General features: G+C 39.9%; 1 protein-coding gene and 4 long non-coding RNA genes across 9 annotated transcripts; 2 read left to right on the top strand and 3 right to left on the bottom strand.

Annotated features, from left to right (window-relative positions):
• Positions 1-65,871: 65,871 nt before the first annotated feature.
• On the bottom strand, positions 65,872-85,305 carry LOC137487385 (uncharacterized). 2 transcript variants are annotated; one of them, XR_012388753.1, is made up of 4 exons: positions 82,877-85,305; positions 82,691-82,785; positions 70,466-70,538; positions 65,872-66,344 (listed from the first exon to the last, which is right to left on the bottom strand). It is a non-coding gene; the product is annotated as an uncharacterized lncRNA (long non-coding RNA). The 2 variants fall into 2 exon arrangements; XR_012388754.1 differs by lacking the exon at positions 70,466-70,538 and having other exon boundaries at positions 82,877-83,808.
• Positions 66,687-72,018, top strand: LOC141377004 (uncharacterized). The gene is made up of 3 exons (XR_012388752.1): positions 66,687-66,879; positions 71,823-71,892; positions 71,952-72,018. It is a non-coding gene; the product is annotated as an uncharacterized lncRNA (long non-coding RNA).
• Positions 85,306-126,213: 40,908 nt separating the features above from the next.
• On the bottom strand, positions 126,214-129,878 carry LOC141377005 (uncharacterized). Its single transcript, XR_012388755.1, has 2 exons — positions 128,232-129,878; positions 126,214-127,048 (listed from the first exon to the last, which is right to left on the bottom strand). It is a non-coding gene; the product is annotated as an uncharacterized lncRNA (long non-coding RNA).
• lzts2a (leucine zipper, putative tumor suppressor 2a) lies at positions 126,376-282,092 on the top strand. Of its 4 annotated transcripts, none has more exons than XM_005156687.6 (6): positions 126,376-126,715; positions 216,286-216,403; positions 274,113-274,646; positions 275,361-275,933; positions 276,027-276,296; positions 276,376-282,092. In XM_005156687.6, exons 3-6 carry the CDS (start codon positions 274,140-274,142, stop codon positions 277,153-277,155), a joined length of 2,130 nt encoding a protein of 709 aa, XP_005156744.1. In that variant the 5' UTR covers positions 126,376-126,715; positions 216,286-216,403; positions 274,113-274,139; the 3' UTR covers positions 277,156-282,092.
• Positions 155,004-168,175, bottom strand: LOC110438972 (uncharacterized). The gene is made up of 2 exons (XR_002457369.3): positions 167,895-168,175; positions 155,004-156,820 (listed from the first exon to the last, which is right to left on the bottom strand). It is a non-coding gene; the product is annotated as an uncharacterized lncRNA (long non-coding RNA).
• Positions 282,093-288,358: the final 6,266 nt, after the last annotated feature.

The following is a 288,358-nucleotide window of genomic DNA, read 5'->3' as shown; positions in this document are numbered from 1 at the left end:
CTGGCAAACATGCGCCGTGCTACTTCTCGCCACTTATTGCCACCTGCTGTCATTGAAACTGAATGACTTCTGGCTACTGTGATGTTTTCGCCGCTTTTGGTGTGAATGTACAGTAAGAGCTTCATTACCTGGCTCAACTAACCCCTGACCCCTGTGCTAGAGCTAAACTATGTAGGACACCAGATTTACAAGACCAAGTTTGGGCACTCCTGCTCTAACACATCCTTAGTTTTTTCTACATTGGCCCCAGGATCATGGCTGAAACCCACTGCTCTAGATGAAAAAAAATTATTATAAGATCTTTTCCTTAGAAGCAAAAATATAAGAACTTTTGACAAACTTTTCATTTGATCTCAATGCTATTTAGGACAAAGGTTTGTGATATTAAAGTGAGCGACTTTTGGAAAAGAAGCTTAAAGTGAAAACAGCAATGTGCCATGATGGCTTTTTTAATACAGCACTTAAGATTCAGCTTGAGGATGTTATTATCTCAGCGTTTCCACATGTCGCATATCAGTTGGACTCCTTCATAATTGCAAAAGAAAGCTTTTAAGCGGGGGAGGAAGGATTTGTTTTTGTTCCCGATGAAAGGTTGCTGGAGAGAGAGGAAGAAAAAAACAGAGCAAACAGCTGCATGTGCAGAAGTCTTCTTGGACTTTTCTTCCCATGTGGATGAATAATGCCAGCGATGATGAACGCACAGCTGTTAACCTCAGCAGATAAACAAATGTGAGCACAGTCACGCATATGTAAACTCATAAACACACAAATAACTATTTGTTAACTCATAAGGCAGGGCTGTGCTTTTGGTTTACTGCATATTCCCCTTCAGAAACAGGCCGTCCCTCCACATCCTCAGCAAGACTTTAAATGTGTTTCCCTTTTTAGTTTTCCCATTTTGTGCTTACATAAGATGTATTGAGAGGAAAGATGTGTTACATGTGCCCTTTTGGTGGCTTGGGCTTTAATCAAATATAAGGAAAAAAGTCAATGTAAAAGATAACACTTTACACTTGATTAAGTTAGAGATGATGTACATTCAGACTAATTTTATGTAAGTTATAAAGTACACTGTAAATATAGTTCCACACTATCAAATGATTTCACAATCAAATTCAAAATTTGTGTTGTTTCTGCTCATTTTAAATAAGTAGTTTGAACAAACACTCTGGTTACTAACGTACCTCCTCAGGGAACGGAAATGCTGTAAGTTGATTTAATCCATGCATGGGGATTTCGTTCAGAAACCAATCGTCTGAAAGAGTATGTAAATGGATTATTGAAATGCCAAAATAATTGGCAGCGTCAGCTGGCGCACCTGATGCTTGTTGCAATCAATTTAGCATAAAAGCACAGCAAAAGCAAGAAGACACTAACCTTTTTAAGATGAAAAGACTGATACTTACACCTAAGGAACAATCATCGTGGCAATGCAATAGGGTTACGTTAGTAACCAGAGCGTTCCTCTTCGGCTGGGGAACTTAAATGCTATAAGTGGATTTAATCCACGCATGAGGAAATGTCTGGAAAACGCCATAATGACTGCACCTTACCTTCACCTTCGATGAGAGGATAGCCAGGTATAGCATGAGCGCTCCTGCATCATAGAGAGGTGCGGTCTTCCAACGTGACTCCTGGCCCTTACTTATCCCACTTCAAAGAATTTTTTAAAGATTTATGGATTTAGATATATATATTTCAGCAGCCGCAATCATCTAGATAATTCTAGGAATTTAATTTGAAAGTACATTGTGAAAGCGTGCAATCCCGAGGATGCAACTTGCTACCCAATGGGGAGATATGATAGCACAATATATGGTCTAGCCCTGAGAAGGGGGAGTATGCATATAATAAGATGGTTAGCGGAGAGGGAAGACACGGGTCCGCCTATGAGGGGGGACTGCACCGTGGCTGAATAAGCATATGGGATTGCCTAGTGTGGATCACGTATAGCGGGAACCTATGCCACAAATGCGGGCTGACCAGATGGCAGACCTACAACGTAGTGGGCCAGCGAGTGACTCCTCCGCTGAGTCAGTGCTGGGGGCCTCGGTGGAATCTGCAGTGCTCACCTAAGCAGGGAATTTTACTGACACAGTGAATAAGCGCACGTATCCCTGTGTTAGGGAGAATGGCGCAGCAAGCGTGTTTCAACACCTTAAGCGAGTTGTTTCCTTAATCACCAAGGGTTACATAATACCCTTAAGGAAACCGACTCCACTTGCAGATTGTAAAACCATGCAAATGTATTAGGTGTCGCCCAGCCCGCAGCTCTACAGATGTCTGTTAAAGAGGCGTTGTGTGCACGCGCCCAAGAAGATGCAATGGTCTGAGTGGAGTGTGCACGCACTCCTGGGGGACACGGCTTGCCCTGGCTCTGGTAAGCAAGGGAGATGGCATCCACTATCCAGTAGGCCAACCTCTGTTTCGATATGGTACTTCTCTGCTGCTGAACGCCATAACAGACGAAGAGCTGCTCAGATGATCTAAAATTCTGAGTGCGGTCCAGATAAATTTGCAAAGCGAATTGGACAAAGTAATGAAAGAGCTCGGTCTGGCTCCTCCGGGGGCAGCACTTGCAGGCTGACGTGAGAGTAAGCCGACATGAATTCCAGGCACGAGTCACTGACCAAAAATGCCTCCACGTCCTCGACCCTCTTAATCGATGCAAACGCGACCACATTACATTACATAGAGCTGTCTTCAGGGACAGAAATCTTAAAGATACTGAGTCAAATGGTTTGAAGGGATCTGTACGCAGGCTCAAGAGAACGAGGACGAGATCACAAGAGGGCATGAGAGGGGGGCGAGGTGAATTAATTTGCCTTGATCCTCTGAGGAACCGGATAATGAGGTTATGCCTTCTCACAGTGCCGCAAGCCACCGCGTCAGGATGAGCGGAGATGGCAGCCATGTAAACCTTAAGTGTGGAGGGCGACAGCCTGCTCCCTAGCTTCTCTTGGAGGAAAGAAAGCACAATGCTGATCTGGTAATTTCGGGGGTCTTCTCTGCGAGAGACGCACCATACAGTGAATAGATTACACTTCAAGGGCGTAGGCTCTCCTCGTGAAGGGGGCTCTAGCCTGAGTGATGGTATTAACCACCGCAATTGGTAGTTTGTGTTAAGTCTTCCTCACGTCTAAGGACCACACGTGGAGGTTCCAAAGATCGGGGCGAGGGTGCCAGATGGTGCCCTGTCCCTGAGAGAGTAGGTCCTGTCTCAAAGGGATCTGCCAGGGGAGGGCCGTCACGAGGAGGGAGAACTCTGACATCCAGGTTCGGTTGGGCCAGAGGGGCGCAACTAGCAAATCCTGCTCCTCAAACTCCCTGACCTTGCACAATATCTGTGCGAGCAGCCTCACTGGGGGAAACGCATATTTGCGCATGCCCCGAGGCCAGCTGTGGGCCAGTGCATCCGTGCCGAGAGAGCCCTCAGTCAGGGAAAGGAACAACTAGCAATGAGTGTTCTCGGGGGAAGCAAACAGATCAATCTGGGCTTCACCGAATCGCGCCCATATCAGCTGAACAGACTCGGGGTGGAGTCTCCATTCTCTGGGACGTAAAGGCTGCACTGAGAGTGCGTCAGCTGTACGGTTGAGCTCGCTTGGAATGTGAATGGCGTGCCGCGATTTTAGCAGCGTTTGACTCCAGAGGAGCAGACAGGGGGCAAGCTGAGATACGTGCTGAGAGTGAATACCCCCCATGCAGTTGATATACGCCACTGCCGCCGTGCTGTCCGTCCTGACCAGCATGTGCTATTGCTCCAGCACCGGAAAACAATGGTGGAGAGTGAGGAACACTGCCAACAACTCTAGGCGATTGATATGCCAATGCAACTGGGTTCCTTTCCACAGGCCCGCATCTGCATGCCTGCAACACACAGCCCCCCAGCCCATGCTGGAAGCATCTGTTGAAACAACAACATGACTGGATGCCTGTCTTAGAGGCACTTCGGCCTCTAGGAAGGAGGGCTCGTTCCAAGGGCTAAGGGCGCGGCGACACATCGCAGTAACAGTGACTCGGCTAAAATCACCCAGTTGAAAAGATAATTGAGTACGCGGATGCCCGTAAACCGAAGGGGCGCTAAGGCACCCTCCGCAAGCTTGGTGAAGACCCGCAGTGACAGAGAGAGCTCGAAGGCGAGGACTTTTTATTGCCAAGCTCGCCCTTTAAACGTAAACTGTAGAAACTGACGGTAGCGAGGAAGAATGGAGACATGGAAGTAGGAGGATGTGCTTCTGCGTGAGCATTCTGAACGGCAGCTTGTGCGGTTCAAAACACACAGATCTAGGATTGGCAGTGACCCACCACTCTTTTTGGGCACGATGAAGTATTGGCTGTAAAACCCTCTCTCCATCTCGGCTGGAGGGACCGGCTCAATTGTATCCTTTGCCAGGAGGACAGCAATCTCCTCTCGCAAGACAGGGGTGGACAGGGGGCTGACCCTGCTGAAATACACACCCGTGAACTCGGGGGTCCGTTTTGCGAATTGAATCACGTAGCTGAGTCTGATTGTGCATATAGGCCACCGCAAAGGGCTGGTCCCCGCTAACCAGGCAGCCAGAGCTCTCGCTAATGGACTCATCGCTACAATCGCTGACGTACCAGCAGTGGGGCAGCGCGGAGTGGGTGTGCTGATCCGGGAAGCGTGAGGGTCCCGCGGAAGAGCTGAAGGCAAGAGATGCACTCTCACCTCGCACCCAAGCTCAGGAGGGGGGGCTCGAAATGTGGGAGAAAGGAGACCGTCCTCCCAATGCATGTGAGCCACTGGCAAAATGCACAGAACCTGCAAGCTGGAAGGCATAGCACTGAAAGCAACTGTTTCTATTGTTTTTTCTATGACTTTATACTATCTAAAATGTCTAAAATGATTTTGCTATTTTTACAGTAATGTTTTTTAAGCGATTCTACTTTTTATTCAAGATAGACTTTGTGTAGTAAGGATAAAACTGCCTGAATTTAGATCATACCAGTTTTTAACTATTTTTGATAAAGACGGCTGAGATTACACTCAGCCTTGGATAAGAAACAGATTATACTTTAAGTGTGTGTGTTCTATTTGAATGTGGATCTGTTTCACAGGTCTAGAGTCAGCTCTAAAAAGTCTAATGGTTGCCTGACGTTTATGCTTAAGATTTTGTGTTCAGAATTGTACGCACAAACCCCATGTGGAAATTTTCCTAGTCTATCTGTGTTTTAACCAATCAGGTTAGAACACCTATATGTATGACGCTGTTAATGGCTTCATTTTAGAGTATAATTGTCATTGATTGGTGATTGTAAGCAGAGAGGCCTAGGAACTCATTGCGAGTGTTAAAGCTGGCTTCTGCTGATGAAACTGCAAACTATCTTTAGTAAACTTCATTTATTAATTTGAATCTCTGACTCCGGCTCTTTATCTGACAGACTGGTCATTCTTTGGGTCAAACTGTACACCATCCCTACAAATTCCTAGGTGTATCAACTGACGGTGTCGCTGAACAGGCCAGCCTGGGATATGGGGGAGTCAAGAAAATGGACTTTGTCGACTTCGCCCATATCAGCCAGGTTTAGCCAGAGGTGGTGCTCCTGGACCACTAATGTGGACATTGTCCTCCCCAATGCACACGCAGCGGACTTAGTGGTCCAAAGAGCATAGATGGTTGCAGTGCGGAGCTCATGTAGCAAGCTTGGGTCGGATTCAACCTTGTGCAGCTGGACCAGTGCCTGCGCTTGGTAGCAATGGTAGGTGGCCATAGCATGCAAGGTGAAAGCAGCCTGGTCCGCAGCCAAGAAAAGGCACCACTCGGACAAAGATTGACCACAACGGCGCGCTCCAATTGAGGAATCCCCTCCTTCCCCCTGACTGCTCCACCATCAAGAGTGGTGAGGGCAGAGGGACACGCAGCATGGGCAGAAAAAGGTGGTCTCCAGGACTGCGTGAGCCTACTGTGCACCTCCGGGAGGAAGGGGTCGAGAGGCTTCAAAGGCTTGGCCCTCTGGTCCTCTACGTAGCACCCATCTAGTCAATCCAGTCGGGAAGCTGGGGGATAAACTCCAACCCCACAGCCGAAGCAACCTGGGAAAGCATGGCTAACATATCCATTTCAGGATCCGTTCTGACAGCGCTCACCTGCCCGGAGGGGGCAAGCAGGTCTGTATCATCATCGGACAATGAAAGCCCACCCTCCGATGCCGCAATGAACGTCTGGTCCCCGGTGTCATCAAGTGTAAGGGCTACCATCTGGTTAGACGGATTGCTTCCTCCACTCGAAGCTTGGATGGAGGGATTGGAGGAGCGGGAGGTTCACTGGCCCGGAGGCGACGGATAATCTCCCACTGGAACCCTCAGAACTGCAGAACGAGTGCCGGCTGCAGTGCAGGGGACAGCTGGGGTGGTTCGCCCTTTAGGGCTAGCCGAGATCTTAAATGCACAACAGAAATGGCATCAAAATGATGACATGAACTGCCCGCGAGCACCGCATTAACATGCTAGACCCCCAGACATGCAATGCAGTGCTCATGCTCATGATCTGGGGACAGGAAGCACCGCATCCAGAAATGCACAGTCCGAGCACCATCCTGAAAAGGAAGTGCTGCATGACTGTGATGCTTTTTTAGGAAAGTTGCAATTTTATACCCACCGCTCTGGAGGACCGGACCCAAAGAACAGCAGGCAAAGGAGAAGCCCAGCTCGACCGTCTGCTGCTGCGTTTAATCACTGGATATAAGCAGGAGGAACCCTCATTGACTCTCTCAGAAGGGTGTTGAAGTCTCTGAAGCAAAAAGGTTAGTGTCTTCTTGCTTTCACTGTGCTTTTATGCTAAATTGATTGCAACAAGCATCAGGTGTGCAAGCTGATGTTGCCAAATTATTTGGCATTTCATTGGCCCGTTTACATACTCTTTCAAATGATTGGCTTTCTGAACGAAATCCCCATGTGTGGATTAAATCCACTTATAGCATATACCATCTGAAGAGGAACAACAATTTTTTGAGTATACATTTAAATTGTGAATCATTGATGGGCAGGCATTAGAGTGGAACCCATCTATAGTTACTTATTGGACTACGAGAAACCATGACAATGTATATTTAGGAACTTTGTGGCAGTTACTCCGACACTATCGGATACCTGACAAAATTGTCACCATTATAAGTAATTCTTACGAAGGACTAAATGTGGTACATGGAGGGCAGCTTACACATTTCACATTTCAAGTGAAGACTGGAGTCAGACAAGGATGTCACCATTTCTGAAGACCTCCATAGCTCAGAGTAGTCATGGAATCCAGTGGTCACTTTGGACATAACTGACTGACCTAGACTTTGCAGATGACTTGCTGCTACTATCACACTATCGGCAGCAGATGCAGGACATTAAATGTAGCATCTGCCTCTGTACAAGTAGGCCTCAATTTCCATGAGGGCAGGAGTGAGATCCTTAAGATTAACAAAGCTATCACCAATCCAATCACCCTCAACAAGGAGGATCTGGAGGAGGTGGAGACCTTTACTTGTCTGGGCAGTATTATCAAACTAGGGGGGTCATATCCAGTTATTAAAAAATCTAGGCAAGGCAATAGGGAAAATAGGGAAGGCATTGCAAGCATTTATACAACTGTGGAACATTTGGAGATCCAGGGAACTGTCAGTCAAGACCAAAGTCAGGTCTTCATTATTATTGTCAAGGTAGTTCTTTCATACAGAACTGAAACTTGGAGAACAACAGCTGCCACCACCACAAAAATTCTGTTTACCAAAAACTATAAGATCCTGTAATGTAAGATCCTATATATTCATTGGCTAGAGACCACCAGTAACAGCAAACTACTGCACAAAACATACCATCTGCAGCCAGAGGATGCAATTAAAAAATGGCATTGGAGATGAATAGGGCACACCTTACGTAAGCCACCAGATATCATCACCAGGCATGCTTTAGCATGGAACCAGCAAGGCAAGAGGAAAATGGCAGACAAAGGCTGCATTCCAGTCCACTTTTAAATAAGCACTCACAAACTTCCATTCACTTGTTCCCTTGGAATAATCCTTGCTGGCCTTTTAAAGTGCATTCTACTTCACCAAATGATTGGAGGAAGTTTAGATGGACATACTCTTGATCCCTCAATTTTGACCTAGGCAAAAAAAGCTTCATTTTCACACCAGCACCTATATGTCCCAGAATGCAATGCAATTGTGACAACAGTGTAGTTCCTAAGTGCTCAAGTGTTTGTGGCATTCCATTTAAGTCCATTGAGATGATCTGCCAGTAGGATACTAACCTCATCAATGACGTGGAAGCAAGTTAGCAAGTCACAGGCATAAATAATTGGAGTGGAATGCAGCACAAGAGACTAATGGTAACGAGAACTGGAGGCAGATATTAAGAGCATGAATATGACTTGGAACCAACTTGAAAAGACAGGAAAGGACAGAGACTTTTAGAAATCCCTTGTTGATGAAGATCTTACATATTCATTAGCTAGAGACCACCAGTAACAGCAAACTACTGCAGAAAACATACCATCTGCAGCCAGAGGATGAAATAAAAAAATGGCATTGGAGATGAATAGGGCACACCTTACGTATGCCACCAGATATCATCACCAGGCAAGCTTTAACATGGAACCTGCAAGGCAAGAGGAAAATGGCAGACAAAGGCTGCATTCCAGTCCACTTTTAAATAAGCACTCACAAACTTCCATTCACTTGTTCCCTCGGAATAATCCCTGCTGGCCTTTTAAAGTGCATTCCACTTCATCAAATGATTGAAGGAAGTTTAGATGGACATACTCTTTATCCCTCAATTTTGAACTAGGCAAAAAAGCTTAATTTTCACACCAGCACCTAGATGTCCCAGAATGCAATGCAATTGTGACAACAGTCTAGTTGCCAAGTGCTCAAGTGTTTGTGGCATTCCATTTAAGCCCATTGAGATGATCTGCCAGTAGGATACTAACCTCATCAATGACGTGGAAGCATAAATAATTGGACTGGAATGCAGCACAAGAGACGCATAGTACTGAGAACTGGAGGCAGATATTAAGAGCATGAATATGACTTGGAACCAACTTGAAAAGACAGCTAAGGACAGAAACTTTTAGAAATCCCATGTTGATGGACCAAGCCCTAATAGTGTTATAGGCATAAGTAAGTAAGTAAGAAATAAAGTACAACCAGGCAGATGTTATTGCTAGAACAAGCCTAACAGGCTTATCAGCAGGCTTATCCAATGCGAAAACAATTGGTTGGATGTGCTTTATTTAAGTTATTACACTTTGTGCAAAACATTAAAACTGGGTACAAAACATTGTTGTAATATTGATCAGACATTTGCCTAAAGGCTGCAGTCACACTAGACATTTTTAAGCCAATTGCCCATTTTTTAAATGTCTAATCATCTTGTTAAATCCCGCCCCTTTTTGCAGTGCCATACTACAGAATTTTGCAAGCTCAAACTCTAGTGTGACTGCAGCTTAAATCTTTGTTAAAGGTGCAGTAGGTGATCTGGCAAAATGCTAACCGCTTAGCATATTATCTTTGGACAGCGGGGAGGGACTGTGTTTTAAAGCCACACCCCCTGAAATTGCGAACACGCAGCGCGTCGCAACAGCAGACAGGCAACCCAATAGTTCATGTCATTCGCCAGTTAGTGCCACCGCCATGCAGGAATTACATTTATTTCTTAGCCACACTTACATACTATTTCAGAGCAAATATTCAGAGTAGCATGGTAAACTGTATGGGAAGGCTGTCATTGTTCAAAAAATGACCCAATGTGAATATAAAAGCCACTTCAGCTCAATAAAGCAAGTTAGGTGGAATGGCGCTATTTACTGATGGTTTTTTGTTAAACTAAACATAAATCTACATTATAGATGCTGTCAAAGGACCTTATGAAACTGAAAATAATCACACAAATCTTTCACCAGGAGATTTCAGTGGCTGAACAACACGTCTGTGCATATAAGTCATTCATAACAGAACACAATCTAACATAAGCTTAGCCTGATTAAAATAGTTTTAAAACAGAACGTTACCTGTCTAAAAGTAATACTTCAGCCATGGTGTCGTCTTTCCTCCAGCGTGCTAAAGTAACTCCAATATAGATTCAGGCTTTTAAAAGTTTCAATTCACCATTTGATTTCAGACGGGAACGCGCTAATGGCGGATCTGCGTGAACAGATGTGCAGAAGTCCGAATCTACATTTGCTGACAAACAGTCTGGCCTGCTTATCGGAATTATGGGAGATGACGGTCTGACTCTATTTAATTGGATGAACATTTTTTAGTTTTATGCTTTACCCAGAATATAAAAATACATATAAACACATTAAATCATTTACTGTAATCATTACTATTGGACTGTAAAGAGACTTTCAACCAGATCAACAAAAAATGTTTCTGAAGACAATCACCTAGTGCACCTTTAATGAGCAGCACCATTGTAGAGATAATACATCCACTTCACATGTTGCACAGTAGCATATCAAGATGCATTATGATATGGATTATAGCACAGGTGTGCATTAGGTGGGCCACAATAAAAGACTAGTCTTAAATGTGCAGTTTTATCACATCACAATGCCACAGTTGTTGCAAGTTTTGACGGAGCTCGCAGTTGGCATGCTGGCTGCAGGAATGTACACCATAGCTGTTGCCTGTGAACTGAATGTTAATTTCTTCACCATAAGTTTTTTACAAAGACATTTCAAAGAATTTGACAGTACATCTAGCTATATAACCGCAGACCACGAGTAACCACACCAGCCCAGGACCTCCAAATCCAACATCTTTTCTTCCAAGATTGTCTTAGACCAGCCACCCAGGCAGCTGCTGCAACAATTAGTTTGCATAACCAAAGAATTTTTGCGCTGTCAAAAACCCTCTCAGGGAAGATCATCTGCTTGCTCGTTGTTCTCGAATTGACTGCAGTTCATAGTCGTAGCTGATTTGGTTGGGAATTAAATGTTCACATTCGATGACGTCTGGCACTTTGTGTTCAAAAAACAAGATTGTTGAACATCCCCTCGTGTTGCAGCATGATAATGGACGGCTTGTTCATGTCAATGTTTCAAGAATCTATACACAATTTCTGGAAGCTGAAAACATCCCAGTTCTTGCATGGCCAGCATACTCAGTGGACATATCACTCATTGAGCATGTTTGGGATTGACAGTGTGTTCTAGTTTCTGCCAATATCAACTTCATACAACTATTAAAGAGGAGTGGACCAAGATTCCGCCGGCCACAATCAACCACCTTATCGGCTCTGTGGAAAAGAGAAGTGTTGCACTACCTGAGGCAAATAGTGGTGATTATTGCACCGCTGTGTCTTAAATTGCTGTATTATAAAGTCCTTTTAACATAAAATAATGTTTTCATACATTCAAACATGTAACTATTGGTGGTTATAACTTGTAAAAGTTATATAAATTTCCAAGTGATGTAAATCAGGGGTTTTCAAACTGGGGTCCGCGGCCCACCGGGGGGCCGCCAGATGGCGCTAGGGGGGCCGCAAAGAAATTTTAGATCAATGAGCCCACATGGATGAATTTTGTGTCCCGCATCATTCTGAAGGTTAAAATATTTTTATTATAATTTGAGCTCAAAAGTACTGCAAAAATGAAGCTTTATGCTTATGTCATTTAAATGCAGTTGACACTTTCGTGACACAGGAAAAGAAGCGCAGCGGCCCGCCTCCGTGGACGGGGACTTTTATTGAATAAGCGCTTCTGGCCAGGCGCTTCCTGACTGTGATTTTTGGCGCTTGTCTGCTGCACCTGACGGCGTTTACCTTTCACTTAAGCTTACCTCTTTTACGCTAAACAACTAAATGAATGCTCAGATTTGACTAACTATATTTCAGTTAAAATACATGATCAATAAGAACATTATCGGTGGCTGAAAGCACTACCCTGTTTATGGCTTGCGTTCCTAAGTAACCGAGGTGCTGTGGAGTACGCGCCTCTCTGCGCAGGCTTCACTCATAGGGAACAAATAGCATTTTAAAGACACGCCACAACATTGCACCTCGTCCACAGCGCGACAGGCTTTTACACTTTGCATTGTACAAATATCAGACGGTCCTCTTTGCAGCATGGCAAACAAACATATTAAAATTGTAAAGCAAAAAGTGCTGCAATAACAATGAATGGAGCTGTCATCACATCAGCGAGTTCTCAGTTTCACTCCTGTTACACTAATGACAGCTGGATGGGCTCTGCAGTGGACCTCTTACTCACATTGGTTCATAACTGGATGATTTAAAAAACTAAATTGTATACACACTGAGTAAAACCACTATAGCCTTTAAAAATTATAATGTATCTGTTTGTGTTATGTTATAGGGCTAATAATTATTAAATATTAAAATGTATTAGTGCTCTGTATTTAATGGAGCTCAACATACCTGATCAAATTTTAATACTCTGAATATAAATGCATTTTTGTTCCACCTTTTCCCATATTTGTTTGTGTAACTAATTTAGATGTAATGTTCAGTATTATTATTAATAGAACAAACTGGTATGAACATTTTAAAGTCAGCAAAGCTTCTAAAATTATGCAAAGTAAAACTTGTGGCTCTTTGAACTTGAATACCCAATTCTAGATTGCATTTAGGAAATTATTTTTTTATCAGTGTAAGTCAGGATTGTCGACCTGAGTAAATTATGATGTACACAAAAAAAGGAATAAAAATAAACAAAACACACAGCCTCCATTGTAGGATTGCTAGTTACAACAGTACAGTTAACTGTTAACAGGCTGATGAATGACAAAACTCTTTAAAACTTTAAAGCTTTAAATCTTTAGATACATTTACACTCTCAGCTGTAAGGGTAAATACAGAAGAGTCTAGCTGTGCATAGGCTGAAAAAAAGCATAAAAATGGCATAAAAACTGTGTAAAGTGACGACTTGTACACAAAATATGGCTTGATGGAATAATCCAGTGAGAGCAGACCACAATGAGTACTGCGCATCAAGATTTGATCAATAGATTGAAGCACTAAAACCATGTCAACTCAACTAACATCTTACAAAAATTAATCCAGATAATGAATAATATAAATTTATTGAATAATATATAATAATATAAATGTATTGAATAATACAATAAAAAAAATTAAGTACAGTTGTTAATTTGAGGGGGTGGCGTCATTTTTATTTTTGGGGGGTCCCCAAAAGAATTCGCCCTACACAAAGGGGCCCTCAGCTGAAAAAGTTTGAAAACCCCTGATGTAAACAACATCTAAAACACAATTATTAGATTTTTTTTTTGTGTTGTGTCTGATGAACCTAGGCACAGTGGCAGATTAAGCAATGCTGCTTTAAATGCACAGTGCCTAAATTAGTCATGTTTTTTTACTGCTGGATAGTGTGAGTGCACGTGCATGTTCTCCATGGAGCAGCTCTCGACTTCTATTCCTGTCTTTTGATCATTTGTGATTCTGCACACTTTCTAAGCAGGTTTAAGCTAATGCTTTATTTACAGTATTTGCCCATGCATATCTTTTAGACACAGATGAATTGCTTGGTTCCTTCTATGTTTGCCATATAAGAATGGGTTTTAAACCACAGCGGTTTGACCTGTAGTTCTACAGAGTGACTAAAAAGTTATCAGCATGATGGTAAAAAACTGAACATTTTTAGTCAAACCATTCTTCTGCAATCTCATACCAAAAAACGAAAATAAGGGCAGTATTAATAGTTATAAATGTGGGAGAGTGTTGATATTATGTGATTGTCAGTGTTGGGGAGTAACTAGTTACATGTAACGCCGTTACGTAATTTAATTACAAAATAAAAGTAACAGTAATTAGTTACAGTTACTAAGAAAAATATTTAATTAAATAACAGTTACTTTTGAAAATGTTAAAAATTACAAATGGGGTTACATCTAATATTTTTCTTTAAATCTCTGTGATATGTTGAATAATAATAATCTATTGCTTTGCCTGTTTTTGATATGCACGATGGCTTCTGCTAAGGCCATTTATTCAAGCGCTGATGCTTTTGATTTGCGGCGCAACCACAGGCGTACATCCCGGGGGGAACATGTTCATTGTCCTCCTCACCAAATAAAATATATAAATATATATATATAAACGCACTCTCTATTTTGAAAAATATATGTGTGTATACCTAAAATCATTGTCTAAGTAGAAAAAAACGCATTTATTATTTAAAATGCATTTAGAAAGAGTTCACCCCCGCTTCCTCATAGTTGTTTGATCCACCTACTCCTCACGTACACGCAGCCTGTCACACACAGACAGACAGACGCAGAAGTTAGGTGTGTGGCTACAGGTCAATATTGAATTTCAGATTTTTATGATAGTTTTTCATTCTTTATGTAAAGCACTTTGAATTAGCATTGTATATAAAATGTGCTACAGAATAAACTTGCATTGCAGTGTCATGGACTAGATAAAACGATTGAGGTAAAGTTGGTTTTATATTCGCACATTCATTCAGTGACAGCTCCATACATTGTTTACCATGGTACTTTTGAATATTTGAACTGAAATCTCATGCAAGTTTGACTTCAAAACAACATTAATAATAATAATAATAATAATAATAATAATAATACATTTTATTTGTATAGCACTTTTCCTACATACACGGAACTCAGGCCCTTCACAAACAACAAACAGACATTGTAAAATAAACCAAATACAAAATAATGTATATTAGACAACTAAAGCAAAATACTCAGATAAAAGCATACATGTAGACGCATATATGCATACTTCTACACAATCACACACAATATTCTTTACATACATGCACACACACCGTACATGCATATGTACATAAACCTACACGATATAGATAAATTGCATAAACTTCACAAACTTATATTCATACGCAATTTTAAAAAGGTGCTTCTTAACAAGCTTTTTAAAAATAAATTCTGGGGGATTCTTTTACTTCATTTGGGAGACAATTCCAAGATTTTGCAGCATAGTGACTAAAAGAAGTGCCGCCAGATCACATCAGATTTACAAAGTGAAATTCTAAAAGTCGAGTGCTAGAAGAGCGTAGCAAACGGTTTGGATTATATTTTGATAAGCAGTCAGAAAAGTATGAAAGGTGTCATGTTGTGTAGTGCCTTATAAACTAATAAAAGAATCCTAAAATTTATTCTATTAATGCTGCTGTGATATGTTCTTGTGTCTTCAATTTTAATAAAACTCTGGCTGCTGTATTTTGTATCAGTTGCAACGTTTTTATAGAACCTTTAGGTAAACCAAGATAATATTAACACTAACTGTAAACAATGCTGTACTTTGATGGTTGTTGGCTGCTAATATAATTTTACTATTTAGAATTTCCAATGAATACTCTTCTGAGGTTATATTATGAGAGACTGAATGTGTGAATATAAAACCAACTTTACCTCAATGATAAAATGACAGAGAAAAGGAAAATGGACATAAGATAATTTTTCAGTGCAGCAAAACTCCACAAAAAGTTCACATATTAAGAAATTTGGCTTTCAGAATGAGTGCTTATGAAAATACTAATGTCACATTATCAATCACAGGCAGAGGAGAAACAAATGATTGAGGATCAGGCAGAGCAGGGTCAGTCAGATATAGCAACACAATCTCACGGCAATTCGTAACTTTTTCATTTAGTGGCTAATTCGTATGAATTCGTACGATCTAATTCGTACAATTTAGTACGATTTGCTTATTCCCCAATGACGGTTGGGGTTAGGGGTGGGGTCAGGTGCCACGCCTCCTTTTTAAAATCGTACCATTTCGTACGACTGAACTCGTACGAATTCGTATGAATTAGCTACTAAACTGGCAAAACGTAAAATACTTACGTTTTCTCGTGAGATCAGGCTGGATATACATTGTCAGGTAAGGGTGTTGTGCTTTATTGAAGGGATAATGACTATTCTTTTAGGGGTGAACAATTTTTTAAAATGTTTTCTGAGTTGTGGCTGTTTAGCAGATGAACCTCACAGGCTCACCAATTTACAATATGATCTCTCAATTTAACAAGTGTAATGTCAACCAGTTAGTTATTATGAGTATGGAAAATGTCTTTTCCTGCATTTATTCTGCTTCAAGAGTCAGTCTGTTGACTGTAAACAACACAACAAGAAAAATTTTTCAAGAAAAATTTGCTGTCATTGAACCTGAGAAAAACTTTGAAAATAACCATAATGATGTAGTCTCCATGCTGTAATATGAACAATAAAACCATTTTTAACTGCGGAGACATATAAGTACATATCGGCTGTATTATTTGTGTCCCCTTCAAAAAATCTTTAAAAAATTGCTCATAAGAAATGTTATATTTATTGTCCCCCCTACTGTTAAATCAAATTAATGGCCATGGGCGCACCATGTCTAATCCTCCTTGCCATTGAAAAGCATGAGGAAGCATCTGCAGGTATGTAAGCTAGCGTTTCTTTGTTTTATAATAGCAAATGTTTTTGTCGTTATCGTGAGTGTACAGAAATAAAAACAGACCCTTTCATTTCTAATGATATATTATGATTTATAAAGTTATCGATTTGTGAATTTCAGGGCACCAGCAGACTCCTCTGGCCAAAGTGATGTTATCACATTACCAGTATAGCTAGTTTAACTAAATTTCCCAGTAGCGTGACGGTAGCGTCGCTAAAAAATCAAATAGCTTTTCACAGTAGCGAAGCTATTTTATTAGTGAAGTAGCGCAGTAGTGTCCACACAAGCTACATTTACCGATCGCGGATCAATATTGTTTTAAATGAGTAACACCTGGGGCCTGTTTCAGTAAGGAGGTTTAAACAACTCAGAGTTTAAACTTGAACTCTGAGTTGATTTACCGAGAGATTAAAAACTCTGAGTTTTCGGTTTCAGAACAGCTGATCTGAGTTGGGTCAATCAACTTTGAGTAGACCAACTCAGAGTTAAGCGCGCACACCGTGACTTTAAAAAGGCATTATCAATGGAGCGCAGACATTACGAGTGACTATGGCAACATCTTAAAAAAAGAGATCAGCATTTCTTTCTCCAGCTGAATTTGATCTGCTCATGCAAAGTTATAGCAAATATGAGCGTATATATTTAATAAGAAGCAGCCATCAGTGAAACAGAGACAGCGTGGGAAAACAGCTGCTTAAGTTAATGCGTAATTTTTAATTTTAATTATTTAAACATTTAAGTAGCTATAAAAAAATAAGTAATGTAATGTTTGACATTTATACTTTTTTTCTAAACTTTTCTACACTTTTATCAGTTTTAATAGATTTAACAGTGCACTTGTTGTGTGTCTGCCTTTTTATTGATCAAGTGATAGAGGTTTATATAACATTAAGAAGGTAAGCAGTAATAAAATTATTTTTAGACAGAATAATAATCCCATTAATCTCTAACAGTACATGTCGAAGGTTAAGCTAATTATTTATGAAAAAAAGGACAAGCCTCGTGCGTGACTTTGTTCTGTGTGTGACAAAAATGTAGGCAATAGCTATGTTTCCATCAAAATTACATAAATTTGTGCAACACTGGAATAAAATAAAGCAGCGTTTTTATCCAAAGAGTCGAAGAGAACACAATCGTCACTTCCTGATTAACTTGCGCCAAATATCAACTGTAAAAACAGAATTACTGCGGTAGAAGAAGCTGCGTCAATGATTTTTTATTTAATTAATGTCCTTGCGCCTCAGAAGACAATTGACACACAATGAACACGTGGGGCGTTTGAAGCCAGACGCGAAGATCTTGACACGCTCCAGACGCTCGGAGGTAATTAATAATATACACTAATACTGAAACAGTAAAGGCATTTTAGAATGACTAAAACAACATTAAAGATGTTCTGCAGTGTGCTGGTTTGTCCATTCCCACACATTTTCATCATCATCTCTAACAAACCATTTTTTAATGTACATACTGTAATTTGTTAAGTGCACTTCGTAGTTTATATGCATCTTATCAAATAAAAGTTTAACCTACTCAGTTATGCACATGTTATATTATGCGTATTTTCAAAAGTTATGTGAATCATGACGTTTCCATCAATCTTTTTTATGTACATCTCCAAAATGAGCTCTATAATAGGTGTGTAAAATGTAAGACTAATGCGAGAAATACCGCTTCATCTTTAAAAAGGGGAGGAGACCGACAGAACCTCTGAGTTTAGAGAATAAAACCTGCGCCTGACCAGGTTAGATTCACAGAGTAAGTTACCACAGTAACTGACTCTGAGTTAAAGTTACCTTTCTTTCAGAAACAGGCTTGACTTACCCTGCTTTCTCGAGTTTAACAAACCTGCCATTTTGAAACGGAAAACCCAGAGTTTCTCTTATTTCAGGGTTAAAATACTCTGAGTTTTCAGTTAACCTCCTTTCTGAAACAGGCCCCTGGTTTTATTGGATTTTATTGTTTTTGTTGTTATGTACTATAATCTGTTTCCTGTTTGGTACAGCATATTATTTACAGTAAATAATTGAAATGAACAGTTCTGCCTCATATGTTTCATTGGCAGTTTTATTGATCACTAAGATGTGATTGATTTGGATTTAAGTGGCTTCGATTTAAAAATGAAAATTTCAAAAATTAGATGTATTTTTTTATTGCAAATGCCACATAAATTACCTGCACAACTAACTAACATTGTGATTTTGTAACAACAGTAAACATGTTTTTGTGATAAGGTCTGGTTTTGTGGTGGCTCTACTTTAAATTTGAATAAATTAAATTAATTTTATTTAAGTGATGAAAGCTTTTGAGATTCTAACAGTAAACAGAGCTACTGTAAGCTCACTCCTGCTCTGTATAAATGCTTGAAAATTATTTAGTTGAAAATGTTTATTAGAAAATTAAAAGTAATCAAAAAGTAATCAAATGTAATTAGTTACTTTACTTTTATAAAGTAATCGAAAATTACAGTAATTTATTACATTTTAAATAGGGCAATTTGTAATCTGTGATCTATTACATTTCCAAAGTAACCTTCCCAACACTGGTGATTGTATTGTATTGCAATATTGTAATAATTAAATGTTGATGTTAAATCAAAAGTAATTCACAAATACTTGAAAATGAGATGATTTAATGACAATAATTCTCTATGGTAACAACTGAATTAATTATAAAATAACTGTATAAAATTATAAAATATGAAATAATAAAACATATGATATAAATTGTACCCAGCTTAAATGTAAAATTAAAGTTACCAGAGGTAGAAGGAGAGACACAGGGGGAGGGAGAGAGACAAAGAGAGCAACAAGTAGACCTCAAAGAGGCAGAGAAGATAGAATCCAGAGGAGGAGAGGAGCAGAGCAGAAAAAGACAGTCTAGGAAAAGAGAGGGCCAGGAAAAGAGGCAGAGCTCGAGTTTACCACCTATTTTGTATCTTTCTTGACCATGTGACTAAAGCCCAAATGCTGAGATATTCAAACTGACCAATCAACATATGACCACATCATAAAACCCCCAAAGTCCACACAACAGGCCCTGATCTTATCAGTATCTGCCTTTGTAGTCAGTATGGACCTTCTTGAGTCAAAAAGACATGTTTTGTCATATAAACAAATGCATATGATAATTTAGCCTCTTACAGCCATGAATAGTTACTGTAGCTTTTTCACAATTTTACAAACATGTGATGTTGTCTTGTTTCTTATACATTTAATAATAAGAAGCACAAAACCATGAAAATTTCTTTTTAAATTATGATTTATGCATCATATGACTTGTTATAAGATCTGACCATATGTTCATTCATTCATTGTCTTTTTGGCTTAGTTCCTTTATTTATCCGGGGTCGGCACAGCGGAATGTACCGGCAACTTATCCAGCATGTGTTTTACGCAGTGGATGCCCTTCCAACTGCAACCCAATATATATATTAGTGCTGTCAATCGATTAAAAAAAATTAACTAATTTATCGCACTTTTTAAAAAAAAATTATCGTGATTAATCGCATTTAAAAGACTAAAACTTGTAATTTTGGCTATTCGAGTGTAAAATTTATGTAAACGCAAGACAAATACTGTTTGAATTCAAAATATAACTCATTATTAGAATTTTTGTTTAACTTGTAACACAGATTTCTTCATGTAAACAACATACCCACAATAAACCATCAAAATCCTGGATTCACAGCCATATTTATTACAGAAATAAAAACACAGGCATGTTAATGAGATTTGAATTTCAAAACAATCAATGCCAATAATATATATATATATATATATATATATATATATATATATATATATATATATATATATATATATATATATATATATATATATAAATGCCAAAATACAGGCATTACAAATATGGAAATAGGAAAATTATGATAATAATAAAGTATTAAATCCAAACAATTGCACTCATTGTAAAGTTGTATTGCTGTGAGTTGAGTACATTAAATATAAAGTAGAAACAATTTTGCTTAGTCCTCCTTTACATTAAGCCAGTTGCTAAAACAGTCCAGTTTGTTAACATTATCAGGGAACAATGTGGACCTTTTCTTTTGAATGATGTGAGCTAAGCAAGAGAACAGTCTTTTACAAGCAGGATCACTGAATCAGTATATGCATTTTAGTGCCTAATTTTGTGGCCACTGGTGCTGCGACAAGGACGTAAGAAGCATCAAGCAATACATCAAAGGCACCCACAGGTACGCGTTGAGTCACACCAAAGAATAATTCTTACAGGGACTTTTAGCATCTCTAAACATTTAAACTACTTTAAGCGATACGGACAACGATGTTTAGCTATTTGTTCTTGTTGCTAGGAAATGCACACGTACACGCGCACACACACACACAACGCTCGCAGGACAGCGCAGCCGGATCGACTCCCTTCAGATTCAACAGGCATGATCATGTTCATCAAATTCGCTTAATCTAAGCGTTTTAAAGTATGGCTGTAGCCTATTTCACAAGGATTTTGTCACAACAATGTAAATCATACGTTTTACAAAAGTTGCGTTTAAGGGGGAACACTTAAAACCTAATGAAAAATTAGGGCTCATGCTGGGCTCTTTAATTGCTTGCGACATCATCTGGCACTTTCTGAGTACATTTACATGGACACCAATACTCCGATTTTAATATGATTAAGATAATACTCTTAATTAGAGTCTACCATGTAAACAGCGATTGTTAATTACCTTAAAGGACCATCGAGTCACGAAATGCGGAGGTTTATCTTTCTGTTTGCCACGCTGCATCAAATTCCATTAAAACAAAAGTCGAAAGATTAAAAAGAAACATAGGGAAATAGATGAAACTCTATTCTGGGAAACGCAGGATAAGTAATGTGACATTAATTGTTTTATACTGAAACTTGCCTTCAGAAATTGCTTAGCGCTGCTAAAGATAGTGTGTGTTTACAGTGGTTTAACAGATAAATTTGAATTTGTTGCCAAACAGCATTTCCTATTGCTTACATTCTTGTTTACAACCTTGTTACAACATACTGTTAACACTAGACACTGTGCATGTTATAGATTAATTTAAACCAAAAAAAATTTTAATTACTTACAGGTTGTGGCTCACTGGCTACAGCTTTTGCTATAGACAGATTTCACGCGGCCGCTATTTTCAAAAGCGAAATCGAGGCTGAGGTGGTAAGAAACACAGAAGTATCATTGGGAGTTACATAGGAATGTTGTGTAACTGGCTATATAGCTTATCAGCGAAGAGAAAGTGACACAATTTTATAATTTCACCGCCTTCCAGGTGAACCGGAGGTTTGTTCTGAATGAATGGTGAATAAAATAAGGCATATCAGAGCTCATTTTCAGCTAAGTTAAGGGAAATGGCACTAGTTAGCTAATGTTTTCTTTCCCAAACACACGTTTTAGATGCTATTTATCAAACTCGAGTTAATAAACTGATTCTTTCATTTTATTAGACTCGTCATGATATTAAATTAAAAGAAAAAACATAAATTTCCTGCGAACATTAAGGCACTGTTGATTCTTTTCTTAAAACAGCGCTGATTTGCCCTTGTGGTCACGTGTTCAACAGAAATGATTGTGATTGGCCGAGAAGGTCATCAGTTCACCCTCCGCTGTTTACCGAGCACACACACAACACAGAGGAGCGATCTGCTTGATGACTCGACTAAACTTCACGGCTGCTTCGCGCTTCAGTCTCCGTGTGTCTGTGTTTGCACTGGATGAAGAGCAGTAAGCTGAGTGCAAACCAAACACGGATACACAGAGACTGAAGCGTGAAGCTGTGGAGATCAGTCGAGTCATTCGCGCTCAGCAGCGCTTCCATGTTAGCGGGGAAATAGCCGGGTTTAAAACGTCAGTACTGGGACAACACTATTACAGACAACACGAAGATGTGCTGCAGAGGCCTGCAGTGTTTTATCGCTCACCGGGTTACCTAGACTGAAGCAGGAAAGCGTCCTCACGGTCTTAAACTGGTGCCATGAACTGAAACCTAGGAGGACACTTAAGCATATCACTGAGATTGTGATGTTGTTTGATGCTAAATTGCTTTTAATTGTTTAAAATAAACTTACTGAATAACATTAAAGTGATGGTTACATAATTTTTGCATTTTGAAATCTCCGCAACAGCTGGAGGTTTATAGTACACGGCATGTTACTGCAATGTTTACAGTGCTGGTCCTATACTTCCGGGTTTCTTCCCACCGCAGCCTCGCTTTGGTTCTTGAAAATGGCGGCCGCGTGAAATAAGCGTATTATGGTTAAACTGCTCCTTCTTTCTTGAGTATTTAGCCCAATCCAGCACTAAACTGAGAAAGATTCTGGATGCAGTCCTTTTGTCAAATGCTATATATATATATATATATATATATATATATATATATATATATATATATATATATATATACATATATATATATATACATATATATAGATAGATAGATTATAAATTATAATTATAACATTATACATTATAATTACATTATAATTATAATTCTCTGGAACAAAATTCAAATTAAACTGTAAGCACTTCTCCCTTTGTGTTGTGTCCTTTGGAAACCCAAATACAGAAACAGAAGAAGCTCTGTGGAAATAGCAGCATTTGGACAGCATTTTAATTTTCTGTATAACATTACACTGGCCACACCCCTTCACTGCAAGGGGTGTATGCATGTGGTAAAAGCACGTAAACTGAAGCGTTTGTGATCTCATTAACCCAGTTGTACTTTTTTTAGTCCCCAAACTTAGTTTGCTGTAGGCTTTGCTAAGCTAACTCTGTAAAAGCAAATGTCTTCCTACGTATTGAACTTTGAGCATCTTACATTCAGAGATGTTGTTTATGTTCACACAACTACATTACACATCAACTAAAGTTTAACATATGATATTGTAGTGGACCACCCCTTTATCAATGTATACTAAGTATAAAATACATTTTATTTTTATATTTTTACAGAAGGACATTTATTAACCCTCTACTGCCAGCATTATGATAGATCTATAAAACAAACTATTTGATTGTTTTTCTTTTCTTAAAATGGCTAACTTGAAGTGCTTTAAAAAATTTAGAAAAATGTTTTTTTTTTTTTTTTTTTTTTTTATCAAATCAAATCGAATAACTTTTATTGTCATGTATGCTATGATGAGTGAAAAGCTTAGGTGCTGGCTCCAGACAGTACCAAAATACAGACAGTGAAAGTATAGCGACAGTGCAAAATACAGACAGTGCAAATAAAATGACAGTGCAAAATACAGACAGTGCAAATACATTGACAATGTGAAATTGACAGCAATATGTACAATGAATAGGTGTCCACATAGTTGTAGGTAGTATTGTATCAAATATGGATTTGTTAAAGTGCAGTGCATGCTACATATTTGTAACAGAAATTAGCTCATTTTATGAATATTAGTAATCAACAATAACGGTTTATTCTTAATTATTAATATTCCGGCTTAGGCTTCAGTCAATTTGGTCGAACAAACATATGATTGTATATAATCCTGCCCGCTCGAGCAAGCGGACTCTCAGATTATGAATATTAATTATCAACAATAACAAATTATTATTAATCATTAATATTCCGGATCAATTTATTGTTAATTTCACCAAACAAACACAAGCAGAGCCGCCGCTCTTCCGAGCGGCCACGGCAATGGTCAATTCATTTAGAAAAAGGGAATTTAATTGCTACTTCTTGTGAAGCAGATTAATCATTCAAAAGTTTTAAACAACTTATAATAGCTAGGCAGGGGAATCTGTATTTCAGGGACATTTTCTCGTGATGCAAACAATACAATTCATTTGATTATAATGGAATTTATTGACTAGTCAGACATAACGAACAAACAAACACACAAACATACATTAAACACAGAACAAAGGTAAACCACGTGGAGATATCGGGTCTATACGGGACTATAAAACATGTACGAACAGAGAGAGATGGCAAAGCGTGGAAATATAGATTTCAGATAGAGTGGCAAAATCTGGTTTCAGTTCCACACGCACCATTAAGGACCACCAAGATTATAAAAACAAAAACACCTTTTTTGATAAAAGGGGCACAGCTTAATCGCATAACTAAAAATACCTGGTCTTTCATGTCTGGAGGTCTCTCTTTGTATGCGAGTCTCTCTTCCGTCGTGATGAAAACTCCTTTTGATGTCCTCCTTGATGTGTGGAGTTTGTAATGCAGTTCGGACGAACACGATCGCAAACTTTAAACTGAGTTTACTTTGCCGGAAAATAAAGCAAAGCATGGCGGAAAAAGGCCATGCGGCTTAGAAGAGCTGCGTGGCCCGAGGGGCCACCTTTTTGTGAGTTCTTTGTTCAGACGTTCTCCGCGATGTTTGGGGAGAAATCTGGTTATACCTGCGGGTCACGTGACAACCCGTTCAGCATTCTGACCAATGATTTCAGGGGAAAGTTTAAGCGCGAATCCTTCCCTACGAGGCTGCTCGTATGCAAATTTGAATGTCCGCCCAGAGCATGCGGACAGGCATTTAATACAGGGATTTAAAGAATAAAGCAATGCGAGTTATGATCTTGCTCTATGTATCATGTGTTGTAAAATGTCAGCAGAAACCCGTAAATCAACATGATTTTTCACATCCTCATATTATTTATGCTTTACAAAGGCCTAAAATGTACGAATTTGTATAAACTATGAGGAATGGTACACATTACAAAAGTGTAAAAAGTGTAATTAAACAAGAGATTTGGGTTCTAAATGTCTTTGTTTAAATAAAAAAAAAAAACATTGGAGAGGAATGACTTTTTCTTCTGTGAGGAGAGGGCTGCTAGATGGGTTTTTACCTCTTATCTTATCTGCCAACCGTCCACACTACGCCGGAGTTCTCGAGCGCCGAAAACGGAGCGTTTCGAAAATGCTGGAGAGGCCGTTTTCATTCTGAAATGCTGCTGCTCCGTCTCAGTGTGGATGATGGAAAACGGAGACATCTGAAAACGGAGGCGGGGCTGCAGACGTTCGCCTCTCTGATTGGGGCTTTTCCTGAATATTAAGTAGCCTAACACGCACAGTTCAGTCCTGCATTCTCTCCGTGTAAGTTCAGACTTCGCAAGTTTGATCAAGGCTGCAGTCTCTTCTTCTCAGTTTGATATGGAAAAGCAGACTATACCGAGGACACGGGTATATCTTCAAAGGGAACAGTGTACTTTATAACTTCATTCACATCACCCTGGCTTCGTTGTTTCACTTTCTCAACAATAAAATGTAAACATGATTTAAGGAACTGCCTATTTTCATTTTAATATTAGCAACTTAGACAGCAGACATGTTGAGGCTTCGTGCTGCATATATGAGCGTCATCTTCACTGTGTGGATATTTATAACAAAACGGAGCCGATAACAACTGCCTCCTTTCAATTTCAGTGAAAATACGAAACACACCCTCTCTTTTGCTGAATATCAGTTTTAATAATTGATAATGGCCATTATAAAAGTATAACATACAATAAGTTTATACATTATAGGAAATAAAGGCAAGCGATCAGTCAATATACAGAATGTACGTGCTTACATTAATCATTAACTTATCTTTGCGCTCAGCCAAAACACGTTACCTGAGAAAAAGTAATAGATTCCAATGCCCAAAGTCAGGGAATATGTCGTTAGATAAAGACAACAAGATGAATGAAATATCACGTTTAATAAATATAGTGAGATTAGATCCAGCGGGAGATGCTTGATGAGAAGTCCGACTAGCAGAGCTCTTATCTGGGTATATGGGCTGCAGCGCTTGCCCGAGAGTGTGAGTGTGGTCACGTGATGTGCGTTTTCAGCGTTTTGGTGTGGACGGAGAGCAGTTCAGAAACGCTGGGTAAAACGCGAGTGTGGACGCGGATCGTTTTCATTCTAAAACGCCGTTTTAAAACTAAAACGCACTAGTGTAAACGGGGCCTAAATTTCCCTGGAAATTGAAACCAGACCATTTTCATGGAATGTTGAACGAAATGTTTATCTCCAGCATATATGTTACAGTCCCCCCTCTTCCCAGACAACGTGGTTTGGAGAAAACCCGGTTGGTTGGGATCTAGCTTAACTTGTTGGTTGGGCTGGAGGTGAGGGTCCCTCGATGTCTGTTCTTGAGTCAGCTGGACGGAGTTTGGTTTTGATCAGCGTGGGCGCGGCGTGGGAAGAGGAAAAGGGAACAGGGGAGAGAGTAGGTGGTTTCTGTGATGACTGTGCTTGGCTGGGCATTTCACTGTGACACTGGTTGCAGGGTCTCTACCACCTTTCCTGGCTTGTGGCCCAATGTTTGTTACTCTGGTTGTGATACGTTGGTTTGAGGGTTGGCTGCTATGCAGCTGAGCGTATACGACCAGGAGTCTTTGCACCTCCAGTGTGATGTTGGTAGTGCAGGGGGGTGCCTTGGTCCAAGTTGTTTATATCACCAGAAGATATGCCATGGTCTGGGCTGTGTCATCGGTGCTGAGAGACACTCTACCCACTTGGTGTACTAGCATATGAGTTCAAGGGGAAGAGAAAGCGAAGGAGAGAAAAACACACACAAAAAAAATTGTTGCTCCTTGTGAGCCCATGGAAGTGTCCCGCCCGATCCATTTGGGTGTCTGATCATGAAAGGATGGTTTCTCTGTGTTGCTGTGGTGCCCGGTGAATCAGCGCCCTGGGTCAGTAAATTAGCATTACCCTCCTCTGGCTCTGAGGCAGCACGAACTGTGGTGTTGTGGGGTCTTCAGGGACAACCCAAAATTATTCACACGCACCTGTTTTTTAAGATGTAGGAGGTGTTGAGTGACATCTGCGATGAAGCTGAGGTCAGACAGAAGGATCGGGTGGTAGGTGGGGTGAGTGGTGGAAAAACAAACAAAACAAGAGACAAAATAAAAGTAAAAATAAAACTGGTCTGACATGAGGAGTCAGACGCCTACGTGTTCGCAATGTCGTTTGTCGACATTTGTCGGGCTGGTGAGATTGAATGTGGCAACTGTGTTCGGTTAGGCAGGGTTGTTGGCTGCCGGTTACAGCTGCCAGATCTCTGGGCTTTGGTTGGGTGGTGACCATGGTCCACTGTGTGATGCGCCTTCTTGGTAAGGACATCAGTCCAGTCATTCAGGTCCTTGTCAGTGCCTGAAAGTTTGAACTATTCTTATCTTTTTTTTCTGTAGCTGACCATGATGTGATTGTCAGTGTTGTGGTCGCCTACTTGGGAAAAAGAAAAAGTGTTGATGTTTCACGGGCTTGTGGTAGTTCTGAAGCCCTTTGTTTCCACCCTGTGATATGGAACGTGAAACAAGTTGGAGTCTGTGCAGCTAAGTGCACTCTGATGTCATGGGCTGCTGTGCTTTGAAGGGTTACAATGATTACTGCCATTTCTGCATACTGCAATGTTTGTGGGAGCATCCAGCGACACGGGCTGTGGGCATACCTTGGCACGCATTCTCATCCCAGTTCTTGGAGTACTTGAATGACAGGTTGGCAGAGGTGGCTGGGGTTCCTCCTCGATGGCGTTGCAAATGGTCTGTCCGTTGTACAGTCTTGGTAAACAGCTAGGCCGTTGCCCAGCATGGGTTTGTGGCTTAAGATTTAACGCGTGTCAATACAGTGGCCCTGGGGGGCCATCGGCCGCATGGTCGTACTGGCGTTAGTCTTTATGCCATCCCGGATGTGCTGACTGTTCAGTAACATGACAGGTTGGTGGCAGGTGTCTATGATGGCTTAGATGAGGTTGCCTCTGACATAAGCATCGGGATATGCTTTGTTCTGGAGGGTGTTGCTTTCAGCTGGTGAGTTGGCCTAGCCGACGGGACACCTCATGATCGTGTAGTGTCTGTCGTTCAAGGTGAAAGCTAGCTTATGCTGGTCATTTGGATGTACAGGTATCGTCCAGAAGGCGGGGACCACATCAAGCGTTGAGAAGATGGTTGGTCCTTGAATTCTTGGCACTTCCTGTTCCAGTGGTGTCATTGGCCCTTGTGACAATGGCATTTGCTGATTTAGCTTTCTATAGTCAGGTACCCTTTGACGTTTGGCTTGAGGACGGCCCAGATGGGTGCCGAGATGGTGTTGTTGTGTAGACAGATGTCCCTTTCCCAGCATGGAGTTGGATATTTTCATGTGAAGGTCAGTGGGACTTGCAGTCTAAAGAGTCTTTAGAGAGGGCACCGTTGTAATCATACAGGATGTGCTTATGTTTGTCGGTTGACATCATCCTGCGGGGCCTCAGCATGTCCGTCCTGTTAAGGAAAGTGCCCTGTCTTCATCCTTGTTAGTGGCTGGGCACACGGCAAGGAGTTAGTCCTCGGTGAGCTCACTTCCGCCTGCCTGTTCTTTGTTTACTGGTAAGACAGACGTTAGTGTGGCGAGCTTGACTGGAACAGTATAGTCTGTGTTTTCTAAGCTCCCCTCTGGTGTCGTTGCATGTAGGGTGAGGCCACTAATTGGCCCAAAAGTTCAAAGTCATGAAACTCGTAGCTGACCAATCGTCCCAGTAGGTAGTCTTTGGGGATTTTAATGTCAGTTGCCATGCAGTTATTACACAAGACATATACTTTTCTTGAGGACAGTTCAATTTAGGGTATGGCTTCCAGGTTGAGGCCCAGTTTTATGCCTTTTGTTGTTGGTTGGAGGAAACCATCTGCCATTCCGGTTCAAGTTCAATGTGCAAATGCTGTTGGCAGTTGTCATGTGCGAGAGTTCAGCATTTGGACAGTAGTGTGTATGCTTGTTAATTGAACAAAGGTCTGGGGTGTGTTCAGGCGGAGTGTCGCACCGTGCGAGGCTGATGGCTGCTGGGTTGTCTGCTCATAGTGCAAGTACAGTGTCGTTCACAGTCCGTTTATTTAACATTAAGCCCTTTGAGGCCTGGGGCAGCAAGCGTTGGGGTTGCTAGCTGGTTTGAAGGCTGCAGAGTAGTGACCTTGACCCCGTCTATGTTGTTGAGTTTGGGTTCTCGCGGGTTCCAGCAGTTTCCCACAACCTCAGTGACCTGAAAGTCTGTTGGGGTTGACCTGACGGCCTTGAGAGAGTTCTCGCACTTGGGACCAGATTTTAAGGGGTTCAAAGTTCAAAAGAGGTTCAAACATATCCAGCGGATCTTACAATCAGCAGCAGGTATGTACCCATTGGCGACAGGTACACGGGGTGCACTGCAGTCATGGGGACAGTAGTTACTTGAATGGGAGTGATGTATGTGAGTTGAACCTCAGTTTGGCTGTATGATTTGCACCATCAGCCTGCCTGGTTGGCATTTAAGTGTTCGTTTTAGTCTCTGAGCTCTTGCTTTGAGTTACTCACACAGGAAAGATGACATTAATGTGAGGTCTGCTCCCGTGCTGACGCGCGTTTTTCATCTTTCTTTCATCTCCATGGTTACAGCCAAGTAGCGCATCATTGCCACGCCATTTCGGTCAGGTTCCCTAAGAGTTGAAGTGCAGGGGCCTGAGCAGTTGTTTGTACGCAGGTGTGGCTGGTTGGTGGGCTGTGACTCAGGAGGTAAACAGACAACCAGACCAGTGTTTTCTGGTACCTGAGGTTGCAAGCATGGTGGCACTGGCTGCTTCTTCGGGGAAGCGTGATGCTGCAGTTAGATATACAGTATTTAGCTTGTGTTGGACTCGCAGTACTCTGCGGGGATGGAGCAGAAAGCAGGTGTTCAGGGGGGTAAATGGTTTTGGACCCCCCCTCTAGTCATAAGTAGTCTGGCCTGACTTCTTGTGGGGCCCCCTTCAAGTTTTTCAGCAGTTCTGCTGCTCCTGACGCCACTGTGCTGTTGTTTGGTGTCAGGTTTTCACCTTTGGCTTCTCTGGCGTGTAACTAGCTGGATGCTGGTTGCTTGAGCTCCTAGCTACTGCAGGTTGGTCATTCATTGGTTCCTGTTAGGCTCCTTTTGGGCTGCTTGTGGAGAGTGGCTTGTCCCAGTGTGTCTCTGAGCATCCTGTCTGGTGTTGGGACATGCGCCTTCCTGGCGGTGCTGTCCTCTGCTGGCGGAAAAAGGCTTTAACTCACTGTTTGGAAGTCTTGCGGCTGGGAAACAGTATCGTGCCTTTTAAAGTCAGCTCCGGATGAGATTCTGAGACAGGGTAGCTTGTAGGTGTTTGACAGTTTTTTAAAGCAGTCTTTGTTTTAAACAGATTTTATGAGCTAAACTCTGCCGCTGTTGGGTGGTCAAGGCGTGCGGGCAGGGCATTGCCCGGGTGCAGACTCACCACAGAAAGCAGGTTTTTGGGAGAGAGAGGATCTGGAAGTTGAAATCCTCCTCCGTCCGTGGCTCATTTCCTGTCTTGAAGTAGGATTAGTGTAGTCGACTGCAGTATGCTTGTGAGGTCTCGTGGCTGTTCTGAGACCCATGGCGACAATCAGTCCTTACTCTGACACAGGGTCAGGTAAAACACTCTAGTAAGAGCTTTTGCATCGGCTCGTAATCTGCTTTGATGGCACTGGGCTGTTGATTCAGGAAACTTCTTGCCTCACGCTCGAAGTAATTCTTAGCAGATACAATTTGTCACAGAGAGTGGCACTTGGCCTCGTCTGTGTAAAAGTCAATGTCTTAGAATTAGGAGTGCGTGTCGTCGCCTCCAGCAGGGTTTGGGGTGAAAGTTGGCATTTCCCTGGCCAGCTGGTTCGAGTCTTTGGTTGACAGATGATGTCTGTCATGGGGGACCCCTTTGGAGGGAGTCCTGGCCCTGTGTTGCTGACGGGCGTTGCTGGAATGCTGGCTGGCGGGGCAGTATGAGTTGGATTCAACCCCCTCTGCTGGTCTATCCAGTCTTGGCTTTTGGGGCTGACTGCGGCGCTTCCCCTTTCGGGTAGTCACATGGGTTGTAGGAATGTGACAGTTCTGGGTGAACTCGGTCAAGTTCATGCTTAAAGTCTCTTGGTTGGGTTCCGTGTTGGAATTTTGCTCGGGCCCTCAGCTGTTGACTTTAGAGGCTTTGACCCGAGCTTCACTGTCTTTAGTTCTGCTCTTTACAATAGTGTTTCAGCTTGTAGCTTTACACTCAATTCATCTTTGGCTTTCTCCTCTCGTCGCTCCTTGTGTCCGTTGTCCGCTTGTAGCTCCATCGGGGCACGCTGTAGTCCGTCCATTTGCTCCAGAAGTTCGGCATCCTTTTCCCTCGTCGTCTTGCAGGCGTCCTGGGCTCGATGCTCCAGCTGGTTGAGACCCCTTTCCTATGGGTCTGGCCGGTGCAAGGGTGAGGTGTGTCAGGACCCTGGAGAGTTGAGTCTGAGTTTGACTGTTATGGCTCCGGGCTAGGTCGTTCGCCCTCAGCGGATTAACGCAGATGTCCAGCCGTTCTCTGCTTGGCCGCTGTAGCTCTATGGTGTCGTTGGGCAGGAGGTTGTGGGTTAAGCACTTAACCAGGCCTCCAGTTGGTCCCAGTGAGCAGCGGGCTGGACGCACTTGACATGCTGGTCTGTTGAGTGAGACAGAGATCACAAGGGAGAGAGAGAGAGAGACCCACATGGCCAAATCGAGTGGATGTTAGCATTGTGCTATATTATTAGTCTGACAGGGTTGTCAGCTAGGGGGTATGTGCCGGCTAGACGTTGGTCCTTCTAAGGATCCACTGGGGGCCGGACAATTCGGATGTCGAATTTAGGTGGCTAGATAACAGTTGATATCTACGTACGGGCCTCAAGGCTTTTAGTCGTGCGCCAGGCTGTGCAAATTATCAATCAATTATTTAAATCACCCTGGTGGTTCTCAGTAGCGTGGTCTCTGAGCAGGTCAAAGTAAATAAAAATAAATAAGTAAATAAAAATAACAGTAACCCAGAAACAAAAATAAATAAATAATACTAACGATAAGTTAGACAAAAAGGCACCTCGCTCAGATGAACGAGTGTACAGGGAAAGAAAAATGAAAGAAAATACTAATATGGATATCAGTAAATATGAATAAAAATAAAAATAAAAGACAGACAAGGATGAGAAGAGAGAGAGCGAGAGAGAGAGAGAGAGAATAGCAAAACCTATGGGCATGTCTAAAACGTTCGTTTTATAGTCCTGTCGTGGGCTAGGTTTAGACTAGGTTTTACATGCTATTTACACTTGGTGGTGAGTGAAAGGCATTCAGATGAAAATCGCAAGAGCGTGCTATCTTGCTAGACTTTCCCCAACTCCTACTGCAGCCGCTATCAGATTACTTGCCCATAATGTAACTCGGTTGTGAACTCACACAGCGTAGGCTTTTAGCACAATACGTAGCACTCAAGGAAGTCACTGACCGCCTGGCATGATTCAAAATTGGGTTTTGCCTTATGATTCCGGTGCCGCTGTAGGCCTGTAGAATGAGGTGGCCAATCTCACTTAGGCGGGCATGTGTGTGGAATCATGACAGGGTAATTAACCAAGATTGACCGTATGCCAGTTGACACGGACGGTGCTTCTTGGTGTACGATTGCTGATGCCACAGTGATCCACACAAGCCGGAGTGACAAAACGGCAAGGTATCTAACGCATCCTTCAGCAGGGGTCAGTTATGTCAGACAGATGAACCCAATCTTTTGATCTGCAACCTGAATGACCTGTACGCTTAACCACACAAGCACAGAGGACTCGGGTCCGGATACGGGCAGTACTATGGATCTACTATTCTGGGCAAGCCAGTTGGAGTAGGAATCTTAGTATGCTGTAGTATCTGATGGATAGAGAAGGTTATCCTCTGTGATGGAGGGAGGCTAAAGGAAAATTAAATCGGCATAAAAGAATTGAAAAGAATAATCATAATAATCCTCTATAGGTAAAAGCAGTACAGGACGGCTTAGAAAAAGTAGAAAGAGTGCCTTAGTATTCAGCGGCATCTACAAACATTAATGGGTTAGCCCAAAATGTTTTGATCAGATGTGGGATCTATAGATTAATATCTCTGAGTTTAGCTTCAGACAAATACTTGAGCCCTTATGTAAAGTAATACTTTCCCATTAGCTGCGTCCCAAATCGCATACTTATGCACTATTCTACGCCATTTTGTAGTATAAATAGTGTAAGTAGTGCGTTCACACTGAAAACATTAAAAATAATAAGAGCACTTCAATTACCCGGATGATGCACTCATTCAGCCGCTAAAATGAAGTGTGTAATGATGGACACTTCACGCACTTAACGACCGCAGGTTTGCTTACGTAGCGGAAGGGGCGGAGCTATCGGACGCACATGTTGAATAACTTTATTTATTTTGGATGGTGAAAGTAAAATTCTCCTACGAGAGTGATTATATCGCCTCCCGATGGTGAATGCGGCAATACTCATGGCAGGTTTTATTTGATAGTTTGGTCATTTATTTCAATGATTTGGCAACCGTCAAACGTCATCAGGGAAACGGTTTGAATTTCCGCTTAGTAAAAAAACATTAGTGTGCCATTTGGGACAACACTACATACATATACTATCCTGTTGAGTGTGTAAGTGCATAAGTACATAGTGCATGAGTGCATAGTGTATAGTGTGCCATTTGGGACGCAGCTTATAACTTAACCGGCGAGGGAATAGATAAGACATGAGGAAAAGATGGAATAAAAAAAAATCAAAAGGGAAGAAAAATTATGCTTATTAATGATAATAATAGAAAGAATAAAGGCTATTCCCCAAATAGCAAAACCAACTAAATTTAAATTAAATATGACCTAAGTTTAGAATAGATTATTGGGAACTTGAGTTAAAATAAAATAATAACAAAATAACCTGTACAACGGTATTAAAATGAAAGAGACAGAAGGCAGAAAAATTAATAACAAAATTGAAAGTAACAAAATAATTCATAATACCAAAAGAAATAAAAACAGACCAATGATCTATACTTAGGTAACTAAAATATTGGTGGGATAAAATGATAACAGGGAAAATGAAATGCTTAATCGAAATTAAAACAAATTAAATCCAAACTATTTGAGCATTCCAGACCACTTGAGACACAATGGTGGGCGGAACTGATGTGAGAAGAGCAGAAGGAGACAGGGGGAGATGTTTCCGAGTTGCACTTCACATTCGGTTAGCCTTGTGCTAAAGTTTGTTAATGTTACAAAATGTAAAGGGTTAGTTTGCTTAACCTTTAGCTGGCGTTAGCCGCTAGCAAGTTGTTACAAGTTACGCTTCACATCCGGTTAGCCTTGTGCTAACAGTTTGGTAATATTAAGACGCGAAGGGTTAGTTTACTTAAGGCTAGTTAGAAGCTAGCGAGTTGTTTTGCCCTGTGACGTAAGCCGCGACACTCACTCTGCCTCCTGAAGGCGGGTCTGATGCTTTAGGGTGGTGGCTACGTCATTCATAATCTAACAGTTTGAAACCACAGGAGAAATAGTCTAGAGGTTTTCTAGCTATAAGAAGGCCTTTTAAACGGACAGGTTTGGGGTTTCCAAACTGTCTTACAAGTGCTGAGGGAAAGTCACTTTTCCGACAGGCACAATAATATATTTAAATGATTTTCGGAACGTGCGTCTCTGCAAAAATCGATTTAAAATATTATGAACTGCAGTTTAATTGTTACACTCAACACAGGGCAGCTCTCTGCTGTGTTTAGTGAACAGAAGTGCTAGAGGAGGCTTTTCGTCCTCCCAGCTTTGAAGAAAACAAATTCGCTTCTCGTGGTCCTTTTTTTTCTTCTATAGCGCGCTCCATAAATCACAATGAATTGGAAAGTTTGTTTCACAGAAAATGTTTGGAAAACTGCCCGCATTCTCTTCACCAATATGTAACAGAAATTAGCTAATTTTATGAATATTAATAATCAACAATAACGGTTTATTCTTAATTATTAATATTCCAGCTTGAGCTTCAGTCAATTTGGTCGAACAAACATATGATTGTATATAATCCTGCCCGCTCGACCGAGCGGACTCTCAGATTATGAATATTAATTATCAACAATAACAAATTATTAATCATTAATATTCCGGATCAATTTATTGTTAAATTGACCAAACAAACACAAGCAGAGCGGCCGCGGCACGGCAGAGCGGCCGCGGCACGGCAGAGCGGCCACGGGAATGGTCTATTCATTTAAAAAAAGGGAATTTAATTGCTACTTCTTGTGAAGTAGATTAATCATTCATAAGTTTTAAACAACCTATAATAGCTAGGCAGGGGAATCTGTATTTCAGGGACATTTTCTCGTAAGGCAAACAATACAATTCATTTGATTATAATGGAATTTATTGACTAGTCAGACATAACGAACAAACAAACACACAAACATACATTAAACACAGAACAAAGGTAAACCACTTGGAGATATCAGGTCTATACGGGGCTATAAAACATGTATGAACAGAGAGAGATAGCAAAGCGAGGAAATATAGATTTCAGATAGAGTGGCAAAATCTGGTTTCAGTTCCACACGCACCATTAAGGACCACCAAGATTATAAAAACAAAAACACCTTTTTTTGATAAAAGGGGCACAGCTTAATCGCATAACTAAAAATACCTGGTCTTTCATGTCTGGAGGTCTCTCTTTGTATGCGAGTCTCTCTTCCGTCGTGATGAAAACTCCTTTTGATGTCCTCCTTGATGCGTGGAGTTTGTAATGCAGTTCGGACAAACACGATCGCAAACTTTAAACTGAGTTTACTTTGCCAGAAAATAAAGAAAAGCGTGGCGGGAAAAGTCCACGCGGCTTAGAAGAGCCGCGTGGCCCGAGGGGCCACCTTTTCATGAGTTCTTTGTTCAGACGTTCTCCGCGATGTTTGGGGAGAAGTCTGGTTATACCTGCGGGTCACGTGACAACCCGTTCAGCATTCTGACCAATGATTTCAGGGGAAAGTTTAAGCGCGAATCCTTCCTTTGTCTCGAGGCTGCTCGTATGCAAATTTGAGTGTCCGCCTCATGGGGGGTTTAAAAGTACATCAACATGATTTTTCACATCCTCGTATTATTTATGCTTTACAAAGGCCTAAAATGTACGCATTTGTATAAACTATGAGGAATGGTACACATTACAAAAGTTAAGTGTAATTAAACAAGAGATTTGGGTTCTAAATGTATTTGTTTAAATAAATAAAAAACATTGGAGAGGAATGTCTTTTTCTTCTGTGAGGAGAGGGCTGCTAGATGGGTTTTACCTCTTATCTTATCTGCCAAGTCCCTTTGAAGACGGCAGAGAGTACTTTAGGACTGTTCTGTGGAACGTCATAAACTCGTTACTTGTCAGCAGGAATTTTTTTTAGGCCAGACTTTTTGTCACAGAGTGATCTAAATTTCCCGGGAAATTGAAACCAGACCATTTTCATGGAATGTTGAACGAAATGTTTATCTCCAGCATATATGTTACATATTGATGGTGTGCAGTGAGGTGTATGGAAGAGTCTGTGTGGGGTGTGTTAAGTGTTCATCAGCCTAATAGTCTGAGGGAAGAAACTTTCCGGCTGGTGCGTGACCGAATGTTGCGGACCCATTTGCCTGAGGGTAGCAGAGAGAAAAGTCTATGGCTTGGGTGGCTGGAGTCACTGAAAATTCTCTTGGCTTTCCTCATGCACCGCCTGGTGTAGATGTCCTGGAGGGAGGGAAGCTCACTTCCTATTACGCATCCAGCAGTTCGCACAATCCTATGTAGGCCTTTGCGATTGCTGCTGGTGCTATTTCCATACCAGGTGGTGATACAGCCAGTCAGGATGCTCTCCACAGTGCAGGTGTAGAACGAGCAGAGGATGTGGGGCTCATTCCAAACCTCCTGAGTCGCCTGAGGAAGAAGAGGAGTTGTTGTGCCTTACTCCAGGAAACTTAAAACTGCTGACTCTCTCCACTGGTGTCCCGTAGATTGTGATGGGGGTGTGTTCTTCTCTCTCCTGAAATCAGTGTGGGCGGGCAGTACAGAGCAGATGTGCTTTTTAATCAGCTTCTCAAAGAACTTGCTGAAGATGGGTGTCAGAGCAAGGTAATTTTAGGTAATTTTAAGGTAATTTATCATACATGCCCGTAGCCAGGGGGGGGTTCGGGTGGTTGGAACGAAAAGGTAAAGTGTAATTTTAAATAACTAGCCAGTAATTCGAATCCCATAGAGCCTCAAAGCCACAATAATGTGACGCAAGTCATGTGACATAACCCACCTAGTGCTACTAACGTTTGAAACTTTGATGTGAAATCCTCATCCATGCTGAATAACACTATGGGTCGAAAAAAGCCAAAGAGGCGGAAAAGAAAGCAGGCAGCGGTGTGTTTATCGCAAACTATTGAATATATGTTCAAAAAGACTGCTAAACAGGGTAAGGCTAATGTTACTTACTTCCAATGAGAATCTGTCCCTATCCATGAGGTTCTAGGCTAACTGGTCGCATTGGCCTAGACATCATGTATATTTATTGATTTGTCCAGTACATGACAGCCTTATTATAATATTTTAGCAATACTATTATATATAAATATATATATATATATATATATATATATATATATATATATATATATATATATATATATATATATATATATATATGTGTGTGTGTGTGTGTGTGTGTGTGTGTGTGTGTGTGTGTGTGTGTGCGCAGTAGGCATAGGATGATAACCATTTTCATGGTATACCGCTGTTTGGAAGTCAAGATTTTAAAACCGGCAAAATTTTCTGCTATACTGTTCCGAAGGTGTTTTATTTACTTTTTTGTTGTTGTTGTTTTTAGGACAACAATATCTCCAGCAGAAAAGATCTCCAAAGATGCCATTTTAAAGTGTAAAGAAGTCTGTATTTTTGAAACTAATGAAGATAGCAGAAGTCAATCATTAATTTGAATTATTTAGCCTGACATGTTTACTGATCCAAAATATTATACATCTTTCAAAAAAATAAAATGTATAGTGTTTAAAGGAGAAAAAAAGTTTTAGCTTTTTACTCTAAATACATTTTTTATACATTTAAAAATATATATTTTAGAGCAGCAATCATAATAACATGATACCGTGAAACCGTGATATTTTTATCCAAGGTTATCATACCGTCAGAATCCTATACCGGCCCATGCTTAGTGTGCGGTGAGGTTATATTGGGCCATCAAAGAAGGTAAAATGTATAGCGGTTTAACCTCTAAAAAAACAAGCTGGATGCTACAGACAGCTATAACAAGCAACATAGCACTATGGCAGATGCACACTCCTTCTCTCTGTGACTTTATTACACATAAACAAAACAAAACATAAAACAATGGACTCCTGTTGAACTTTTCTTGACTACGTAGGAGAAGAGCAACAACTTAACAAGAATAACCATGAGCTCACATGTGTCTCCTTAATTGCAGCAGTTACTTGCCTAAGAAATCACAATATATTATTTTTATTATTTCAAAAAATGCTTTCTCATTTGATATGAATGAATAAATTTAATTACTATATATGTATATATACCCCCCACCCCCACACACACACACACACTTTGTACATATTCAAACGTATATATTTGAAACACTTATCGTAACTGATTATTTGCTGTAATATAAAACTTTAATACGTGTTTGTAGATTTATTAGAAAATATATTTAGTACATGTTTGTATACTTTATTGGTAATAGTAAATAATTGTAATTTCAGTTGCAGCTGGTGCTGATACTGTTGCAGTTTATACTGATATTTTGATAATGGTTAAAGATTTCAAGATGATTTATTTTAGATTTAGAGATTTACTTAAAATGTTAAACTTATGTAGTGAAATATGTAAAAAAATATGTGAGTATTAAACAAACATTAACATACAATATATAATTTTATATAGCATACAAGTGTATGAAAAATGTAAAATAACATACAAGTGTATTCCAGATTATGAAACAGTTAAGTGCACTACACATGAAATCACTGACTAATGCTTATAATGTATTATGGATAAGGGCAACGCAGTGGTGCAGTAGGTAGTGCTGTCGCCTCAAAGCAAGAAGGTCGCTGGGTTGCTGATTCTAACCTCGGCTCAGTTGGCGTTTCTCAGGGAAAATCAGGAGGACCCACTCCTTGTCAGGAAAGTTCAAGAGGAATTGTTCAGTTTTTACTTTAAAACTTTAACTTTGATTGCTATTTTTTTTCCTAATGATGTATGATGTAATAAATTTGTATTTTAAAAATTTGTCTTGTTTTAATTTTTTAGTAAATATTTTTAGTACATCAAAAAAGTGTGGTTATGATGACATCTGGCTAGCTAATCCAGCAAAAAAAAAGTCACTAAAATGCAGTATTTAAATCTCATAGTTAAATAGAAACTGAAGCGTATAACTAAGAAAAGGTCAATTTTTGGAGAAAAAAAGAACCACCCCTTTCACCAGGCTGGCTACGGGCCAACAGTGGATCTAACTTTCTAATTTAGAATTTTCATTATAATTATTAATTTTGTTGTTTGAAATTATTTAATTGGTGTTGCAGTATTATAAGCTTTAAGACAAAACTTATAATCGACACCATATACATACTTTGCAACAACTGGTATTCCTACAGCTTTCATTTATTCCATTCTTTTTGCTGAATATTATTGAAAACAAACATAATATGGTATTAACATGTATACAACATACAGTAAATATGAATATTTTCTCCGGTAAATATTATAACAAATAAATAACAAGTATAGTATATCCAGATGCATCAAAATAATGTAGCTACTAGCTAACAATATTTATATATTATACTACATATTTTACAACGCCTGTATTATCTGCCTCAGAGCTAACTTACTTGAACTGTCTCCATTACTGCACTTATCAAAAGTCCAATCTGCATCATTATCATGGTCACTAAAAACCCATCTCATCCTCACTTTCATCTGCAGGAAGAGCCAGTTCTGTCCTTTTCTTGTTTCCATAAAACATGGTGGTGCTCGCTAATACACTGTTTTCTGTATTTATATCTAACCAAAAGTAGTATTGCCATTAAAACCAGATTTTATCCATAACGCAAATGCTATTAACTTACAACTATTCAACATTAATTTACTAGCTTTCATGTTGTTATTGTTACAACTTAAAATTCACAGCTGACCTTGCTAGCTAGCTGACTCATTGCAATATTACAAGTTCCACTGTTGCACCGTGTTGCCATTCAGCAACACATTTGATTGATTTACAAAAAACTAACATGATAAAAAGTTTTTTGAGTTGTGAATATGTCATAACTTACTGGAGGTGATGTTTCAGATTTTAATAATTCTGACCTCAACTGTACACTGTGTAAGAACCTAAGCTAATGTAAGTATATTAGTGTAGATGTTTTTACTGTACAATCTCTGTGTACATTTGCAATGGTAATTGCAATAATTGTAATAATAATATTCATTTAATATTAGTAATGATTTCATGTATAATACAAGTATACCAGTAGATGTTGTCAATGTGTTAAAATCTTGTTTACACATCTACACATCTAGTCAAAAACATACTTTTTTTAAGAATAAAAAGAAAATGATATTTTCACTTTGGGAACAGCCTGATTCAATCAGAAGCAGAAGTTCTCATTAACTAATAAGAAACTTAAACAATAGTCAAATTAGATGCAGCTTGTCTCACCAGATGTCCAGTTGAATCCTACATTCTGACCGAAGCTGATTTTAGAGTTGTTTCCATTTGTTAAGCTGCTTGTATTCTGATTTTTGCCCTTGTTCACTATGATTTGGGTTCATTCATCATTAGTGATAGTTATATCTTATTATTGAAATGTTTTAATATAACTAAATTGTGCTATGGCAACTGACGATGTGGCGGTTCATTCCACTGTAGCGACCTCTTGTAACAAAAGACTAAGCTGAAAGAAAATGAATGAATGAACTGATTATCCATCACTTCACAAAGATAAATGACTGGAACTAATCACATTTTGCAAAAAGTAAAATAAATTGACATTGTTAACTTAAAATTAAAATTGGTAGTTTAATTAAAATATATAAAACATGTATATATTAAAACATAGATATATAACTCATGTATCCCAAAAACAACACTTAAATAAAGTAATAACTACCTAAGAGCAGCAATAAAATCTCAATTTTTTTTTATTTTGAGACTTGAGCTTGGATGCTCCTTCACTGGTTTAGTACTAAAGTACTAAAGTGGAAGGACAAGGAGGTGAAACAGAGGGGTAAATCACTAAAAACAAATGGTCCCATGTCTCTGAGCATCTCCTCTCATCAGTGCAGTGAACTATCAGAGCACTTACTCCAGCATTGAACATCATCCGCACACTCTCTGCTAAGCTTCTAGAAACATAGCAGTGCTGAGATTTAAATTCTATGGTCTTGAATGAATGACAGCTTCCCTTGAGTCTTAGTGTCCTTCAAAGACTTTAATATACCTTTACCCTTAGTCTCTCGCCTGTTCTATCTGTCTGTCTGTCTGTCTGTCTATCTGCATAGTATAGTTTGAATCTGACTGGTTGCGCTACATTACGTTCCTTAATGAAATGATTTGAAGCAAACGTTTGTACACCATTACATTTCTTAACTTAGCTTTCATTGGCAGTGAGAGATACATCTAAGTTGCCTTTAAAAATCTTTTACATGAAGGTAGACTGGATACATTTGTATGTGGCACATATACTAAAATATGATTGATAGAGAGGATTAGCATCAGGATGACATGTAAATCGGCAAAGCAACCTATGGGTAAATCGGCAAAGCAACCTATGATTTACTCATGCCTTCATGTCTCCATACCTCTATGTTTTATTATTTACTGATTTATTCATTATTTATTTACCACTGCTGCCATTTAATTTAAGAATGAAACAGAGTCACAGAATGAGTCAAAGAGTTATTTAACTGATTAATTTAAAACCTGATTAACTCAGCAAAGAACAAAAGGCCTTATAAGTCAGTTTTGTTTAAACCATTTGTTCAACATTTCAAAATGCCAATTGATTAAAAAATTTAACAGTATGTTTTTTATACAACTATTTTTATGTGCATTTTGAATATGTGCATAAAAAAAACGACGTTACGGAAACGCCGTGATGCGCATAAGTTTTGAAAATGCAGATAAAAAATGTATGCACATAATTGAGTAAGATCAACTTTTTATTCAATAACAAAAGATGCGACAAGAAATGTCAAGAGAGTCTGTGCTTGGCGTCTCATGCCTTCAAACGCCACCACACGTTTATTACATGTTGGCATCATCTTCTGAGGCCTTCTAAATTTAGAAAAGATTCAGGTAGCTTCTCCTACCACATCAAATTCCTTTTTCACTTTTGATATTTGGCGCCAGTTAATCAGGAAGTGAGGATTTTGTCTTGACTTGTTGGATGGAAATGCTGCTTTATTCACATGTCTTTTATGCAATATTTCAGCGCATTTTTAATTCACATTTTTGACTACTATGTCTTTGTTTAGGATTGATTTTCCAAACACAGGCAAGATCAATGTAAGTATTTTGACATCAAAGTTGTCAGGTACTTATTTGCTTCCTGAATTTTCAAAAGTCGTATTTTTAAATTTTATTTTAATAAAACAAATGTAATTGATTGGCCATGGCCTTATGTTTATTTAACAATGACAGTCATGGCGACTATCAGTGACAGCAGCACAGCTTGAGTTATATTATTCAGCAACTATGATTAAGCATCACCAGTCAAAATATTCAGTTTACACAGAAGCTAACTGCTGTCCTCAACTGTCCTTACACAACCCACTGAATTACTCGTCAGAGATTGAAAGCTTGTGTTGGCTCTAGGGAGTTTGCCCCATTTAGCTCGATTCTAGCACTCCGGATAATGACGGTGCTTTACAGGTCACTCACCAAAATGCCACTGAGCATTAAATACACTCTGTGTGTATGTGAGTTGGTAGTCCCTAGAGTTTATTCAATCAAAAACACTGAAAAGACTTACAGTGCAAATCGACTTTTTCAGGTCAAACCATTTATGTTCATTTGGATTCATGTCAGGTCAATTTGGAGGCCTAGGCATTAACAGACATTTAACAGTATGTTCCCAAACAGAACCTTGATGATTCTGGAAATGTGGTAGAGTGCATTATTTTATTAGTAAAAGACATACCTAACAGTGTACACAGTTGCCATGAATGGGGGCACATGGTCCCAGCTGTCAGAAATTGTGGTGTTGGGATAATAGAGCACAAAATGACTCAAGAAATCATTAGGGCTATGCATCCAAGTTCCACTGCCTTTGTTAGTAATTTGCCATATCTGTGCTTGGTCGTTGATTAGATAACGAAAGTCTTGAGTCATTAGACCAAGCCACTTTCTTTAGCAATTAGCATGCTAACAATGCTAGTCCATTGCTGTGCTCTACACAGTGGTCTTTGATTAACTTTGGGCTGTGACATATTGCTCTGGTCACTACTGTTGTAACTGCTGGTGATTTGTTGCACTGTGGCCCTGCAGTCACTGCAGCATCACTCATTTGTCTATGCTTTATGTGATCTTCATGATGTGATGGCTCATCTGTATATATTGTTAACACTATTATATATTAATATGTTTAACATATTGAATATCTTTGCAAAAAAATTAACATTTTTAAAAAGTTAAGATAGAAGTACAACTGCAATTGAAAGTTTCTACCAAGTGGAACAGTATTTCATTGAAATGGCTGTTACTAAATTCATTTAATCTCAGAAAATCATCACTCTCTCTGAGATGTAATGACAATGCAAAATTTGTAATTGAACTGATTCGTGAAAAGTCTTATTTGTTTTATTTTGGCCAGAATAAAAGCAGTTAAAAAAAAAAAACATTTTAAGGCAAAAATTATTAGCCACTTTAAGCTATAGTTTTTTCGATAGCCCACAGAACAAACCATTGTTATACAATAACTTCCCTACTTACCCTAACCTGCCTAGTTAACCTAATTAATCTAGTTAAGCCTATAAATTTTAAGCTGAAAACTAATGTCTTGAAAAATATCCAGTAAAATATCATGACCTGTTATCATGGCAAAGATAAAAGAAATCAGTTATTAGAAATTAGTTATTAAAACTATTATATTTCGAAATGTGTTGAAAAAAGTCCTCTCTCCGTTAAACAGAAATAGGGGGAAAAAATAAACAGGGGGGCTAATAATTAAGGGGGTTTATATATATATAATATATAATTAAGGGGGTGTATATATATATATATATATATATATATATATATATATATATATATATATATATATATATATATATATATATATATATATATATATATTAGGGATGTGCGGAGCAGCCAGTATTTGTATTTGTATTTGTTGAGGGGGGAAAAGTATTTGTATTTGTATTTGTATTTGTATTCGAGTAAAATTCAAAATGGCGCAAAAATATATATTTTTTCTATTACACTTCTAATTTACGTTATAGTGAAAGTATTGTTTAATTATACCCATTATATAAATTATAGACATGCAATATTGGTTGTTGTTTTTGAACATGTGACAAGAAACGTCATTGAAAAGAAAATAACCTAGAAGCCATTATCTCATCCATGGTTAAACCAACAACTAATAAAATACCATTGTGAATATTATGAACCCCACCACCACCGTTCCTGTTGAAGGATACTGAATAGACAGAATAAAAACAAATAATATTTCAAAAAACTGTTCTTCTTCTGAAAGAACTTCTTTCCAATGGACAGAATTCCAAAAACTAATATTAACTAAATAAATCTAAATAAAACCCTGCCTGGGAGATCTGGCAGAACAAAAGTATTCTATATAATACTAAAAGATACAGCCCTGCTATTGTCATCTGCCTGCCACAAAACAGACACAAAGTTTGTTTGTTTTTTTTGTTTTTTATGTTTGAAACTGACTTGCTGGGGCAGAATGTGGCTGTGTTGATGGTTTGGTGCATGTGGAGGATTTAGTAGAACATAGCTGTGCTGATTGAGGGGATTGATGCTTGTGGGGGGTTCACAGACAGTAGAGATGCGCGGTTGGCGGTTATAGCCGCGGACTCCGCGGATAAACCGCGGATCGGGCGGATGACGTTACGAAAAAATAATATTTTAATTAAATTCGGGCGGGTGGCGGGCGGTTGTACTGTTTTATATTCATAGCTGGCGCACCAACGAAAAAGCCTACGACTGACTTCACAGAATGGGAGGTGGAATCGGATACATTAATTCTGGATGAAGTGTACAGAAGTATTCCTCTACAAACTTCCGTATAGACGGATCAGCAGAGGAAAACCTACTTTCCTTTTGGGAGAAATAAGGACAGGCATTCCCACGATTACAGAACCTTTCCAAGAGAATTCTATGCATTTCAGCAACAAGTGCTGCGAGCGAGCGCTCCTTCAGTGCAGCAGGGCGCAGTGGCTATGCAGGCGCTCCCGTCTGAATCCTGACACTGTAGATGCTATTTTATTCCTGCATTGTGCCAAGAAAAAATCAAACTAGACCTAAGGTCAGGCATATTAAACCAATTAGCCTATGTTATTTAGGCTACAAATATGTTCAATACAAACTTTTGAGTTCGGTCAGCTGATAACTTTACGTTCATATTGGTTTAGCCTATTCTATTCTAGACATGTTGGCCTCGCTTTTACGTTCCGAGGCTAAGGTTATTTTGCCAGAATTTCTTTGTCGCAAATTTAATGGCGTAGTATTTCGTTATGCTTCAAGTTTGAGGGGAATGGGGATGATCCTAAGTCCATGGGTTATTGGGGCACTTGTCATACATGCACTTTAGCTTGGTCAGGTTCGCTCAAAGAGGGATGGCATATCTATTTTTCTAATTTAATTTCTAATTGTGGGGGTGACTGAGCCTACAAGGTTTAGGCACGATATGATGTTTTTATTAAAAAATTTTCAACTGTTTGCCAAAGCATGCGACTATAGCCTATGCCTACATTAAGATATTTATGTTAATATTTTTTTACTGCCTGTTGTTTCTTTTGGCATATAAAATATGTATTGTCTGATAGAGATATCAATAAAGGATCATCTGTGTCGCAGAACTGTGTTGTTTCCGATTTCTACAAGCTCAATAACATCCACAGCAAAAAATAAAAAATAGTCGAAAAACTGTGCCCATTAATTAGATGTGCAAGGCAAGCAGGTACGTTTTTGGGGTTGCTATGGACAACTACAAATGTAAACATTATTAGGCTATAATGTAAATGACTTATTCTATCTATTTACTAAAAAATTAAGTGAAATAGGCATTTAGTAGTAGGCTAAATAGCAGCATGTTGAAATGATGTGTCAATGCGTTTTCTATTAGGCTACAATAAAAAAAAAGTTGTATAGTACAGTGCGTTTAATTTAGGCTATTTATTTATTTTTGTCCCTGTGCGCCGATTGGAGACGGAGTTCACTGCTGATATTCTGAGAGCTCGGGTGCTTTTCATTTCTTATTTGTGCATCCTCGTTTCCTTTCCTTGCTTTCTTTCCTCGTGTTTCCACCCCACCGGGATAACGTTACGAGGGAAAGACGCAAGGAAAAGACTGAAGGACCGAGGAATCGAATCAAGTGAAAAGACACGTCCTCGTATCTTTAGCGTAACTTCAAAGCGTCGTCAATTAATGACTTGCACGTTTGGATTAACTGCATGTCTACATTAAAGTCATTCTCTATTCTATAATGATCAATAAAGAAACATTCATTTAATAAAAAAAGGAATAAGCCATTCAAATAAAGAGCCCAATCAGCAGATGGCGGGCGGGTGCGGTTTTAAAAATTGATCAAAAATGTTACTGCGGATGGATGGCGGACGGATGATGAATTTTGTCATGCGGTTGCGGATGAAATAATAGCCCATCCGCGCATCTCTAACAGACAGTATCAGGAGAGGATGCTTTTAGTGCATGTGATAATACATTACATAGAAGGTTGTGCAGTGGCACAGTGAGTACCACTGTCGCCTCACAGCAAGAAGGTTGCTGGTTCGAGCCATGACTGGGTTCTCCCCATGTTGGCGTGGGTTTCCTCCGGGTGCTCCGATTTCCCCCACAGTCCAAACACATGCAATACAGGTGAATTGGGTAAGCTAAATTGTCCCTATTGTATGTGTGTGAAAGAGAGTGTATGGATGTTTCTCAGTGCTGGGTAGCAGCTGGAAGGGCAGCCACTGTGTAAATCATATGCTGGATAAATTGGTGGTTCATTCCACTGTGGCAACCCCAGATTGATAAAGGAACTTAGCCGAAAAGAAATGAATGATTATGCATAGGAGATGTTGACAGATGTTTAATATCTCTGCCGATTTCACTTTTGCACACATCACAACGTTACAGTATCAGTTTGTTTTATCTGCAGCACCACTGACTGTAAAATTCTTCCACAAAGAACATGTTTTTTTTTTTTTTTTTTTTGACTGGTGGAGGACCGAGAAATGGCTCAGAAGCAGTCTCACTCTTTTTCTATTCGGGTGCCCAAATGTATTTGAGGAGTTTCAAGTTAATAAAAAGTGACGGGAAGCTATGCTAAGGTTAACTAGCCTATAGCATATATCTTGCTGTCTGCAAAAGACAGTAATGTAGACGTACCATATAACTCCCATAAGTGCATACTATTCGACACAACAGCACAAGCATCATTTTAACCTTTATAAACGAACGTTAATGTTACTCTGTCAACAGTCTATTGTCTAAATTACCGCGCTAACAGAGCTAACGTTGCGTAAACAGAGCACCCGGTTGCAAACTTCCCGATCCCGATCAAACTCCGCTACACGTTTTTTTATCTGGAACCCAATTAAGGTACAAAAATCTATTTAACAAAAATAGTGATGCAGATAAGTATTTTTTTCGCTCAGCCGAGCCTTCTCTGTCTGTATCTGTGGAGAAGATTGTGCCAGACACCTCCGCCCCGCCCTCCGACTGAGCGTCTCTCTCGCTCTCTCTCGCTCTCTCTCTCTCTCTCTCACTCACTCACGCATGCACTGTGGTCTCATGAGGAAACGCTGCTTTTTGATATAGTGTTTTTCTTGCTCCTGAATACAAATAATTTTTAAAAAAACACGCTATTCGTGCCTTTCCGAATACTGTATTCGGGTTTGGCTCCACCCTTAATATATATATATATATATATATATATATATATATATATATATATATATATATATATATATATATATATATATACTACAAATTTAATATGTTCAATTAGTCCAAACTAAAAATGAACCAAAAGATGAATGAATGAATAAATGAATGAATGAATGTGTGAAATGTGTATACTTACTGTATCTTTCCTGTAGCTTAGTTAAAAAGGTGAAGAAGTGGAAAGCCATTTTAGGTGAATAATGACCATGTTTGTGCAGAATCAATGCATCATCCATGGGAAATTTTGGCTGTTGCTGCTTGTCTCAGCCAAGCATAACATTTCCACAGCTGCTGTGGTGGCTCAGGATCCCGCCTTCATTATTTCCCCTGTTGAATTTGGGGAGGCCAGTGTTCAGCCAGTGGCACAATACAGGCCTGTGCTCCACAGCATGGAAGCGGGTAAGTGCTTAGCCCATTTTAGTCCAACTGTTACATCACTTTTTGATGAATCCACCCATGTAATTTGAGTAAAGCTGTCTATACTGCTGCTGAATGAGCAAGACAGGAAAAATCCATTGGACTTTCTTCCACTTCTACTGCCACAAAACAGTTTATTGTGCTGGTTCATTTTAGAAAGTAGAAAAAAAAACAGTTCACTTAATTGAACAGTTCATGGCACAAGCCAGCATATATTTACAATCTAAACTCACTATTGGACTTGGCCTGACTCTAAATGAGAAAATTTGTTATATCAGAAACTCTCCAGGAAATAATGAATAAGTAAATTCCTACAGTTTCATCCCAAAATGAAAACCTACTCACAATTTACACACTCTCAGTTGGATCTAAGCCTTTGCTGAATCTAAAATAAGATTTTTCTGAAGTCGAATATTCAAAGTCATAATTTTAATTAATTAATTATTATTCTTTTTACATTTTATTATTTTAAAATAATTTTATTTTAATTTTAAAATTTTAAGCTGGAAATAGTATCCACTGACATCAGTAGTATGAAAAACAAATACCATGGAAATAAATGGTTACAAGTTTCCAGCTTTCTTCAGAATATCTTCTTTTGTGTTTAATAGAAGAAATAAAGTCCAACAGGTTTATGACTTAAATGGTGAGTAAATTTTGACAGAATTTTAGTTTTGGGTGAACTGTCCTTTTAATTCCAAAAATGCATGGTTTTTGATAAGTTTTTTGGGTTTTGATTGTGCCATGCCAGTATTTTCTATGGATGCATATGGGATTACTCAATGGAGCCCAAGGAGGAGACGGAGAGCTGTAGGGTGAAGGTAAAGTCGAGGTCCTGGAGGGCCGAGGTGGAGCAGACAGCTCGCCCGACTGAAGTGACGACACAGGTCTGGAGGCCTACACTCTAAAAAACGTTGGGTTATTTATTTAACCTAATGGTTGAGTTAAAAATATTTGGTGCTTTGTTGGGTTATTTTAAACCTTTATTGAGTTATTTATTTAATAACTCAACCAGTTGGGTTAAAAATATTTGAATTTTAACTGAGCTGACACAGGACAGCTGTATCAATATGCATACGTGATGATGGTTTTGCGCTCTAAAGTTTACAGCTGTTTTGGAGGAAATGATACACGTATTTGAGATATTTCGCCATCATTTTCACTTTTAGGACCCAGCGGAGGCATCAAACCGAGTCGTGTCCAGTCTTGGTTAAGGTAGGCTATGTTGTCTTAAAAAACTGCCCTTTCGCTAGGAAACTATACAGTAACATCTAAATGCTAATATAGACAAATAAATATGCTACATTTTATTCAGGAAGTTGCTGTTTTTTCCCAAGAAGTACGGAATCGGAGCCTTATATTATTGGTTATTATTCGCCGCTAGAGGGCGCTGAATGGATCGTAACGTTTCTTTCTGAAGACTGTAACTTAGTCAAGAAGAAGTCAACCTTGAACCTGGACAAGACCAGTTTGCTATATCATCTTTTCTCAGAATAGGATTCATTTTCCATTTCAAAGTACTTGATTATTAACTATTGAAAGTTAAATGTTATTACTGTTTGTGTGTACTATATTAAAGGCCCTGAAAATTGCATTTTTCCAACATCTTATACTAACCTACAGGGATGAAAGCACACCCTGATAATGTTAGATGCTATGATAAATGTTTAATCGGGTATACATGTCATACAGCAATTAAATATAAGCCTTAAAAATTATATATTCATATAAGAATTGTAACATCTGTTAGCATGGTATAATAATAATAGTAGTAATATGTGCAAATAAACAATAATATAAAGCCATTAAACATACATTGTCCTTGCCCAGTTTTCAATTCAGGTGAAATTTTAGTGATGCTGTGACCACTGAACTAATAAATGTCTGTCAGCTCATGTTCATTTGTGGTTTATTATTTTTTTGTTTGTTTGTTCATTGTAGGTTGGTCTGGACAGAGCGAGCTTTAGGGCCTACTCACACTATGCCATCCGTACCGTACCCAGGCCCGTGTCCCGGATCGTTTGAGAAGTGTGAGTGCGCTGAATCGGGCTCAAGCACGGTTCACTTGGCCGGCCCTGGCCCGGTTGGAAGAGGTGAGCCTGAGCGTGGTTCACTTGTGCTTTGGCACGGTATGCTTGTGTGTGAGTGCAAAACGCGCCAAAGCCCGAAACTGAAAGCAAGACGTGACTTTTAAGGGACTGTTTCATATGGATTTATTAATCATTCTTTCTGTTCAGTGAACGCAAACTGCCGTAGCTTATTAAAGACGAGAACTCCTCACAGCACGACAGCTGCACGGCTTTAGCAGACCTCCTCATTCCTGCAGCACGAGAGCTTTATGATTGTTTATGAGCGCCAAAAGTGGCGGATCTGTTCGGCAAAATATCTGACTGCGTGTCACCGCATCCCTAAGGACTGTTTGGCGAAATATTTTACTGCATGTCATTGCATAACAAACGACTGAAATGATATAACTAGAGAAATCTCCACTGTGCTGCTGAGTGAGAGAGCGCTTCTCACTGAACAGCGCAGCAGCGATGACGTAAGCGTGCCGAGGCCTATTTGTGGTGTCAGTGCAGGCCGTCAGGGGAGATGGGAGGGGGGACAAGCATGGTTTGGCACGCTTAAGGAGCTTGTTTTGAATTTAACTATTGTGTTTTTTTCTGTTTGATATAAAGAGAGCCTTGGAGATCCCACTTTGGAGATGGTGCTTTAACAGCTCAGCCAGCTATCCTTTCTCCACTGCCATACAGATTTTGCAGCAAGATGGTTCAGCCCTTATACTAGGAGGCAAAACAAACATTTGTTGATTTGCGACCTCTAGGTGCATTATTTATGACAATAAATGTTGGACATTATTACATTCATGTTTGTATACTTAGAGGAGCAACAGATACAGAATCCTCTTGTCCTGCTGCTTGGGGATGAACTAAACTGCTCTGAGACGTTTGTTATTGTTGCACTATTGTTGTTTGTTATTATTGAGTGGCACTAAAATCATGGATTTAAATAAAGCTTTGCCAATGTATTAAAAGCTGTGTATTTTTTTTTACATAATAAAGATTACTACTATATGTAGCGTACAGTCCACAGATAAAATTACTTATTGATTTTATCACGATCTGGGTTCAGTCGACAAGACAATTTTACGACTCCTGGCTCCAAAAAGTCTGGGTACCCCCAACAGACTTTATCTCTCCAGTGTCCCTGGATTACTAAGCCTAGAGCTTCAAACACATTCCTGCCCAAATACACACACACACACACACCCACGAGGCTGTTCTGACAGAAAGAAAATGCACTCAGAAATCCTAAAACAGCACAAAACTAAAGTGTTATGTTTTGTAAACTTTGTATCTCATTTCTGAGTTTTCTTACCTGTGTAACCTCTCTTATAACCTGTATGCCTGTTCCTTTTAGGCCTTTTTGAAGCATAAATATTATGAGGATGTGAAAAATTATGTTGATGTAGTTTTAAACCCCCCATGTTTGGTACCGATGGGTTTCTGCTGACATTTTACAACACATGATGCATAGAGCAAGATCATAACTAGCATTGCTTTATTCTTTAATCCCCTGTATTAAATGCCTGTCCGCATGCTTTGGGCGGACACTCAAATTTGCATACGAGCAGCCTCGAGACAAAGGAAGGTTCGCGCGGTCAAACTTTCTCCTGAAATCATTGGTCAGAATGCTGAACGGGTTGTCACGTGACCCGCAGGTATAACCAGACTTCTTCCCAAACATCTGAGCAGAAAGAGAAGGTCCAAACAAAGAACCCATCAAAACGTGGCCCTTTTAGGGCTACGCGGCTTTTCTACGCCGCATGGACTTTTTCCCGTAACGCTTTCTTTATTTTCCGGTAAAGTAAACTCAGTTTAAAGTTTGCGATCGTGTTCGTCCGAACTGCATTATAAACTCCACGCATCAAGGAGGACATCAAAAGGAGTTTTCATCACGACGGAAGAGAGACGCATAAGAGAGACCTCCAGACATGAAAGACCAGGTATTTTAGTTATGCGATTAAGCTGTGCCCCTTTTATCACAAAAGGTGTTTTTGTTTTTATAATCTTTATGTCCTTAATGGTGCGTGTGGAACGTTCGAGGTTACTAAAGTAACCCTTCGTTCCCCGAGGAGGGGAACGGAAGCACTATAAGTGGATTTGATTTGTAAAATCCACGCATTGGGAGGTTCGGTTCAGAAGCTACTCGTCTGAAAGAGTATTGAACGGGCCAATTAAGAATGAATTGGCAGCGCAAGCCTGCGCAGGTGAGCGGCATAAGCAATCAACTGAGTATATAAGCTCACCTGGCGCCAGCAGACGCTATCCTTTTTAAGCTGAAGAGACTTTCAACAGCTAAGGGACAGTCATTATGGCGACGGAGTATAGTGCTTCCGTTCCCCTCCTCGGGGAACGAAGGGTTACTTTAGTAACCTCGAACGTTCCCCTTCGGGGGGAACTTCAGCACTATAAGTGGATTTGATTTGTAAAATCCACGCATTGGGAGCCCATTGAAAGCGCCATAATGACTGCACCTTACCAACACCCCCGATGAGGAGATAGTCAAGCAAGCGTGACGCACCCACATCATGGGGGGCGCGGTCCTCCAACGTGTCCCTGGCCCTAATTTATCCTACTTCAACAGAAGTTTTACGGATTTAGATATATTTTTTGGGAAGTCGTGAGCATCTAGATAATTCTAGGAAAATACGACAGTACGTTGGGAAGCGTGCAATCCCGATAGGGAGGACGCTGCGGAGGCCATCCGTTACCCAAGGGGGGATAGATGGCAGAATTTACATATGGACTAGCCCTAAAAAGGGGGAGTACGCATAGCAAAAGAGTGGTTAGCGGGGAGGGAAGACACGGGTCCGCCCAGGGGGGGACTTAACCGTGGCTGAATAAGCATATGGGATCGCCTAGTGGGGACCACGCATAGCAGGCACCTTTACCCAAAACGCGGGCTGACCAGCGGGCAGACCTACAACGTAGTGGGCCAGCAAGTGACTCCTCCGCTGAGTCAGTGCTGGGGGCCACGGAGGAATCTGCAGGGCTCACCTGACGGGGAACTTTACTGACAGATAAAAAGGCGCACGTATCTCCGTGTTAGGGAAAATGGCGCAGCAAGCGTGTTTCAACACCCTACCGAATTGTTTCCTCAATCACCAAGGGTTACCTAATACCCTTGAGGAAACCGGCTCCACTCGCAGATTGTAAAACCTTGCAAATGTGTTGGGTGTCACCCAGCCCGCAGCTCTACAGATGTCTGTTTGAGGGGCGCCGCGTGCGTGCGCTCGAGAGGATGCGAAGCTCCGAGTGGAGTGCGCACGCGCTCTCGGGGGACGCGGCTCATCTCGGCTCTGATAGTGAAAGAAGGCATCCACAATCTAGTGGGAACTTATTTCGGTACGGCACTTCCCTGCTGCCGACCGCTATAACAGACGAAGAGCTGCTCAGATGATCTAAACTCTGAGTGCGGTCCGGATAATACGCAAAACGCGAACTGGACAATAAATAAGGGCTGGGTCTGCCTCCTCCGAGGGCAGCGCTTGCAGGCTCACTACCTCGTATTAAAACGGAGTGGTAGGAACCTTGGGCACATATCGCGGGCGGGGTCTCATACGTGAGAGAAGCCAGCCCAATTACAGGCACGAGTCACTGACCGAAAAATGCCTCCGGGTCCCCGACCCTCTGATCGATATCAACGCGACCAGCAGAGCTGTCTTCAGGGACAGAAATATACTGAGTCGAGGATCGAAGGGATCTGACGCGGCTTGTGTAGCGAGGGCGAGATCCTAAGAGGGCATGAGAGGGGGCGGGGTGGATTAATTCGCTTAACGCCCCTGAGGAACCGGATGATGAGGTTATGCGTTCCCACGGTGCTGCCAGCCACCGCGTTATGAGAGCGGAGATGGCAGCCACGTAACCTTGAGTGTGGAGGGCGACAGCCTGCTCTCCAGCTTCTCTCGGCGTAAAGAAAGCACAACGCTGATCTGGCAAATTACGGGGGTCTTCTCAGCGAGAGACACACCATTCAGTGAATAGACTTCACGTCAGGGCATAGGCGCGCTCGGGGAGGGGGCTCTAGCCCGAGTGACGGTATTAGCCACCGCAATCGGAGGTTACCTAAGTCTTCCTCGCGTCTAAAAATCTCCAAAGATCGGCGAGGGTGCCAGGTGGTGCCCTGTCCCTGAGAGAGTAGGTGCTCTCTCGAAGGGACTGCCAGGGGAGGGCTATCGCGAGGGAGAGCTCTGATATCCAGGTCCGGTTGAGCCAGAGGGGCGCAACCAGCAACCTGTTCCTCGTCCTCCCTGACCATGCACAGTAACTGCGCGAGCAGGCTCACTGGGGGAAACGCGTATTGCGCGTGCCCCGAGGCCAGCTGTAAGCCAGTGCATCCGTGCCGAGAGCACTCGGTCAGGGAAAGAACAACTGGCAATGAGCGATCTCGGGGGAAGCAACAGATCGATCTGGGCTTCCCCGAATCGCGCCCATATCAGCTGAACAGACTCGGGGTGGAGTCTCCATGCTCCAGGACGCAAGGCTGCCGTGAGAGCGCATCGGCTGCACGGTTGAGCTTGCCTGAATATGAATGGCGTGCAGCGATTTCAGCCGCGGATGACTCCAGAGGAGCAGACGGCGGGCGAGCTGAGACATGCGGCGAGAGCGCATACCCCCTATACGGCTGATATACGCAACCGCCGCCGTACTGTCCGTCCTGACCAGCACGTGTTGCCGCTCCAGCACCGGAAAAAAACGGTGGAGAGCGAGGAACACTGCCAACAGCTCCAGGCGATATGCCAATGCAACTGGGTACCTTTCCACAGGTCCGCAGCCGCATGCCCGCAACGCACAGCCCCCCAGCCCGTGTTGGAAGCGTCTGCTGAAACGACAACAAGACTGGACGCCTGTTCTAGAGACACCCAGGCCTGTAGGAACGAGGGGTCGCTCCAAGGGCTGAGGGCGCGGCGACACAGCGCAGTAACAGAGACTCGGTGTGCGCGCGCGTGCCATGCGCGTCTGGGGACTCGATCGTGAAGCCAGTGCTGAAGTGGTCTCATATAGAATAATCCGAGCGGCATGAAGCGGCTGCGGATGCCATATGCCCCAGGAGCCTCTGAAATAGTTTCAGTGGGACCACTATTTTACTGTCGAGCTCTCTCAGACAGTACAGCATCAGCTGAGCGCGCTCTCCGGAGAGGCGCGCTGCCATGGTGACCGAGTCCAGCTCCAGCCCGAGAGAAGAGATCCTCTGCACGAGGGCGAGTTTGCTCTTTTCTCGGTTGACCTGAAACCCCCACAGGTGGAAGTGCCAGAGCACTTTGTCTCTGTGCATAATCAACTCTGTGCATAATCAAAGAGAGGGCAATTCAGCCAGTCGTAAGAAATTGAGTATGCAGATGCCCGCGAGCCGAAGGGGCGCTGAGGCACCCTCCGCGGGCTTGGTGAGGACCCGCGGAGACAGAGAGAGCCCGAAGGGGAGGGCTTTGTATTGCCAAGCTCGACCTTCAAACGCAAACCGCAGAACTGTCGGTGGCGAGGAAGAGTGGAGACATGGAAATACGCGTCCATCAGGTCTAATGCTGCAGACCAACCCAGAGGACGAACGCACCGGAGGATGCGCTTCTGCGTGAGCATTCTGAACGGCAGCTTGTGCAGGCAGCGGTTCAAAACGCGCAGATCTAGGATTGGCCGTGACCCACCACTCTTTTTGGGCACGATGAAGCGTGGGCTGTAAAACCCGCTCTCCATCTCGGCTGGAGGGAGCGGCTCGATTGCATCCTTCGCCAGGAGGACAGAAATCTCCTCTCGCAAGACAGGGGCGGACAGGGGGCTGACCCTGGTGAATACACACCCGTGACTTGGGGGGCCGTTTCGCGAACTGAATCGCATAGCCGAGTCTGATTGTGCGTATGAGCCACCGCGAAGAGCTGGCCCGCGCTAACCAGGCAGGCAGAGCTCTCGCTAATGGACTCATCGCTACAATCGCTGACGTACCAGCAGTGGGGCAGCGCGGAGTGGGTGTGCTGATCCGGGAAGCTCGCGGGTCCCACGGAAAAGCTGGAGGTGAGATATTTTGCTCTCACTCCAAACCCGAGCTCCGGAGGGGAGGCTCGAGGGGTGGGAGAAAGGAGACCGTCCTCCCAGCGCTCGTGAGCCACTGGCGAAACGCACCGAATCTGCAAGCTAGAAAGCATAGCGTCCCAGACTGGCAGATTTCGGGCTGTCACATCTGGGGAAGTGAAAAGTGCCCTTTCATAATGTTTTCATGGCAGTAAAAAGTGCCGTTGGAAATGGGGCCCCGCCCTCCAGCGGGGAAAGAGCAAGTTCCCTCTTCTCCAGATGGCCTGTCCCAGGGGCGCTTCGCGGTCCGTTGCCGGACTTAGCGGCGTTCTGGGCAGGGGGGCTGCCTGCTTCCGAGGTGCCCGACGCGCTCGCTTCGCCGAAGGCGTGTGCGGGGGCGGAGCAGCTCTCGTAGGCGGGCGCCTTCGGCGAGGAGCAGGTATGAATGGCACGGCGGGCGGAGCGGGCTACGGACCGCCGATAAGACATCACCCACCAACTGCTCTCTCACCGCCTTGAATTCCTGGGTGAATTCACAGACAGTGTCGCCGAACCTGGCTGGGGATATGGGGAAGTCAAGAAAGCGGACTTTGTCGACTTTGCGCATATCAGCCAGGGGTGGCGCTCCTGGACCACTAATGTGGACATCGTCCTCCCCAACGCACACGCAGCGGACTCAGTAGTCCGAAGAGCTAAGTCGGCGGCGGTGCGAAGCTCGTAAGCCTGGGTTGGACCCACCCTCGTGCAGCTCGGCCAGCGCCTGCGCTTGGTAGCGCTGGTAGGTGGCTATCGCATGCAAGGCGGAAGCAGCCTGGCCCGCAGCTATGTAAGCTCTAGCTCCGAGGGAGGTAGATAACTTACAGGCTTTGGATGGGAGACGAGGCGAACCCGCCAAGAAGAGGCGCCGCGCGGATTTACCGCCATCGCGCACTCAACCTGAGGAATCGCCACATACCCCCTGGCTGTTTCACCGTCAAGAGTGGTTAGGGTGGAGGAACACGCAGCACGAGCAGAAAAAAGTGCTTTACAAGACCGCGTGAGCCTACTGTGCACCTCCGGGAAGAAGGGAACGCCCCTCTAGTCGGTCCGGCCGCGGAGCTGGGGGATAAACCATCTCCAACCCACGGCCGAAGCAGCCCGGGAAAGCACGGCTAACATGTCCGTTTCAGGATCCGTAGTGACAGCGCTCACCAGCCCGAAGGGGGCGAGCGGGTCTGGATCATCATCGGACAATGAAAGCCCACCCTCCGATGCCGCGGTGGACATCTGGTCTCCGGTGTCATCGGGCGTAAGGGCTACCATCTGTTAGACGGATCGCTTCCCCCGCCCGAAGCTTGGATGGAGCGCTTAGAGGAGCGGGAGGTCCGCGGGCCCGTGGGCGACGGATTATCTCTCGCTGAAACCCTCAGATCTGCCCGAGTGCCCGCTGCAGAGCAGGGGACAACTGGGGTGGTTCGCCCTTTTGCAAAGGCTAACCGCGATCTTGCGCAACAGTCATGGCATCGCAATGACGACATGAACTGCCCGCGAGCAGCGCATTAACATGCTGGACCCCCAGACATGCAACGCAGTGCCCGCGCCCATCATCCGAGGACAGGAAACCACCGCATCCAGAAACGCACAGTCGGAGCGCCGTCCTGATAAGGACGTGCTGCACGACTGTGTTGCTCTTTCTGTGAAGTTTGCAACTTTATACGCACCGCTCTGGAGGACCGGACCCAAAGAACGCCAGGCAAGGGAGAAACCCAGCTCGACCGTCTGCCACTGCGTGTACACACTCTGGACCGGGAGAATGCTCTCGTTCGCTCAGAATCGCTGGTCACAGCAGGAGGAACCCTCATCGACTCGATCAGAAAGTCTCTGAAGCGAAAAGGATAGCGTCTGCTGGCGCCAGGTGAGCTTATATACTCAGTTGATTGCTTATGCCGCTCACCTGCGCAGGCTTGCGCTGCCAATTCATTCTTAATTGGCCCGTTCAATACTCTTTCAGACGAGTAGCTTCTGAACCGAACCTCCCAATGCGTGGATTTTACAAATCAAATCCACTTATAGTGCTGAAGTTCCCCCCGAAGGGGAACTGAAAGTTTTGTCACTCTTTTACCTGAAATCTCTATTTCCTCGCTTTACTATTTCTCTTTGTTGTTACACGTTCTATAGACCCGATATCTTCACGTGGTTTACCTTTGTTCTGTGTTTAATGTATGTTTGTGCATTTGTTCGTTATCCGTCTGACTAGTCAATAAATTCCATTATAATCAAATGAATTGTATTGTTTGCCTCACGAGAAAATGTCACTGAAATACAGATTCCCCTGCCTAGCTATTATAAGTTGTTTAAAACTTTTGAATGATTAATCTACTTTGCAAGAAGTAGCAATTAAATTCCCTTTTTCTAAATGAATTGGTCATTACCGTGTCCGCTCGGAAGAGCAGCGGCTCTGCTTGCGTTTGTTTGGTCAAACTGACAATAAATTGATCCAGAATATTAATGATTAATAACAATTCGTTATTGTTGATAATTAATATTCATAATCTGAGGGTCCGCTCGGTCGAGCGGGCAAGATTACATACAATCATGTGTTTGTTTGATCAAATTGACTGAGCCGGAATATTAATAATTAAGAATAAACCGTTATTGTTGATTATTAATCTTCATAAAAAGAGCTAATTTCTGTTACATATAATAATAATAATGATGATAATAATAATAATAATTTATTAATACATAGTGGTTAAGCCACTTTTTGGCCAAATAACCCAACAAATTAGTTGTTTTTGTAACCCAAATTGTTGGGTTAACCTTAACAACCCAATGGTTTGGGTTAAAATGGGTTACCTGTTGGGTTATTATTAACCCAACTGTTTTAAGTGAGTGCAGACAAACCAGAGGACAGAGAACCGAGGCGTAGCTGGAGTGAAGGAGGAGCTCAATGGAGCGGGCAGAATGGATGGACGAGGCACAGCCGGAGAAGCGGTGGAGGCAGAAAGACAACTGACCAAGGCAGAGCCGGGGGAATGATGGAGCCTGGTGGAGCTGGTGAGCTGACGGTAAACAGAGGAGATGGAGGAGAGAGCCAATGTGAAGCCGTTGGGTCAAAGGGCGGAGAAGGAGGCGGAGTCTGTGGCTCAGAGGGTAGAGGAGATGATGCCAAGTGACATCCTCTGCAAGCTAGCGCTGGTTGGTAGACCCACAACCAAGCTTCCACACTTGGGGCTTGAGGGTAAGCTGTGGGGCAGGCTACCAGTAGAATAGCTAGTGCTGGTTGACTGGCTGGAGGTCTTATCACGGACTACAGAGGAGTGGGTGAGAATCAGGGGGACTTGGTGACTGTCTATAAACAATGGACATGAAGTAGGATCTTTGCTGTCTGGGAACAACGGAAGGGGTTTGGTTTCGCTCCTAAAGTCAATGAGCAATAGGTCTCTGTCCAGGTACAGCTCACTCTCAGCAGTGGGGGGTTGGTGGGGACCCTCACTCGGTCCAATGATATCTATCAACACTCCTACTATAAGTGATGTTGCTGGCTCACGCTCCTGGTTAGACGTATCGTTGAGCTTCTCCAGCTTTGTGGTATTCCCCCCTGTCACTCTAGCTGGCGATGGCTCATACACCGCGGGGGAATACGCTCCCTGCAGCTGGATGTATGGAGAGGGGGATAAATAAATCAGCTAACATCTCTCTGAAGTGACTTAGAAATGACTTGTAGGTGGCCATCACTGGACTGCTGGAACTCTAAATGCTAAAGAGCATTTGCCTACTGTAGAGCTTGTCCTGCAAGAAGGGAGATTATAAAAGTAACTTAGGAAATCTCATTGGGAAACTGGTTAGCATTAGCCTATATATAGAGTGAGCATTGCCGTAGAAAACCATTGCAGGTATTAGAATCGCCTGAGTAGCTCATAGGGTGAGCAAGGGGCGTTTGTGGGTCTGATGAACTAACAGTTAGCAAAGAGTTAGCTTCCATATCTGTCTGTGTTTGTCTTCTGGCCTGGAATCCTGTCACAGTCACACAATGAAGACAAGGATGGTTATCTCTTTTCATCAATTTAGTCAAAACACAGTGGATAGTTCAACAGGAGAAGCAGGTAAGTGATGTTCTTGGATGCATGTTGTTCACAATTATCTGTAAACAAGTATCTTCATTTAACCATCAATGTATAAAGTCACCTCCCTTAATCACAGCATGTGCATCCACAGGTTAGGAGAAGCGTCCACAGGAAAAGGGAAATATCCAAATAAGAAGCCAAGCAAGGGAAAAGGTGAGGTGAACCATATGACTTAGATTCCAGCCCGTGTACAACTGGAAAAGGTGAGTCTTTATAGGGGACTTTGATTAAGGAAACAAGTGCAGGTGTTTGGCAAGGGAGAGCGATGATTGGGAGAGTATAAACGAGCTGTGGGTGTGACACTCATTAGGCAGCAAAAAACTGTATTCATATTTTAAGTTCTCTAAACTTAACATTTTAATTTGTTTAACCATGTCTCTGTTGATAATGATTGGTTGCATTTGAAATTCTGCCTTGATTGGTCAATATATATGACACAAGGTGGTCATCTTGCTTGTAATGCTGAGTTCTGATGAAGTGCAGCAGGACAGAGGCATTACCTGAACCCATCTGACAAAAGAGAAAAGTTAAATTAGTAAGTAGATATTTAAATGCATATATACATTTTTCCTAATTGATATACACGAAGGCACCTTCATAGACCACCACCTTATCGTGGTGGAAGGGTTTAAGTGCCTGAGTGATCCTGAGAGATATGTTTGTCAGGGTTTAGGTGACAGGTCAGACTAAGTGCGGTTCAAAACCCCTTATAAGTTTTATAACATTGAGGACTGAGATGTTACTCAGTATGGCGAAGCCGGGGCCCCACCCTGGAGCCAGGCCAAATTTCTTTCTTCTGTCAAAACTAACAGAAGATAATCTAAAGAAAGCTGCAAACCAGTAACCACTGACACGCATAGTAGGAAAAACAAATATGATGGAAGAAAATAGGTACAGTTATCAAGCTTGTGGGACAGAATAGGAGTACTTGTGAATGCTCTAATGTAAAATCTTATCATGTTCTATAAGAAAGTGTAATATTGTGACAACAAACACTCACCAATCATCTGTTTCTCTAAAGCCCACAGCGTGCCTGCACTGTGTAGAATTCTAAACCCATCGACAGTAGGGAAATGATGATGATAATAAAGCTTGAAATGGCTTGAGTTTTCCCTTTGGCGAGTTAAAAATGTCACAGTAGTCATGCAAACGGCTGAAAGTTTGTGTTTACACTCTGTTAACAGCTGTCAATGCCTGCATGCACTTGTATTTGTTTGAAGGCTGCAAGCTCAATGTTATTATGGCCCAATGCTGACACCTGCTCATGAAACACAAGCAGGAAAAGTGTGTGTGTATAGCTGCGTCCCAAATCGCATACTTGTGCACTATTCTACACCATTTTGTAGTATAAATAGTGTAAGTAGTGTGTTCACACTGAAAACTCTAAAAATAATAAGTGCACTTTAATTACCCAGATGATGCACTCATTCATCCGCTAAAATGAAGTGTGTAATGATGGACACTTCACGCACTCAACGACCGCAGGTTTGCTTACATAGCGGAAGGGGCGGAGCTATCGGACGCACATGTTGAATAACTTTATTTATTTTGGATTGTGAAACCAAAATTCTCCTACGAGAGTGATTATAGCGCCTCCCGATGGTGAATGCGGCAATACTCGCGGCAGGTATTACTTGATACCTCAGTCATTTATTTCACTGATTTAAGCGACCGTCAAACGTCATCAGGGAAATGGTTTGAATTTCCGCTTAGTAAAAAAACATTAGTGTGCCATTTGGGACGCCACTACATACATGTACTATCCTGTTGAGTGTGTAAGTGCATAAGTACATAGTGCATGAGTGCATAGTGTATAGTGTGCCATTTGGGACGCAGCTTATGTGTTTAGTGGCAGTGTTTGGTGAGATGCAGTTGGATTGGGCCTCATTCTATGATAAAGTGCAGCATTATCTCTGTCTTTACTGTGGATTTCAATAACATCAGAGACGACTCTTTGTGTCCAACTTCCTCAATTTAGATCCTATCACCTTGACTGTAGACGGACATAAACTAGCCTTTCCCACTGCACCATATCTTTATCTCTTCTTTAGTTGCGTCTTCATTATACAGTATGTTCTGCCAATTTTCTGCAGGTTCCAGTTAGAATCCATCTTTCGGCATCTGAAGAAAAACAGTGAAAATGCTTTTCCTCTTTCTCATTTGAAGTTCTCAGGTATTTTCCTATCAGTTTTGAGATGGTTTTGAGTTTAAGAGTATGTTTATGTCTTTTATTCACTGCTATGTAGTTTTGTATTGAGCTTGTGTGATATCACAAAAGTGGATGTTGGATGAATTGGTTTAGGCTAATCCCACTGAGAACATTCCCAAATATCACTGGGACAGACTGTCCTTGACCAGTGTAACCATTGTTGAGCTCTGCGTTGTGTTATGTTGCAATTGTCACCAACTTAAAGCAACAAAACCCTCAAAAAGTGATTCTCAGTGTCTCTTCATTCTGAGAAACATATCACATGTAATTGATATAAATTGCATATCACATGTAACACAGGGCAATATACTGCAGACAAAACTAAAATAAAGAAAAGATGTAAAATAAACAACACTCTCACTTTAAATGTGGTCTTGCGTCATTCCTTAATTCAATGCTATGATAGCAACATAAGATTTTTACTATGATGCTGTGTTCACACTAGATGCGGAACACGCGTACAAATCATGATATTCGAGCGTAAATAGCCATTTGAACATTTTAGTTTACTTGCCTTATTCGTGTGTCAAATTCACTTCAGAACAGACACGGATTCTTGTGATGGGCAGGGCTTCTGTCTGCCCGGTGACTTTAGCATTGTTGCTAAATGGCTAACATGGATTTTATGAAGAAAATAGTTGTGTTTATGTGCTTTATGAAGGCTAAAGAACAGCATTGATACGTTTAGGGCCGTTTAAGTCGACCAGATCCTTTCAGAAGTGCATCCAGCTTTGTGAGATCATGAACTCCTCCAGAAACTGTACCTGGATTACGGAGGCTTTCAGCGGTGCTTCTGAATTAGCCAAGCCCAGTTTAATGAACTGTTGTCGGTGTCAGCTGGAGGATTTCCCCCGGGACACCAGCAACAGGCCCTATGTCACAATCACGCCCCCACAAGTGCAAGCTCCTGATCCGTTAACGCGACGCGAATGTTAGTTTAAGCTCAGATTTTTGAACTCCAGTGTTTTGCGCAAAATGCTCAATTCGCGTTGCGTCATTCATGTGTATCGTGCAATTCACGTCATTCTCCCCTTACCATTTGCACATATAGCGCCGCAGGATGTCTATTTGCGCGTTTGCATTGACTTAACATGTAAATCACTTGCGCTTGACCCGCCTTCCGCGTCTTGTGTGTACATAGCATGAGAAACACAAAGCTCAATAATATTGCATATATTAATACATATTCGCCGTTTAAATCTATCTGTAATGTCTAATCTGCATTATAAGTTTTTGTTGACAACTTAATCACTCTTTATATCCAAAAATAATAATGTGATACAATTTAATCACTATGTTTTCACTCCTGTGTTTTGAGCACGCTTACCAGTAGTAGCATTAGTCATAATCTGCTGAACTACGGTGGCTGCGCAAGGACAACTTAAAAGGGCCATGAAACCCTCATTTCAGCAGGGTGTTTTCACACCTCTAGTTTGGAAAAAAGTCAGGAAAGTGGGTATGTCAAGCTCTGTTTGAGTGGGAGTGTTAGGGGAGGGAAAAGGGGAAGGATTTTAATAAAAATGGGAGTTCCCACTTGGGCACGCGCTGATTTTCACTAGTGGTGGGAAGTTCGGATCATTTTACTGACTCGGATCTTTTAGTCTCATTCATCAAGATGAACGAATCTTTTTTCCGAGTCATTTCGTTCATTTGGTTCAATTTGCCAAAATATCATTAAAATATCATTAAAATGTTACGAATTGCTTCCAAAAATGATTGGTTGTCATAGCCCAAAATGTTGATTGTACGACAAATAAGTCATAAATAGAATATAAGAAGGACAAAATAATAATTGTTTACCTGCTCTTTTAACTATGAAGGCATTTTTGTCTCTTTGCTCAGCTCACCTCTTCATGTCTTCAAATTCATCACGTGACAGAATGACTCAAACCCGAGGAATCGAGAGACGAACGGTTCAATTCTTTTTCCAGCTCTAAGCGCGCATGATTGGCCCGTGAGGAGCGAGTGACTCATACCCGATAGAGGACTCGAGAGATGAACGGATCAATTGTTTTTCCGGCTCTAAATGCATATGATTGGCCCGTGATGAACGAGTGACTCGTGGTGAGCAGTTTAATTCTTTTTCCGGCTCTAAACGCATATGATTGGCTTCTGCCAATGTGCTGTAGACTTGAAATTAACGATACTACCTGCACAAATGTGCGCACACGCGGATGTTCAAAATGAACGAATCGTTCATGAATGACCCATCACTAATTTTCATCAGGGAAAAACAAACACAGCCGCAGGGGAGAAAGACTATAGCTGCGTTCCAAATGGCACACTATACACTATGCACTCATGCACTATGTACTTATGCACTTACACACTCAACAGGATAGTATATGTATGTAGTGTCGTCCCAAATGGCACACTAATGTTTTTTTACTAAGCGGAAATTCAAACCGTTTCCCTAATGACGTTTGACGGTCGCCAAACCAGTGAAACAAACGACTGTAATATTAAATAATACACTGTAAAAATATCTTATCTTATTTAAGTAATTTGAAAACTTCATTTTTTTAGCAAAAACACTTGAATGAATCATGTGAAAACTTTTTTGAGTGATAGATGATGATTTTAATATTATTAGGGAAATGTGCTTTTATAATTTAAGCAAATTAACCACATTTTACTCATATTTATTTATAAAAATTACTCATTCATAAAATGTAATATATATATATATATATATCATTTAATGAAATACATACACAATGCATTTTTGCCAAATATCATTTTATTACATGTTCCACTGATAACAAAATGGTACATACAATTTGTTTAACAAATCTATTTAAAATTTACAGCAATGTGAAGCTCTAAAAAAAGTCCTTTCTCCACACATGGAAAAAATATTATTTCAACTTTATTTTGTAGGTAGTCAAATTTTAGACAAAATCTGACAGAATTGCACAACATACAAAACCAGTATAAAAGCTGTATCTCAACATAATAGCAACACAACCAGTCAATGCAGTAAAAATTCCCCCAAAAGTTTGTAACATTGAATTTGTGTCAGAAACGTATTATAAGTTTGTTTTGGGGTGATTTTATTTTAAGGAATACCTGTATAAATTCAGTTCAGCAATTCTAGATTTTCCAAGCCAGCCATGACTCACTCATCCTCCAAGACAATGCAGAAGTCCTCATGGTTGGTCATCCCTCTGGCAAACAGCAATTCTCTGTGCATTCCCACACTGTAAAATAAACATTAAGTTTATTATTATGAAATATTTGCAACTGTAAATTTCAAATGTTTAATGTTACATCCTATGATGTATTTAGGTAATAAGTTGCTGGTGTGAGTGGCAGCTTATTGCTCTCCCCTTTTGTTTTATTAATTGCTCTCTCTCTCTCTCTGTCTCTCTGCCTCTCTCTCTCTCATTGAGCAGCGTTCCAAACCAGCCGCACCTGTTTTCAATCAGAGCAAATCGGATCGGTTGCTGTTGATTGAGCTTCCAGGCTTTATAAAGAGGCAGAGCGGCAAAGTACGGAGAGGGTTGTGAACAGTGAAGGAGGTGCGGGTTGATGACGTCGACAGAGTAATGGCGGCGAATTCAAACAATCAAAATAATCCAAAGAATAGAAATCAAGAAAATAAAGTTGGGAATGGATCGGAGACTCTAAGAGTAGAGAATAGTGGTGAAGAGGAGGAAGAGGATGATATGGATATAGGATGGACACAAATAGAAGGACGATACGGGAAAAAAGCATCTAGGAAAAGGAAAAAAGGTAAGGAGGACACTTTGGAAAGTAGTTCGCTAGCGAGTGAGGAGGAAGGGGTTGGAGAAAAAGCCAAATTAGGATTTAGGATAATATTAAAATTCAAGGAAGAAATGGGAGTTTCAGGAATAAATCCAATGATGTTGACACATGAATTAAAGAAACAAGTAGGTGAAATCGCATTCGCAAAGGTGCTTCAGGATGGGGCGTTAATGATTGTGTGCAAAAACGAAGAACAGAAAAATAAGGCAATGAAAGTAAAAACAGTGGGGAAGAAGGTTGTTACGAGTAGTAAGATCATAGGTCAGAATTCATGGATATTTGGCGTGATAAAAGGAGTTCCTATTGGGGTAACAATGGAGGAATTAAAAAAGAATCTTGATGGAGGTAAAGTCATAGACGCAGTTAGATTGAAGATGAATAGAGAAGGAAGAAGATTGGACAGTCTGTCAGTGCGCATTAAATTTGAAGGAAGAGAAATGCCAGATAAAGTCAGAATGGGATTCATTAGCTACCCTGTTATAGAATACAATGCACCTCCAATGAGATGTTACAACTGTCAGAGGTATGGGCACACAGCAGCTTTATGTAAATCAAAAATAAGATGTGCGCGATGTGGAGGGAAACACGAATTTGGAAAGTGTGAAGAAGGAGTGAAGGTGAAATGTTGCAACTGTGGAGGAGGACATAATGCTGCATATGGAGGTTGTGAGGCAAGGAAAAGGGCAGTGGAAGTTCAGCAGGAAAAAGAAAAAAACAATCTAACTTACACTGAAGCAGTAAAGGTAGTGAGGGAAAAGAGGAAGTCAAATGAAACAGTAAGATTGGATTCAGGTAAGAAAAATGAAGGAGAAGAAAGAATTGGTGAAAGTAGGTCATCAGAGGATTTGGCGAAGAGAAAAATTTTGTACTCTTCATGGTAGAAGTAATTAACTGCACTGCCCAAACAGAAAGAAGAACAAAAAAGATACAAATAATAATTAAAGCAGCAGAAAGGTATCTGGAGATAAAGGGTCTGAAGAGTGATGATATAAGAAGAAGCCTCAGTTCAGATTTTCAAGAGAGTCAGAAGATAGGAATAGGTTAGTAGGGTTATGTTGAGAATCCTACAATGGAATGCTAGAAGTCTTTGTGCTAATGGACAAGAGTTTAAGGGATATTTAAGTAAAATGAAAGAAAAACCTAATGTAATATGTATTCAGGAAACTTGGTTGAACTCAAGGTTAGATTTTGTTTTAAATGGATATGTAAGTGTAAGAAGGGACAGGGAAGAAGGTATAGGTGGAGGTTGTGTCACGTTTATAAAAGAAGGAATGCCTTATAGAATTTTGGAAAAAGGAGTAAACCTGGAATATATAGTGATAGAAATATGGTATGGAATAAAAGAGTATGTTATAATAAATTTTTATAACCCATGTAAAAAACTAACAATGGATAGTATGGAAGAAATTAAAGGTCTAAATGAAGAAAGGGTTATATGGTGTGGTGATTTTAATGCACATAATACACTATGGGGAGGAATAATAACAGATAGAAATGGTATGGTAATAGAGGAGGTTATAGAAAAGAAAAAGTTGTTATGCATGAATGATGGAGGATATACACGAATGGATGTAAATACAGGCAAAGAATCAGCACTTGACCTAACAATTGTGTCAAATTCACTGGGTGGAATTACAGTTTGGGAGGTCATAAGGAAATGCTCAATTGGAAGTGACCATTTTCCTATTATTAGTTCAATTATAAATAGTGAGAATAAGAATGTTAATAAAGGTAATTCTGGAAAATGGAAGTATGAGAAAGCTGATTGGGAGAAATTCAAAGAAATAAGTGAAGAAGGGTTGAAAAAAATTAAGATGAATGAAGATATTGAAATTGAAAGGTTATATGCAGAGTTAAGTAATGTAATTCGGCATGCAGCAAATGAAAGTATTCCAAAGAGTTCAGGAAAAAGAGTAGGGAAAATGGTCCCATGGTGGAATGATCAGTGTACAATAGCAGTAAGAAAAAAAAGGAAGGCATTTAAAATTCTAAAGAGAACACATAACTTGCAAAACTTGATAGAATATAAGAAAGCTCAGGCAGAAACTAGGAAAATAATCAGAGAAAAGAAGAAAGAATATTGGAGATCGTTTTGTAATGAAATTGGGAAAAGTACTCCGGTTGAGGAAGTATGGAATATGATAAGAAAAATGAGTGGTATTAGAAGAGAATATGAATACCCAGTATTAAATGTAGGAAGCAAGAATGCAGTATATGATAAAGATAAAGCAGAAATGTTTAAAAATCAGTTCTTAAAAGTAAACAGCTCCAATAACTTGACAAATGAAAGTAAGAATATGAGAGAAAGAGTGTTATCCGGGAATTGTAATATAATGGAAAAAAGGAAAGTTACCGAAGGTACATTAGATGTCTTGTTCACCTTCTCAGAAATGAAAAGGGCATTAAAATACACCAAGACATCAACTCCAGGACAAGACGATATAAGCTATGTGATTTTAAAAAAGTTAAGTGAAGAGTCACAAAGGAAAATTCTGGAATTTTATAACAGGGTGTGGGAAGAAGGGAAATTGCCTCTAGAATGGAAGGAGTCATTAATTAAACCCATAAAAAATCAGGTAAAGACCCTAGTAATCGTTTAAGCTATAGACCAATAGCACTAATATTGTCCATGTGTAAATTAATGGAAAAAATGATCACTGACAGACTTTGGTATCACTTGGAGAAAAATAACTTTTTCTCCCCTTATCAAAGTGGATTCAGAAATGGAAGAGGTACAATGGACTCAGTTATTAATTTAGAAACAGACATTAGGAAAGCGTTAACTAATAAGGAAACAGTAGTGGCAGTTTTCTTTGATATTGAGAAAGCATATGATATGCTATGGAAGGAGGGCCTGTTGATCAAGTTAAACCAAATAAGAATAAGTGGTAGACTATTTAATTGGATTAAAGAGTTTTTAATTGAAAGATATATTAGAGTAAAGATTGGGAAAGATGTGTCGAGTAGAGGAATTATTGAAAATGGTACTCTACAAGGCAGTGTTATAAGTCCTTTGTTATTTCTAATTATGATTAATGATGTTTTTTTCAAGTTTAGAAAGAAATATCAATAAATCTCTGTTTGCAGATGATGGAGCTCTATGGTTAAGAGGCAGAAATGTGGATCATATAGTTAATAAAAGGCAAACGGCATTAATTAAAGTTGAGAACTGGTCAAATAAATGGGGTTTTAAATTTTCAATGGAAAAAAACAAATATATTTTCTTTACAAACAAAAAAAGTAGTATTGACCTAAAACTGAAAATATATAATATAGAATTAGAACAAGTAAAAATGATCAGGTTTTTAGGTATGTGGTTAGATTCTAGAGCTACATGGAGTAATCACATCAGTAAGATGCAGGAGAAATGCAAAAGAATTTTGAATGTAATGAGATGCATTTCTGGGCGTGAGTGGGGAGCAGATAGACTAGCTTTAAAAACTATTTATGTAACAATGATCAGAGCAATTTTAGATTATGGTTGTGTGGCATACAGTTCAGCAGCAAAGTCACAATTAGAAAAACTTGAAAGAATACAATCCCAAGCTCTTACAATTTGTTGCGGAGCATATCCTTCCTCTCCAGTTCCAGCTTTGCAGGTGGAGATGGGGGAAATGCCAATTCAACTAGGAAGGAAACAACTGATATTGACATACTGGGCAAGAACAAAAGGCCAAGAGGTTAATCATCCTGTAAAAACACTAATGGAGGTATGTTGGGAATATGGGAAAAAGAAAATTAATAGCTTTAACTGGATTATTGAGGAATTAGTGCAGGAAATGAAATTAAATGAATATAATATTATACCATCAATAGTTCTACCAACAATACCTTTATGGATATTACCACAACCAAAAATAGACCTCAAATTATTGAAAGACAGACAGGAAAAAGGACAGGAGTTAACAGAGGGATATCTAACAAGAGAGTATATCGGGACAAAATATGATCAGTATACACAGATTTTCACAGATGCATCAAAAGATCCGCAAAGTGGCCGGGTGGGGATTGCATATATTATTCCAAGTTTAGATGTGTTAGAAGGGAAAAGAATATCTAATCATTTGTCAGTATTTACAGGAGAGCTGCTAGCAATTATGCTAGCAGTCAACAAAGTTTATGAAATGGATCTGAACAAGTCGATAATATGTTCTGATTCAACTTCAGCGTTACTATGCCTGGATATAAAAAAATCGGAAACTAGGCAGGACATTATAATAGAAATTCTTCAATTATTACAAAATTTAGAACAGAAAAACAAAATAGTTGAGTTTGTATGGGTACCAGCACATTCAGGAGTTGAGGGCAATGAAGCAGCAGATAGATTAGCAAAAACAGTAATGGCAAAAGAGAGGATAGAAATGAAAATCAGGTATAGTAGGGCTGAACTTAAATCAGTAATTAAAAAGGGAATACACAAAAAGTGGCAAATAAGTTGGGACAATGAACAAAAAGGCAGACATTTATATGTAATACAACCAAAGGTAGGACAGATTTTGAAATCATGGGGGAGCAGGAAGGAGGATTGTATTCTTTCAAGAATAAGGATAGGACATACAGGGCTGAACGCTACATTACACATGATAGGAAAACATCCAACAGGGTTGTGTGATGGATGCGGAGAGAGAGAGACAGTAGAACATGTAATCATTAGTTGCAATAAATACACAGAGGAAAGAAATATGTTAATTAATGACCTATAGATAAATGATGAACAAATAACACTGAAAGAGTTTTTATATCAGGAAGGAAAGAAATGGTTGATTCAATTCTTAAAAAGAACTCAGTTAATACATAGGATATAGAATGTCTAAATATATTTATTTAATTAACTTAATTATTATTTTATTTATAACAATATTAAGCTTTCTCCTCTCTTCTACTATGTTTTCTATATCTCGGCTGTGAAGGACCTGAGCTGTAGATGGAGGAGCTGAACACGCAGCAACATCGAAGGCTCGGGTTTTGAAGAGTCAAGAGGTAAAAAATAAATAAATAAATAAAATAAAATTAGAGAGTCTCTGATCCATAACTCACAGTAGGTGGCGGTAATGCTCTGATAAGAATGCGAACCGCCAATAAACACCAGGAAGAAGAAGAAGAAGAAAGAAGAAGTACGGAGAGAGTCCATAGCTGCGTCCCAAATGGCACACTATACACTATGCACTATGTACTTATGCACTTACACACTCAACAGGATAGTACATGTATGTAGTGGCGTCCCAAATGGCACACTAATGTTTTTTTACTAAGCGGAAATTCAAACCGTTTCCCTGATTACGTTTGACGGTTGCCAAATCAGTGAAATAAATGACCGAATTATCAAATATTACCTGCCGTGAGTGTTGCCGCATTCACCATCGGGAGGCACTATAATCACTCTCGTAGAAGAATTTTGTTCTCACCATCCAAAATAAATAAAGTTATTCAACATGTGCGTCCGATAGCTCCGCCTCTTCCGCTACGTAAGCAAACCTGCGGTCGTTGAGTGCGTGAAGTGTCCATCATTACACACTTCATTTTAGAGGCTGAATGAGTGCATCATCCGGGAAATTAAAGTGCACTTATTATTTTTATAGTTTTCAGTGTGAACACACTACTTACACTATTTATACTACAAAATGGCATAGAATAGTGCATAAGTATGCGATTTGGGACGCAGCTCCTGTTTTCCCTAACCCAGTGATTATAGTGTGTTAGAGATTTTTGTTGGATATTGAGAACTGTGAGCTTGTGAATCTTGTGAGATTATAGTGTGAATAAGTGTGACGTGTAACTTTATGTGAAAAGTAAGCCGTGTAGAGAGACAAGTGCTGATTTATTTTGGGTTTATCCTTTAAGTTTCCTCCTGTTTCTGGATTTAGCCAGGTTGTGGGTTAAGAGCATTGCCATTGATTTTGAGTTTTCTTTATATATATATATATATATATATATATATATATATATATATATATATATATATATATATATATATATATATATTAGGAAATCTAGAACTTTTTGTCAATTTAGGAAGCTTTTGTTTTGTTGGTTATTTTGGCCTTACCCTCTCATAATGATTTTGGTTAGGATAATTTTCATTTAAGCATCTTTTGGTTTTTGTTTACCCTGTCTGGAAATTTAAAAAAATATATAGAATTTTGTTAAACAGTGAATAAAAGATAATATTTTTCTTTTGAAATCTCTTTTCAGAGTTTTTTTGTTGTTATTATTATATCTAAAGTGAACGTATGCTGGGATAGAGAAAAAGGAGATTCTCCACGCACATTAATAAATATTAATTTATTATTAATTCGATCCAATTAAACTTTGATATATATATAGGGACAAAAATGTAACAATTCAATTAAAGGGCTCGTCCTTTGCGTTCGTCTGTACATTAATCATCATTTTTCTTTAAACTCACTTTTTTTTTGAACAGCAAAACAACTATTTGGTGAGTACATCTTTTCTTTTCTTGATTACTGGCTGTTTTCGTTTTTTGGGAGAGAGAATAGAGAGTAGTGAATAACTTAAACGATGGATTTTGATCTAATATCATTTACTCTTGCGCCTACGACTGAAGTCTTTGACAGGTGTAAAAAGAAAGATCTGTTGTTGATTGCAGATTTCTTTCGAGTTGACGTGCCTAGAGAGGCAACTAAACATGTGATCAAAAATGAGTTGTATGAGAAATTGGTAAATGAGGGGATTTTGCCTAGACAAACTGATGAGGGTGAGGGAGTGGAGCAGTTAGAAGCCGCAGCTGCTATTAATGTTGAGGATGTGGAACAGTTTGACTCTGATTCTGTTACTTTACAAGACCCTAGGTTAGCAATAAGACTGAAAGAATTAGACCTGTTAATAAAAAAAACAGGAATGGGAAGCTCAAATGATTAAACTGAAAGTTATTGAAGCAGAGACTGATAGAGATGTTAAACTTCAAAAGCTAGCTTTAGATGCCCAGCTGGCCGTGGCGAGACTAGTTCCTTCTCCGAGAACCAAAATTTCAGTTTCTTCCCCGGTAGTTACTAGTCCCTTGCTGGGAGCAAATAATCAGTTGTCTGCAGATATTCCGTTTGATCCCAGTAAATACATTAAACTAGTACCGCCGTTCAGAGAAGCGGAAGTTGATTCTTATTTTGTTGCGTTTGAGAGAGTCGCAAGTAAATTACGCTGGCCGAAAGATATGTGGGCCCTTTTGTTACAATGTAGTCTCACCGGAAGGGCGCAAGAAATCTGTTCATCACTTCCTGTTGAATCATCTCTCGATTATGATACACTTAAAATTGCAGTGCTGCGTGCGTATGAATTGGTCCCTGAAGCATACCGGCAAAAATTCAGGCGGCACACGAAAACAGCCAGTCAATCATATGTTGAGTTTGCGAGGGAGAAAAGAGTGTTGTTTGATAAATGGTGTCTAGCTAGTAAGATAACAACTTTGGAGCAGTTGCAAGAGTTAATCTTACTAGAAGATTTTAAGAATTGTGTGCAGGAAAATTTAGTGGTTCATCTAAATGAACAAAAAGTGGCTTGCTTAGCGAACGCGGCCGTGTTGGCGGATGAATTTGTATTGACACATCGCACTGTTTTTCCCTCTGTGCGGCAGCCAAAATTTACCCAGCCTACTTCATTTGATTCGCGGAATATTATTCCTCGTAATGTGCTTCCCACTAGAAGAGAAACTTTTCCAAAGAATGTTTCTCAAAATAAACCTACAGCTGACGAGAAACGGGAATGTTTCTATTGCCTGAGTCCTGACCATTTAATTGCAAACTGTCTGTTGTGGAAACAGAAAAATTCTAACGCAAAAACTAAAAGTGTAGCTTTTGTTCAGTCACTGCCAGAGTCAAGCCCTGCTGAAGAAAATGGGTACCAACCTTTTCTTCAAAAAGGGATGGTTTCTATTTTCCCAGACTTTAACTTTAAGCCAGTAGTCATGTTAAGAGATACATGATCAAGCCAGTCCTTTATTCTTGAAAGTGTCCTACCTTTTTCTGCTGACACCTACACTGGACATGATGTGTTGGTCCGGGGCATTGAGATGCACTGTGTTAATGTGCCTTTGCATAATATACACCTAAGATCAGATCTTATCACTGAACTTGTCAAACTGGGTGTCCGTGCACAATTGCCTGTGAAAGGTGTTGATTTAATCATAGGGAATGATTTAGCAGGTGGTGAAGTGTTCCCTACCCCAATTGTGACACACACACCCATGCTGAAAGAACAGTCTGACCTTGTTTCATTGTACCCCTCAGTTTTCTCTGCATGTGCAGTGACTTGTGCAAAAGCACAAAAGTTCAAGGAAGTAGTGGATCTATCTAAGACATTTCTAGTTCCTGGATCTTCTCCACTGATGTGTACGCTGTCTGTAGATCCTGATGTCAAGTCTGACCCGAGTGTAGAGTTTAAAACCCCTTTAAAGGTGAGCCGTGACCATTTGATAAGTGCACAAAGAGAAGACTTAACACTAGAAAAGTGCAGAGAACTTGCCAATTTTGGGAAGATACCAGAGTCAGGAGCAATGTATTTCTGGGATGATGAGTTGTTGATGCGGAGATGGAAACCAGACAGTGATGATGAGAGTTGTCAGGAAGTTCAACAAATAGTTTTGCCTTCTGATGATCGCACCTATGTGTTGAAACTGGCTCATGAACATGTGATGTCTGGTCACTTAGGAGTGACGAAAACATTCTATCGAGTTTCAAGATACTTCTACTGGCCTGGCATTAAATCTGCAGTGTCAGAATTCTGTAAGTCTTGCAAAGTTTGCCAGCTCACAGGAAAGCCTAATCAAAAAGTTCCTGTTGCTCCTCTTACTCCCATCCCTGTCATAAATGAACCATTTGAACGTCTCATCATTGACTGTGTTGGCCCCTTACCAAAGTCTAAATCAGGACATCAGTACATCTTGACCATCATGTGTGCCGCCACCCGCTTTCCTGAAGCAGTTCCCATGCGTAATATAAAAGCAAAAGGAATTGCAAAAGAGTTGATTAAGTACTGCTCCATATTTGGCCTTCCAAAAATAATTCAAACAGATCGTGGCACCAATTTTACTTCAAAAATGTTTGAGAAAGTTCTGAAAGAGTTTGGAGTAAATCACCAGTTATCTAGTCCATACCACCCTAAGTCACAAGGAGCAATTGAGAGGTTTCATCAGACGCTCAAGACGATGCTGCGCAGTTTCTGTGTTGAGACTGGAAAGGATTGGGAAGAAGCTCTTTCATTTCTTCTGTTTGCTGTAAGAGAGACTGTGCAAGAGTCTCTAGGCTTCAGTCCAGCGGAGTTGGTATTTGGCCATACTATACGAGGACCTTTAAAATTGTTGAGTGAACAGCTGTTAACTGAGCATCCAACCGCCATGACAGTACCTGACTATGTCCAGTCTATTCGACAGAAGCTCCATTGTGCTCGTGAGGTAGCGAAACAACATCTTACAGCAAAACAAGACAAGATGAAAGCCCACTTTGACAAGAAGTCTGTTAAACGGTCTTTCCAGCCTGGTGAGTCTGTTTGGGCTTTGTTACCTACTGCTGGTTCTGTGTTCCAGGCGAAGTTCACTGGTCCCTACTTGGTCAAGAAGAAAGTGAGTGATACAAACTACATCATTGACACCCCTGACCGTAAACGAAAAAGTCGTATGTGTCACATCAACATGTTAAAAAAATATGTGACTTCAGAATGTAACAGTGAAAAGTGTAATATAGCTCCAAAAGAAAAGTGTGAAACTGTAAGTGTGCCATCTTCCACTGTGGCATTAGTGTCAACCTATACTATGGAAGAAGATGGGCTATATAATAGAGAAGTTCAAGTTTCTTCTACAAAATTACAAAACTCTACTATTTTATGTCACCTAAAAGATTATCTTGCACATCTTGATGAAAATCAAGCCAACCAATTGTCGGATTTGTTACATGAGTTTCCTGACCTGTTTTCAGATGTGCCTGGAAAAACTGCAGTGTGCTTTCATGACATTGATGTTGGAGATGCATCCCCAATCAAGCAGCATCCTTATCGAGTCAACCCTCAAAAGCGTGAAATCATGAAGAGTGAGGTGGAGTATATGCTGCAGCATGGATTTGCTGTCCCAAGCCAGAGTCCCTGGAGTTCACCTTGCCTGTTAGTTTCAAAGCCAGATTCCACCTATCGTTTTTGTACTGACTTTTGCAAAGTCAACAAGGTAACTAAAGCTGATTCCTTCCCTCTGCCCAGAGTAGAAGACTGTGTGGATAGAGTTGGTAATGCAAAATTTGTTACCAAGTTGGACCTCCTGAAAGGTTACTGGCAAGTGCCCCTGACTACTAGAGCATCAGAATGTCACGGGTAGAAGAAGGAGTGGACTCAAATGCAGAACACAAAGTGTTTATTAAGGAGAAAGTCTTTGCAAAAGAACAAAAAACCCAATCGGGTGAGTGCCGGGGGAGTGCCGTGGAAAAACAGTCCAGAAACAACGGGAGACTCGTTCACTGGCAGCCCTGGACACAAATATGGGGTGAGTAACAGACCGTTATACACACACACCAACGACAACAGACTGACAAACATGAAGGGAAATGACGTGCTATAAATAGGAACAAAGGGATGAGAAACAGGTGGAGCGAATTACTCTGATGACTGTGAGTACTAGAAAAGCAGGTGACTGAAGGTAATCTGAAACATTGAACTGGAGAGAGTGAGAACACAAGGTACGGTGACAGTACCCTCTCCCTCAAGAACGCCTCTTGGCGTTCCCTGAAGACTCACCATGGGTCTGATGAAACTGATCAATGAGAGAGCGATCCAGAATGTCCCGAGCTGGGATCCAACACCTCTCCTCCGGGCCATACCCCTTCCAGTCTACCAGATATTGATACCCTCTGCCCCTCCTCCTCACGTCCAGCAGGCGGCGGACTGTGTAAGTAAGTGTACCCTCAACTAGTCTGGGAGGTGGAGGAGCAGAGGTTAAAGGCTGTAGGGGGGAGCGAAAAACGGGCTTTATTTTAGACACATGGAAAACCGGGTGAATGTTTTTAAACTGAGGGCTTAATTTGAGTTGAACTGACACTGGACTGAGGACCTTGACGATGGTGAAAGGTCCAATGAATTTAGGTCCCAATTTACGTGAGGGAAGTCTGAGAGGAATATCCTTAGAGGACAACCAGACTTTCTGACCACACACGTAAAGAGGGGGTACGGAACGGTGGCGATCCGCAGATGCCTTGTTTCTGTCACCAGTCCGGATAAGGGCTTTCCTGGCAAGCCTCCATGTTTGCAGACATCTTTGAATGAATGCCTGGGCAGAGGGAACAATGGCATCTGGTTCTTGAGAAGGGAATAGAGGGGGTTGGTAGCCTAAACAGCACTGGAAGGGAGACAAACCCGTAGACGAGACCGGGAGGGAGTTATGCGCATATTCGACCATGGTTAATCTGGAAGACCAAGACGACGGTTCCTCGGACGCAACACAACGCAGGACCCTCTCCAGTTCCTGATTAGCTCGCTCGGCCTGGCCGTTAGTCTGTGGATGGTACCCTGACGAAAGGCTAGCGGTCGCCCCCAGCTGTCGGCAGAATTCTGCCCAAAATTTTGACACAAATTGGGGACCCCTGTCTGAAACCACGTCAACCGGGAGGCCATGAATACGGAAGACGTGGTCCAAGATAATGGCTGCTGTCTCCCTCGCTGAAGGTAATTTGGGGAGGGGTATAAAGTGTGCCGCCTTCGAGAATCTGTCCACCACAGTGAGGACTACTGAATTGCCACTGGATGGGGGTAACCCAGTGACAAAGTCCATCGCTATGTGTGACCAGGGTCGCGAAGGGACGGGCAGTGGCCGGAGAAGCCCTGCTGGGGGTCGATTCGAGCCTTTAGCTACTGCACAGACCGGACAAGCCAATACAAACTGACGAGTGTCCCGCGCCATCGATGGCCACCAGAACCGTTGCTTAATTAACCCCGTGGTGCGATCTGCTCCTGGGTGGCAGGCTAGCTTCGACAAGTGACCCCACTGTAAAACCTTGGTCCGGACCGACTCAGGCACGTATAGCAGGTTACTGGGACATTTGGTGGGCGTGGCGATAGTGCGAAGAGCCTTACGGACAACAGACTCTACCCCCCAAGTTACACCTGCAACCACACGTTCAGGTGGCAGGACAGCAACTGGAAGGGTGGGTCTGGCCTCGCCCTCACCTAGACGTGATAGGGCGTCGGCTTTTCCATTCTTAGACCCCGGGCGATAAGAAATATGAAAGTCAAACCGGCCAAAGAATAGTGCCCAATGAGCCTGACGAGAATTTAGACGTTTGGCTGATCTAATGTATTCTAGATTTTTATGGTCGGTCCAGACCACAAAAGGAACCCCCGATCCTTCTAGCCAGTGACGCCACTCACCCAATGCCAACCTGACAGCCAGTAACTCCCTGTTCCCGATGTCGTAATTTCGTTCCGAAGGTGTTAATCGATGGGAAAAGAAAGCGCAGGGGTGTATTCTGCCGTCCGACGAGGACCGTTGGGATAAAATAGCTCCCACACCTACTTCTGACGCATCCACCTCCACCACAAACTGACGAGATGGGTCTGGATTACTTAAAATAGGTGCAGAAATGAAACGTCTCTTTAATTCAGAAAAGGCTGTCTGAGCCTGGGGTGACCACTCAAATCGCTTGTGGATGGAGGTAAGATTAGTCAGAGGCAGAGCAACCTGGCTAAAATTGCGAATGAACCGCCTGTAAAAATTGGCAAACCCCAGAAATCGCTGGACCGCCTTGCGACTGTCTGGGGTGGGCCAATCTGCAACTGCTTTCACTTTGGTGGGAAAACAAGATGGCTGGAGCGAGAATGTGAGGGAGCACTGGGAAAGAAACGATCGACAGGAATCGGGCTCACCAGAGTAAGCGGCGGGTGGATTAAGCCGGGGTTCAGCCTGTCGTGGAGTAGTTATCCTCTCTTCCGGCGTGGGGTTCGCCGGGGGATCCGGGGAAGCCGCTGGAGGGCTCGGGAGAGCGAGCTGTAGCTGATCGAGGCGCCCGGCGAGCGCGACCAGCTGTTGGGACACCTCCGCAAAAGCTTGGTGGGAGGCAGCGATCTCCTCTTGTTGTCGACCCAGTAATGCGCCCTGTTGGGCGAGCGCTCGGCGAATGTCGACATCCTCTGCTGAGTCCATGCTGTGGTCAGTCTGTTCCTGTCACGGGTAGAAGAAGGAGTGGACTCAAATGCAGAACACAAAGTGTTTATTAAGGAGAAAGTCTTTGCAAAAGAACAAAAAACCCAATCGGGTGAGTGCCGGGGGAGTGCCGTGGAAAAACAGTCCAGAAACAACGGGAGACTCGTTCACTGGCAGCCCTGGACACAAATATGGGGTGAGTAACAGACCGTTATACACACACACCAACGACAACAGACTGACAAACATGAAGGGAAATGACGTGCTATAAATAGGAACAAAGGGATGAGAAACAGGTGGAGCGAATTACTCTGATGACTGTGAGTACTAGAAAAGCAGGTGACTGAAGGTAATCTGAAACATTGAACTGGAGAGAGTGAGAACACAAGGTACGGTGACACAGAAATTTTAGCTTTTGTCACTGCAGACAATTTCCTACAATATACAGTTCTGGCTTTTGGAATGTGTAATGCCCCAGCCACATTCCAACGTTTAATGCAAAATGTGCTGACTGGTGTGAAGAACTGTGAGGTGTACATAGATGATATAGTCATACATTCAACAGCTTGGGCAGAACATCTCTCCACCCTCAGAGAAGTCTTTCAGCGCTTTGCTGATGCCTCACTGACACTGAATCTTGCTAAATGTGAGTTTGCGAAGGGAATGGTCACTTACCTGGGTAAAAAAGTTGGCCAAGGGATGGTAAAGCCAGTAGAAGCAAAGATCACCCCATTCCAACTAACAAATGTGAACTGAGAAGATTCCTTGGAATGTGTGGATATTATTGTGCTTTCTGCCCAAACTTTTCAGCTATCATGACTCCCTTAACTGATCTGCTGAGTACGACAAAACAGTTTATCTGAACACCCAGTTGTCAAAATGCATTCACTGCTGCAAAAGACTTGCTTTGTAGTGCACCACTTCTTAAAGCCCCTCAATTTGATGTCCCCTTTAAACTACAAGTTGATGCGTCTGCCACAGGAGCTGGTGCGGTCCTGTTGCAAGAAGACAAGTTTGGTGTAGAACACCCAGTGTCCTATTTCTCCAAAAAGTTCTCAAAGTGTCAGCAGAACCACAGTGTGATTGAGAAGGAGGCATTGGCACTATTAATGGCACTTCAACCCTTTGAAGTATACGTGGGTGGTGGTATAACCCCTTTGTGTGTACGCGGACCATAATCCATTGATATTTGTTGACCGAATGTGCAACTCAAGTCAACGACTTATGTGGTGGTCTCTTGCACTACAGGAATAAAATCTGGACATTCATTACAAAAAAGGTTCAGACAATGTAGTTGCGGATGCATTATGAAGACTTTAAAAAAAGTGATATTCTGATAAAAGAAAAAAGGTGAGTGTATATTGGTTGTTATAAACAACTCTTATTGTTTATAATTTTATCTGTGGGGGTGTTACATCCTATGATGTATTTAGGTAATAAATTGCTGGTGTGAGTGGCAGCTTATTGCTCTCCCCTTTTGTTTTATTAATTGCTCTCTCTCTCTCTGTCTCTCTGCCTCTCTCTCTCATTGAGCAGCGTTCCAAACCAGCCGCACCTGTTTTCAATCAGAGCAAATTGGATCGGTTGCTGTTGATTGAGCTTCCAGGCTTTATAAAGAGGCAGAGCGGCAAAGTACGGAGAGAGTCCCTATTTTCCCTAACCCAGTGATTATAGTGTGATAGAGATTTTTGTTGGATATTGAGAACTGTGAGCTTGTGAATCTTGTGAGATTATAGTGTGAATAAGTGTGACGTGTAACTTTATGTGAAAAGTAAGCCGTGTAGAGAGACAAGTGCTGATTTATTTTGGGTTTATCCTTTAAGTTTCCTCCTGTTTCTGGATTTAGCCAGGTTGTGGGGTAAGAGCATTGTCATTGATTTTGAGTTTTCTTTATATATATATATATATTAGGAAATCTAGAACTTTTTGTCAATTTAGGAAGCTTTTGTTTTGTTGGTTATTTTGGCCTTACCCTCGCATAATGATTTTGGTTAGGATAATTTTCATTTAAGTATCTTTTGGTTTTTGTTTACCCTTACTGGAAATGTAAAAAAAATATAGAATTTTGTTAAACAGTGAATAAAAGATAATAATTTTCTTTTGAAATCTCTTTTCAGAGTTTTTTTGTTATTATTATATCTAAAGTGAACGTATGCTGGGATAGAGAAAAAGGAGATTCTCCACGCACATTATTAAATATTAATTTATATTTAATTCGATCCAATTAAACTTTGATATATATATATATATATATATATATATATATATTTATCCTAATTAATTTTCATTTGTTACTTGTCTCCGTACCCCTAGAAAAGGGACTAAAATGTAACATTAAATGTTTAAAAATGGAAATAAACCATTTCTTCGTATCTCTTCGTATCAACAGCAATTCTCCAAAATGTTTGAGTAGACATTGCTGACTGGCACTATAACAGAAGTACACAAGTATTTTGAATTATAATAGACAAGGTGTTTTTAAAATGTATAGTAGGATACAAAGAAATTAGTTTGTAAAAACATCACATTTATACAAATAATAGTGTGTTTAATAATGTAGTGTTTGTGTTGTGTATTTTGTAAAAATGCAAAAATTTAAAAGGCAGTTTTGATGAAAAAGTATAAGTATCTGAAACAGTTTAGGACACTTACATTGCACTCCTGGACGAGCTCTTCCTCTTTTTCAAACAAATACACCAGTAACAGAGAATGACATCTCTCATATCTTCCCTGATTTAATGTGAGGTCTGATGCAACAAAATTGTAGAAATTAGTAATATTGCCTAATAATAATAATAATACACAAAAACCATAATAAAAAAAACTGCTGAATGGCACCCATAAACTGCTCCTCTTCTGTGGGAAAATACTGTAAACATTTCCTTCGTTAATCTGAAAAAAATAAGCAAACAAATATTAGTATTTATATACAGTATTATATCTAAACATAGTTAATTACATTACATCATCAATGCTGTAAAAGGAACCTGAAGAAATGAAAAAAAAAAACACTAGCTTTGTATAAACCCCATTGAATAGCTATATAGCTAACATACTAGCTTAGGATAACCAATAAGTTCACTGTTGTTTGTCCACCCCGCTTAAATGTTGCCTGATCAAACTATGCTCCCGAACAAGCTTGAACATCTTGTGTCTTTCCTGAATGAGCTTATTAAAGACAATAAAAAGGATAAACTGTTAAGGCTTATCTCTTAAGATGCTTGCTGTTGATCTGCTCCTTCTAAATGTCGTCTGATCACTGCTGTTGTTGAGATTCAAATGCAAACATCTCTATCAAATCCACATAATTAAGTCAGTGTTCTTATATATGAAGCCCTCTTTCCTCAATATTATTAGCTTAATTGGTTTCTCAAATTAAATCTAATAATTGCACTGGTTTCCTTAAAAAAATAAGTGAAATTTATCTCTTGATTTTATTAGCAAAGTCTTCTAAAAATTTTACAATAAATGCAGAATATCAATTTAAAAAAAAAATGCACATTATTTTTAATGACCACATTAATTTTTTTAATGAAAATTATAAGCCTCAAGATTCATTTTTTACAGCGTACCTGCCGTGAGTAGAACCGCATTCACTGTAGGGTGGCGCTATAATCACTCTCGTAGGAGAATTTTGCTTTCACAATCCAAAATAAATAAAGTTATGCAACATGTGTGTTGAGTGCGTGAAGTGTCCATCATTCCACACTTCATTTTACTGGCTGAATAAGTGCATCATCCGGGTAATTAAAGTGCACTTATTATTTATAGAGTTTTCAGTGTGAACACACTACTTATCACTATTTATACTATAAAATGGCATAGAATAGTGCATAAGTATTCGATTTGGGACACAGCTAGTGTGTTTAATGATGGTGGAATGTTTGATACTGCACGACGTATAGGAGAAAAAAAACTGTGCATTTCTCGGTAACTCAGATGCACTCAGTAGGTCAGAAAGCCGTGTGTGTGTAGACAATCCTGTCACAAAATGCGGCGAAAATTAAGCACCACAGTTGGCAATAGTTTGCTTGCAGTGTTCACGTGTTTACACTCAGAGAGCAGCATTTACAGCAGATCTTTCAGTCCATTATATTGTAGTGATGTTAACGTAAACTAAGTAACTTAGAAGGGGCGAAGCAGTAGTAGTGCTAGGTAGTGCTGTCGCCTCACAGCAAGAAGGTCGCTGGTTCGAGCCTCGGCTCAGTTGGCGTTTCTGTGTGGAGTTTGCATGTTCTCCCTGCGTTCACTGGAGCTGCGTCTTTTTTTAAAGGAGACGAGCAGCAAATCTGGATTTCACCATTTCCAGATGAGAAAAGCTCTCGAGTAAAAAATGTTCCGTACAAACGTATTTCTGCCACACCTCGCATGCACTGTAATCCACACGTGAGTTAAGCAGTGCTCTAATAGAGAGAAAATGAAAACAAAACCTTCACTGCAGCACATTATAAAAGCAACACTAACGACTCGTATTTCCAAACATTTCTTATTCTTTTCCCACTTCTTTTGGCAACACAACATGGCGTCTCTCTGCCATCTTTACGCTGTTTCAGGTACAGTCTTCGAAGCTAGCATGCATATTATTAAAGTTGCAGCGCATACATAATAGAGTGCGCTGACAGGTTTGAATTTTTTTTTCTGATCTCATTAATCTATTTGTCCGGAAAAACAAACAAACCAACCAACAAGTAAATACAACTCACTGTATATCAGGAAGAATTTCCCATAAAAGGAGTCAATATGAAAATTATCCTATAAGGACACAGTGACATAGGAGTAGCGCTAAGCTCCTGCATCAATAGTTGACGGTAGAATGTCCACATACATTCAACAATATTCCTCACATCTTCGTACAAAATAATAAAATATAGTTCACAAACACAAACAAAACAAACTTTTTCAATACAAGCATTTAAACAAATCAGTAGGCTCCCCCAAATTTTCAACTAAAGTACCCTATATTGTTACATGTTTGCTTTCTTTTGTTTTATTCTGAGGTATTTTTTCTAAATAACAACTTTTTCTAAGATTGAACCAATTTTAAATTGCCTTAACTAAATCCCAGGAAGAAATAAAAGTAGAAAAAAATAAATAAATAAAAATAAAACCCTATATATTCCCTTACAAAATACTTATAATCTTCAAAGTTCTTGCATCTCTAATCAGTAAATACACGAAACATTGACTTGCAAACTGACTCAACAGAACGTTTTGTGTTCAGGATCACAGCTTGGCCTAAAATTGTCTGTCAACAGGCTTAATAGCACAGCCAAAACGTGACCTAGCTGGTCGGAAAGAGCTATTTAATGAAACCTGTGCAGTAGGAATCATCAATTTGAATGGCATTCTTCAAATCAAATCAAAATCAAATCACTTTTATTGACACATCATCAGCAGCACGTGTGCTATGATGAGTAAAAAGCTTAGGTGCTGGCTCCAGACAGTGCAAAATACAGACAGTGCAAATTCAATTACAGTGCAAAATACAACAGCATGCTCCCAAAAAACAGGACAATGTAAAATTGACAGCAATATGTACAATGAATAAGTGTACACATAGTTGTAGGCAGTATTGTTTTAAGTATGGATTGGTTAAAGTGCAGTGCAAGCTACATATTGATGGTGTGCAGTGAGGTGTATGGAAGAGTCTGTGTGAGGTGTGTTAAGTGTTCATCAGCCTGATAGTCTGAGGGAAGAAACTTTCTATCAGTCCGCTGGTGCGTGACCGGATGCTGCGGACCCGTTTGCCTGAGGGTAGCAGAGAGAAAAGTCTATGGCAGGGGTGTCCAAACTACGGCCCGCAGGCCATCTGCGGCCCGCAATCAGTTTTGTGGCGGCCCACGAGGTTTTTTATAAATATTAATAGAATCTGGCCCGCTATACAAAAATTAACATAATTCAATAAATAACCACCGGGTGTTGCTATGACAGGCCTTCAATTAGAAAGCAGTTCCTGTAATGAAGCAAAACGATCCGAACAAACTGAAGAAAACATAATTGATAATCACGTTTTGGCGAGCCATGGCACAAGCAAGAAAAAGGAAAATCAACAGTGAGAGCAGGAAATTTTAGTCAAGTTGGGGCAAAGAATATTTCTTCACAGAGGTCAGTGAAATATGTATCTGTTTAATTTGCCAGGAATCATTTGCAGCAATGAAGGAATATAATATTAAAAGACATTATGAAACAAAACATCAGGCCTTCAGCTTTTGCACTGGTGCCGAACGAGATCAAAAAGTAAAACAATTAACAGCTGCCCAATCAGATTAGTTGATTAGATTAGATTAGATTCAACTTTATTGTCATTACACATGTACAAGTACAATGCAACGAAATGCAGTTTAGGTCTAACCAGCAGTGCAATAGCAGCAAGTGCAGGATACAGGAATAAGTTATAAAGTGCAGTTATAGAAAACTATGGTGATATTTACAGATGGGATGGATGTACTATGAACATTATATACAGGTTGGATAAGCTATGAACAGATTTACAATATATGAATATATGTGCAGGTTGCTATTAATAATCAGTAGTGTGCAGATAGATAAACATGATTACAAGTGTATATGTTACAATATATGAATATATGTACAGGGATAGATAAACATGATTACAAGTGTATATGTTACAATATATGAATATATGTACAGGGATAGATAAACATGATTACAAGTGTATATGTTACAATATATGAATATATGTACAGGGATAGATGAACATGATTACATGTGTATATGTTACAATATATGAATATATGTACAGGGATAGATAAACATGATTACAAGTGTATATGTAACAATATATGAATATATGTGCAGGTTGCTATTAATAATCAGTAGTGTGCAGATAAATAAACATGATTACAAGTGTATATGTTACAATATATGAATATATGTACAGGGATAGATAAACATGATTACAAGTGTATATGTAACAGTATATGAATATATGTACAGGTTCCTATTAATAATCAGTAGTATGCAGATAAATAAGCATGATTACAGTGTATATGTATAGTGGGTGTGTACATAATTACAAATGCCCATATGCATATGCAAATGTACAGTTCAATAAGTAAACAGCTCAATGTGGTGCAGTGAATGTGCAAATTTTAAACGTGCAAATGTTAAACAGTGCAGTTATTGCGAGGAGTTTAAGCTGTTAAAGCTGTTCCTCAGTCTGCTGGTTTTTGTCCGGGGGAGCCTGAAGCGCCTGCCGGAGGGCAGGAGAGAAAACTGTCTGTGAGCAGGGTGAAAGGTGTTCTTCAGAATACTGCGTGCTCGGTGCAAACAGTGTTTCTTCTGGATGTCCTCTATGGCTGGCAGTGTGGTCCCTGTGATGCGTTGGGCAGTTTTCACCACCCGCTGCAGTGCCTTACGCTCAGCAACAGAGCAGCTTCCATACCAGACTGTGACATAGTTTGTCAGGATGCTCTCTATTGTACAGCGGTAGAAGTTCACCAGGACGGCTGATGAAAGCTGGTTCTTCTTCAGTTGCCTTAAGAAGAATAGGCGCTGGTGAGCCTTCTTGATCAGGCTGGAGGTGTTGGTGGTCCAGGAAAGGTCCATTGAGATGTGGGTCCCCAGGAACTTAAAGGATGAGACAGGCTCAACGGCCATCCCACTGATGTGGATGGGATCATGTGAGCCTGTTCGTCCCTTTCTGAAGTCCACAATGAGCTCCTTGGTCTTTTTGGTGTTAAGGAGCAGATTATTGTCGGTGGACCAAGTGGCCAGATGCTGTATCTCCTCCCTGTAGGCCGTCTCATCATTGTTGCTGATTAGACCAATCACTGTGGTGTCATCTGCAAATTTGATGATGGTGTTGGATCTATTAACAGGCCTACAGTCAACGGTAAAAAGGGAGTAGAGGAAGGGGCTCAGCACACAGCCCTGTGGTACACCAGTGTTGAGTGTGATGGTGGTGGAGCAGATGTAGCCTGATCTAACATTCTGAGGTCTGTTAGTCAGAAAGTCCATTATCCAGTTGCAGAGTGATGTGTCAATATCCAGGTTCCTTAGTTTGATCAGTAACTTGGAGGGTATGACAGTGTTGAATGCTGAGCTAAAGTCCACAAACAGCATTCGTGCATAAGTGTTTTTATTGTCCAAAAATATTGTAAAGTGCTGACTCCACTGGTGTCCCGTTGATGATGATGTGTTCTCTCTTCTTTCTCCTGAAATCCACCACCAGCTCCTTGGTTTTGCTGATGTTGAGTGAGAGGTGGTTTTCCTGACACCACTGCGTCAGAGTGTGCACCTCCTCTTTGTAGGCCGTCTCATCATTATATGTGATTAGGCCCACCGTTGTTGTGTCATCAGCAAATTTAACGATGACTTTGGAGCTGTGTTTGGCTGTACAGTCATGTATGTACAGGGAGTATAGGAGTGGGCTGAGAACACAGCCCTGTGGAGCACCAGTGTTGAGGATTACTGTGGATGAGGTAATGTTGTTCATTCTGACCACCAGGCGTCTGCTTGACAGGAAGTCCAGGATCCAGTTGCACAGATAACTGTATAGACCCAGAGCCTGGAGCTTCAACACCAGCTTGGCAGGCACTATGGTGTTGATTGCTGAGCAGTAGTCCACAAACAGCAATCTCACATATGTGTTTTTGTTTTCTAGGTAAGACAGAGCTGTGTGCAAGGTGAAAGCAATTACATCATCAGTGGAGCGATTATTCCTGTATTCAAACTGCAGAGGGTCAGTGTGAGCGCACAGTAAAGAGCAGATGTGCTTTTTAATCAGCTTCTCAAAGCACTTGCTGAAGATGGGTGTTAGAGCAACTGGACGCCAGTCATTCAAGCATGTGGTTGTAGCTGATTTTGGTATGGGCACAATAGTAGCTGTCTTAAAGCATGTGGAAACCACAGACCGAGAGAGCGAGAGATGTCCCTGATGTTAGAGATGTCCCTGAAAACTCCCGCTAGCTGGTGTGTGCATGCTTTAAGTACACGTCCAGGGATGCCATCTGGGCCCGTAGCTTTCCGGATGTTCACTCCACAGAAAGATCTCGTTACATACGCTACAGAAACAGACAGTGTGTTGGCTGTTCAGTATCAGCCGCTGGAGAGTGCAGTGTGCACGCGCTGTCCTGGGCTTCAAAGCGGGCGTAAAACGAGTTGAGCTTGTCTAGGAGAGACGCAGCAATGTTTACAGTGGCGGGTTTGTTACTTTTAAAGTCCATGATGTAATTAAGTCCCTGCCACATGCTCCTTGCGTTATTGGTTTTAAATTGACCCTCTACCTTGTCTCTGTATTGACATTTTGCTGCTTTGGTGGTTTTCCTGTGGTTGTAATTTGCTTGTTTTTGTTCCTCAGCATTTCAGGATTTTTAGGCGGAAGCTCGCCCTGATAGGGCTGTTTGAACTTTGCCATTGATCCATGGTTTTTGGCTGGGATAGATTTTTGTTGGGACCACGTCTTCTATGCATTTTCTGATGAAGCATGTAACTGTGTCTGAGTACACTTCAATGTCATCATCAGAAGCTGCCCTGAACATATCCCAGTCCACGTCATCAAACAGTCTTGAAGGATGGAATCCGGTTGGTCCGTTCAGCTCTGAAAGGTCCTGAGGGTGGATGGTTCCCGTTTCAGTTCCTGCCTGTAAACAGGCAAGAGCAGAACAGAAGATTGATCTGATTTGCCAAATGGAGGGCTGGGAAGGGATTTGTAGGCGTCCTGGAACGGAGAATAGCAGTGGTCCAGAATGCGATAACCACGCGTGTTTGTGGTGATATGTTGAAAGTATTTTGGTGTGATTTTCTTAAGATTGGCGTTGTTAAAGTCCCCTGTAACAATAAACGCTGCCTCTGGGTGTGCGGTTTTTCTGCTTGTTTATACTCCTGTACAGTTCCCTGAGCGCCTGCTCTGTGTTGGCTTGAGGGTGGATGTATACAGCCGTAATGATAACAGCTGTGAACTCCCTTGGTAGCCAGTATGGTCGACATCGAAGCATAAGATATTCCAGATCAGGAGAACAAATGGATATAACTGAGTGTATGTTTCTCTCATCACACCATGAGTTTTTAATAAAGAAACAAACACCTCCTCCTTTGCTTTTCCCTGTAAGTTATTTTGTTCTATCCGCATGGTGCATGGAGAACCCCAGAAAGTTCAGCAGCTGTGTCTGGTACCTTCGCAGATGCCCAGATTTCTGTAAGGCAAGGCAAGGCAAGTTTGTTTATATAGCACATTTCATACACCGTGGCAATTCAAAGTGCTTTACATAAACAAGAATAAAAGAAACAAGTAAAATTAAAATAAAAACCATTAATAAAAATGAGTAAAAACATAAAAACAGGTAAAATGTGATATAAAAGAATAAAGAAGAAGAGGAAAACATAAGAGTGCAATCTGTCGGACGCAGCACAGTGCTCATTTAGTAAAGGCACAGCTAAACAGATGTGTTTTCAGTCTTGATTTGAATATGCCTAATGTTGGAGCACATCTGATCATTTCTGGAAGCTGATTCCAGCAGCGAGGGGCATAGTGGCTGAAAGCTGATTCACCCTGCTTTGACTGAACTCTTGGAACTTCTAGTTTATATGATCCTAATGATCTGAGTGATCTGTTGGGTTTGTATTCAGTGAGCATATCTGTAATGTATTTAGGTCCTAGGCCATTTAGTGATTTATAGACCAGTAATAATACTTTAAAATCTATTCTGAATGTAACTGGCAGCCTGTGTAAAGACCTAAGGACCAGTGTGATGTGCTCTGATTTTTTGGTTCTGGTCAGAATTCTGGCTGCAGCGTTCTGGATGAGCTGTAACTGTCTGACTGTCTTTTTAGGAAGACCAGTAAGGAGTCCATTACAGTAATCCACCCTGCTGCTGATAAAAGCATGAACAAGTTTTTCTAAATCTTCACTAGAAACAAAGCATCTGATTCTTGCTATGTTTTTGAGATGATAGTATGCTGATTTACTAACTGCTTTGCCATGACTATTGAAACTCAGTTCTGACTCCAGAGTCACACCAAGATTCTTGACCTTATTTTTTGTAGTTTGACCTTTAGTGCCAAGGTACGCATTTACATTGAGAAGCTCATCTCTGTTCCCAAACACAATGACTTCAGTTTTCTCTTTGTTTAACTGAAGAAAGTTTTGGCACATCAATTGTTAATGTCATCAATGCACTAGCAGAGGGTGTCAATGGGGCTGTAGTCATTAGGCAGTAAGGCTAAGTAGATCTGAGTGTCATCAGCATAGCTGTGGTAGGAGATTTGGTTCTTTCTCATTATTTGGCTTAGAGGGAGCATGTAAAGGTTGAACAGGAGAGGTGCCAGAATCGAGCCTTGTGGGACTCCGCATGTCATGGGTGTCCACCTCGACATATGGTCACCTATACTGACATGGTAACCTCTACCTTCAAGGTAAGATCTAAACCATTTGAGGACCGTCCCATACAGCCCAACCCAGTTTTCCAGCCTATCCAGAAGTATGCTGTGATCGACAGTGTCAAATGCAGCACTGAGATCAAGCAATATCAGCACTGTTAGCTTGCCTGAATCTGTATTTAGGCGTATATCATTGATTATCTTTATAAGGGCGCTCTCTCTACTGTGATGTGCTCTGAAACCAAATTGTCTAAACACCCCTTTAAGTTTACAAACTTGTGAACTTGGTTAAAAACAACTTTTTCAATGATTTTGCTAATGAAAGGGAGATTTGAGATTGGTCTATAATTGCTCAAGAGGGTGTTATGCAGGTTGCTCTTCTTCAAGAGGGGTTTAACAACTGCAGTTTTAAGTGAGTTTGGAAAAATCCCTGAGAGAAGTGAAGCATTTACCACTTTTAGAAGATCCATTTCTAAACAGGTAAACACCATTTTGAAGAATGATGTGGGGAGCGTGTCAAGACTGCAGGTTGATGTTTTCATAACTTGCACAGTCTCTTCTAAGATTTTACCATTAATTGCCATGAAATCAGACATCATGTCTGATTTCTTAAGTTGTGGTTGAGCTAGTTTGACTTCGACACAACTTGGCTGATTAGATGAGCTGATTGCCTTTCTGATATTATTGATCTTATCAGTAAAGAAATAAGTAAACTCATTACATTTGCTTTCAGAAAGTAGCTTGCTTGGAATCCGACTGGGGGGATTTGTGAGTCTCTATATCGTTGCAAAGAGTGTACGAGCATTATTTAAGTTGCTGTTTATAAGGCTTGAAAAGAAAGTCTGCCTAGCAGTGTTTAGTTCCATATTAAAAGCATGAAGACTGTCTTTATAGATATTATAATGGACTACTAGTTTCGTCTTTCTCCACATATCTCCCGGAAATCTTCCGGAAATTGCGCGCTTCCTGCCCGGTCCTTAAATACGTTGCACAGCCCTCTCTCCACCGCATCCCTTGTAGCTCTTCAGGTACGTCACGCACAATTTACCCCCACCACTCTACAGGTAATGTTATATCACGTCGCGCGCGCAACTCCCCCCGCCCCCCCCCCCCCCCCCCCCCCCCCCACCAATCAAACACCAACTATCGCGCTACTTCCTGCAAATCAACTCTATATCCCCCGGAAATGACTTTTTCCAACTTGGGATGTCTGCAGGTGTAACGCTTCTCTTCCTGAAGACGCAAATCACTCAGGCGGACACAGAGAACTGCGTTCTGCGTTGTGTATTTTGTAACAGAAATATACATCCTCTGGCAACAGTATGCATTTAAACATGCATCGCCTTTCTGCATTCAGCAACCATTTTCTGCTGTGTTGCCACATAAAGTCATTTTAACAAAACATTAGTTATTTACAAAAGTTCAACATACCTGTAACAGAAATATACATCCTCTGGCAACAGTATGCATTTAAACATGCATCTAAAAAACCAAACAAATAGTAAGAAATCACCCCGGCACATATTAATGTCATCATTCCAGCTATACATAGCATGAGCAAATTAAACCACACAAAGTTTGTCACACACGGCAATCACTCGACAGATTTGATCTAAAACATCACTTAATGTTCATATTGGACTTGTATGTGTTATTAATATGTGTTAAAATACAAAATTTGTCACATTTAGCTGGAGCACATTTTACCTACCGCCTTTCTGCATTCAGCAACCATTTTCTGCTGTAGGCGGGGCTTTGCAGGTGAAAGGTGAAAGAAACAATTACACACTGTTGCCACAAGAGGTCTCTCAACAACCAGAAAATAAACAAAATAACCCATTTTGGTGAAAGACAATTAAACATTATTTTAACCCTGTTACACAGGGGCAACGTCATCTATGATCATCTTAATTTTAGAGTTAAGCAAATCAAGGAGAGAATCAACAGAATCTGCGGATATACTTGGTGCTCGCGATATGGCCTTCATAAACTGGTCACTGGTGTTCTCATTTATGCATCTCTTTCTGACAGAGACAGATCTGTCTTTAATAGCTGGAGTGATCAATATATCCAAGAAAATACAGAAATGATCAGATATTGCCACATCCTTAACAACAGTAGATGAAATGTGTAAACCCTTAGTTATAAGTAGATCAAGAGTGTGGTCAAGATTGTGTGTGGGTCCTTGTACATGCTGAGTCAGATCAAAAGTGTTAAAAACAGTCATCAGTTCTTTTACAGCATTGATTTCTGGATTATCAATGTGAATATTAAAATCCTCAGCAATACTAAAATAATAAAATTTAGAGGTTACTATTGACAACAACTCTGTAAAATTATCAATTAAAGCTTGAGAATATTTTGGAGGTCTGTAGATAATGATCAGTAAGATACGTGGAGCACCTTTTAGTGCTATACTCAGATATTCAAAGGACAAATAGTCACCAAATGACAACTGTTTACACTCATAGACATTTTTAAACAGGGCAGCGATGCGTCCACCTCTCCTATTAACTCTGCAAACACTCAAAAAAATCAATGTTTAAAGGAGCTGCTTCATTCAGAACTGATGCGCTACAACTGTCATCTAGCCAAGTTTCATTTAAAAGCATAAAATCAAGGCAATTTGTGTTGATAAAATCATTGACTAAAAGTGACTTATTATTGAATGATCTGATGTTTAAAAGTGCTAACTTAACAGTTTTAGCTGTTTTTTCTACAAAAGTCTCAGATCTACATTTAATAGACACCAGATTCGAATTATTTGCTTTACGGCCAAAAGAAGTCTTTGGTTTTCTGTCACTTAACACAACACATATTTGCTTAGAGAAAGCTACAGACACACTGGGTTCCTGCCTGTTCTGAAAACATTTGATAAAAACACTGTTATCTAAGCAGGCCCCCGACACACATCAGTGAGAGCTTTTGTGTTCACCAGCTGAAGATGGGGCGTTGTTGTTTGGGCCCTGGCGGTGTGGCAAAAGTTGGAGGGCTCTTCCAGGTGGGCTCATAGGTGGTTGTGGAGCAGGCCGCTTTTTGGTTGGTAACTGATGGCTTGCGGCAATGGAGTGTAAAAGTTTAGTTCCAGCATACACCAGTTCCTCCATCGTTTTTGAAAAACCCAACAGTGGTGAGCAAGGTGACAATGAGAACGTGTCCGGTGACAGAGGCTGTGGGTCTGGAGATTCTGTCTGCAGAAATATGTTTTCCTGAGGATCATTTTTGAGTGACGAGACTTGATGCTGTTCTGATGCGTCACAGTCTGCCTGTGTTGAGCAGAGGGCAAGTGATAGTGTCTCTATTAACATTGGGTGTTTTGGCTGCATGACATTATCACTGTCCTTGGGTGATTCGTCAGCCACAAGTCCACTCAGGAGCTAATTTGAGGTCCTGTAGTCATCCGGACATTTGCTAGGTGTGTGTGTGCAATTCAGTTCAGTGGCATACACAGCTGATGGATGATTGAGCACCTTTGCACCAAGTTTGTTTGGATGAAGGCCATCTGATGTAAACAATTGTCTTTGGTTCCAGAAGAGATTGAAATTGTCAATGCAAGTCAGTCCTTTCTTGTTACATGTTTTCTGTAGCCATACAGAAAGTCAGAGTAGACCGAGAAAGGGGAGAGAGGAAAAGATAAATAAAAAAATTGGGGTTCAGTTCTCCAGACACGCTGCCACTCTGTCCCCCAGCAGCCGAGAGATGCAACGACGTGTTGGGAGCCCTGGGGAGGAATCTATCCACCTGTCCGTCTTCTGGGGTCCGGCAGGCGTTCTCCTGGCTGGCTGGCGGCATCTCTGTTCTCCTGCTCTGCTCCCGCTTCGGTGGACGGATGCAGGCTACGGCGTCATGGCGGATCGCGGCGACTCCCTGGGTTCTGTGGGATGGCTCCCTTTTGCGCTTTCCCTTGCGGTGGTGAGCCCCGCGTCCCCTCCTCCTGCTCATGCTGGGAGATGGCAGCAGCCAGATCCTTTCCTCGCCAGCCTCAGGCTGCCCTGGCACTCAGGGCAGACGATTGGGTTTTCCCCCATTCGGGTAAACTCCCAAACACTCGCCCCTCTCTCAGCGGCGAGGGCAACTGGACAACGTGTCCCTCCTTCTCCCGGGCTTCGGCACCACTGTAATGAAGTTCACAGCCCTTTGGCCACCGAGAAGAAGGAGGCAGAGAACGGACGCAGTTTTAACATATTTATTAATAACAGGGACAGCAGCTTCTCACGGAGACTGCAGTCTGAACCAAAACAAACGAACGGCAGCTCCTCACGAAGACTGCCGTCAAATGAAAGCAAAAGTAAAACAATATGTCCGGGCCCGGTCCTCTCTCTGTTTCCTCTGCCATCGTTCCTCCTCTTATAGTCCAGAGCTCCTCCCGTGGGAATCGAGGCTGGTGCGCACCACAGGTGCATCCACTTACGCGTGGCCTCATTCCGTTCCCACGGCTCTCGGCCACGCCCCCTCGCCACAGACTCATTGCCCAATCTGAAGCCTATTATGCATTAGTGCAGATCAGCACTACAATCATCTTTTATTGTACATTTAACTGAACATATTGTACTACATTATAAACTAAAACAGATTAAACATTCAGACAAACTTACAGCCAACGCTTTCAGCAGGATTTAGAAGACGACAGAAACTATTCACATGCTTTCTGCCTTAGTCCGTTACTTTCAGTTTCTCTAAAGAGCGAAAGTGCCAGAAACGTGTCAAAATAAGAGTCCAGCAGAAATGAGCCAAAATAAAAGTCCCAGCATAAAGACTTGTAAACAATAGCGAACTTATTCTAGAACAACAATTCATTATAAAAAATATAATACGGTTTTATTTAAATGTCCTACATGAACAGCACACAATCTTTAACAGAGGCAGAACAGCTCCACAGTGCCATTTCCCATCGGGTGGTAAGGGGTGGTTTGAGACTTTTTACCCCTGAAACTCTGAGAAGTTCAGCAATTAGACGACACCAAAACTTGCACCTTAGTCACTGTGGATACGTTCAGGTAGGCCATAGATACAAAAATATCTGTCCCACAGAACTCTGGAAACTTGCTTAGTGGATTCATCACGACACACAAAAGCCTGAGCAAGCCTTGTAAAAGGGTCAGTCACAACCAAGACGTCAACTGACTTGTTACTGGCATCCTCCTCCTACCGAAAATCAATGCATACTAGCTCTAGAGGTCTGGTAGGTGAAACGTTTTGCGGAGGAGCTCTCCCAGATGGGTCAGTGCTTTTACTCACAATACAGTGTTGACAGCGTCGCTCATAATCACCAACTGTGTGCTCCATATGCAGCCAGTAGAAACGCTGCTTTGCTAAACAGACACTTTTAAATTGACCTTGATTGCCACTGTCATCATGAATACCCCTCAGCACAGAATCAACCAATGGCGTTAGCACTATGTACTTTAAACGTTTTCTTCTCGACAACTGATCAGACAACACTCTATAAAGTATACCATCCTTCATGGTCAACTTGTCCCACTATATAAGGTAACGCTGGACTGCAGCAGATTCTCCTGTGCTATCCCATCTTGTAGGTCTTTGGCGGCTCTCCACATATGATATGACCCAAGACAACACTGTGTCTTCCAGCTGCATGTCTCGGAGATTCTCTACAGAATAAGCTGGTAATGTGTCGTGCCCAGAAGAAACTAACTGAGGTAAGTGATCTACAAGTGCCATAGCTCATGTCTCAGCACCAAGTGACCAATCTACCTGTGATGTGCAGACAGCCGAAACATCTAAACTTGCAACAGAAGAATGATCCATATCAACACCATTATAGGCGGTGCACAATTGCCGTTGCTGAATCATGCTTTCATCCTGATGTTTGTCACAGGACCACCTGAAAGCATTATGTATAGAGGTAGATGACATTCCCCTCATATCTGTCATCATGGTATCATAAGGCACCTGAAGTAGTTTTTGTGTTACTCCACTCTTGACAAAAGGTACTCTACTCAGGAAATCAGCACTGACATTCTGGGGACCGGGTACATACTTCATGTCAAAATTGTAGCTGGCCAACTTGGCCACCCAACGCTGTTCACAACAGTCCAGTTTAGGCTTTGTGAGGATGTAGGCAAGTGGGTTATTGTCAGTTAAAACTGTAAAACTATGTCCCTTTAGCCAGTGGCTAAACAAATTGACCACTTCAGGGCCAAAAATTCCAGGATAGTTTTGCTGTAAACGTGACAGGGATTTGCTGGCAAAAGCCACTGGTCTTGTCTTCATCTCACCGTCCTGCAACTGAAACAAAACTGCGCCAATGCCCTCTAATGCTGTGTTTACACCAGACACGGAATGCGCGGATAAATCGCGATGTTCGCGCGTAAATAGCCACGTGAACATTTGAGTTTACTCGCTTCATTCGCACGTCAAACCCCACTTCATTCACGCGTCAAATTCACTTCAGAACAGACACGGATTTGCATTATGGGCAGGGCTTCTGTCTGCCCAGTGACTCTAGCTTCGTTGCTAAATGGCTAACATGGATTTCATGAAGAAAATAACTGTGTTTATGTGCTTTGTGAAGGCTGAAAAACAGCATTGATACTTTTAGGGCAGTGTCTGAGTCCACTAGATTCTTTCAGAGGTGCATCCAGCTTTGTGAGCTCATAAACTCCTCCAAAAACTGTACCTGGATGACGGAGGCTTTCATTGGTGCCTCTGACTGAGTTTGATGAACTTTTTGTTGGTGTCACCTGGAGGATTTCCCCCGGGACACCTACAACAGGCGATACGTCATAATCATGCCCCCACAAGAGCAAGCTCCTGATTGGTTAACGCGGCGCGAATGTCCGCTGAAGTTCAGATTTTCCAGATCCATTTGTGCACTTTGTCGTCATTCGCACTGCGCCATTCACGCGTAACGGGCCACAGGATGTTTATTCACGCGTTTGCATTGACTTAACATGTAAATCACTCGTGCTTGACGCGCTTGACATGCATTCCGCGTCTGGTGTGAACACAGCATAAGGACGCATCAGTTGCCAGTATAAAGTGGCGTGAAAAATCCAGGTGCGCTAAAATATCTCTTCCAAGTACTGATGCTTTCAGCTGTTCAACTGCACCACCAGTCCAATCCTTAGGTCTTAATTTTATGTTTTGACTAGACACATGCAAAGCTTTTTTCTTCCGACCTCTACTTCTCTGTCTTTGAAGAAGATCAAAGAGTGGCTTTGCTTTGACTGAATAATTTGGGACAAAATGCTGGTAATAGATCACCATTCTTAAAAATGATCTAATCTTTTTCTGGGATGGAGTTTTGCCATCTGGTTTCATCAAGTCCAAACTTTGCAACTTAGAAATACACTCTAACTTATCTGGATCGGTTGAAACTCCATTCTTGGTGATCACGTGTTCCAAGAACGTGTTCCAGATGCCTTTAGGAGGTGACATTTCTTAGGTGCCAGTTTCAGGCCATGAGCTAGTAGCCTACTGAACACCATCTCCAGACGATCAAGAGCAACAGGCTCATCACGGCCAAAAACAATGAGATCATCTATACAGCACAGATTACTAAGAAACTTCTGATCCACAAAAATACTATACATCATCTGCATAAAACTACCAGGGCTGTTACAGAGGCCTTGAGGTAGCCTGTTGTATTCAAATAGGCCCATGGCTGTGATGAATGCGGTGAATTTACAATCGTCCTCATACAGTGGTATGTTATAAAAACCTGATGTGAGGTCCATTGTACTGAACAGAGCATTACCACCCAGTGCCGCCAAGCAATCCGCCTGGTGTGGAAGAGGATGGGCATCTTTTAATGTTCGTCTGTTCAACCAGCGAAAATCAGCGCAAACTCTAAGGTCCCCATTCTTCTTTCACACCAACACAACAGGGGAGGCATATTCACTTGTGGAGCGACGGATGATCTCTTTTTCTTACATCTCTGACAAAACCTGATGCAGCTTATAGTACTAGCTAGGAGCCACACGCCCATATGGAAGTCAGAATATTCTGGGGTCTGAAAGCTGAATTCTATGGATAAAGTCCTTGGCTTCTCTACAATCAAGGTGATTTCTTAAAAAGATATTCTCATTAGTCAAAATCAAACTTAGTTGTTGCCTGCATTGCTCTGAAACATCACATGACTCTACATCCAGATCATGCAGTCCCACAGAATTCAACATTTCACTTGGGGATATTGGCTGGTCTCTACCAACAAGAAAACTTGCAGAGTGACTGACAACTTGAGGTTTGACTGTGGTTTCTCTGTTAATATCCTCATCCGCAACACAGGGACACAGGCTTTGCATTGCATCGCTGTAACACAGGTCTACCCGAGGAATTAATCACCTTCAAAGTCACCCAACCATCACTCCATGGTGAAGTAACTAGCCTTGACACCATCACTCTTCTGGGTATTGAACCAGACATAGGGGGCTCTGTCATTACCACACTGCCTGGTGATGCTGCAGCCGACCTCGATAATTTTTCCCACACCAAGTATTCAAGTCCATGCTCAAGTCAAACAGCCAAGCTACGTTTAACAGTTCCGAGCTTCTCTGACATATCCAATCCTCTCCATTGATTTAATCCAGCTAACAAAGACAAAAAGTTCTCGCATTCAGCATTTTTAGATGCAGGGGCAGTTACAGCACTCCAAAAACCCTCACAACTAAGGTAGGTACAATCATTTTCAAGCCATTTACTTCCATGCTGAGATTTAAGATGGATTTAGGTTTGAGATGTAATCCACCACAGCCTACAAGGACAACATCCGTTGACATTACTCTAACAAAGTCAATTACTCCTGCTTCTCTCAATTTTGTTTTAGCTACACAATTTAATGTGCATGCTATTGATCCACTGTCCAGCATGGCTCTTAATGACACTTTCTATCCTATTTTTACAGGTGTGTAAAATAAACTATCCTGACCCCCAATGTATGAGTGTTCTGATATATCATTTGATTTATCAGCACAGCTTTCCAACATTGGCATGCACCTGCAAAATCAGTAACAGCCTGGAAGTTACAACAAAGTCCCGTACTGCCTCCCTCCGAATACGAGTCCAATCCATTTCCCTCCATACTGTCCCAGACAGTAGCTAGCTTGGAACAGTCACATTTTGGGTGTCCAGGTGAAAAGCACTCAAAACAAAGCTGTTTTCTGTCATGCAGTGTGTAACATTACTGTGCTTATTGTCATGACACACTCGACATTGAATTCTACCTGTATGACGCTGTAACCTGAAACTACCTCTGTTAGTGGGAGCATCACGCAGCTGAACCTTATCCATGATCTGCTCTAGCATTTACATCACACGTGAGAGCATAAGACCTTCAGGCTGTTGTGTGTTATGTCTTAATGCTTGAACAGAAGATGGTTGTGGAGCAGGAGATGTCTGATGTTGAAGAGTACTAGGCTCTGAATGTTAAGGCTGGCTAAATGGCAGTATAGGTATGCTCATTAATTTTTGGGAAGCAGGATGTGCTGAACTAACATGTTGGTCATGCTCATCACCATCCACAATGTGAACTGACGATGTGTTACTCTGTACATGCGCACCAGCATAACACCTATTATCTCTCTGATAGTCATCAATCCTGCCTTGGATATCTTTAGTTCTCCACTTGTGGATGAGTTTGCATCTAAATATACTAGCCAAACTTTGGTCGGTACAATGCTTGATACACATACACGTTACCTCTTCAGCCATATCATTCAGCCGCTTTCCTTATCTGACATCATTCACTAGATCAGCAGCCTTGTTGATCCAAATCTAATAGTCAACTGGATTCTCCCCATCTCTGGGAACAGTAGCATAGAAGTTGGCAAGAGGTAGGCACAGAGGTGTGGACTCGAGTCATGTGACTTGGACTCGAGTCAGACTCGAGTCATGAATTTGATGACTTCAGACTCGACTTGACAAAATATAAAAAGACTTGCAACTCAACTTGGACTTGAACATAAATGACTCGGACTTTCACTTGGACTTGCGCCTATTGACTTGTAAAGACTTGCTACTTTCTACAAAAAGCCCAAAGATAAAAAGTATGTTGACACAGAATGCTCTATCTCTGGGTGTGTGTGCGCGTGTGTGACAGGGAGCATGCACGCATACTTTAGACCACTAGCACTTTGTGGCGCACTTCCGTGTTTTTGCACCAGCGGGAAATTTGAAGATGCCATTTTCATTCTAACTCGGAGAGTGAAATAAACACATCCGCGATCTGCTCCTTTTGTTTTATTCAGCGGATTTACAACATCTGTCAAAGGTAAGAGACTTTACTACTCGCAATGTGTTACTGTTGTGCAAAAGCATTGTTTTACTGTTGTGTATAAGTCAATGAACTTCAATTTTTTAAAACCAAATTTACCCTCTCGTGATTTATATCATATAATTATGAATGAACATGGCTGTAATTTATGTTTTTGCACTTGGTCGTTTGTGTCAATGCGCATATTATGTTTTATCTTTGTGTTTTGCCCATCCTCTGACAGTATTTTCTAACTATTTAATTAGTAGTAACATTAATTACATGCCATAATAACTAGATATATAATTTATTTTTAAAGCTCTCAAAACTGTAAAAAAAAAAAGTTTTTTTGTTATTTTCTGGTGACATTTTGCAATAAGGTTTCTTTAGTTAATCTATGTACTAACATGAACTAATAATGAACTATACTTCTAAACCTTTATTAATTATAGTTTAACATTTATTACAATTTAAAGTTATGCTTGTTAACATTAATGTTAATGCACTGTGAGTTAACAAGAATTAACCAATAATTTTATTTCCATTAATTAAAGCATAAAATAATGAATACTGTAATGAACTGCACTGCATTGTTTGTTCACATTAGTACATGCATAAACTTAATTAATTAATACAACCTTATTGTAAAGTGTTACATTTTTCATATTTTGGATTAATACTATTAATTTATTTAGTATTTAAAACCTTAAAGGTATTTTTATTATTGTTGATGTTATGCCTCTTAGCCATATTTTAGTCCACTATATGGTTTTTAATTAATTTTTTTATTGCGAGATTGTAATGTAATGCATATATATTGTTGAATTTCTGTTTGTTTGTTTTTCTGTATTTCCCCCTCTATATTTAAGGATTATCTACTATTTTTAAAGTACTTAAAACCAACCATCTAATAAAAATACAATTCACAATTACATTTTGTTTCATGAGTGTCTTTGTTCCTGTTTTGTAGGACTCTTATTTTAACAGATTTCATTTGGAAACACTTGACTGATCATTCAATTAAAGTTTTACCTTTATTATTCCATCACTCAAAGAGATCATTTAATTGTGAGTTGAATTACTCCATTTGTAATTGTTTTTAAATAAACTAAAAACGAAGACTTGTTTTATTCAGTTTGTTGAATGTGAACTTCTTTACTTTACGTATTAGAAGATATTTAAAACCACTATGAATGTATTTAAACTAATATTTAAATTTATATAACTGTTTCACTGTGGGTATTTCTATTTTAATTTATTTAGCACATTTATTGGCTATTCAAACATGAAAACAAGTTTTAGATACTTTGTGGCTCTAATAAATGGTTAAACATAACAATATCCCTGCAGAAAAATCCAGCTTAAACCAGCCTAGGCTGGTAAGCTGGTTTTAGCTGGTTGACCAGGCTGGTTTTAGAGGGGTTTTGGTCATTTCCAGGCTGGTTTCCAGCCATTTCCATCCTGGTCTTAGCTGGTCAGGCTGGAAACTGACCAGCAAAATCCAGCTAAAACCAGCTTGACCAGCCTGGTTTAAGCTGGACATAGCTGGTTTTAGCTGGTCATCTCCCAGCCTGACCAGCTAAGACCAGGCTGGAAATGGCTGGAAACCAGCCTGGAAATGGCCAAAACCCCTCTAAAACCAGCCAACCAGCCTAGGCTGGTTTAAGCTGTTTTTTCAGTAGGGATTTTTGACAAAATGTTCTAAAATGATTGTTTACAAGTGCCTAAGTGGGATTCGAACCCCGTTCTTTATGAAAAGAAAGAAAAATCTGATTGGCTATGACATTACTTTCACCAGTGGGCAGGTACTTCAATCTGATTTGCTGGTCTCTCACGGGCGTATTCAGTCTCTCTGCGTTTGCTTGAGTTTTGTCCACACTGGCGCTTCATAATTTTCCTGCTTTTGCTCTACAGAGATCCTCCTGATAAATTGATTATTCCAGAATGTTGATATGGTTTATATATTGCTAAACTATTTAGTAACAATATACGAAAAACTATGAGGTTAAGGTAAATTCTATATTAAATACTAGTGTTTTTGAGAGTTAGGTATAATGCCTATGTTTAAGCCTATTATTATTTACAAGTTGTTAATGAATGCTTCAGCATACTGTAGTATTAAGAATAGTGAACTAATAAAATGAAATACAGAGTGTAGTTTTACTACAGTAAAGTGTGGTGAATTGTAGTTTAATATACCCAATACTGTAAAAAAAACTACAGCACTGGGTCATTTGTTTATATTACACTTGTGTTACCATAGCAACTATAATATTACCCCAACAGATTAATTAAAGTACTTTACTATAGTACTGTTCAAAAGCCTGTCCATGCCAATAGATGTGTTCAGGGGCCCTGTGGAACAGCTTTTCCTCAAAATGAAGAGGATGACATGGAAAATGTCCTCCACAATCTCATCAATAATGTGGAAGACAGCAGAGACTAGTTCACTTTATTTTAGTTGCCATGATAAAATGCGATTGATAGTGAGATTTATTTAAAGAGTGAATAGTACAGTAGGCTATAATGCCAAATCAAGTTTTTCCTTATTTTTATCACAGTTACATTTCTGCTTGCGTTAGTTATATTTTTGTTTAAATGTTTTTTATTTGATTAGTATGGTGAACCTTTTGGATGTTTAATAAATGTTTGTAAAACAAAATGCATTCTTTACATCCAGCCTCTATTCTCTGTGTCTTTAAGTGTTTGAAACTGGAAATATCTCATCATAAAACATACAGCCAAAATGTTATGGTTTATTAGATAAAAAATTTAATATGTAAGTCTATTTTAGTATTTTGGTTATTGTTAATAAATAGTGCCTCAATATAAATCATATCAAAAAGCACAAAAGGAAGAGGAAACACAAGACACAAATTCTGTATATAATCTCTGAGAGCGCGCAGGAAAATGTGTGCGTGAGCAGTGCATATTTGAGAGCGAGAAAATTTGCGCGTGAGCAGCGTATATTTGAGAGCTCGCAAGCAGTTTTGTCCACAGAGGAAATCGGTGCACTAGCGTCACACAAGGTAGAGAGCAAAGTTCTTCATTGTTATGTGAAGAAAACAACGTTATTGTTTGTATGAAGTAGCCTACTTCATTTAGAATATGTGCTACCATTTTACATTGCTGCTAGACAGATTTGCATCTCCATCTCTTTAGCACACACGAGATTCAATTGACAAAATACCAATTTCACTCAATTTTACTTTGCAGCATACAGGAGTTGTTGGTCCACTGCTGCCTCATTGAGGTTGTTTATGTAGTTTTAGTTAATCACAAGTTGATCACTGAAGACATAACATAGCACAACTAAACTTAATGAACTATACAGCAGTAGACCTGCAATTTCTGTGTGATGTGAGGCAAAATGGACTCTTTTTTTGGTGGAACTCATTCTTGTGCAATAGACTGTGTAGACGAGACGCAGCACTGTTTAGCACTTTTTCAGAAAATTACATTTGTATCTTTATATATCTAAGCAATGTTCTTTCATTAAAAAAAAGGTTTGTTTAATAAATACAGATCTTACAGCCATACATAATCTGTTTCAATTTTATTTTTCTGTTAAAAAAGACTCGAAAATCAAACTATAGGACTTTGGACTTGACTTGAAACTTGTTGCCTTTGACTTGGGACTTGACTCGGGACTTGCCTGTCTTGACTCGGGACTTGACTCGGGACTTGAGGGCAATGAAATGAGACTTACTTGTGACTTGCCAAACAATGACTTGGTCCCACCTCTGGGTAGGCATGATGAAGTCTCACTGAAATACTGTAGCACAATATTATAAATCAGCTCAGGGTTCTGCTTTACATCAATCATGCAATCACTAAGCAGACTAATTTGAATGATATCTTTTGCTTTTCCAGCTAGTCAGTTCATGATTTCCTCTTTCTGTTCTAAAATGGGGCATTTCTGTTTTCTTATATAAGCCTTGGAAGGAAATGTTCACAGTATGTCTGATGTTATTAGAGATGAGTTATTAAGTCTGTTTTGTTTATACATGTGTTGAAAAAATCATCTCTTAGGTGTGTGTATATATATATATATATATATATATATATATATATATATATATATATATATATATATATATATATATATATATATATATATATATATATACCCACTATTTAATGCAATATTTGTCCGAACAATCACCGCGAAACGTGTCATGTTACAAACCCACATGTATTGACACTTGTTAAACTACAGTTGGTACAGACTGTTCTTGTTTTGTCTGAAAACTAGCATGTTCTCTATAATTTTTCTGACAATTATTACTTGCATTAACAAAACCTGCAGATAGTAGTTTTAAACCTATTGATTCTCCGATCTGTGAACCTAACTGGCCCACCATATCAGTGAGGTGTGTAATTGCATCTCTCTCAATATTAGGAGTGGATGTACAAGGGCCTTCAGGTGGCGCTTGACCAACAAGAGTATTACATGTTACTAGATTTAACCCACGACCCATACTTTGGTCTATGAGAGACCTCGACCGGCCTACCCCCCTTCTGTCATTTTCTCTGTGCACCACCCCCAGAAGCACCAACAAGCCAACAACTCCTCCCTCTGTGAAAACTGTTAGTTTCCATAAATGTGCCATCCACATCAATCTCGTAATCTCATCTTTCAGCCTTTATTTACTCAGTTTTTTTCTCTTACAATCAGAAAAGAGAAAATAATTATCAGTATGTGTGTTTCAAAAGCCAGCAGAAGCAATCATTTCACAAAAAATAAATAAATAAATAAATGTAAAAAAAAAAACACTTATCAAAATAATACAACTACAATATTCACGATGACCAAATCAGTGTAAATGTTTTTCAAAGTTCATGCTCCATCTGTGCAATGTAACTGTAAGTCAGTCCTTCAGTGAGTGTGTTTACTGTCTTGGTCCAAAACACCAAAGATCCAAAGAAGCAGCCTCAAAGTAATGAGCAGCAACCACAGCCGATCTGCATTGAGCTGATCAAAGTGATCCTCAAAAAAAAAACACTGTCACTTTAAGTGTGGTCTTGCGTCATTCCATAATACAATTCTATGATAGCAACATGTGATTTTACTATGAAAAACACAAAGCTTGATAATATTGCATTTGTTAATACATATTCACTGTTTAAATCTATAAGAAGCATTATAATTTTTTTAACAACTTAATCACTCTTTTATATCCAAAAAATAATGATACACTTTAATCACTATGTTTTCACTCCTGTGTTTAGAGCATGCTTGCCAGTAGCAGCATCAGCCATAATCTGCTGAATTTTGGTAGCTGCGCAAGGACAACTTAAAGAAAAACGCCTGCATTTTATTTAACCACTAAGGGGCACCAATGCATCAATCATATGTACTACCTTAATTTCATGTCATTCATCACAATGAATCTCTATTACCACTGTTACACTAGCAATATGAAAAATGTGTTTTATTGTGTTTTAAAATGCATTTTATGGTGTAAATGTATGCTGGTTTTGAGATGGCATGCATGACAAGAATGTATTTACTGCAAGTATTTTATAAATAGATTTATTTAGCAAGGATAAATCAAATAAGCGTGCAAAAGTAACTCCAGTATTGATTCAGGATTTGAAAAATTTTAAATTCAGCTCAGTCTCGTGCACACGCTAATGGTGGATATGTGTGAACAGAGATGAGCAGAAGCCCAAATCTACATTTGTTGACAGACAGATTGGGCTACCTTTTGGAATTATGGGAGATGTCAGCTTGACAATATTTAATTGGATGAACATTTTTTTAGTTTTATGCCTTACCCAGAATATAAAAATACATATAAACACATTTAGATCATTTACTTTAATCATTATTATTGGACTGTGAAGAAACTTTCAACCAGCACAACAAAAATGTTTCTGAAGACAATCACCTACTGCACCTTTAACCCCGAAAAAGCCAAAGCAGCGCAAACACTACCAGATTACTATGTTTGTAATAAGGAAAAATGCTGAACACATGCGGGCTGTAACGCCATGCCAGCAGAGGGAGTCCTCGCCCAACTACTGACTCAGCTCCGCTCCCTCTACAGTCACTTCCTGTTTGTTTAGTATTTCAGTGAGAGCTCAGGCCCTGCTTCGGTGCAAAGCATTGCCAGTTCAACTGCCTTACCAAGCATTTCCAAGAGACTTTCATGTTATTTGTTTGAAGATTGTTATCTGTCTTTGCCCTCTTGCTCTGTTTTTGACTGCTTGTTGTTTATTTTAAATTATGCTTATTTTTGCCTGCACTCTCACTACCTCGTCTGGATTTGCCCCTTTGTTTGTTGACTTGAATGAACAGCTTATGTGTTGCCGATTTTCCGCCTGTTTACTCACTGATGTCTTTGCCCAAGTCCTTTAATAAAACTTCTGCATATGGGTTCTATTACTATCTCAGACTCCCCGTTACACGGGCATTTTTCTGTCTTTCTTTCTTTTTACTGAACTAGTATCCAATAATGAAAACAGGAGATGCGTTAGAAACAAATACATGGCCAAGCAAAAATATCTCAGGGTTATTCAAATAGTGGCTACTACAAAATACATATATTCCTGACATGTGAGTACCATCCCACACTCAATACAATACAACTAATATGGTATAAATACACCACTACAAGATACAATTGAGAGAGATCGACTTAGAATGTCACTTACCAGTGTTATAATGATTTATTCTGCTGTAGTTAGAAGTTACGAGTTTTTTTTCCTCTAAGGGCTTATTATCCAGTCTTTGTCGCCATCTTGTGGATAAACATTGACAGTCTTACTCTGCTCAATCAGAGGCTTATGGCTGCCGACACGTTGTCTCTCAGAAATTATAAATATTAAAAATGGGCTCTATCCTTAAAAATAAAATCTAAACCACTACATTCTCACCTGAAAAAGCCTCAAACTGTAGAATTAAACTTGCTTGTCGCTGTATGTAGGCGGAGCAATACTGAAGGGTGAAGAGGTTGGATGTGTGCTGTTATTTGCAGTATATCTATCATTCATTCATTCATTTTCTTGTCAACTTAGTCCCTTTATTAATCCAGGTCGCCACAGCGGAATGAACCGCCAACTTATCCAGCAAGTTTTTACGCAGCAGATGCCCTTGTCATATCTTTGGACTGTGGAGGAAACCGGAGCACCCGGAGGAACAGAACACAGAAACAACAACTGAGCGAGGTTCGACCCAGTGACCTTCTTGCTGTGAGGCGACAGCACTACCTACTGCGCCACTGCCTCGCCCTCCAGTATATCTATATCTCACTATATATATATATATATATACAAATGATGTTCAACAAAACAAGGAAATGTTCACAGTATGTCTGATGTTATTAGAGATGAGTTATTAATTCTGTTATGTTTATACATGTGTTGAAAAAAAATCCTCTCTCCATTAAACAGAAATTCGGGGGGGAAAACGGGGGGCTAATAATTTTGACTTAACTGTGTATACCACAGAAAAAAGTGAAACAAGGACAAGAACAAGAACAAGGTACAAAAACTAATACTTAATTGCACTGAAACTTCACTAGGCTAAAAATCTTAGGACACACTAAACAGTGGTACTGTATGCTCCACCTCGTAGCATATTTTCCTTACATCTCTTCCTTCAGAGATTCCTTTAAAATCAGTGCGGCAACAGTTTAAATCTGAGCCTGTTTAACAGATGCTTTATATTGGCAGCTCCTGGTTTCCACTCCCCTCAGGACAACACTTATATAACAGTGACACATACTGTACACAGAACACACATGTGCACACACACATACACAAAAATACTTCTCACATTATAAAAACATGCAGAACGCCACATCCTGTTAATGTGCACAAACACACATGGATTCTGTGGTGCACACCATTCACATACACTGTGCTTTTGAACAAAGCAGGGTTCAGTTGCTTAACACTGCACTCACTCCACTTCTACAACTCAGAGACAAAGTTGCTTCTGAGCTTTAGAGTCGGAAATTCTCACTGCTGATCTAAAGCTCTACTTGTTTGTCTTTAGGTTTCTCAAAAGAAGGCAACTGGACAGAAATGGCATAATCAAGTATAGTTCAGCAGACTATGAAAAGGGCCAGATAATCTTAACTATAAGCACAAAGCTCCTCTGTAAGCAAAGACACTTTTGTGATGCTACTCTGCGGGTTGGTTGGGGCTTGGGTGAGGGTTGCAGACTGGTTCTTTCAACTGAAAGAGTGCTTAATTTAGCCACACAATGGTTTTGCTTTACAATGAGGGACTCTGAAATAGTCCACTTTGCAGAGCAACTTGACAGTGAGCAGTTTTAGTCACTGCCCGACTGAAGCCAACCCTACTGGGAAGCCATCCATTTAAGTAAAAGTATAATCCTATTTTGTGCCCCTGTACAATCACAGGAATGGCAAGAATGTTGGCTATTGGTAAGAGTTCTCCTGAGGAGCTGAAGTAATTAAAGTGCGGCACAGACTCTAGTGTTAGTCTGCGCTCATTATGTTTGGGTTTTCTTTGAAGCTGCTCAATAGAGTAATTATGATTTCACTCACACTTTATGTACAGTATGCTGGCCAGAATCCTCAGTGCTTACACTCTTCTCATGTGCAGATCAATTTTGCTTTATTTGCCGTAATTAAATCTTTGACATTGTGTCTCTTAAGTGCCTCAATCTGCAAGGCATTACTAAGGTTTTCCATGTGGAAAAGCTGTAATAAATTATAAAAAATACTACAAGCACAAATTTTGTTTATTCCATGTACTTGTTTGACAAAAGTCATGTTGGCATTTTTTCTTTTGGTTCATTATTGGAGCATTTGTGATATTTGATCAAATATGGCAGGGGGTTATAAAATATGATACGAGTGTCTTGCTCCTGCTATTTTAGCTAAACCCACCTGAGGCCGCTGTTTGTTTTGAGAGACTGACTGTTTGACTGACTGACCAACGAATCAACTGACCCACCCTCTTTTTTCCCTAAACCCAACCAATTTTATCGATTGATCCGCCCACTCATTTCACTAAACCCAACCGATAATTTTCAAAAGCAATCTAGAAAAAGAAAAGCCATCGTCTGATTTTTACCATGTTTTCAGATTTTACCACATTCTCACCATTATTTAGTTGTTTATTTTATTTTTTGGATTCTGTTTTTGTCTTACACGCTATCTGGAATTGTTCTTCACCGTACTCAAACTTTGTCGCTGTGGTCAACTCCTCTCTGCGTTTCAACTCCGACGACGTACATGACGAGCTAACTGGACAAACTGGTTGCAGCGGGAAAGTGGTCCACATGGAGGTACGTTTATTTAAAAAATAAAATGCAGCCATACATACTTCTGACTACATAACTTGCAGTCTCCCGAAACGTATATAGAACTACGTTTTCAGAATGAGCCTGTGTTAGATTACAGTATGTCACATTAATGCATGTCGTGGAATATGTTTACCTCTTTGAACGTTTTTTTTTTTTTTGCTTTCTGCTTTTCATCTGTATGTAAAGAAAAGATGCCTGTTTTACTAAGTAGTAAACAAATTAAGGCCTCGGTATACTTCAAAAAAAGTTTTGGTTCTTCATTTGAGGTCAAAAAGAAGTTCAAAAAGGCTTTTTTACTGTATACTGTTTTGAGCACTCCCCAGCACTGCAGTAGATGGGGTTGTAAATATGTCAAATGTAAACTCAACAAAGATGGGTGAGAGAGAAAAATGGTAATATCTGGCAAACAGACACTATGTGGTTGACTTTATTTATATATATACATTTAAAATAATTATTAAATTCATTTTTCATTCATTTTCTTTTCAGCTTAGTCCCTTTATTAATCTGGGGTCGCCACAGTGTAATTAACCACAAACTTTTCCAGCACATGTTTTATGCAGCGGATGCTCTTCCAGCTGCAACCCATCTCTGGTAAACATCCATACACACTCATTCACACCCATACACTACGGACAATTTATCTTACCCAATTCACCTGTACTTCATGTCTTTGGACTGTCGGTGAAACCGAAGCACCTAGAGGAAACTCACGCGAACGCAAGGAGAACATGCAAACTCTATACAGAAAAACCAACTGACCCAGCCGAGGCTGGAACCAGCGACCTTCTTGCTGTGAGTTGACAGGACTAACTACTGCACCACTGCGTCGCCCCATAATAATAATTATCATTATAAATACATTTAAATATATTTATTAATTTTCAATAAATATAACAATTTGTTTATTATTATTATTGTTGTTATTATTATTATACAATTATTATTCTAAATAAATTACATAAATCCTAAATGGAACTGAAAAACAGTGTAAAGACACAACTGGAGTAATATTCTAAGACTTTTGCATGAATATTAATTATAACAGTTCTATAGAATTCAAAAATATATACGTTTTATAAAATTATCTGTTGTCTTAGACCTGACTTATGGCCAAGAATTAATTTTATGAAGTTTTAGTTCCCTCCCTGAATGATTATTCCTCCTTTCTGCTTCATAGCCATTCTTAGTCTAAGTAACATCATCATATGATATTAACTTTAGTTAGGTTGACTTGCATGTCGACGCATAACAGCGTGCATGTACAGTTAATAACTGGGATCAGGAGCCGCACATGTAAGGCACGTGGAAAAGGCTTTCTGCACACATGTGTCAATTTGTTTTCACCAGCGTTGTGTCAATTGCACCGTTGCGCATAAAGAATAACAAGCTTGCGCGTGCAAAAGACGCCAAATGTGAATAGCCCTTAACATCTTTATTCTGGGATAACCACTTTAAATTAATACACTTTCACTTACACTCATGGCACTTACAATAAATTAATCTCCCCATGCCGCCCCCAGCAAGATGCCACCCTGGGCGATCGTCCATATTGCTCATACCTAAACCTGCCTCTGAAAGTGAGCAATTACATGCAAATGTCAATCTTGCCATGGAAAAAATAAAGTTTTGACTACCTGCATGTGGACAGCTTTTCGAGCGGAGTTGACTGTGACAACGGAGTTCAAGTCCGGTGAAGAAAGGTTCCAGAAAGCAGGTAAGACAAAAACAGAAGGTAAAAAATAAAATAAACAACATAACAGAATAGGGTAAATTTTGGAAACATGGTAAAAATCAGAGGCCTTTTCTTTTTCTGGATTTCTTTTCCAAACACTGAGTTTGGGTTTGGGGATGTGGGTGGGCGGGTCAAACTTTGCTTTTTAAAACAGTATTGGTTGGGTTTAGGTAATGGGATGGGGGGATTGGTCAGTTGGTCAGTTAGTCAGTTGACAGCGACCTCTCGTAGATTTACATGAGTACAGCAACAGTAAATAGCAATCGCGAGAGAAATTTGAGATTTAAAAAGTGCTTCCGTTCCCCTCCTCGGGGAACGAAGGGTTACTTTAGTAACCTCGAACGTTCCCCTTCGGGGGGAACTCCAGCACTATAAGTGGATTTGATTGTTAAAATCCACGCATTGGGAGCCCATTGAAAGCGCCATAATGACTGCACCTTACCAACACCCATGAGAGAGCGGTCAGGCAAGCGTGACGCACCCAGATCACGAGAGGCGTGGTCCTCCAACGTGCCCTTGGCCCTAACTTATCCTACTTCAAAAGAAGTTTTACGGAATAGGTATCTTTTTTGGGAGTCGCTAGCGTCTAGATAATTCTAGGAATACACGACAGTACGTTGGGAAGCGTGCCATCCCAGTAGGGAGGACGCTGCGGAGACCATCCGCACCCAATAGGGGGAAACAAATGGAATTACATATGGACTAACCCTGAAAAGGGGGAGTGCGCATAAAAGGTGGTTGGCAGATAGGGAAAGCACGGGTCCGCCCAGGGGGGGAACTTAACCGTGGCGGAAAAAGCATATGGGGATCACCAGCGGGGATCGGCCATAGCAGGCACCTATACCCAAAACGCGGGCTGACCAGCGGGCAGACCTACTACGTTATGGGCCAGCAAGTGACTCCTCCGCTGAGTCAGTGCTGGGGGCCTCGGAGGAATCTGCAGGCCTCACCAAATGGGGAACTTTACTGACAGACAGGAGGGTGCACATCTCTCCGTGTTAGGGAAAAAAGGCACCGCAAGCGTGTACAACACCTACCGAGTTGTTTCCTCAATCACCAAAGGTACCTAACACCCTTGAGGAAACCGGCTCCACTCGCAGATTATAAAATCTTGCAAATGTGTTGGGTGTCGCCCAGCCCGCAGCTCTACAAATGTCTGTTAAAGAAGCGCCACGCGCACACGCCCAAGAGGATGCAACGCTCCGAGTGGAGTGCGCATGCACTCCTGGGGGGCGCGGCTGGCCTCTGCTCAAATAAGCACATGAAATGGCCTCCACAATCCAGTGGGATAAACGTTGTTTAGACACGGCACTTCCCTGCTGCCGTCCGCCATAACAGACAAAGAGCTGCTCAGAAGATCTAAAGTTCTGAGTACGGTCCACATAAATGCGCAGAGAGCGAACTGGACAAAGTAAGGACAGGGCTGGGTCTGCCTCCTCCGGGGGCAGCGCTTGCAGGGTTACTACCTGATCTCTAAAAGGAGTGGTAGGAACTTTGGGCACATAACCGGGGCGGGGTCTCAGAATAACATGAGAAAATCCCGGCCCGAATTCCAGGCACGAGTCACTGACCGAAAATGCCTCCAGGTCCCCGACCCTCTTAATGGAGGCCAACGCGACCAGCAGAGCTGTCTTCAGGGACAGAAATCTTAAAGATACTGTATCAAGTGGCTCGAAGGGATCAAATCGCAGGCTCGTGAGAACGAGGGCGAGATCCCAAGAGGGCGTGAGAGGGGGGCGAGTTGGATTAATTCGCCTAGCGCCTCTGAGGAACCGGATGATGAGGTTATGCTTTCCCACGGTGCCGCCAGTCACCGCGTCATGGTGAGCGGAGATGGCAGCAAAGTAAACCTTGAGAGTGGAGGGCGACAGCCTGCTGTCCAGCTTCTCTTGAAGGAAAGAGAGCACAACACTGATCTGGCAAAATCGGGGGTCTTCTCTGCGAGAGACACACCACTCAGTGAATAGACTCCACTTCAGGGCGTAGGCGCGCCTCGTGGAGGGGGCTCTAGCCTGAGTGATGGTATCAACCACCGCGGGCGGCAGGTTACCTAAGTCTTCCTTGCGTCTATGGACCACACGTGGAGGTTCCAGAGATCGGGACGAGGGTGCCAGACGGTGCCTTGTCCCTGAGAAAGTAGGTCCTCTCTCAAGGGATCTGCCAAGGGAGGGCCATCGCGAGAAGGGAGAGCTCTGATATCCAGGTTCGGTTGGGCCAGAGGGGCGCAACTAACAAAACCTGCTCCTCATCCTCCCTGACCTTGCACATTAACTGCGCGATCAGGCTCACTGGGGGAAACGCATACTTGCGTACGCCCCGAGGCCAGCTGTGGGCCAGTGCATCCGTGCCGAGAGAGCCCTCGGTCAGGGAATAAAACAACTGGCAATGAGCGTTCTCGGGGGAAGCAAACAGATCGATCTGGGCCTCCCCGAATCGCGCCCATATCAGCTGAACAGACTCGGGGTGGAGTCTCCATTCTCCAGAGTGAATCTGCTGCCGTGAGAGCACATCGGCTGCACGGTTGAGCATACCTGGGATGTGAATGGCGCGCAGCGACTTCAGCCGCGGGTGACTCCAGAGGAGCAGACGGCGGGCGAGCTGAGACATGCGGCGAGAGCGCATAGCCCCCATGCGGTTGATATACGCTGCCGCCGCCGTACTGTCCGTCCTGACCAGCACGTGTTGCTGCCCCACCGCCGGAGAAAAACGGCGGAGAGCAAGGAACACTGCCAACAGCTCTAGGCGATTGATGTGCCAATGCAGCTGGGCACCTACCCACAGGCCCGCAGCTGCATGATGACACACGGCTCCCCAGCCTGTGCTGGAAGCATCTGTCGAAACAACAACATGACTGGACGCCTGTCCCAGAGGCACACCGGCCTGCAGGAACGAGGGGTCGTTCCAGGGGCTGAGGGTGCGGCGACACAGCGCAGTAACAGAGACTCGGTGTGTGCCCGCATGCCATGCGCGTCTCGGAACTCGATCTTGAAGCCAGTGCTGAAGTGGTCTCATATGGAGCAATCCGAGCGGCATGACGGCCGCAGCGGAAGCCATATGCCCCAGGAGCCTCTGAAAATATTTCAGTGGGACCACTAACTTGCTGTCGAGCTCCCTCAGACAGTTCAGCAGCAGGCGAGCGCGCTCTCCGGAGAGGCGCGCTACCATGGTGACCGAGTCCAGCTCCATCCCGAGAAAAGAGATCCTCTGCACCGGGGCGAGTTTGCTCTTTTTCCAGTTGACCTGCAACCCCAATAGGCGGAGATGCCGGAGCACCTCGTCTCTGTGCGCAGTCAACTGCTCCCGAGAGTGGGCTAAAATCAGCCAGTCGTCGAGATAATTGAGTACGCGGATGCCCGCAACCCGCAGAGGCGCTAGGGCACCCTCCGCGAGTTTGGTGAAGACCCGCGGAAACAGAGAGAGCCCGAAGGGGAGGACCTTGTACTGCCATGCTCGACCTTCGAACGCAAACCGCAGAAACTGACGGTGGCGTGGAAGAATGGAGACATGAAAATACGCGTCCTTCAGGTCTATGGCTGCAAACCAATCCTGAGGACGAACGCATCGGAGGATGCGCCTCTGCGTAAGCATTCTGAACGACAGCTTGTGAAGGCAGCGATTCAAAACGCGCAGATCTAGGATTGGCCGTGACCCACCGCTCTTTTTGGGTACGATGAAGTACGGGCTGTAAAACCCGCTCTCCATCTCGGCTGGAGGTAACGGCTCGATTGCACCCTTCGCCAGGAGGGCAGCAATCTCCTCTCGCAAGACAGGGGCGGACAGGGGATAGACCCTGGTGAAATACACGCCCGTAAACCTGGGAGGCCGTTTGGAGAACTGTGGTTCGTAGCCGAGTCTGATCGTGCGTATGAGCCACCGCGAGGGGCTGGCCCGCGCTAACCAGGCAGGCAGAGCCCTCGCTAATGACGTCATCGCAGCAATCGTTGACGTACCCGCGGAGGGGCAGTGAGGAGCGGGTGTGCTGATCCGGGGAGCGCGAGGGTCCCACAGAAGAGCTGGAGGAGAGCGTTTCGCTCTGGCTCCGCACCCTGACTCCTGTGCGGAGCGGGTGTGCTGATCCGGGGAGCGCGAGGGTCCCACAGAAGAGCTGGAGGAGAGCGATTCGCTCTGGCTCCACACCCTGACTCCGGAGGGGGGGCTTGGGGGCTGGGAGAAGGGAGACCGTCCCCCCAGCGCCCGTGAGCCGCTGGCGGAGCATGCAGACCTTGCGAGCTGAGAGGCGGCGCGTCCCAGGCTGGCAGGGCCTGCAGTGCCCGTGAGCCACTGGCGGAGTGCACCGAACCTACGAGCTAGAGAGCTGAGCTCAAACTGGCAGATTTCGGGCTGTCACCTCCGGAGAAGTGGAAAAGTGCCTTTTCATTTCATGGCATTAAAAAGTGCCGTTGGAAATGGCGCCCCGCCCTCCAGCGGGGAAAGAGCAAGTTCCCTCCTCTCCAGATGACCTGTCCCAGGGACGCTTTGCGGTCCGTTTGCCAGACTTAGCGGCGTTCTGGGCAGGGGGAGTGGCCTGCTTCCGAGGTGCTCGACGCGCTCGCTTCGCCAGAGGCGAGTGCGGGGGCGGTGCAGCTCTCGTAGGCGGGCGCCTTCGGCGAGGAGCAGGTATGGATGGCACGGCGGGCGGAGCGGGCTTACGGGGCCGCCGATTAGACATCACCCATCGGACTGCTCTCTCACTGCCTCGAATTCCTGGGTGAATTCGCAGACTGTGTCGCCGACCAGCTAGGTATATGGGCGAGTCAAGAAAGCAGACTTTGTCAACTTTGCGCATATCAACCAAGTTTTGTTAGAGGTGGGGCTTCTGGACCACTAGTGTGGACATCGTCCTCCCCAGAGCACACGCAGCGGACTTAGTAGTCCGAAGAGCTTAGTCGGCTGCGGTGCGAAGCTCATAAGCCTGGGTTGGACCCACCCTCGTGCAGTTCGGCCAGCGCCTGCGCTTGGTAGCACTGGACAGTGGCTATCGCATGCAAGGCGGATGCAGCCTGGTCTGTAGCTTTGTAAGCTCTAGCTCCGAGGGAGCCGAAAACTCACAGGCTTTGGATGGGAGACGAAGCAGACCCCGCCAAGAAGAGGCGCTGCGCGGATTAACCGCCATCGCACACTCAACCTGAGGAATCGCCACATACCCCCTGGCTGCTCCACCACCAAGAGTGGTGAGGGTGGAGGGACACGCAGCACGAGCAGAAAAAAGGTGTTCTTTAAGACCGCGTGAGCCTACTGTGCGTCGCCGGGAAGAAGGGAACGCCCCTCTAGTCGGTCCGGCCGCGGAGCTGGGGGATAAACCATCTCCAACCCACGGCCGAAGCAGCCCGGGAAAGCACGGCTAACACGTCCGTTTCAGTATCCGTTTTGACAGCGCTCACCTGCCCGAAGGGGGCGAGCGGGTCCGGATCATCGTCGGACAATGAAAGCCCACCCTCCGATGCCGCGGAGGACATCTGATCTCCGGTGACAGCGAGCGTAAGAGCTACCATCTGATTAGACGGATCACTCCCAGCGCCCGAAGCTTGGATGGAGCGCTTGGAGGAGCGAGAGGTCCGCGAGCCCTTAGGCGGCGGATTATCTCTCGCTGGAACCCTCAGATCTGCCCAAGCGCCCGCTGCAGAACAGGAGGCGACTGGGGTGGCTCGCTCTCTCACGAGAGTTTGCAGCGATCTCAACTGCGCGACGGTCATGGCATCGTAGTGACGACATGAACTGCCCCCGAGCACCACATTAACATGCTGGACCCCCAAACATGTAATGCAGTGATCGTGCCCATCATCCGAAGCCAGGAAACCCCCGCAACCAGAAACGCACAGTCGGAGCGCCGTCCTGAAAAGGACGTGCTGCACGACTGTGTTGCTCTTTTAGGATGCTTTGCAACAATACGCACCGCTCTGGAGGACCGGACCCAAAGGGACGCCAGGCAAGGGAGAAACCCAGCTCGACCATCTGCCGCTGCGTGGACTCGCTCTGGACCGGGAGACACTCGTTCGCTCGAAGTGGCTGTAGACAGCAGGAGGAACCCTCATGAAGCTCGATCAGAAAAGTCTCTGAAGCGAAAAGGATAGTGTCTGCTGGCGCCAGGTGAGCTTATATACCAATTCATTCTTAATTGGCCCGTTCAATACTCTTTCAGACGAGTAGCTTCTGAACCGAACCTCCCAATGCGTGGATTTTAACAATCAAATCCACTTATAGTGCTGGAGTTCCCCCCGAAGGGGAACCTATTTTGCTCTCTCCAGAAATGTATATTGGGGCATGGAATTGGAATGAGCCTGGGTTGGCCACTGTGGTGCATCACTGGCAGCTAGCTCTCTGCAACTCTCATATTGTCACCCACTGAAGCTAATCAGTGCTGCGCCCGGTCACTACCTGGATGGGAGACCACATAAGAAAGATAGGTTGCTGCTGGAAGTGGTGTTAGTGAGGCCAGCAAGGGGCTGCAGTCTGTGTGGGTCCTAATGCCCCAGTATAGTGATGGGGACTCTAAATTATAGATCTGAACGCAGACTCAGTGCAGCAGATCTCCTGACCTGCCTATTTTAACCATTAGCCCTGCTGGTAATATAGAGGATTTAGGCAAACACAGCAGCACGGCGATGTGTCTAAATGTGAACGAACTCCTGATAAAAGTCAACGTCGCCATTCTTCAATTCTCGTACTGCTCTCTCGAAAAAAATGCTTGCAGCACACAAACAGCTTTGCTGTATGATCGTCCCTGACAAGATCGCAGGGAAAAAACATGCAACAAACCCTTGGATCATGGAAACAAACACGAACTACAAAATCGGCTACAGCATGCCGTGGGTCTATGTCTCACAGCTTGCTTGAAACTGGCAGTTCTGCCTTACCTGCGGAAAGCACGTGCTCTCATGAATAATTAAGCAGCCGGCTCTTCTCATAGGATAAGAAAACTCCGCTATGAATAATAATGAGAAACCGACGCGTCATCATTGCACTTGCAGTACTGAGCTACGTCGCCGATTTTGATCCCGCCCCAAAAATCATTTTAAACCCGGAAGCTGAAATTAGCTGACAAAAGCTAAAAATTATCCAGTTTTCCCCACAATTAAAGCTGACAGGTGCTAACATTGTCTTAACTGATGCTCAACACACACACATCTGTTAATATAAAAAAAAAAAGTTTTCCAGGGTGTCCTGAACCTTTAAACTGAGGTCCTGACTCTCTGTGGTTGTTAAAAATCCCAGGATGCCCTTCAATTTAAATTTGCCCACTGACCTCTGTCCATCATGTCTTCCATCCCCATATCATAACTGGTTTAATCACTCTGTCTCCTCTCCACCAATCAGTGGGTGTGTGGTCTTTTTTGCGTCAAAGGAAAAACTAATTTTCATGTGAAGCAACCCCTAAAACAACAACCTGTGTACACGCCCCCAAAATGACACTTTTTTTAAACACATTATTATAAAAAAAAATCTGAATTGTGCTTTGAACTGAACCATAATAATAATATTAAATTGTTAAAAAATTGTAAACTAGGTGCCCTTTAATTTATAGAAAAACACAGGCAGGAGTTAATATCAACCTTTACATGAACATATGAGTTTTTGAAGTCTATTGCCATCCTTTCACTATACAGATGCATCACAGTAAGAGCTAAGTGATATGACATGATGGATAAAAAAGCAACGAATAGTTGAACTCTACACATGTCTGTTGCCTCATTACAAATGCACTCTGCAAATTATCACAATATACACATCAAACAAACAAAAGACACCTTTAAACAGACTAAATGCCTCTTCAGGATGGTACTGAATACATTTATAATTTTTTCCATTCTGAAAAGGTGTGAACAGATGAGATGCTGCTTTTTTTCACAAAAAGCTCATTTTGCATATAATATTTTCAATACAAAAAGTCCCACTTTATTTTTAAATATAATTTGATGTACTTTGTGCTGTTATTCAAAACTGTTCCATTCAAGTTTATCTTAGACATTCTAAATGTACCCGCAATTCTAGAAACACCCATATATTGAAAGTCTTGAAAAGCACTTAAATAATGTGCAGACTTGAGTGAACAATAATCTTAAAGCACCTTGCTGCAGTATAATGCGTGTGACTGCATAGAGAGTATAATAATAATTCACAATGATGGTCATCCTCTTTCAACAGCCCGGATCCAATGCGATTTTCCAAAGCATGAGGGGACAAAGGCATGATTTAGTCATAAATTCACTATAAATAGTTTAATTACAAATAATGTTATCTAAATAAGGCCAGATATACAATTGAAGTCAGAAATATTAGCCGCCCTAAATTATTAGCCTCTCTGTTTATTTTTTCCCCAATTCCTGATAACGGAGAGAAGATTTTTTTCAACACATTTCTAAACATTCTAAACTCTTCTTTACAGCTTAAAGTGACATTTAAAGACTTAACTAGGTTAAGTAGGTTAACTAGGCATGTTAGGGTAATTAAGCAAGTTATTGTATACTGGTGGTTTGTTCTGTAGACTATTGAAAAATATATAGCTTAAAGGGGCTAATAATTTTGACCTTAAAATGGTATATAAAAACCATTTTAATTATTCTAGCAAAAATAAAACAAATATGACTTTCTCCAGAAGAAAAAATATTTCAGACTTACTGTGAAAATTTCCTTGCTCTGCAAAACCAGTATGGAAATATTTAAAAAAGAAAAAAAAATCAAAGGGGGGCTAATAATTCTGGCTTCAACTGTATACAGTAATTGTACATTTTTTTAAATGTGAAATCTTTGTATCTCATGAAAAACAAAATTTTAATCCAACAATTAACTGAGCCTCAAACAGTCAAATGAGATAAATAGATTTTTATTGATCTAGTTTTGTCTTATATCAAATAGTTATGGGGAAGCTATAAGTGGACAAAGACATGAGCTTGACTATGTGACTATGTGAGGCCGTACAGTATGAGCGTTTACAGTATATGTGAGATTGTTTATGCTGTAGTGCTCTCCGCTGATTTAACAGGTTTTGAATTATGCAAATGAATCCCTTCAGGCTTGCTATGTTGTTCTGAAAGTGAATGTCTAATTGAGCCCCATGATGTTTTAGTTTAATGAACTCATACAACCTAAGAGCCTTTATTTTGGTTTATAGCAATCCTGGCTCCACACCAGAACTACAGCTACACTATATAAAACTGCAAACGGGTAATGGTCTTTTCCATGACGGCCATGCAAAATATTTTTCTAGTTATTTTACAAGAGACCAGTGTTCAGCTTAAAGTGCAATTTAAACGCTTAACTTTATTATGTTAACTAGGCAAGTTAATTAGGTATGTTATTGGATAACAGTGTTTTTTTTTTTCTGTAGACAATTAATAAAACAAAAAAATCTCAAGGGAACTAATAATGTTGTCCTTAAATTGTTTTTTTTTTAAATGAAAACTGTCAAAACCAAAACTGGTTTGACTGTTTATTCCAGTCAAACCAAATAAAATAACACTTTCCCAGTAGAAAAATGATTATAGAAAATATAGTGAAAACGTCCTTGGTCCGTTAAATATCTATTGGAAGTATTAAAAAGTAAACATCTAAAAGATGATTCTAAACTTGTATAATGATGAAAATAGAAAATGTAAAGTAAGTAAAATGGAAAAAGCACTGACATACAGTACCAACCCAAGCTCATTCTAAAAACGTACGAGACCCGGAAATACATCCCAGGTACGTTTTCTGCAGCTTTTGTTTTCGTGAATTCATGAGAGGGCGCTGTGTACACTTTTTGAAATCTCAAATTTCTCTTGCAAGTGTCATTCGCACCTGCTGTTCTCACGTACACCCGCTAGAGGCCGTTGTTGACTGACTGACTGACTGACTGACCTATCAACTGACCCACCCTCCTCCTTCCCTAAACCCAAATTGATACTGCCCCATAGCATTTGTTTTAAAAATAAAATGCAGCCATACGTACTTCTGGCTACATAATTCACGATCTCCAGGAACGTATACAGGCAGTGTTGCAACGTACAGTTGTATTGTTTTTATGTAATAATCTGATTTTAAGAGCATATAAATATACCTATAATAATAAATAAATAAACTATAATACCTTTAAATTCAAATTATGCATTCTATAATTTACATTTAAACATGTGATTTTAACAAATTTATTAAATGTTAGAGATTTGAATTAATATACTTTTAATCTCCAATGCCTTTTTTTTTTTTTTTCAGATTTGTATAATGTATGACAAAGACCGTATAGGCACACACTACCTGACAAATACTGCAGAAGATCTATTGGAACCCGCATGGACCGAAGATTCTCACAGAAATCAGTCAAGTTTGGTGAAGAAAAAATCATGATTTGGGGTACATTCAGTATGGGGGTATGCAAGAGATCAAGACATTTGTGCTGCCTACATTACATTACATTACAAACCACAGGAGAGGGCAAATTCTTCAGCAGGATAGGATAGCACTCTTTCTCATACTTAAGCCTCCACATCAAAGTTCCTAAAAGCAAAGAAGGTCAACTTGCTCCAGGATTGGCCAGCTCAGTCACCAGACCTGAATATTATTGTGCATGTTTGGGGAAGATGAAGGAGGAGGCATTGAAGATAAATCCAAAGAATCTTGATGAACTCTGAGAGTCCTGCAAGAACAGTTTCTTTGCCATTCCAGATGACTTTATTAATGAGTTATTTGAGTCATTGCAGAGATGAATGGATGCAGTCCTCCAAGCTTATGGGAGTCATGCACAATATTCATTCTTATTCCACTGCATGTTCTTATTCCACTGCACTGCTGTATATTTTCTACTGTACATTATTCTGTTAATTGGCAAGACTTTGGTCTAAGCAAAGTCAGACCTTACTGCCCTAATTAAATCATTAAAAATCAAGGCTTGATCATATTTCATTTTGGTAAAATAAGCGTAATCTAGAGGCCTTTGTTTATAATGTAAGCCACTTCTGATACCAAATGATCAACTAAGTCAAATTATTATTTGTTGTTCCTAAAACTGCCCTTAGGTGCCAAGACTTTTGGTAGGTAATGTATAGTAAAAAAAAAATGTTTACCTACAGTTTACCTATACCTAAACATATTTTGTGTTATCCACATGATTTGATCTGCTGTACTCTTGGAGTGCATATAGTTGTATTACTGCTTTAAGTAATAGTTTAGTGAATTGAAGTCAGGTTATAATCAATAAATACATGATAGGACATTTTTGTTGTCCTACCGAGACCTCCACTAAACCCCCTACAAATATATGTATGTACAATCTGTATTTACTACACAAATTTACAAAATTGACAACTTACATGGAAGTGTATTTGCATGCAAAGTCTATTGTTGATTAGTCCTGTTGTCACAATAAAACTCTTAATTTGACAATGTTCTCTGAAATATAATGTTTCAGAGTAAGTGAAATATCAGGCAAATTAATGTCAAGTAATAAAAATCAACGTTTTGCCTCTAAGAAGAAGCCTATAGCGTAGTCAATAGACAGAACCGGTTGTACTTACTCACAATATAACAAACTCCTCGCCTGTGCTCTTTGTGTTTCTGTACCTCAAACAATAATGAGTCATATTTCAAAGACTATTCTGCTCAAACCAATAAACTTTATGTAGGATTGTCAATAAGGGTGGAGATTGTTGTCTTGTAGGACTGGAGCAAGTTATTACACTTTAACTTAGTTCTTTCTCGTCACATATTGACTGTTATTATCAGTTTTTAATATGTGGAACCCTTTTAGCATAGGTTTTTAATGTTCAGACTAGAGTATATATTGTTTCAATGTGAAACCTTTGTTATAAAAATTCAGACTCTGTGAGAACAGAAATCTCACTATGTCCATTTTTTTTCCATTACACCAATTATGTCATGATGAAGTTCAGGAGCAGTTTATGAATTGAATGACTGCACTCCTACAGTGGGATTACTATCATTATTTTATTAGCAATTAATTAACTTTAATTAAAACACATACACTGTAAAAAAAATTTAAGCCAGTGCAAAAAAATAAATAAATAAATAAATAAATTATACTTTTTTCCTTTCGCTTTTGCTTTTTTACTCAACTTTTAAAAACATCACCTAAAAAACTAAAAACCTTCTATGGAAATTGATACTAAGAAGTAATACTTTGTCACAACAAAGTTCAACTGAAATAATAAATAAATAAAACAGAGACAAATGCTAACAAAACATTTATTAGACACGGAATTAGAAACAGGACAGGAGGCAAAACGACAATAACAGTAAACAAGAACATGGCAGGACAAATGGGAAAAATACTAATGTAATGCTTCACAGGGAAAAAAAAGACTGTGCGAATAAGATGTCTGTTTACTCCATCTGAATTATACTTTGAGCATTTGATTTGTCATTTAATTATTACAGGAGTTGCTCATAAAAGTTAAATATCAAATACAAATGATTTCTCATTTGAGAATGCATTTCGATTTATTATTTGATCTTTTTAGGCATTCGAATTTTCATTTGAATGTTGTTAGGGAAAAACTTCCAAATATATACATAACAGTTAAATACAAAAATAACATTCATATGCGCTAAGCGTTTCGTTTTGTAGAGCGAACTAGGTAAATGTGAGATGGAAATTCTCATTAATAGTCTTTCTGCATGTGCAAAAGCATAAATTACAAATGAATAATAATTTCAAATTATACTAGCATTATTATTATGTTGACATTAATGTTACTATTGGTGTTTCTTTTTTTATAATTGTTGATAGGGTTAGAAATACTGTAATTTTTATTTTTTCTAGTGAGGAGGTCTGAGATTAACTCAACTTAAGTAACAAGTTAGCAGAAGCTTTTTTAGGTGAACTTGCAAAGTTTTGCTCACAAAACTAATATTTTTAACTTAATGAAGAGAATTTAAATAGGTCAAGTAAACATGTTAATAACAATAAATAAATAAATAAATAAAACAAGTAATTTCAACTATTTTTTCGAGTTGGATATTTTACAGTGTAGCATAAGCATGACCCCCAAAATGAGAAGAATCTTCAAAGTGTTAAATATTACCTACTGTACTTTGAATAATACAAAGAGAAAATAATGTTGAGGAACAGCACATGTGAACCCAAAAAGATTTTTGTTACTGGTATGCTTGTGAAATGCCATGCTCTGATGCTCAACAATATTTTCATGATTAAATAATTAACGTACAACAAAAAAATTAACTTTAAATCCGTTTTCAACATGCATAAGATTTTTTTTTTTTTGTTCTATAGTCTTCTGATGTTTCACTATTTAGTTGTGTGTCTTTTTTATTTACATTTATAACACCTGCAAGATGAACAAATAAGCTTTCCACTGGTGTATTGTAAAGACAATATTTGGTCGAGTAACTATTTGAAAATCTGGAATCTGCAGAGTTTAAAAACAAACAGAAATTAAAATACTGAGGAAATCGTTGTCTATATAAAGTGCATAGGCTACATAGCAAACAATGTATTTTTTTAAATATATTTACAATAGGAAATGTACAAAATATCTTCATGGGACATGACCTTTACTTAATATATCCTTTTTTGGCATAAAAGAATTAAAGCTGCCAATGACCCAAACTATGCATTTTTGGCTATTTAAAAAATGGTCGACATATTATCACGTCAGCATTACAATGTTTAATAAACATACTTCCCATGGTCTGTTTACAGTTCAACATTCAATAAAAATTGCAATAGAAGTTGTTTGATGAACTTGAGCGTATCGTCCGTCGCGCTCCCCCGCACGCGGCCCCTCTCCCGTAGCCCTTCAGCTTGTCGCTCCAGATCAGCGGTCGGGACCGAAACAGAGACTCGCTCACTCTCACGCTCCTGCCAGCGGCGGTCCGGTGTGAGGGGGCAGGGAGAAGCGCTACTCTCCAGCGGGATTCAAGGCAGTTTCCAGCAGTCTCTTCCAGGAGGATGGACGCAGACATGTGTTTTGAATCCGTGTTTTAACCTTTAGCAACGGGAGTTTGTCCTACTTTTATAGAGGATTGAAGCAAAGACGGCTCGGATCTGCGTGAACTTCAGCCGCGTTTGGAAGCGGTGAGCAGCGGGACGTTTCTTCTGAAGGTCGAGTCTTAATGGACGGTGTTTCTCAAACACCCTTCTCGTAGTCCACGGTAAGTGATTTCTGAAATCTGCTTTTTAAAACTTTAGTGCAAGTTTGAACCACGCCGTTATGGACGCTGTCTGCATGCTTTGTTTGTGGATATTGTATGTTCAACGTGCACTGCTTACAAATAGCTAGTGATTAATTACAGTATGTTACTGGAGGAGCTACTTGTTTATGAACAGTATTGTCACAAAACTATTGAAAAAACTAAACTATTCATTTACATAGTACAACTTTCGTACTGACTTTTGCTTATAAATACTTTTTCATTAAGTAAGTTTTATGCATTGTATTTTGCAGTATTTTGTGACTGATGTCAGTTTTAGTTTTAGAAAGACACCTGAAATATACTTGGGTCAAACACAAAACGTCCTATTTTGGTGTCTGCATCAAATTAAATATATATAAAAAAGATTTTATATAGCATAGTAAAAATATTAAAACATTTGAAATAACTTGTGTAAAACTAAAATGTCAAAATATGGGTAAAAATAATGTCCCATAATCGTTTACCTAAAAATAAACTTTGTTTATACTTTTTATAATCAGCTATAATTTTCTGAATTACTGTAAAATAACTAGTTCCTGTAACATTGATAGCAACCCTGATTTGTCCTTCTAATTTGTAAGGTAGAATATGTCTCATCTCAGTTGTCTTCATTTTTACTTGTGTATGTTGTTTTTGCTGAGAGACTCAGTTGACGGAGTGCTTTATCTTACAAAGGTCATAATTATGTTGAATGTAGGCAGACACCAATTTAGCCCAGCAAAAGTAATTTTGGCATCCCAGTGTCTTTTTTTAATTACAGCATATGGAGCGTCCCTCCAGGAGACTCACTGTCTTGAATAGTCTTTGTATTCGGTGCTGAATTTTTGCTGTATTTAACACAGTTCACACAGATCCCTGTAGTTTATCCTCACTAAGTTTAGATCTCACATGTGATAAGTATGTGGTACTTTGGGGTAATTGCATCTAATTACCCTTACTGTTATCTTGTTATCTTGAACAAAACTACTTTCAAAGGTTTTCCTGGTGTTAAAGGGTCCTTATCAGCCACATTTACACTTCTTACCTTGCGTTTACCCACACCCTCTCCCATGAAAAAGCACATATTTGGATTTTTTATTCATTTCTTTCCCGTTACTCATAGATTTTTTCAACTTTCTTTATATTTGGGAATTATCCAATTATTCAGTTAGATTAATTCGTTTTATAATATTGTTTTGTGATATTTCTCAACCTTTTACTGCATGCTTCATTGCTGTGTGTTGGAAACATCTCCTTAGGCAGCTGTTGTTGTTTAAACAGCATTTGTTTTGTGTGCACTGAGACAAGAGTTATGGTGCATGTTGTGTTAATAGTAAGGCATAGTTTTAATCGTAGTGACTGTCAAATTGTAAATCAGTCCAGACCATTGGAACAGTTTAAAAACAGAACATTCAAATTCAGTCATTATAATGATACAGTTCAAGTGCTGTCATTTTAGAATATGCTGAAGTGTTTAAACACATTTCAAGAACACCAGGGGCCTGTTTCAGTAAGGAGGTTCAAACAACTCAGAGTTTAAACTTGAACTCTGAGTTGATTTACCGAGAGATTAAAAACTCAGAGTTTTCGGTTTCAGAACAGCTGATCTGAGTTGGGTCAATCAACTTCGAGTAGACCAACTCAGAGTTAAGCGCGCACACCGTGACTTTAAAAAGGCATTATCAATGGAGCGCAGACATTACGAGTGACTATGGCAATATCTTATAAAAGAGATCACCATTTCTTTCTCCAGCTGAACTTGATGTTCTCATGCAAAGTTATAGCAAATATGAGTGTATATATTTGAAAAGAAGCAACCATCAGTGAAGAAGAGACAGCGTAGGAAAACAGCTGCTCAAGTTAATGCCTAATTTAACTTTTTAAGTATTTAAATATTTAAGTATAATAAAATAAGTAATGTAATTTGTGACGTTTATATATTTTTTTCTAAACTTTCTTTTATACATTTATTAGTTTTAAATGATTTGACAGTGCACTTGTGTGTCTGCCTTTTTTATTGATCAAGTGATAGAGGTTAATATAACATTTAGAAGGTAAGCATTACTAAAAATAATTTTTAGAAAGAATAATAATCCCATTAATCTAGTTACAGTGCATATCGAAGGTGAATTCAATTTAATTATTTATTAAAAAAGCATAAGCCATTCTAGTACAGTTCTTCTGTGTGTGACTAAAATGTAGGCAATAGCTATGTTTCCATCCAAATATATTACATAAATTTATGTGCAAAACTGGAATATTGCATAAAAGATGCGAATAAAATTCCATCCAACGAGTCAAAGAGAAAAAAATAGTCACTTCGTGATTAAACTGGCACCAAATATCAACAGTAAAAACAGAATTTACTGTGGTAGAAGAAGCTGCGTCAATTAATTCTTTATTTAGCCTAATTAATGTACTTGCGCCTCGAACACAATGAACACGTGGGGGCGTCTGAAGCCATGAGACGCAGAGACTCTTGACACGCACCAGACGTTCGGAGGTAATTAATAATATACACTAATACTGAAACAGTTAAGGCATTTTAGAATGACTAAAACAATATTTAAGACATGTTACAGTGTGCCCAGCCTGCTGGTTTGTCCATTTACACACATTTTCATTATCATATGATCATTATCTTTTTTTTAATGTACATATTGTAATTTGTTCAGTAAAAGTGTTTCCATCGTAGTTTATGCGCACATTTTCTATCGAATAAAAGTTTATCCTACTCAGTTATGCGCGTTTTTTATGCATATTTAAAAAAGTTATGTGCATCATGATGTTTCAATCAATCGTTTTTATGCACGTATCCAAAATGAGCATTAAAATAGGTGGGTGGAAATGCAAGGCTATGGCGAGAAATACCGCTTCATCTTTAAAAAAGGGGAGGAGACAGACAGAAACTCTGAGTTTAGAGAATAAAACCTGCTTCTGACCAGGTTAGATTCACAGAGTAAGTTACCACAGTAACTGACTCTGAATTAAAGTTACCTCTCTTTCAGAAACAGGCTTGACTTACCCTGCTTTCTCGAGTTTAACAAACCTGCCATTTTGAAACAGAAAACCCAGAGTTTCTCTCATTTCAGGGTTAAAATACTCTGAGTTTTCAGTTAACCTCCTTTCTGAAACAGGCCCCAGATGTGTTTTTCCCCTCATCTAAATAAGCTAAAAGGGATAGTTCACCCGAAAACTAAAATTCCATCATTACCTTACTCCTCCTTCACTTGGTAAAACCTTTCTTCATTCTTTTTTCACACAAATATATAAGATATTTTGAAAAATGCTGGTAGCTGGCACTCATTGATTTTGTAAGTCAATGGGTGCCAGCAACCATCTTCATCTTCTTTTGTGTTCAATGAAAGAAAGAAACTCATAAAAGCCTAAAACCACATGAGTGAGATTATATGATCATGAGATCATTCAAATTTTTATGTGAACTATCTCTTTAACTCTGACCAGCTTACCTGTTCTGCTGCTCACAACACTTGGCAAAGACGTTGTGTTTCATCTATCAACAGAGAGTACAGACGTTCTCTGAGATCTTATTAACTGAAAACACAGAGCCCCTTATCACAGAACTCTAGAAATCCTCTTGTGGTTCTCTTTCCAGTGAAAGATAAAGTATAAAACTAGATATGATTCTACTGTTATAAAGACATTTTTCACACTGTCATAGAAATCCTCTGTGGACATGCTGTCTTATTATGAGGTGTACTTGGCAATATGTTTATCTGTACTTTTGGGGACATAACAGTTTGTGAAATAGATTGAGCAGCACTGTTGCTCATACTTTTGGCCATTGTTATGATTATGAGGGTCTTTACTGCTCCACTGAAATGCCTGTACACTGACACTGTGAATCCTGGCATAGTCTGTCATTCCCAGCTGCTTTCAGGCATCCTACTGCACATTTTTAGGATGGAAATGGGTGGGTACAGAAGCTATATGGAAGCTATATTTCATTTTTTACAGTACATGTATAAATGACCTGCTGTATGAAACATAACCTTTTCACCCACCCAATTCAAACCTGTTCTGCATTCAGCAACTCACTCTGCTATATTTATCTTTGATGTACTATAAAACAATATGCCAAGCTATTCTGCATTACCTTTCAATGTTTTAAAATGATACCAGTAATGCGTTCGACTGGAAGGGCATCCGCTGCGTAAAACAAATGTTGGATAAGTTTGTGGTCGACCCTAGATTAATAAAGGGACTAAGCCGAAAATCAAATAAATTAATGGGTGCATTATTATTATTATTATTATTATTATTATTATTATTATTATTATTATTATTATTATTATGTTAAATTCACCCGTTATTTATTACATTGAATGTTTATTTATGATCATTTAAGTTAAGACATGGTGAATTTCACCCACAACATTGAAGTTGCACTGTAATTTAAGAGAGAAATCTGAACATTTTTTTTACTTCTCTACTTGTTTTGCTTCCAAAACATGCAGTGTATATTTCTGAAAAGGTATTGCACTGAATTTTATACAATAGCAGGCAGTTTAATATCAGCAGACTTCTTTTATGAGTCAAGCCGACGGGAATCCCTTACATGAGCTTTCAATGTGTTTATAGTGTGAAGAGTTGCGAGTCAGTGTGCTGGGAGGCTACTTAAACTGTGGAAGCCCAGCTGTTGCTACTAGTGTGGGGGAATCAGAGGTGAGCGTTCACCGATCGCTAGATCACATGACATACAATCCAAGTCACTCAAATAACTTTTAAATTCACTTCCTCGATAGCCTCGATGAATCAGACAGAATGTGAAGGTCTTTTTTAGTTGAACTCCCATCCGTAGTGTTTGATCTTACAAATATAGAGCCTGATAAAATGAACAAAGCATCTGTTTGAGAATAAATTTGGCATCTGCCATATGAATGGAGATAGAGTTTGAAATTTCATAGCATGCCGGATGGCTTTTGGCAGGTGTCGCTCTGTAACCTTGCCTTCCGTTTATGTCTTGATTGGAAGTGCACGTCGATACACCGACATACCAGGGCGTCAAATTTACGAGGTTATCTCCGATGTGTGGGAAAAATTCAGTGCTGGCTCCAAGAGCACCGTAAATCTTTGATTTAGTTGCTCTAACATAGCCATTTATTAAAGTCACCATGACTTTACTGTCCATATTTTGAATGAAACATTTTATTTTTCTGTGTTTGAAGAGAGAACATCTAGTGTTCTGACCGCTTGCAATCTGATTTGCTGAGATATGCATATGTGTATGTGTCTATTTATGTCTCTGTGTGTGGAAGAAGTTGATCTGTATCATGTTGGGGGAGGAGTAGTCCATTAATAATCCTGAGAGAAAAATCAATGCACTGTATGCGGCACTGTTTTCTTGGTTTTGTCTTTCTGTTAAAGTGTCTTGATGGATGTACAAATTAGAAAAGAACAAATCTGCATCACTTAATAAGATACCTCTCTGGGATTGTCGATTGGATCCGTTATTATCAATCTATCATAAAACACTGGCCAATTTTAGTTTGGGCAAACAGACAAAATCAATCAAATGCAGTGTTATATTTGTTTATTGCATTATAAAGAGCCATTATTTCGCTTAATCTATGGTCAGGTTGTCAGTATCCTGGTTTCTAGGGCTGCACAATTCTGGCTAAAATGATTATTGATTATCTGGCTAAAAACATTTTTTTATTTATTTTTTATTAAAATCAGATCACAATTTTCTCACGATTCTGTGGATGTAAAATAAAGATTAATATTACTATTATTATTGTTATTTCTCAAACATGGTGAAACAACACTAATATTATTACGCCTTATGTGTAGGTCTACTGTTGGTTAAAATGCTAAATTTTGCGCAGCTCTCGAACGATTGCTCTGTACAACAATCTGATTATTATTTACAACTTTATTACATGTTAGGCTGCATTTACACTGCAGATCTTGATGGTCAATTCTGATTTTGTGACTGTATCCATCTTTTTGATGACCTGCTTACATCATTTTTTAAAAGTGACTCATATCCAAATGTCTGCATTTACACAGCACATGGCAAAGGTGCAATGACCAGGAAAAAAGAGTGGGCGCTGACTAACAGCTGATAATTAAAGAGTGCTCTTTTCTCTATTCCTGTATGTAATCTGTTCACAGCTTTTGACAAGCTGTTTTACTATAGTTTATGACAGAAATTTTCTCATTTATCTATCTTCTTTTGATATATAGGCACTTTTAATCCTTTAGGGATCTTTATGTATTGTCCGTGACGTGGGTTTTCTGATGGTGCTCCTGTTTCCCCCACAGTCCAAAGACATGTGGTACAGGTGAATTGGGTAGGCTAAATTGTCCATAGTGTATGAGTTTGAATGAGTGTGTATGGATGTTTCCCAGAGATGGGTTGCAGCTGGAAGGACATCCGCTGCGCAAAACGTGCTGGATAAGTTGGCGGATAAGTTCATTCCACTTTGGAGACACCGGATTAATAAAGGGACTAAGCCGAAAAGAGAATGAATGAATGAATGGTTACGTGGTAGACATTGCACTCACTCGCACTCGTTAACATGGTTGAAGAGTTCACACTTAGCTGATGATTGATTATAAGCAAGTTTGGCATGGTGTCCTGGGAGAGAGCCCACCACAAAAGGTCCGTGAGTCCTGGGCTCCTTCCTGTTTGCAGGGCGAGAGGGGAGCTTTGAGCTCAGGTAGAACTCGACAACTCCCCCTTTGATAAGAGCTGATGACTAAATGATTGCTATGAAGAGATATGCTGCTGGATGAGAGTTTGATTGTAGTGCTGAATTTAGATTGATCAATTTACTTGTAGTGCATGTTTTTTGGAATGTGGGAGAAAACTGGAGAATGTGGGGAAAACCCTTGTGAGCACGGGAAGAACATGCAAACTACGCAGAGAAACGACAGCCGGCCTGTTAAAGGACTAGAACCGGTGACGTTCTTGCTGTGAGGCAACAGTGCTAACCACTGGGCCACCATGCCGCCCTATGAAGGGAAAGGTGGAGAAGTAGGGGTGGATGGAGCGAATTCTTCAAATCGAAGATGACTGTAATGGGAAACCCTGGCTCTTTATTGACCTTATTCTAAAATGCGGAAGTGCGCCTGTTTTCGCGATTCTCTTAGAACTTCCGATTCAGTCGCCTATTGGAGAAATGACTAGGAATAATAAAAGGCAGAAAACGGTCAAACTACTTGCTCTACAAACAAATGTTTGCATGACTATACAGACCAAGTAGAATAATATAATTAGAAAATATCAAATTGCAACATCAAGCAGCGTAATGAGCAGTTTTTAATGTCAAAAAATGAATGGAAGTAAATGAGACCGGAAGTCTCAAGCTAAAAAGATTCAAATGGCAGCACCTGCTCGTCGGCGGAGAATAAGGTGAATAGTGGTTTAGGAATCACCTGGTGGATCATACATAGTTAATGCAGAACCAGCTGTGTTCAATCATAATCACGTGATCCTTTAACAATTAGTTCATAAATAAACTTCACTTAAATACCTGTGCTATATGACAAAATTAAAGCTGTTTAAGTCTTTGTGTATGAGATTTAAGGTTTGGGTGTCACGACTGGGTATCACATAAACAAGGGAAAGATCCAAGTGCAGCAAAACACATTTATTGCCAAACAATAAAGATCCCAAAAAAATGACAAAGGGACAGGCAAGGTACCAAAATCGACGAAAACATGAAGTGCAAAAATGAAGCACAAAAGTGAATCAAACACTAACTAAACAGGTATCCAAAAACATTGTAATGACACTAAACAAAGTGAACAAACAAACAAACCAAACACAATGAACCAGATCACGAATAAAGCACGACAGACCTAAACAGAACATTAAAAATCCAAAGGCAAACTAAACACAACATAACAGGGCTTATAAAGACAGAACTAATTAGACAATGAGGGACAGCTGGAAACAAGGAGTGATCACATGACTAGGATACAAAACACAAAAACCAAAACAAAAACTGGTGCCCTTGAAAACCACCAGAGGCCACTGCAGCAGGTGCGACATTGGGACTCTGCTCTGAAATAAAAGTTTCAGACTTGACCTCATTAGCTATGGTTTTTAATGACCCGCGACTCGCATTGACAGGTGAAAATCTGATCTACCTGCTTACACTGCAGACACGAGAACACAGATCCGATTCATATTGGATAAATTTCCACATATGAACAAAGCCTAAATCTGATTTGAGTAAATCGGAATTCATGTGATTTTTTTCCTGATTACATGTACATGGGTCATATCCGATCTGTGCCACATGGAAGAAAAAAAAAAACGGAATTAAAACACTTGAAAAGTGCAGTGTAAATGCTGCCTTATTTACAGCCTATGTAGGTTCTGTTCACTAAAGTAGACTATATTGGAGGACACCCATGCGTACTCCTGGTAGTAAACAAACATTGTCAGTTCATGTGTGATTTTGCAGCTGCAAATACATCATTACATTGACAAAAATTACATTTTGGGGTGAATTATACCTTTTAAATACAGTATGTGACACTTTTAATGCCATTTAGAGGTGTCCATGTTGCTAAGGAATGAATATAAAACGTGAAGACTTGTGGGATCGCCTTTACGCTTCTCTCTTGACTTTGAAAATATAATTGTCTGAATCGTGGAAAAGCTGAATTAAGATCGTGTGTAGTCAAATCGAGATAACAATCTTTTTTCGATTAATCATGCAGCCCTACTGGTTTCCATAATAGATTTATACAAAACTCTTGCATTATTCTCTACATAAAAAAATTAAAGCTATTGTTGAAAGACTGTGATTCCATTAACCAGTGTTTTTTTCCCCTCTTTCATAAGAAGTATGAGAAATATTGTGGCTATATATTTAAACTAAGGACATGTATAGTATGTGTATTATCCAATTATTTACTGCAGGAAAACCTCTTATAAATGTGTGGAGACTCAGATGAGGTGTTTCTTAACACAAGTTTACAGAGAAGCTGAGGATTCAGAAATTTCTGGTCAAGATATCAGCCTTTTTGCAATGTCCAATGTTATGCCCAAGAATCAAGTAAGTAAGTTTCCACACAAAAAAAAGTTCATAGCCATTTGATATAATTTGATCATTTACCTATTATTGGTAACCTGTACATTAAAAAAATTTCATTGCAGTTTTGCAGATATTTTTTTATTTCAAATGGCCTGAAAAACAGTGATTAAGATTGAACACAGTTGGTCCTGCATAAAATAGTGCATGATTCTCCAATCAGATGATTCCTAACTCACTATAAATAACCAAAGTTTCTTACTTCAATTATCTTTGCATTGAAGAATTCCGCACTCAACCCCTACTCCTCCTTTCGCTTTATAGGGTGGCTATAAACTATTAACCCAGTGGTTAGTACTGTTGCCTTACAGCAAGTACGTCACTGGTTTAAGTCCTTAACTCTCAGGTGGATGTTACTGTGCAGAGTACAGTACATGTACATGTAATTTAGATGTTCTCCTTGTGTTAGCGTGGGTTTAGTAACGTTCAAATTAATTTGTTTGTTTAAATTCAGGTCAAATAAATTGTTTACAAGCACTTAACGTATTTTTCTTTTGTAAATTCAAGGAATCATTTTTAAATGCATTTTAAATTGGCAGTTTATTTCTACATAGCAGTTCCTTATTTGTTATTAAACCTAAATAAGGCAGAGTTCTCGAGACCTACCTGAGCTCAAACTCCCTTCTCGCCCTGCAAACTCAGGGCTCAGGGCTCTCTCTCAGGACAGCATGCCAAACTCACTATATAATCAATCATCACCTAAGTGTGAACTCTTGAATGGCTATCCTTTTAAATATTGCCATAAGACCTGATTTTGGACCAATCCACTAGCAAATTTGTCGGGTTTCCAAGAGTAGGATTGGATTGGCAGACCACATTAAGTCAAATCCCTGAAAATACTAGTTAGACAAAGGGACTAAAGGCTGGAACACACTTCTCATTACACAACGTTTAAAAAAGGAAAATATTTAAACCACTGTAGGCATCATACAGTTGCTAAGTTTGAAAAAATAATTAAGAGAAAAATTGTGCATCTTAATTACACAAATGAGGATAACAAACTACCAGACTTTCAAGTTGTTCCAAACATCAAATACTCATGCATAAACTACTACTAGGATGCATGAGAGATTAAACAAAGATCAATGTTGTAAAGACCAATGCAGTAGTTCTTGTAGTGTCTTGGTGTGGTTAGTCAAATGAGAAAATGTGAACTAACCTATATGGATATGGTCTAAGGTAGGAATACATGGTCAGTTTTGGTTTTTACAAATTACAGCATTACATTACTTGTGCTCCTGCCACAGCTGAATCAGTTTTTCTTCCATGGCGGAACTCCACCTTCCATATTCTTGTTTCTTTATTTTTTCTTCACCTTTGTTGACTTCGCTCACTTGACTTCCTTTGGCTGGTAGGCATATTTTTAGATTTTTAGATTTCAGCAATGACTTGTCAAACACTTCGATACATGTTATAAAATCTGTCAAAAATCTATGAGACTGAATGCAATCAAAGTCTGAAGATAAACAAATTGTAGTCTGTGATCATCATGCAGTACAAAATTTTCAATTAAATATGAAAAACAGGAAGATATTTGGCCAAAAGTCAACAGTATAATGTATTCCAGCTTTTTGTCATGCAAGGTTAATGAAGGAGTCACAGGCTTTTTGAGTTTTCAAAAGTACCTGACTGTTTACAATTCTGGTAAAGTCCACATTATGTACACAATACAAGTAATTAAAAGCAGGATAAATACTGGATATCATATTAAATGAATGAAATCCTGCTATCAACGAATAATATTTTGACCACTGATATTGTGCTTTGTTAGAGAGAATGGCTGAGCTAGCTTGTGCCGCGTCTTGTTCTTGGCCTGCTTTCCATTAGTCAGGAATCTGCCCTGTCAAAGGCCTTCTCAAATCTCCACAGCCCCACAGTGAGAGAGAAACATTATGAAAACACTGTCCTTTTTGTACGTCCCCTGATTCATGATCTTTTGCCCGCGAGAGATGTAAAGCATGCAGCACTTTCTCTCCAAGCTGATGCAACGCAGGGGTCTTCGTCTCGAAACTGTTTCCACTGCACATGACGTCCCACGGTGAAGTGAGTTATGGTAGAAGACAAGCTGCTCAATCTGATTCTCGCTGCTGCTCTTCTGGCGCGTCCACTGCATCTCCCACTAACTACAAACAAGCAAACTGTGGGGCATGCCAGAGTTTCCTGCTTTACAATTGCTGACCTTGCCTGCATTTTAACCTCTGATCTGTAATTAGGTGTGTAAACATTAGTTCAGGAGCAGAGGATGGTCGGGGAATGCCAAGCTTGCAGTCTGTTTTAGGAGAGGTGAGAGGCTCAGGTTTGTGTTTGGAGGCTCTGGAGCTGTTTAACCAGTGTGTCATCAGCGATTGTGCAGATTGACCCTTTAATTCCTCCTGCATGTGTGTGGGGAACTCCAACATTCAGTCTACAGACAACACAAACAAAGTGTTAATGGGAGAGGATGAGGCTTGATGTATTTAATGATCAGCAAATTTAAAACAGTTGTCTATTAAGAATTGGTACTATATGTACACAGAAATGCTGGACTGTTTTTGTCAAATATGAACAAAACCAATTGTTGAATTAAAAAAATGTAAAACTGTAGAATGATTTACAGATTTAAGGCAATGCTTCCTTTTGTCCACACTTGACCCACTGTTACAGTGCCAGTCTTGTACTTTGTGTTTTTCAAGAGTTCATACTTAGCTGATGATTGTTTATAAAGCTTGTTTGACATGCTGTCCCAAGGCTCCCTCCCATTTGCAAAGCGAGAGGAAAGTTTGAGCTCAGGTAGATCTCGAGAATTCTCCTGCTTTAGTAGCTAATGAACAGAAAGTGATTGCTCTTAAGAGATAACTACTTGCTAGGAGCATATCTATGGTGTCGATTTGGATTAGTCAATTAATTTAAGTTGCATGTTTTTGGACGATGGGAGGGAACCGGGGAACCCGGGAAAAACCCAGGTGAGCACGGGGAGAACATGTAAACTCCGCACAGAAACATCAGCTGGCTTGGTAAGGACTAGAACCAATAACGTTCTTGCTGTGAGGCAACAGTGCTAACCACTTGGTCACCGCACCACTAATCTAAGAAAGGAGGACAAGTAGGCGTGGAAGTGGGGATTCTTCAAAACGAAGATGTCTGTTATATGGAACTTAGAGTATTTATAGTGGCTTAAAAATGGTCTGATTGGTGAATCATACATTGAATAATGCGGGCCAGGCCGCAAGCAATCATAAGCATGTGATCCTCTTAAAATTAGTTATAAATAAACTCCACTTTGTGCATCGTTTTTCTAGTCTTTCTGTCTTCACTTCCTCATTCCCTGTTTGCCACGTGGTCTCTTGTTAAGAGCTGTTTACACGAAAACAAAAACTGCAAAAAAAGACCTCCTGTATTTCGTGATCTCCAGAAATGTATATAGAGATACGTATCCAAAATAGGCTCATTCTGAAACCTTAGTCCTAAATACGTTACTGGAGATCACGAATTATGGTGCCAGAGGTACGTATGGCTGCATTTAATTTTTTAAACGAACACTAGGGGCGGTATGGCACCATTCCTTTTCGCGCTTGCTAGCTGACTGCTTACTTCTGTATGGACAGCTTTCCTGCCATAACCAGGTTGTCCCGTTAGCTCACCTTGTACATTGGAAAACTTGAGATGCAGAGAGAAGTTGACCACGACGGGGTTCGCGTATGGTAAAGAACTGTTCCAGAAAACAGGTAAGACAAAAACAGAATCCAAAAAATAAAATAAATAAGTAAAAAACAGGGTGTGTATATGGCAAAACGTACTAAAAATCAAATGAGGGCTTTTCTTTTTGTGAATTGCTTTTGAAAATTGTTGGTTGGGTTTAGGAAAGTGGGTCGGCGGTTCAATCAATAAAATTGGTCGGGTCAACAGCGGCCTTTGGTGGATTTACCAGAGAAGAGCTGGATCGATTGGCACTCTCGAGAGAAATTTGAAATCTCAAAGAGCATACACAGTGGCCTCTTGTGGATTCACGAAAACAAAAACTACAAAAAAACTTACCCGACGTATTTCACGGTCTCCAGAAATGTATATAGAGATACGTTTTCAGAATGAGCCTGGGTTGTACGTATCAATAACGAGACTGGGTTAATAAATAGAATGACAAAGACAGATTCCCTAAAATTGCTCTGAATTTAAAACAACAGCAGAGCTCAGACCACAGCAATAACTATAAAAAAGAGTGAAATTATATCACTGGAATCACTTTTATAATTTTTTTTTATCCCCAACTAATAGATAATAAAACACTTTTCCGCTAGGAATCTATTGAAATATAAAGGCCTCACACAATTTAAAGCTACAGATGACATCGTGGAGAAGCTCACTGCTTGTTGTTAAGTCTTCTATTAAAAGATAATTTAAAGATAATGAATATGTTGTAAACAATTAGTTGTATGGGCGAAGCAGTGGCGCAGTAGGTAGTGCTGTTGCCTCACAGCAAGAAGGTCACTGGGTCGCTGGTTCAAGCCTCGCCTCAGTTGGCGTTTCTGTGTGAAGTTTGCATGTTCTCCCTGCGTTCGTGTGGGTTTCCTCCGGGTGCTCCAATTTCCCCCACAGTCCAAAGACATGCGGTACAGGAGAATTGGGTAGGCTAAATTGTCCGTAGTGTATGAGTGTGTATGTGAATGTGTTGTGTGGATGTTTCCCAGAGATGGGTTGCGGCTGGAAGGGCATCCGCTGCATAAAAACTTGCTGGATAAGTTGGCGGGTCATTCCGCTGTGGTGACCCTGGATTAATAAAGGGACTAAGCCAAAAAGAAAATGAATGAATGGGAGGGAATGATACAAATTTTCATGCAAGTTATGCGAGACAGGCAAAGAAATTGAAGTATAAAACCAAAAGTATCGTAGGTGTAAAGTATCAGTTCAGTATCTTTAGGCTACCTCCATTGATTTTATTTTACTACACTACTGTTACTAAATGTTTAATTAGGTAGATTACATGAGCTGGATTCACTGTACAGATGCACTAAACACTGCACACTGAGGATCTGCTGGTTTTAAGGGGACAAAGTACCTTTAAAGGGCCATGAAACCCCCTCGTTTCAGCAGGGTGTTTTCACACCTCTACTTTGGAAAAAGTCAGAAAAGTGGGCGTGTCCAACTCTGTTTAGGGGGGAGTGTCGGAGGAACTAAAGTGGGAGGGTGTGGGAGTGTCTATTTAGGCACGCGCGAGTTTCAGTCAAAATACACACAGGAGAAAGTGATGGTGTTTAACCTACATGGACATCTGTAGTCGAATTATTTGCCAAATTATTAAATGTTGGACTTTAACTGCAGTTTGGCTCTTTCATTCAGGTAATTCATTCATGCCCCTCGCGACAAACGAGATATTTGATTCGAGGATCTGCTCTAAGCGTGTATTTTTCATGCAATGTTTGATACCGCACGGCGAATGAGAGAAAAAAAACTCTGCATTTTCCGGAAAGCCGCGTGTGTTATTCCGGTCACAAAATGCGGTGCTAACATGTTTGCACTCAGTGCAATAGTTAACTTAATTCGATACGAACAAACTGAATAAACAAAGAGCACTGGTCGCTCACTTACCAAATCTGTAGAGACAGGACAATCCCCAGCAACTTTATGAAGAGAATACTACAAGCGAATCCGGATCTCAGCGTTTGCAGATGAGAACAGCTCTCAGATAAACAATAATCCTCCTTAGACACGTAAGTTATTGTTGTTGAGCGTCGCGTACACTGTTAATCCACACGTGATCTAGATGAGCTCTTACAGAGAGAAAATGAAAACGAAACTTAATGGCAGCAAACTATAAAAGTAACACTTCACGCTTGTTTTGCCAACACAACGTGGCGTCTCTGTGGTGTAAACACGGTGACACTAATGAATATTAATGAAGTTGCACAATAGAGCGCGCTGATTGGTTTGAACCAAGCCTTACTCATGCATTAATGCAGCACACTGTAAGACGTAATAAGACACACTCTGGCACAGACGCCCAGTCTGCACGCTGGAATACAACGCTATTATGTCATGACCGTGACGCAGCTTCAAAAATTTGTTTCAAACAGGAAGTACGAATTTGCTTAAAATAACGCAAAAACAACCAATTTACACTTTTTAGTGAAATATAGGTGTCCTAATAGTGTTTTTAGCAGTGTGGGACACATATACGACTGTCAACAGCTCAAAAAATGTGTTTTGGTGTTTCGTGACCCTTTAAGAAAAAATCATTTACTCGACGACCCTTTTTGAAACACCTCTCTGACAGTGGAGATACAGAGACAGGAAAGTGTGGGGAGCAGAGATAGGGGAAGGATCAGCAAAGGACCTCGAGATGGGAATTGAACTCGATCGCTGCAAGCACCTCGGTGCTATGTGTCGACGCACTAACCACTAGGCTATTGGCACCGACTGTGTTTTTTTTTTTCCGTGTTATTCTATGCAGTAATATAAAATATAAAATAGCTAAATATTTTGCTAATAACCTATGTGAATTTAAAATAGTCATTTTATATATAATTTTAAATATTAGCAAAATATTTGCAGATAACATAATGGAAAAAGAAAAAAATTACAAACTGCAAAACAGTTTAGGTGCTTTTAAAAAAAAATGTGATGAATGGTATTTTATTTCGGTTTTATTTTATTTGTAATTTTTCTATTTATTTTTTGTTTTAATGAATTATATGCAGTAAAGGACATCCCATGTACAGTTTTACATGAGAAATCAAACTCGTTTCCACAAATTTAACTTAAATTTAATGTAACTTTTGGTATTTCATTTAAAATTTTACAGCAGTTTTGCTTAATCAACAAGAATCCATTCATGCCCCATCACAAACTCATGAATGTAAGTATGAATTAAGAACTGATAGGAGAGAGTTGTTTTAGTGTAATTTGATACCACACACCAACAGCATAAACGTGTGTTCGGTGATGATGAAGGCATGTGTCTAAAGTTTCCTGAAGTTCACTGTATATGTTTGTGTGAGCATGCTCTTAGAGATGTGTCTGTGATCTATTACTGACTTGGTGGAGAATAGTGCGACTAAAAGACCTACACAACAGTAATAGTTTGGTTACGGTCTTTACTCTACTATTCAATATTCATAGGAATACTCCACATGTCTTAATTCCATTTGTATTTATGACGATTATGATTTAAGCATATCTAAAGTGCTATTCCATCGCATGGTTAATGTGTGTGGCTGCAGTTGCAGCCTCTGTTGGCCGGTCAGCCACTGAACTCTGGTAAAATAAAAGTGGTTATTAGTGGTGTAAAATAACTAATTACAAATACTCAAACTACTGTAAATGTGTAGTTTTTTTCAGGAATTGTAATTTACTAAGTCGTTTTAAAAAATGTGTACTTTTACTTTTCCTTGAGTACATTTTTAGTGCAGTATCTGTACTTTTACTCTACTACTTTCCTTTAACCTGCAGTCACTACTTTATTTTTATCTGTCCATGGGGACAAAAAAAAATCAGTCCTTTGATTCCTGTCCTATCAAATCACACATAGAAGGTAAATTGCATCATAATAAACTACCTCAAGACTGTTTGGAAGCATTAAAAGTGTCCAAGAAGATGTCCAAAATCTTTACACGCAGGCTGTTTAGATGCATGTCACTGATGAGAATATAATGGATGCTTACTGTATGATGACTGAAATGGCATTAAATGTTCAGCATGCACAAGACGTCAACATGACATTAGATTGACGTTGTATCCTAACATCATGGGGATGCTGCATTTTGTTTGGAAATGAAAATCGGGTTGATGTCAGAACTCAACGTCAGGTCAATGTCAGTGCCTAATGTCCAAACTAAAACTAAACAAATATTAAGATCTAATGATGTTACAGCTTAACGATGTGTGGACATTACCACTATGATGTCTATCAGATGTTGGATTTTGGTTGCCACATCTGACAGATGTCAGTATTTGACATCAATATGACGTCAGTTTAAGATGTTGGCTCGGCGTTGGATTTTGGTCACATTCTAACAGCCTAAAATCAACCAAATATCAAAAAAATGTTGTCCTTAGACGCTGGTTAGGCATTGAATTTTGGTCACCTGGCATCACAACCTAAATCTAACCTATAATTAACATCTTATGTGCCTGCTGGGCAATAACTCGATACACTACATAATTTTACGTTTACACACATATACACAAAACACATCAGTTTTTTTGCAGCATAATACTCACTACTTACTACTCTTGAGTACTTTTAAAATGTCAACTTTTTACTCTTACTTTGAGTAATATTTACAACAGATACTTTTACTCGCACTACATTTTTAGGCAAGTAATAGTACTTTTACTTAAGTATGATTTTTCAGTACTCTTTCCATCACTAGCAGTTATGTCACACCCACCCGCCCAACTGAGTGACACGCGCAACTCCTTAGGCCAGCCTGCCCTGGGTTGCCAGGTGTGTGCAAAGCATTTTATTTGCAGTTCAAATCAAATCCTGCCTCCAATCTTCAGCGCTAAATTCACCCTCACACTCCATCATAACATCATAACTCACAAGACAACTATTACCTCGATGAGAAATCTTGTAGAGGTTTAATTTTGTCACATCCCTAGTTATTAGCTATTTGATTATTGGTAAACTTTGTCTTTTCATCCAAAGTTACTCCCAAACTTGTATTGATTTGATGCTTGAAAAACATCAATATATGACCCCCATATGTGGGTCGATTTTTGTATTAGACCCACATATATGGCATAATCTTTTTTTAAATTATATTTGTCAGTGTATAAAGAGACTCTCAATGTATTTTGTTTGCAAATTGTCTGAAAATTATGACTCTATATACTATTTAAGCACAAATTTAAAACTTGAGTTTTAAACTATGCTTTACTTTTTTGATTACATTTCTCCTGAACATTGTTCACTCAAAGTTCATGAAATGCTGTCAAGGAGAAACGCCATGAAGATAGCAATTCAATTATAGAGCTGATGAAATCCTATATTGACGTTCCCTTTGAAGGTTTTATATTGGCTATGTAAGATAATCCAGAAATTAATCTTTAGTGGAACTTGTCCCATGTTTAATTGATAAATGCATGAGAACATCCGGTTTAAACATTGCAAATCTATATTTTCCAATATTGCGTTTCTGTCTTTGATGCACCAGACTGCTACTAAACCAGAGGGCTTATGCTCAGTCCAGTCATGCTGAACCATGACGGCAGTCTCTCAGGCATGTCTAAAGAGCGTGTAGGCTTAGATTGCCCTGTCTTGTGAGGGGATTATGGTCTGCACAGCCTAGCGCAGCAACTTCAACAGCCCTCATTTTATGTCCTTAACCAGACAGTCAAACAGACTCATTAGCCATCTGAGTTATAGAGACCTGAGTCTGGTAGTTGCAGATCCGTAGAGCGGCGTGAGACTGCAGCATGTGTTCACAGTTAATCTCCAAAAGCCTGAAGAGTTCTGGTAGGTTGTTGACCTCTTTCTGTGGCTTTGTTAACCTTTCTGCTGTTCCCATGTTGAGAAGCATCTGTGAAAGTAATGGGATGAGGTCATATGTTATTAAATGGTCCTGCAGACACAATACTGTCTCAGTGCTGGTCATTATGGGCACTTGGACTGGGCAGTTGACACAATGAGTTAGCACTATTCATATCAGGCCAGTATTGAGCTTGGAACGTGTAGACAGAAGGAGCGAGTGTTTGGGAGGATGGCATTGGTTAGGAATAACAGGCAGGAATCAATGCAGAGATACCTCTAAATGAGGTACACATTTCTCTGACATTCCATTGGTTGCATTGAGGCATTGTGTCTGGAAATGAAGAAGCTCCAAATTGGCACACAAACAAAGCACGAATCCCCAGACATCTAGATTTGTTTTTTCCTCAGTTTGTTTTTGAACGGGTTTATGTAGGATTTTGCTGGTGACTAATGTTGGAATCTGAATGGAGCTTTACATTTCCTTTTCCATTTACTGTAATTACATTATAAATCCATATTTGCATATGTGTTTGTAATGTTATTAAGCAGTATTTGGCCATTTAAAAATGGTGTTAGCTGTGCACTCTTTACTGATTATCAGAAGCACTTTCTTTTTTAATGGATAATAAATATGCAACAAAGGCTCATTGTGGAAACGTACCCCCGTACCCTTTTCTGGAGAGCGCATATTAAGTAGCCAGAGCTATGTATGGCTGCATTTTGTCTTTAAAATAAATGCTACGGGGCGGTTTGACACAGCAGACGGTCTGTTTTGTTTTTTCGCTACCAGCTAAACGCTTACCTCCATGTGGATGGTTTTTCCACTGTTACCAGTTTGCCCAGTAGCTTGCGTGGATCGGTGAACTTGAGACGCAGAGAGGATTTGACTGCGATGACGGGGTTCCAGTCTGTGAAGAACAGTTACAGAAAGCAGGTAAAACAAAAGCAAAAGGAAAAATGAAATAAAATAAAATAAAGAAGTAAATAAGAGGGTGAGAACATGGTAAGATTTAAAAACGTGGTAAAAATCTGACAGCCATGAGGGCTTTTTTTGTGGATTGCTTTTTAAAACACTGTCTGTTGGGTTTAGGAAAGGGGTGATTGGGTCAATTTGTGCTTTTGAGTGAGTTGGGTGATTGGTTAGTCAGTCAGTCGACAGCGGCCTCCGGTGGATTAATTGAAAACAGCAAGCACAAATGGCGCTCAAAAGAAATTTGAGATCTGCAAAAGCTTACACAGCATCCTCTAGTGTATTTGCAAAAAAACATACCTTCTGGGACGTATTTTGCGATCTTCTGAAATGTATAAAGGGCTACGTAGTAGTAATCAGTAATCCTATGTTTTACAGGTATATTTTTGACAAATACAAAATATACATTTTATGTGTCAAAGTTATTGATTTTTGTTTTATAACAAAAATCACAAGAATATTAAGCAAAGATAATTTTTTATTAAGACATTTTATACATTCTCTTCTGTAAATATATAAAAACAGAATTTTTGATTGATAACACTCATTGCCGAGAACTTCAGTTAGAAAACAATTTTCTCTATATATATTTTTTTGTATTTTTTATCAACATATTCTAGATTTTAAATAGTATCAAGCCAAATATTCTCCCAATCTAACGAACCACAAATCAATCGAAAGTATGTTTATTTAGCTTTCATGGGATAAAAAAGTTTAAAAAATATGTGCATTTATGCATATAAAACACACATTTTATTTTGATAGTTAACACACAGAAAATAATATTTTAATATTTAAAAAGCAGCAATTTAAGTTTGCTTCATCAGGTTCCTTAAAGTCTGTTCTTCTATTAATGAACAACCACCACAACACATACAACGTTTAACATTTTAGTCTTTTACTCCTGTGGTTTGTAGTTGTTTTAAAATTCATTAAATAAATTGTGTTAATTTGTGAAGATTATTATAATGAACAAAACATGTACGAATCATACATTTTTATTTCATTCAGCTTATTTTCTTTCAATTATTTAAAATTCTGTGGAAAAAGAACCAGGGTAGTGTCAACTTCAGTGATTGTCTACATGTGTTTAACTTCTAGGCTATTGGGTAAATTTCAAACTGGCCTACAAAAATGACAAATTAATAAGATAAAAATAAATAGTTTTTCTTGACTTACTATTAGTTATGTTTTTAACTCTTTATAAGACAATCATTGAAATAATCATTGAGAAAACCCTGGAGTGTTACTGGTGATTTTTACAAAACTTTTTGTTCGAAAATGCTAATCATTTATTAATAGTAATCAGTGTCAATTAAGTTACTATACAGTGGGTACAGAAAGTATTCAGACCCTGTTATGTTGCAGCCTTTTGCTAAAATAATTTAAGTTTATTTTTTCTTCATTAATGTACACACAGCACCCCATATTGACAGAAAAACACAGAATCGCTAACATTTTTTCAGATTTATAAAAGTAAAACAGAATATCACATGGTCAACAACTCAACAACTCAGTGACTGTTCTTGAATGGTCTAGCTATAGTCCTGACTTTAACCAAATTGAGCATCTTTGGAGAGACCTAAAATGGCTGTCCACCAATGTTACCATCCAACCTAACAGAACTGTTTTATTCTGTAAACTACTGATGACATTTCTTCTAAATATGAGAATAAATTTATCTAGATAATATTTTTCACCATAAAATAGCAAAAAATGTGACATGTTTTCAGAGCATCTGTACATTCATATGTACATAAAACATTACCAATTTCAATTCAGAATGGTTAAGAAAACAACATTTGTTGGAATAACGTTGGTTTTCAGTCGCAAAAAGGAAACATTTGTTATTCTGAACAACTGTCATTTCCTGAAAATAAAACTATTTATTACTTTTTTTGATTGGGAACAAATGTTTAGAATGGTGGTGTCCAAACTTAGTCGTGGAGGGTCTGTGTCCCGCATATTTTAGTTCCAACCCCAATTAGACACACCTGAACCAGCTGCTGTAGCTCTTGCTAGGTATACTAGAAACTTCCAGGCAGGTGTTGGTGGAAGTTGGAGCAAAACTATGTAGGACACTGGCCCTCTAGGACCAAGTTTGGACACCCCTGGTTTAGAATGAAACAAATATTAACATTTTACTCAAGCCCACACCTAATGAATCCAGAAAATCCAGAAAAGTGGTCTCTTAATTTTTTATTATTATTATTTTTTTGTATGTGCTTTTGTATGTGCGTGTGAGAGCCCATGCACTTAGTGTAATTGCGGGAAGTTACTCTGAGCTCCATGTGGATGGAGTTTATGAGTGACTCTGCCAGATCGCCTGTGGTTCACTTCTCCGTCAGCTGACTGTCATGTGTTCTCCCATTCCAAAATGAAAAGAAAATAGGGAATGTACCATTAACTGCCTGCGTGAATGTTGGGGCTCTCCAGATTATTCACATTCAACCATAATTGCAGCCAGTTGGGGAATGAATGGTTGTTTTTCTGCTATGTGTCTGTGGAGCGGTATGGTGTCCACCCTCTCTGAGCTCCTCCACTGGAGTCTGCTGATGAGGAATGGTCTCTTATGGCTGCCAATGCTCTGTCTGTGAGCCTCTGGGGTTTAGTTCAAGATCCATAGTCAGTTTATGAGCCCTCTCCTCAACAATATAAACACTGAAGCTCTCCTCCCACTCCTTCACCCTGATTTATGTCACTGTCCAGAATACTTTCCAGGTTTTTTTCAATCACAGCTTTCATGGCCGTGCTGAGCTGTCGTGTAAAGCTGAATAAACTGTTCATCTAAATGCATGCTTGATGTATTTTTATTTTTCCCCTCTTGCTGTATGTGAACATAAATCATACTATTTATTTTTTTGCTTATTACTTATACTTATTACTTACATGTTGTATATTTACATTGTGTTAATGGTAGTTATTTAATACCTTTTTAATTCTTTTAAACACAATCATACTTAAATACTAGTACTTTGGATGTAAAAATGTCTTTGGATGTAAACTGTCATATAGGCATGGAACGATAACTGTTTTCAAGGTGTACCGCGATTTGGAAAAGTCAAGGTTTTAAAACCACCAACATTTTGTGTACTACCGTTCCTAAGGTATGTGTACGATTTTTTACTTACTCTTTTTTTTCTGTTTTTTAAGGACAACTGTATATCCAGCAGAAAAAATATCCAAAGATAGCTTTTAAATTGTAAAGAAATCTGTTTTTGAAACAAATAAAGACAGCGGAAGTCAATGATTCATTTGAATTATTTAGCCTGACATGTTTACTGTTCCAAAACATTATAAATTTTTCAAAAAATAAAATATTTTGTTTTAAATATATTGAAAAAGTTTTTGTTTTTTACCCAGACATTTAAAAAGAACAAATGTTAGAGCAGGGAGCACACTACAGTGATACCATGAAAACCGTGATATTTTTATACAAGGTTATCATACCGTCAGAATCTTTCCCATGCCTGTAACTGAGTAAATAACACTTAACAACAGCTGTTATAAAATCTCATTCACATTCATGACATGTCATGTCATGATTATAGAGGTTTAATGACAGTCATAAAAACACCTCTGTGAGTAAAGTATTACTCTTGTTAGTTCATTGTGAATTATTCATTACTACTTATTGTTTAGTATTTATTTAATAGATACCAGCATTTATGTAATTGCTGCTATTATTTATTGAAAAGAATTGGTAGTACTCGTTAGATATAGCACTAATCAAAAAGTATGGACTAGTACACTGTATAACCCAACAGTCAACATTATCAAATGAATTGAGTGTAGTTAACTCAAAATTAGCTGAAAGTTAATTCTACTCATTTGAAAAGTGTAATAAGGTAATGAGTTAATTAAAAAGCTCATTATATCAACTTAAATGGAGCAAGTTCACAGTACTCATATAGATTTTTTTAACTCAACTGGTTTGTTGCATCCGGTTTCCTCAAATGGTTCGAGTTACTTTAAGTTTTTGGGTTTTAAAGTGTAGTTTAATGAATAATACTGAGAATAAAAACATAAGTAAATAATTGCCAGTATATAAAAATAATTACTAGTCACAAATGGAATACCTAGTAGTCCAAGGTTTTTTTTCTCCTCAATGTAAGGTCAGGTAAAGTTTTGTCAGCAGGAATAGAATAGTCACAGGTCACCACTACTGAAATAAGTGCTATTATGTAATGAATAAGTACTAGAATCTATTTATTAGTTTTTTGTATAGAAGAAATGAACATACAAACTGTAGAATCTAATAAACATGCATTATAGGTTCCTTTAAAAATGTACTACTAGCTAAAGAAGCACTAACAGCTAATGCATAATAAGTACTACTGAATTAATATACTAGTATTCAGAGAATAAGCACTAGTATCCTGAAAATAAATGTTTAAATAATGTTTTAAAATATATGAGTTGAGTTTTCAGAATCAGTGATATCATTCTTTTTATTGTTATCTACTTCATTATTATCTTAATAGGACAGTTTAGAAGTCACATCTTTTGGTGAATAGTGTTATCTGACTATGTATGTGAATGTTATTTATTTCATGTCCATTACATTTTTTGTGGGACTGTGGTGTTGTAACGCCGGGGAGTAACACCACAACAGATGGTAGGATCCAATGTGCAGGTTTATTCACAGTCAGGCAAGCAGTGGTCAATACGGGAGCAAACAGATATATGTAGAAAATCCAGAATCGTAGTCAGTAAACAGGCAATAGGTCGTAAGGCAGGCGGCTAAACAGGATGACAAGGATAAACAGGGCTAAGAACAAAACACGGGAAAACAAGACCAGGTAAACGCGTTGTAATGCTACTAAACAGTGAACAAGACTCTGCAAACTGAAGGGGTGAATGTGTGGTTTAAATAGTGTGTGTTAATCAGTCTCTGAAAGTCCTAAGGTGTGCAAATGTAATCAAGCTAGATGAGTGAGCATGGGTGTCAGGGAGAAGTGCATGTATGAAAATGTAGTCCAGGAAAAGTGTAGTTCTAAGTGTGTGTGTTTACCAGCGACATCTGGTGGTTGTTCGCTGGTGAACATGACAGAGCCCCCCCTCTAAGGAGTGGCTTCCAGACACTCCTAATACTGTTCAGGCGGGAGGTGGAGCGGAGGCGGAACTGGGGGAGGGATGGAGGGCCAGGACCATGCAGCGGGGGCAGGACTGGAGCATGGAGCAGCGGAGGGCCTGGAGCGTGGAGCAGCGGAGGGCCTGGAGCGTGGAGCAGCGGAGGGCCTGGAGCGTGGAGCAGCGGAGGGCCTGGAGCGTGGAGCAGCGGAGGGCCTGGAGCGTGGAGCAGCGGAGGGCCTGGAGCGTGGAGCAGCGGAGGGCCTGGAGCGTGGAGCAGCGGAGGGCCTGGAGCGTGGAGCAGCGGAGGGCCTGGAGCGTGGAGCTGCGGAGGGCCTGGAGCGTGGAGCTGCGGAGGGCCTGGAGCGTGGAGCTGCGGAGGGCCTGGAGCGTGGAGCTGCGGAGGGCCTGGAGCGTGGAGCTGCGGAGGGCCTGGAGCGTGGAGCTGCGGAGGGCCTGGAGCTGCGGAGGGCCTGGAGCTGCGGAGGGCCTGGAGCGTGGAGCTGCGGAGGGCCTGGAGCGTGGAGCTGCGGAGGGCCTGGAGCGTGGAGCTGCGGAGGGCCTGGAGCGTGGAGCTGCGGAGGGCCTGGAGCGTGGAGCTGCGGAGGGCCTGGAGCGTGGAGCTGCGGAGGGCCTGGAACGTGGAGCTGCGGAGGGCCTGGATCATGAGGCTGCGACCATTGGGGAAGCTTAGGTGGCAGCGGCCATTCAGGAAGTTCAGCAGGCGGCGGCCATTCAGGACGCTCAGGCGGCGGCGACCATTCAGGAAGCTCAGGCGGCGGCGACCATTCAGGAAGCTCAGGCGGCGGCGACCATTCAGGAAGCTCAGGCGGCGGCGACCATTCAGGAAGCTCAGGAGGCGGCGGCCATTCAGGAAGCTCAGGAGGCGGCGGCCATTCAGGAAGCTCAGGAGGCGGCGGCCATTCAGGAAGCTCAGGCGGCGGCGGCCATTCAGGAAGCTCAGGAGGCGGCGGCCATTCAGGAAGCTCAGGCGGCGGCGGCCATTCAGGAAGCTCAGGCGGCGGCGGCCATTCAGGAAGCTCAGGCGGCGGCGGCCATTCAGGAAGCTCAGGCGGCGGCGGCCATTCAGGAAGCTCAGGCGGCGGCGGCCATTCAGGAAGCTCAGGCGGCGGCCATTCAGTGAGCTCAGGAGGCGGCGGCCATTTAGCGAGCTCAGGAGGCGGCGGCCATTCAGCGAGCTCAGGAGGCGGCGGCCAATCTGGAGGTTCAGGTGGTCCTGGCCCTGGCAGCTCTGGCGGCAGCGGCACTGGAGGGTCTGGCAGCACTGGAGGGTCTGGCAGCACTGGAGGGTCTGGCAGCACTGGAGGGTCTGGCAGCACTGGAGGGTCTGGCAGCACTGGAGGGTCTGGCAGCTCTGGAGGGTCTGGCAGCTCTGGAGGGTCTGGCAGCTCTGGAGGGTCTGGCAGCTCTGGTGGTAGCGGTGGCAGCTCTGGAGGTAGCGGTGGCAGCTCTGGAGGTAGCGGTGGCAGCTCTGGAGGTAGCGGTGGCAGCTCTGGAGGTAGCGGTGGCAGCTCTGGAGGTAGCGGTGGCAGCTCTGGAGGTAGCGGTGGCAGCTCTGGAGGTAGCGGTGGCAGCTCTGGAGGTAGCGGTGGCAGCTCTGGAGGTAGCGGTGGCAGCTCTGGAGGTGGCGGTGGCAGCTCTGGAGGTGGCGGTGGCAGCTCTGGCAGTAACAGATCTGGTGGTGGCATCAGCTCTGGCAACTCAGGTGGTGGTGGCCATTCTGGGGGCTCAGGTGATGGTATTTCAGGAACTAGAACAGGAACTATGGCAGGAACGGACAAGGAACAGGAAACCATCTTGTGAGCTAGTGGCAGATTGGCGTTTACCACATTGTGAGTTGGAGGGCTGGTTGTGACCACATTGTGAGCTGGAGGACTGGAGTCAGCCATCTTGTGAGCTGGAGGACTGGAGTCGGCCATCTTGTGAGCTGGAGGACTGGAGTCTGCCATCTTGTGAGCTGGAGGACTGGAGTCGGCCATCTTGTGAGCTGGAGGACTGGAGTCGGCCATCTTGTGAGCTGGAGGACTGGAGTCGGCCATCTTGTGAGCTAAAGGACTGGAGTCGGCCATCTTGTGAGCTGGAGGACTGGAGTCGGCCATCTTGTGAGCTGGAGGACTGGAGTCGGCCATCTTGTGAGCTGAAGGACTGGAGTCGGCCATCTTGTGAGCTGGAGGACTGGAGTCGGCCATCTTGTGAGCTGGAGGACTGGAGTCGGCCATCTTGTGAGCTGGAGGACTGGAGTCGGCCATCTTGTGAGCTGGGAGTGTGGTGATGGAATGAGCAGCAAGCCCCGTTGCCAGCGGGTCTTGCTGTCCTTTGCCCCCCCCAAAAAAATATTTAGGGGTGTCCTCCACCTCTCCTACAGTGAAGGGGGACCCACTCATTTGAAGTGCAAGATCAATATAACCTTCTAGAGTCCCGTGGGGGTCATGCAAAGGCATTGTGGAATATAGGGGCTCAGAAAGTCCTCCACGAAAGAAAATCATTAGGCATAAGTCATCCAAAGATGTTAAATGGGCTACCTGGATGAAGTCCTCCACGTATTCCTCTATAGACCGGGCTTCCTGATGCAGACACATGATCTTGATACCCGCTGAATCCATTGTGTGGCCGAGTCTTCTGTAACGCCGGGGAGTAACACCACAACAGATGGTAGGATCCAATGTGCAGGTTTATTCACAGTCAGGCAAGCAGTGGTCAATACGGGAGCAAACAGATATATGTAGAAAATCCAGAATCGTAGTCAGTAAACAGGCAATAGGTCGTAAGGCAGGCGGCTAAACAGGATGACAAGGATAAACAGGGCTAAGAACAAAACACGGGAAAACAAGACCAGGTAAACGCGTTGTAATGCTACTAAACAGTGAACAAGACTCGGCAAACTGAAGGGGTGAATGTGTGGTTTAAATAGTGTGTGTTAATCAGTCTCTGAAAGTCCTAAGGTGTGCAAATGTAATCAAGCTAGATGAGTGAGCATGGGTGTCAGGGAGAAGTGCATGTATGAAAATGTAGTCCAGGAAAAGTGTAGTTCTAAGTGTGTGTGTTTACCAGCGACATCTGGTGGTTGTTCGCTGGTGAACATGACAGGTGTATTATCATTGTCCTGAGGGAGCTGTAATGGATTTCCTCCGGTTCATGTAAAGAAACAGCGGTCTACCATAACAAAAAGGCCCAGATGGATAACATAAATACATATTTTAAGACATTTCATTTTCTCGACAATCAGCTAAAGCTTTAGTGTTGCACTGAAATCATTTGTCAATGTCCTGATCATATAGAGCAAATGCAAGGCTTTTTCTTTTTTTCATTTTGGTAGCGGCAGCTAATAAAAAAACCCTAGTAAGTGAGGTGATATCTGTTCATCATTTAAAATGATCAGTTTAAAACTGACTAGACAAGATTCATGTGGATAACTTCCAACTTTTTTTTGTAATGGTGCCTAAAACTTTCTAATACTGAAGGGAATAAAATGTGTCGTTTCAAAAGAAATCTTATTAAAAAGTAGATTACTGATAAAAAATTGGTTATTAATAAACTATCGTAGTTCAGTATCAACTGATGTTTTTATATTATTATGATTTTTATTTGTGAATGTTATTATGATATTTATTAATATTTCTATATTCATATTTATTTATTTATTTATTTATTTATTTATTTATTTATTTAATTCTTATAATATTTCTATTAATCTTATACATTGTTTTAGCTTTAGTAATATTACTAACCATATTTGAGGTCCATAAAAAATATTTTCATATATGTACAGTTGAAGTCAGACTTATTAGCCCCCCTTTTTATTGTTTTCTTTTTTAAATATTTTCCAAATTATGTATAACAGAGCAAGGAAATTTTGACAGTGTGTCTGATAATAATGTTTTAAAAAAAACATTTTAAGGTCAAAATTATTAGCCCCTTTAAGCTATAATTTTTAAAGAACAAACCATCATTACATAATAACTTACCTAAATTACCCTATCCAGCTTAGTTAACCCAAATAACCTAGTTAAGCCTTTCAATGTCACTTTAAGCTGTATAGAAGTGTCTTGAAAAAATATCTAGTTAAATATTATTTACTGCCATCATGGCCAAGATAAAATAAATCAGTGATAAGAGATGAGTTATTAAAACTATTATGTTGAGAAAGGTGCTGAAAAAAATCTTTTCGTCAGACAAAAATTGGAGGGAAAATAATTTAGGGGGGATAATAACTCTGACTTTAACTGTATATGCAAAATAAACCTTTTAAATGTTATAAGAAATACATTTTGCATTTTGCATTTTGAGTTCAGTGCAAAGACTGCAAAGTCAATGCATAGTCAATGTGATAATGTTTTGACCTTTGTCATATAGATCAGATAAATACAGGTAAATTTCAACAACTTTTTTAATTAATTAATTTTGTCTCTTTATTTACACAACAGCAGCATTTTGGGAGCCTGACAAAACACATTTTAATTATTATTATTTTTTTTATGTCATGCACATGTATTATTACTTGTTCAATCTATAGTTAACTATTAGCCTTTATCAATATATATTATTGACACAAATTTGTGTAAACAGTGGATTATTTTGCTATTTCTGCAATTTTTTAAAAACATGCAAAGGAAACCAAGTCTGTAATAAATGTCTAAAACTTTTACCCATCTCAACTTCTCAGAGGAGATCTGGTTTAATTGAGCATCACATTTGTTGTCATTGAGGCAGCAGAATGGAGAGGTAAACAAAACCAGGACAGCACATCTACTACTATTCAAATGGCTGCAGAAAACTGAAGCTGTGCATAAGTATTGATTTGAGAGGTTTATTTGGTGACTTAGCATTTCTACAACCAAAGGACAAACTGCATCTGGATGATCACAGTATTGAAATTAGCTCATCTGGTTGACATTTTATTCTCACATTTGATGAGAAATTTACTTGTTTAGATAATTGCTGAAGGTTTCATGTATAAAATACTTTATTGTACACTGTAAAAAATGAGGAGTAGGATTTACATGCAAGGCAACTTTTTCACTCAGAAAAGGCTAATAAATCTTCAAAGCTTTGCCAAGTAAAAGATAAACCAAAATTATTAGTACATTTAATTAGAAATGTTAAGTTGAATTTAATTGGGAAATTTTAAGTAAATTCTATTGACTTTTTGTTTGTAAAATTTACTTAAGTCGTACATTTAAATATATTACTATTTTGAGAGTTATATTTTATCCAATATTCCTAGTTATCTTTTTTAGTTATCCTGAGTTAACTTTACTTTAAAATGTTAAAAAAAATATGGTGATGCATTGCAACTGTTTCTTAATTAAAACACTGCCACAAATTTTCATTGAGGACTTTAATTTGAATTAAACTTCCCAATAAACAAATTTAATAAGTCCTTTTAGACAGAATGATGTGGTCATCTATGTTGGTATCTTCCTCTTCTGTAGTATTGCCCAGTACAATGATCTTCCCAACAATTGGTGAAGCAGTCTTTAAGCAGGTCTTTTGAAATCCTGTCAAATACACAAATAAGTGCATTAAAATACTGTAGAGTTAGTTGCAATGTTATCAATGTTACCTCTTGCTTTATGACATAATAGACTGTATGATATAAAAATGCAACACAGTTGTTTTAGACACAGACACCATTTGCTAATATACTCATGCTTATCAGATTTTCAGCAAACTCACTCAAACAACACTTCATGCCAGGCCCGGATTGTTGGCTAATTGGGAGGACCGGGAGAATTCCCGGTGGGCCGGTCCGTTTTTTGCCCGGCAGGGCCGATTCTAGCTCTAGAATCTGTTGCTCTCAGCAGTCACACTTTTTAAATTTATTTATTTATTTAATTACCTGACCACAACCTTTTTATTCATTATTTTACCGCAGGTCTCCTCTTTTTATCTATTTTTGTCGCTGAGTCACTTCTCAATGAACAGCCGTTGTGGTTCAGTGTATAGCACGTTAGTTTTTGATGCTGCAGACCTGGGTTCGATCCTTGTCTGAGTAATTTATTTTTTTCATTTTTATTGTTAAGACATATAATACTGTTAGGGTTGTTGAATATTTGAAGTTCTAAAGCAGCTGTTTAAAAAAAAAAAAAAGACGTGATAGTGTCATTAGAAACTGATTTGGAAATGACCTTATTTTAATATAGTCAGTCGTGAACTGAGGTGGGCCGGTCTGAGGCTTGAAACTCCAGGGCTGAAAAGGAGTCCCACTCCGGCCCTGCTTCATGCTACCTCTTTAACCACCAAAATTGCTGACAGGAGCTGTATAACTGAGCAATAAACAAATAGTGTTAATTACTTTGTAAATATCTCATCAGTCTGTGTGAGAAAAACATCAGTTGCTCTCATCTGCTCCACCCGCCAGGTTTGAATCAGAGAACATGCGCTTAGATTTACTAACTTTGTGAAGTAAGTTTTACTCGCGTCTGTCTTTTTTTGGCATTAGTTCAATATATTACGAAACACTAAGTACATATTACTTGGGTATATCCATTTAGATTTACTATTGTATTTTAATCACAATAAATTAAAACTAAACATTAAGTAGCTTATTGAATTAAACAATTCAATAATTGTTTACCCAGTTCACTTATAACGCATGTCTTTGGTCTGTGGGGGAAACCGGAGCACCCAGAGAAAATCCACGCTAACACAGGGAGCACATGCAAACTCTACACAGAAATGGCAAGAAACCAAGCAACCTTCTTGCTGTGAGGCGACAATGAGAACCACTGAGCCACTGTGTTGCCCCTATTATGTTATTATATTATTTATAATCAATAAGATTGTTATGTTATAGTGCATAGTATTATAAATAAAAATACCACTGAACCTACAGTGATTAGGTGTTAGCTTTATAAATAAATTATCACTTTTTGAATTTTTTTCTGCGTTATTATTATTATTAATAATAATTATAATAATAATAATAATAATAATAACAATAATGCATTTTATTTAAAGGCGCCTTTCTTGACACTTAAAGTCATCGTACTGGACAACTAGAACAATCAGTTCAAATAAAAACACAATAAAAGTCAATAGAATAAAATACAATTTTTAAAAATGCAGTCGGGTTAAAGTGAATAAGCTGCTCTAAACAGATGTGTTTTGAGTTTGGATTTAAATTGTGAAAGAGAGTCTAAATTACGGAGATCAGGAGGGAGTGAATTCCAAAGCTGAAGGTGTGGCGATATGACCAAGATTAGTAAGGTGGAGGAGCAAGATTGTGGATGGCTTTAAAAGTGAGAAGGAGTATTTTATAAATAATTCTAAAAAAGATGGGAACCAGTAAAGCGGTTTGGGTGTTATGTGACAGAAAGAGGGAGTTTTTGTGATAATACAGGCTGCAGCATTTTGTAACAGCTGTAATTTATGAAGAGTTTATAGGTAGGCCAAACAGAAGGGAATTACAGTAATCTAAATGGGATGTGACTAAACTATGAACAAGAATGGCAGCTGAATGAGGTGTGAAGGAAGGAGGTAAATGATTTATATTTCGAAAGTGGAAATAGCCGGACCGGGTGGCATTATTAACATGTGCAGTGAAAGAAAGGGTGCTATCGAAGATGACCCCCAGACTCTAAACATGAAGGGAAGTGGTAATGACAGAATGATTTGTGGGAATAGAAAAGTTATGTGATTTGTTTAAAGTGGATCGTGTACCTATAAGTATAAGTTCAGTTTTATTGTCATTTAATTTTAGGAAATTTGAGGTAAACCATGATATGACGTCTGCAAAGCAGTTAGTAGTGGATGAAGGTGGAAGTTTGAGGTTGGGTTTGGTTGATGAATAGATCTGGGTGTCATCTGTGTAGCAATGAATATGGATTTGATGTTTGCGGAAAATAAAACCAAGTGGAAGAAGGTAGATGTTAAATAGCAGGGGACCCAAATCTGAACCCTGGGGCACACCGGAAGTGACAGGGACTGCTGACGAGGTGAAAGAATTTAATTGAATCTATATTAAACATTAACTAAGATATTAACACCACCTACTACAATTAATAAATGCTTAACAAGTGTAATAGTCAGTTTTAATTCACTACTAGAAGACAAACTTTTCATTCACTATCAAATAGTATTATTTTGAAGTGGTTATGAACAGCAGGAATATAAATAAATCATAATATTTTCAGTCAATATCTTGGTTATTTCAAAGGCCAGATTAGTAGTAAAAACAGTTTTTGTTTTTAAACTAAGTAACCTATTAGACCTTCAAACTTGTGCTGTTGTGGTGAACCAACAATCTGAATACTCTATATGTTAAATCAAAAATTCACTGTGTTTTGAAGAAACCTCGATAACCATACCATGCCTGTTCATTTTCACAAATCATTGTGTTGTTGAATATTAGCATGTCTAGTCTCACGCAATAGTTTTTAAATGTTTGTCAGAGCTGCACAATCATGAGCAGCAATTTTATTAGGCTAAAAACTTACATTTATATCTATATTAATCAAAATGTCATGAATGCAGTCATTTGAGATGGATAGAAGCTGCCCTGACTCTTTCAGTGAAGTGTTTTCTTCTGTTTTTGTGATGCATAGCAAACAGGATTAGAGTCAGTTACGTAACTCCCCCCAGAGCCTCTCCTCATGCATCGCCGTCTGGAGCTGAATATCTAAATAATGATTTTGGCGTTTATTTATGCTTAATTTGCACAGTCTCTTTTTGTTTATTAATGCATCTGCCATCTTTTCATGTCTGATGAGTTGAGATGAGCGAGGGAGAAAGAGATGGGGTGATGGGGTATTTATAGTCTCCTGCTGTGGGGCTGGACGCTCCATCCTGTCAGACCCCATCAGATCTCCGTATGGACTCTAATTCACTCTTACACACAACTACATCACTACTAATACCACACTCAGCATTTTTACAGCCAGTTTTGACTATATCAGTTGAAGTCTGAATTATTTGCTCCCCTGTATGTTTTTTCCCCAATTTCTGTTTAACGGAGAGAAGATTTTATCAACACATTTTCATACATAATAGTTTTAATAACTAATTTCTCATAAATGATTTATTTTATCTTTTCCTTGATTAGAGTATATAATATTTTACTAAATATTTTAAAGACTATTCTACACAGCTTAAAGTGATGTTTAAAGGCTTAACTAAGCAGGTTAGGGTAATTAGGAAAGTTATTGTATATCGATGGTTTGTCCGAAGACAGTTGAAAAAAATTTGCTTTAAGAGGCTAATAATTTTTACCTTAAAATGGTGTTTAAAAAATGAAAAACTTTAAAATATTTTATTCTAGCCAAAATAAAGCAAATAAGACTTTCTCCAGAAGAAAAAAATATTATCAGACATTCTCTGAAAACTTCCTTGCTCTACTAAACATCATTTGGGAAATATTTTAAAAAAAATCAAAGGGGGGGCTAATAATTTTGACTTCAACTGTGTGTGTATGTATGTATGTATGTATATATATATATATATATATATATATATATATATATATATATATATATATATATATATATATATATATATATATACATACAGTATATATACATATTTTTTATACACATATATATAAGAATAGAATTATTATATATATGTGTGTGTGTATATGTATATATATATATATATATATATATATATATATATATATATATATATATATATATACATACATATGATATGTATATATATATATATGTGTCTATATATATATATATATAGTATTGCATGCTTTTGCACTTTTCAAAACTGATTTTGTAATATGAATTGAAATTTATTATTATTTTTTGAATAACACATTTTCTGCCTGCAAAGCACTTTGAAATCAGGGATTTGTTTTGAAAAGTAGGGATGCACAATATATTCGCGGCCATATCGATATCAGCCCATAAATGCTACTTTTAATATTATCGATAACAAAATTAGGTCGACATCTTTAAGCCGATAAAGTGGCTTAAATAATTGCAACATAGGCCAGAGGAACGTATGGCTGTATTTCATATTTAAAACAAGTGATACGGGGCATTATGTTGTCGTTTTTTTCGCACTAGCAGCTGACTACCTCCGTATGGATGGCTTTCCAGTTAGCTCACCGTGTATGTCAGTGGACTTGAGACACCATAGATACAGTTGAAGTCAGAATTATTAGCCCCCCTGTTTGTTTTTTCCCCAATTTCTGTTTTACGGAGAGAAGATTTTTTTTCAACACATTTCTAAACATAAAAGTTTTAATTACTCATTTTTAATAACCGATTTCTTTGCCATGATGACAGTAAATAATATATGACTAGATATTTTTCAAAAGACTTCTATACAGCTTAAAGTTACATTTAAAGGCTTAACTGGGCTAATTACGTTTACTAGGTTAGGGTAATTAGGCAAGCAATTGTATAACGATAGTTTGTTCTGTAGACTATCAAAAACAAATATAACTTAAAGGGGTTAATAATTTTGTCTTTAAAATGGTGTCAAAAAATAAAAACAGCTTTTATTCTAGCTGAAATAAAACAAATAATTCTTCAACTGTATACACTAGATATCACATACAAACCCTGAGTATGCGTCAATAGCGATGCCACATTTGTACAGTGCTCCCAGGACAAATGTCATTCAACCGCACAAGTCAAGACAGTGTGCCAAAGTGAAGATGCTGGACTTTAGCGATGTGTGCGGGTGTAGTAATGAGCAAACAAAGAAAACAAAGCACAAAGGCAGAACATGTAAGATGTAGTTTAGATGAGAGTACTTGCCCCAGGTGGAGGAGTTCAAAAAACTTGGGGTTTTATTCTTGAGCGAGAGAAGGATGAAGTGTGACATTGACAGGCAGACTGGTAGATGACACATTAAATGACACACTTATAGCTTGAAACAAAATGTATGAAAGTATGTCTTGAAACTAATTTCCAAACATCTCCAAAACTGTGAACAAATGTTGTTGCCTGATGTACACTCACACTTGCTCCTGTAACACAATGTTTTACCTTGTGCAGTGAATGATAGAATAAGACAAAAGCCTTTATCACTAACTCATCCTCCTATAAATGAAACTAAACACATGTGTAATCCATTTTGTCAGAGTCAAGTCCTTCTCATGCAACCTTGCACATCCTGATTCGGTGTCCTAGAGGGATTATACAGCCAAATATGCTGCTTTTAAGATTATTTTTTCTTCTGATCTTTCTTTTTCTGAGAACTAATAATCCTGTAGGGCTCTCTAAAATGTGCAAGGACTTTCTTAATATTTTAATTCTAAGGATATGGTTTTAGACCACAAAAACATATTCATCTTAAATAAACAAGATCATTTTCAACCCTCATTCTTGCCATGAGGTCAAATAGAGTCGCTTCCATTTCAAAACAGAATAATCCTTTAAAACAATACAAATAATTGTATTAAAACAAAATTTGTAAGTCAAATTTAACAATAAATGTTCAATTTCAATAAATAATAATAAAAATAACAATATAAATTACCACAATAGTTTGTTGTTGTTCTTAAATCTCTGCTAAATCAGCTGAACAAATACTATATGTGAATGAGATAAAATAAAAACGCAAAACATTTTAATTGAAGAATTTAGGTAAATAAAAAAATCTTATCAGCGAGTGATTTTGTCTTTGCTTGTTGTTTGATTACAGCTTTCTTTATGAAGTACATTTAAAAAATGGTATAGATGAATATCTTTTGAAAGGAGAGTTCTTTCGTCTGCACTGTAAACCCTAATGATTTGAGGAAAATGATTCCCTCAGTTCCTTTGAGTAATGGGAAATCTACAACTTAATTAATCGAGTTGACCAAATATGGTCTCTTCATTGAATTAACATAACTGTTTAATTACAGATAACTTCAATGATTAAGTACAGATAACTTAAAATGGCTAATAGACTAAACTTCCAGATTTTTCAGCTTTTATATTCTTTACTTACTTATTCTTACTCCCAGGACTTTAATATATAGACGTACCATGTTGGTGATTCATAACATCTAATTTTTACGAGGTAGGTTGTTTAGCCTGGTTCATACTTATGCATTGAGTGATCGGCGTGACCTACAGCGCATTGCTTGCGCGTTGTCGAGTATTTATACTTTCTGCCGCTGTTTGTGTTTCCTCTGCAATAACACTTCCACTGTTGTTTTTCTGAACACTACCTTAATGTACAAGTGGCTCGAACTTGCTCATTTTGAGGCTGGAACCGGGAGATATGCAACCACTTTACTCATAAGACAAAACTTTCTCTCTAGACCACATTTATGGGACTCAATAACTGTATACACTCGCTCCAATGGGTTCGCACGGTTCTCGGTCTCACTCTTACACATCAGCGTTACCAAGCAGACCAATCACAGAGCTTTGCATTGTTGTGATGTGTAATTACATTTTTTGAGAGGTGTGTGTCAGCAATGGCTACATCGAGGGTTTTGCGTCCATGCGCAGGTTGCGCCAGAGCATACGCATGCACTTGTCGCGGAAGTATACTGTAAATCAGCCCAAAATTGAGCCCAACACTCAACCACCAACCTGGAGGACCAGGACATACATGTACTACGGAAATTTAGTTTATTCAATTCACCTTTAGTGCATGCCTTTGGATTTGTAGGGTAAACCGGAGCACTTAGAGGAAACCCACGCGAACACGGGCAGAACATGCAAACTCCACACAGAAATGCCAACTGACTTAACCAGGGCTCGAACCAGCGACCTTCTTGCTGTGAGGCAACAATGCTAACCACTGTGCCACCATGTCACCCATGCGTGTATATCAGTTAAAGAGTGGTCCAGAGTGTAATTTTAAGGCTTGGTTGTGTTAATAAGATGCAAAGCAATGTGTGCTCATGATTTACTTGAAGGAAATCACGTTGTTTTTTTATATATCTCACTTTTATTATATACAGCTACTCAGCTAACATGAAAACGACTGATAAATTTCCTAGTTCCTCTGAAAAGCCCGCCCTCAAGTGACTCTGATTGGTCTTGTGTCATAATGTGCTGCGATTCTTGGATCGGTGCCTCGTCACGCCCATACAAGCACACGCTTTTTGTGTAAACAGTCAGTCAACCTCATGCTTCCTCTCTAAAATAACATCTGACAAGTATCTGCAACGAGTGAAAATGGGGTGCGGCTACTTTAAGAGAGTGTGTGTGTGTTTATGTGTGTGCGTATGTATACTATGAAGTATCTGTAACACGAGAAGCGCATGTGCACGGGAGCGATGTTTACTTTTCTTTTTCTCTCATGCTCGGATTAAGTTATTTTCTGTGGTAACACAGGTGGCAGAAGAATAAAGCACAAGATGTGGGATGCGACCTGTGTGAGCCTGGATTGATTTTTTTTGCTGTTACATACCAATAATGGGGAGCTCTCCTGTATTTTTTTTTTTAAATAAACGCGTTACACAACATTTTTCACACATATCTGGAATATGCCTGTGTAAGTAACATGAATTGTTCACATATCTTTTGCGACTTCATTATCTGAGATGTAAAACGTATGGAAAGGCTGCCTATAGAGAGAAACAATGCAAAGTCGCGAACACACATAGAAATAGAGGCTGCACACACCGGTGAAGTGTGTGTGTGTGTTTGTGTATGTTTAAGGCAGTTTGACTGATATGGATTTGTAGCTAAATCATTAGTGGTGGCGAACATCATTTCCCGTTGTTTACATCTTTGCTACAACATACCGTTAAGGTTAGACACTCTACATGTCATAATCAATTTTAACAAATAAAAACACGTACAGCTCGTGGCTCAGAGTTCACAGCGTCTACTTGTAGCTGCTCCATCTTTGAGGAGACTTTAACCGAATCCAGCATTGAACTGGGAGAGATTCTGGAAGCTGTTTTGTCAAATCATGCTTGCTATGTGTTTTATAATTCTCTGGAACATAATTAATATTGAACTGTAAGCACTTCTGTCTTTGTGTCGTGTCCTTTGGAATCTTTCAGTTAATTCGAACACAGTTCCCATAATTATACTTTATTTATAGATAAAGGTAAATGGATCTGCATATAATCACTATCTTGCTGGAGTTTATAGCCGTTTCACTTTACTTCAGGACGCATTAATGCCGCTCTGAAAGTCTAATCGCTGTTTCAAGTTATCCAGAGCTGTATGAATGTACAAATCTTGAATATCACAATATTATTAAATATTACAATTGTAACAACACAGACAGCAACACTTTTGCACAATCGATACCCAGCTGATTCAGTCATTTCATGGCTGCGCTTCTTTTCTTCTTTTTTCCTCGTCAGCATAAAAGGAGTGTGGTGCGCCTCACTTTTTTGGAATGGAAAAGCACGTTAGCTGTGGTCGGCCCCTTGTTCAACTGCTAGACATAGGCCTACTAGTTAACTTGCGGGACGATAACGTATAACCCGTGCCTACAGACATATTTGCCAAAGAAGCAAAATGGAAGAAGAATATTGCTGTTTGATACAGACGTGTTGATGCCAAACACGCGCTGAAGTTGACCTGGATCTGCGTCATAAACACAACAAATAGGCTTTACCTTTTATTTTACAGCTTATATAATGTATGCACATTAATGCAATATCATATTTAAACAATAAAACTATTTACAAAAAATCAACATATGCGCGCGTTGCCATTGTCTTTTCATCACACAGCACACTTGAACTGCGAGGGGGAGAGAGGAAACCATATAGCAAGACATAATCTTTAAAATAATTATTTGTCTTAAAAATGTAAAAAGGTTTTGTGATATAATTAAATAAATTAAATAAATGCTTATTTTCCGTGGAGCGGGCAATTTGAGGAAGTCTGAGATTTTTATTTGACGGAAGAAAAAAACTATGATTGAAAAAAAAAAACAGCCTATGCTGGTTCTTAAAAAGAATCAGTCAGTGTTTTCGTTTTGTAATATAAATGAATTATTTATGTGAAAATAATTAAGGGCAGTCCTATTTATTTTATTTAGTTTATTCTGTTCTTCTGTGCTAAACACTGCAGGTGCGTGAAAATGCTCTGTTGTTATGTTCTGTTATTAATATGCTAGCATGTTAAAATAATCAGTATTTTAAAATGCAATATTTAATGTGTCAGACACAAAATAGACACTTCAATTTGTTTAAAATGTAATTAATAGTAATCTGACCAGTTAACCGTTAATAACCGATTAATGAGCAGCTGTTGTCAGTTAAGAAAATTAACGGAAATGAGCATCCCTAAAAGCAAGTTAAAATTTTTTTAAATGCATCAAGTAAACATAAAACTGCAACACAGTGTTCTGATATGCGATAAACTAGGCTATTAGAAACTGACAGTGCGACAGACAGCATAGTAAACATTTTGCTGTGAAAACTGGTCGGACATAAATTGATGGCTTGCACGAAACATTTTAAATGCAACATGCCGGCCAGCTGTGCTGCTATGGTCATGTTTGTAGCGTTGTCTGTTACAACGACAGGTCCTTCCAGTTTATGTCCCATTCTTCCTATGCAGTTTTCAGTAACTCTGCAATGTTAGTTAAGGCAAATAGAACCTTGTTGATGATGTTATCCAGTGTAGTTTGCCTTGAATCAAGAGGTTTCGGTTGAGGTCGCACTGCCGCTAATTTATCTGCGTGGTGTCTTGTTAAGTGATGATTTAAAGTGTGTGTTGGGTTATCTTTATTTTCTTCTCTTTGTGTGTATGGTGGTTGAGTGTTTGCCGCGGCTATCCAGGGTTTTAATTTAATTTTTGGCAAGTTAATCTTGTCTGGCGCCCAAAGATTTATTAATTCTGGTAACTATTTATTTTTTTTTTTGTTTGAGGTCCGCTGGCAGTGGGATTAAGGGACGTGTGAAAGCCAGCTAGTGCAGTACCCACGTGGACCAGCGGTTGAGCGTTCGGCTGCGGTGCAAGAGGTCCCTGTTCGGGCGCCACTTATGTGACGGTGGTTGTTTGTAATAAATAAATCTTATATACAGTTTATAATAAGAAAAAAAAATAATAATTCAAATCTCAAAAAACTGAACTCCGCGGGATTCGAACACGGGACCTCTTGCACCGCAGCCGAACGCTCAACCGCTGGTCCACGTGGGTACTGCACTAGCTGGCTTTCACACGTCCCTTAATCCCACTGCCAGCGGACCTCAAACAAAAAAAAAAATAAATAGTTACCAGAATTAATAAATCTTTGGGCGCCAGACAAGATTAACTTGCCAAAAATTAAATTAAAACCCTGGATAGCCGCGGCAAACACTCAACCACCATACACACAAAGAGAAGAAAATAAAGATAACCCAACACACACTTTAAATTAAATTAACTGGTATATTTTTAACAAGCAGTACAACAAAAAGGTTTTCTAAATCAAAATATATACTTTTAATCACTGTTCAGTCATAGATCATAGTCAAAATTAGCACTTCTTAGGTAACAAAAGGAAACATCAAACAAACAATTCAAACACTTCAATAATAATGTTTAGATAACCCAAAAGAAAACAAACAAACAAACAAACAAACAATAATAATGTGTGGCTGATCGACTGGAAACAAGAGAGGGAAAAAATGTAAAGAAAGCCTATGTGATAATGTTGTAATGTGTGTGTGGAATGTGTGGGTGTATGAATGGATGCAGATGGACAAAAGTTACTGACCCAGGGACACCGAAGCCGTTCTGCACAGGTCCACTTTTTCCATCGAGAATTTCAGACCCCTCGCACACAATACTTAGAGAGATCGCCTGGTCACCACGTCCACGAATTGCTTCCACCCCTCAGTTTTTTCCTCACACAGTCATTGAAATCAACAAGCTCTCCACCTTACACTGTTCTTCTCCAACTCTTACCACCAAATACCCGACACCAAAACAACAAGAAGCCCCCTCTCTGGCCTTTTCTTCCTCTTTTATAATCTCCGATTGTTTACCTGCCCTTCCGCTTCCTTCCGACCCCCGGAAGTATTGTCTGGAAGCGATAGGAAGGACCGGTCGGAGCAGCGCCCCCTAGTGGCACTTGAGAAAAATAAACATTAAAGCATCCATCTCGCCACAAACGCAAGTTCGTAGTGTTTCCCGAATTTTTTAAGATAGATTTGCAAAGCTTGCAAATGGCATTTTTTGTCTAATTCAGTACTCTGGTATAGTGTTAAAGCCATAGTGCAAACACGTCAGCTCTAAAAGCTGGAGGCTCCTTTATATTTTCCACCATGCTCACTCTTACTTCTGATACCATACTACTTAGCATTTTGTTGATAGCGAGTTAGCGACATCTACTGGAGCAAAGGAGGAGGTTGTTGGGCACAACATGAATCGATACTTCAGGTTGGACTATCGATACACTATCGTGAAATAAATTATCGCGATAGTTAGATATATCGATATTTTTGCACAGCCCTAGCTGTAACGTTACAGCACCTCTGGCCATGGCCCTTAGCTGTGCAGCGTGTGTGCACGGTAAAAGTACTTCTGTGATCTCACAGCATTTGTTTTTTGTAGTTCCCAAAATTCTTTCATTGTAGGCTTTGGTTTAAGCTAACTTTGTAAAAACTAAGTTCTCCCTTTGCGTTGAACTTTGAGCATTTTACATTTAGAGATGCTGTTTATGTTCACACAGCTACATTACTCATCAATTAAAATATGATATCAAAGTGGACCACCCCTTTAAGAAAAATGTATATAAGCATTTAGATATCTACTTACTAATTTAACTTTTATTTTTCGTCAGATGGGTTCATGTAATGCCTCTGTCCTGCTGCGCTTCAGCAGATTTCAGCATCCTAAGCAAAATGACCACCTTGTGTCACATAACATATTTCGACCAATCAGGGGTGCGTTTCCCAAACAACCACGTAACTCGCAGCTAAACTATCATAGTACGATGCATCGTTTGGTAAAAGAACATTGTAGTGATGAGTGTTTCCCAAAACATGTAGTTTCTTTGTTGCAGATCCCTCGTTTGAACCACGTCAGTTATAACGTAAAACACCCATAATGATGCTCTAAACATGGTGGTAACAACATCTTTAGAGAAGAACCCCATCATTTCTTTGTGCAAATTACATTGTTTTACATGCACATGCATAAAAAAATCTAATATTAGTTTTGGTAAAAACATGCACTTGCTTTCTATATTAATTGAAATATATGTAAATGGCACATATAGGGCCTTTGTTTCCTTTACAAATATTATTGAGAACATTACACATTCTATTCTAAAACATAAAATCACTTACAAAAGCTAACATGTATTCTAATATCCTAAATAAATCATATAAATAAACAAATAAATAAATAAATAAAGAAATAAATTATAAGGCTATTTATTAAGAAATGAAATGTAATATTTATAAGTAGGGTATTGTTTATTTATTTATTTATTTTTTTAAAGTCTACTTTTACAATTTGACACATGTAAACCACTGCAGAAATGTTCTAACCATTAGGCAGATAACATATACAGTAGGCTACATTTCTTAATAGATAACTTACTATAAACTAAAAGCTTTAAGGGATGCTATGTTTTTTTTCACAAGCTTTGGAGCAATGGCAGTAAAAAATATACTAGCTTTGGAGACGTAACATAAATTCCGCTTTGCTGTGTTCAAAATGACGTCAACATTTTCAAAGTGCACTGCGAAGGGAGCGCAATTGTAAACATATTGGGCTCTATTTTGACGGTCCATGCGCAAAGTGCAAAACGCAGGGCGCAAACGCTTTCAGGGCGTGTCAGAATCCATACGTGCTAATTTAAGGATGGGAGAATCCGTTTTGCGCCATGGCGCATGGTCTAAAAGGGTTAAGTTTATTTTCTTGATGAGTTATAGGTGTGTTTTGAGAATAAACCAATCAGAGTCTCATCTCCCATTACCTTTAAGAGAAAGTTGCGTCGCGTCATGAGCGCATTTGCTATTTACAGGACGTAAAGTAAGTTCACTTTCGCTTTTGCTCTCGTTACGCACAAACATCAATTAGCCTATAAATAATTAATTCCGTTTGTTAAGCGCAAAGATTTGTTTCAAAACTATTTCTAAATTCAGTTCTAATTTCCAGCAAACGAATAAATTAACATTGATAACGAAGTGTGTTTAAAATACTGAGTTATTTCCAAATACACCTGCTATTCCCCATATGGTCTAAAACCTGACAGGTGGACAAATCTAAGCTTGTTTTTAATAAAACAAATATAAACATGGATATACTGTAATAAATAATACTGCTAATAATAATAACATTATACAAAAGCAAATTGAATGAACTGAAAAAGCCTCCCGAGATGAAGAAAGTATGAAGGCAGTGGTTTTTAAATTCATGTAGGCTAGAAATTAATATGTTTTGTAATATTTTAATCATTTATATTTATATCCTATATATATCCTTTATATATTATATCTTTTTCATATGTAAAAATATTTGCGTATTGCTCTACATCTTGTGTGTAGTGTGTAAGCCAGGCACACTTTGCGCCAGACAATAGACCCACTTTGTTCTGGTCTAAAGAACAGACTATTAACAGTTTCTCAAAATAGCAACGTGCCAAAACACGCCTGCTTTTTTAGACCAGAACGCCTATAGACGCACATACGAGCACAAATGCATTTGCTATTTAAACAGTGTGGCGCAACACCTCAAAATGACCCTTGCAGAAAAGTGAAAGTAGCAAATAGCAATTGCGTTGCGTCTTGTGCCACATTGCGCCAGGTGTATGATAGGGCCCGAAGATCGCTAAAACTGAACTGTAAAAATACTTTGAAAGCAAACTACACCTAAGAGTGATGACTCTCATGCTTTTTCTAATCAATCCAAGTTTAAATGTTAGAACATTCTAAACGAATAGGGCATGCGGGATAGCTAGGAATAGAACACAGCCCGGAACTACGTTTCTAACTACAGCTCCAGATGTGTAGTTGCAAGTGCACAAGTTTGCAACGCAGTTTGTAAATGTTTGTTGGAATGTCGGATTTCGGAAACGTCAAAACAAAGAACTATGTTTGGAATGACGGAACTTGTGACCTTAGTTAGCTAACGATAGTTTTCAGAAACGCATCCCAATGCGGTTGTCAAGACAGAATTTTAAGTGTAACCAATCATTTAATACAGATACATGGTGAATCGCTTAAAGACAATAAAATGTTAAGTTCAGCGAACTTAAAATATTATTTAAAAGTGTTTTGCTGCCTAATAAGTAAGTTAAACACACATGCCAAAACCTGGTATTTTAAGTAATGTCAAGTTATATTAACTTAATATCTTTTGTAATGACAACAGCAGGGTTTACAGTGAGATGTTTCAGAGATTAAGATTTTAAGTGTACTATATAGAACCTGTTTATTTATATGCATCAGTCCTGCCATTGACACAACGTTGATGTGATTGTACTTAATGTAATGGCACTTTCCTATGGCTTTCTCATACCATAATATCTATAAACTGAGCCTCAACGTAATTACATTTTACATGGAAGTCAAAATGCTCCCATACAAGTGACTTGAATGAAGAAAAAAAAATAGATTTTTCATGTCATGACCCAATTAAGATCATGTCATATGTAAGTCATGAAGTCATTACTCCCAGGCCTATGATCATTTCACATGGCTGCACATTGTTGCATGTTTATACACATGTCGGATCCAGCGTTTAACAGCAGTAACAGCAGTGTCATTGTAGCTTTGATCTCGTACAGCTCTCCATCTGTTACAGAGATTATACGTTAGGGAAACTGAAGTCTTGGTGCATCACCGTGCATTGACAATGTTTTCCATACACATTTTTATATTTTCTTCACAGCACAGCAATTCTTGTATTAAAATGTATAAATATATTTATATACTATTTGTAATAAAATTTTGTTCTTTAATACAAACTGTCAATATATAAACTGTACCTTTAAACATCACGAGCACCTACAGCAAATGAACAAATATAAATATACTGCACGCTTTCTGAGCCTTGTCTACCAAGTTATTTCTTACACCCCTATTGGTCACACGCTCAACAGAAAGAGCTGGCGCTCTTTACAGATGAGTGACACTGATAAACGGCAGCGGCTATCACAGCTGATTCATAATAGAAACGTTGGAGGAAACTCTGCAGACAAGCGCTTGTGTCTGTGTCCAGAAGTATTGCTGTAACAGCCGAGAGGAGAGAAAAAGTCACGCCAGCAGGTCAAATGGGCCACAGTGAGAGAGAGAGAGAGAAATGGAGTTAACTTTCATTCTCTCACTCGCAGTGAAATAGGGGCTTCTGCTGTAAGTTTCAGTGAAAGACCGTCCAGCAAACACACTCGCAGTGAAATTGTGCACAGTTTCTGTGTTTTTAAATTGTTGGCGGATTGTAATTACTTGCGCTCACCTACGGTGACATAGTGCATAATAGATAAATGATGTCAGTACACAATAACCGGTTATGATTATTACTGAACCGATACCGAATTGTCCGCGTCTGCATCGCGGTGCAACAAAGAAACAATTAATTTTGACACCCTTATTATTTACTCATCCTTCATTTTTTAAACCTGTTTGTCTTTCTTTATTCTGTTAAGTACAAAAGAAAATTATTTGATGAAAGCTGAAAACCATTTACCTATGTTAGTTATGTTTATTGCATGTTAGTGGATACCGGTTTTCAAGTTTCTTCAAAATTTCAACAGAGGATAAAATCTACTATACGAGAGAACAGCAGGCACGAATGGCACTCGCGAGAGAAATTTGAGATCTGAAAAAGCGTACACAGTGCCCTCTGGTGGATTTGTGAAAAATTTACCTTCTAGAATGTGTCTCATGATCTCCAGAAATGTATATACGGGTATGTATCATTAATGAGCCTAGATTCCTTTGATTTGTCACCAAAAATCATTCTATTTGCTGAAACAAGGATAAAGTTGTGGCCAAGTTAAGACTTAAAATAACCCCAGAGTGGATGAAAAGCAGACAAAGTTTAAATTGACCTTTAAATTTTAATAAAATTTTTTGTTAGGGTTTAAATTTTATAAAATTGTAGAAAAATGTATAAAAAAGGACTCCTTTTAATTTTCTAAATTATATATATATATATATATATATATATATATATATATATATATATATATATATATATATATATATATATATAATAATATGAGAAAGTAAAATTGTGAAATGAAAATCGTGAATCGTTTTAGATCATGAGTTCAGTGAATCGTACTCTGGACGCATTGAAACACATACTGTAGACTCATGTCCTCTGATGCTGACTTGAGTCGTCTGTTTTAACCTTTAGCCCTACAGTGACTCACAGACAGAAACACACACGTTTTCCTGTCCTGTCAGGGAAACTGAAGGCCTCCCTCAGGCACTCACACAGATGACTCTATTGGTCTTGTTTGTTTTCTGCCCTAGAGGCTGGACAGGAGTTGAGAGCATAGACAGAAAGAGAAAGAGAGCGCTGGTTCATCCTGACTGTTGAGCACAGGAAACAATGGAGCCCGGGCTGGGAAAAAATGCTGAAAGAGGCCTTTAGAAGCTACATTCCTCAGCTGTCCACCTTTCCAAACATCTGGCTTCATGTGGCAAACATACGGTCACCCTCTGTGCCATCATAACACTGCAAGTAAAGAGACCTCTTTATGCGGCTGTTTTAGCATGAGTTAAAATGAAGTTGTGGAAAAAACTTGACAAATAAGACCTATTTACACCATAAACAAAACATAATTGAAACAAAAGCTTGTATACATTTTAATTACATAAAACTAAATCAGCTTCACTTACATCTAAAATGTAAAGCTAGATTTCTTTATATAGAAGTTTTCACAATACAATAGTTGCTTTATAATCCAAATGATTATACATTATGTATATTACTTAGAGCTGTTATGATATTTAGAACTATATTTATATTACAATATATACACTCACCAGCCACTTTATTAGGTACACCTTACTAGTACCGGGTTAGACCGCGTTTAGCCCTCAGAACTGCCGTACTACTTTGTGACATAGATTCAACAAGGTACTGGAAACATTTTTCTGAAATTTTGGTCCATATTGCATGGATAGCATCACCCAGTTGCTGCAGATTTGTCAGCTACACATCCATGATGCGAATCACTCATTCCACCACATCCCAAAGGTGCTCTATTGGATTAGCATCTGGTGAGTGTGGAGGCCAATTGAGTACAGTAAACTCAGTCATTTTTTTAAGAAACCAGTCTGAGATGATTCATGCTTTATGACATGACACGTTTTCCAGCTAGAAATAGCCATCAGAAGATACTCTGTGGTCATAAAGGAATGGACATGATCAGCAACAATACTCAAGTAGGATTTGACGTAGACACGATGCAGACACATAGTATGCACAGAATACATCTCCCACACCCTTATACCATCACCACTAGCCTCAAATGTTGATACAAGGCAGGATGGATCCATGCGTTTATGTTATTGACACTAAATTCTGACCCTACCATTGTTTCAAAAGAAATTGAGACCCATCAGACAAAACGTTCGAGGTTACAGAAGTAACCCTTGGGAAACGGAAGTGCTATACAGTGGATTTGATTTTGAAAATCCACGTATGGGAGGTTTCGGTTCAGAAGCCGCTTGTCTGAAAGAGTATTGAACGGGCCAATGAATGCAATGAATTGGCAGCGTAAGCTTGCACAGGTGTGCTTCATTGCCAATTATCCCAGCATATAAGCACACCTGGAGCGAGCAAACGCCATCCTTTTAAGCTGAAGAGACTTTCAAACAGCTAAGGGACAGTCATTATGGCGACGGAGTATAGCACTTCGTTCCCCTCCTTGGGGAACGAATGGTTACTTCTGTAACCTCAAACGTTCCCCTTCGGTTGGGGAACTTCAGTGCTATCCAGTGGATTTGATTTTAAAAATCAACATATGGGAGAACTATAGAAAGCGCCATAATGACTGCACCTTACCAACGCCCCCGATGAGGGGATAGTCAAGCAAGCGTGATGCACCCACATCATGGGAGGCGCGGTCCTCCAACGTGTCCCTGGCCCTAATATATCCTACTTCAACAGAAGTTTTACGGATTTAGATATATTTTTGGGAAGTCTTGAGTGTCTAGATAATTCTAGCAAAATACGACAGTACGTTGGGAAGCGTGCAATCCCGAAAGGGAGGGCGCTGCGGAGGCCATCCGCTACCCAAGGGGGGAATAGATGGCAGAATTTACATATGGACTAGCCCTAAGAAGGGGGAGTACGCATAGAAAAAAAGTGGTAAGCGAAGAGGGAAGACACGAGTCCACCCAGGGGAGGGGACTTAACCGTGGCGGAATGAGCATATGGGATCGCCTCGTGGGGATCACGCATAGCAGGCACCTATACCCAAGACGCGGGCTGACCAGCAGGCAGACCAACAACGTAGTGGGCCAGCAAGTGACTCCTCCGCTGAGTCAGTGCTGGGGGCCACGGAGGAATCTGCAGGGCTCACCTGACGGGGAACTTTACTGACAGCTAAAAAGGCACACGTATCTCCGTGTTAGGGAGAATGGCGCAGCAAGCGTGTTTCAACACCCTACCGAATTGTTTTCCTCAATCACCAAAGGGTTACCTAATACCCTTGATGAAACCGGCTCCACTCCGGCCAAACCGGCAGATTGTAAAACCTTGCAAATGTGTTGGGTGTCGCCCTACAGATGTCTGTTAGAGAAGCGCCACATGCGCGCGCCCGAGAGGATGCAATGCTCCGAGTGGAGTGCGCACGCACTTTCGGGGGACGCGGCTCACCTCGGCTCTGATAAGCGAGAGAATAGCATCCACAATCCAGTGGGAAACTTAATTTCGATACTGCACTTTCCTGCTGCCGACTGTCATAACAGACGAAAAGCTACTCAGATGATCTAAACTCTGACTACGGTCCGGATAATACGCAAGGCGTGAATTGGACAATAAAGAAAGGGCTGGGTCTGCCTCCTCCAGGGGCAGTGCTTGCAGGCTCACTACCTGGTATTAAACCGGAGTGGTAGGAACCTTGGGCACATATCGTGGGCGGGGTCTCAGGACGTGAGAGAAAGCCAGCCCAATTACAGGCACGAATCACTGACCGAAAAATGCCTCTGGGTCCCCGACCCTCTAATCGATATCAACGCGACCAGCAGAGCTGCCTTCAGGGACAAAAAGATACTGAGTCGAGGATCGAAGGGATCTGACGCGGCTCGTGTAACGAGGGCGAGATCCTAAGAGGGCATGAATAATTCGCCTAGCGCCCCTGAGGAACCGGAAGATGAGGTTATATGTTCCCACGGTGCTGCCAGCCACCGCGTCATGAGAGCAGAGATGGCAGCCACGTAACCTTGAGTGTGGAGGGCGACAGCCTGCTCTCCAGCTTCTCTCGGCGTAAAGAAAGTACAAAGCTTATTTGGCAAATTACGGGGGTCTTCTCAGCAAGAGAAGCACCATTCAGTGAATAGACTCCACTTCAGGGCATAGGCGCGCTCAAGGAGGGGGCTCTAGCCCGAGTGACGGTATTAGCCACTGCAGTCGGAGGTTACCTAAGTCTTCCTCGCGTCTAAGGACCTCCAAAGATCGGCGAGGATGCCAGATGGTGCCCTGTCCCTGAAAAAGAGTGGGTGCTCTCTGGAAGGGAACTGCCAGGGGAGGGCTATCGCGAGGAGGGAGAGCTCTGACATCCAGGTCTGGTTGAGCCAGAGGGGCGCAACCAGCAACCTGTTTCTCGTCCTCCCTGACCTTGCACAGTAACTGCGCGAGCAGGCTCACTGGGGGAAACGCGTATTTGCGCATGCCCCGAGACCAGCTGTAAGCCATGGCGTCCGTGCCGAGAGCACTCGGTCAGGGAAAAGAACAACTGGCAATGAGCAATCTCGGGAGAAGCAACAGATTGATCTGGACTTCCCCGAATCGCGCCCATATCAGCTGAACAGACTCGGGGTGGAGTCTCCATTCTCCAGGACGTAAGGCTGCCGTGAGAGCGCATCGGCTGCATGGTTGAGCTTGCCTGAATATGAATGGCGTTTCAGCCACGGATGACTCCAGAGGAGCAGACGGCGGGCAAGCTGAGACATGCGGCGAGAGCGCATACCCCCCCATACGGTTGATATACGCTGCCGCCACCGTACTGTCCGTCCTGACCAGCACATGTTGCCGCTCCAGCACCGGAAAAAAATGGTGGAGAGCGAGGAACACTGCCAACAGCTCCAGGCGATATGCAAATGCAACTGGGTACCTTTCCACAGGTCCGCAGCCGCATGCCCGCAACGCACAGCCCCCCAGCCCGTGTTGGAAGCGTCTGTTGAAACAACAACAAGACTGGATGGCTGTCCTATAGGCACTCAGGCCTGTAGGAACGAGGGGTCGCTTCAAGGGCTAAAAGCGGCGACACAGCGCAGTAACAGAGACTGGGTGTGCGCGCACGTGCCATGCGCGTCTGGGGACTTGATCGTGAAGCCAGTGCTGAAGTGGTCTCGTATAGAGTAATCCGAGCGGCGTGAAGCAGCTGCGGATGCCATATGCCCCAGGAGCCTCTGAAATAGTTTCAGTGGGACCACTATTTTACTGTCGAGCTCTCTCAGACAGTACAGCATCAGCTGAGCGCGCTCTCTGGAGAGGCGCGCTGCCATGATGACCGAGTCCAGCTCCAGCCCGAGAAAAGGGGGCGAGTTTGCTCTTTCCTTGGTTGACCTGAAACCCCCACAGGTGGAAGTGCCGGAGCACTTTGTCTCTGTGCTTAATCAATTGCTCCGAGAGAGGGCAAAAATCAGCCAGTCGTCGAGATAATTGAGTATGCGGATGCCCGCGAGCCGAAGGGGTGCTAAGGCACCCTCCGTGGGCTTGGTGAGGACCCGCGGAGACAGAGAGAGCCCGAAGGGGAGGACTTTGTATTGCCAAGCTCGACCTTCAAACGCAAACCGCAGAAACTGATGGTGGCGAGGAAGAGTGGAGACATGGAAATACGCGTCCATCAGGTCTAATGCTGCAGACCAACCCAGAGGACGAATGCACCGGATGATGCGCTTCTGCGTGAGCATCCTGAACGGCAGCTTGTGCAGACAGCGGTTCAAAACGCGCAGATCTAGGATTGGCCGTGACCCACCGCTCTATTGGGCACGATGAAGTGTGGGCTGTAAAACCCGCTATCCATCTCGGCTGGAGGGAGCGGCTCGATTGCATCCTTCACCAGGAGGACAGCAATCTCCTCTCGCAAGACAGGGGCGGACAGGGGGATTACCCTGGTGAATACACACGGGGGCCGTTTCGCGAACTGATTCACATAGCCGAGTCTGATTGTGCGTATGAGCCACCACGAAGAGCTGGCCCGCGCTAACCAGGCAGGCAGAGCTCTTGCTAATGGACTCATCGCTACAATCACTGACGTACCAGCAGTGGGGCAGCACAGAGTGGGTGTGATCCGGGAAGCACGCGGGTCCCACGGAAGAGCTGGAGGTGAGAGATTTGCTCTCACTTCGCACCCGAGCTCCGGAGGGGAGGCTCGAGGGGTGGGAGAAAGGAGATCGTCCTCCCAGCGCTCGTAAGCCACTGGCAGACGCACCGAACCTGCAAGCTAGAAAGCATAGTGTCTCAGACTGGCAGATTTCAGGCTGTCACACCCGGGAATTAAAAAAGTGCTCTGTCATGATGTTTTCATGGCAGTAAAAAGTGCAGTTGGAAATGGGGCCCCGCCCTCCAGTGGGGAAAGAGCAAGTTCCCTCTTCTCCAGATGGCCTGTACCAGGCACCATTCGCGGTCCGTTGCCGGACTTAGCGGCGTTCTGGGCAGAGGGGGCTGCCTGCTTCCGAGGTGCTCGACGCGCTCGCTTCGCCAGAGGCGTGTGCGGTGCAGCTCTCGTAGGCGGGCGCCTTCGGCGAGAAGCAGGTATAGATGGCACGGTGGGCGGAGCGGGCTTACGGACCCGCCGATAAGACATCACCCATCAGACTGCTCTCTCACCGCCTCGAATTCCTGGGTGAATTCACTGACAGTGTCGCCGAACATGCCAGCTTGGGATATGGGGAAGTCAAGAAAGCGGACATTGTCGACTTCGCGCATATCAGCCAGGAGTGGCGCTCCTGGATCACTAGTGTGGACATCGTCCTCCCCAACGCACACCATCGGACTTAGTAGTCCGCTTAGTAGCGGACTTAGTTGGCTGCGGTGCGAAGCTCATTAGCCTGGGTTGGACCCGCCCTTGTGCAGCTCGGCCAGCGCCTGTGCTTGGTAGCGCTGGTAGGTGGCTATCGCATGCAAGGCAGAAGCAGCCTGGCCCGCAGCCTTGTAAGCTCTAGCTCCGAGGGAGGCAGATAACTTACAGGCTTTGGATGGGAGATGAGGCGGACCCCGCCGAGAAGAGGCGCCACGCGGATTGACTGCCATCGCGCACTCAACCTGAGGAATCGCCACATACCCCCTGGCCGTTCTACCATCAAGTGTGGTGAGGGTGGTGGGACATGCAGCACGAGCAGAAAAAAGTGCCCTTCAAGACCGCGTGAGCCTACTGTGCACCTCCGGGAAGAAGGGGACGCCCCTCTAGTCGGTCCGGCCGCGGAGCTGGGGGAAAAACCATCTACAACCCACGGCCGAAGCAGCCCGGGAAAGCACGGCTAACATGTCTGTTTCAGGATCCGTTTTGACAGTGCTCACCTGCCCGGAGGAGGCGAGCGGGTCTGGATCATCATTGGACAATGAAAGCCCACCCTCCGATGCCGCGTGGACGTCTGGTCTCCGGTGTCATCGAGCGTAAGGGCTACCATCTGTTAGACGGATCGCTTCCCCTGCCCGAAGCTTGGATGGAGCGCTTGGAGGAGCGGGAGGTCCGCGGGCCCGTGGGCGACGGATTATCTCTCGCTGAACCCTCAGATCTGCCTGAGTGCCCGCTGCAGAGCAGGGGACAACTGGGGTGGTTTGCCCCTTTGCAAAGGCTAGCCCCGATCTTTACTGCGCAACAGTCATGGCATCGCAATGACGACTTGAACTGCCCGCGAGCAGCGCATTAACATGCTGGACCCCCCAGGCATGCAACGCAGTGCCCGTGCCCATCATCCGAGGACAGGAAACCACCGCATCCAGAAACGCACAGTCGAAGCGCCGTCCTGAAAAGGACGTGCTGCACGACTGTGTTACTCTCTTTGTGAAGTTGCAACTTTATACGCACTGCTCTGGAGGACCGGACCCAAAGAACGCCAGGCAAGGGAGAAACCCAGCTCGACCGTCTGCCGCTGTGTGTACACACTCTGGACCGGGAGAATGCTCTCGTTCGCTCGGAATCGCTGGATCACAGCAGGAGGAACCCTCATCGACTCGATCAGAAAGTCTCTGAAGCAAAAAGGATGGCGTTTGCTTGCTCCAGGTGTGCTTATATGCTGGGATAATTGGCAATGAGGCAGACCTGCGCAAGCTTACGCTGCCAATTTATTGCTTCATTGGGTCGTTAAATACTCTTTCAGACAAGCGGCTTCTGAACCGAATCCTCCCATTGGTGGATTTTCCAAGATCAAATCCACTGTATAGCACTGAAGTTCCCCAACCGAAGAGGAACTGACGCTCACTGGATATTTTCTCTTTTTCAGACCATTCTCTGTAAACCCTTGAGATAGTTGTGCGTGAAAATCCCAGTAGATAAGCAATTTCTCAAATACTCAGACCAGGAACCAACAACCATGCCACGTTCAAAGTCACTTAAATCACCTTTCTTCCCCATTCTGATGCTTAGTTTGAACTGTAGCAGATTGTCTTGACCGTGTCTACATGCCTAAATGTGTTGAGTTGCTGTCATGTGATTGGCTGATTAGAAATTTGCATTAACAAGCTGTTGGACAGGTGTCCCTATTATAGTGGCCGGTGAGTGTAGTTTTGTTTTAATTCTATACTATAATGTAGTGCTTTATATGCCACACTGAATAACAAATAGAAATATATTGACAAATAAATATTTTGTGTATATATTTTCATTTTAGGCAACGTGGTGGCATGGGTAGCATGATTGCCTCACTGCAAGAAGGTCGCTGGTTTGAGCCTCGGCTGGGTCAGTTGGTGTTTCTGTGTGGAGATTGCATGTTCTCTTCGTGTTCGCGTGGGTTTCCTCTCTGTATTCCGGTTTCCCCCACAGTCCAAAGACATGTGGTGTAGGTGAATTGGGTAGGCTAAATTCTCCATAGTGTATTAGTGTGAATGAGTGTGTGGATGTTTCCCATTGATGGGTTGTGGCTGGAAGGGCATCCACTGCATAAAACATATGCTGGATAAGTTGGCGGTTAATTCTGCTGTGGCAACCCCGGATTAATAAAGGGACTAAGGTAAAAAGAAAATGAATGAATAAATGAATTTTTATTTTAAATTAACAGTTTATTTCCAGATTTATTGTTATTTATTTTAGCTAAGTGCAGTAATTCTGGTACAAATATGTTGTATTAAACTTTTAATACAATTTATAGCTTAACAAATGCCCCACAAAGATTGTGAAAAAAATCTTGCTGCCCTAAATTGTTTTAATTGAATCAAATGAACCTTTATAGTCACCTCAACTTGCATATATTATTCATTCATTCATTCATTTTCTTGTCGGCTTAGTCCCCTTATTAATCCGAGGTCGCCAAAGCGGAATGAACCACCAACTTATCCAGCACATTTTTACACAGCGGATGCCCTTCCAGCCGCAACCCATCTCTGGGAAACTCAACTTGCATATATTAAACGGACTGAAATATAAAAATAAGATATTGGTTGACATCTGATTAACTGATTTAAATAAGTTTGTAAAACATTTGTTATCGTGACTTTTTGCCACAATTTGCTGTTATAGTGAGAGCATTTGTTGTAATCAAAATTAATTAATATATTTGTAGCTTTGTTATTTACCTGTAGTTTTAGTTTATATTAACTATATTTGGGGGATATTTGAGGAATATGTAAATAACAAGCCTTTATAACTCTGCACAGTGTGTTTCATCATGGTCCAGTGGCAGTCATTTTTCAGCAGTTCATCCACAGGGACACATCCGAGGATTTATATATTGCTTTTATAGTTATTTGAAAAGCTTATCTTTCCCTTCCCTGTTGAGTTTGTGGGATAAAATCTCGGTGTAATGTTCTGTAATCGTGTTTCAGTTTTGGCTACTGTTCGTGCTTGTACTTTCTGCTTACAGAATGTGATGCTTATTTGGCTCTAGGAGATACTTAAATCAAGAATGTGCTATTCAAATTAAGACTTAGGTCACCAAGTGAGAGTCTGATAGACTGATTCTCAAATCAAAATATAATTATAAGACACTTGGCTGCCAAATTGTGGCCACTTAATCAAATGCCTATTAATAATATGGTGAATCAAGTCAGTTATGAACTCTAAGAAGACTCATTACAGTGAAAGTGAATTATAAAGCTTTGATTGTTCAGTTCTGGACGGAAAAGCTGGAATAACAAACCCACTGTATAAAGTGAGCAACTCAAGGCCAGTTCAGCTGTCCTGTGTGATCTTCCACTTTGTAATTATAAATACTGCTCATTTTCTGCTCCAGAAGAGCAGCCAGGAGTCAGGACAGATGTATATGAGCTGATCCCCTGGCTAAAGCCTGCTCTCTATGACCTCTCTGGTGTGATCATAATGTAAACCTGTGTATTCTAGAAAGAGCATATGATTAAAGTCTGTGTGAAATCAAAACTTACAATGTAAATATTTTGCTAGTGCATAGTGTTATTCTTTAAGCAAACAATTAATTTGTTTATGAACTGGAAAAAAAAATGTTTTGGTGTTCAATCAAATCTGACCATTTAATTCAGTGTTTGGAGTCGTGGTCCTTCTCTGTTGACATCAATTTGATAGCATCAGCCGCAATATTCTTAACCATTCATCTCATATCTTATTGTTAGTTTGGTACAAAGTTATGATGCGCAAAAAGAAAGCCCCACCCCTACTCAATATTCTGTTTCAGCTGGAAGTACATAAATATACTATAAGTCAGAGGTCGGGAATCTTTTTTTAGCAAAGAGCCATTTCTGATTTTTTTCCCGCCATAATATTCTACCAACATCGGGCATAGGAGATAAATGACGTCAGTATGTAATTACTGGTTATGATTATTACTGAAGCGATATCGAATTGTCCCTATCTGCATCACGGTGCTCCGAAGAAACTATTTATTTTGACAACCCTACTTAAAACCACAAAAAACTTTTACCATGTCTATAATTAGTAATCAATTAAGTTTATAACTATTCTGGTGTGGACAGTTTGCTTGGTTGCTTACTTTGTATGGTTTTGTACTTGTGATGCAGAATGCTGGCATCTAAGTCAGGTGAAGCACAGTTTCACAAAAGAGCTAAAAACAAAAAACAAATATGTCTGAAATATACTTCAAACATACCCTAAGTTATGTATTTCATATTTACAAAATTGTAGACTGTGCCTTCTAATGTATTTGTCACTAGAAACATAAATTGAAATGTATGGACGAAATGGAGCAACCTGTTTTACCTTTAGCTAAAATGTAGTCTAAGGCACATATTTCTAAATGAGCCTGGAATGAATTTGATCTTTCTTAGAGTCTCTTAATGTTCCTTTCTAGCTCAAAGCTTAATGTTTCTATTCTAGCTCAAGCATTGTCTGCCACCAAATCACCCTGAAAAAAAGTCTGAAAAACTGAAGTCATCTTTTATGTATGTGTGTGCTTGCACAATGAACACAGTGGAAACTAGGACAGCCAGCAGAGCATTAGGACAACAAAGCTGCTTTTACTTTCCTGGAAAACAATGCTAGCACTGACAGAAAATCACAGATTGACTGCTTTAACTTATCAGACTGGATATAGAGATACAATTGCATTACCATTCACTAAGATTTTGTTTTATTCTTGTTGTTTTGATGATGAGCAAGAAGGTGATGAGGAATCTCTCGGTTGGTATTATAAGACCGTGTTATGTAACTCTCTGTGTCCTTCATGCTTTAATCGCAGCTGTCTTGAGACTCAATTTGAGGCATCTACAGTGATGGTGTTGAGTAGGACAGATGATCAACACTTTTATTATTTCACAAGTAAAACTGCAGATGTACAGCAGTGTGAAGTTGCAGCCTGCTCTCATGTTTATATGTAGATATTGGTGGTATGTACTGTAGCACCTACTGCTGCAAAATGTCAATTTTTGTGTTTAATTGATGCTGGAAATTGCAGGATATATGAGCAATATCACCTGAGTAGCAATGCGATGGGGCTGTATTTCAGCACTAGTGGGAGGCGTGCATTGGAACGAGGCTACAGGAACGAGGCTACAGGATTGCTTCTTTCTTTCTGTTTACTGAACTAGTCTGCAATAGCGTAAACAGGAGATGCATTAGAACAGATGGCCATCTCCGGTTTTAAGACTTTAAACCATCTCACACTCACCACACTACAGCTATTATGGTAGCCTATACAGCACTACAACATACAAAAGAGAGAGAGCGACTTAAAAAGCCACTTACCAGTTTTATAATGATTTGATCAGCATGATTTGGGTTTTATCTTGCCTTTACAGGCTTATTATGCGGTCTCTGTCTCCCTCTTGGGGGTGGAAAACATCAACCGTCTTTGGTCTGCTTAAATACAGGCTAATGGCCGCCGACGCGGTGTCTTATAAAATTTTTAAATAGGCACCACCCTTACAAAAAACTGCATAGTTGCAATCTAAACAACTACATTCTCGACTAAAAAGCCCCAAAAGTACATTATGTTGCCAAACAGCAGGAATATTTGTCAAACAGTACAGCGTCCTCTGCTTGTTGGTTACTGTATATAGGTGGAGTAATACACAAAGGTGAAGAGGCCTTTGTCTGCTGTTACTGGCAAAATATTGCACAGCTATCAGCCAATAAGATTCAAGAACCAGGCAGAACTGTTGTATATTTATATTCATTCATTCATTCATTTTCTTTTGGGCTTAGTCCTTTTATTAATCGGCGGTTGCTACAGCGAAATGAACCGCCAACCTATCCAGTAACTGTTTTATTCAGCGGATGCCATTCTAGCTGCAACCCATCACTGGGAAACACATACACACTCATTCACACACACATAAACTACGGACAACTTAGCCCACCTAATTCACCTGTACCGCATGTCTTTGGACTGGGAAACCAGAGCACCTGGAGGAAACAAATGTGAATGCAGGGAGAACATGCAAACTCCTCACAGAAATGTCAACTGACCCAGCCGAGGCTCGAATCAGCGGCCTTCTTGCTGTGAGGTGACAGGACTACCTACTGCACCACTGCGTCGCCTATATATATATTACTGGTGTCAAAATTAGTGTGTTAACGCATGCGATTAATTTGAAATAATTAGCACGTTAAAAAAAAATTAACGCAATTAACGCAGCTGCAGGTTTTTTTATTTTCTGTTGTGGTCAACATGTGTTTAACATTTAAAGAAATATGGATAAGACCATGGAAGCACTTTTTGAAGGCAAGTTTCAGTATAAAACAAATAATGTCACATTACCAGGCTCTCCAGAGTTTCATGCAATTTCAGGTGTGTCATTTTTAACTTTCGACTTCTGTTTTAATGGAATTTGATACCGCATGGCGAATGGAAAGAAAAACCACCACATTTCGTGACTCGTGGTCCTTTAAGGTAATCAAAAATCGCTGCTTACATGGTAGACTTTTAATAAAAGTACTATCTTAATCATATTAAAATCAAAGTATTGATGTCTTATGTAAATGTACTCAGCAAGTGTCAAGCTGTCAAAGACCACGCATTCCAATACCTTTCTGCATGAGCCTTCCAATGTTTCATTAAGTTTGATGTGTTTCCTCCTTAAATGCAACGAAAGTGTATGCTTCACGCTGTTGTGTTAGAATCCTTGTAAAGTACAACCATACTTTAGAATGCTTAGTTTAAGCAAATTTGATGAACGTGATCATGCGTGTTGAATCTGAAGGGAGTCGCTCTGGCTGCCCTGTCATTGCACGCGTTGTGTGTGTGTGTGAGTGTGTGTGTCTGTGTCAGGCCTGTGTACAGTGCAAAGACCCTTACAGGGGCAGGTTCTCAACGCAATCGCAAAGTGAAGAGCAAGTGCCTCCTGAGAAGCGCACGTCAGCCAATGAGAGCAGAGGGGCAGTGGCTTTAGCCACCAGGCCACCCCCCTGTGCATGGCCCTGGTCTGTGTGGGCGCGGGCATGCGTGCGTTTCTTAGCAACAAACCTGCCTAAACGTCGTTGTCTGTAGCCACTAAATCAAAAAGTTACGAATTGCTGTGAGATTGCGTTGCACTCTCAGCTCACATCATTTAAAAGAAAAGGTCCACATTGTCCCCCGATAATGTTAACAGATTGGACTGTTTTAGCAACTAGATAAATGTTAAGGAGGACTAAGCAAAATTGTTTCTACTTTATAATTAATGTTCTCAACTCACAGCAATACAACTTTACAATGGTTATTATTATTATTATTATTATTATTATTATTATTATTATTATTATTATTATTATTTTGATTATTATTATTAATAATATTTTTGTTGTCCACTTAGAATCCAACTTGGAAATCAATGTTTTCTTTATTGACATTGATTGTTTTGAAATTCAAATGGCATTACATGCCTGTGTTTTAATTTCTGCAATAAGTGAAGTTTTTTAACTAATTTCGAGAGGAGCACGTGATATAATTGACAGCAGCTGGCCACCTATCTACACTCATTAGTTAGCCAATCAGATCTATCCTAACCCACTATAAGTAGCCTGGCTAGACATTACTTCCTTATCTTCGTTTTCTGAAGAAACAAACGACAGGTCCGCTCTAGCTCCTCCAAAAGTTACTCACAGACAAAACGGATCCTCCACATCTCCTACTATTCTTCAACTACAATACCACACCACCATTACTACCATCGTCAGCAACTACAAAAAATGACAAAAACAACAACAACAGCGACGGCGGCGGAGATCACAACAGCATCAGCGCAGCTACATACAAGAAAGAAAGCTCCGCGCTCCCTGAAACACCAGCTACGTCTTAACAACACCCAGCCCAGCATGAAAGTCAGCTCGAGACCGAGGCTCCAACAAGAGGCCGTAGGCCTATCCACTCCAGCCAGATCACAATGCAATCCCCAGCTCCGCTACGTACCTTCTCCAGCATTATCATGCGTCTCTCATATTCAACAACGGCTGTCACTGAACTCCTCCAAACTCCTAGACGCCGGGACCACAATTCAAAGCCGCTGCATTAAACCCAAAAAACTTGCGAATCCACGTCTTCACCGCCACCCCCAGGACATAACACGCTCCTGCCACACCCCCTATCCTAAACAGACAATAAACCTGCAATCTCTCCGCCTCCCCAGAGAATCAAGGAAAGGATTAAAAAGCAATATTGGATTTGGACATATTGCAGCAATCATTAATTCTAAACACGAATAAAACCAATCTCCCGGGCAATAAAGCAACTCTTGGGAATTCCACCTCACCTCTTCCAGCCTGCAGCTCCCGATTCCAGTGCACACTCCAGTCCTCCTCTTTCAGCGATCCTTACCACCTACAGGCTACGCACCCCGCCCCTCTACCTTGCGTATCATTGCTTTTTCCCCTCTCATTTTTACAAGCTCGCAGCTACTGCGGCGATGCATACGCCGTCAGCCAAGTGCTAAGCTTAGTAAAAACAGAAATTACTTGTCGACTTTTGTCAATATGTTTATGCTTTTACTGAATTACGTTGTAACTGACCTAATTTTCTGAATTTCTCATTCCAGGTTTCGTCTACTGGATCACAGCCGATCTCGGCGCTCCCTTCCAATAACCTCACTAGCCGTCCACCAACGCTAAACCAGAAATCACAGAGCAATTCCCTGTTAAGCACATTCATACCAGCCCTACTGAAATGAGCATCAGAACGTTTCTAAAAACGTCTAATAACGGCTCTTTCATCTCCTCATAATTCTGCCTTTTTCAGCATTAACAGCATGATTCTGCCTGATGAATATGCTTAAATTATCACGTTATAAACCAAGCAATCTCTCTAATCTAGACGGCTGCAACGCTCGGTTGCAATCAACATTACACCCGCCACCCGATTTCTGGCAATCGGAGGTCACAATTATATTTCGTAGTCCGTTTAACATTCGGATGCAGAAGTAGCCCACACATTTATGCTTAAAAACGATCCGCTGGATTTTCGCCAATAACTACGGCGTTTGCACATAATTCATCTACAAGTTTCCTGTTTCTCTCTCCCTAATATCCCCCGGCTAAACTAGTGACCGGTTTTCTAATATTTGCATTCTCATCGCGGAAGAACCTCCGGCTTAAGCACTCTATAGAATTCTTAAGCATCAATTTGGAGTGATAGAATTTCAAGCATTAATAAGCTACTTGAATAAATCGACAAATTAGTCCCCTTTTATATTCTGGAAGAAATATCACGCTAAGCATAAACTGCTCTCCATCTTAGAACATCAAACACACATGCGCATTATCCCGCAGGGATGCCTTTCGTCACTCACCTACTTCATCTCGCAGCATCAAACTCCGGAATAGAAGAGAAATTATCTAAATCCGATCTTGGCCATAACAAACTCTGCCTGAAGGGTGTCGCGCACCAGAGGCGCCGACGGCGCGGTGACGCGGCACGCTTACGACAGAGAATAGTAGATTAATGCACACCAGACACACGCATTCATACGTTATTAAAATAAACTAATCAATTATACAAATAGCGCTCCGCGGCGCGGCAGAATACGAAGTGTCATGAATTGTGGCTGGGCACTACGGACAGCCGCATTGACTTCCTTAGTATTTATTTCCTTCCTGTGAAAGTCAGTGGTTACAGGTTTTCAGCTTTCTTCAAAATGTTGTCTTTAGCGTTTAACACGGGAGTCAACAACCTCTATGAAACTAAGAGCTACTTCTCGGGCACCGATTAACGTGGAGGGCTACCAGTTTGATAAACACTTCTCAAATAACAAGTTGCTCAATTTACTTATAATTATAATTTAAGTTTTTTTTAATTAAAGCTATTTTTAGAACAGGCCTGTGAGCAACACACGAGAGCTTCGTGGGCTACCTGGTGCCCACCGGTACCATGTTTGGTGACTCCTGGTTTAACAGAAAAGAAATTCATAAAGGTTTGTAACCATCAGGTGGCGCTTAAAGCATGCGACCTGCCTTTGCTTTCCTTCCTTAAGCGCTGGAATAGAAGCCATTCATTTATTAGCTATCCAATTTCATCCTCAGTATATCCTTTTTACAGATGCTGCCCCTTCCGTGGGGTATATTATCAGGGCCGCCGATGCGCTTCTAACGGGCAATATCGTCAATACATTCTGAAAAAAAAAAAAATTTTACTGTTGTACATGTTCCTAGTTGCATAGGAAATCGCTGACTCTCTTTTTGCTTCATTTTCAGAAACTGGTATCAGAAGCAGAGCCGCAGCTGACTCCATCTCTCCTTTTAAGATGATAATCCCATAACCACAGCATACACAATTTGCGTCAGCATTCATTTATATATTTTAAGTTACCCCAGAACACCTCATCAGTTTCTCACTGCTCAACACATCCACACATTCCGTTCAATAACATTTTTGGTTTCAAAACACCTTAAAGTCATATGACTATTCAGGCTTCCCACCAGATTCATAATCCAGTCACTCATTCAGAATTGGAGCCGCCACCACAGCAGCACACAAAGGGCTATCGTAACAACAAATACAAACACTAGGAAGGTAGTCTCCCGACGCCTTCAAATCTTATATCTGACTCAGCCACAGCCATCTCAGGGAAGCTCAGAAGACCCTCACCAGCAGACGCAGTAATTCCAGCGGCCAAGGGCATGGGCCTAGTCCAGGGAGAGAATACGACCCAACCATACCAGCTTCCCGAGGGCAGAGGAACTACCCAGTCTCCCAAGGGCGCGGGCATGACCCAGCCATCTAGCTTCCTTTTCTTCCTTCCAGCTGATTTGCACTCAGCTTTCTCCCCCTTTTCACTCACCTAACTCCAGCAGGAGTTCTCTCCCTGCCCAGGCCCCCTTGTCACCCTCACGCTCTGTTCCCGCAGGAACACCCCCAGAGCACCTCTACCGCCCGTCACCCTCCAGTAAGAGTCTTCACCTCCCCCTCATCTTTCCCGACTCCTACCGGAGCCAGCTAAATAGCTCACCCAACCCCGAGCTGTGACACGAGTCATGTCACCGACCCTCCCCGGCCCTAGCTTTTATTTATGTTTATTTTTTCTTTATTTCTCACACTTATCTTTTATTTTTAAATTTATTTATATATATATATATATATATATATATATATATATATATATATATATATATGCACCCACGCATATAAATATAAATTTATATATAGTGCTGTCACCCTCAAGCTCTAACTCCCGCGGAGTTAATGCCGAGCATCGCCCAACTGCCATTTCATCCTCCAGCTGGGGCTTCACCGACCATTCCTTTTCCCGACTCCAGCTGGAGATGGCACATACAGCTCTCTCTCCCACAGGAGAGCCAAGAGCTTCGACTCTCGCAAAAGTCAGTAAAAACGCCCCCCCCAAGGCCCTAGATTACCCCATTATATATTTATATATCTATATGTTTCATATAAATATATAATTATATATGGTGCTGCCACCTCCCAGCTCTATCTCCGCAAGGAGTGTTCCTCGAGCAAATTACTCCTTCGGAGTCCCCGCCCCCCCTGCCCCCCTTCACCCCCCTCTCCAGCCGGAGTCCTTCCTTCCCCTTCCCTTATAATGACTCCAGCAGGATTCCAACCCACCCAATGGCTCTGACCCCCGCAGGGGTCTCCCCGAGTCTCTACTCCAGCAGGAGTATTCACAGCCCAAGCCAACTCTGCTCGGGTTCCTGCAGGAACCTGTTTCACCCTTTTCTTTTTCAAATAACTATATCCAGCAGCCGGATATAGCATTTCAAGCCTTTTGGGGAGTTTCTTCGAATACACGGCTGCTGTCCCGAGCTTCATGCATTTGGGGAGCTCTCGAGAACCCTGATCTCGTACTCCCCTCACATGCTCTATGGACCTGGCGGGAGCCCTGGGCTCAACTATTGTATCTCTGAGCTCAGGGTTCTCTCCCGGGACAGCATGCCAAACCTGCTTACAGCTGTCAAGCAATATCTAAGTGTGAACTCCTGAAGTGAAGTTTTTAAACTAATTTCGAGAGGAGCACGTGATATAATTGACAGCAGCTGGCCACCTATCTACACTCATTAGTTAGCCAATCAGATCTATCCTAACCCACTATAAGTAGCCTAGCTAGACATTACTCCCTTATCTTCGTTTTCCGAAGAAACCCCCCATCCACCCCTTTCTCCTCCTTTTCTCCTTTACAAAAAGGGGAGCTCTCGAGAACCACCTGATCTCGTACTCCCCTCACATGCTCTCTGGACCTGGCGGGAGCCCTAGGCTCAACTATCTCCGAGCTCAGGGTTCTCTTCCGGGACAGCATGCCAAACCTGCTTACAGCTGTCAAGCAATATCTAAGCGTGAACTCTTGAAATATGGCTGTAAAGCAGGATCTTGATTGTTCATTGTGGGTTTGTTGTTTACATGAAGAAATCTGTGTTACAAGATAAACAAAAATTCTAATAAACATTTATATTTTAAGTTTAAATAGTTTTTGTCTTGTGTTTACATTAGTTTTACATTTGAATAGCCAAATATACAAGTTTTAGTCTTTTTAATGTGATTAATCGTGATTAATTTTCAAAAAAGTGTGATTAAGTAGTTAATTTTTTTAATCGATTGACAGCACAAATATATATATATATATATATATATATATATATATATATATATATATATATATATATATATATTAGTTTATAGTTTATCAAAGGACCACTGAGTCACGAAATGCAGAGCATTTTCTTTCCGTTCGCCATGCGGTATCAAATTACATTAAAACAGAAGTCTCTGTTTCTCTGAGGTAATTTGTCTACCTGAAGCTGAACGGTCAGTTCTTTTCACGTCACGTGACTCTCGGTTTTCAACTACACACCTTTATTCCCAATTCTGCACAAAAACATTTTTGTGACAAGTGCAGTCTTGATAATTTATTGCAGAAATGTCAAACGTGATACTAACAGAAGTTCAAATGACAATGTACAGTATTGAAATCTCATACAGTCATGTAAAATGTAAATTTTGCTAAGAGTTGTGGCATATTTGATATTATTGGGTTAGTATAATTGGCTAGTGTGCTGTTGTAAAAACCTGGCAACCCTGCTTAAAACATAGCATTAGGCCACTTTAGTATCACTGCGGTATGCATATATTGATACTTACAAGCAGTGGTGCCTTCAGCCGTATGGCTGTACGTCGCACTGTGTACCTACAATGAGAGGCAGTGAATTAATGCAGGTATTTTTTTTTATTTGTTACATAATTTAAATTGATTATTAAACAGTATACACTGTGATATATTGACAAAGCAAGAAAGAATGAGAATAAATAAAGGTGTGTGTTAGTGTGTTTTAAAGTGTGTATGTACTTGCATGGTGGGAGAAGGTGAAATCTATTGGCTTAGTTTTGATGGTGATTTTTCCTCACACTACAAATTACAATTCAGCTTGCTATTGTTTAAAACAACGTTCAAAATGAGTAAACTCTCTTTAAAACAGCTAAACTAATGAGACAAATATTGCTTCCTCACATGAGGCAAAGACCAGTTCCCCTTCGGGGGGAACTTCAGCACTATAAGTGGATTTGATGTTCTAAATCCACGTATGGGAGGATTCGGTTCAGAAGCCGCTTGTCTGAAAGAGTATTGAACGGGCCAATGAAAGCAATGAATTTGCAGCGTAAGCTTGCGCAGGTGTGCTGCATCGCCAATTAACTGAGCATATAAGCACACCTGGTGCCAGCAAACGCTATCCTTTTCGCTTCAGAGACTTTTCTGATCGAGTTCATGAGGTGTTCCTCTTGCTGAGCTACAGCCACATCGAGCGAACGAGTGTCTCCCGGTCCAGAGCGAGTCCACGCAGCGGCAGATGGTCGAGCTGGGTTTTCTCCCTTGCCTGGCGTCCCTTTGGGTCCGGTCCTCCAGAGCGGTGCGTATGGTTGCAGTTTTCCTAAAAGAGCAACACAGTTGTGCAGCACGTCCTTTTCAGGATGGTGCTCCGACTGTGCGTTTCTGGTTGCGGGGGTTTCCTGGCTCCGGATGAAGGGCACGTTCACTGCATTACATGTTTGGGGGTCCAGCATGTTAATGTGGTGCTCGGGGGCGGTTCATGTCGTCACTGCGATGCCATGACCGTCGCGCAGTTGAGATCGTGGCTAGCTTTCGTAAGAGAGCGAGCCACCCTAGTCGCCTCCTGCTCTGCAGCGGGCGCTCTGGCAGATCTGAGGGTTCCAGCGAGAGATAATCTGCCGCCTAAGGGCTCGCGGACCTCTCTGATCCGTCTAATCAGATGGTAGCTCTCACGCTCGCTGACACCGGAGATCAGATGTCCCCCGCGGCATCGGAGGGTGGGCTTTCATTGATCCGGACCTGCTCGCCCCCTTCGGGCAGGTGAGCGCTGTCAAAACGGATACTGAAATGGACATGTTAGCCGTGCTTTCCCGGGCTGCTTTGGCCGTTGGTTGGAGATGGTTTATCTCCCAGCTCCGCGGCTGGACCGACTAGAGGGGTGTTATTTCTTCCCGGCGACGCATAGTAGGCTCACGCGGTCTTAAAGAGCACTTTTTTTCTGCTCGTGCTGCATGTCCCTCCACCCTCACCACTCTTGATGGTGGAGCGGCCAGGGGGTATGTGGCGATTCCTCAGGTTGAGTGCGCGATGGCGGTTAATTCGCGCGGTGCCTCTTCTTGGCGGGGTCTGCCTCATCTCCCATTCAAAGCCTGTAAGTTTCTGCTCCTCGGATTCAGAGCTTGCAAAGCTACGGACCAGGCTGCTTCCGCCTTGCAAGCGATAGCCACCTACCAGCGCTACCAAGCGCAGGCGCTGGCCGAGCTGCACGAGGGTGGGTCCAACCCAGGCTTATGAGCTTCGCACCGCAGCCGACTAAGCTTTTCGGACTACTAAGTCCGCTGCGCGTGCTTTGGGGAGGACGATGTCCACACTAGTGGTCCAGGAGCACCACCCCTAACTAAAACTTGGCTGATATGCGCGAAGTTGACAAAGTCCGCTTTCTTGACTCGCCCATATCCCAAGCTGGTCGGCGACACAGTCTGCGAATTCACCCAGGAATTCGAGGCAGTGAGAGAGCAGTCCGATGGGTGATGTGTTATCGGCAGCCCCGTAAGCCCGCTCCGCCCGCCGTGGCCATTCATACCTGCTCCTCGCCGAAGGCGCCCGCCTACGAAAGCTGCACCGCCCCCCCACTCGCCTCTGGCAAAGCGAGCGCGTCGAGCACCTCGGAAGCAGGCAACTTCCCTGCCCAGAACGCCGCTAAGTCCGGCAACGGACCGCGAAGCGTCCCTGGGACTGGTCATCTGGAGAGGAGGGAACTTGCTCTTTCCCCGCTGGAGGGCGAGCGCCATTTTCAACGGCACCTTTTACTGCCATGAAATGAAAGGGCACTTTTCCACTTCCCCAGAGGTGACAGCCCGAAATCTGCCAGTCTGAGCTCAGCTCTTTAGCTCGTAGGCATTGGCTGCATATCAATCGCCTAGAGCTGTTGGCAGTGTTCCTTGCTCTCCGCCGTTTTTCTCCGGTGCTGGAGCAGCAACACGTGCTGGTCAGGACGGACAGTACGGCGGCGGCAGCGTATATCAACCGCATGGGGGGTAGGTGCTCTCGCCACATGTCTCAGCTCGCCCGCCGTCTGCTCCTCTGGAGTCACCCGCGGCTGAAGTCGCTGCGCGCCATTCACATCCCAGGTATGCTCAACCGTGCAGCCGATGCGCTCTCACGGCAGCAGATCACTCTGGAGAATGGAGACTCCACCCCGAGTCTGTCCAGCTGATATGGGCGCGATTCGGGGAGGCCCAGATCGATCTGTTTGCTTCCCCCAAGAACGCTCATTGCCAGTTGTTTTATTCCCTGACCAAGGGCTCTCTCGGCACGGATGCACTGGCCCACAGCTGGCCTCGGGGCATACGCAAGTATGCGTTTCCCCCAGTGAGCCTGATCGCGCAGTTACTGTGCAAGGTCAGGGAGGACGAGGAGCAGGTTCTGTTAGTTGCGCCCCTCTGGCCCAACAGGACCTGGATTTCAGAGCTCTGCCTCCTCGCGACGGCCCTCCCATGGCAGATCCCTTTGAGAGAGGACCTACTTTCTCAGGGACAAGGCACCATCTGGCACCCTCGCCCCGATCTTTGGAACCTCCATGTGTGGTCCATAGACGCGAGGAAGACTCAGGTAACCTGCCGCCCGCGGTGGTTGATACCATCACTCAGGCTAGAGCCCCCTCCACGAGGCGCGCCTACGCCCTGAAGTGGAGTCTATTCACTGAATGGTGTGTCTCTCGCAGAGAAGACCCCCGATCTTGCCAGATCATTGTTGTGCTCTCTTTCCTTCAAGAGAAGCTGGATAGCAGACTGTCGCCCTCCACTCTCAAGGTTACGTTGCCGCCATCTCCGCTCAACATGACGCGGTGGCTGGCGGCACCGTGGGAAAGCATAACCTCATCATCCGGTTCCTCAGAGGCGCTAGGCAAATTAATCCAACTCGCCCCCCTCTCACACCCTCTTGGGATCTCGCCCTCGTTCTCACGAGCCTGCGATTTGATCCCTTCGAGCCACTCGATTCAGTATCCTTAAGATTTCTGTCCCTGAAGACAGCTCTGCTGGTCGTGTTGCCCTCCATTAAGAGGGTCGGGGACCTGGAGGTATTTTCGGTCAGTGACTCGTGCCTGGAATTCAGGCCGGATTATTCTCACGTTATCCTGAGACCCCGCCCGGGTTATGTGTACCTAGAGATCAGGTAGTAACCCTGCAAGCGCTGCCCCCGGAGGAGGCAGACCCAGCCCTTTCTTACTTTGTCCAGTTCGCGCCCTGAGCGTTTATGTGGACCGTACTCAGTACTTTAGATCTTCTGAGCAGCTGTTATGGCGGACGGCAGCAGGGAAGTGCCGTGTCTAAGCAACGATTATCCCACTGGTTTGTGGAGGCCATTTCGTGTGCTTATTTGAGCAGAGGTCAGCCGCGTCCCCCGGGAGTGCGTGCGCACTCCACTTGGAGCGTTGCATCCTCTTGGGCGTGTGCGCGCGGCGCTTCTTAACAGACATTTGCAGAGCTGCGGGCTGGGTGACACCCAACACATTTGCAAGGTTTTACAATCTGCGAGTGGAGCCGGTTTTCTCAAGGGTGTTAGGGACCTTTGGTGATTGAGGAAACAACTCGGTGGGTGTTGTAGCACACTTGCGGTGCCTTTTTTCCCTAACATGGAGAGATGTGCACCCTCCTGTCTGTCAGTAAAGTTTCCCATTCGGTGAGCCCTGCAGATTCCTCCCAGGCCCCCAGCACTGACTCAGCGGAGGAGTCACTCGCTGGCCCACTACGTTAGGTCTGCCCGCTGGTCAGCCCGCGTTTTTGGGTACAGGTGCCTGCTATGGCCGATCCCCGCTGGTGATCCCCATATGCTTTTTCGCCACGGTTAAGTCCCCCCCCCTGGGTGGACCCGTGCCTTCCCTATCAGCTAACCACCTTTTTATGCGCACTCCCCCTTCTTAGGGTTAGTCCATATGTAATTCCATTTGTCTCCCTATTGGGTGCGGATGGTCTCCGCAGCGTTCTCCCTACTGGGATGGCCCGCTTCCCAACGTACTGTCGTATTTCCTAGAATTATCTAGACGCTAGCGACTCCCAAAAAAATATACCTATTCCGTAAAGCTTCTTTTGAAGTGGGGATAAGTTAGGGCCAAGGGCACGTTGGAGGACTACGCCTCCCATGATTTGGGTGCGTCAAGCTTGCCTGACTGCCCTCTCATGGGGGGTGTTGGTAAGGTGCAGTCATTATGGCGCTTTCAATGGGCTCCCATATGTGGATTTAGAACATCAAATCCACTTATAGTGCTAAAGTTCCCCCCGAAGGGAAACGTTCGAGGTTACTAAAGTAACCCTTCGTTCCCCGAGGAGGGGAACGGAAGTACTATACTCCGTCGCCATAATGACTGTCCCTTAGCTGTTAAAAGTCTCTTCAGCTTAAAAAGGATAGCGTTTGCTGGCCCCAGGTGTGCTTATATGCTCAGTTAATTGGCGATGCAGCACACCTGCGCAAGCTTACGCTGCCAATTCATTGCTTTCATTGGCCCGTTCAATACTCTTTCAGACAAGCGGCTTCTGAACCGAATCCTCCCATACGTGGATTTAGAACATCAAATCCACTTATAGTGCTTCCGTTCCCCTCCTCGGGGAACAAAGGGTTACTTTAGTAACCTCGAACGTTTCATCAGCACCTGAGCTGGGGGAACTCCAGGCCCAGCCCATGGCTGTGCAGTCTCCTCGCATGGAACCGCTATCATTCAAGGTGTTTTAAACCATTTTATCTGACAGACTGACACAAATAAGCAGACATCTTCATTCTATCACCCTTCCTTAAGAGTTTGAGTCTTGATTTGAAGTACTTTACCTCAGATGTTATTCGTTATTCTTGTTTATTTAGTAGATAACTGACCAAGAAAATATATAATAAAATTAAGATACAGGGATGTGCTTTCTTTTTCTCTGTCTCACTCGCGGCAATGCCCTTAAATAATGTAGCCTTTGATATCAAGTATCTGTTTTTTGAGATTGAAATAAGAATAAGGGATGATGGGGCAGGGTGGTGCTGGATATGTGCGTACCATTTAATAAAATCCTGCAGGCACCCCTGCTTACAAGCTACTTGTTTAATATGGAACAAAGCCAGATTAATGACATTAATATAACACATACATATTTGTATCACTTTCTGATATTTTCAGCTCATTTATTTAATATTTGCCCTAAAACTCCCGACTTATGCTGCTGGCCATGACTGTGAGAAGTATGTTATTGAGCATTATATATATCTTAGTGTAAGTGAATGATCAGAAAGTAATAATGCTATTGCTATGACTCCTTAATACAATATAATCACAAATCTAATGTGTTAAAATCAGAATTCTGTTGCGTTAGGATTCTAATGCGTTAGGATTCATTTTTAAGACTGAAATTGAATATAGGTAAATAGGTTTTAGGTGTTATTGTACAAAATATTGTAAATTTAGATGCTAGTAATATGTCAAAATTGTGTTTCAGTGTCTGTGAGATGTTATTAAATGTATATTTGGTAGAAACCCACTTTATGTAAAATACTAAACATTCATAAGATCCCATTGGAAGTTGTCAGGATTTTGGCAGTGCGAGTAATATCAGAGGTTTAAGCGTCTTGAGCACAGAAACGGCAGATGTGTGTTTGAGTGCTGAGCCTCAGTCACTGTGTGTGTCCTTGAGTTGTCTGTGAGATGATTGAAGACACTGTGTGACTGTGACAGCACTGCACTGCTGTTAGACCCATTACAGCCGCCTAATGACACCGTTGTGGAGATTAACAGCATTAATCAACCACAGAGGGACTTTCGGTTACTGACTTAAAGCACATCTCTAGAAAAGTGTTATGCTTGCTACTGTCAGAATCCAGAGCTCACATGAGAAATGTAAGCCTATGTATGTGCGTCTGTGTGTTACGGGGGGTTTGAGCAATAAACAGTGAAGGGTGTCATTTTTACAATTTTAAAAGGATTAATACAAAGTTAAACCAACAATCAAATTTGTTTATCTGTGGTCTCAAATGGTCTCAGTTATGAGAAATGAGTTAATAAAACTATTACAAAAAAATCTGCTCTCGGTTAAACAGAAATAAGGGAAAAAATAAACAGGGGACTAATAATTCAGGAGGGCTAATTATTCTGATTTTAACCATAATTTGTTTGCTAGCATTAAGGTGCAGTGCATCTACAAATTTTGCCAAAGTCAATTCAACTCATGGCCTTAGATTACTGACACTCTGTTCTGCATTCAGGTCAAATGAGTGAGCGATGAAATGATGAGTGGTATGAAAGGACATTGAGATTATAGAACTATATCGAACTTTTGATTATAGTGGAGGATGCAGGCATACACCATATAAGGTGAATTAAGATGGATTCCGGCTCTTTTAAGCCCAAGAGAGTTTCCTATTTGGTTCCTGTGAACCAAACCACAAAGCTGCAGTCAGAGGTCAGCAAATGTGGCACAGCTGTTAGTTTTATGAAAATGAAAACGCTAATGCCATCCCAAAGCTCAGAAGCAGTGCGAGCAGGACAGTAATCCGATTCACCTTGACAATCGACAATGTGTGCTGTGATAAAACAACACAGCACAAATTTACAGTTTAGTGTTTTCTCAAACCTGAAACTAATTCGGGTCAGACTTTTAGCTTCAGGGATTATATTTTACTACACACGCACACATACAGAGCGAACCAAAAAGTTAATAAATCGATAAATCCATACTTCAGAAATGCAGTCAGAGAAAAACAGACATCTACATTTTACATTTACATGTCCATTATTAGTACTATTATATATATTACTGAGTAGGGCTGAACAATGCAACATTTGAGCATCGATATCACAGTAGCCCCTTTCACACATACAGACCTTTCTGGAAAATTACCAGCAATTTTCCGGAAAGGTCTGTATGTGTGAACAGGCTATTTTCTGGAAAGAGAAGTTGTAACATTACCGGTAACAGAACTTGCTGACGTGAGACTTCTACTTTAGCCAATCGGAACAGTCAGACACATTCATGTCCACGTGGTTTATGAGAATAAAAGCCTTTGAATATTTTCCCAGATAAATTTAGCTGGTAGAAGTTAGTCAGATAACGATTATATGTTCATCTTAATGCCAACTGTGTAAATAATTATCGATAAGATGCTTATGATAAGCCGTTGTTTGTTTACATTCAAGCTTTGCGTGTGCCCGTGAAACAGCCTGTAAGCACCAGCACACACACACATATGTACATCCCGACATGCGAAAGTGTTTCTCTATATGTTTTCATCGGAGTTGTTCACAATTCTCGGTCAAATGTTTACAAATACAAGCGAAGCCGTTTAGAGCTCATTTCTGGTTAATGATGTCATAATTTAATGTTATCGGTATTTTGGAATGGATGTGTGAATGGTCTTTTCCGGAAAAATTCCGTTACTCACTCGCCTGTGTGAACACCTCTTTTTTGAATTTACCGGTAAATTCTTTCTGGAAATGTTCCGGATATTTAGCAGTATTACTGTGTGAAAGGGGCTAATGTGTGTATCTACAATCGCATGATTCGATTACTTATTAAAGTTTAAAGGATAAACATATCAATAAATATTATTGCATACAATTATGGTCCCATTTTATTTTTATGGTCTGCTTGTTGAATTTAAGTTACATTGCATTTACATGCCAACCAATTCTCAGTAGATTATAAGTAGACTGCAAGGTTGGGATAAGGGTTAGTATAACCCTTGTAACCCTTGTCATGTACTTGCAAAGTTTTTGTAGTCAGTTAAATGTCTGTTGAGGGACCTGTATCAGCATATATTAAGCAGACAGTCTACTAATACTCAAAGGAACCATCAAAATAAAGTGTTACCAAAATTATGTATACAATAACAATCATGTTATCTTACATTTGATTGTTTAACTTGTAAATTTCAATGAAACACTATCAGTGTTGCCAACTTAGCGACTTTGTCGCAATATTTAGTGACTTTTTAGACCCCCTTAGCGACAAATTTTCAAAAAAGCGACTAGCGACAAGTGTCTGTACTGTACCATCCCTACTCTTCTCAACAAGCTGCGGGTGATGCCGTCTGCCCTCACCCGCCTCAGAGCACTGTAAGGCGGACCAGTCCTCATACAGCAGTATCTTCCACCTGTAGCCTGAGAGCAGTTCACTCCTCAGCATACCAACGGCAAATGATTTAGCAGCGAGAGTTTGAGGTATTTACATTGCACAGTCAAACAGATCTGCTTCTCCTTTATTTTAACAATTTAATTTAACCGTTTAATATTTTCTTGTTCACAATCATAGATATTTTATTGACAGTTTCGGAACTTGTCCGAGTTTATTACATCTGAGAGATTTCTGCAAATTCACTACACATCTATACTGGTATACTGTATTCAAACAGCAATAAATTTAGTTAAATTGACATGCGTAGTGCTAAAGCAAAGTGCTAATATAAATACCCCTTTATTAATCTTAAGCTGTAACAAACAGAAACGGTAGATGACGTTACTAATGTGCAAATGACGTAATTTAGCAATTTTTCAGCCAGAGCTTAGCAACTTTTTCATTGAAAATAGTTGGCAACACTGAGCACTATTTATTTAACTTTTAATTTTGCCCTTTATTATTGTTTTTAATTTGTATTTTTTATATCGTTTATGATGCACTGCAGTGAAAAAAGCTTGATCACCTCAGTCAATCTAATAAATGAAATATTTACAAATACAGATATTTAAATCATCTGGTGAAATTATATTCATATCGCAATATATATCATAGCAAAACAAAATATCGCAATGTCAGTTTTTTTCAATATCATGCAGTCCTATTACAGAGCAATATCATCATCAAAATAAGGTAAGCACAGCAATTATGAGAGTTGTGCAGGTGTAATACATAATACATTGTAAAGAGTAAGGGACCTACAGTAATACAGACCCCTAAGGAACACCAGTAGTAAACTAAATGGAAATGAACTTCAGACAGTAAAATAAGATTTAAACAAGGGCTGCAACAACCAATTGATTATTTCGATAAATGAAACTATTGCTAAAAGAGTTGGCAATGAATTCCATAATCAATACATTGTACCGCGCGACACGGAGAAGTTTGATTATTAAAAAACACTTTAATTCAGCGCAGAGCGAAGTGACCGATGCAGAGTTCAGCACCTCAAAGACAGGGATCACCAACTCACCAACTCAGGGCCGGCCCGTGGCTTAGGCAGTGTAGGCAAATGCTAAGGGCGTTGGATTTGTTTTCGATATTCCTGACACATCCAGTTATAGCGGCAATAACTCAAAAACCTCTTAACCTAAATAGATATAGGGCCCTATCATACACCCGGCGCAGTGTGGCACAAGACGCGGCGCAATGGTCTGTTGGTAGTTTCAGCTTGGCGCAAGAGTTGTTTTGAGGCGTTGTGCTACGCTGTTTAAATAGCAAATGCATTAGCGCTCATTTGTGCGCCCATAGGCGTTCTGGTCTAAAAAGGAAGGCGTTCTGAGGCGGACCGCTGGCTATTTTGAGAAACTATAAAAGACAAAACTAACCCGGTCTAAATTCCAGCGCAGAGTTGCGCCTCGCTTACACACTGCTTAATACGCACAAGAGAGCAATAGGCAAATATCTTTACATATGAAAAAATTTAAATATTAAGGATATATATAGGATATAATAAGAATATATATAGGATATAAATATAAAGGATTAAAATAGTATAAAACATTATTTTCTAGCCTACATAAATATGAAAAATCACTGCTTTTATGTCATTCATAACAATTTGCTTTTGTATAATGTTATTATTATTAGCAGTATTATTTAATATATACATATTTATATTTGTTTTATTTAAAACAAGCTTAGATTTGCCCACCTGTCAGGTTTAAGACCATATGGGGCATGGCAGGTGTATTTGGAAATAACTCAGTATTTTGACCACTCTTGGTCATTATTGTTCATTTATTCGTTTGCTAGAAATTAGAACTGAATTTAGAAATAGTTTTGAAACAAATGCGCTTAACAAACGAAATTAATTATTTATAGGCTAATTGATGTCTGTGCGTAAAGGTTTCCCTATCCAAGAGCGAAAGTGAAAGTTGATCATTTATCATTCTCACGCAGTAGATGCTCTGTTTAACAGTTTTCTGTTAAAAAACTGCTAACTGTTAACTGTTTGCTTGTGAAATGCTCATTTTTTCCACTTAGACTTACTTTGTGTCCTGTAAATAGCGAATGCGCTCTTGGCGCGACGCAGCTGGGTCTTTTTACCGATTTGCTCGCATATCAGGATTGTGTGTTGTGTTGGCAGAAAGAAAGAATCAAAATCCACATGTGTTTAGCGTTTTTCCTTATCACAAACACAACAGCAGTCTGGTAGTGATTGTGTTGCTTTTTTGGGGGTTAAATATTGTGATATCCCAATTGCATCAGAGAAAGACGGTAACACTGTAAGAAGATATCTCTGTAGATGTATGGCATTTCATGTCACGTTCAGCCTTATAATTCTTAAGTGTGAGCAAAATCAGTTACTTTGTCATCACTTTAGACATTACACTGTAGAGAGTCATTCAAACACTAGCTCTAATGTGACATTGGTGAATTAGTACGGCTTCTGCTGTTGTGACGTCAGCTGCAAATGTGAATGAATCGCAGAAGAAAGTAGTTCCTAATAAAAAAAGGGTTTTTAGACTCTCCACATTTGATTTTCTTATTTATATACATGATTGTGCCGTCAATCTGTTGTATAAACGCAATATCACACTCGTAGCAATGAGATTGTCATAAATGTGGTTTGATGATTGTTTACCTTTTCCCTTCTGTGTTCTTCTTCCAGCTGTAAGCTCTTGTAATCAGCGCGAGCGCTGATCACCAGTCACCTGTTCTTGCTTTGCCCTTATTGGCACTCCTATAGCTCTCTCACTCTTTCTCCCTCTATTGTCAGTTCTATTGTTGCTTTGTGCGTTACTCTAAGTATGTTTAGCGCATATATCCACCCAGTGTCGTCTCGTCCTGTCTTGTCTTACTGTGATCAACACTGTATATACAAGTTTGCCGTATCCTGCTGAAGTGTGCTCTCATCTTTTGACTGTGCTCAGACCATCAGACCATCTGGGTGCTCTGCTGCATCGCAGTGGTTGGCATGTAACCAGTCTGCTCTTTCTCTCTCTCCTGGCCAAGTGGGTGGCCTTTTGAGTTTCATTCCTGAAGATCCAGCTCTGTGTTTTTTGGCTATACGACAGACTGCCTTGTTTGATTTTTTACTTCATTAAAGATTTCAGTTGAACTGCATTTTTTGCCCTTCATTCTGTTCCGTGACAGAGATATGGCTGTATATCAGCACTGGTGGGATGCTAACTGTGCACTTACACTAAAAGTAGTGAGAGCATCCAAGTGCGCTCTGGCCGCCCTTGCGACAACGCTGTCTGCCTTCAACCCCGGCGACAAGAGCGTCAAAAATCGCTACATTGATCTTGTATTTAAAGGAGCCATTGCAGCATATCAGTTACATTCCTGCATGAAACATGCTACCTAGCATGAAAATGTTGCTTACTTCTTATCAAATTCATTTAACAATGGAAGATCAAGTTGCATGTGGTGTGGCTTTTCTCCACTTAATTATCCAATGTGTCTATATGGTTGAAATATCCTGAAGCAGCAATATTGTTTTATACTGTCGCATGAGATTCTCGCTTTTTTAAAGATGAATATATATATAACATTAATGCACATCAGTAACTCGTCAGTAACTTCTTGTAAGAAAATATAGTAAATAATTGAAAATCTGGTGACGGCATTAAACAAACCCTTGGGAACAACTGTGGTCATAACCAACGTTCACAAGTCTGTCAATGAAAAATCAATGAAATGTAGAAATCAAATAATTCAGCAAATGATCAACATGTTCCTACTAGTTGGTATAACAATGTAATCTACAGTATATTATGCCTCTTTATACTTTTTTTTTATATCTATGAAAAGATTAAACTAAAATGTATAACTAGTGTCAGTCCAAACTTCCTATCAGCTTCATAAACTTTAGATCAGCCTTAATTGAGGGCAGTCTGTGACCGCAGGCTGCTTTTCTCCATGTGTGATGGCCCATAATAACTCCTCGAAGCTCCCAGTCCATGAATTAGGAGTTCAGAAGAGTCAATCAGCGTCTGTATTGTGTTGTACGGCTGGCATTGTATTGTCCTGCTGTGAATCCTTATGCGTGGTTCCCATCGCTGGGAAAGATGGTGCTGTGTGATCGTCTGGATGGAGGGATGTTGATGGGGTCAGAGAGGAGGGGATTGATGTTGCTCTGTCCTCGAGTCCCTGACGCTTGGCCCTCGCCATCTGTCACCCTGCAGGCTGTTTCTCTCTCAGAATGGGTCAGATACACATTTACCTCAGCTAACAGGAGCAGGTGAGGAACAGGCAGACACTGGAAGGTTAATGGAAAGAATGCCATGATTTTTTGCCCTCAGATAAAAACTGTCATTTTCTTCAGTAAAGCAATTTTTGTATAGCACACACAAGTCAGATATGAAGCAGCAATATATTAGATTTTTCATTCAAATATTCAAAAGCCACTACAAGAGTGTTATATATTTTGCTGACATAAATGTACTTAGATTATCTAAGAATATTAGTGGAAATGTAAGAATTAAAATTTCGAGGAATAAGCCATTTTAAATGGTGTCATGCATTTTAATACACTTTACAGAGCAGATGTTTCTAGTATAAACTAGCATGTTGTTAGCATGAAATTAGTATGAAATAGTATGTTGCTAATATGATTAGTATGCTTGTTAGAATGTTTCTAACATGAATTTGTTTGTTGTTAGTATGTCCAATGTAAAGTCAATGGCAGTTTTTTATAATATAAGTCTATAGGACAGTTGCCAGGGTGCCGTTGGTTGCTAGGGTGTGGCTATAGTATGTTCAAATGTCATCAGTGATTGGCAGATTGGTAGTGATTGGAAGTTAGCTAAATGAGCCCAAATTTAAAGGTTCACAAAACCCTTGAGTACTTTCTTTGAGATTTTAACAGATTTGTGTGTGTTGAGCATCAGTTAAGACAGTGTTAGCACCTGTTAGGTTTAATTGTGGGAAAAACTGGATAATTTTAAGCTTTTGTCAGGTTCATCTCTCAGCTGTTGTTGCATTGCATAAATAAACACCCTTAAAGATTTATCCTTCTTTCTCTTTCTTGAGTGACCATGACAAATATCAATTGTTGTTGTTGTTATTATTATTTTTATTATTATTATTATTAATGGTAATAGTAATGAAAGCAATAATGACTGCAGTAATCATTTATTTTGAAACCACATACAATAAGAAAGCAGTTATTTGAAATTTTAATAAATATTTACCTTTATTTATGTATTTATTTATTTTTTTTACTTTGAATAAATGTCGCTCTAATGAACAGAATAATTTTCTTTAAAAAATAAATAAATAAACATGAAGAAAAAAAGATAACACACCCCAAACTTTTAACCGTTCATGTACGTACAAGTATGTGTAAACAAAAATAACCGTACATAAAAAAAATTAATTCAAATTATTATAAATACAAAAACAAAAAAAGTTAAACTACAACAGTATACAAAAAACACTGCTGTCAATGCACTTTTATTTCATTAATATTATTTTATGCAAGCATAAAAATATCTTAAGATCTAAAGTGCACTTCTTTTTTACAAGGAATGCAAATCATGGCATAGTTAATGTACTTCATTTATTGCACCACAGCTCTGATAAAGGTTTGACCTCTTTTAAAAGTGTCTGCTCTCCTGTCAGTCAGGCAGATGTTCTGGTCTTGTCCTCTGTATCTCATATCAGATGTCGTTGAGTTCAGAAAGTAATCAGCGCGTTTGTTGTCAAGAACTAGAGCTTGAAATATAGATTTGCATGAACAGTAGGGGAGTAAGTTGACACCGAAGAGCCGTCCCAATTACCAGGCCTATGTTTATCTCAGACGGGCCAGTTGAGGTCATGGTAAAATCAATGGGCCGTATTGTATCGGTTTGCAGACAGAGGCTCAGTGATTAATTACTGCACAGCGGGGTTGTGCTTTGTGTGTGGCCGATGAGGACAGGAGGAGAATATGATTCCCAATGACAGTTACTTAAGAATCCTTTGTGTGATGTACAGGGATGAGCAGTAAATACATAGAAGAAATGCTGCAGCTAACTTGACTGAAACTAAATAAATATTTGATGTTTATTACTCTTTTGAAGATAATTAAAATGTGTACACCACCATTCAATGTATCAAGTATTTTTTCAAAAACTTTTTCAAGTTTTTTTTAAGCTTCAAGTATTTTTTGTTGAACTTTTATTCAACAAGAACATTTTAAAGGGATATTTCACCTAAAAATGAAAATTATCATCACTTACTCTTTCTCCATTTGTTCCAACCCTGAAAACAAAGGAAGATATAGCTAAAGGGTCACGAAACTCCAAAACACATTTTTGAGATGCAGACAGTAATATATGTGTCCCACGCTGCTATCAGACTCAATTTTATTGTCTCCATTAGGGAAACTAAAATTGCTGCAAGGCGCTGTAACACAGGCGAAATTCCATGTACACATTAACAAAACATTACCCAAAACATACAATACATCATTTTGTAGGTGCAAAACCAATGATCTTGCCTGTCATCTTCACAAGGTCACTCAACCTGTTCTTGTTTGACAATCTCAGATTACCGTACCAAGCTACAATGCAGAAAGATAAAACAGATTCAATAAATTGTTTATAAAACAATGTCATCATAGAGGTACAAACCTGAAACGAGCTAAGTTTCTCAGAAAAAAAACAGTCTTTATTGGGCTTTTTCATAGACAGCCTGAGTGTTAGGTTGAAATGTCAACATATTGTCAATAATGACCCCTAGATATTTATGTGTGTCCACAATTTCAATGTCCAATCCTTTAATATTTGTTATGCTGGGGGTAGGAGAAGCTTTCCTTTAATCTATCACCATTTCTTTTGTTTTATTTAAAATCAACTGGAGAGACAATTTATCACACCAGGAAGGAAATTCTTCCACAACAGGACCATGCCCTAAATCCTGATCGTGGAGGAAACTCACAATCACTGAATCATCAGCATATTTTAGGACATGACAGTTCCCTTAAATATTCCAACAATTATTAGTATACATGATGAACAGAAGAGGGGAGAGGCAACAACCTTGAAGGGACCCAGTGAAACAATATTGAAAGTTATAAAGGGCACCATTGACTCTAACACACCAAAGACGTCCTAGAAAAAAATCCAGAATCCATCCACAAATATTAAAATAGTTAAAAAAAATACTATGTGGCTTCACAGTATAAAAAAGCAGAAGATAAATTAATAAACAACAATCTGGCATGGGTCTTGGGCTTTTCTGGGTGATTAAACAGGTAATTCAACAGAGTAAGATTCGCATCTTCAACTCCCCTACTCTGTCTAAATGCAAACTGCAATGGATCAAATTTGTCTTTTGACTATAAAATCTATATAGTCTATTGACTAATAAAATCTCACCTTTAATAATTCTTTCAAAACACTTCTTAACTAATGAAGTAAGGGCAACAGGTCTGAAATCATTAATCTCCTGAGAAAACATAGTTTTGGCTATAGCAACGATAACAGATTTCTTCCAAATTTCATGAACTCTTTGTAACATAAGAGAATGTGAAAAAATTGAATGACATATTTCAGAAAGCTGTTCAGCACACGTATGAAGCACCCTACCACCAATATTGTCTGGGCCCGGGCTTTTTTTAGTATTAATTCTCTAAAAGAGGCCTTTAACTTGAGTCCTACTAATGTTTACGGCTTTAGAAGGACTCAGGTCAAAGGTCTCTTTCAGAGAATTTATAATAAAAAAAGCGTGTTATAAAAAAAGCATGTAATCCAGTGTGGAGAGTGGATGTCTGTACTAGCAAATACATTGTGACACCTCTGAGTGTGCAGCATTAGATCATCAGAAAGACTTGGTTCAAACCAATTAACGCACTCTATTGTGAATAAGGTGCACTTCATTAATATGCATGACAGCTTCGAAGACTTTTTTACCAGTTACGGTGTTTCAGACGGCAGAGAGACACCACGTTGTGTTGCCAAAACAAGTGGAAGAACAAGAATTGTTTGGAGACATGGGTCATCTGTGTTTTGTTTATAAATGTGCTGCAATGAAGGTTTTGTTTTAATTTCCTGCTATGAGAGTGCAGCTAAACCCACATGTGGATTATGTGGGAGAAATACGTTTGTAAGGAACATTTATTACCAAAGAACTTTTCGCATCTGGAAATGGTGAAATCCTGATTTGCCGCTCGTCTGCTATTAAAAAAAGACACGGCTCCAAATTGGTGTTGATTGTCCTGTCTCTACAGATTTGGTAAGTGTGTGATCAGTGTGGTTTGTTTATGTTTATTCAGAAGCAAAGTTAGTTTGTATCGTCAGCAGTTCTCTTTCAGGATTTAAAGACATACCTTAGTTAAAATGATTTAGTTACTAAGTTTACAGTACGTTAATATCACTACAATATTATGGGCTGAAAGATCGGCTGGAAGGCCAGGCAGTGGCGCTGTAGGTAGTGCTGTCGCCTCACAGCAAGAAGGTCGCTGGTTTGAACCTTGGCTCAGTTGGCATTTCTGTGTGGAGTTTGCATGTTCTTCCTGCCTTCGCAAGGGTTTCCTCTGGGTGCTCCGGTTTCCCCCACTGTCCAAAGACATGCCGTACAGGTGAATTGGGTAGGCTAAATTGTCCGTAGTGTATGAGTGTGTGTGAATGTGTGTGTGGATGTTTCCCAGAGATGGGTTGCGGCTGGAAGGGCATCCGCTGCGTAAAAACTTGCTGGATAAGATGGCGGTTCATTCCTCTGTGGCAACCCTAGATTAATAAAGGGACTAAGCCGACAAGAAAATGAATGAATGAAGATCGGATGGAAATGCTGCTCTCTGAATGTAAACATGTAAACACCTTAATCAAACTATTACAGTCGTGTAGGATTTTCGCCGCATTTTGTGACAGAATAGTCTATACACACTAGTGTTGGGCGATATACGAAATTTTCAGATCGCCATATCGTCCCCTTTTGAGATCGCCGATACACGATTCTATCACATGGGGGCGCGGCAGTGTTACGTTTATGTATATAATATTTGATTATTACATTTAACCCTATCTAAAGATATTTAATAACCTTTCGGCTGTTTTTTAAATAAATTATTTAATAACCTACTACATTTGCATGGTGTTTGATCTTGGATAATAATAAAATAAACAAAAGCAAATTTATTTGAACAAAAGCAAATAAAATGATATTTATCTATGCACGGACGAAACAAGGATGCTCTAAGATTCTTTTAGACGGGAGGCAGATGCTGCTCGCACGTGAATATGCGGTGAAGTTTTCCATGTTTTTGTTCAGTTGAGCGCAGCGCGGCTTTAGGTTTAATCATCACAAAAGTAATTATCAACAGTGTCAAATTTGTATTTGCTAACATCTAAGACAATTATTGCGCTTGGAATAGGCTATGTGTTTATTGTTTTCTGATAAGTTTCATTTTACACATGGCTGCGGCGAGTCGATAATAGCCTATATTGCTCTAATATTAAATAGACTGACCTAAAACTTTTTACTGAGCTCAGTAAAATGTTCTTTAATGAGTTATTAATAATCTGTTTAATGATTCTTTAATGCCAAAACGAATGGTAAAATACATATTGTAATTTAATTTAAACTAGCCTATAATAAATAAGTCACAACCTGAGGCAGAGAAGCTTATCCATGCCTTTATCACATCACGTCATTTTTGTTATTTTAAATCAACCTACAAGTTCTCTCAGAAGATTACAGTAAATACAAAATTACGCTGCACGGGTTCTGACACACACAACATCACGTCACCAAACTGCTGTAATCAATTTGATAACTTTTTATTTTATCTTATGGTTCATATTTTTATTTTTTTCTTGCATCTTTTTATTGTTGTGCTGTTATGCCTGCCTTCTATTGTTAGTATTTTGTTTAAGAAAAGTGCATTAAAATAAAATTTCTTCTTCTTATAATTATTATTATTATTAAGTATGAGCATAAGAGACTTTTTATGACATAAATCTTATCAATTATTTTTTCATATTTTGTTACATTTTGTTTGCAAAGCATTTCATAAAAGTGTTCATCATTAAAACAAACTGAGCTTTGTTTCTAAACATCCAAATCAAAGAATATTAGCATATTTTCAGGGTTGCTAAGCTAATGCGCATTCACTCTCGAAAGAAACAAGATCACGACACCAGCCTCATTTATGGCCGTTCTACATATTATCATCCTCTGGATAATGATCATCTGATCATGCTGGTCTTTAGAAGCAAAACACAACTTGGTCTTGAAGACGAATCTTCTCCAGAAATGACAGCGACCCTTTGTTTACAAGTTTGTGGAGGTTCAAGTAGTTGCTGCTATCATGTGATGTGCGTTTGACAAGACGGTCTGTACCCCGTGTTTGTTTCATACAGATTACAAAAAAAAAGTTTTGTTTTCAAGTGCATTTGGTTCATTTAAAAGTTCAGATTTTAAGCTTTATCTGGATGTATTTCTTATGTCTGTGAAGCAAGTATTCACTAAGATTCCAGTGTGTTTGTTGACCACTAAACTGCCGTAAAAGCATCTGATACAAGTTTTTCCCCTCGAGAAACATCAGTCTAGCGATCGATGTTTGGCTCCCATACTAGTAGGCCGGGCTTCATTCGCCATATAGACATATTTCCCCATTTAAAACTATACAAGTGACATGTGTTGTGTATTCTAGTCTTTGGTGTTATGCTTAAAGTAACAGTTCAACAACAACAAAAATATCTATATTTACTCACCATATACTCACCGTCAAGTGATTTCAAACCCTTATGAGGTTATTTATATGGGTGAAGACAATTAAAAGAACATATTTTAAGAGGAAACAATAGCAGTAAAAAAACAACTCAATGGTTGCATATTTCCAGCATTCTTCAAAATCCCTTTGTCTTCAACAGAAGAATGAAACTCAAAAGGGTATACGACAAATGTAGATTAAGCAAACGAAAAGCAAAACTTTGCTTTAACTCTCTTAGACCTTCATTCTGCTTCTTTATTGTCCCAGTGGCTCCCTCTGTCTGTGAAGCAGACAGCATGAGGCACGTGTGAACCTACCATCTCTCCTCTCCTCTCCACGTGTTACACAGTTCAGTGTGTGTGTTTGTGCCTAGCTGACAGCCCATGTAGACGTGACCCACTTTAGAAGTGATAACACACACTAAATGAGACTGTTGTAAGGGAAGAGAAGAGATAATAACAGACACATTCCTCTCTAATCTCCACTTAATTCTTCAGCGGTTTTATTAAAACCAGAGTAAACAGTAACTAGAATTCCTGAGTAAATGTATAGTGGAGAGAGAGGAAATTTAGGAGCAGATTTAAATGTAGAGTATGGGTGAACCGCTCACGTTTTGTTTTTTTAATTCATGCTTCAAACACAAACTATGCCAAAATAAGGGAGAAATGTGTGGATTACTCAAATTCTAATGTTAAAAAAGGCTGTTTTAGATAAATAAATGTGCATTATAATCAACGTAGATGACCTTAAAAAATAAATCATTTGTGCAATCAAATTTAAATTTCACACATTTGAATATATTTTAAAGCTTTCAACTTAATTTAGTTAATTCTGACGGCGAATTGCACCTGTACGGCAGGGTATGTGAACAATTATTTTAAGCATTCAGGGTCCGCAGTTTAGTTACCATATTTAATTGTTTTTACTGAAAACATTGCTGCAATCAAAAACAAGTAACGTGTATGATTCAGCATAGCTGGAACTTACCTGATATGAAATGAGAACTGCAGAGTCGAGCATTTTTAATCAGGTCCTCCCTCCATTCAGCTCTTATGATAGAGTTAGTAAAAGACGTCTGCAGTTGGCATTAAAAGCAGTGTGGTGTACGGTAAAGTTTAAGTTTTCTATTCTTGGAATTTCGATTTTGGCATCCTACTTCACAACAGAACATGTTTGCTTTTGCAACCAGTCTTTTTTTGCTACTGCTAATTTCCTTATAGAATGGGTACATAAAAAGAGACAGCACAGTTTTGGGGAATTGAGTGAAGCAGCAAAACATTATTCCAGTTTAAAAAGCCACCATAGTATTTTTCTGCACAGTGCTAAAATCTCAACAATTGAAATTAAACTTTGCAACTATGTGAAGATTTAACCACAACACATCTTTCTTTTAACTTAAAACACTCAAAGGTGCAGTATGTAAGTTTGACACTCAGTGGTTGAACTAGGTATTGCAACCAGGTTGCCAGATTGATGACACCAGTAAACATGACTAAAAGCAACTGCATGCAATAGGATTAGTTGCCATATTAAAAGGAGTTTTTGTCCTCGCCAACATCTAAAATTTATTATTTAGAAACGGCTTCTATTTCTTGCAGCTAAACAACAGGATAAACTGACAATGATCCCCTCAAGTACACCTTATGTGCTTTATTCAATTTAGTTAAATGCTAATAATGTTGGTTAGAATGCCATTTTACTACACATTTATTGCTGTACTACTGAAAGCAGCAGCGGAAAGTTTAACTCTGATCTTGAAAATGAAATAAACCGTTTAAAATTGAACTTTAGAACTGTGACTAAAAATAAAACACATATCAGTGATTCAGCATGTAAATTTAATAATGTTTAATAAGTAGTAATTAAATTATAAACCTTACCATTTTGTTAGATTGCAGTGAGTGCATTATCCTGTGCTTTGGAAAGGCTGTATTTAAATTTCTGTCGTGTTTCAACTGATGCAAACAGCAAAATTGCTTATCACTGCAAATCTCGTCACCTAGCGTTTTTAGGAGACGGGGTTACATTGTAACCTGCTCATCTAATGTTTACATTTGTAATGTTTAGGTTATTTGCTAATTAATAACCACCTCATGTGGAACTATAAATCTGCATCTCGTTTCTGAGACTGCTATTGTCCATCAGAGGTCACATATTCGGTCACGAATGCATTCTTTGAGAGCCTTCCTGACTGAATGAATCACACCAAGGCAACCCTGGGTGCTGAAATATAATTGGCTAAACTGGCATTGGGTGGGTTAAGTGACCAAAACAATAGCAGACGTTCCAGCACGTAAGGCACATTTACAAAGCAGAATATCTGACTTCACTATTGTTTTTTCATATAAACAAGAATGTTCACTTGGCATGTTTCTTAAATAAATGCAAACATTATGCTATTTTTTATGCTTTAGAAGAGCCAAAAACTTTTATACAGAACATTTAATATTATTTTTATTGTAACATACAGTACATTTTTTGCTCTGAATTAATTCCAATGCAAAAGTCCCCATACACTAGTTTCTTTATAATAGCATATTATACAATTTTCCAATAAAAACTAATTTTGCTATTATGTACTATTATGTACTATTTACACATTTAAGTGTATTTAACAAAAATGCATAATAATAATAATAATAATTAAGAATCATGTTGGATTATGCATTAATTTGTTATTTTATAAACATGGTTGAACAAAAACAATATGCAAATGCAATATACATAGATGCATTAAAAGACAATGAATATTAGCAACTTCCAAAATCAATTGATAATGAGTACTGAGTCAAAACAGCTGTCAAGTTTTATATTGCAGTATATCACACAGTGGCAGTGTACACTGGTATCCAGTGGAGGGCAGTGTGTTCTATCCGTCTCAAAAATAGAATTTGAATGATTTAAAGGGATAGCTCACCCAAAAATGAATCTTTTTTATACTTGGGTCACTTTTGCAAAATTCTTCACACAGTGAGCACAACAGAAGTCTATGTGGGCTAAACTGAGGATAAATTATTATTGTTTAGGCACAAAATGCATTCAGGGAATACATCTCTCAAATTTCAGGCATTCTTTTCTCACTCAGACACAACAACTGCCAAAAAACTTTGTCTGTACAGGACATTTGCACATGCACATGCTTACATACTGTTTTCAAAACGGTTAAACTTATGTTCAAAACTGAATAAGACAGCAAAATTTAACAGCAATATTTTATTTAAACATATTTCAATTCTACAAATGCAGTTAACCCAGTCAGCTCATTCTCATTGTAGATAAACATCTGCAAAAGTGTTACTCTTTCCATTTCATTACAAAAGGAAACAACTTCTGAATAGGTTTGTATTGGGATGTAAACATGGACCCAGCTAGAAATAGAGAAGTGGCTGAAAGAGGAAGAAGATTGCCAGGGATGGATCAGGCATACCAGAAGATTCTTTTAGGTGTATTGCCTTGGATGGCATAATATGTGATGTGGATGAGAGCCTGTGACCAAATGGAGAAGACGTATATAAATTAGCATTACTATTGGATCTGTATCCGTGGATGGTATGTATACCAAGTCTTGTATTTTGGAATTACTTGGAGCGAAAAAAATTAAAATAAATAAACAATATAAAATATTGAGGAATTCTGCATTATTTCTGATTCCCTCCAGTAACTTATATTGCAGTCATAAAAAATTTATATTGCAATTATAAACAGAGATGTGTCCGTGTTTTACACAAGAAAACACTGTAATACATGTTATTAGTGTTTTAGGTCATTGTTTTGTGGGTGACAAAGTAGAATGAGTTTATTTGAGACCTGAATAAAGTGTTCTGGTAGTTGTTGTGCCTTTTGGAATATGAAATTAAGTGCTTTGCCAAGCTGAAAGTCGGTTAGGAGAATTGTGTGAAGAGTTTTACAAAAGTGACCTAAGTATTGAGAAATGTGTCCTAGCGTCTGTAAAAAAAATTGTTACTCACCCTCAAGTCATTCCAAATCTATGAATTTCTTTATTCTGATGAACACCAAAGATATTTGAAGCTAAAAACAGTTAAAAAGTTTGTAGGAAAAACATCAATGGTTACAAGTTTTCAGCTCAACAGAAAGAAAGTTAAACAGATTTGGATCAAGTGAAAGGCTAGTAAATAAAGACAGAATTTCTAGTTTTGGGTGAACTATAAATTTAAACCTTTTACAGATTATGCATAAAAAATGTGACTAAAAAAAAAAAATCGAAGCTCATCTGAACTCTGAATTCTGACTTATCTGAGGCCAAAGAGAGAGAAAAACGACCCCTCAGACAACCCTGACCTTATCATTCTTTCTCTGTAACATAATAACAGGCTTTCACCTTGACACCTTAACTAATTCTCCATAGCAGGTGCATGACGTACGATATGCACACTTGAGCTCTTAAATCGACAAAAGGAAAAGCCTCTCTATTCATTCTCATACTTTAACATTGTTTTTAATAGACGTACTGTATGGAACGTTTTAACAGCAGTTGTGAATTTTTCCTCAGTTTTCAGTCTGTTGAATGTCTTTTGCGTGCTTTACCTGACCTCAATGTGTATGTTTTCCTGCAGGTGTGTGTGTATGTGAGCAGAGCTGGACACTGCTGTGGGACTCTGGGGATGAGTAAAGTCTCCATACGTCCAGGATCTCTGCAGCTTCTAGGAGCCTCTCTCCAGGCATCTGTGCAAGGTAAGATGTGTCTCTGCCGTCAGAGCTGGAGAAACAGACAGGACACGTGGAATTGATTTCAGTCACTCATTTAGGACAGCCAAACAGAACAAGCAGGCTTTATTGGACCCTGCCATCAGTGTCATAACTTTTAGCTCTCACTGTGTTCGCTTTAATTAGGCTCAGTTAATTAAAGACACTAAAAGCTAATGATCTGTAAAGTGTGGTGAAAATGCACACCGAGTTGTCTAAAATCAAGGCTGCAGTATCTGAAACAGAATGACTCTAATCAGCTTTGCTCATGAATAATAATTAGGTGATGTAATGTTTGACAGTAATCGCGCAGAAAGAACTTTGGATTGAAGTATGTTTTCTTCAAAATCAAAAATTGATCAGGACTGATTGTGGAAGTTGAAAAACAGGATATTAAAACTGATTTCACAATGAAATCTGAGAAAAATGTGAAAGTGCTGCACGTTTTTTTGGAAAGACATTTAAAAATAGTTTACGAGACCTAGGGTACTATTTCATGACAATGATGTACTAAAAATCTAAGTTTTACTTACAGATGACAACTTATTCGAAAACTTGTTACAATTATTTGAGTTTAAGTTCACATAAAAAAGTTGGTTAACACTTGACGTGTCTGTGTTACAGTGTAACTTTTCATTTAACTACTAAGTAACAAAAATGTATTAATTGTAAATACAATATGGTTAGCAATAGAACAAGGGTTGGGTTTAGGATTCGTTGCATATAATTTTTGTGCACACAATTTATTGAAATTACTCTAGCAAGTACACAGAACACACCTAAGGTTTTTAAGAATACCTTAAAATAAAGTTAATAAATTACCAAATGTTTTGTCACAAATGTAAAAAAAAAAACTAATGTATCAGACCAAATTAGTACAATGTTGCTGGGATTTAACTATAACAAACAAACAAAAAAAAGAATAAAAGGAAATATAATCAGAATTTAAATAAAATTATAATCAGAATTTCTTTCTTTTTTTTCAAGATAAATTTATATTTAATATTTAGACAAGAAAAAAAGTTGGAGAGAGGGAAGTGGAGTGGGATTGGGAGAGGTCCGCAAGCCAGGACTCGGAACTCGGGATGGCTGAAGCACAATGCCATTAAAACTTGCCGCACTTCCCACAAGGATATTAGCCCCAATGCGATTTTTTTTCTACAGTTTCAAATGTTTTTGTTTCAGTGTAATATGCACAACAATCATTACTACTAGTACATTTTTTTTTTTGTTGTAAGCATTTTGAAATGTTTTGTAAGGAACAAAGCTTGTTTGAAGAAATCCCATGAAGAAATTGTTGGTTTAATATGTCCATCATAAAATGTGCATCAAATGCGATTTGCAGGGGTTTAAGCAACTCAGCTTTTGATTGTTACGATAACTTATGATTTTGTTTACTTGCTTCTTGCTATGTACATTATGTACAGGAAACAGACTACTTGTTGCTTCCATACCAAACATTTCTTGCCATCATTACTTAACATAGAGGTGGCAAAACTTTTCAATGCTGTTTCAAATACATTAGTTGCTACACTAAAAATGTTGGGTTGTTATAAACAAACATTGGGTCAAATATGGACAAACTCATTGTTGAGTTGTTGTTTTTTTAATTAAATTTAAATGAAATTTTTTGGGTTTGTCCATATTTAACCCAATTTATCGAGTCTGTCCATATTTAATCCAATGTTAAGCTATGACAACCCAGCATTTTTTACAGTGTAGTGCTTTGTGACTGGCAGTTCTTGTCTTTTAGCAGTGTAAACTTGTCATGTAACATCTCATTGAGTAACAATAAACCCAACGTATCAAAACATTTCGGAATCAAAAAACTGTGAAAAAGTCAAAGAAAAAACAAATGAAAGATAATCTGCAGAAGTCATGCTAATGTCAGTTTTACAGGCATCAGCAGAGTTGTACTCAATGGGCACAAGTGTTTCCTTGCTGTCACAGCCAATTATCATTTCTGCGAGAGTCTGGACGTTGATTAATGGTCTGAATATATTTGTTTGGCTGAGTTTGTAGCCCAAAGGGACGTTTCAGTAAAAGGTCCCATCCAGCACTTTGAAGTGTATTTTGTTGGGGGTCAGGTTGATGATGGATGACCAGCTTAGAGTTTGACAAAGGCTGAACGCAGTCTAGATGTGAGGGGCTATCGGGGTCAGAGAGAAGGAATTTTTGCTGACATGGGGAACAAAAAGTTGATCAGTGATTTTTATATGAGCACATTAGTAAAAATGTTGTCAGCATGGAACTATGGTAATACCTGAAATTTGGAAATACACTGTAAAGTTACAAGCACAGTAATGATACACAAAAATTATAATACAGTAATTGGCACTGTACCATGATTCATCTAGTTGTAGTATAAAACCCGATTACCCATACATAACAATTTCAGTTAAGTTTGAGTATTTCCCAGAGGGAGCCTCTTTTTCAGATTACAGATTAGAACCCTTCTGCTGGATTAATGTGGTTAGTATGGAGTGAAAGCACGTGACTGGCAGAGCGAGAGAGAAAGAGAGAGAGAGAGAGAGAGAGAGTGTGTGTGTGTGTGTGTTGTGTGTGTGGTCTGAGCAGCTGCTCCACCCTGCAGCTCTCAGTCTTCACTCACACTGGATTCATCAGCTGTCTGTTTCCTTCAGGATAGAGACTCATGCTCTGTCTCTTCCTTAATGTGGTGGAAATGGCTTTAGTTACTTCCCAGGCATTGTATTTTCACTGTGTCTTTTTATATTTTACAGGAGAGAAAGAGTTTCTTATTAGAACATACAATCAAGTCCAAAATTGGTTACACCCTTGGCAAATTCTGACCTAAAGTAACTTTTATTGAACAAGCAAGTTTTTTTTTTTGACTGGAAATGAGGCTTCACCCAAAAGATAAAATCATGATGTACCAGAGGCACAACATTTCCTTAAGTAAAACTGTTTCTTTAAGAAACTTACATTTTTTCAAATTTTCCAGGGGTATAAATAAATAAATTATATGCAAGTTATATATTATATATATAATTGAGGGCTTGAATTTAAGTCTTTAATTCTAATTAGTTATGCAGATTATATTTGCGGCTAAATCGGTATCACCTAGTCATTTTTAAATCAACATTAATATTTATTGGCCTAATAAAAAAATAAATAGGTCCATGAAAAATATTTTTCCATAAATGTATTTATATGTGCATGTATCTGTTATCAGCTTTCAAATATACAGAGTTATTCATTATTTCCATGGGGCAAAATTCTAATAATGTCACCACAAAAAATGTCAAAAATCTGTATTTTTGTTTATGTATCGTAACTTTAATCTTTTGTGACATCATACAAGTTGGCTGCGTAAATGTAATGTTTTGAACAATTGTTTTTATTTATTATTATTATTTTCAAGATCAAAACCTTCTCATTAATGGTTTGTTCACACTTGTAATTTGATTCTTTTTGTTTGTTATACTGTATTTATATATATCACATATTTAGTCCATGTTCACATAGAGTTCACACTGTTATTTTTAAGTCTGGATGCAAAGCAACAACACCAAAATGGTCTTTGTGATGTTTACTGACCTGAACACACTCGTTATATGCCCATACATCTGATGCTTTTATGAGCTGACAGCCTTTAAAATATGTAAATGAGTCAAAACAACTCCAGGAATTCCTCCGTCACACACAAGTGAGGATCTGCTGTTAGAAGACAAGCTTCTGATCTTTTTATTGAAAAATAGGCAAAATGTGACCCTGACTTGCAAAACCTTAAGTCTTAAGTTGCACAAGTATATTTTATCAATAGCTAAAATAGCCAAGTACATTGTATGGGTCTATTTTTTTTCTTATGCCAAAAATTATTAGAATATTAAGTAAAGATCACATTCCATGCAGATATATTAAAAATTCCGTACCATAAATCAGTCACTTAATATTTGATTAGTAATGTGCATTGCTATGTACTTCATATAGAAAACATTAAAAGTGAATGTCTCAGAATCAATCAGATTCCAGATTTTCAAATAGTGTCTCAGCAAATATTATTCTATCCTTTAAACATTTAAGTTAAATCAAATATATTTATACATTTTTCTTGTCATCCCAAATTAAATCAGTCAACCTGAAAAAAAATATATGGCTAAACGTTGTATATCTTCAAGCATACTCAAGCTAAACTGAGTTAAAGAAACATAAAAACATTTGTTGTCATGACTTGTCGTTTCAGTTTGTTACATATTCTGTTCTAAAATATAAAATTACTTACAAAAGCTAACACACATTCTAATATAATAATCATATATAAATCATATAAATAAATAAATAAATAATGAGGCTATTTATTAAGAAGTGAAATTTAAAATGTATTATTTATCAGGAAATGCTACTTTAATAATAACAATAATAATATTAATGATGATGATGATGATGATGATTATTATTATTATTATTATTATTATTATTATTATTATTTAGTAGGATATTGTTTATTTATTTTTTTATTTTTTGAAAAGTCTATATTTACAATTTAACAAATGCAAACCACTGCAGAAATGTTTCAACCAACAGGCTCATGTCGTACAGTACAGATACGTCATAAATAACCTACTATGAATAAAAGCATTAACTTATGCTATGTTTTTTGTTTTACAAGCTTTGGAGATGTATCGTAAATTCTGCTTTTAAATAATAGGTCATCTATAGCTCGTCATTAGCCACACCTGTGTTCAAAATGACATCAATGTTTTCAAAGTGCACTACAAAGGCAATGCAACTGTAAACATGAAGATCGCTAAAACTGAACAGTAAAACTACTTTGAAAGCAAATTACACCTAAGAGTGATGACTTTAATGTTTTTTTAAGTTTAAATGTTCAAAACGAATAGGGCATAGGGAGGATAACTGGGAATAGAACATGGCCAGGAACTCTGTTTCCAACTACAGCTTCAGAGGTGTAGTTGAAGCACACAAGTTTGCGACGCAGTTTGCAAATGTTCGTTGGAATGATAAATTTGGGAAACGCCAAATCAACAAACTATGTTTGTAATGACAGAACTTGCGACCTTAGTTGGCTAACGAGGGTTTTCAGAAATGCACTACTGATTATTTATAATATCTTTCTGAATATGGGAAATCTGATCTATTTGGACAATGTAGCTGTTTTTGTTGCATGTGCCTTTAATGCAAATGAGCTAATTCTTCTCATCCACCGCTCACTCATGCATGTCTCTGTATTGCTCTGATGCTTGTATCCTTCATTTCTTTTAATCCCAGTTGCTTTGCGCACATCCTGTCTTGTTGATATGATAATATACGTTACTAGGGAGTCGTGTTAATATGTGGCTCAATCAATACAGTGGGCAGAGAAAACTGCACTCCTACGTCACATTGCGGTGGGCCTCAAAATGGGAGTGATTTGGATCCTATTTTAACATTTTTTTTTTTTTAAGTTTGTCATTATATCACCCTAATGACTGTGTACACACTATACCTGCAGACAGTTCTGTCCAAACTGCTTCTAAAAGTAGATTTTCATCATAGGTGCCCTTTAACGTTTAGTGATAAATAAGTCATGTTGTCAGAGGTTTTCTCATGTGTGTGTTTGTGCCTCTTATCAAGCCCTGTTATTCTCATGCCGGAGTGGATCTGACCCTCCCAACATGCTAGAGCAACATAAACACAGAGCATGCTGAAAGTTAATGGGAAATGAATGAGAAGACAGGCAGAGTAATGAGTCTCTGACACATTGCCTGCTCCCTCTTCTCTCCTGCTAAGATTTACGGAGGCCTGAGATTTGTGTGAGTGTGTTTTAAAGGACACCACACGCTACCCCTGTTCCTATGTCCTATAAAGCCAGAACAGGGATTGTGGCCCTCAGTGATTTGTAACCTTTATTCTGAATGGCTCTTCACTCTCTCGGTCAGTGTGATGAATCACTGTCTTTAGTTAAGGGAAAAAACTGTTTATGTGAAACATCTTTCAGTGCATCTTCCATACAGTGTTGAGTGTGATTAGTTCAGTTTACTTGGGAAGCTTCTATAAAATGCGTGCAAGTAAATTTGCTCATTATTTTTTATTGATTTCAATTGAACTAGTAAACAAATGGTAGCATGCAAGGGATGGGATATATTAATTTATTCTCTGAAGTAAAACTAGGGTCTTGTAGGTTTGGAACAACATTAAGGTGAGTAATAAATTCTACACAGGCTCATGGAAAAATGTTAACCCAGGCTTATTATTGATACGTACCTCTGTATACATTTCTGCTCAGCAAAAAATATGTCTCTGGAGGTAAGTTTTTGCTGTTTTTTGTTTTCATAAATCCACCAGAGACCGCTGTGTATGCTTTTTCAGATCTCAAATCTCTCTCACGATTGCAATTCACGTCTGCTGTTCTAGCGTAAATCCAGCAGAGGCTGCTCTCAACTTACTGAATGACTTGACCCAATCACCCCCTTCCTTAAGCCCAACCAACAATGTTTTAAAAAGTACAGATTGACCTGATCACCCCCTTCCCTAAACCCAACCAACAGTGTTTTAAAAAGCACAGATTGACCCTATCACCCCTTCCATAAACCTAACTGACAGTGTTTTAAAAAGCACACTTTGACCTGATCACCCTCTTCCCTATACCCAACCGACAAAGTTTTAAAAAGCACAGATTGACCCAATCACCCCCTTACCTAAACCCAACTGACAGTGTTTTAAAAAGCAGTTTGACCCGATCACCCCCTTCCATAAACCCAGCCGACAGTGTTATAAAAAGCACAGATTAACCTGATCACCCCCTTCCCCAAACCCAACCGACAGTGTTTTTAAAAGCACCGATTGACCTGATCACCCCCTTCTCTAAACCCAACCGTTAGTGTTTTAAAAAGCATTAATTGACCCAACCACCCTTTCCCTAAACCCAACCAACAGTGTTTTAAAAAGCACAGATTGACCCAATCACCCCTTCCATAAACCCAACCGACAGTGTTTTAAAAAGCACCGATTGACCCAATCACCCCTTCCCTAAACCCAACCGACAGTGTTTTAAAAAGCACCGATTGACCCAATCACACCCTTCCCTAAACCCAACCGACAGTGTTTTAAAAAGCACTGATTGACCCGATCCCCCTTCCCTAAACCCAACCGACAGTGTTTTAAAAAGCACCGATTGATCCAATCACCCCTTCCCTAAACCCAACCGACAGTGTTTTAAAAAGCACTGATTGACCCGATCCCCCCTTCCCTAAACCCAACCGACAGTGTTTTAAAAAGCACTGATTGACCCAATCACAACCTTCCCTAAACCCAACCGACAGTGTTTTAAAAAGCACTGATTGACCCGATCCCCCCCTTCCCTAAACCCAACCGACAGTGTTTTAAAAAGCAATCCAGAAAAATACATTTTTACCATGTAAATTATTGCATTACCATGTATACTTTTTATTTTTTTTGCCTTCTGTTTTACCTGCTTTCTGGAACTGCTCTTTGCCGAAATTTAAACCTGTCGTCTCGGTCAACTCCTCTCTACATCTCTTGTCCACTGACGTACGTGGTGAGCTACAGGGCAAATTGGTTTACAGTGGAAAACTTTTCAACACGGAGGTAAACGGTCAGCTGTTAGCGCCAACAGAAATTTTAAAGATGAAATTCAGCTATACTGTACGTAGCTCTGGCTACATAATTCGCGCTCTCCAGAAATGTATACCAGGGTACGTTTTCACAATGAGCCTGTGTTGTGAAACTGCAAAATCTTACCTAAACTTATGTTTGACTGCAGTTTCTAGGTAAAATTAATGCAGTATGATGCTAAGAAATGTTTCTTTTTGACACTAACGATAATTACAGAGACATATTATCAACCGATAAATAAATATTTTCTCACCAAACAAATGTAACACCAAATAAATACTACAAAGCAACTTAAAGGTGTATATTTATAATTTAATATGTTTACCTCGCCTATACATCTCCATATGGACAACCTTTCTTGTGTGGTCATCTTGCTAAGTAGCTCAGTTTGTACAATGTTTTACCTGTGAATCAGGGCACTAGTTTTTCCACAAAAAAAATATAAGTGTCAAGGTAAAACCATGTGGTTTCAGTACACTTTTCTCTAAGGTTTGATATTGGAAACATTTTAGGTTGGATTTTGAACGGGTTTAGGTCGCTGACTCTGCCTTTTTCTGAATGTGTACAAGAAGGACTTGTATCTGAAACAAAATAATAAAATGTACCCTAAAATGTAAAAAAAAAAAAAAAAAAACTGTAGACAGCGCCCTCTAATTGTTTGTCATCTGAAACATGCTATAAAACATACCTGGAGAAACATGTTTTACGTTTTGCTAAAAGGACGGCTGAGGCATTTATTTCCAATGAGCAATGAGTTTTTAAGTTAATGGTAATTAAATTATTTGTGGTGAACTATCCATTTAAGATAGAGTTTGTTTAGAAAACTCCAATAGAAATCTGGTAATAGTTGATTTTAGATTTTTAATTTTTATCTTTTATTAAAGATTATGGTACACTAAACACCCTCAGAAATTATTTTGAATTTATAGAAATAAAAAAATGAATTGCTAACAACAATGAATATGGCATTTATTTATTCTTATAAAAACACAAATATTATTCCAATGCTTTGACTTAAATGCTTACTAAAAGTATCAGCTTAACTTGTAGATAATAGATATCCAGCACAGTCACTGCCTTTAAAACAAATCAGTGTACTGTAGTAAAGAGACCCTGCTCTGCAACAGACTGTCCGCAGCTATTCTTTTTTGTACATATTATTCTTAGCATTAAAGTTAAAGGAATGTTGGCATTGTCTCACTGATCTTCACTTTATGACTCTATAAAAAAGTGCTCTTTTTGCTGTAGTCACTGATTTGAAGGCATTATCCTGGTTGTCCGTTTGACCTTTGTAAATTATGAGGTTATATTTGGTGTTTTCAGCGGAGGTCACGTCCTGACTGAGACTACAAACTATTTTAAAACCCTGGACGTTCGACCTTTGACCTCTCTTGACCTCTTACACTCATAAAACAGCACTGGCAGCTCTGAGATTTCGCAGCCGGTGTGTTTCTCAGCAGGTGTGTCTCAGATATTGCTCTTGATCTTTCTCTCATTACCTCTATTCCTTTGATCACAGTGAAATATACATTTTAATTGGGCAACACTGAGGTTACTTTTTAATAGACTTGATAGAGTTCTTAATGCAGTTTATTGATTTTATTGATGATGATGATAATCATAACAACAACAATAACAATAATTCTGATAATATTTTTTTACAATATTAAGTTTATGTCAAAGTACTTGACTTGAAGTGTATTATTAAAATTCAATTCATGCTTATTTCTATAGCGCTTTTACAATGTAGATTGTGTCAAACAACTTCACATAGATGTTCTATGCGTGAGTGTTTCTATAGGAGCTTTGACACCTTCAATGGAGATTAGATGAGACGACAGAGGCTGTGCAATAACATTAAAATGTCACTAACTTTCATTCATTAATTTATTTTCTTTTGCATGCTTAGTCCCTTTATTAACCAGGGGTTGCCACAGCAAAATGAACCGCCAACTTATCCAGCACATGTTTTACGCAGCGGATGCAATTCCAGCTACAACCCATCATTTGGAAACGCCCATACACACTCAATCACACACATACACTACGGCCAATTTAGCTTACCCAATTCACCTATACCACATGTCTTTGCACATGGGGTAAACCGGAGCACCCGGTGAAAACCCACACAAACACAAGGAGAACATGCAAACTCCACACAGAAATTCCAACTTATCCATCTCAGGCTCAAACCATCGTAGTAGTCAACTTTGAAAATGGATCAAAAAAGTCCAGATAAAAAAATGGTTGGTAAATTAAATTTAGACAAAGGTTTTGATCTACTTCAAATGTTGGCTACTGTGTATTGCCTCACTAAAAATGATTGAGGTCACGACTTAATAATTGAGATGTATTGCACAATAAGTCGATATATTGATTATTGCAACAGTCTTAATCTGAGTACATTGAAATCTTTCTGAAATCAATTTGCTCTCCTGGTTAATTTGATCATTTTAGGGAAATCTTAATTGTAATTTCTTGTTATTTTGGGATGTATCATGATAGAGGTTAATGACCACAATTTAATTTATTTAATTTATTTGTTTAGCTTTCTTCTCTGCCCCTCAAAAAAGCACAAAAGTCCCGCATGCACACACAGAGCTCTCTCAGTTTATCATCCTTCTCTCCACATTACCTCTGTGCTCATCTTGCTTTTTCATGGCAGTAAAAGCAGATTTCTGTGCAGAGCTCAGGACTGACTTCACACGTGCAGTTCATTACACAGCATTCATTACAGCACACATGTTTGTGAACTATCAGACACGTCAGGCATGGTTTGTGTAAATGTAGAGTCTGAATAAGTGTTTTGACAGCCTTTGTGTTTGGCGGCAAGTGATTCTGGGGGTTCTGAGGTGTAGATACTCAACTGCAGATTTGTCCTCCTCTGAACCCATGGTTTCATATGATGTAATCTGGATTAATCAAAGGTTAGTGCACAGTCTGCACTGCAGTCTTTGATCATCTAGAGGGTAAACACATTTTCAGTGTGAAACTTAAAGGTTTCATCTTAAAGTTCATAATTTACTCTCAAGTTATTGAAAATCTGTATTTTTTTGTTGTTGTTCTGATGAAGATATTTTGAAATATGTCAGTAAACAAGCAATTGACAATTGAAAGTCAGTGCGGACCAGCAACTATTAGGTCTTCTTACCTGTTCAACAGAAGAAAGAAACAACTTTAGTAATGATGTAATTAATGAGTAAATCATGTTTTTTTTACCCTATTAGCAAACACTCACAGGCAAAACACATTGACCTAAATTTTTGTTTCCACTGTCAAAAGTACTACAATAACGAACCCAACCGTAATGTATCACTTTTATAAGGATATTAAAAAGGTAGAGCTAGACTTGCTGCTGAATACTGCTGGTTTACAGAGATTGTCATTTATGAGTGCTACAAGCTAGGGGAATGACAACAACGGAAACACCATTTAAAAAAAAAACAAGCCAAAACACGACATCATAATAATACAATTGATGGTGAAAAGATGGTGCACGGCAATAAACTCAACAAAACCTGTCTCTTCTAGTGGCAAACAGCCATGTCAAAAACAAGAACAGGATCTACTGTATGTCCTCCATTGTTGTTTATGGGGCTGTTGTTTATTGGGGTCAAACGGTGCTTTTGAAAACATTATTAGTTGGGTTTAGTGAAGGAAGAGGGGGGGTCATTCGATAAGTCAATCATTCAGTCAGTCATCAGCATCCTCTGGTGGACTTACACAAGAAGAGCAGGTGCGAATGGAACTCAAGAGAGAAATTTATCTCAAAAACTTAAAAAAAAACGTATCTGGCGCTCTCCAGAAATGTATATTGAGGTAAGTTTTCAGAATGAGCCTGGGTTGCAAATTTCCAATCTCAACTCTTTATACTTACTTATTACTTAACATATGAGGGTTTACCTTAATAATCACCAGGTGCAAGTATTTTGGCATTTTTTTGGCCATTTAGATGTGCATCTTAAGCTCAACGTTTTGTTTGTCTCTGAGGCTGAGCACAGGCAGCACAAGTTCTCTTTTCTGCTTTTAAAAATATAAATAAATCCAATACTCTTTAATAATAAAGCATGTCCCATGCTACAAGAGCCAAGTTACATATTTTACCAATAACCATGTTAAATTCAAATATAGACTGATGGGAAGAGGACAGAATATGACACAAGATAGTTTTATCTCGATTATTGTTTTTCATAATTGCTAGAGGCTGACATCAAAATCAAAATTTCTTCGTTTATTAATTTTCTTTTTGGCTTAGTCTCTTTTTCAGTCTGGGGTCGCCACAGTGGAATGACTTATCTAACATATGTTTTACGCAGCGGATGCCCTTGAAGTTGCAACCCATCGCTGGGAAATAACCATACACTCTCATTCACACACATACACTACGGACACTTTAGCTTACCCAATTCCCCTGTAGCGCATGTCTTTGGACTTGTGGGGGAAACTGGAGCACCCTGCGGAAATCCACGCAAACAGGGAAAACATGCAAAAAAAAGTTTCTTTGTGGAATTGAAAAAAAGGGGCACTGCTCCTGAAAAAAAACACAAATATTGTAAAATGATACCATTTTATTTAGTTTATAAAATGTTCAGTTATGTTTTTTGTCAAGATAGACCTGTCACAGATTTAGCTCATCAGATTTAGTTTCATGGTGCTATCAGACACTGACATAAGTAATATCTGAGTCATTCTTCTTGCATGTAGTATTTAACCCCTTTCACACAGTGATACCGGTAAATATCTAGAAAATTTCTGGAACAACTTTACCGGTAAATTCAAAAAAGTGATGTTCACACAGGCAAGAACATTCCAGAATTTTTCCGGAAAAGACAATTCACACATCCATGCCAAAATACAGCTAAATTCTGACATCATTAACTAGAAATGACCACTACATTACATTACTCTACTGACTACATTACAAACTCTGTGGATGGATAAGTACTGTAAACACATTCGATAAAAACATATGATGGAACACTTTCGCATGTCAAGATGTTCATAATATGTGTGTGTGCTGTAGATCACTGGCTGCTTCACATGCACACGTGTCACGCAACTGAGCTTGAAGGTAAACTAGCAGCGTTTTATCATATGCATTTTATAGATATTTTTTTTACACAGTTGGCATTGAGAAGGAACATAGAAAAGTTATCTGACTAACATCTAGCAGATAAATGTGTATGCATCTGAGTCTTTTGATTGGCTGGAGCAGACATCTCACATCAGCGTATTCTAATTGTGAACACGCTGTTTCCAGCAATCTTCGTTCTGTGTTCACACAGCGCAGCATTCTATGGAGACAGATTTTACTCAATAATAATTCACGCAAAAGACACGATGTACACATGCGTAGCCAAATTCATGTGCATAAAATCAAATTCACGTGTGTAAAATATTTATATTCACAAAAAATGTTCACGTGCACAAAATAAAAATACATTTTTATAAAATACGTTTCACAAATGCAAAACACGATTTGCAAATGTATAAGAGTGTACAAAAAGTTTTGAATGCTTAAAACTTAGTTCATCCTGAATGAGAATGTGCTAATCCTCTTTCACGTACAACTCCCCCTGGATACGTGTGTGTGTAATCGTGCGTGAATTTCTTTTGAGACTAATCGATTCCATAGCATTCCGGCAAATTACATACCTTACAAATTATAACTTCTCTTTCCGTAAAAAACTAATTTACCGGTATTTTCTAAAAGGGCCCGTTCACAATAGGGTTTAGGGTTTCACACTACCTTTGTAACCGGTATGTACTAAATCAAATCAGCATATGAATTTCGGTTTCTAATTTCGGTGCCACTGGTGCTGCGACACGGACGTAAGAAGCATCAAGGGATGCATCAAAGGCACACATAGGTACGCGTTGTCACACCATCTCTAAACATTTAATTCTAAACAAGTTTGAGGAATCCTGACAGGCGATGTCAGGCATTTGTTCTTGTTGCTAAAGGAACAGACGCACGCAGCACAGGCAGTACAGTGCAACTCTATGATATCAGATCAACAACACGTAAACGTTCTAAAGTGTATTTTACAAGCAATGATTCTGACACTGCAACGTGAAGCAGATGCTTTACAAAAGTTGCGTGCAAAGGCTGATTTATACTTCTGTGTCAAGCTCACGCGTATGCTACGGTGCGGCCTACGTGTGGACGCAAAGCCTTCGCTGACGTGTACCTCTCAATGTAACTACACGTCGCAACGACGTGTAGCGCAAGCTCTGTGATTGGTCAGCTTGGTAGCACTGACGAGCCTGGGTGAGACTGAGAGCCGCCCGAGCACGATGGAGCGATTGGAAGTCTGGAGTCCCGTGAAGGAGCTCCAGATGGAAAGTTTTGTTTTTGTGTTTACCTCATGGATAAAGTTGTTACACGTCCGTTACATTAAGGAAATGTTCAGAAAAAACAAGCACCAGCAAAGAAACTCAACACAGAGCAACATAAACACCTCACTGCTAACTAGCGTATTGGAAGATTATTGCAGAGCAACAGAAACAGCACACAGAAGTATGAATGCACAGCTACGCGCATTGCATGCGCCTTGGGTCATGCCGATCACAGAAGTATAAACCAGTCTTTAGGGGGAAACACGTCAAACTAAATGACACATATGAGGGCCTAAAATTAGAGGAATGCAGAGGTCTTTGACATCACATACTCAATGAGTACATACATGGACACCAATGATCCGATTTTAGTATGATTTAGACAATATTCTAATTTAGAGTCTAGACTACCATGTAAACAGTGATTTTTGATTACCCTAAAAGACCACAGACACCTGCGGAGGTTGTTTTCGTTCTATTTAACGTGCGGTATCAAATTCCATTAAAAGAGCACTCTTCCACCAGTTCCCGTGTCAACAAGCTTGGCCCCCCTCTGGCCCCCCTAAATTTGGACGTGTATTTTTGTGTCAAAACGCCACAGAGAAGTGAGATCAGCCATCAGTGGCAGACTGTAGAGATATGACTGAGGCCTCTCTCTGCGCGCTCTAGGTGTCACATGCACTCGCTCTCTCAGGCACTCGCTCTCTCGGGCACTAGCTTTCACGTGCATTTGCTCTCACTGTCAGTGACGGTGCTGCGCGCATTAGCCTAGTTCCCCGCATTCGTCAAAGATTGACGCCCAAATTGAGGTAGTAGCGATTTTAACACTTTTAATATATGAAGTCCTCGGCTATGCAGAGACCATAATTAATCAGAAATCTAGTGTACATAGTTTTACGTTAGGAAAAGCAGTATTGAATTTACAAACAGTCAGCAAGTACCATAGAACAGATGTAACACATTGATCAAATGTAGTTTTCAGTCACGCTCAAGTAAGTCATATTTAACTCGTTTAGTTTTGCCTTTCATTTTGATTTCCGTCTTTTATTTACAACACATTTTTAAACATAATAGTTTAACTAACTAACTTGTAATATCTACTTTCTTTATCTTCCCCATGGTGACAGGCCTTTTACCCAACCTCAATAAAAATCAATAAAATATGAATTGATGTTTACTTTAAACTTTAATATCAACATAGTTTTTTTTAAAAGATTGTCAAATAAAAGTTTTTCTAGAGTCATCCACCATAATTTTGTGGCACAAAAATATTGATTAAGGCACCGTTTTGGCACCTTTAACGTTTTAAAAGTATCGATTTAGCAACGTTATCGAAATAACCCCAAACCATACCCAACCCTAGTTCACACATGATCCCTTTTCTGAATATTGCTGGTAATTTTCGGAAAGGTATGTGTGTGTGAAAGGGCCTAATGTGAGTGAAAGATTATATAACAAGGAAAAAAAATAATATCAACTTGGTTTTTTGAGATGATTGTGTTGTGAAAATTGGTATAAGTGTGACAAGTAGCTGAAGAGATCAGGCTTTAAGAGGGATGCCAACTATGAGTTTAGAGAAAAAACAAGTGATTACATCATGATCAAAGGTTACTAAGATTAGGAATAAAGTGCACTGATGAATCATGTCAAGTCAATTCTTTTACAAAGTAAACAGGTTTATGTTGTCTTTAAAATGTGTTGAACACAGCAGTATAAACGGCAACTGAAAACAATCACAGTCAGACAATTAAAGTGCACATAGTTTACCCTTTTTTTCAATTTAATATTAATATTATGGTTCTTCTGAGTGTGCCATTTTAGGTTCAGTTTAAAACAAAGTTTTTTTTTTATAATGGTGTTCAAAAGTGTCATGTTGGGGGCGTTTACACAGTTTGCTGTTTTAGGGGCATGTTGCTTCACATGAAAATTAGTTTTGGCTTCCCGCCCAACGTAACAAGGGGGCGGAGCCAAGAGCTTACGCTCTGTGTTTGCAGCAGACAGGCAGACTGTGAGAAGGAGCATTCAGCAGTACATGTATGACTCGGACACAGACCAAGCAGATAGTACACAATCATTTGTGTTTGTATAGTTTTAAAGACAACTGTTTGCTAGTTTAAAGTGTCGAGCTTGACTGAGGCACCGGATGCGCTGCGCCACGGCACACCAGACACTCTCTGTGACGCGACAGAAACATGAAGTGTCCAAAATTGTCGCGCCACGCATTTTAGAAATCTGAACATAGGTTTCTATCAGGGTAAACACAACGGTGCTTGAAGTGGGCGGCTGTCCATCTTGAAGCTCCATTGTGTGTATCCTGATAGAAACCTATGATTAGGTTTCTAAAATGCATGGTGCTGCATCAGCATCGCGCCTCGCAGAGCGGCGCTTCTGGTGTGCGACATGCAGGCAAGTTTGTTATTTTATTTCCAGAGACGCACACAACGCGCATGCAGTTTTCCAGCTGCATCTAGTTAAGATCACAGGCAGCTTCTGTGACCTCGAGAAATGCAAATGGCTGAAGTGTAAGGTAGATGCAATGAAAGTACACGTTTGCAAACCTACCTATAGATACAAACAATAATTTCGATTACAGCAATCATGTGGTGAATGTTGATCTTTTGTTGAGTCCAATGGGCCTTGCATCGAAAAATAGAGTAATGCTGCATTCACACCAGATGCGGAACGCGCGTCAAGCGAGAGTGATTTACATGTTAAGTCAATGCAAACGCGCAAATAGACATCCTGCGGCGCTATACGCGCGAATGTCGCAGCACAAATAACGCGAATTGCGCAAATGGCGCGGTGTGAATGGCGCGATGGAAGCGGATTTGACGCACAAATGAAGCGGGATTTGACGCGTGAATGAAGCTAGTAAATTCAAATATTCATGCGGCTATTTACGCGCGAATATTGCGATTTGTCTGCGCGTTCCGCGTCTGGTGTGAACGCAGCATAAGGATGTTCCTTTAGTTATATGGCAGAAAATAGCAGAAGTGAATTAACAAACTGTGGATATGGTGACGTCAATCAATGGGCCTGTCAATCAATATTGGTGGGAGGGGGGACCGCACTCCTACGTCAAGTTGCGGTCGCTCTGAAAACCGCTCCAATTGGTCCACCGTTTTTATGTTGTTAAATTGAAAAAAAAAGGACTGGGTGTTTTTATCACCCCAATATGAAGGTCTATACACTATTCTTACACACATGTCTGTCCAAACAGCTTGAAAAGTAGATTTTTTACCATAGGTGCCCTTTAAAACAAAATATTTATTAAATAAGTATGTAAAGGGTGGATAATTTGTTGAATGTAATGAATGTATCTAAATCTGCAGATATCAATGGAGCAATGAAACTCCCAGCATGCCCCAGTCTGCCGCTCAACAGTTGTTTTGCGGTTTTGCCCCTTCTTTCCTCTCTCTGTCGACGAGGGTCAAGTGGTTTATTTGGAGGTTTTGAGCACCTCTCATTTTGTGTGTGTTTTTATGCATTTGTGTGTGTATGCTTGATTAAATCTGTGTGTGTGTGTGTGTGTGTGTGTGTGTGTGTGTGTGTGTGTGTGTGTGTGTGTGTGTGTGTGTGTGAGAGAGAGAGAGAAAGAGAGGGGGGGGGGGCACTTGAGGGGGATTAAGTTCTTGTTCGGTCTTTTGTCCTTCACTATCATTAATTTTCTCTCTTTCCTGAGCAACTCTATTCTGTTTCATTTCTTCCTCTGTGAACTGAATAGAGACAGCAGGACTGGGAAGTTTGGGGTGGGGGGGAATTCCCCTTCCCCCATTCATACTTTATCAAGGCTGTTCAATGCCCGTTAACAACAGATTTAACCAGTACAGTACTGGAAGAATCTCTAAGCTTGCTGTTCTTGTAGCAGTACTTCCAAATTTCAGTCTATAACTGAGTTTCTAAACCATATTTGACTACTTTTTGGTCAAGACTTTTTTATCTTAAACATTACATGGGAGTTTCTTGACTTGTGATTGTGAATGAAACTGGAGTTTGAAAATTTTTAAAGAGCTAATAGTGGATTGATTTTTAACAATGTCCAATTAAAAGGGATACATGTTTTAAATAAATGCAAATCCGAATAAACTACTAAGTGCATTTATTTATCTTTTTATTACACAGCCGTCTGAAATAATTGATTCTGATTAGTCAGTCACAATATTCCTAGTATGTTATTTTGAGATAACAGCCGCTGAAATTAATAATACAGGCTCATTTGTCTACTTCCAATCATATTCACTGAAGTGACTATCATTCAATCCATATTTATATGTTTGTCTGCAACCCAGGCTCGTTCTGAAAACGTACCGCTATATACATTTCTGGAGACCACCAGATATGTCCCAGGAGGTACTTTATTTTGCAGTTACTGTTTCTTGTGAATCCACCAGAGGTTGCTGTGTACACTTTTGAGATCTCAAATTTCTCTCGCGAGTGGCATTTGCACCTGCTCTTATTGTCTAAATCAACCTGAGGCCGCTGTCGACTGGCTGACAGACCGATCATCTGACCCACACTCCTCCATCCCTAAACCCAACCAATAATGTTTTCAAAAGCACAGACTGACCTGCCCACCCACTTCTCTTAAGCCAACATGTTTTTGAAGCAATCCAAAAAAATAAAAGCCCTCGCCTGATTCCGGAGCCTGATTCTTCATTTTCAGATTTTACCACATTCTCACCTTGTTATTTACTTGTTTACTTTATTTTTCGGCTTCTGTTTTGGAACCGTTCTACTCCCATTATCGTGGTCAACTCCTCTTTGTGTCAAGTCCGTCCACGTAAATAGCGAGCTGTTGGACAAACTGGTAATAATTGGAAAGCCGTCCATATGCAGGTAAGCGGTCGGCTGGTAAGCATGAAAAGGAATGACATAATACCACCCTGCAGTGTTCGTTTAAAATAACAAAATGTTCCTCTGGCTACATAGTTCACAATGTCCAGAAATGAAGGGCTACATTTTCAGAATGAGTCTATGTTGCTTGTTTGCAATGCTGCTGTTTTGAACTGTTTGTTATCTTATGACTGAAAAAACGTAGGTTAGTGTATGCTCCATTCAGCTCTTTTTATTTCACATTAGCATTTTGGTCTGCACTCGGGTTCAGTTGACATCAAAGTATGCTTTAGCTAGTTTAGCTAGTGTGAACGATGTCCTCTGAACTCGGGTGCGCACCTGTAAACTGCACCGTAGGCATAGGGTGATAACCGTTTTCAAGGTATACTGCTGTTTGCAAAAATCTTTTTTAAAAAAATCTGTAATACTGTTCTTAAGGTATATGTAAGATTTTTTTATTTCCTTTTTATTTATTTTTTTTGTTTTGTTTTTTAGGACAGCAGTATCTCCGACAAGAAAGATACCCAGAAATGCTCTTTCTGTGTTCTGTGTTCAGATAGACGCAAGTGACTCTCTGTATTTTGCTTTTGTTAACAAAACCAAAAGAATTGTCGAATGACCGTGATATGTAGACGTCTCCATTTTGCAAACTGCCTGAGGGGGGACAATTGAACTTGGGTTCGAACCAGGCATTTGGACCAAGTGTGAAAGCACCCTTAAGAATTAATAACTGTTAACATAAATTCTGAGTGTGCTTCACACAGGTGAAAGGGCTTGACAAACAACCTGTAAGACATGTTCTCTTCTTTTTGTACGCTCGTAGAGAGGAAAAACAAATAAAATCTGTCATAGCATTTATATACAGTACAGCTACTTTCTAATGTTTTGAACTGCTTCTTTTAGCTCCGCTTTTAAGTCGCTTCGGATAAAAGATTCTGCTAATTGAATAAATGTAAATGGCACTATAAAAATATCAAGCATAAATAAAAATAATACATCTTGAAACTAGTGACCATGTGTGTCTCCCATTTGGCACTAATGCAATGTGTAGTTTGCACATCTGTTGGCTTGACATTAATTGTATTACATAAATTGCTTTAGAGTATTTGTTACAGCATGTTTCAGAAGATGAAAATACTGTAAGTAAACATAGTAAAACTAACTAACTCACACAGTTAGTTCCTACTCAGCAATGTGTGGATGTACATTAAGATGTATGTGTGGAGTATCATGTTTAGTTTCTCCACTGTGTATGAGGAGTGTATGTTCATATGATCATCCCCTGGAGGCCAAGTGTCCATTAATCACTCCAATGCTCATCTGTTCCTAACGCTTCATTAGCTCTCCTTCCTCCCTCCCTCAATCTCTCCTTCTCATTGCCCTTTTCTCTTGTTCTTTTCACTTGACAGTCTCTTTATTTACTATTTCTTACTTTCAGGTTAACACATATTGCTCCTCTGCTTTTGTTTGGCAATAGCCAGTAAAGTACTTTCTAAAGTTTGGAAAAATTTACTTTATCGTGTATTTTATGTTTTGCTGTTTTTCAGATTTCTTTTACATACAGTGCTAAACAATAGAGTTCAAACTTTGGGGTTGAAAATACATTTTTAAAAAATGTCAGCTTTTATTTGATAAAAAATACAGTAAATTTTACGCAGAAACATCCATACAAACTCATTCACACTCAAACACTTTGGCCAATTTAGCCTACTCATTTCACCTCTACCGCATGTCTTTGCACTGTGGGGGAAACCGGAGCACACAAAGGAAACCCATGCAAACAAAAGGAGAACATGCATACTCCACATATAAACGCCAACTGACCAAGCCGAGGCTCGAACCAGCGACCTTCTTGCTATGAGGCGACAGCACTACCTACTGCAACACCGTGTCGCCCCAACAGTAAATCATAACAAATTGATTTTTACAATTTCAATAACATCTATGTTATTTCTGTATTTTTTTCAATATCTTCAATGTCGCATGATCCTTCAGAAATAATTCTGATATACTAATATGGTCAAGTACATATTATTCACTATCAGTGTTGAAAACTAGTTGTGCTGCCTAATACTTTTCACTCGATTCTTTGATGAATATCTTTAAAACAACAGCAAAACAAGTCTTACTTTCTTAACATTTTACTGATTCTTTTTTTTTTTTTATTAAAATTAGAGTAAAAATAAATTAAATCATTTTGATAAGTGGGAAATTATAGTGAGTTGTTTACACTTTTACATACAGTATAAGTGTAAAGTTTTGCCATAGTGTATTTTCTACCATCGCCAATCATTTTTTCTCTTTGTAAAGATTTTTTTTAGTTTTATACATTCATCAGCCACTTTATTAGGCACCCGACCAACTGCTCATTAATGCAAATTTCAAATCAGCCAATCACATGGCAGCTAATCAATGCATTCAGGCATGTAGACATGGTCAAGACAATCTATTGCAGTTTAAACTGAGCATCAGAATGGGGAAGAAAGGGGATTTAAGTGACTTTGAACATGACATGGTTGTTGGCGCAAATGCCTTGTTGATGCCAGAGGTCAGAGAAGAATGGCTAGACTAGGTCGAGCTGACAGAAAGACAACAGAAACTCAAATAATCACTCATTACGACCAAGGTATGCAGAAGTGCATCTCTGAATGCACAACACGTCCAACCTTGAGGCGGATGGGCTACAGCAGCAAAAGACCACACAGGGTACCACTGGTCTGATGAGTCTTGATTTCTGCTGTGACATTCGGGTGGTAGGGTCAGATTTTGACGTCAAAAACATGAAACCATGGATCCATCCCGCCTTTTATCAACAGTTTAGGCTGCTAGTGGTGGTGTAACGGTGTGGGGTTTTTCTTGGCACACTTAGGGCCCATTAGTACCAATTGAGCATTGTGTCAACACCACAACCTACATGAGTATTGTTGCTGACTATGTCCATCCCTTTATGACCACAGTGTACCCATCTTCTGAAAACTACTTCCAGCAGGATAACGCACCATGTCAAAAAGCTTGAATCATCTCAGACTGGTTTCTTGAACATGACAATGAGTTCACTGTACTCAAATGGCCTCCACAGTCACCAGCTTTTAATCCAACATAACACCTTCGGGATGAGGTGGAACGGGAGATTAGCATCATAGATGTGTAGCCAACAAATCTGCAGGAACTGCGTGATGCTTTCCTGTCAATATGGACCAAAATCTCTGTGGAATATTACTAGTACCTTGTTGAATCTACAGTATGCCATGAAGCATTAAGGCAGTTCTGAAGGCAAAACCTGGTACTAATAAACTGTACCCAATAAAGTGGTCGATGAAATGAGTCTTGATTAATTAAGATAATGTAGTGTAAAAATATGATTTAATCTGGGTCTATTTAGGAAACAAAAAGTGGTTACTTTTCAGAAAATGTTGGCTGTTGTATTTCAAAATGTCTTTTCATTATATGACATAATTCTCTGATGATATGTGCTCACTGACAAACTAATGTAAAAGCTACGTTTATGAGAAAATCCTCGGGACTCTTTAAAAAAAACAGCACACACCCAAATGGTTTCTGTCTTTTTCCTTCTCACAGAGATTTGCAAAACCTCTTCTATATTTACTTTGCACAAAACTTTCTTTTGTTATGATGTCATACGGAGCAACAGACCCTTACGTGTGTGTTTGTGGTAACCAAGTGTGTTTACGGGGCTCTTTCATATGTTGAATCATTAGAAGGGCCTGTGATGAGTCAATGTTTAGAGTGAGTCATGCATTTATGTCCCAGCATGCCTTGAGATTAACGTATATCTCAGGAAAATCCAATAAACAGACGAAGAGTTTGACTTGATTGGAGAGGTTTACTTTTATCCAGTTATTGGACAACTAACTGTACACAAAGAATTACCTGTGTGTGTGTGTGTGTGTGTGTGTGTGTGTGTGTGTGTGTGTGTGTGTGTGTGTGTGTGTGTGTGTGTGTGTGTGTGTGTGTGTGTGTGTTTGTGTGTTTGTGTGTTTGTGTTTCAGTTGCATTAGTCCTGATTTTGGTTTGTAGTTATTGTCATAATTTTTTGTGACTCTCAGTACTCAAAGTCAAGCGATTTTCATTAATGATTAGCTGAGTAACAATGCAAAACCACTCCCTGATGTTAGATGATGTTAATTAATTGAAATAAAACTCAACATCAGATTTTTTTTTATTTTTTATGTAAAATAACTCTCCTTAACTGCCTCTTGTTGACATTTTTGTAGTCACTGTCATGCTTATTATAGTCACTGTCATACTTATAATAACAATTATGTTTATAAAAAATGACACTTAAAGGGGTGGTCCACTATGATATCATATTTTAAATGTGTAATGTAGCTGTATGAACATAAACAACATCTCTAAGTGGAAAATGCTTAAAGTTCAATGCAAAGGGAGACATTGGCTTTTACAGAATTAGCTTAGCAAAGCCTACAGCGAATGAATTTGGGGACTACAAAAAATGCTTCCAGCTTAATGAGATCATAAATGCTTCAGGTTACATGCATTCACCATACGCATACATGGCCATCGCATGGCCAGATGCGATTTAATGTTACAGCACAGAAAGCTAAAATGCCGTCCAAACGCTGCTATTTCCACAGAGCATCTTCTTTTTTTGTATTTGGTCTTCCAAAGGACACGACACAAAGAGAGAAGTGCTTACAATTTAATTTTAATAATGCTCCAGAGATTTAAAATAAATATACAGCTAACATTTGACAAAGGACAGCTTCCAGAATCTCTCCCAGTTCAGTGCTGGAATCCAGTGGATTCGGCTAAAAACTCCTCCAACTGACGAAGCTGTGGATTGTGAGGCATAACCTAAGATTTTATTTGTTAAAATTGATCAGTTACATGCACAGTTTTTAGCGTTAATGGTATGTTGTAGCAAGGATGTAAACACTGATGTAAACAACGGGAAATGCTCTTTGGCACAGTTAACAATTTAGCTACAAATTCATATTTATCAGTAAAACTCCTTTAAACATCCACAATCTTCAGCAGCGTGTGCATTGTATCTTTATGCAGACGTTTTCCATGCATTATTTATCTCAAATAACAAACTCCCAAAAGATATGTAAACGTTTCATATTACTTACATTTGCTTAATTTGAATATATATGAAAGACACTTGTCAAATTATATTTTAGAGAGCATGAGGTTTGAGCGTGAGGTGTGCTTAGGTGTGTGCTCTTTATTTTCTGTCTGATTCAGGCAGCTAACAGCTTCACTGTTTACAGAGCGCTAACGCGCGTGATTGTAAAGGCATGACGTGGTGACCCGGAGCCGATTCGCCAATCACAGCACATTATGTTAGCTGACCAATCAGAGCCTCTTGAGAGCGGGCCTTTCGCAGAAACTAGGAAATATGACAGCTGTTTTCATGTTACCTGAGTAGCAGTATATAATCAAAGTAAGATATATGAAAAAATTATGTGATTTTCTACAAATAAAGCATGAGCACACATTGCTTTACATCTTATAAACACAACCAAACCTTAAAAATATGCTATGGACCACCCCTTTAAAAAATGATGTGCACATTCATTTAACCCATCCTGTGGTATAAAATCTAATGGAAATGCTTGAACACATTGATTCTTACAGCTGACCTTTTGGCTTATGTATTTGTAGGACTTTCTCTTGCAGATGCAAAATTTACAGCCGAGTATTTAAATAAATCATGCAGCATGACTTACTAAGGTTTGATGTAGCTAGCACATTTATCCACAAATGTTAAAATGATTAATCCCCCATTTTTGCTGCCTGTGTTTTGGTCTGATTATACAGTGCATCCGGAAAGTATTAATAGCGCTTCACTTTTTCCACATTTTTTGTTACAGCCTTATTCCAAAATGGATTAAATTCATTTATTTCCTCAAAATTCTGCACACAATACCCCATAATGACAATAAGTAATAATAACTTAATAACCTACAATAATCTGCATTTTAGCTTCTTACCGCTAAAGAAACTGAAAAAATAAAAACATACCTAAACATTTATTCAAATTTATTTGTAAATATTCAGAAATAAAACACACATTTTTTCTCTAGAGCAAACATTAAACACAAATAAAATGACCTTACCTTTCTCTAAACAATTTTAACTCAAATTAGGAAGATAGTCTAGCTTATTATACAAACAGAAATATAATAATTATAAAAATACAGAACATTTAACATGGCTTAAACTTTGCTGTTGTTTGCTACTAGATTGAGAATCACTAGCGATACCTTCAATTGACTTTTGAAAAAGAAACTCCTCATAGTCGCCTGTGGAGCTTTTTTATCAGCTAGTTGTTGTATTGTCAAGGGCAGCTCCTACAAATTTCCACTCTTTCAGTGTCAAAATATTCCCATATTACCGATGTCCTGTTTTTCTTTGATATTAATTTGTCTATTCATGCTTCTGAAGCAGCAGATGTCATCATCCTACTCGCCTGCACTTACCTGTTTGTTTTTTTATTGTGGGCGTTCCACATAGTTCCGTTGTGCAATTCTTATTGGGCAGAATGAAAGTAAGCTCACTAAATTGGCTAGTAAGACTGTCACACACAGACGGCAGTCACGCATTTGCTGTAGGCGGGAGAAATGAAATGATACGTATGTATTTCATATCGCAGCCTCTTGCGATTAGCCAATTGTAACATTTTAAACATTTCAAATAATCGCACAGCACTTGTGTCAAACATTGTAAAAAATTAACTGTTGCATTAATGTTCCTAATTTGACATAATATAAGTATTTCTGGGCTTAAAGTGATAGTTCATCCAAAATTTACTCATCTTTCACTTGTTCAAAATGTATTTGAGTTTCTTTTTTCTTTAAAAAAATAAGATATTTTGAAGAAAGCAGGAAACCTGTAACCATTGATGTCCATAGTTTTTCCTACCATAGAAATCAATTGTTACAGGTTTCCAGCCTTCTTCATAATATGTTATTTTGTGTTTAACTCAAAGGATCTATACCTTAGAGTGTTCATCTCAAACTCTGGCAACAATAATTTTCAAGGTATTTCATTTTGATTTGATTTGAATTGATTTATTCATTTTCGAAAATACATTTCAACATGGTCAAAAATGGAGCAAGATGAAGCACAAGCTTATTATTTTCCCACTCCATTACCACACATGTCATTCATCACTTAAACTTATTTCTTCTTTTACTTATCTCTTATTTTTACATGAGACACATTTAATCCTTTTGGCATCTTTGACATATTGTATGTTTGATTCTATTTGTACATTTACTTTTTATAACATAGACCCCCAAAAAATACATAGTACTGCAAATAGCCATTAATTTAAATTTCATCATACCTTTCTCATTTGATCCTTTTTCAATCACCTTCATCATTATATTCCTTTAATGATGTATAATTATACAAATTTTAAAATTGAGTAATATCCTGACATTGTTTGAAAATCTGTTCCAGAATGTTGCATAATTTCACACCACAAACAGACATACACAAACTTTTTAAAGTTGTCCTTGTTTTCAACCTCCTATTATGTTTTTCTCTCAGATTATATCCCCCTTGTCTTTCTTCAAAAAACTTTTGTATGCATTTAGGAAGTATTTTATTCCCAGCTTTAAACATTAATTGTGCTGTTTTAAATTCAACCAAATCATTGAACTTAAGTATTTTCAATTTAAAAAAATAAAGGATTTGTATGCTCCAAATACCCCACATTTTCTATCAGTCTAATTACTTTTTTCTGCATTGTACATAAGGATTGTAAGTAAATATATATTATATTGGGGAATATATATATATATATATATATATATATATATATATATATATATATATATATATATATATATTGGGGTATATGTATTCCCCCAAATTTCCACACAATAGCTCATATATGGCAACATAAGTGTGTTATATAATATATACATTGATATATTGTCCAGTATAAATCTTGCTTTTTACACTATTGCTACAGTTTTTACTATTTTTGATATTACATTATTTATTTGCGGTTTCCGCAACTAATTTTATGATCCAATATAAAACCAACAAACATAATTGCATAATCTCTATACTTAAATACTTTATTATCAATTTGGAAATCTATATTATGTCTACTTTTTAATTTCCCAGATAACAAAACCTTTTGTTTTACTTATATTTAATGACAATTTGTTTACGTCAAACCACAATTTCAATTTATTAATTTGTTTTAATCAACTCCATAAATTTTGGTAAATTATGCCCAGAACAAAATGATACTTGTATCATCTGCAAATAAAATAAGCTTAAACAACTCTGAAATCTTACACATATTATTAATGTAAATTATAAACAATATTGGACCTAAAACTGATCTTTGTGGTATGCCACACTTTGCATTTAAATATGATGATTTATGGTTGCCAATTTCCACAAACTGTTGCCTATTTTTTAAATAACTAATTATCCAATCCAAGGCTACTCCTCTAATACCATACCATACCATCATTTAAAGATGTGACATAAAGACAAATAAACCACAACCTGTCCTGATAAGGGAAATTTTCAGAAATGACTCTAAAGGACCTTAAACTTATTACACAACTGTCAAGAAGACAACAGAAGGCATATAGTCAATTGTACACTAGAGTTATCCAACAAAGTTTTGATTACACTGACAATTTAGAACCCTTCAAATCTTCTTATCAAATATGATACAGCCTGCCCAGTAAGTTTAAAGTAGCCACTGAATGTCAGACTTAAAAACTGCACAGCAGTCGTCCATTTTCCACAGACACTGTCGTGGTCAGAGATGAAGAACAGCAAAAGGTAGAAGAAAGACAAGGGGAAAAAAGGGAGCAAGTATGAGGAGGGATTAAATGTGTGTGAGGATGGGGGTGGTGGAGGAGGAAGGGGCCACAGACAAAGTGCGAATGGGAGGAGGGTAGCAGGAGAAGGGGGCGGTGCTGGCGGCAAACAGCAGAGGACGGGACACAGAGGAAGGGGGTTTCTGCCAGAGAAAAGAGAGCAAACTTTGGCATGAGGAGGAGGAGCACGGAGAATGAGCATGTAGGAGAGAAGCAAAGTGATACAGAGAGGAGAAGCAGCAGAAGTACAGTGAACTGACTGGGATTGTACCTCCAGGACAGGCTGGGGAGACGCGAGGAGGCAGCCATGCAGAGCACTATGGGTATGTCAGCAACACCACTGGATTTATTGCAGCCTGCGAATGCACGAGAGTTCAGATTACCACTGCAGCTCACGGGAGCTTTGAAGTGATGTGAAATGAATGATTAACTTTCTTAAAGCTGATAGGGTTTGGGGTGAGAAGACGCTCTTTGAAGTTTTAGCAGCACTGTTAGTGCTTTCTGCTGTGCGAGAATGTTAATGATACTGTGTTATTTTGGGGGCTGAGTAAGTTGGGCTTTTGTTTTGATTTATCAGAGATACAAAGATACAATAGTGAACTCTGTTGTGCTTCATTTAAGTTTGTCACCAGATGTCTCCTTTAAAATGTTTGAAGTAATGAAGACAAAATTAAGACAGTAAGACTGTTACAAACGTTGGTATCTTGTCAAATATTGTGCTCTTTTCTGGTTCTCCAGAGAGAGACATGTGAGATTCCCACAGGAAAACCATATAAGCAGCATGAGGCGTAAACAAAAGTCTCAGTTTACTCTCATTTTAACATCACTGTCCTCTAGAAGACATAAATGAGACGTCTTTTGTGTTTTTTGTCACCTATAGGTATTTATATCTGCTGTAAAGAGTGTTTGTTGAGCTTGTTAAGTTTTTGTGGCTGGTTTGTTTGTTTGAAAGCAGGGCCTTGCGAGTGGATTGATTTACAGGAGTCAACTAAGCGGTTTGGTTTTGTTTTGTGGAGACCATTTTGTGGAAATTCAATGTTTTGAAACTACACTTCAGGTTCATATATACTAAAACATTTTTTACAATTCTTTTAGGAGTAAAAAAAATAGAACTTTAAATTCAAAATAGCTTGGCGCTATTTTTCCTCTTTCCTAAAATTTGTTGAAATTATTCAAACAAATGTACAGAAATCATCTGATAATACTGATGTGAAAGTGTCCCCAGTCAATCACAGCAAAGTTTATATAGAGAAAAGGTGTCAGTGTTGCTCATTAATATTTTCAGTATCTACAGTAACTTTCAGAACATCAGTATCTACTAGAGCTGGGTGATATTGCAAAACATATTATCACAATATCATGTTTCATATCATCTGATATTGACAATTATCTTACAAAATACATTTAGGAATATTAGATTTTTTTTTAAACCATTTTATTTTAATTTGCCAACATTACTAAGGCAAATATGTTCAATAGTCAAAAACAAAAATATTTAAACAAAATTTCTGATCTCTTTATAATAAAATAAATAAGTGTTAAAGAGACTCCTAAACTTGATGAATAAAATGCTACAAAGTGTGTGCAATGATAAAGGTAGAACAACATCTGTAAGATGTCAATAATAATGATGCAGTAAAACTCAAATTATTTAAATACATATTATAACAATACAAATTGTTAAATACTTAAATGGCTACATTACCCCTACGCTAAAACATGTCTCAGATGGGGAGCTAGTGGCTAGGATGCACAAGAAAAGAAACCAAAAAGCCACTCTGGCGACATCTTTACATCTTTTATTGTTTATAATCTCCTCAATGCTGCTATATGGCACTCATTTTCGCATGTGTTGTTATTCTAACCTTAAGTAACAAGTGCACGCGCATGGTTTCTGGAATTGGTTCCAATTGGAATCTGGAATGGTTGCAGAAAAACCATTGCTGCAACAAGTTTATGGAGAAAAGTAAAAAGCACTGCAGTGTTTGGCTGCGCTGTGTTTGTCTGAGGTAATTAGTCTGCCGTTATTACTGAAATGTGTATATTCCATACAAAGTGTGAGGCAGATTGGTTAATTCTACTAGCATGAATGGCGGTGTGCTCTCAGCATTCAGAAAAGTTCAAATGTTTTTAACTACTGTAGATGCGGCTCAAAAATGTGCACGGTTCACATGTGTATGTGTGCACCACCTGCACAACATGGGCGCGTCGCTCAAGTCGCGCGACTTCATTGGAAATGACAAACTTTCACCCTAAACTTATTGGCACTGTTTCCAAGGCACACGTTCATCAGCCACTTTTAATAAAACTATAGTGCTTTATACCGGAACTAAATAATTCTAAATCGTTTTTTTATCGATATTGACAATGGTGGTTCCGTCAATAAATATCGATATCAATTTTATCGCCCAGCCCTAGTATCCACTATAAAACTGCTCTTTAGTGCTTGATTTTACTTGTGTTTGTCTGACAATGATGGATTAAACAGAGGAAATTAAATTCAGAGTAGTGTTAAAGCCACACCTACCTAGGTGGGTTGAAGGTCTTTACCAGCTGATGCAAACTTCTGTACATGGGAACGTCTCCCATATACAAAATTACTGAAAACAACTTTTCAGTAAAGAGTTCCAAAAGGAATCATTTATGTGTGTGTGAAATGCCTTTACTGTACTGTTAAAAACCATTTCCGCTAAAAAGAACCTTATGTTGACGATGTAAACAATGTTTAATGGAAGCATCAATGCCAATGAATTGTCTTTTTGATCTACTTTTTAGATCTTTGGACTAAAAATATTTCTTCTATGGGATCACTGTGAAACTCTCTATTAGGCGACTTTATGTTTATTGCAAATATTTAGTATATTTTTGCTTTTTTGTGACCATAAATTAAAAAGTAACATGACTTCTCAAAAACTGGCCCAGATTGGAACGTCCGGTGTCCAGAATACACACATACACACTCCAATCACTCTTCGCTCAGTGCTTACATAAAGCTTCTTCAAACTAGTCAAACACCACTAAGCTTCTTGCACAGCATGATACCTGATCTATTGACATTTTGTTTTCGAATGGGATGAAGTTTTGAATGAACCCCCCCATCCCCCCACCACCCAAGTATATTAAGATTCCCGTTTGTGTTTAAAGTGGATGTGACTCAGCTCATGGCACATTCTTATACAGTAAAAGCCTGAAATAGAGTGGCCTGTTACTGCGTGTCAGCAGCGTCCAGACTCTGCTCCGGATGAGATCACCTAGGGGGGTGGAAAGGTGCTTGCGTCAGTGAGTCGGAAAATAATAGATGAGTTAAATCACTCTCATATGTTAGAGGGCTCTGAAATACAGCGTTAGTAAATGTGGTCAGCGCACTGTCTTCGTAAGGACACTACGTGCCCCGCCGGCTAGCCTTGTCTCACAGGTTTAAGGTCTCTAAAACACCTCGTTCTATCATTTTTACTGTTTCCATTTATGAGAAGCCTTTATACGCCAAGTGTTTATGTAAGACTGTAGCTTCCTGCAGACGTATATACAGAGGGAGAGCTCATTAACGTCGAGTCAGTCTCTGCTAACTGCACTGAATCACAGCTTTCCATGCCACTCTTTTTGCTCCCTGTCTGAGCTCGGCTGGAATCTGTCGGGATGGTGTCTCTATATGTCCACATCCTCTTGTGGCTGGTCCCCCTGTGGCATGTTTGCAAGTTTTCACGAGCAGCTTCAAGGTTGTCTTTTTTCTGTTTGTGGCTCCTGCGTGGTTCACCATCTCTGCAATTTTGTGATGAATTACATATTCATGCTGGCATAGTTTGTCTGAGGCCGCTGGTTATGTAAGCGCTGGTGTGGAATTAATTTAGCAGTATGTGCGTTGTGCCACTTTTTTTCCCCCGACTGCAGTGCATATCTGCACTGTGATTTCAGTTTGATCATGAGACTGATGATTATGGCTTGTCAGAAACACCGCAAGATTATTTATTTGCCTCTTTATGCTGATGCTTGGTTCAGAAAGCATCGACAGGAGGCGAAGAAGCCATTTTGAGAAGATCAATGGCCAAAGCTAGTAAAGAGCTACTTTAGCTGGAAGAATTTACAGAGGCTGCACTTAAAAACATATACATGGTCTTTTTAAAGTGAGTAACCAGCTTTGCAAAACACAGTTAATGTTCTACGTTACTCATTTTGTCCTTTAAGAAATATATCATTCAAATTATTAGTTAAGAATTGTAATTTGTGGTTCTCAGTAGTTGAAATCAATCATCAAATTCAGATAGAATGTTTGACCTGCCGACCCATCTATGTATCTGGCTTAAGGCTGATTTATACTTCTGCGTCAAGCGGTAGCCCTCTGTAGCCCTCGCCGTGGCCGTCGCTGACGCGCACTTTTTAAAAAATGTAACAACACATTGCAACAATACATAGCGCAAGCTCTGTGATTGATCTGATTGGTAACGCTGATGACAGTGGGTGGGATCAAGAGCAACGCGAACCTGTTGGAGTGAGTGTTTACAAGTGTCGAGTCAGTGAAGGAGCTCCAGATGTAAAGTTTTGTTTTGTGTTTACTTTATGATTTAAGTTATGGCATGTCTGCCGGTTCCCGCCTCAAAATGAGCGAGTTTGCACTTCTGCATTTGTTGCCTTGTACTTGTATATGTGTAATGACAATAAAGTTGAACCTAATCAAATCTACTTTCACAAAAGGATAGCGTTCAGAAAAAACAAAACAATAGCGAAGAAAAACAACACAGAGGAACATAAACACCTGCTGCCAGCTAGCATTTCGGAAGTGTTATCGCAGAGCAACACAGAAGTATACGGCATGAGCCGTGGGTCATGCCAATTACTTGATCCAGAAGTATAAACCAGGCTTTAAAGAGCACCCATTTTACCCCTTTTTCAAAATTTAAGATACGTCTTTTGTGTCTCCAGAATCTTTAAAGTTTGACCTCTAAACACCCATCGTATTATTTATTATACCTTTCAGAATATTGGAATTTGCTGCTCTGAACATTAAGCAGCTGTTTTTGTTTTTTTTTGCCTGTGCCTTTATTGCTAGTTCTCCCCGCCCCCCGTTCTAATGAGCATGTCAGAGTGTGCCTCAATCTTTGCTTCGGCTGCATCAGATAAACAGCACAGTGACAGACATGAAGGAAGTAGAGAAATACTACAGTAAGAACTTTCACAATTATTATTTATGCAATTTTTGTGGAGTCACAAATTATGAGTCACACACAATTTCTTTACAAATTATTTTTTTTTACATTAAAAAGTTTGAAGAGCCATCAGTTCATGGTCATTTATTTGGGCATTAGTTTGTCCTTATGTGCTCTTTTATAAAAACCAAACTGAAGGTCTGGATTTCACTCTCTTAGATCAGTATGTTTTTTTTCAGACCATACTCAGTACTTTTGAAATACTTCTTCACTTTATTACCATCCTATCAGTGGCATCTCCTCAAAATGGCCACTCTCACAGTAATAACAGTGTGGTGGAGCCACAGCTCCTCTCCGTTCTGCTGATATTCCAAGTGTTTGTTTCTTACCACTGGATTGAACTGAATAATCATTAGTGGTTGGAAATTCCTACCGTGGCAAAGAGCAGCTGACTCAGAAACAACCGACTCCTGGATGTTACATGTCCATTCCCACGCTGGGCGCTTTCCTGGAATTGCTATGGGTCAAATTGACCAAGTGTTGCTGACCATAGGGCAGTAGAGTGACTGCATAGCCAGATTTTCAGCATAACATAACTCATTAAAAATTCTTAGACAGAAATAAGTTCAGTACTCGGAAATCTGTAATACAGAGCTTTTGTAAACTGTATACATTTTGGTATATCATATCACATGTAGATGATAAGAGAGATACATTGCCATGTACGGGTGTTATTTTAACCAGTTACTTTTTCTAGTTCAAAACAAACTACCAATTTACATCGGAAGACAATGGAAAACAAAACATGTTGTAAATTTGCCCAATCAGCATACACTTAAGCCATGTTATATGCTAGGTTTGATTTCTAGTTTCCTCCAAACAGAACAGTTCTAAGAACTTTGAACTAAAAAACTTTGAGTCAAATGTGTGTGTGTGTTTATATATATGTATATATACAGTTAAAGTCAGAATTGTCAGAATTGTTAGCCCCCTGTTTATTTTTTCCCCAATTTCTGTTTAATGTAGAGCAGATTGTTTCAACACATTTTTTAAATTAATAATTTTAATAACTTATTTGCCATGTTGATAGTAAATAATATTTTACTAGATATTTTTCAAGACACTTCTATACAGCTTAAAGTGACATTTAAAGGCTTAACTAGGTTTACTATGTTAACTAGCCAAGGGTGATTTATAAATATACACAGCTGAAGTCAGAATTGTTAGCCCCCCTTTGAATTTTTTTTCTTTTTTAAATATTTCCCAGGCGACACAGTGGCACAGTAGGTAGTGCTGTCATCTCACAGCAAGAAGATCGCTGGTTCGAGCCGCGACTGGGTCAGTTGGCATTTCTGTGTGGAGTTTGCATGTTCTCCCTGCATTCACGTAGGTTTCCTCCGTGTGCTCCGGTTTCCCCTAAAGTGCAAAGACATGCTGTACAGGTGAATTGGGTAGGCTAAATTGTCCGTAGTGTTTGAGTGTGAATGACTGTGTATGGATGTTTCCCAGAGATAGGTTGCAGCTGGAAGGCCATCCGCTGTGTGAAACATATGCTGAATAAGTTGGTGGTTCATTCCGCTGTGGCGACCCCAGATTAATAAAGGGACTAAGCCGAAAAGAAAATGAATGAATGAAATATTTCCCAAATAATGTTAAACAGAGCAAGGACATTTTCACAGTATGTCTGATAATATTTTTTTTCTTCTGGAGAAAGTCTTATTAGTTTTATTTCGGCTAGAAGAAAAGCTGTCAAAATTATTAGAAATTGGGGGAAAAATAAAATATATACCCCAAAGTTTTCCTAATATTATTGAATAACACCTATACCTGTCCTAGGACAATAAAAAAAAAACAGTTTTGATTGCCTTAGGTTTCTGAATTAAGTTGCATTAACTGAAATTTCCTAAGTGAAATACACAAAACTATGTAATAACAAATATGATAATACTGTTGACCCATATTGTTCTGAGTTGTAAAATCGCACAGAGAGAAATAAACAAAATTTACATTGACATCAGTTACATTCCATTATCTATTTCAGAAAATGTGTAAAATACGCAACTGGTAGCGCTAAATTAACCAAAGCGTTACAACATTATAAAAAGAGTTTGAATTTTCCTCACTTCACAACAAATTATTTATATCTCACAGCATTCAGAACAATAAAAATTAAATTAAATTACTTAAAATGATATAAAAAAAACTTGTGTTTTTTCATATAGTGAAGTTTTCACTGTAAATATTAAAATCAAAACTTACAGTAGTTAATATTATAACTATATTAATATTTAATGTTCTCAATATTTACACCACCATTGCATATTTTATAAGACTTTGAAGTTGTAACATTGAAAGAGATTTGAAATCTAATTAAGAAGAAATGACTTTGTCTAATTTACACAGCTTCTGAGAAGCTCAATTTACTTTATACCAGTCAGGCCATGGGAGGTTGTTCCTGCTGGCAGATGCTCAGTAATGGGCACTACGGCTGGCAGTTGGGCCTGTGCCAGTAAGTTTAGTGCTGCACACTGGGTGAAACAAAATGTCTGCTGTTGATTGGCAGGTAGTGTCAGTCCAGATGGCAGCAGCTCCTGCGTGGTATTGTGCGAAAGACGTCACCCGCTGCAACTTATTCAGGAGTTTGGGCCAGCCGGTTACTTTCTGAAAGGCTCTTAAGGATGGGATACCCAGGGAGGCTCGGACAGTGAGACAGGAGAGGTTGTCTTTGGGAGGTTTTTGAGAAGGCTCGGGCCTCTGTTTAAGGAGGCCTTTAATAGAGCCCATATGCTTTGAGATGCTAAAAAGCCGACCTGCCCCCTGTCTTCCTTAAACTTTGAGTCTTTTATGTATTCCTTCACTTCACTCAATTCCTTCCCCTTCCTGTGACTGATTTATGCATGTTCTCTAACACTCCACCTGCTCAGGTTTTAATTTGTCTTTCTTGTGTGTTCCTCTCATTCTTGGAGTTTTCGTTTTTCTCTGTTTTTGTTTTAAACTCTGGCTCCCTCCCCCTCTCCCTCCCTTACACCCCAGGCAGTGCACATGTAGGCCTCAAGTATCATGGCAACAGCCCCAAACAATGCCAAAAGCCAAAAGCCTGCAACAGCAACAGGTTGGCAATGAAACTAGCAGGGCCAATAATGCTTGTTTTGGAGGCAGCGTTTCCCTGCTGCTTTTAATTCGATCCAGCGTTTCGACAAAGAAACATACAATTAACAAGGATGAGGAGGAGAGCTACAGGGATTTACTATGAAAAAATAGAAGCTGCAGTCATGTGGTCAATGGGTATCACTGGGAAATAGAGAATTGAAATGAATTAGTAAATGGCAAAATTCATGCTACTGCCAGTTAATTAAAAAAATTAATTCAGAACCTGAAACTTTTTAGATTAAGTTTTTCATATATTTTCAGCATTAATAAAAATGCTTAAATTCCATATCATTCATCCATTTATTTATTTTCCTTCAGTTCAGTCCCTTATTTATCATGGGTTGCCGCAGCGGAATGACCCGCCAACTATTCCAGCATATGTTTTACACAGCACCCTTCCAGGCGCAACCAAGTACTCTCCCATTCACACACACACACTCATAACAATACGGCCAACTGAGTTAATCCAATTCACCTATACACTGTAAAAAATTATATGAACAATTAGTCATGACAGCATATGTGTTCAATTCATTGTAGTTCAAGTCATGTTCTAACTTAATTTTATATGTTATGCTAGCAGTTTTATTTCAGTTTAACATAATATAAGTTCAATGTACTCATAAGGTTCATCTGATTCAGCTTAAAAGTTTAAGGCAACCATGATTTTTTTACAGTGTACAGCATGTCTTTGGACTGTGGGAGAAACCAGAACCCCCACGGGGAGAACATCCACACTTTAGGGCAACTGGCCCAGCTGGGTCTCTGACCAGCGAACTTCTTGCTGTGAGGTGACAGTGGTAAACACTGAGCCACTGTGCCGCCAATTCATATCAGCATTCTACAATTATTTCTCAATTATAAGGTGATAGAAAAGACTTATGTAAGCATGCAATTAGGCAAATATTAATCTTAATTAAAATAAACAAAATGTTTAAATATATTAAAAAAAGAAAACATTTTTTATTATTAAAAAAATATAGGTTTTGGTTCAGTATATTCAGCTATGGTGAGCATAATAAAACAATTACATATACTGGTCAAACGTTTGGGGTAAGTAGGATTTTAAATGTTTTAAAATAAGGTTCTCCTGCTCCCCAAGGCTGCATTTATTTCATCACAGTACACATTGTAAAACTGTGAAATGAAATTGCACTTTAAAATAAGGGTTTGAAAGTAGTTTATTATTTAATTTGTATTTTATTCCAGTGAATTTAAAGTTACATTTTCAGCTTCATTTCTCCAGTGTTTTATTACCATCATTACTATTATTATTATTATTATTATTATTATTATTATTATTATTATTATTATTATTAGTGGTAATAGCAATAAAATCAATAATGACTGGAGTAATCATTTTGTAGGAAAATACATACAATTAAAAAGCAGTTATTTAAAATTTTTATAAATATTTAACATATTTTTTACATTTAATAAATGCCGCCTTGACGAACAGAATAGTTTTCTTAAAAAAAAAACATTTTAAAAAACTAGTGTATATTAAAAAGAATCCAAACTATAGAAAGGTAAAATGCAACTTTTAAAATATAGATTTTTGTAGATTTGTCACACTTCGGGAATTTGTCGTACATGCTTTAGTCATTTAATTATTATGTTGCCCATCTCTATAAATATCAATATTATGTCCGAGTGTTGTGGAAAGCTACTTTAAAAAAGTAATCCATTACAATATCGGGTTACTCCCTAAAAAGGTAACTAGCTGCGTTACTTAGTTACTTTTTATGGTAAGTAATGTTTTAGTTACTTTTGCGTTCTAACCTGGCAGAGGCTTGATCATTTTCAGAACTTATTAGGTATTTTTAAATAGAGGAGCTCTGCAATTAACAATACGCTGTATAAGCCCATTTACCCTTTAAAAAAACACATAAAAAAATGAATGTAGGAGAATGTTATGTTCAAGAACCTCCTGATCCCAGAGTTTTACATGTCATATAAACAGATTAATGATAGTTTCAAGAGTTCACACTTCGCTGATGATTGATTATAAAGCTTGTTTGGCATGCTGTCCGTGAGAGAGCCCTGAGCTCATAAGATCCTCGAGCCTGGGGCTCCCTCCCGTTTCCAACGTGAGAGGAGAGTTTGAGCTCTGGCAGATCTTGATAACTCCCCTGCTGTAGTAGCTAATGAACAGAGAGTGATTGCTTTTAAGAGATAACTACTTAGAAGCATGTCTATGGTGCCGATTTAGTTTAGTCAATTAACTTAATTTGCATGTTTTTGGATAGTGAGAGGAAACCTGGGAAAATGTGTAAACTCTGCACAGAAACATTGGCTGGCTTGGTAAGTACTAGAACCAGTGACGTTCTTGCTGTGAGGCAACACTGCTAAGCACTGGGCCTCCATGCCACCCATCTAGGAAAGGAGTAGGAGGGGTGGAAGGGGGAATTGCCGCAAGCAATCATAAGCATGTGATCCTCTCGAAGTTAGTTTAAAAATAAACTTCAGTTAAAGCAATGCGTTACTTTTGTACTTTTTGTCTTATTTAGATGTTTTCTTCCTTGTGTTCAAAATAAAGAGAATACTTCTATTGCAGATATGTAAGACTCTGCCATCTTCCTTTCTGCCTGATCCTGCATTCTCTTATTTTGTGCGGGATTCAACGTAACTACGTTTATTTTAATTCAGTATTTTTTTTTTAAAAGCTAAGTAACTAAACTAACATTCTGGTTACGTACGTAACCTACGTTCCCAGCATAGGAGACGGAGACGTGTGTCTGTAAAAACAGACTTTGGGAGTGCTTTAGATGACCAATCACTTCTGAAGATACGGACGGACGCTCTGAATCAAGCGTTTCTGCATGAGCATTTTGAAAGGCATTTTGTGTAAATGACAGTTGAGCCTGCGCAGATCTAGGATTGACCTTAACCCCTGCTCTTTTTGGGCACGATGAAATACGGTCTGTAAAACCCTGACCTTATCTCGGCTGGAGGGACCTGCTCGATTGCATCCTTCACCAGGAGGACAGCAATCTCCTCTCGCAAGACAGGGGCGCTCTCGAGTATAACCCTCGTGAAAAGGACATCGGTGAACTTGGGAGGGTATGAGGAAGGGGCAGCGGGAGGAGCAGTTTTCCGAGCCTGATGGTAGATGACTTCCTCCATCGCTTTAGACTGCTCTTTCACCGCAGAGAATTCCTGGGTGAACTCCCCTACGGTGACGCCGAACAGGCCAGCCTGGGATATGGGAGCATAAAGAAAGCGAGCTTTGTCAACAACTTTCATACCAGCCAAGCTCAGCCAGAGGTGGTGTCCCTGAACCAATAATGTGGCCATCGTCTTCCCCAGGGCACGGGCAGCCGATTTGGTGGACATGAGAGCACAATAGGTAGCCGTGCGGAGCTCATGCATCAAGCCTGGGGGAGAACCTGACTACTGCATCTCGGCCAGCTTCTCAGGTTGGTAGCGTTGATAGGTGGCCATAGCGTACAGAGCGGAGGCGGCCTGGCCCGCAGCGGTGTGGCTCTGGCCATGAGAGACTCAGAAAACCTGCACGCTTTGGAAGGGAGTTTGGGTAGACCTCTCTAAGTAGAGTGGCTCTGCGGACACAGGTTGACCACGATAGCTCGCTCCACCTGGGGAATCGCCTCATACCCCCTGGCCGCTCTGCCATCAAAAAAGGTGAGAGCAGGAGCGCACGAGGTCCCGGGCAGAAAAAGGTGCCCTCCATGCCTGCGCAAGCTCTCTGTGTACCTCCGGGAAGAAGGGGACGGGGGGTCTGGAAGGCTTCTTTACCCCCATGTAGCACCCATCTAAGTGGTCCGGCCACGGTTCTGGGGGACAAGCTATCTCCAGTCCCACGGCCGAAGCAGCCCGGGATAACACAGCTAATATGTTCGACTCCAGGTCTGAAACCTCACTGACAACCCTGGAGGGTGGCAGGGGGTCAGGATCTTCATCGGAGCATGTCAACCTGCCCTCCGTTGCTTCGATGGTCATCACGTCCCCTGTGTCATCTAAAGAGAGCGTAGCCAGCCCGGAGGATGGACCAGTGCTCACACTCGAAGCAGAAACAGAGCGCACTGATGAGGAGTGAGGGGTCCGCGGGCCTGAAGGCGACGGATTATCCTCAACTGTGACTCTCAGGCCTGCCCAAGGGTTAACCGCTTGGCCGGGAGCAGCAGGGTTGACTTACCCTAATAAAAGAGCTCGCCGCGATCTCAGTTGCCCAACAGTCAAGCCATCGCAATGCGGGCAAGTGTCCGTGAGCACCGCATCAACATGTTGGACCCCCAAGCATGTGACACAATACTCGTGCTTGTCATCCGGGGCGAGAAAACCACTGCATCCAGAAACGCACGGTCGAAATGACATCTTTAAAAAGACGCGCTGCACAACCGTGTGCTCTCTTAGGGAATTCTGCTCTTTGTAGAAACTGCTCTTTTGAAACACCAGCGAAACGCCAAGGGGACAGAAAACCCAGCTTGACCGCAACTAAAATGTCTTCCCCCGCACTGGTGGGGAAACGCTTTCTTCGTTGGAAGTCAGCTCAGCAGAAAGGGTTCTTCAGGTCTCAGATTGGGTCTGAAGGAACAATTCTGATGAGCTGACTCCAGCAGCCGACTGATAAAGCCCTAATTGGCTCATCAGTTTCACTTGTGGAGCTAAGCTCTGCAAATTCAATTTGCATTTCATCGGCCCGTTTATATATTTTCAGAAGTGATTGGTCATCTAAAGCACTCCCAAAGTCTGTTTATACAGACACACCTAGAAGTTCTCTTATGAAGGTGAACTTGCGTTATACTACATTGTAACCCTTTAATGCACTATATGGGTCTAAAGTGACCCGTCTAAGTTCATTTTTTCTATATCAATTTATTGCTTGTGCAGCAAAGGGTTAAAAAAGTAACCAAAATATTATTACTTAAATTTGAAAAGTGATGCGTTACCTTGCTAGTTAATTACAAAAGAAATATCATTACAAAACCTGCATTAATTGTGTTGCTGCCCAACACCGCTATATCCATATTGACCATGTGATCTCTGGTATTATAAATGCAGGTTAAAGCATGAATAAACCATCACAGAGAAACTATGAGTTAAGTCATGAGATAAGAACACTCATCTTCCTTATCAATAAATCATGCATACACTCCCTGTGATCTCATTCTGCCTTGTTTTCCTGGCACAGACAGTTTTACTCACATAATTAATGACAACACACTCAGTGCTTTTGTTTGAATGCCAGAAAGAATAATCCTCATTTTTAGACAGCAAGAATGTGAAAGTGTGATCAGCGACTCATTGTCATCATTCAGAATAAAATTTGAAGGGATGAACTGCATCCATTTTTGTCAGTTCGTCAGCATTTTATCACACACTGAGGAGGATATTTGGGTCCATTGACTGCAATGTCTCCCTCCCTTTTGCTCCATTGACTTTATTATTATTGCAAATGCGTCATTCATGACCAAATGCTGTTTCTCCAGATTTGGGCACCAGGGGACTTTTTAGGCTGGCCTACAGTGAATGGCGTAATTCAATTTATTAAGTTTTAAGCTGATTCTTTTGGGTGGGTCTTGCACATTAGGCTGATGAGAACAGTGAAGGATGCGTGTCAAAAGCGACTGACACCTATATTTTTGAACAGACATATGTTTTTCAATGAATATTGGAACGTACATAGATTTAGGTATGCAGAAAGACCTGTACGTAAGCCAATTAAATGTCCTTGTTGTATTTGTCTCTTAACAACTAAAATAAATTAAAAACCTAATGGGTTATGGGTGCCAAAAATATGGATGCATGCTTCAGATGATGCTTTCAGTTTACTATGATTCAGGACACACTAATCCTAATCCCAAAAACTGTATAGGAAGGATAGCATGCAAATTGGGATTTAGCCTGCTGGTATGGAGTATTATTTCATGCTAGATATTTGCTGACTTTGCAGTGTCTACATATACAAAATTTTGACACAAGGCAACAATGATGTACTAAAAATGTATACGTTTTATTAATCTTAAGTTTTAAGATAAATAAGACAGTTAAGGTTTAATTCATGTCGATTTGCAAAATCAACTAAGAACCTAGCCTTCATCTGAAAGTGTCATAATATTTCACAAAATCAAAATACTTCACAAAATCATTTACATGAACAGATCAGTTTTACTCAAGGCACCAAAATGCAGTTTTCATGTCAAAACAAAACAAAACAAAAAAAAAAATCGCTGTAAACTGTCATAATATACCCAGTGGTGGTAAAGTACCAAATTACAAACACTTACGGTAATTGAGTAGTAATTTTCTTAGGAATTGGAATTAAAAATGTGTACTTTTACTTTTGCTTGAGTACATTTTAAGTGGTGAATTGGTACTTTTACTACACTATTTTACTTCAACCTGCAGTCACTATTTTTTTTTCTTGTCTATGGGGATTGGCTAAAGTAGAAATATTAAAATATTATTACTAAAAATAAGTTCTGTGATTCTTTTCCAATCAAATCACACATAGAAACTAAATTGTATCATACTGAACAACTTTAATGCTGTGTTCACACCAGATGTGGAATGCGCAGATAAATCTTGCTATTTGCGCCTAAATAGCCGCGTTCCCCCGGGGACACCAACAATAGGTGTACGTCACAGTTGCGTCCCCTACAAGAGCAAGCTTCTGATTGGTTAACGTGGCGCGAATGTCTGCTTTAGGCTGCGGTCATAATAGAGTTTGAGCATGCAATATCCTGTCATATGGCGCTGTGAAAAGGGGTGGGATTAAAAAAGCTTATTAGACATTTAAAAAAGCAAGCGATTGCTCCATGATTTAAATTTCTGTCCAGAAATGTCATGTTTTGATCCTCGATTGGTCTCACGCAGTCAAGGGATGTGATTTTGCAGGTCAGAATTCACCAAGCTTAAACTTTGCACCACTGCAACCTGCGAAATTTGACACATGACCTTTTGTTTCCGGTCTGACGCATTCGCGTGCGTATGAATGGAAGTCTAAGGGTAGAAAAGTCAAGTGTGACCGCAGCTTAAGTTCAGATTTTTGAAAATGCGCGTTAAACGTTTTAAATGCGCAAAATGTTCAATTCGCACCTCGCCATTCACACCCCGCCATTCGCACATATTGCACTGCAGGATGTCTATTCGCGTGTTTGCATTGACTTAACATGTAAATCACTCGTGCTTGATGCGCCTTCCGCGTCTGGTGTAAACGCTGCATAAGAGCAGCTAACCATTTGGAAGCATTAAAAGTGTCCCAGAGACTGTTTGGACGGCATGTCAAGAATGAAAAGATGATGGGTGTCTACTGTATTTTGACTAAAATGGTCTTAAATAATTACTAAATGCACTACATAATGTTACGTTTTCACACTACCGCACAAATTGCATTTAAACTCACTACTCACTACTCTTAAGTCCTTTTAGAAAGGCTACTTTTTACTTTTATATTTACAACAGATACTTTTACTCTACTTGCACTACATTTTGGGCAAGTAATGATACTTTTACTTGAGTAAGATTTTTTTGTACTCTTGCCACCACTGAAAATAGCCAAACAGTGAGACATTTAATTATTTATATGGCTTTAGGGCAATCAGTTGATCAAAGAATAAATTGACTTTCCAAAATTATTCTTCTGTGGTGAAAATGTGTGGGGATCACCACAGTGTGTGTACCACAGCTCTAAGTGAAGTTAAATTTCCAGCTAAGGCTTAGATCTGAAAGTGCACAGTGTTTAAATCTATTGATTCATCTATAAAAGAGTCGACTCATAGTGCTTTAAATTTATCGTCTTGATATTTAGTCTTAAGCCGTATCGACATGACGCTGATACGAAACTTAAGCCCTACCCAATTACTGCGTGCGCAGACTCAGGAAAATTAAAATCCCCGCCCCGCCCACAAACACAGTAGCAAGAAAGAGGGGCAGACAAACACAACACTACCAGTGTTGGCGACCTGGGGGTTTCACAGACCGTACCAAAATGCTGAGGACCGGTGGGAATGGTTGAAATTACGGGAGTTTTTCAGGATAAATAACAAAACAGGAGGGTGGCGGAAGTAGTCAGAATGCACACATACACTATGCATTCTGACCACTTCAATATTGTTGGTAAGCCGTGGTGGGCATTTCACTTTGTCTCGCACTGAATGCTGTCGACCAATTGCAACAGACTGCCATCGGTCCAATCAGCTCAGATTAGCATTTAATTCACTAAGAATGAAAAAATAATTTGGGATAATTATGTTAAAATAAGTGCATATTATAAGACAATAAAAGTTTTTTTTTGACCTTGCATGCATATCAGCCTGTTGTTGGAGACCCCTAAAACCAAAATATGACCCTTTTTAATGTACAATTTTTAACTAAACATAAAAATTACTTTCACCGTAATTTTTATGCTGTGTTGCAAAATAAGATTGTCAAGCAGACAAACTGACCAACACTGTAATAAAAACCTAAATGATGATAAAAATGATAAAAAAAAAACATTTAAACATAAAAACAAAAATGATGTGTGCACCTATTCACAATGCCGCCATTTTATTTTGTTAACTTTCTGCATGCTGAAGGAGACCCAGCTCACAAGAAGATAAAACTTTATCTAGTGGACTATATAGTAAATAGTACAATAAAATATTGGTGATGTTTTAATATGGGCCTCTGTGTGTATCTGGGTGATGCTTCATGGTCTTTATCAATCTCTTTATCTCTTTTAGAAAATTGTATTTTGTATTATCTCTTAATATGGCAGAAACCCAACACTAAAACCTAACGCCATTTTGCCTCATTGTAGTAAATGTAAATAGGTAATTTCCTTCGTTCTAAAGCCTCGATCACCCTGCACTTTTAACCCCTTATATACTTCAATTCAAATTCATGCAACTGCGATTTGTAGTTCCCTGTGTTGCTAAGTTTAAGCTTGGTGATCTCTGATCTGCAAAATTGCATGACATGGCTGTGTGAGGTCAATCAAAGATCAAAACATGACCTCTCTGGACAGAAATGTAAAATATGGATCAATCACTAGTTTTTATTTAATATAATTAACTTGTTTAACCCCGCCCCTTTTGACAGTGCCATACAACAGAATTTCGCGAGCTCAAACTCTAGTGTGACTGCAGCACAACAAAGACTCTGTTAATTAAGCCTAATTAGTGCTACAATTACTCTCTATAGCACATATGAATGATTAACTAGCAAAATGCACACCTTGTAATTGAAGCAACCTAATCAGAGTGGTTTTGTGTTTTTCAGAGTAGGTCCTTTAGATCACTAACAGCGTGTTTACTTTTCTGCTCCAATCACGTGATCATGATTTCTTTTTTTGTAAGTGTGAGTGTTTGTGAATATAGCCACGAGGGTGTTGGTGCTGTGTGTGTTATCTGATGAAGGGACAATAACAGTGCAGCTGGCAGGAAGTGTCGGAGCAAAGCCGCAGGTTGTTTAGCGGCTGGTCAGAGATCTCTAGGGTGGTTCTGATATGTGGCTAAAGCAGTACACTGATTCATATCTATCAACATCACTGGTATAATTCTTACTCGTGTTTAAATAAAGCAGAAATGCAAGAATGGAATAGAGACCTACTGCTAGCTGATCAGTAAATAAGTAAACAGCCGCAGCAACTGTTCGTATTTTTCTTGAAGAATATCTTTAATATGCAGACAGTATGGGAAAAATGTTCTGCTGGTTGTAGACAACAGTCTGTGAATCTACAGTACATGCAGTTTCAAGCTAAGAAACCTTTACCTGGCAGAAACACTGCCTAAAAGTTTCCAAGTTTAGAGGCAGCATTATATAACAAATGCTGTAGATAAGCTTTAATGAACCCCGGATGTTCCTTTAAGGAATGAAAATGAGCAACTCTAAGGAGAGTAGGAAGGGAAAGGTATGATTAAAAAGAAACGCAGGGATAGAGTGACTAATGAGAAAGACTAGAAGGTTATCGGGGCACAGAGATCCCTGAAGAATGTAAATAAACAGCTGACCACTTCAGTGCTCAGATCCTCCATTGGAGGCTTCATATTCGGTAAACCCAGTATCATAAGTTTTACTGATCACTTTAACTTTCTCACTTGAGCGCAGAGAGACTATGCGGCTCCTTATTTAGAGCACAAGGAGCCAGTCCTGCGGATTAATTGTCCACTTTCCATGGGCTGTATTTACCCAAGCATGTACTTTTGTCCTCTCTTTTTTTAGGAAGCACAAACAGTGTTAATGAGGATGTGTGGTTGCATTTGCAACAGTCAGATGAGGCAGTGGATGAGGTCAGCATTTCCTTTGTGCTGCCTCCACTTCTCTCTAGTTTCCTGTGTTTCTGTGACTGTGAGGGTTGTGCAACACTGTTTATTAGACTTTGTCTTGGGTATCCTGAAAACAAAACTGACATCTGCATGACCTTAAAATCATAAGTTTACATATTATTCATTAGTGTATAATCATAGGTGTAATCCTGGGGGTAGGGGGTGGAGGGGGGTTGGTTCTTCTGTGTATTCATATTCTTACAAGTACAATTTTAGTATGCAACACTGTGTCCTAAAACCACACATTATGACAAGATGATTTTTGATGACAAGCAATTTGTCTGTCTACACTTTACACAACCAAGCTGCAACCTCCCTCTCTCCTTCGAGAAGCAAATACGGAAGTAACTGAAACTGCAATTCATCGAAATTCCGCTAGTCCTGGATCCATAAAAGAGCAGATTTCTATTGACCCCACTTTTAAAATGGCCAACTTTACACCAGAAAAAAGGTTTACAGTCTGGTAGAAAGAATGATTTTGGTTCATATAGCTAATATTACCCTTCATAACAACTTTGAGGGGGGTGATTTTTTTTTTTTTATAACTCATCCATTTCCTTTATAATAAATTATATCAAGTCCTAATTAAGGGCATGGCCACTTGAGTAAGAGCTAGGTTTCACTTGTGGCCATCACTTCACCTCAGCTGATTCCGGCTGATTAGCCGTTGAACTCGATATTCCTTGATGGTTAAGTTGTTTAGAAGTTTCCGCATGAGCCTGCATTATTAGCGGTTGTTGTTTGAGAATAGCTTGGAATGACATGACTGACCAATCAGAATCGAGTATTCCAGACAGCCATTGGATAACACTGAATGAAGTACATAATCCAACACAGGCTAATTCTGAAAGCATAGTTCTATATACATTTCTGCAAATAATGTAAACAGAGCCACAGTACGTATTGCTGCGTTTCATCTTTAAAAAAAAATACGAGGCGGTATGATGCGGTTCCTTTTCTCGCTTACCAGCTGGTCAATCGATGCTTTTCAAAATACTATTGGTTGGGTTTAGGGAAGGGGGAGGGTGGGGGATTGGTCAGTCAGCTAGTCAACAGCGGCCTCTGGTGGATATCCGTGAGAACAGCAGGAGCGAATGGCACTCACAAGAAAATTTTGAGATCTAAAAAAGCTTACACAGCGGCTTCTGGCGAGTTTGTGAAAACAAAAACTGAAAAAAAAGTAGCTCCTGGGACATATTTTGCTCTCTCCAGAAATGTATATAGGGGTACGTAATCATTATAAGCCTGGGTTGACATAATCAGCATCTAAGGTGATTGTTGAGACTCGACATTTTTTATCAGGAGGACTTAGTGTGGTGTACAACTGCATAAACAAATACGATACGAAGAACTACAGTTTCAGTCATCAGTGTGTTATAAAGAGGTCCGTATGAGCATCATGCTTTAGTGCACTTTCTCATCTTATAACAATCACATGTCTGGACAATTGGACGTCTTTTGTAGCTAACACAAATTTAGATCAGATGTAATGTGTTTTCTTCTTCCTCTGGAAATGGTCAAAAGGGGTTAAGTTAAAAGTGTTTTAGACCCGACACATGACTTAAGAATCATTCACAAAAGAACATCTGAATTGCAGAAGTAAATGGACTTAAAACACCCTGTAAGCAGTAGACCAGTCACAACAAACTGAAGCATCTGTCCAACTTTAAAATTAGTTAATTCGTTTGAGTCAATGTTAAGTAAAGAGTAAATGATAATGAGTTATGCACAGTCAGAGGACAAAGCCTGACGTTAACAGAACAAAGACTTTGGTGTTGGACGCCACAATGTCAACATCTCCATGGGAAGAGGCTTTGATCGGGATCTTCACACACATCAAATATCCTGCCCCTGCAACTACACTTGAACCAAACAGTGACCAAATGTGATTAAGGGTTTAGAGATTTGGAGCTCTGCTGGGTTCCAGGCTCAATGCTGGAATTCCATCCTATTCTGCTTCAGAAGCTCTGTGATTCCCAGAGGATTCACACCTCAGCGCTAATCCTTTCCGGTGCAGCGGCACTATTAAGACTTATCATAACGAGATTTCAGCCACCAGCCACCTCACTGTGGAATATGATTAGAAACACCTGCAGCAGAGAGATGCACTATCCTCTCACTGTCGAGACAAAACGGATCAAAGACTGAGAAAGAGTGAGAGAGATCGTGTTAGTGAACCATCTTTTAGTACAGGACAGTAAAGCATGATATGTAAAATATGTACCTGGAAAGGGACCTGGAAGTGCAAAATGTCTGAAGGTTTATAAATAATGTGTGCAAAAATATCTAATTAACATGTTATGTGACCCTGGAGCACAAAACCAGTCCTAAAGTTCACTGATAAATGTGTAGAAACAGCCAACAATACTTCATACCAAAATTAAAGTATTTTTATTCAATACCAAAAATCATTAGGATATAAAGAAAAGATGTTCTATGAATCTATAAAGAGATTTTGTAAAAACCTACTTCATGAAGAACCGATAGTGCCAATAAAGAACTTTTGAGACTGAAGGGAGAGTTTTAATACAAGAGAGACGTCAATAGTATAAGCAGTAACATCAGCAAAATTAAAGCTGCAAGCAGCGATGAAAGGGACCTCTCACACGGGCCTTAGGATGACAAAGAACAGTGGACAATAATGATTTAAGCCAATAAATTTAAAACAATCTAAGAAATCCACATATGTATGCCAAACTTCCTTCTGTCAGCAGGTGGTGCTATGACTGTAACACATGTTATGACTGTAACTCATAGCATGACTGTAACTGTAGCATGTAGATGTCTTCAGGAGAGGAGTCTCATCAAACATGTGAATTTTCAGGCAGATCAGACATTTAGTTATAAGTACTTCCTCCTTCATAGCGAAGAACTGAACTTTGTTAGTCCGCCACGGACATACTCTTCAAGAGTTCACACTTAGCTGACAATCAATAAAGCGTATTTGGCATGCTGTCCCGGGAGAGAGCCCTGAGCTAGTAATATCCTCGAGCCCGGGGCTCCCTCTCATTAGAAGGGCGAGAGGGGAATTCGAGGTCAGGTAGGTCTCGAGAACTCCCCTACTTGTCACCGTGAGAAGTGTAAACTCAGGTTGTATTGGTTGATAATTTGTTTTAGTCGATTGGCTATGGTTTATGTTTTTGGACGGTGGGAGGAAACCGGGGAACCCGGGGAAAACCCACGCGAACACGGGGAGAACATGTAAACTCCACACAGAAACACCAACCGGCCCGATGGGTTGGACTGGGGGTGTTCTTGCTGTGAGGCAACAGTGCTAGCCACTGGGCCACTGTGTCACCCGATCAGAAAAAGTGGGAGGATGTAAGGGTGGAAAGGGGAGAGCTTCAAGACGAAGATAACTGGAGTGAAAAGCTCAGGTTATTTATAATGCTTCCAGAATCATCTAATAGGGCTGATTACGGAGCTAACCAGGAGCCAGCCGTGTTGATTATAAGCACGTGATCCTCTCGAAATTAGTTTATGAATAAACCACACTTCGACAAAAACTCTAGATCTTCACAATTTAGTATCACAAAGGTCTTTGGACTAAACTAATGGAACATGGATTTAATGTGAAAAAAAATGTAGGAGAAGTTTGTTGCACTGTAAAACATGTCACTTCCTGTTGCCAGCAGTTGGCGCTATAACTGTAATTGTAATATTGGCATATAAATGTGTTCAGGTCAGGACTGTCATCAAATTTGTAAATTCAGAGTTCCTGTTTTGTGGCAAATCGTCAAAGTTTGAGAGGCCGCCACGGTCACACGCTTCGGCAAATACTCTAGATCTCTAGAGTCTCTAAACTCTAGATCTTTAACATCGCCAAGGCCTTTAGATTACAATACCTAATTTTTTTGTTGATCGGATAAAATCCTAGGGATTAAAGTACAACACCTGGAAATGGCAAAAACTGCACTTTTTCGGCAGAGGAAGTTAAAAATATCTGACTTCCTGTTGGGTTTGAGATTTTGCTCCAAGAGACTTTTTTGTAGGTATTGGCATGTTTGATATTTGTGCCAGTTTTTGTATGTGTGCTTGAAACGTAGCTCGGGGGAGAGTCTGTTAAAAGTGCATAGGTGGCACTGTCGAGCCATTTTGCCTCACCCTTCTCCAAAACTTATAACAAACGTAAATTTTCATCATATCTGGGGCATGTGCAAAGTTTCGGGAGTTTTCGCACTTCATTTCAGAGAAAAAGAAGAAGAAACAGAGCTTTTCCAACAGGGCCTACGCACCATTTCGATGCTTGGTCCCTAATGAAGAGAGATTTGAGGCTCAACTTGCCAACTTATCCAGCATACAGCCAGCTACAACCCATCACTGGGTAACACCCATACAAACTCATTCTCACACAAAAACTAAAGACAATTTAGCCTACCCAATTTACCTATAGCGCATGTCTTTGGACTTGTGAGGGAAACCGGAGCACCCAGAGAAAACCCACGTGAACACGGGGAGAACATGCAAACTTCACACAGAAATGCGTTGCTGTAAGGCAACAGCGCTACCCACTGCGCCACCGCATCGCCCTCAATATAATATATATATATATATATATATATATATATAGTTGATCAGTTATTCTAGTAAAGAAGACTCTAGATCTAGATCTGTTTTTACATCACTGTGACGGTTGGGTTTAGAGTTGGGCTAGAGTTAGACGTTAATAAAATACAATAAATGGGAAATTTAATAAATAATATAAATAATTCTTGTTCTTGTAACTTCTGTCCGCAGCCGTATGTGATCTATAGCGGATTAACCTTGTGGATGGATGATAACAGCCTTCTGAGCCTAACAGTAGAAACAGAAGGCCCCTACTGTTCCATATATATCAACTGATAATCACTTATAACGGCCATTCAATCATACATTCGAATCGACTGACTTTAGGGTACCATTTGGAATCTGGTTGGGAATGGTGCAGGTTGGCTTTAACAAAGTGTAAGAACTGGCTTGTAGGTAGGAGTGGAATTAGTTGAAGCAAGTTCAAAATGAGTGAGGTGATCCATGATGATTTTTAGCATTATATGACTTTGCCTTTTTCTGGTCTTGGACACGCTCTGAGATTAAAACTTTTGGTTAGGTTTGTAAGATATTTGCATTAAGTAATGATTGTTTGAGTCTCAGTGCAGTACGAGTGCTGGATTGACTGCAGGAGCTTACTTTATAAGAAGCGCTGATGTAGAAATACCTGATAGTCATGTTAGTGGAACCATGTGCGTGAGCCATTAAAGAAAGCCGCCCTGGAAACTGTTACTCTCAGAGAGTCACGCTATCCCTCTTTCTTCTCTCTCAGAACTTTCAGTTGAACCTCATTCACTGCACTGTTTTGTCCAAGTATTTTCTTTCTTTTAATAATTATTATTCTTTTCCTCAGCTGTGACAGAAAGATTGATATTTTCATGTCTATATTCAACGATATGAGACGGTAAAGTAAACATTTCCATGAACATCTTAATAAAGGCATAATCGCATTAAGGTTGTTTATTTGTTTAAATTTGTATTAAAATAAGTTTCATTTGTATTGTGCAACGTATATTTGTAAAGTTTTTATACGTGGTAGATATTGTAAAAAGGTGGAAAACAATTACTCATCGTGTGAATGCTGTAATGTTTAAATACATTTCCATTAACAATGTGTGAAGGTCATGTGACCATCAGGAAGAAAGTAGCATCTCATTTCTCACAGGACGCGTTCTCTGTTCTCGCGGTCTTCTGAGTTTGTTTCTCTGAGGTAACCTGGCAAGACCGGTCTTCACTTTCTCTGTGTTCTTGGAATTGAAAAACAGCCACAGTCATGGAGGGCTGGTGTCCTACAGAATTAGCTCCAATCACCAATTAGACACACCTGAAATAGCTAATTGAGCTCTGTAATCACCCTCATACCCTCATTTACTTTTCATTTCACTAATATAGTCCACTTGAAGGAGTGAATCAAAATGAACAAGGGACTTTGAGCACTATTGTTGGTACCAAAAGGAATGTCATTTTGTTTATGTTTTGCTGGTTGATAAATACCTTAGGCAGATTAGATTTTAAACGTCTCAGTCAGACCCTGTGATAGTTATATAGTGAGCTGTCTTATTAGTAATGAAACAAAGTATGCTAATGTCTGTCATGTATACTAGCACTGCTTTAATTAAAAAATGTTTTATTTTGAATTGTTCATTGATTGGACTCCACTACATGGCCATGGTTTTATGGTCAGATGCTGAAATTAATCCTTTGAGCAAATTTTGGGTATGTTCTAGCTGTTGAGTGTCCATGCGTTGTATATGTGTTATTGGATTGCATTGTTGGATAGATTCAGTTCACTTCAGAATGTCCATTATGGTTGCAGACACTTCTAGATGCGGCTGCTTCTTCAGGGTAATTTTAGATACAGCCAAGCTCTTTCTAGGTTTCTACTGAAAACATCCTGGCAGGTGTGTTGAAGCAAGTTGGAGCTAAACTCTGCTGGACACTGGCACTCCAGTAGCAAGTTTGGGCACCCTTGCTCTAGAGCCAGAATTTTTGTTAAAGATAATTCATGGGTCTATTGTGATTTAACATAACAAAATCAAAATGATGACTGCACCGTGGCTTAGTGGTTATCACTGTTGCGTCACAGCAAGAAGGTCGCTTGTTCTATTCTTGGCTGGGTCAGTTGGCATTTCTGTATGGAGTTTGGATGTTCTCCCTTTGTTGGCGTGGCTTTCCTTCGGGTGCTCCGGTTTCCTCCACAGTCCGAAGACATGCGCTAAGGGTGAATTATATAAGCTAAATTGGCCTTAGTGTTTGGATGTGTTTGGGTGTTTCCCAGTACTGGGTTGCAGCTGGAAGGGAAGCCGAAGGAAAATTAATGATGAAATCAAAATATTAACTTTTTGCATTAATTTTTACTAATAATGCTTTTTCTTCATAAATTGAAAGATCTGTTGGAATTTTGTTATGGTTTTGTAGCATGCCTTTTTTCACATCTTCCGCTTATTGATTGTTTTATCTTGCATTATTCTTATTAATAAACCACTTCGGATAAGAGCGCAATTTGTTTCAAATTCTGACACATTTGGCATTGGCTACTGACCTAATTCTATTCCATTAAGGGACATTTTCATATAAACAACTGAAACTGTATATTTGACTTGAAGGCAAATGGCTGTTGTTCTCTGTATTGTTTTTCTTTGTAACCTTCCTTTTTCATATGAAAATGGCAATGGATTATTTCAAATTATTGTTATTTTTTTAAAAGGTCATACTTGACAAAGGTCAATCAAATGGTCTAATGAGATTAAAATGTAAGGTATAAATAGGAATGTGTCTTTTTTACTTTTTTGTCTTCCTAATACCAGATGTAAACAGGTCCTAAGTTTATTGGTTCAAGGGTGTAAGGTGATTAAGTGCTTGCAAAAGAGTCATGTCTTCACAAGTTCTTTAAAGTTTTGGAGACACTGTACCTTATCATAAAGTCAATGACTGCTGTTGATTGAATTAAAGCATATACAGTGCACCCAAAAAGTATTCATAGCGCTTCACTTTTTCAAAAATTTTCACGTTACAGCCTTATTCCAAAATGTATTCACATTTATTTCCTCAATATTCGTCACACAATACCCCATAATAAAAAAGATTTTTTGAAATTGTTGCAAATTTATAAAAAAAAAAAAAAAAAACTGAAAAATCACATGCACATCAGTATTCACAGCCTTTGCCGTAAAGCTCTAAATTGAGCTCAGGTACACTGTTTTCCCTGATCATTCTTGAGATGTTTCAGCAGCTTAATTGGAGTTCACCTGTGGTAAATTGAGTTGATTGGAGATGATTTGAAAAGGCATACACCTGCCTATATAAGGTCCCAGGGTTGACAGTGCTTGTCAAAGCACAAACCAAGCATGAAGATAAATTAATTGTTTGTAGTCCTCCGAGAAAGGATTGTCTCGAGGCACAAGGCTGGGGAAGGTTACAGAAAAAATTCTGCTGCTCTAAAAGTTCCAATGAGCACAGTGGCTCCCATCATCCGTAAGTGGAAGATGTTTGGAACCACCAGCGTTCTTCCTAGAGCTGGCCGGCCATCTAAGCTGAGTGATCAGTGGGGGGAGAAGGGCCATAGTCAGAGAGGTGATCAATAACCTGATGGTCACTCTGTCTGTGAGCCTAGAGCCTAAACCTAAATCCTATTTAACATCTCTAGAGAGATCTGAAAATGGCTGTACACCGTCGCTACCCATCCAACCTGATGGAGTTTGAGAGGTACTGCTAAGAGAAATGGGCAAAATTCCCAAAGATAGCTGTGCCAATCATATTTAAAAAGACTTGAGGCTGTAATTGCTGTCAAAGGTGCATCAACAAAGTATTGAGCAAAGGCTGTGAATACTGATGTACATGTGATTTTTTTTTATTTTTTTTTTTTAGGGTTTTTATTTTTAATAAATTTTCAACAATTTCAAAAAATCTTTTTACATTGTCATTATGGGGTATTGTGTGAAGAATTTTGAGGAAATAAATGAATTTAATCCATTTTGGAATATGGCTGTAACAAAAATATGGAAAAAGTGAAGCGCTATGAACACTTTCTGCATGCACTTCATTTGTAGAAATTAAGTGAAATGGTAGAGGTGCTGTTCCTGTGGAAGATTATAATATTTTATCTTAAATAAATCCAAGCTTTGGACTTTTTTTTAGATGAGGATGACAATTAAATTCCTAAGACCCTCAGGTATTCACTGAAAATGCAGTTTTATCCCACAAATGGAAACAGGCCTCTGCAGAATCACAATTTGATAGATGGTGCAGGAAGGCTGGGACAACAGAAATGCTGTCCTCCCATGCCGAAGTATGCTACTTTGACTTCATCAGAATTCAAACCTCAGCTAAAATGGCATGTGGGGGGGTGGCATGTGGATGAGTGAACAGAACTGGAATGTCCTATGAGAAGTTTGAGTAAGACTGGTCTTCTCTTTACTGGATTTTCCCTGTGGCAGAGAGGTCATTGAGATGCCAATGCAGACAGGACGGTCTGATCTCTCATGGCAACTTGGACTGTTTCTCTTGCATGTGGCTCTTTGAAGTGCATCGGAGTGATTTTTGAAGTGCATTGAGGGTGTGTGTAATTGATTGGACTGGCAGGCTCTTTGCAGATTATTCCACATGGCAAGGCTGCTCTTAGCACACAACAGCAGACTAAATATATACCCTTCAATGCCCATCTTTGAAATAAACTCTAATACACCAATTCACAAGATATGCAATGTGCTGCTAATGCTTGCTTGCCCTTTTTTTTAGAAGTTTTGTTTTATGTTATGGCCTTTAAAGTTACAGTATGTAATATTAAAACATTAATCATGTTGGTTACATGGATAATTTAAAGAGCTAGAAACCTAAAAGTTGTTTGTTCGATCCCTGCAAAGAGCGCTATCATTATTGTGCAATTTGTTTTTCAACTTGTGTGAAGTTAAGTTTGCATTGTAGATGAACTGCCACAGACTAAACGGCAAAAACATTACATTTTAAACATTTAATTTCGAACCTTCCGGTGGAGAGAGTGTTTGCTGGTGCTTGCTGGTGTTGAGGTTATGCTACAAAAAAAATATTAAAAACGAAAGAACGATAAAACACCAAAAAAGATTACCACACAGATGGAGGAGGTTGATGATATCAAGCGATCGCTGGATATGTTGACAGAAGAAGTCTCTGTTGTTAGACAACAGCAGAAGACGATCATGGGCCTGGTGGAGGAAGTGAAAGCCTTGAAACTACAAAACATTGTAAAAGAAAAGAAAATACATACATTTTTGTATGTAATGACTCAGGTAATGAAATGAGAACTATTAGTTTTATGAATATTCAGTATTCACAAGTTAAGTTAATCTTGACTGACATGACATTAACAAATAATAATGTTATAAAAGAGCAGAGAGTTATATGAAAGCAATTGATGCATGTCCAAAGGCATTTGCAATCTGTTGGAAAGAATGATAGACTGCTACTATGATGTGCACAAATGACAATTTGTTTTGAGAAATGCATTAACTGTTGTGCAAATGTAAATAGTGTTGTGAGAAATGTATCAAAGCAACTGAGAAAAACTGTAATATGGAAAACAAACTGTGGCTGGCTTTGTTGCGTCTCCTGTTTTCAAAAGAAGAGTCCTACATTAAGTACATAGTAAATGTGATATAAACTTTAATGCAGTTAAAAATAAGGGAGGGCTTTATTAAAAGGCTTCCTTCTAGTGGAATTTCTGAATAACTAAAGTAAAAAAATGAACATACTTTAACCCTTTAATGCGTACGATAACACCAATGTGATCAGTAAATTTTTTTTAAAAGGCTGAACCTTTCATTTTATTTTCAATTTTCTAATGTTAGTTATGTAATCTCCTCCACATATTTGTAACGGTTGTTGGGGGCGTATTTCGTATTTTTATATCCCAATGTTGACAGGTATGGTTTAATCACTTGCTTTTATGACACACAAAGCCTACTCTAACGCACAGTAAGCAGATTTAATTTCTAATTTAAATATGTAAATCCAATTCCTTTATTTAAAATATAAGTTAATGTTTAAATTTCAAAGATATACAAATAATTTATATATACATTCAACATATATTTCAAAATGTATCAAAAAGAGTTCATATATGAATATTATGACATATAGCTTATATTTATGAGGTCCAAGGAACATTACCAGGTTTTGATGGATAGGCTACTTTTTGTTAATGCTTTTAAGTACAGCTGTTTACTTTTTAAGAACAGTGCCACATATTGATTTAAACTGTGACTCTTTATTTCTTTTTAATTGTAAGCACAGTACAATCTTAATGTTCAAACTATTTATAATGTTTAAAGTGGCTGACAATAATAAATATTCATAATAAGAAGACTTAATCTGCCACGCTTTTGCACTGTGCAGTGATGTAGCTGCTTAATAAAGCCTACTGCGCTACTGTATTTTAATACTGGTCATTATGGTGGTGCTTGGAGAGACACATTTTTCCTGAGGTGGTATTTGGTGAAAAAAGTTTGAGAACCACTGAGCTAACCCAATGTAATTGTATGTTGTTTGGCTGATTACAATCCACATGAAACACCGACAACTTCATTTTTGAAAAATACATGTAAACAGTTTATGCACACTTGATCAACATTTTGCCCTCCATCCTGTAGTTGCTAAAATTGTTGAATGCTACACAAAAAAAAAAAAGTTTTGACCATCTTGTCACTGTAAAGCATTGCAAATTAAGAATATTACATTAGGTGAAAATACACTTCTCTATGGCTAGTTCCTAGAACAGAGTTCTGTAACTACCTGTTGAAAAAAGCCCATCGAGATACAAAGATTTTTTTTTTTTGAAAAGCAACCTGTGGCTATACTCTGAGTACAATGAGAAATTTAAGCTGTGACATCAACATGTTCATGTGTTTTAAAATGATGAAGCTAGTGTAATTATGACCAACAGAATAATCTATTTTACAGGATAAATGACATCCATGCCAATTACAAAATCTTTATTCCTTGTCCACTGTTTTTCTCTCTACAGAGTGTGTGTCCTGGTCGGGTGTTCACCATGGCTCTAGTTCAGGCACTGCCTGTACCCACTGATCACCCAAAGCCCAGTACTGACGTCCAGCAGTGCTGCTCAGTGTCTCACTCCCCCACAGTAGATGTCACTGGCACCATGGGTTCTGTCAGCAGCCTCATCTCTGGACGTACCTACCAGGAACGCCACTGTCGAGCCGCCAGTGACTTTGGTGCCAGATATCGCAAACCCACACCAGCTACAAGCTGTTTTCGACAACAAGAGGGCACACTGCGCAGCTCCAGCTCACAGGAGCAGCTTCTGAACAGTCAGCCTCCTCTACCCGCTAAGAACAAGTCTTCTGCCCTCATCTCGGCTGGCAATGGCAACTATGGCTATTTGAGTGATGAGCCAGTGGGTGATTGGAATGATAATCACGTGAGCACATGCAGCCCATCCAGTGACACTGAAGAACCTTCTGATAACAGAGGCATGAATGGTAACATCGGTGGACCTCCGCCAAAACTCGTCCCAGTGTCAGGCAGGTTGGAAAAGGTAAGTCTTGGAGTTGATCAGTTGACATTTGAAAACAAAAATAATACAATAAATTGTAAATTAGTGACAATGTATTTAAAAAAAAATTAAGATATAAAGTGAACCAAAATGCAGTAACCAAGAATACAATCAGGCAGGGTTTGTAAAGTTATTTCTAGAAGTATACATGATTTTTTAATTGATATCATGCAGATATTTTTCAAAAGAGACTTACTGTAAAAAACTGTTTTAGTTAATTTAACAGTGTTTAAACCCTGGACATTTCTTAAAGCATTTTCTTTCTAATGTGACCCACTGTTTCGTTGTTGAGGTGTCATTTAATTGTTTTAGTATAAAGAATGGCGGCTGACAATTCACACATCTATTCAGCTTTTCCTTTCCAATGAAGAAGGAGAGCATTTAAATACTGCAAAACGTCAATATGCCATCACTCACCATACACATTTAATCAATGATACCTCATTACACTTACAACACTAAAAGATGGTGTTCTTGGAGGTTTAATGCATTTAATATTTTTAAGATACACATGTGAAATGGCATCTGAAAAAAAGCTTTGCCAAAAAACTAAGCACCAAAAAACAATGGCAAAAGCTTTGCCATTTTGTCTTTCTATATTTTTGATTAATAAATGCTTGGTGAGCATTAGAGAATTCAATTTTGTTGAACAGTTTTGGTATACGGTTAAGATTAACCATTTACTTTTGACGACAGAGTATGGAGAAAATACTGATCCGGCCCACTGCCTTTAAGCCTGTTTTGCCAAAGAACCGCAACTCTGTGCAGTACCTGTCTCCAAGATCAGGAGGCAGTCTGTCTGAAAGCCAGGGCAGTCTCAATCTCCTGCTTCCTGGCACTGGAGCAGGATCGGGCTGTCAGGAGAAGCGCAACTCATACAGTGGGGGACGCAATGCACGGAGTAGCCAGTCCTGCACCATGTCAGACTCAGGCCGCAACTCCCTCTCCAGCCTACCGACCTACAGCAGCACAGGGTACAGCCTGACACAGAGTGAGGTACCTAATGGGCACATGGAAACCACACGCTCTGGCGTTGGCCACGGACACTCTAATTCTGACAGTGGACGATCCTCATCCAGTAAGAGTACAGGGTCTTTAAGTGGGCGTGGCCAGCCCCTCTCGGACAGCGGTTCATGTGGCCGCTCCCCAGCTCCAGGAGAAGGATATGAAGGTGTCATTCGGGAACTTGAGGAGAAGCTGAGGGAAAGAGACTTGGAGCTGCAGCAACTCAGGGACAACCTGGATGAAAATGAGGCAGCCATATGTCAGGTAATGATCCTAGATTTCTACCAGTTTTTACAACAGTTTGACAGGAAATTATCATACACGATACAACTTAAATCATCTGTATTCTCAATGCAGGTGTATGAGGAGAAACAGAAGCGCTGTGAGCAAGAAATGGAGGATCTTCGGCAGAGCTGTGCATCAAAAATGAAGCAGGTGCAGCTGAAGGCACAACGTGCTCAGCAGGTTCTACAGTTGCAGGTGTTTCAACTGCAGCAGGAGAAAAAGAAATTACAGGAGGACTTCTCCCAACTGCTGCAGGAACGGGAGGCATTGGAAAAGAGATGTGCCTCCTTTGAGAGGGAGCAGACTCAATTTGGCCCTCGTCTAGAGGAGACAAAGTGGGAGGTGAGGCCTTTTTGCTGTGTGGACATATAAAAGACTATTACATTCAGCTGGTTTTAAAATGAATGTTTCTGTGTTGCAGGTGTGTCAGAAATCAGGGGAGATCTCTTTGCTAAAACAGCAGCTGAAGGATGTGCAGGCAGATCTTGGCCAGAAGGCCAGTGAAATTGTTGCTTTGAAGGCCCAGTTGAGAGAGGCTCGTTCTGAGCTTCAAGCTAGCCAGGCTCGCTCTCAGGAAGCCCACGCCACAGCTCGCACACGCACACTTGAACTGGAGGTTTGCGAAAATGAGTTGCAACGCCGTAAAAGTGAAGCTGAGCTCCTTCGGGAGAAGATGGGTCGTTTGGAAGAAGAGTCCCTTCGTCTTAAAGAAGCTATGGCTGTGCCCACACCCCAAACTCTTCCTTCTAAGGGCCAATCCATGAGCTTGCCACTCCCCCAAAGCCGTGGGGGGATTGGTCATGGGATAAGCCCTGCTTTCCGGGACAACAGCAGTGAAGAGCAACTTCTTGCATATGAGAGTGATGAAGCAAAGGCACAGCGCCAGAGCGTAGATGTGCTTCATGGTCTCCGTCAGCAGGTGGACCGCCTTCGGGCAGAGCTGATGTATGAGAGGAGGCGAAGCGAAGACCAGCTTGAGGGCTTTGAGGATGAACGCAGGGTGTGGCAGGAAGAAAAAGACAAGGTGATTCGTTACCAGAAGCAGCTGCAGCAGAACTACATCCAGATGTACCGCAGAAACCGCGACCTTGAGCGTGTGATGAGGGAACTTAGTCTGGAGCTGGAAAACAGGGACATGGAGGAGTTTGACATGCGTAGCAACGAGATCCATTTTGAAGAGATAACTGCCACTGAAATCTAACCCACATCTCCACTGTGCTTGTAAGAAGCACCAGTCTTCTTCACTGCAGTGTCATTTGGCATGCTTCTATATACTATTTCAAAAAGAATAATGTTCAAGCCGTTATTATTGTCATATCCACAGAGGCCAATAACACAGGGAATGTTTGTATTTAGACATCTTTATGATCACTTCCTGCCTCAGAAACCTGTGTGGGACCTCAGATGAATGTACAATTACTGTGTCCTGCAGTTAATTGGTGCCACTGGCGAAGGGAAGGATGTACTCAAAGATGGTGCGTTGTTCCTAGTTCCTTTTCCCACAAAAAATTCACGAAAGATACGTTTTAACCATTCTGAACGACAATAAGTTGCAATGAACAGCAAGATGTGACAGAGCAACCAAAGAAGTTTATAACATTGCATGCTAGAATGCATCTTTTGTGAACTACATGGAAACTGCTTGTCAAGCCTAACTGCTACAGTAAATTGGCTACTGTGGGCTGCAGACAATGAAAGGCTTATCTTTAATTAAATAGGACTAACAAGAGAATATATAATACTTTTAAGAGTTTCTATTGAATACTCCAATAATAATGTAACATTTTGTTTCTAGTTAAAAATTGATTGGCAGCCTTAATTACAATCTCTCCTTAGCTAAGCTAAATAACTTACACACAGAAAAGACTTGGCAAAAAAAAAAAAATGAAAAATACAATGACTAAAACCCCTTTTCCACCAAGGCAGTTCCAGTGCTGGTTCAGAGCCAGAGCCTAGATCCAAATCAGTTCTTTATCTTTTGCCACATATATGACCAGCTCTGAACCAAGACAATGGTACTTAATGCCGAGTTTAGACTGCACGGTTTTCAAAGTAGTCGTGTCACAATTGACTATCTGGCGTAGCGTTCTGTCGGTGCTGTGCTTACACTGCAAGATGGATCAATCAAACTTTTTGGCCCTTTATAAGAAAAAGTTTGGGCACCCCTGCTCCAATGGAAAAGCAAATCAGTACTTAGAAGGCTCATCAGACGAACCAGCTTCGAACCAACAATAGCACTGACTCTGAGGCCCAATCCCAATTCTACCCCTTAGCCCTTCCCCTTAACCAATTTTCTTTAGCTTGAAGGCATAGGGCTTCAAGGGGAAGGGGAAAATAGCCCTTTAAATGTAGATTTTTTAGGACCACACTCAAAACCAAGGGGTAAGAAAATTTCCCAGAATACACCAGCCACAACAGGCGCATAGCTGCACCTGCAGTAAGGGGATCGACAAATTAGTATTTTTTGTCATTATTACGAATTTTTACAACAAACAAGCATATGTTTTAATATATTCATAACCGCGTATGTGTTTTGCTGTCATGCTTTAAAAAAAAACGCTAAAATAAAACCTGCTAAATTTGGCTATCTATAATGCATAATAATATTTCCTATACAGCAGTCCCACAACATTCTGACACTCGACACTCGAATACCTTGTCAGTAATGTCTAGTGGCTTGGAATGATCTTTTTACAGTGTCTGCTATAATGTTAATGTTGTTTTTTATGGTGAATATATGGTATATGGAAAATATGGTGAATGATGAATATGGCCCCTGTGTAAATGCGCAGTACAGTTATGATTTTATTGCCACATTAGATCGTTATGATAACATAATATATGCCTTCAGGGATTTCTTGAAGATAAATACCAAAAAAAGAACACAACTGGAATAACTACAGCAGCTGCAATCGCCTGATCTCATATAAAGCAAGTGATTGCAATGACGTGTGCAGGTGCATTTCTTAGGAGTTCATTTTGAAGCCCTTCCCCTTCACACTCGGTTTTAAGGGACAAGGGGAAGGGGTACAAAAATATAATTGGGATTGGGCCTAAACTAAACCTAAACTGGTTTCTGATGGTGGAAAATGGATATATGAGGCCTAAAAACTGATGGAAAGAATTACAGCACGCAGGCCAAAGGTTTCGTAGAGTTCCTCATACCTTGTAATGAGCACACTACTCACTTCGCCCATCAAACCAGCATTAACACTGATGGGAAGAATTTGTATGTTCAGTTTTGTTGCATTCATTTGTGCTGTTGTCACTTTGCTGGTGTTGAGTCCTCAGTAACATTGTTTCATTTCTTCTCAGCCGTTTACGGCTCTATGCAGCGAGAACTGTTTCCTCTCATCTCACAGCCCTGCTGCTTATACTACATTTGATACTAATCATTGATGTAGAAGTGTTATTTTTTTTAATTAGATGATATATTAGCAGATGTAACTAGCAAATATAGAGGCAATACATATATATTTTTTTTCTTTTTGAGTATTGCCATGCACACTGTACAGAGTGAACAGCATGTGTGCATGACACCGTAGCGTTTCTGTGGCCAGACAGTCTGGCATTGAGTTGTGTCACAAAGGTCAACTAGTTAGATTTTCCAACCGATTCTGCTAAGTAAATGACATAGTTGATGAATGCATAGATATTATTTTGCATACAATCTGAGAATTACTAATCAAACCTTTGTGCTCACTTTGTTTAAGGGATATATATACACTATATAAACTATGTTTTTACAAGAACAGATTCTTTAAAGCAAAATATAAATAAATGAAGATATGAATATATGATGTATATTTTTTATATGTAGCACCTCAAGTTTTTTTGTGGTAACACAAGTAAGTTGGTGGGTTCAACAAATATCAGTTTGTCCAGAAAGATAATTTTCCATTAGCACTTCATACAGTATTTCAAACAGTAGCTGGCATTTGCATATTGTCACGGGGCGTTCTTTGTTAGCAATAATGCATAATTACATAATCAGTTTTGAGTGTGCTGTGGAAAAAGAGGCAAAACCACTTGCCTGATCACTTTTAGGCCATGTTTACACCTGGTATATGCACTTTCACAAGCAACTAAAGAAGATCTTATTTACATCCTCATGTACAAAGACTTGCGTTGAATTATTACAAAAACATTGCATACGGACAAAGCTGTAAATGTGGGTACACAGTAAAAAAACAGATGTTTGAAACACTGCGTACATGGAATCTCATGCATATTCTCTTTGTACATCTGATCTAATGGGAAATAAGCGCAAAACCCCTTCTTTCCTCCTCCTCCCCTGTATAAATATGATAATGACTCCACAAAACCAAAAGAAAAAGCAGTGGCAAAAGCAAGCAAGAAGAGAAATGTCACAGAATGTGAATTGAAGGTGGTCCTTTTAGAGATAGACCGGAGAAAAAACTGTTGTTTGCAAGTTTGTCCTCCGGAATTAATAGCAAAAGAAAAAATAGAGTGCAAGAGTTTAGCTGACGCGGTTAACGTAGTGGGGTCTGAACATCGCACTGTGAACAAATTAAAAAAGACATGGTCAGATCTAAAGGTGCAGGTTAGGAGGAGAACAGCAGCGCACCGTCAAAGTGTGAATCGAACAGGCAGGGGAATCCCTGTCTGTGTGAGACACAGATGAATTAGAGGAATAATTTTTAGGGCGGTATAGCAACACCCCTCCGCTCTTATCACGGCAGTGCCACCAGCATTTCAGCTGCCCAATTGCCCGCTCTACAACTGATTGAGTGAGAGAATGGGCATCATTGTATCTGCGCTCTTGGTTAGTTTGTGGGTTGTTAAGGGGGGGTTAACAGTCACGTCTTTAATGGATAACCACGGTCTCCTGATATGCAGTTAAATAATTACGCTCAATAGTATTAAAAAAACTTAGCTAGAAGCCACCCATTGCGCACCCTGCCACCTTGGAGCCTCCTCGCTGTCTCTCTTTCCAAATCTGGACCCAACTCAGCACAGAACTCCAAGAGGATAGCTCTTGGAAATCTGAAACAGCTAATAAGCCAGTCATCATCGTGGGCCAAAAAATTAAACACAAAATTGTTTGCTGGGTAGTTCTTTTTTGTTCAACTTTAAACCAAACTTGACATCAGACAGCCGTTTTAAACCCTGTCTGGCTTCATGCTCAAACAATGTCCTCTAATGTTTAAGAATTAGGTCAGAGAGTAGGTGGTCTTTTATGCTTGCTTAAACACATTCAAGCAAATGAGTGCTTACACTAGGTAATCTGACTGAATGCGTTTGATGGCCTTTGAAAAAGCCGAAAATGGACAAGCTCAAAACACTTCAGCCCCTATTTAGATTTGTTTTTATCATTGTCGGCTTGTGATCAGATAATGCATCTTAATACCAGGTGTAAACAAGGCTTTGTAATCAGGGAAGACCAAATCTGACGATAAAACATCAAGAACTTTGACTTCAAAAGTAGCTGTTTCAGCCAAAGATAATCTGTTGTGCATTTTGCAGATTCTCTTCAGCAGCCTATAGTCAATACATGTTCACATTCTTTACTCAGTGCTTCCTTTTATATAAAGCAATATAATACTACAGTAAAACAAACACTATTTATGTAATGATCATTTTTGTATTCCTTTCATCAAATGCCAAATGATTCCTTTCAGTAGCTGTCAGAATGGCTCACTATGATTGGTCTTGATTAATTCTGACCATTTCTAACCACCTGAGGAATTGTCTCACTGTGTTTATTTTTCATCCTGCTCAGATTATTATCTCTTTCATTGTCAGAATCATCTCTGTACACATATATGTCATGAGTGTACAAAAAGAGCTTTCTTACCCTTGGATAATGTCCTGAGCATCCCTCCTTGACATGTCAAACATAACCCTGATGGGAACACACGTGTAAATAGTTGTCATATTGTAATATTATTGACATATTCTAAACATTTGTTTTTACACATGAAAAATATCTATTTTGAAGGTGTAACCACTGTGAATAGACCAAAGCGAATTAACTTTTAACCTTTTTGCCCTCATGTATGTGCTTGTGTTGTTTCCTCTGTCAGTCTGTAGTGTTTGTAGTCATGTTTGTATATTTCTCTGTTGTATATTTCTTGTAAAAATGTGTTTTTAATTAAAGTCACTTCATGCAAAGTCTGATGGGTTTTTTGTAATGTTTTAAGCCAACAATTTTACAATAAGAAAAAATATAATAAGGGATTTTATTAAACCGATTATATTGACATCCCGATTTAAAGGATTCTCTTTTTACAAGATGTAAAATAATAATTCCTGCTGCTTGTTCAAACTACTTGGTTAAAATGAGCTGAAACAATGCAATTCTTGTCATTTCTTTTGCCAATTTATTTGTTTTATGTTCAGTCCACTTGAATTTGTCCACCATTAAGTTAACTTAAGCGTTTCGTGTTGGGACAACATGAAGGAATGCTTTGTGTGGGATTGAATTAAGAGAAGAAAATATTGACAATAAAAGTAATTGTAGGTGTCTAACGTTAATAGAAAGACTTGTTAGAGTTGAATCTTCACTTTAGTTTTAAGATTTAGAAGATTTTCATGTAAGACTTTGAGTTTTGAGATTCCCATCTTGTAGAAGCATCCATGTTTTGGGTGTTGGCAGCTTAATTAGCAAAAATGCAGTTCAATGCTTTGCTCAGTGAGCAATAACGTATAATTAGTTCTGAGATCAGTCTTAATTAACTGAATATGTGTTACGTGTTTATGATGGTAAATAATTAAAGGGATGATACGTAACAATCAGTGAGTCTATTGATGCTGGGTGAATGAGGAGAAGACGCATACGCTTGATAAGTGAAACAAAAAGTAAGTATTTATTAATGAATAATGTTAAACAATGCATGTAAGATGGAAGATAAATGTATTTTTTTTAAATAATTGAATTAACTAAAGAAAAATAGGAGTGTTGCCAAAACAAAGAAATAAATATAACAAAACGAACTAACTAAACCCCAACCCACTAAACTGACTGAACGAAGAAAAATGTAGAAACAAAACTGTAATCCAATTCTCATAAAGATCGTTCAAAACCTCACTACACATTAACAAGAGCAGCACAAGTTTAACTGATAAATCAGGATAAACAGGGAGAAAACTAGAAAATAGCACTCGCAAACAAATCAAGCGGATCAATCAAACAAACAGTCCGGCCAACACAAGTGAGGAGATTGGCAGGCCAAGCGCTCCTCCAGAACAGCGCAAGCGCACCGGTTTTATATTGCGCGGACCCGATCCTTATTGGCGCGCCGATTTAGTGACGAAGGTGAATGACAGCTCACCCGACCAATGGTAGCACACCTGAAACAGGATAGGACCACAACAAGAGAGAGAAAAAGAGAGAGAAGAGCGCAGAGCAGAAAACAACAAAAATACTACAAAATATACGTGAAATGTAACACTTCCCTCCTCAAAAAAAATTATACACATTGCAATGCATATAATTTACTCACTCCAAGTCTCCAACAATACCAGCTCTGGACAGCGCATCAGCAATGATGTTCTCGGACCCCCTCTTGTGTTTGATAACCAGGTTATATCCCTGGGTCACCAAGGACCAACGCATCAGTCTCTGGTTATGGTTGTACATTTTGCCTAAAAACACTAGAGGGTTGTGGTCAGTAAACACAGTGACTGGAAAACCACTTGAACTCACATACACATCAAAAAACTGCAAAGACATTAACAATGCCAGGGTTTCCTTCTCAATGGTCGAATAGTTTACTTGATGCTTGTTAAACTTGCGAGAAAAATAACATACTGGATGCTCAATGCCACGGGCGTCTTCTTGAATGAGCACTGCACCTGCTCCAACAGTGCTCGCATCAATCTCCAACGTAAAAGGTTTCGTGGCATCTGGTGCGGCAAACACAGGTGCGCTACATAAGAGAGCTTTTATATTCTCAAATGCCTGCTGACAATCATCAGACCATGCAAATTTGCAGGATGGACTAAGCAGTGATGTTAACGGATTAGCAACGGTCGAGAAATTCTTACAGAAATTGCGATAATATCCTGCCATTCCTAAAAATCGACGCAGTTCTTTACGCGTAGTAGGAATGGGGAATTCTGCAATGGCATTTATTTTCGCGTTCACCGGTTTCACTTTACCATGACCCACCTCCTTACCTAAATACGTGATAGTAGCTTGTCCGAACTCACATTTAGCCAAGTTCACCGTGAGAGATGCCTTCTCGAAACGCATGAATACTTCCCTGAGAGTGGAAATATGATTCGCCCAGCTATGGGAATAAATCACGACATCATCCAAGTATGCATTACAGTTTTCAACTCCAGCTAACACACAATTTATAAGTCTCTAAATTGTGGCTGGCGCGTTACGCATGCCGAAAGCCATTACGCAATATTGCGTAAAATTATCTGGAGTCACAAAAGCAGATAAATCAGATGCACGAGCTGTGAGTGGTATTTGCCAGAACCCTTTTAATAAATCCAATTTACTGACAAATTTCGCGGAACCAATATTATCCACACAATCTTCCATGCGCGGAAGAGGAAAACAGTCAGGAACAGTCACAGCATTAAGTTTTCTGTAATCAGTGCAAAATCTAGCGGTACCGTCACTTTTCGTGACCAGTAAACATGGTGAACTCCATGGACTACAACTCGGTTTTGCCAAACCATGGTTCAGCAAATAATCAACCTCGGCTTTCATCACGGCGCGTTTCGCAGCACTCACTCTATACGCATTCTGTTTAATCGGTCTAGCATTTCCCACATCGATGTCATGTTGCAAGACTGAAGTACAGGATGGCACATCACTAAAAATCATTGGAAACGAACTGATTAATTCTTTAATATCATTACTCTGTGAATCGGGTAGATGTAAATGAGAATCAAGGTCAGCAAGAACTTCAGAATTAGAAAGTCGGGCGCACTGCTGATAATCGTGACGCACAATCACTCCATCATCTTCAGATGAGTTAGACTCAGAATAAAGAACTTCAGATACCAGAGCAGTAGTGGAAAAATCATTTTCATTTTCTTTTTGATCTGTACGGATAGACTCTCTAGAGTGATAAGCTTTCAACATATTTATGTGACAGACACGGGACTTTTTTCGGCGGTCGGGCGTGTCAATCACATAGTCGGTATCACTCAATTTTTTAATCACTGTGTAAGGGCCAGCAAAACATGCAGAAAAAGCAGAACCAACAACAGGCAATAATACTAATACCTGGTCACCTTCGTTGAAATTACGCAAAACAGATGCACGGTCGAATTTCTTTTTCATAGTGATCTGAGCATTCACTAACGACTCTTTTGCAAATGAACAAGCTTGGTGTAGTCTTTCACGAAATTTGCTCACATAATCTAAAACATTCGTTTTAGCACTTGTCACAGGTGATAGTATATTTTCTTCGAGCACCTTGAGCGGTCCTCGAACGGAGGGAGAAAATATTAACTGTGCCGGGCTGAAACCAAGACTGTCCTGAACTGCTTCTCTAATCGCGAACAAAACTAAAGGTGTACCCTCGTCCCAATCTTTCTCTGTGTCCATGCAGTATTTACGAAGCATTGACTTCAACGTCTGGTGGAACCGTTCTAAAGCGCCTTGGCTCTCTGGATGATACGCACTGGATGTTCTATGAGAGATGTTTAAAGTCTTTAGTACTTGTGCAAACAGTTTTGAAAGAAAATTCGTACCTTGGTCAGTTTGAACTACTCGAGGTAAACCAAAAGTTGAAAAGAACTTCACTAGTGCTTTTACCACCACAGGCGCAGTGATTTTCCGCAGCGGAATAGCTTCGGGAAACCGCGTCGCCGTACACATGATAGTTAATAAATATTGGTTTCCAGCCTTTGTCTTAGGCAGAGGACCAACACAATCAACTATGACATGTGAAAAAGGTTCACCTATGACTGGTATTGGAACTAGCGGTGCTCGTGGAATTACTTGGTTCGGCTTACCTGAAAACTGACATGCCTTGCATGTTCTACAAAATTTCGCTACATCCGACTTTAATCTCGGCCAAAAGAAATGCTTCAGAATTCGTTGGTAAGTTTTCTTAATGCCTAAACGTCCAGAAAGATCGTGATCATGAGCCAGGGAGAGTACCATTTGCCTATAACATAGAGGAATGACAATTTGATTTACGACTGCCCATTCATTAGTAATGTCGGGACACCACTTACGCATCAGTAAACCATTGTCAATATAGAAAGCTATTTTTCTTCTATTGGCAACTTCCAACGGAACAACTAAAGAAAAGATATTGCCCAAAGAGCCGTCTTCTTTTTGTGCTGCAATAATCTTTTCTCTAGTCACTTGCAATTTTAGATCACGCTTGGTATCTTGAACATCGCATCTATCATCAGTTTTGTTCTCAGTCATCAACACATCGTTCTCAAAGCTAGGTGCTATAAAAGTCGAAGTTAGATCATCCGCATCAGCGAATTTACGGGCTTGCGCTCGCGTAACGGCGCATGCAGGAAAGACATCAGGATAATCTACTTTCAATTCATCTGAATGATCAGACATCACAGGTTTCTCACACACCTCTAAAACTGGCATGAATTTACCGCCAGCAAGATCATTGCCAAGAATAAAATGTACACCGGGCACAGGCAAACTTTCACGTACACCAACTTTCACAGAGCCAGTAAACAAATCAGATTGCAGGTAAATTTCATGAAGTGGAACTTTCGTAACACCCATCTCAATCCCTCGCACTAATATATGGCTTCCACAAAATGTCTCATCCGAAAGTGGTAAAACGTCCGCAGCAATAAACAAAATCATCGCGCCGGTATCACGGAGGATGGTTATTTTAACCGGACTAGTGGATTTATCCACGGACACAAAACCTTCCAGAAGAAAAGGCTTATAACCTGGATCTGCATCCAGCCTATCAGAAACTGCCGGGGTTTCACCAACATCAATTGTCTTTACAAAAGCAACACTTTTAGGAACAGCACTTTGTTGCTTACGCTTTAATAAAACACATTCACTTATTAAATGTCCTATTTTATGGCAGTAGAAACAGGCTCTTTCTTCACCGGTTTTTACCGTCGGATTTTTGAAATGGGTCGGACTTTTCGAAATGGAAGTTACGAGTGTTTTTTCAACACGAGCAGGGGTGAACACATTCTTGTGAGTCAGTGCAAATTCATCAGCGAGAACTGAAGCTTCAGATAATGAAGTTACTTTCTGTTCGTTTAAATAAACGACAACACGATCGGGCACACAACTTTTAAATTCTTCCAACAAGATTAATTCACGCAATGTTTGGAAATTCGACACTTTACTAGATGTGCACCATTTATCAAATAGCACACATTTTTCTCTTGTGAACTCTACGAATGTCTGATTAGCGTTTTTTTTATGATTTCTGAAACGCTGACGATATGCTTCGGGTACAAGCTCATAAGCTCTTAAAACTGCAGCTTTAACAACGTCATAATTTAAACTGTCCTCTAAGGACAGAGCAGCACACACTTCTTGAGCTTTTCCTGATAATTTGCATTGTAACAACAAAGGCCAGATTTCTTTAGACCAGTGCAACGCAGACGCAACTCGTTCAAAAACATTGAAATATGAGTCGACCTTAGACTCTCTAAATTGAGAAACAAGAGGAATATATTTACTCACGTCAAATGTACTACTCGAGAATCCTGATCCAGTCGTAAAAGTGGTAGCTTGCACAGGTGGTACTTGCCCCGGTGAAACTGGTGCGTCTTTTGCAGCCTTTATCTCAAGTTCACGCAGCTTGACTTCTTTGTCAGCCTCGATCTCAAGGCGACGAATTTCAAGGCGCAACTCCATCTCAGCGTGACGCTGTGCCACTCTATCGCGCTCTTCCATTTGGACTTTTGCCAAACGCAATTTAAAACGCGCGTCACCTCCAGACTCAACCAAAGTCGGAGAAAAGGGTTCGAAAGGTGGCAAACCTGCTTTGGATTTAGAAGCCTCCTCCGCAGCAGCTTCGCTCGCCTCCTCACCACCAGAATGAAGAGTGCAGACGTCATCGCCGTGTAAACTTTGCTGACACTCAGCAGCCAACTGCAACACACCCAGTTCACCCAAATTGTGCACCACAACGCTCTTAATTTCTCGTTTTAACTGCTGTTTAGAAACCTTAATTTTAAAGTGCTCCGCGACGCGAATTAAATCATCCTTTCTGCATTTATCTAATTGTTCAATAGTCGGTGCGTTAATAAAATGTTCCAAATCAAATTCAGCCATACTCGTGATATGTTTATCTGACTCACAACAACGCAGACACCTGCTCTTTAATCAAACCTTCCTGTTCACAAAAGTTTCTCCTATTCACCAGCAACAATAAATCTCACAATGCTCATCCAAAATTAAGGATATTCCAATAAAGGAACATCCCACCGCTGCCACCATTGAATGTTACGTGTTTATG

The sequence above is a fragment of the Danio rerio genome, chromosome 13, assembly GCF_049306965.1.
Source record: "Danio rerio strain Tuebingen ecotype United States chromosome 13, GRCz12tu, whole genome shotgun sequence".
NCBI lineage: Eukaryota > Metazoa > Chordata > Actinopteri > Cypriniformes > Danionidae > Danio > Danio rerio.
This window is presented reverse-complemented; position numbering and strand designations above follow the sequence as displayed.

Excerpts from the sequence above, each read along its gene's own strand:
- lzts2a (XM_005156687.6), top strand. The coding sequence starts at position 274,140 with ATGGCTCTAGTTCAGGCACTGCCTGTACCCACTGATCACCCAAAGCCC. Across the intron at positions 275,934-276,026 it reads ATGAGGCAGCCATATGTCAG|GTGTATGAGGAGAAACAGAA; the intron begins GTAATGATCCTA and ends TTCTCAATGCAG. Across the intron at positions 276,297-276,375 it reads TAGAGGAGACAAAGTGGGAG|GTGTGTCAGAAATCAGGGGA; the intron begins GTGAGGCCTTTT and ends TCTGTGTTGCAG.